This window comes from Desmodus rotundus, chromosome 10 (assembly GCF_022682495.2).
Source record: "Desmodus rotundus isolate HL8 chromosome 10, HLdesRot8A.1, whole genome shotgun sequence".
NCBI lineage: Eukaryota > Metazoa > Chordata > Mammalia > Chiroptera > Phyllostomidae > Desmodus > Desmodus rotundus.
This window is the reverse complement of record NC_071396.1, coordinates 32,246,123-32,532,724: the sequence shown is the minus strand read 5'-3', so window position 1 is coordinate 32,532,724 and position 286,602 is coordinate 32,246,123. Positions and strand designations below refer to the sequence as shown.

The window sequence follows — 286,602 nt, the reverse complement described above, 5'->3', positions numbered from 1 at the left end:
AAAAAAAGATTATATTTATTTTAGAGAGAAAAGAGGGAGAGAAACCTCAATATGTGAGAGAGAAGCATTGGTCAATTGCCTCTTGCGCACACCCCTGCTTGGACCAGCCTGTAACCCAGGCATGTGCCCTAACCGGGAATTGAACCAGCGACCTTTTGCTTTGCAGGAGAAAGCCCCACCCACTGAGCCATATCAGTCGGGCTATTTCCCTTTTTCTTTTCCTGGGCAGCTCTAGATGAATTCCTATTGTTTCGTTCTCATTGATTATCCTCCTCTAGAAGCTTTATGTTCTTTCATAAAGTTGCATTGTTTCATAAATTTTCACTTACATATAATTTGTTTAATACATACTTGTTGAATAATATGTGTATTGCATGGTCTGAGACACCAGTGCAGAGTGTTTGTAATACGAAGCTGCTATCACAATTAATATTTTTCTTGTTTTAGATGACTCCTCTCACCGTAGTTACAGAGCGATAGTGTCAACTTTTAGATCCCGCTTGGTGCCTTCTGGGCGAGTTGTGTGTTTTAGGTGGTAAAGGCGATGCTTCTCAGTGACATGAGGTAGAATTTCATTCTTGCTCTTCTCTCAATTTTCATAATTGCAAGTGATGTTGAGGAGAGACAAGAGCTGAATTGTTTTCTAAAGGAAATGAAATGAAAACTTGGAACTGAAAGCTTGCCATTCTCCAGCCGACTTCTGTGACTCTAATCAGTACTACAAAGTCACCCTCTGTTTCACTGAGCATGTATGTAGCTGTGCAGCCTTCCACTTATACCTAGATGGAGCTTAAACCAGTGTAGAGAGCCTCCTTGTGCCCGATGTGCTTCTCTGATCACTGTTCCATCTCATAGTAGCCTAGGCTCTGTGGACCCCCTATTCTCCTGAAACTGAGCTGTATCTAACTACAAAGAACCCTCTTTGTGTGCAAGGATGTGTACTTGTTACTAAGGTGGTGAATTGTGTCACTTCCACAACCATTAGAAGAAGGTCTGAGTTGGAAGGTCTCACAGTTACTTGGAGGAAAATAGTCTCAGACGTGGCCATGCCAAATGTGTCTGTCCTTGAATTTTTGCTCTCCAGACCCAGTCAGGTTGCAAATCCTCCCTAAGTCACCTCTGAATATCTCTAAAATTCGCCTTCTCTCACGCCACCATCATCTCTCTCCCCCGATAACTGTGGTAGTCTTGATTAGTCTCCCAGATCCCCTCTTAGTCTATTTAGCACAGGGCCAAAGCAGTGTTTTAAAAAATCTAGATCTGATCATGTCACTGTCTTGTGTAAAAGCTTTCAGTAACTCACTTTTGCCTTGGATGGACATCCCAAACCCTTGGCATGGCTCTCCCAGAGCAGTCCCCTTCCTGCCTTCCCAGTGCAGCCTGGAGCTACCTCTTCTGTGTTTCCCTCGCCCCAGTCACGCACCCAGGTCTCCATCGTGCACGCCATGCTCAGAGCACTCCTTCCTCTGCCCCTGGCTTTAGGGTGATTCCTATTCAACCTTCAGCCTTAGCTGAAATGTCACTTCCCAAAATAAGCCTTCGACGAACTCCCAGATCAGCTTGGGTCTTGCTCTTGTAAACTCTCCTTCTGCCATGCATGTGTATTGAGAGGAGTTTACCACAACCGTAACCACGTAGCACTGAGTTTTGTACTTTATCTGCAGCCCCTTCTAGAATGTAAGTTCCATGAAGGCAATGACCGTGTTTGTCTGGTGCATCTTGCTCTCCCAGGTGCCTGGCACAAATGAGATGTCTAAAAAGTAGCTGTTAAAATGAGAGGCTGTGTTTGGCTTTGAGAAGGTTCAGACCATTAAAGGTAGATTACTGGAAAGGCTGCCAGTGTATAAGAATAAACTGGGAATGAAGGGTCCCCTTGGGTTCAGTTGAAATATTGAGCACCTGTATGTTCTTGACCCTGAGCCAGAAATCCTTTTCGATAAGGAGCTCATAGTCTAATGAGGGTGACACACCATAGTGTATATTATAGTGAAGTCACAGCATACATGCTTCTAAGGTACATGGATTCACTTATCAGGGCCTCATCTCACACAGGAAGACACCCCCTGCCAAGTGTTATGCCACAGCACGATTTGGGAGATCTGAACATCCCGTGCCTTTAATCAGACCGGGCACCTAGAGGCATCTTCCCCAGTGAAGCTATTCTAGAATTGGAAGAAGGGTATTTTTCTTATATCATGGGCCTTAACTTGAGCCAAATACTTCATCTGGTGTTCAGCTAGAGCAAAGATGATGTGCTTCGGTGCTGTGGGGAGAAAGGCTGGAAGTGGGTTGGGTTGAGGAAGGAATGGAGTTGTGATGCAGTCTTGACCAAGGCCTCAGCCAGTTGAGAGCTGGGCTGGCCCCCCGGAGCTGTCCTGAATTTAGGCAGTGGGGCTGGGCCTTTGCATCCCCAGGCAGGCCCAGTATTCGACGTAAGGTACCCCAGCAGTGGGGCAGTAGGGGTGACCTCAGATGAAGCAGCCTCATTAGGCTGAGGGCAGTTCCTGGGCAGAACCTCAGTCCTCTGGAAGCTGGGGGAACAAGTGCCTTTGTCCTGCTGTGGGACTGGAGGGGAGGGGAAGTAACAGATTTTAGATACTGTTTGTTTCACAAGGTCTCAGTCCTTTCTTATCTTCAGCAGTTACTGACTGGCCAGTCAAGGCAAGCTAAAATGTCCTGCGCCTCCAGGAAAGGGTTAGGTGTTTCCTAAGGAAGAGGCTGTGTGGATTATTTTGCACTTAAGAACAGAGTGGTACATACAGATGAGTCGTAGGGACTTTTGTGGCCCTGGACAGTGCTGTGAGCCAAAGGTCTTTGTTCCCTTTGTACCTTTCTAGTTTTCATTTGTCCTCCAAAGTGCAGAGATGACTGTCCGGAAGGCGCCCAGAGCTTCAAGCAGCCACAGATTTTGCCTCAAGCCCTGCAGAGTTGTAGGTGAGGCTGGCTTCAGGACGGACAGATCTAGGGCCAAGGTTGCTACTGTGTGTGTTTCAGAGCCCAGGTGCTCTCTAAGTCAGGTTCTGACTAGTCATCTAAGTGGCAGAGCTGTAGCAATGACAAGCTCTCCATTTCCTCCACCGGTTACACCTTCCAGGCAAAGGGGAGTTATTTATAATCACTTTGTTCCAAATAAATCGTCAGTGTGGCCAAAGCCCCTGTAGCTGTTCACACACTGTGTTTCCAGGGCTCTGGCCCCTACCATATCCAAGGCCCCTTCCCTCTGCCCTTTCTCCCCCTGGTTGCAGTGCCTCTCAGTTGTCCCTGTGGTGGAACCTCTTCCCAGTACCTGGGATGACAAGGTCAAGGAAGTGTGGCTTTGCCACCTGTGTCTGTGTCATTCTAACATAGCCCTATCTAGGCCAAGCACAATTAGATTTTCAAATCCTTCCTTTTTAAGCTCATTATGGAATTTCTCAAAGCTGTGTCATCGTCCTAGAGAAATTTAAAGCCCTTGTCATATTTCTGGAGCTTCTTTTGAACTGTTGGGACCAGCCTGCTGCTGAGACCCCTCCCCCCACCCCCTTTATTTTTTTTACGATGTAGTTGAGGTCTAGATGGGACTCAGAATCACAGGGGTCTTAAAAAAGTCAGCTAAAAGATTTTTGTTCTTTTTAATCTCACTCTTTGAAACCTCTTGTCACTGGTTTCTTGAGAATCTGGAGGCATCTTTATACTTATACGCGTTCACTGAAAATTGAAGAAAACCCAGTTTGCATTTATTCCTTTTGCCCTCACCACTAACCTACATTCCCAACTATCCCTTTATTCAAACATGTATGGAGCACCTGCTGTGTGCCAGGCTCTATCCTGCCTTCGGGAGGCATGGAGAGAGGGGAAGGGAGGGGAGAGGTTGTTTACACCCTGAGGCTGCCCCATTACAGGACAAAAAGCAGCGAGAATGTGCCCCCTGGAGTGGTGGACCCTAGTACCTAGGCTGCCGCTGCCCTGTACTCTGGCACCGCCCCCTGTGGGTGCTGAGCGCTTGAAATGCCGCCAAGAGGCTGCGTCTGCAGTTGTCTTTGGTTTCAGTGAAACTTCATTGCAAACGACTACTGGAATACTTTTAAGTGTGGTTGGAACAACTTGAGAGAGTGAGTCTCCTTTTTGAACTTATGAAATATAAGTAGAGATCAAGTATTTCTGGTGAAAATTTAGCACCCAAAGTGAGAGGTGCTCTTAGTGTAAATTATACATTGGATTTCTAAGACTTCACATAAAAAAAGAATGTATGATGTCCCATCAATAATGTATATATGTTGAAGTGATAATACTTTGCATATATTGATAAATATATTCAAATATTACACAAATATGTTCTTAAAATTAATTATCTGGGGTTTTATTTTTACCCTTTTAAATGTGGCTAACAGATAATTTTAAATTACATGTGTGGCACATGTTATATCGGGCAGTAGTCTTCTAGCAGAAGAAGTAGATAAGGAAATAGAAAATGAACATTTTGTGTGGTGAGGGTGAGATGGAGAGGTAAGGGGCAAGTAGGTAGGGTATCTCATATGCGGATGTGTAGGAGTTCATAGGCCTAAGAAAATGAGAAGGTAAAGAGTGTTCCCCTCAGACAATTTGACATGTACAGTGACATGGAAGCACATGGGACCGGTGATGAGTGCAGTGTGAGAAACCGAAGGACCCAGTGAACCAAACTAAGAGACCTGAGATTTGTCCTAAAGATGATGAGGAACCACTGAGACCTTTTAAGGAAAGAAATGCCACGATCAGAGCTGCATTTAGAACTGTCTCCCTCGTGGCAGTGTGGCAAATGGATAGACGCAGGTGAGCCCAGAGACACTCCTGCACATGTGAGGGGAGCAAGACAGAGATCCAGGGTCCTGAAGGAGAGGCGTTGAGTAACGGAGAGGATGGGAGGTAATGGTCCGGTGGTTCCTGTACTTTAGAAATAATGAAGTCGGTCATAGATAGGGATTTTTAGAAAAAGAAGGAATTTTATGTTTATGTTCATGTTGCCCTCATTTCAGAAAGAGATCTAGTTCTTAGAAAGTACAGACCAAACCTGGGAAAACAAACACATCTATTTAGGAAGACAAATTACAACCAGAAAACCTGAAAACAAGAGTTTCTGACAAACGAAATCAATTAATTTATACCCTGTGGCATGAAAAATGCAATTACAAAAAGAAGGGGGAAAAACTGGCCATGTTGTGCAGACAGATTTTCCAGGGTTACTTCCAACCTTGACACTATTCTGATCTTGTTTATTTGACTGCTGAGTGTGGGCAGGCCTCACTTTCATGTCTTTGGCCTTGGGACCCTTCAGACAAATGGCTTTGAATAGAAATATTTCAGTTTTTCCTTGGGACTCCCTCATTATATTTGGACTTCGTTATTAGTTCTAACCTCGTTTCATTACTAATTTACATTTACTTTTGTTCCAGGAGGTCAGAACTTTTTTTTTTAAATAAGGAAATGTGAGTTGCTATATTTCTGTTTTTCCATTAAGCTCCTACCACTTGGGAATTAGGTGTCATTCTCTATCTCCCAAGAAGGACTGAATGAATCAGAATTTAAAATGTGCAAATGCCTCAGGCTTCATGGAGGAATAATGTTCTAGAAGCAAAGAATAGAAATATGGATTTATAAGTATCACAGGGAATGCCCTGGGTTTAATCAATACAAATGGTAACCAGTTAGGGGGCAGCTTCTTGCATAGGTTTGGGAGCAGAAGTGAGGAGGCTGGGTCCCCAGTCCTACTGTGCATCTGGCCTCGGTGCCAAATGGGCCGTTCCCTTCATTGCCCTGGGTTTGCACCTCCTGGTGTGTGAAATTACAATAATAATATCCTCCTTCCATATGCCAGGGGTGCTGTTGGGAGAATCAAATAAACTATCTTCTGTAAAGTCATTTGAAAAGTAGACACTTTCCTCTGGGTGTCACTAGAAGTGGCAGATATTGGAGGACAGTAGTGATGATTATGGTGGTTGGTGTCATTGTTTAATCTCTCCAAGTGCAGCGACATGTCAGCACGTGGCCCATGGCAGGCACTCAGTAAATGTGGATGGAGCCAGTGTTCCTCTGGGAGGTCTTTTCGTCACATTGTGTCAAGAGCTCCTCCCTTCCATCACCACACACTGGCCCCTTTCATCATTTGTAGAGCCACCTTCCTTCATTTCCAATTTACTCTGATTTTTCAGGACTGGCTTTCTGTGTTAATTTATCTCCCAGCCCCTGACTCTTGAACCTCGCTTATGAGTCCAGTTTGGTCTCAACTGTGCTTTTCTCTTTGCCTGAACTTTGTTTCATGTTCCTTCCAGTTACAGGTCTACGACATCAGTGCCCCCCACTTAACACACCCTCAAATAACTTTGAAAATTTCACTTCTTTCTTAAACACGTCTGCTGCTTTCTCCTGCTTTCCCCACTCACACCAGCACATCCTCTTTCTCTCGTCCTCTCTTTTTTCTCTTCTAGATAGTCCAACTTTAGCACCCCTATAATCTTTCTCATCATGCGGTTTCCGTTTTGGTTAAACCCATTATTTTGGCACAGTTTGCAGCCTCCTTCCTTCCTTTTCTTCAAAAACTCAGCTCTTATTTAATACTAGGTTTCACACTGATTGTTTCCCTCTGGGTTACAGCCATTACTGATGCCATAATGTTTTACGATCATAGACTGTTTGGTCTCGAAGAAGTTGTACGAGTACAGTGCATTTTGGAAAGGCCAAGCGAGGTGTGCCAGGCCACCGTTTTAAAAGCACAATTGGTGTTTCTGTGGGAAACTCCAATGGCGTCACAGTCTATTCTCTGAAGTGCTAGTTAGCCCTCTGTCTCGTAGACGGACTGCACTTCAAGAGTTTGTGTTCTCTCTCATGTTTTTTCCTAGTTACTCACTGCTTTGTTCAGTGTGCTAGTTACTCACCCAGCCCGGGGAGAAAAGCGGATGAGGAGGAGGGTAGTTGTAACAGCAACAGCTACTTTTCGAGGGACTTCACCAGATGCACCAGGCACTCTTCTACACTTTATATGTGTTAACTCATTTTGTGCTCCCAACAGTCCTATTGTGGGCATAGCTATTATCCCAATATAAAGAAGGACATAAAAGGCAAATTAAATTCATAGCTGTATTGGCAAGAAATTGGGCTGCTCGTGTGAGGGGGCCCATGTCCCCTACAGCACACTGTGGTGAGGGTGTCCCTGGCGGCACAGCAATGGTGAATGTGGCCGATATGGGAGCAGCCGTGAGGACCAGAGGAAAACACATTGGTGGACAAGAAGTGCTAATGGAGAGGGATAAAGCTTGGTTCATGGCTCGTTGTGTGGCAGTCAAAGTTCAGTTTCCTGCCAGAAAGTCTGTGCCGTCATAGTGGGACAGCCGTGCTTTGTGATGGAGGCGCTGCTGCCCTGACCGTGTGGGCGCGCAGCGATAGCGCCCATCTCACACTGGCGGCCAGAGGGGAGCCAGGTCGGGATTCCTCCTTGTGGTTCCACAGTCCACAGTGCCTGGATCTGGGATACTGACTCTGCTGTGGTTTTACTACCTGACATTCCTCTCTGTTTCCATGGGGCACTAAGTAGGGTATGGATGGCGGGAATGGATGGCAGGAAAGGAGCTGATTTTCACAATGGAATGTATAAGCACCTCCCACCCCCGGGGCTAAACCATCCTCAACATCATTCAAAAACACTGCAAGTCGTGAACTGAACAAGGCTTTCTGCAGGCAACTCACTGCCATCCCTCAAACCTTTCCGCACTTCTCAGGGGTGGTTTCCCATCTCCACGCGTACTGACACCCTTCTGGAAGCCTTTCCCATTCTGGCCCAACTGGTGAACCTCTACTCATCCATCAGCTCTTAGGACAATCTTCCTTCACTCCCCTGCTCGGGCTGAACTGCACCTTTCTCTGTATCCCCGGACACTCGTGCTTCCTCCTTGCCGCGGTTACACTGCTGCACGGTTCTCCTCAGTTTGTGGCGTGGCTGTCAGGAGGCTGTGAGTGTCCGCAGGACACCAACCCTATTGTACAGAATCGGCACTACAGACCCCTGGTGTTCAGAGCAGACGTGTCACCCCTCTCTACACGTTTTATTCCTGATTTCATACAGCCTATTTGACTGAAGATTCAATCTTTGATTCAGAAAACAAGGAAGGTGTCAGTTCTCCCTAACTTTTCTGACCTAACTTTTCATTTGCAAGCTCTTGCAAATGAGAGAATCTATACTGGGTGCTTGATTTCTCCCCAGATAATACCAAAGGTAAATAAATGTCCGTGGGGCGCTACCATGTGCAAGGATTTGTTAAATTCTCAGTGTGTAGTGGTCAGTACTATCATGTATCACATGCCCTCCCCTTTTACTCTCACAGCTACACTGAGATGCAGGTTTCATTTCCGTACTTTTTACCAGAGAGAAAACTAAGGTTCAGTGAAGGTTAAGTGCCTCCGAATTGCCCCACAGCTAGGAAGTGGCTGAGCTAAGTTCAGACTCCAGCATTGCCCGTCGCTGACACGCTACTTCGTGACGGCGCTGCCCTGCGTGGAGGGCTGCTGGTGGCCAGTCCCCAGGCACACGTTACGGAATCACACTGAACTACTGCAGACCCTTATTATGCACGTTCATCTTCTTAGTGCTTTCTAACTAAACAGGAGGGGGGTCGTGATCTCTTTGCTCTCTAACTTCTGTTTTCTCTGAGTGGAAAGCACAGGACCCCCAATGAGAACCTTTGCATAATAGAGCTTATTGTGCTGCAATCAGCTGTTTAAGTGCGGAGTTCTCCAAGGTCCCTCTTTACTAGAGAGAGTTAATTAACAGCACAGCCACTCATCACTTACCCATGCTTGGTCTTGATTACTGAGAATATGTGAACACACTTAGTCACCTAAAAATCTAAAAGTGTGTGCCCCTACTGTAGCAGGCTTTAATGTACCAATAACAGTATTTGTAATTGAATTTATTGGGGTGACACTGGTTAATAAGATTACAGAGGTTTCAGGTGTACAGTTCTATAACACGTCATCCGGATATTGCACTGTGTGTTCGCCACCCAGGTCAGGTCTCCTTTCATGACTATTTCCCCCCATCACCCTCTTCTGTCTCTTCCACCCCACTTTCCCTCTGGTCATCACCATGCTAACAATAACAGTATGAATACTGTTTGACATCAGTTGGGTGCTTACTAAGGACCAGGTACTCTGCTAAGTGATTTTTACTTAACCCTCACAAGGGCTTTAATTTGAAGCAGAGGCTATTCCCTTTCTCTCCACTTGGCCCGTGGAAAGCCCAAGAGGAAGGTTAGGGTGAAACTGAAAGAGCTGAGACTTGAACCCAAGTGTATGCAACCCCAAGGCCCAAACACAGGCTCATGATGGCAGCCCTGTCCTAGCCGATGGGGATGATAAATCATTTCCTCTTATATTGTACCAGGGCACTTCTTCACTCACATCGTAGAGCTCATGGTCATGAAATCTAAGAACCTGAAAAAAGACCCTTACAGCTGAAGTTACAGACCATTTGACTGTAGCCAAGGAAACCTTCTCAGGACCCTTGAGTTTGGGTAACTGACAGCTCAGCTCAAAGCAAGTAGCATTCTTCTCACCTGAGCCCCTGTGACTGAGACCTGAACAAGGCAGGGTGCTGGTGGCCTCTGATGTCCAAGTTCAAACCCAGATGAGTATTGTGACTTATCAACTCTTCTAGCTGAGGCTGCTTCGCCACTGCACAGGCCCTTCAAAACCAATGCTCAGGGTGGGGTGGGAGGTGGGAATCAGACAAGGAATTAGAAGACTGACATTTATTAGCACAATCAGGTTCCTGGCTCTCTCCGCAGCCTTTCCTTGGCCCCCCTTCTTTCTGTCATTATGTTTGTGACTTCACAAGCTGATTCTTCTGCCTAGTATATTTGTTCATGTTCGTGTTCATCAGATCCTCCTCTGCAATTTCTGAGACCCTTCAGTGTCAGCTTTAAAGCTCCTTTTTCGTGGAAACCTCTGCTGACCCCCAGAAGAGGTCACACCTCAGCTTCCCCACACCAGGGAACCCTCTGTGAGTATCGCAGCCTTTGTGGATTCAGTATCTATTGTCAGTGCCTGATTACAAGTTCATGTCTTATTCTTTGTTCTGTCTGTAGCTTAGTATAATGCTGGACATGTAATGACCACATATAAATAGTGGCTGTATTAGTTGTCCATGACTTTCTTAACAATGTACCAAGCACTGGATGACTTAAAACAAGAAGTTTGTTACCTCACTGTTCTGGGGGGCTAGAAGTATGGAATCGAGCAGGGCCACATACCCTGTGATGGCTCTGGGGGGAGACCCCCCTTGTGGTGCACTGCTGGGGTGATGGCAGTGACCCTCAGAGGTGCAGGGGCTAACTAACAGAAGGGGCTTTTAAGTGAGGCAGACCTGAGCTTGTGCCCTTGGGCTCACTTTTAACTGTGGGGTTTAGTCTGGGTCTTAGTTTCCCCATCTATTGGGTGAGCCACCCAGCCTTCTTCAGTTTTCCTGCTTCGAGATGAGGATGGGGGCGTGGTACTAACTAAATCTGCCACTGTACATAATGTACTTGGCAAACTGCCTGTTACCTAATAAGTACTAATGTGTTAGCTATTATCACAGTTATTATACTTTTATATGTATATGAAAAGTCCTGTTTTATAAAGGGCAAGGAAGTATAGCAAGACTCAGAAAACAAGGCAGCCCAACTTGTGTTGGCATTCCAATAATTTTTCAGGGAATAGAGAGGTTAGCCAGTGTACTAATCTCAGCTGACCTTTTGTGCCTTCTTTAATCAGATTAAAGCACTTTTGATTAAAGTAAAGTACTTTTTTTTTTTTTTTTGCATACTTTTCTTGATGGACATTTTCCCCTAGAAGTTTTGAAAAGACAAACACAAGGGCAAAATGGTTATTTCTTGTTTTTAGCAACACATTACTTCAAAGGGATAATGGGAGGGATGCCCTATAAGGATGTTGAGCTAGGCATTGCTGGACTCTGATTTGTTTATGCTTCCTTCTGCCCCATATGGGGGGCCATCGAGGCGTGCCACTCAGATCTCCAAGGGAACTTCGAGCGTGGATGGTGGGCAGCTCCAGATCCCCGCCCACCCTTTGCATCTACCACATGTGTGCCAGGAGCACATTGCCCCCACGTGGCTGACAGCTGATGACCAGGCACGGCAGGGGTCCTAGTGCATGGCCATACTGGCCACCAGTGTGGATTCCTTTAATGGGCAACTCTTGCTGAGGGTTCCCGTTATCCTGGCCAAGTGAGACGACATACCTACCAAGCCAGTAACTCAAGAAGAGGGGGTTATAAAGAACTAGAGGATTAGTTTGTGTTGGTTACTCCTTGCAAGGTTTTTCAAGAAAAATGGAGCTCCAGTGGGGTTTAGCCAGTGAGCAAGCAAAGATGGAAGGGAAGAGAGAGAGAGAATCCAGGAATTAAGGTCTTTGCTGTGCTAGAAAAGGCAGCTGCTTCTGTACCTGGTTTCCTCAAGCCAGTCCTTGACGTAGTCCTTATTCACATGTTCAAAGGTGTCTTCACCTGAAAGATAAATTGTATGGTCATCCTATATATGCCCCAAATAGCTAGAGAGAGGACCGTGGTTGAAAACCTTCTTCAAAGACCTGTTAAGATTTCTTAGTCAAACATTCGATCAAACAAAGGTATCTGTGTATCACTGGCTAAGGGTCCAGTTGAAACTGGTGCCTTTTAACCCAACTTATGTTATTTCAAAAGCCTTCTCTGTGTGTAGCTATGAAACTGAGGAGGAGGGGTGGGTACAACAAAAAATGCAGGTTTAAGATAATGTCTAGGAAAGAATTTGTGTGTGGTTTCTGGCATGGGAAACTCACTAGAAGCAAATCTCACTAGAAGCAAATTCAGTTACATTGCCAAAGAAATGATAACATTGCTCTGCAAAAGTCTAACTTCCCAGTCTGTTAGGAACGCCTGCATCCCGATTCTCGCACCAGCAGTGAGCTGTAGAATTTGTGTCCCAGGAGTGGTGGTGAGGCAGTGCTCTGGGGGAGGGGGAGCGATGCGTGGAAAAGCTATTCCCTGAGTGACCGAGTGGAGTAGAACCACCCCACTGACGTGGACAGTTCGCCTGAAAACAGGTACAAAAGAGAGAAATAAACCGTGTTCTTTAAGCCACTGTATGGTTAGGTCTCTTGGCTGTTACAGCTTAGGTCTGTATCCTAACTGATAGAAATGTTTGCAGTTTTTCATACACCAATTCATTCAGGCACTAGTCATCACCTATGTCCTGGGTACTTAGATACAGGAGATAAAAATATGGACAAAACAAGTTCCTACTCTCAGGGAGGTCACTTCCTACTAGGAGAGAGTAAAGACGTATACTGAAAAATATAGCACATGGTAGTAAGTGCTCCATAAGAGCAACAGAAGCTATTGAGGACAAAGAGATGACATAGCTTAGGAATTGTTGTTACAGGACAGAAGTGACAGCCTGGGACTTGGAAGCCGAGTAATAACCAGTGAATGGAAACCTGCTTTGTGGCAGGCCCTATATCAGGTCCCTTAAACGTATAGCAGTCTGACTTAATGCTCACAATACCTTCTGAGACAGGAGTGAAAGCTCTTCATTATAAAGATGGAGAAATGGAAATTCAGAGTTTAAATAATTTTTCCAGGACCACACAGTTGATTGTTGAGATTTAAACCAGGTTGGCCTGCCTCTAAAACTGATGTCCTTTCTGCCGTGGGAAGCCATCTCTCTATCCAGCGAGCTTGTTTTGTGATACACTTAATAATGCGCCTGCTGGATAGATGTCTGCTTGTCCAACCTGCCGTAAGCATTTATTGAACTCATGGCTCAGGTCCATGAGGGGAAGATGGCAGAAAGTGTGGTGACGAGAAGCCATCTTGTTACTTGATTGATTTGCTTCATTTCTGACCAGAATAAGATGCTCACTACCAGCATGGCTGCTCTTCTTATTTCATACCAGACTTGTTCTAAATGACTTGAAGCTGTTTCTCAAAAAAGCCAGACTTACGGACAGAGATTCACCACCGTGAAGGATGTTGAAAAGAAACACTTTAAGGCTCTGGCCATATTTAACATCTGTGTCTCTGAAGTTTCCTCGGAAGCTGAAAGGGCAAGAGAATCACTTCCCAATGGGTCTGAACCCCATTTTTATTTATTTAATATATCTCTTATTTTTAATTACAGATGGCATGCAATATTGTATTAGTTTCAGGTGTACAACGCACATTCATGTAACTTACAAAGTGATCACCCAGTAGGTCTAGTGCCCACCTGGTGCCATAAATAGTTATTACGATATTATTGACTCTACTCCCTACACTGTACTTTACATCCCCGTGACTGTCTCTATAGCCGGCAGTTTGCACATCTTACTCCCTTTCCCTTTCTCACCCAGCTCCCCAGTGCCCCTCCCATCTGGCAACCATCAAAATGTCCTCTGTCTGTGGGTTTGTTTCTATTTTGTTTGTTTTGTTTTTTAGATTCCACATTTAAGTGAAATCACATGCTATTTGTCTTTCTCTCTGAAGACCCCATTTTTTGCTACCTGAAAAGGAGACATTTTTTATTTCTATTAACTCTAGGAGACATCTTCTAATAGCCAAGAATATCAGTTACAAAGCCAACACTAATAGCTCCAAATACTAGGTTAGCAATTGAATAAGCTTGCAGCGCCCCATACAGCTCTCATTCTAAAAACTAACATGAGATTGACTGCTGTTAAGAGGGATTTTATCTATGCATCTCCTCGACGTTGTAAGAGGGAATGAGAAAGAGAACTGTAGTTCATTATTGGAAGGGGGCAACGTAAGCCTGTTCAAAGATCCAATCTTGACCCTCTTTAACTGATGTGCAGTTGCTAGTCTCTGCCACTTCTGCAAATGATCCCTCTTTTTAAATAAGAAAGGATATTTTGAAGGTAAATGAGTTTTCAAAACAGGAAAAGATGATGTGGTTTCAGAGCGAGGGCACATAAACTGTGCTCTGGGGTAGCCTGGCCATGGTGTGCCCCTGAGTGCACACGGAGAAGTCATCATATAATCATGAATTACAGGTAGACCACGCAGCGTTTTCTTCCAGGAAGTTTCCAACGTTTCGCTCATTCTTTGTTCACAAAGCATTCACAGAAGTGTGTGAAGGGTGCACTGAGGCCACTGTTGCAGGGACAGAGACCAAGACAGGAAGTGATTATGTGCATGATGACAGAAAAATGGACTGTGGGCACAGAGCTTAAAGCTCTTGGGTCCAGTGCCCACTCTTAATACCACCCTTTTCTGTCCTATTCGGCATTTTTGCTTAAATCTGATACTGTCAGAGTGACATATCTAATCGATTTTATACAAACTTGATTGGATATTGAGCTTGTCAATATGCACATAAAATAAACCAGTTCACAAAAAGTAAAGAAATTAGATTTCCATTCTCTTCTGAGGCAGTTCCTAAAAATCAAGTCAAATCTGTTCAAATCTGTGAAACCCACGTTAGCATCTCCCTAAATGACTAGGAGACAGCTGAGAGGGAAAGGCCTATGGCTTCCAATGGCTGGACATTCATTGGGGCTCTAAGGAACCAAATGGAAAGGGATGGATCAAGAAAGGAGTTATAAATCCCTATATCAGAACAGAGAAGTTTTGGGTGAATTTTAACAAGGTTAAGTGTGAAGAAAATGGTTCAGGACAAGAATAAATCCAAATTGGAAAAAGGAATTAAGAGCCAGAGCTATTGGTGAAAAATGGGCTCTATGAAGACTGCTGGATTAGACACTGAAGCTTATTCTCTCTCACACACACACGTGCACACACACTCACACTGAAACAGCAAGGGTGGTACCATTATTATTATTCACTGGAAGAACTGACATCCAGAGAACGTAAGTAATTTGCCCAGTTTCTCAGAGTTACTGTATGACAGAGCTTGAATTTCAACTTGGCGTCCTGATGCCTGAGTCTGCCTTTTATTTTTTCAACTTCATATGAAAATGTTCAAACTATTCAAAAGAATAGGTCAGTGACAGCCTAGGTACCAAGTACCTAGCTTTAATAATTTTGCTGAATTTGCTTTATCCATATATGCATATTAGTGTAGCATTTTTCTTGAGACACTTAAAAGTAGTTTTTGATGCCTTCCCCCTAAACACTACAGCACACATCTCGTTAAGAGCATTCCTTTATGGGACAAGACGATTTATCACAGCTAAAGTACTAAAGGGTCTCTAGTACCATCCATCACCCAATGCCCAACCTAGATTAAGATGTCATCAACTGTTTTTAAAAATCATAAAGCTTTTTTAAGAATCAGAAACAGTAAAAATTCACCTACTACATTTGGTTATTTTCTAGTTAAAACATAAATTGAAGACCATCCCCTGAAAATGGGCCCAGCCAGTGACCCTTTGGCCAGCTCAGCCCTGACTGCAGTTGCTCCCGCTGGTAACCAGCACGGAGGCCTGAGGATACCCACTATTGACTGGGCCTCAGACTGCCAGCAGATGGAGATTGGCTGCGGTCCCTGTGACACCGACGGGGGTCAAGTGCACGTGGGAACTGAGGAGTTTGATAACCCAGGCACAAGGGTCTCCCAGAACAGTCTATCTCTGTTCTTGATCTTTGGCCGAGGAATTTACTAATGCTGCACTGGACTGAGACCAGGCCCTTTCCCTGGTTACAAAGGCCCATTCTCACAAGGGCGGAAGGGGCATGCTGTGCCCTCCTGGAATTCTGTGAAAACAGATGCCATGCTGATGTGTGCGTGTGTGTTTGCCCATATATGGCAAACATTTGAAAATGCTTCATGGCCGCATACTGGGTCCTAGTTACTCAGATGTTCTGCCTGATTCCAAAGTTCATGACTATTCTCGTTCACAGCTGGCTATCTCATTAAAAGAGATTTCCTAGACTGACAGAAAATAATGGCTTTCTAGAACCACTGAGCTGTGCAGACTATGTGATGAGTTGAAATAAGATATACCATCATAAGGACTCCTAGTAATCAGCAAATGCTTATTGATACACATGAGAGATAGAAGAGCAGAGCTGGAAGAGGCCTTCCATGGGTCCACCTCTTACTCACTGAGTGCCCTGTACTGAGTGTCATGCATTGTTCCGTGCTCAGGGCACACAGAAAGGAAAGACGTGGATTGTTTGCCCTTATGGAGTTTACGTTCTAGCAGAGGATACAGCCTATTCACAAGTAGATAAATAGATAAGATAAATTCTGCTCTCACTCCTGCTGACTCAAGGGAGACAGGAAATTTTCCCACAGTGGTTTGAGCACAAGAGGTCTCTGTAAGTAGTAGAAATAAAGGTTTCTGGAGACAGACTTTAGGTTTGAGCTTATGGTATGTGAGCTTTCCTTTCTGGAAAGCTGCCTATGTACACTCAAAATGGCTTAAATTCCTATTTCTCTTTTCCCTGGAGCTTTTATATAGCTTCTGAGAGACAGTTCCACCCTTTCCTGGCCAGGCCTCCCACAGTGTCTTTCCTTCTATGTAGTGCACAGAGAGATACTAAAATGTCCCTAAAGAGTGTCTGTCCTGACAGACGATGACACCGTCTCTAGGGCCAGTCTAAGTAAGCACTGCCCACACCTAGAGCGACGAGATCCTGGGTTTGCAAGTTAAAAACTGTGTTGTTCCTCTTGCCCTTGTGGGTCATGTCTACAGCTGAGTAGGCCTCTAGTATCACGGTGCCATTCTGAGAGGGATCCTGCAAGCGGAAATGCCTGGCGGGGAGGAGCCCAGTCTGTGAGGGAGCTGAGGGCAGACCCTTTGTTCCTGTCACCTATTTCACGAGCCTGTCAACAGCGCAGCTGTGCTGGCACGACGTGGGGTGATACCTGCCTTGTGCACCAGAGGACAGAGCATTATGCTGTCTGTGCAGCACCTCCCTTAAAGCTCACTGTCCCTTCCTGCCGCCTTCCCACAGCTCGCTCTCCCTCCTCCTTTCTCTTCATATCCTTCCACCTTCTCTCCTCTCCATTCTGATCAGCTCTAACACTCCTTAATACTCATCAGTGTCACACCCTTGCTAGTTGGTGACTGGAACTTAGAAGTCTTGGTTGGAGCCCTTCTTTGTCACTCACTAATGGCATAAGCTTGGTCATCTCACTCTTCCAATATTGATCACCTCCTAAGTGCTGGACACTGTTCTGAGCCTTTGGGCTAGTACAGGAAAGACGCAGATCAGACAGCTGTCCTGGTGAAGCTCAGGTTCTAGTGAGCATAGGCAGACCATAAAGAGTAACTGTAGTACTCATGTAAGTGAGAAAAGTACTGTGGGAGAAAAAAAACATGAAGCCAGACTAAGGATGAACACAGGGCATGAAAGAAGGCCACAGGGGTACCATTTCTGAGACTTCACGTGCTTATATGTAAAACGTGGGTGATGCCCACTGGCTCTCCTTCCCAGAATGCATGAGACAACACAGGTAAAAGGTATAAAGCATAAACCATTAGATGCACATTTACTGTTTGAGAAAGAATCCTCTCATCTGTATGGCCCAAAGTTTAAAATAAACTCATTTGGGTAAGAAATGAGTTTATTTGGTAAGGGGCAGAAAGCCACATTTGTGAGTGCCTGCCTACCTTGTGCCACTTAGCTGTGACAGCCTCAGCTCAGGGGTCTCCTCTCATCTCCAAGGTGGGCATCCTTATTCCAGCTCTGTGGCTGACAAAGCAAGGCTCAGAGTGAAGAAACCCGCTCAGGGTCCAGCCACAGAGCTGCGGTTTCCAAGGTGACGATCCATCTCTGTCTTTCCAAGGCTCTTTTCTCAGGGGATCTCCTGTGTTAACCTGACTGGGTGACCTCTGACGTTCCTCCAGTTCTGAGAGTGTATGATGTTTTGGTGATTACTCTCCTGTGTGGGGGTAATTGGATGACCCAAAGATAAACACGTCTCTGAAGGAAATGAGTTCCTTCGTTTCTAACAGGAAGCTCATTTCTCAACTCTCCTGGCAACATAGATATTGGGGACACAGACATCAGCATCAGGAGCTTTGACTCAAGGGGCTTCCTCCATCTTGGGGGGTCCTGCAGCCCCAGAAGAAAATAAGAGTATGAGGGATTTTGCTGGTGTTTCTAGGCGTCCTGATAACAAAGTAAGAAGGATGGGCCACAGTTGAAGAATCAGCTTCTGACAGCAAGGTAATTATCAAAAGAGAGCAACCTTGGCTTTTTCCTTTATAGAACTGAGCTCAACACAGCTGAAAGTACAAGGTGGCAAGGAAAGGCAAAAACGTATATATCATTTCAAGTTCCAAGCTTGTGCACAGAAAGAATTGACAGGCGTGTTAAATATGGCTCTCCCAGAAGTTAACTAGGAAAAAAAAATGTTTTGTTCATGCTATTTTCCCAGTGTCTGAGGTTTAGAGGTATTAAATCACTTAATATTATAGATAACAGTGTTTTTCAGCTGTTATCTCATGTCTGATCCCTGCCAGGTTATAAATAAAGATAGTCCGATTTACATATTTATTAGCTCCATTTTACAAGAAAACAGCAGCCCCGCACCTCCCATGGTCCTGAATCTCCACTGACTGGCAAGGACATTTAAAATAAGCCCCCTGTTGCAAATTCTCATTTTATACTGGTCACAGTGATAGCTGTGCATGAAATTATAATAGGGAGAACTCCCAAGTTGGAGCTGGATATCAAGTTTAAGCGCGATGAGGTCATTTGCTGAGTCTGTGACCCCTCTAATTAGGAGAGAGAGTTACTGATACCCCTGAATCCCTCGCTTGGGAACACAGTGGCCTCCATCTGCTCTCAGAACAGAAGTTCAGATTATAACATGCTCTGTCTTCCATTGGTGGTGGCATCGCGTTCTTTGCGGAAAGGCCTCTCACCTGGAGGGGACAGTAAATGCAGTGCCCGGTGTCCTGGCCCCGCTGACTGTGGTAGGCTGTGTAGGAGCACTTGAACACTGCAGAGTCCAGTCACTCTCCTGGGAGTGTGAGCTCCTTCAACCAGAAGGCACTTAACACAATTAGTCTCCTAGTCCAACTTTCTTTATCTCATAGAAAAATATGTATGGATAAAATTTCTGCAAGGATTTGTCCTCCAGACCTAGAAGGACTGGCGAAGTATTCGACAAGGAAATGCAGGCATCCTGACTGAGGAGGCGGAGAACGCTGGAGTCTTTTTATATCTTAGAGAAGAGATGCTCACCTGTGTTAGGTGGGCATGCCTGCAGGTGGGCACAGAACAATAAAACTCTGAATGGATCCAAATTTTCATTTCACTTCATTTGACTTTAAATAAAATGTGTGACTACTGACGTCATTGAGTGATGATTCAGGTATTATGCCAGTGGCATTGCCCACAATGGACCCAGATTGCTATGGAAAAAGAAATCTCTTTAACAGTCTCCTGCTTCACTGTTAATCCAACAACTCACTGGCCTCTTGCCTGTTTACATGGTCATGAGGAGGGCTGTAAGACAATGTGGACGTTTGGCACAGAGCTTCTCCAAAGGAGGTACTCATTGCTTCTTTTTTCAAGGCTGGAAACAACTTCATATCCACTCCAAAAGGAGGCCCCTTTGGAGATGTCAGCCAGTCCTACTTTGCATCCTTATCTAAGGAGAGTGTGTGCGTATAACCTCCGAATGCTTCCAAGACTTTCCATCCAGGTAACATTTACAGTGGAAATAGGTAGTAGTCCCCGATATGCATATGTCTATAGCTTCTTTCCTTTGAGAATTTCTGATACCTTTAATGTCATTAATATAATCGTTCTGTTGGACTCTCCCTTCATCTCAGTGGAGGTCCAGCCGTGGAGGGAAGGTGGGGAGGGGTTAGGCTCAAGATTCCTCTCTGGCCCAGTGTGCCCTCGCACAGCATGTCTTCAGTCCTGAAGAAGGTTCCATCTGTCCACAGGTGCAGGGATGGCCACCTAAGACAGGCTCCCAGCTCCATTACTTTGCCTGCATTCCTCTCCAGACTGGTTGGGTACAGTCTGAACTTCCCTCTTGTGTTCCAATGTGAAGCCATTGGCCTGATCCCTGCGGCTCTGCAGAGCCATCAACGGTGGCCCCACTTTTGCTGACTTCTAATAAATGACAGAATAAATTCATGATCATATGGACCATCGTAAGCATAACTCCATGTAAGAAATTCAAGAAAACCCAAGCCCCCTCCTTGTCCTAATCACGTAGCCTTGCTCTGTGTCAAAACCTCTGGGCCTTGAAAGTGTTTGTTGAGCATTTTCAAGTGACTTACATTGTGACGACAATCTTCCTACTTTGTCACTTCCTACTTACCTGGCCCTGCTCGGCCCTCTCTCTCTGCTCCCCACCCACCACTGCTCTTCTCCACTGTCAGCTTCCCAGCATCCTGCAGAGTTGTGGGCCAGGCCCAGAAGCCTTCCAGGTCCTCACATCCCCTGTAGTGCTTTGTGCCACCTGCTTCTGTTCAAGTTACCTCCTGTATGTGTGATGCTTATTCTGTCTGACTATCTCTTCTTTAGGGCACAGCTCTGGTGCTGGCTCCAGGCAACTGAGAATGAATCCCTAAGCCCCAGAGTGGTCCTTGTGTGACAGAGAGTAGCCCTGCTAGAGGACTTACTGTATGATATTGAATGTCCTGCTTGCCTGTGTGCCTCTACCACAGGGGGCTTCCTCCAAGGGGGACCCAAAGCCAGTGTTATTGGCCAAAATTGATTGAGCGTTATTAACCACTGTAGTAATAACCCAGGCTTTATTTTTATGTTCACTTAGCAAATAAAGAAAGCAAGGTTTGGAAAGGTTAAGTTGTTTATAGATAAAGAAATTATATTCCTACTGCCTTTATCAGAGCCAGGGGAAATGACTAAGTAGGTCTTTTTATATGTGTAGGTTTTAAATATACTAATCTCACTTTTCTCTTAAGTGACAGGATTATCATCTTTCTCATCAGTACCTTCAGGCACAATACAAACTTCAGATAAAAGGGCCGCATATTTACAAATATAACTTGTTGTTGACATGCAACTGTCTTGGGCTTACAATCCTCTAGATTCAGCTCTGAGACTCACGCCAGTGAAGCTAAGGTACATTAGTAAAAATTAGGGAGAAAGAGCTTTAACTACATTTGCAAAATGTACTGTCATTTATAAGGTGGCTCTCATTGTTGCTGCGTCAAGGCTACTCATGTGCTGTGTCTCGCTGTCCCTTTAACTTCCACTCTCTTGCTCTTTGGGGAAAGGGGAGTGATGTATACTTCTAATTATAACCGACCAGGCTCTTGCCCACTCTGCTCGCTTCCCTGCAGGTTGCACTATTTGCCAATATCTATTTAACTGTGGCGGTAACAGGAAAAATTCCCAAGTCTAATCAGCTAGAAATTCCCTGGCGCTCTCCCACTTCAGTGGAATCATAGTCTTGCACTGGAGGTCATCCTTAAATATGAGAGGGGAGCAAGGCGGCAGGAAGATTGGTATTAAAAATAGAGCCAAGCTCCAGACTCTCCCTCTCTAGAGCTCATGGAAGATGCGGGCCTTTTATTATTCATGCTTAGCGCTGACACCATCCCCTCTGCCTCAGGAGCACACCAAGGATCTCACAGTGCCCTGGCTCCATCTTGCCAGCTGCCAGGGTTGGCATCTGTGGGAAGGTTTGTTTTTTCCCCTTCTACCCATCACATGAAGGCAGGGTGGGTCAAAGTAAATGAAGTGTCTGTCCACCCCCTGGGCCTGCCTCCCTCTCTGAAACCCTGAGCACCCCTCCCGCTGCTGCCGGCCCCATCCCTAGGCCTCAGGCTGCCTCAGCCTTGAACGTGAGCTGCCCCAGAGCTCACAGGTTAGGAATGGAGGTTACCAATCTGCTCAGTCTCTATGTTGAGTAGAAAATATGCTACCAACAAGGAAAAACTTGGGAAAAATAAGGGAATTTCTTCTAGCCAGAAGTCAACTTTCATTGATTCTAACCTAAAACTCACTCTAGTGCTAGTGTTAGATAGTAAAGAATATATTTTTAGGCAGGGGAAAGCTTTTTAGAAAATCTTGGGTTTCACTCCATCATAATGGATCCTGGGAGGAATAATTAGATGAACAAGAAAAAGGGGAGAGAGCATTGGTTGAGTACTTTCCATGTCAACACTGTGCTAGGTTCTGAATTCAGAATGACTTATTTAATTGTTACCATACTAATACCCATATTTTCGTACTTGAGGATACTGAGGTTTCAGGAGGGCAAATGGATACCTCTTCTGAGCTCACATTCCCTGATGGAAAGCTGAACCCTGTGATCTCCAAGGTGCTGACTTTCACTTCACCCCAAGTTGGGAGGACTGGGGTAAAGTGTTGACCCAGGTCAGATGAAGGTGCATCATCTGCTCAAGAAGTCCGGTCACTGGTCACTCTTTTAGAGAAGGGTGCATGGTCCTCTGGTCCCAGTCCAATGCCTAGGTTAGGGGCCATGCCCAAGCAAGGGCAGGGTCCAGTGGCCAGTAGATGCACTTGCAGAGGCACAGGTAGCAGGAGACAGGTTCCAGGGAGGTCCAGAGCAGGCTCCAGGGACTCGTCTGTTTGAAAGCTGGAGGGCAGGACAGACAACTGGGTGGATAGGGAATACCCAGTCACTGGTCCAGACCCTCAGGATTGGGGAGGGACCTCCTGCAAACCTGGCCTGATGCTGAGGTGCTGAGCAGGTATCCAGGACTTTATGGCCAGATCTGGGATAAAGCTGGTCCCTCAGGAGGATCTCTGGTATCTTAGCTTGCCTGGCTGGGAGACCTGCTAACGATGGAGATGCAAAGGACCCTGTGAAGGCCTTAGGCAAAGCCTAACTATCACCACATTTTAGAGAATCAAACAGGATTACTAATTCCTTCCACATTCAGTGAGTAAGCATGTTGCTCAGTCACCAACTGTTTTTTGGGCCCTACAATTCTGATATTCCTCTAAGAGTTGGCTCCTCCTTCCTGTGCAGTGGGTTGTGTTCTGCTCTAGGTATGAAAAGACACAGGGGTGTTCTGTGCTGGGCGTCACAGGAGATGAGTTGGCAAGACAGGCCCAGGCTCTCCCTCACGGAGTTGATGGGCTAGTAGAGAAGACAGGACACAAGTTGGAAAGTCATAATACCAGGTCGGGTGTGATAAGGACCCCAGTGGATAATGAGAGATGGAAGGAACTTAGGGGGAGGGAGGAAGGAACAGGAGAACTGAGATGATAGCTGACATTTCCAGGACTGCGTGAACTTTGCTTTCAGGACCACAAGGTGAGGTGTGGGGTCAGGAAGTATAGGCTGCAGGACTGAATTTCAGGTGTGGGTGACCCTCCTTGATGTGACATGTGTCCCTTCTGTCCCTCTCTGGCTGGTCCATTGCAGCCAGGGAGACAAAGCTCCTCATTATCCTTCATGTCAACATGCGACCTCAAAATGCCAGTACCCTACTCTGCGTGTGTTTCCAATGAAACACGCTCTCTTTGTGATGACCTCTCACTGACAAATGACCTGTCCACCACAAAGTGGTCTGAGACCAGATCCCTCTGGCTGGACTTGAGGATTGAATGCCCCTTCCCTGGAGCACGCTGGGTTACACGGGTAGAGTTAGCAAGCCTCTCTCTCCCAAAGGGTGCCTTACATCACCAAACAGCAGTACCCCTGAAGAAGGGGGTGCAAAGCCAATCTGTCAGTCCAATCACATTTGCTATTATCCTAGAAAATCTTTAGTAAATAGAATTACCTGGAACACAGATAATTCTACCCTATGTGTCTGTTTCCTGTCAGTTTTGCAGGGGACGTATTTTCTTCTTCCTTAGTACCTGTGTATTCTTGGGCAGGTATTTTCATCAGAGCTTGACTTGACTTAAAATTGTGTGAGGACCTTGAGAGCAGAGAAGTCATTTTCCCAAAGGGCTGTGGGCAGTGACACTGAAGTTGGACTGCTGGCCTGGCTGGCTCTGTGATGGTCTCATCTGATTCTGACAGCCCAGGGGGTGGACAAGGGGCTGACTCTTTATAGATGCTGTTCTGTGGCTGCACATAAGGATGCTGCATGGAAGTCAGCCCTTCTATGGGGTAACTTTGTTCAGGTCTGTTCTGCAAGGCTTCCAAGGTTGACCCATTCCAGGTTCCGGATTCCTAAAGGCCTAGGGAGTCACATCCTTTGGCTGAAGTTACTTCTCCTCAATCGCATAGTGTGACAGAAAGAGAAGTGACCACAAGTCAGGCAGCTGGGCTCAAATAGCACCTTTAGTAACTACTAATTGTGTGGGCAAAGTATTAAATGTAATCTCTCTTAAGTCTCTGCTTATCTGTGTAATGAAATCAACAGTACCTATTTCAGAAAGTGGTGAATGTGAAATGAGTCTGGATTATAGCAAGCCCTTAGTGAGTGATAGCTGTGTCTAATATCCCTTCTTTGAATTTCAAAGCTCTAGCGAAAATGATTTTTAAGAAAAACTGAACCCATGGTTTTAAAAACACTATTTTGAGTATGCAGGATTATAGTTGCTAAAGGTTTGCTAAAGGGCTGGCTTGAGTGTGGACACTTACAAAAGTGTGTTTATGCGCGTACAGGTCCAGATGCTGTGTATCTGGGGGTGCTTATGTGTAAACACACATGCCCCACACCTCAAATTAATTGCAGATGTTGTGATATTTGGTTCCAGCATTAATTTACAGCCCCACCTCACTACGGAATTATCACTACTAAACAGAATTAACATCAGTGTGTCTTGTTATTATAAATACACCTGCTGATAAGAGTTTCCCCAGGGTCTTTCATTACCATTCCCTGACTCCAGTGCCGGCTGGGCTGGACCAGCCCCAGTTCACCTGGTTGCCGGGAGAGAGAAGCAGAGTACAGTTATTTGACAGGACTAACAAGCCCCTTTAGGGTTTCCTCCAGCCTTCAAACAGGAGAAGGAATGCCACACACAGCTCTGTGCCTCCAGTAGGGGCAAGAAACATCTGCCGCACCTTAGGGAGAGCACCCACACCCAGCCCTGCTGATGTGTTGTGTCATTAACTAGATCATATCACTGACTGAGTTTCGGTGTAATCCTCTGCGCACCGGCCCTTCTGGGCAGGACCAGCAGGTTTTGTGTGTGTGTGGAGGGTGCAGTGTTCATTCCTGTGTCCACGGTGTCTAGCCTGCCTTGTGCAGCTGCTGGCGCACATTCGATTAGTTGGATGGATGGGCGGATGGATGGATGGTGGGTGGGGGGTTGGCAGATGGGCGAGTGGGTGGGTGTGTGATGAAAAACAATGGTAGACTGGAATGTGCAGCCCCATTTTCAATAGGGTCTTTGACCTTGAGAGACTGGGAGAGAGCAAACTGCGATGATCACCCAGGTAAAGGATCCACTTGTACCTGAATTTTTCTAATGTTCAGTCAGTGTTTTTTGTATTTTGGTTTTTTTAGTTTGAATATTACAGGAAAACATCTTGTCTGTGTTTCAAAATGAGCAGGCCCCAGCCTGGTCCCTGACACAGTCAAGCAACTGTGCGTGGAAAACCAGTGATCTTAAACTCTCCCCACTTTCACACCTCACTTAGTGCCTTCTGGGCATGGGGGACCTTCCGAGCTCACACAGGTGTCAGCAAACTCTTTCATAAGGGACCAGACAGTAAATAGTTTAGGTTTTGCAGGCCCAAAGGCAAAGTCAAAGACATGTTGTAGGTACTTAGAGAACCATCTAAAATGCAATCATCTAACAATGTAAAGACCACTCCTAACTCAGGTGCTACAAAAACAAGAGAAGAGCTACACCGGGCCCACTGGCCATTGTTTGTTAGCTCCTGGCTGAGAGGGGTGAGGCAGGGCAGCAACACAGCAGTGTTTTCCTGCTGGGAAAACGCACCACAGATTGGGCTTTTCTGGTGTGTGCTTTCCATGCATTTCCATGTAGGATCCCCAAGTCCTTCCTGTGTGCACACTCACTACAGATGAAATTGTTTGTTTCTGGTCTGCCTTTTCCACCAGCCACTGGTAGCTCCCTTATGGCAGGAACCACACCTGGCTTACTCATCAACTTTTCCCACTATTATGCCTGGTGCATACACTTGCCCAATAAATATCTGTAGAACAAATAAATTACAGAGCTACATTTTTACAATCCATTTGTTCCTGGGCTATCTCTTACATCCCAGGAATCTTTTTTTTTTTTGGTGCATCTGTCCCATCATGGTTTAATTACTGTGGCTTTAGAGTTTAACATTTGGTGGTGTGGTCACAGGAGGCACGATTCAAGCAGTGGGCTGGCTGCTAGAGATACAGCTATAAGCATAGAGAGATGGTGGTGTTGTCCTCATCAGCATCAAATCCTAATAGGGTCATGGAGGAAGAAAAGCTCAATTTCAAAGGAGAAATGGGCAGTGTTTTCAAGGTCTGAGGAGTGAATGCATAAAAGCGGGAAGTGGGTAGAATACTTTATCAAGGTGGGTAAGCAGGCTTGCAGGTCAGGCACTGGCAAATCTTCAAATTGGGACTTGGGGTTTTTATTGGAGGGGAGCTTTCTGGGAGGCATTTGTAGTTTCTAATAAGAGCAGGCTACTTCCAGCCCCCAAACTAAGCGGTGGGTGTTAGTATCTACGTAACAGAACCCAGAGTCAATTCCTGCCGAGACCGTATGACTGGTGTGGTGCTCAGGGTGACTTGTTCACCTGATCCTCCTGACGTAGCAGCAACATAAACTGCTCAGGCTGTTCCGCTGTGCCCTTGCTTTGGACCAAGGGTTAAGTGTGGATTTAAATTTTAAACAGCTATCTGAGACAGTTTGGAGACGATCACCCAAATGTGCCCTTGGCTGGGGCTTGCTTCTCCACTGCCCCAAATGTGGATACGGTTGCTGGCTGCCCCAGATTTCGGAGTGTGAGATGGCAAGAGGTGAAAATGTCACTGTTCCTGGCCAGGAAAGGAAGCTGAGACCGATTTAGAAATCTTGTCAGCTCCGTGCGCTGCAGAGCAATTAGACGTGTATTCTCGTCTTTGCACCTTGGTTGCAGTATTCCCGACATTTTCGTGTTCGTGTTGTGCTCTCTCACCGTGAGCTTGCACCTCAGTGGGAAAAACTGGGCCTATCTTTTACTTTCTATTTCATGTTTTGGTGTGAAGTTAGATCCTGACTGAATTTCCATAGCCCAAATCCTACCCTATGTGATTTTAATAGACTAAGTAAGTGGAATTGTTTTACAATGCAAGTAAGTCCCCAGTGTTCTGAGCTTTAAAAGTTGAGGTTTTGTTAAGCAAAATATAACTGTAATGAAGCCCTACTTCCCATGCGTGGATACCCATGAGGGACTGACACACAAAATGTCTCGGCTGAAGTCTTAGGAAGGAGGGAGAAGAGCGTGCTGGTTTCTGTATCCATCTGCGTGCTGTGAGCCCAGGGTGGACTTGTCATCAGAGCCTCTTTATCACCTTCATTCTAGGAGTTCAGATTCCTTTCTTGCAAGAGAAGGGATTTCTCCTGGGGCCTTGGGATGAAAGCATCCTTGGCCCTTCCCAATTCTCTCCCTTATTGCTGGGAACTATAACACCTTCATGGGAAAGTGCTTTGAGTAGGGCTGGCAGAGGGCACCCCCAGAGCAGTCTTCTGTCCCAGCTTTCTGACCTTTGCTCTAGCCCCACACCAGACTGTGACCTTCTAGAGGACAGGGAATCTACAGTGAGTGATTGAACAGATCAGAGTTGTTGTTTAAAGGTACAAACTGGCAACTAGTAGATAAATAAGTCCGGGAGATCTAATACACAGCACAGTAAATACAGACCACAATATCGTGTCATAAATAACATCAAAGTTGCTGAGAGACTAGATCTTCATTATTCCCACCACAAAAAAGAAATAATTACGTGATATGATAGGGGTACTAACTAGTGATGAAATGGCAGTTATATTACAACATGTCAGTGTATCAAATCAACATGTTGTACGACTTAAATTTATACAATGGCATGTGCCAGATATATTTCAGTGTAAAAGAAACAAGATGAATGAAGTAACCACAGGAAGTGGCTGGAATCCAGTTAAAGGTATGGTGCGACTTAGAGATAGCAGACTTCATTCAAATCCAGCTCCAGCACAAGCCTTTTGACCTTTGTGACTTACTTTGCCCTCTCCCTCTTTTCTTTTTAAGATTTTATTTGTTTATTTTTAGAGAGGAGGGAAGGGAGGAGAAAGACAGGGAGAGAAACACCAATGTGCGACAGAAATGTCAATCAGTTGTCTCTCATGCGTCCTAACCAGGGACCAAACCTGCAAACGAGGCATGTGCTATGACTGGGAATTGAACTGACGACCTTTTGGTCTGTAATACAGCGCCCAACCAACTGAGCCATACTGGTCAGGGCTACTTGGCCCTCTCTTTGCCTCAGTTTCCTCCTTTGTTTGGAGAAATGTAATCCCTGCTTCAGAGGAGGGTTGTGGAAATTGTACGTGACATCATACATAAACCATATGGCACAGCACCTAGTCCCAGGGGCCAGCTGAGAAAATCCATTTCTGAGGACTGACTATGCTCCAGTCACGGCACCAGCCCTGCTTTTTTCTGTGAACATTGTCAGGACCCCTGCCTTTACCATTTTATTTAAATAAATGGTAATTTTATTTAAGTCAAGTTAGTAATGAAGAAAAATTCCTCTGTTGTACATCTTAATAAAGTAATATTTCCCACTCATATATATAGGGTAGCTAAATTCCTTCCTTTGCCTCTGTGTTTCTGAAATAGTCCCTGCCTCTTCCGGTGAGTGGTCACCCCCTACCAAAGCTCAGCCCTGTTTGTAACTCTGTTCACTGCCTTAAGAACAAACTAACCAAAAAAATCTTTTTTAACTGAAGTGTGCAAAAAAGTAAAAAGAAAATAGCTCAAATTACAACTCAATGAATTTTAGCCTTTATTTTTTATTAAGCCAACTATCTCTAGCTTTTTTTCCTACTCTTATGGAGAGGAATAATAAATTACCTATCTATAAATTTCACAAATGCATACATTTGGAAGAATTTGTTTTACCAGTGTGTTGAGTGTAGTGGATCATCTTTTTGAGTTTTATGAATATCATAATATGGTATATCTTTAAAATTATGTTCCTCTGCTTCCTCAGGAGAACTTCTCCAAATACCTTACATGACTTTTTGAGGCTCTTTGGAGTCTAATTTATATCTTTTGGATGTTATACCGTGCAGAAACCAGCCTCAAGGCCACCCAGAATGATTCTGTTTATATTTATTTGATTTAGTTTTATACTTTCTGCAGATATGGAAGAATGGCCCCAAAATGGCCTCTGGAAATGCGGTTATCACTCAGCTTAAGTGTGGGACACAATTGCTCCTCTGCTGCTGGGAGGCAAGGTCAGGGCTGTGGAAGCAGCGATGGGTTATATGTTGGAAATACAGACATGTTTGGGGCAAAAGTAGGTTTACAGTTGTTCATATGGAAAATTGTATGTATATAAATAAACCGTAACATATTGGAAACCAAGTGGGCGCAGAACCAGGGGGGTTAGAGTATTAAGGTTTTTTAACGAATGACCTTCAACTTCATTATCTTTTCTCAAATTCTTCAGACTAAGAACTAATGCCCTTTTCTTTTTCACAAAACCCCTACATGCTAAGTTGGGCATAGATCTCTTGGTACAGTAGCCACGCACTCTTTCAATGTGAGCACTTTCGGTCCACATTTGTGTATGCTAGGTGTTTTAAAGAGACCGAAAGCTTCTCAAAGAAGATGGTGTCTGAAGTTTTTTAAAGTCAAGTAGTTATTGAACTCTCACTTACCCACCAGGTATACATGAAGAGACAGCTGAAAAGTTAGTTGGGGGATTTTTTCCCCTCTATGGATTTTACCCCACAGTTCAAACTGAGACTTAACCTTTGTTACCACCACTGTCCTCTTGGTTGTTAGGTGTCCTTTGAGGTCTCGTTAGGAGTCTACCCCGTGCTATAGCTCATGCAGAAGCTGGAAGAGAGTTGAGAAAATGTGTCCAGATTTATAGAATTAGGAAGGGGTATAACATAATATAATATAATAAGCAATCCAGAGTCAGCAGTGAATGAAAGTGGAGGGTTAGTGAGAAATGAGACTGGAGACTAGACTTTAAGAGGTGAGCACACAATAGGGTATACAGATGTGGTATTACAAAGTTCTACAGCTGAAATTTATGTGTTATTAACCAATGTTACCCCAATAAATTTAGTAAAAATACTCATAAATAATAAAAAAGACAAGCTAGTGTTTTTACAGGTAGCAGGTCTATAGAATGTTTTAGTCATTATTAAATGACAGTCAAGGGCTACATGATGAAATCCACCAAAACTTATATTTCTTGCACTGTTTTGTTCTTATTATGGGAAGGATATTAGCAAGCAATGGAAAGACCACATCTGAGCAATTTCTCTGGCTTTGCTATTGGTATGAGCCTCACATCACTAAAAGCCTATTGGAAAGCAGCAATTATACTGGAAATCTAGCATTCTGTGATTGTCATCATAATCACTTCCTCCACATGCTACTAATTCAGAACAGACACAACATGGACTTCTTCACGTCCACAGGGGAATTTACATAATCTCAGGCCTTGTCCAGGTCAAGAGAGATTTCCATTTTCTAGCATATTTCCCATTAATTTACTCCAAAGGTGTAAACTGAGTGTTGTGGCTTCAAAGTGGTCAAGTCAAGGGCATTCAGGATATGAGATAATCAGAGTAGGGCCCATGCTGGCTGAATTGAAAGGCTCAGTTACTGCTGTCTGCCTTGGCTTGCCAGGGCACTGCTAGGCAGCAGGGAGCCAAATCCAGGGGTCCTTGCTGCATGGCCTATTGAGGTAACCAGGCTAAGTCCAAGAGATCATCTTGGCCTCATCCCTGTGTCCAAAGGAGATGTTGTCTAAGGAAGTAGCTAATATTTTCTTGTGTGAGGTTTGGAGTAATTCATGGATTGGAAAATGTGTCTCTTGTCCACATGGAGGCATTCAAAGATAACAGCTATTTTGAAACCGTGGTTGGACTTGTGCTTGTTGAAAATGGCCCTATGCTATAATGACCCTGAAATGTAACATTATCTTTGAAATTTACAAGTGGTTTATTGCTTTAAGTGCCATCATGGAAAGTCCCCAGTGTCTTGGTTAGTCTATTCAATAGAGGCATTAAGACAACCACAAACTTTTTAGTCTTTGTTCCTCTTCAAGTGAGTTGGCCTGTTTTGCTAGCCTTCCAGCCCTCCGGGACAAGTCAATTATGAAATAAGACCATACATTCTCAGTGCTGACTATACCCAAGGGCTCTGTGAAGGTGGAGGAGGGGAAGGGTGATGATGAACTAAATGCACCTTGGATGAGGTCCCATTGTAAATGGGTCTCACAGTTTAATGGGTTATTGTGACACAAAAGGATCTTTGCTTGGCTACTAAAACCGTTTGTCCCTGTACAGGTTTCTTCTGTTCCCCGCTTCCTCTGCCTCTGTGCCCTCCCCATGCCCACAGTCCTTCTAACTACCTTTCCTAACTACCCCTCCTTCCTGTATCCCACTTCATTCTCCAATTTGCCCATAATCAGCAGGGATGGAAGAACTTAAAGTCACCAGTGAGATGACATTATTTATGCCTGGCAGCACTGAAGAAACTATAATCTTGTTCTACTAGGGCCTAGGATGGTCCAAAGAAGGGCAACACCTAGGGTTTGGCTTCCCAGAGCAGGGGTTAAAGGGAAACATTCTCTCAAGGAAACCAAGAGTGGAAAAGACAGAGGAGGTGCCTGAGACAGAGGCCCTTGAGAAAGTCATTTCATATCTATGACCTTCAGCCTCATTGGCTGAATAAAGGGTTATTGAGAATAATAAAGGGTTATTATAATGATTGTGAATAATCTATATTGTGTCTGACGTATGGGAGGTGTGTGAAAACTATGAGTTACTATTCTATGGTCACTATCATCATCAGAGCTGAGGACCAAGCCAAAGATACCAGATATCAGTTGGCAAGCCCAAAGGGTAGAAACAGGTTCAAAAAATAATAGACAAAACCAAAAGTCTGACTGGGAGTGAAGTGATGCCTGGGGCTTTCTCTCTAAGTGATTTTATACACGTCACACCCCCAGCATTCAGAACCATGGAAGCAGAGTGCCCAGGTATAGGCAAGATCCACCAGACTCTACCTGGATTCTCCAAACACACAGCAGACCCTGGGGACTAAGTTCTCAGGCTTCGAGTCCCTGAGTCGCATTCCTGGCCCCTCACTGTGCCTAGATGGAAAAAAGGGCTGTTGAAGTTAAGGTTAAAAGAGATTAACCTACCAAATCCCATCACCAGTCAACATGCAGTGAACACTCACCAGACTTGTTCCTGTCTTTATGGTAACTTACATTTTTCTTTTAAAACATAAAAATCTGGAGTGCTAATGTAATTTATTAAGACTTTGCACTGTTTTGGGACTTTTTTTTTGCTGACTTTATGAAATGCTATGTCTATGGGATGAGATACTTAAACTTGCATTTCCACAAGAGAGAATTTGAAAGATAAAATAAAACTTTTGTCTTTGATCTCTTCTCTTTGTATGGGGGCTCATATTTTGAGAGCTGCAAATGCTCCTTTCAGGGGTCTGTATCCCTTCACCTCCTCGTGCACACCTCACCTCTCTATTGTATACCTGCCCTCCACAGAACCCACTTTGTCTCAGAGGGTCCCAATACCTCTTTATTGCCCAGACAGTGGGCTTTTCCCCTCCAGCGTGGCAGACTTGATTTCTTCACAGTTTCCAGCACAGTTGACTGCTCTTCCTCAATTTTGTCTCATCCTTTGCTTTCTCGCCAGGTTCACTTGTCTCTTCCTTTTAACTCATCATCTTCATTACTGGCAGATTTACTTACCTAAAATTCATATTATTTTCCTGTTTCAAATCCTTTGGCATTTTCCAGTGGCCTATGGGATAAAGGACAATTTCTCTTACATTGCATAGAAAGGCCCTTTGAATCTTGCTCCTGCTTTTCCTCGCAACTTTGTCTCTTATTAGGCCCCTTAGGAACCCTGTGTTCCAGTGACATGAATAGACGTCTTTCAAGTTTGTTATGCTTTTCCAACCCTTCATTCCTCCGCTTATTACAGGTTAACTCAGATGGATGGGGATTTTTACTTCCAGAAAGTCCCTGGGCTCAACATTGATCTACTCTAGAACCTGCTTGCTGTATGCCTTCCTCCATCTCTAGTTTTGAAGTACTTTATAAAAAGAACATATTTTCTCCTGATGACCAAAGGCCTAGCACAATGCCTGGCACATCATAGGAAGAAAACGAAACTTTATGTTAGATAGATGAGGTTGTGTTGGTTCACCTCCATTGTTTCTCAGCTATCTTTGTCCTCATCTCCATTCTCTCTGTTGTCTCCCAAACTAGAGAGTTAAGTCTTCATTTAGGATTTCGCAAAGCCTTTTAATTATTCTGTCTTGTATTCTATGTCACCTCACTAATATCCATCAGAAACACAGAAATCAGAGTAACGTTCCTGAAGTATTGTGTGCACAAATAAATCACCCAAAAGGCATAACTAGCAAAGTCCCACATATATATCCATGTTAGGAGAAATACTATTGTTTCCCTATAAGTTGACCCAATCATATCCTAAGATGATCTGCCCATTCATGACTAGTTCTGCATAGTAATTAGAATACTATGGAAGGCCCCCTTTCATTCATGAAAAAGTAATCAGAAAAATGTGAACAACCTAGTTGTTGAAGAATTTCATGATAATAATTTACATTCATAGTAATAACCCAGAGCCATAAGGAGCCTAAAATAGCTTCTGAATTTTCAAAGAAAGATTAAAATTATATTCAGCATTTTTTAGCTGTGATTTTAATCCTGTTCTGATTCTCTGAAAACTGACATATGGGGGGGGCGTGTATGTGTGTGTGTGTGTGTGTGTGTGATATGATCCCATTTCTTCCAAACGTATAAGGAATATATAATTGTCTTTTTTAGTTACATGCAATGTTCAGCATTCTTAGCACCAACTGTATGCCTGCCATTCCCCTAACCAATGTACACGATTTCTCAGGGAAAAAAAATTTTAAAAAGCTGGAATTCTATGGCACTTTCTAAATTCCCTAAATGAACTCCTCAAAGCCCTACAATGATCTGGACTGAGTTTAGATACTAGTTATTTCTTTATTTTTATGTATTTCCATAAGGAAGGCACATTGCTCTTCATTCCATGGAGATTTGTGATGGATTACAAAAGCACACAGTAACATTTCAAAAATGAATTAAAGTAAATATGCAGAAGAAGAAAAATAAACAAGGGTCAAATGTAAATTAAGCCAGGAGTGGCAGCCACCTAGGCATGTGTTTCATAAAGTGCTGCATAATCCTCATCCTGGAGCAAGGTAGTCAGTGTACATAGGTCTGACTTCCCCCTTCTCCTTCCTGCCTCCTTTTTTCCTTCCCACACAGGCCAGGGCAGATGGGCAGGTGCTTCCCTCCCTCCTCCTCTCTGGGGCTTGTCCACATGCATCCCCTTGTCCAGAGGTAGCATATCCCTCCCTGTCTCTCCCGGGATTATTTTAGATCTGTTGCTTAATTTACTAGGAAGAATAAATCATGTTTTGCCTGAAGTCTTAGGGTTAATCAGCAAAGATGTTACATTGTTTCTTTTCTTTTTTAAAAAAATTACATTCAATAAATCCTCCCCTAATAAACTTATGTACCCTCCCCTACTCTAAGAAGTTTGCCTTTTGTCCAGGAATCTAATACCTTGCAAGAAAGTGCGAGCTAGGTCTTGTCCCGCACTTGTGTCCTTGTCTACTCTCCAAGCCCCCAGAGTTTGTCCAGATGAACCCCATTATTGGCTTAAAGCCTCCTACCAATGGGGATCCTTTCTGATTCTCTAAAGAAGCTTAACCTTCCCAACAGTGGCTCTCTCTTGAATGGAATGCAGCCGCATAGTCAGGCAAAGCTTTCCTGTGCGTGGACACCTCTCCAGCCCACAGCACCTGCCTCAATGCTCTGTCTTGTCTCCGAAGTCTGGCTGGAGAAAGAAACAGGTGCTGGCTGAGTGTTGCTCCACTCTGGTTTCCCAGGAGCTCTCATGGTAGCCCCGCACAGTTACTTTTAGCTGCTCCTTTCCTCCTCCTACCCCAATACCATGCACAAGGAAGACTTAGTTTGCTGTGCACCTCAGCCTGGAAGGCCAAATCCCTGTCTCCCTGCAATTGCACTGCTGGATGAGGAAGCAAAGGGCATAGGCCTCCTCCTCTGCATATAAATACACTGAGGCTTTTCCCATCTTTAAACCTATGAGCAAACCAGTTTACCTCCACAGACTTCGGGTTCCCCCACAGCACAAGCTGTCAATTTCCCGCACACAGACAGCTTTGGAGAAAGGAGCCATTTGCACACTTACTGTCCACACTGTCTTAATTTCCACCCTGTCAGTATTTAAAATGCCCATGTTTGGTTCACCAGAGATTTTTTTTTGCATTAATTTTGATTTTTAGAAAACACTGCCTTAAAATATTACCAATCTTGATTACTTACTGTATTTTGCCATACACCCATGTTTTATAATGTACACCCATGTTTTAGGCCTGAACTCTCAGGGAAAAAAATCTCTTGTTTCAATTTTTATTTCAAGTACTCATTTATTTATATTTAGATACTTGTTTTTGTGTTATAAAGGGTATTTTGCATACAGATATAGCTAGTGCTTTGTAGAGTTACACTTTTAATGCATAAGCATAAATAAAAAAATTAAAAACATTTATATTGATACAGAATTAGTACTACCTATGTATAATGCACATCCTTATTTTTCCCTCAAAAATATAGGCAAAAAAGTGTACACTGTAGAGCAAAATACTTAGTTTTTGATATTCCCTTCCACTTTGCTCCCAAGGCAAGTGCCTCACTCACCTTCCCCGGCCCTGGCCCTGCTCCTGTCATCCTCCGGCTTCTGCTCCCAACGCTGCGATGGAAATTGACTTGAAAGGTTTATAAAAATCCTTGATGTGTTATATTGTTAAAGGGCTCTTCTTCACTCTCTTAGGTGACATTCTTTTGAGGATTTCAAACAATCAAACAAAACATACACAAAGGTAATGATTATCAAAAATGCTACTATACTTACACATAAACCCGTTCCTGAAGTGTCAACATCTCGTTTTCTTCCCTATTTCTGTATTAATTTAATACCACTTTTGTACTTCCTAACATTACAGTAACACTCAATTATAAAGCTTTCCAGGGCTATAATATTCGCACCCAGACCAAGAAGAAAGTAAGTATCCATTCAGACAGCCAAGACTGTAAGATCCGGCTGACCATTTACTTCTTCCATATGGCATAAACCCAGGTCATTTTCCCCGAGCTACAGACATTGGGGCTGAAGCTTTCCTTTTAAGATAATCTTCTTTTTTTTACACAGATTAAAAAAAAAAGTAGGTCCATGCTTTCCTCGCAGATTTTAGTTTTAGGAGCCTGGAATTTCTGTATCATGCGTTGAAGTCTTCCTTGGCCAGCATGACACAGTCCATCGTCCCGTTGCTGGGATAACCCAGACGTCGGGGTAACCCTGCCTACCGGCATTGTTTACAGTGTGGGGATGCCACACTGTTGACTCATTATAAATCAGGGAAACTTCCGGAGGTAGCACCCCTAGGAGAGATGGAACCAGGGTTGTGCAGTGTGGGCTGCTGTTTAAGACATTTGGCCAGTTCCTGAAACTGGAACACAGTTTAGCAGCAACTCTGCTGAGGGACTGTGTGTGAGCACAGGGGCCTCCGGCCCTCCTGCTCTCTGTTCTCTGTACCCTCCCCAAGCAGCTGGGCTGACTCCCAGTTCCCCGTAGTTCTCCTTCTCTATTTATGCAGACAGACATTAGTTTTATGTCCTTACTTTAGAACCAGACAGAATTAATAGAAGAGATAAAACGTCAATTTATGTTAACGTCCTCTCATTAAAATTAATAAATAATTAAACAGGTCCCTTAATAGCCAAACTTCTACATTCGTTTTCATTACCTTTAGTATACTTCATATTAACTTTTTTCTTAGTGTAATTAGGAAATTATGGCCTTTCACAAACTCATCATATTTCAATTAACCACAATTATTATGCCCTTTTGGATGCTGAAATTATAATTTGGCCTGCGGGAGGCCTCTAAGCTAGTTCTTATGTCCTTTCAACCCTGTTCCTGGCATCTTTGGAAGCATCTCTGTTTCTGGCCACAGTGGGTATTCCAGGCTCATTCCACTGTGTGCGTGTGTGCATGCGCAAGCGTGCTCGTGCACACCCAGGAGTGCTAGTTTCCTCCCACTGAAGCAGTAAACATCCGAATCTGGCTGTTTAGGATTTTATGTGAGAACAGGCAGTGAATGTAACACTACTGCTGTTGAGACACTTCTAGCTGGAAAAATACTGCTTTTTACCATCATGACTTCACATTGATTTTTCCTAATAGTATTAACATAAGTAAATTGCTGTACGTGATGCTTCTCATAAGCATGAAGTTTTATTGACCTCTCAGACTTTCTAGTATATTGCTACAACAAATGACCTCAGCTTGAACCTTGCTTTTCTCATCATTCTGGCCCTAATATTGGTTTTCTGTTTGTCTTCCGGTCACACTGACATTCAGGACTTTGCACACTTGGTCTTTGTTCCTCCACCTCATGGTGGCCCTTATCATACTGATAACCAGTCTCCCCACAGGTGATTCCCTGGCCTTTGGGAAATGCACCTGAGTGGTTCTGGCTCCTGAGGAGTAATTGCCCTGGGTGGTGGCATTTTGAGTTTTGGCTGTTCCAAAAGGGATAGGCTTCACTCAGCTCAAGGTCTCCTTTCTCTGTTTGGGATTCAGTCTCGGAGGACCCACACTTCCCCGTATTTTGTCCACATCTCCTCCACCACCAGCTCTGTTTCTGTAGTTTGTAGCCTCTGACTTCTAGCACATTTGAATATGACATGTGGTCTCTGGATGCGCTCCTCAGTGAGGTCATGCAGAGGACTGGAGCAGTGTCCCCCCTCTCAGCCTGGTTAATGCAGCTCCTCCTCGAAGTCCTGGTTTTCTTACCTTTTTTATAAGGAGTGTCCTTGACTGGTAATTCCAGATTTACTAATCCCTTTGTTTAAGGGATCTGGAACTCTGCAAGGGTTTGCTCTGGCTGCAACTAGTTTAGCTTCCATCCACAGTTTGGGTGGGGCCAGAGAAGCCCTCCCCCTTCTACACCTAGGAAGAGGGCCCTGGACAAGGAAAACAGAGAGCACTTGCTTTGCGTGATAAGAGCTAGAAAGAAGAGAATACAAAGGGACTCAGAATAAGCATGGAATTTGGCATTGACTGCAGACAGGATTTCATTTTATGCCTCTGAACTGGGGCAGAGTGCATGAGAAATGTCAGTTTGCTGCAGGTTTCCCATTAAATGAAGCAGTCTGGGTCCTGAAAAAATGCAGTGTGTGCATTTTTAGTATTAATGAAAAAAATTTAAATTGTAGTCATAATGCATGTTTATTTTTTGAACAGTAACTCAGAAATGTGTGTGAATATAAAATCTGCCACTCAATGAGACTTCAGTGTTCTTCCAATATTCCCAGCATGCTAGGACAGATAGTAGTATTATTCCCATTGTAAAGATGGGTAAATCCCAGATCAGAAATGTGAGGTAAATTATCCATGGTCATAACTTAGTATGTGGTCAGCTGTGACTCAGAGCCAGGTAGTCTGCCTCCAGCTGTGGAACCCTTGTGCTACGTATGGGGTGTGTGTGTGTGTGTGTGTGTGTGTGTTGTGCTTGTGTTTTTGTCCATGTCTGTGATTATTTTCTCAGGAACGAGTCATTGGAGGGCAATTTCTGAGCCAAAGACAGTGAACAAATTTGAGTAATGAAATAGATATTACCAAATCACCCTCTAGAGTTTGTAATAATTCATGCCTCTGCCAGCAATTTAGTAGGGAGCCTTTCCATCCAACTGTTATCAGCACAGAAAACGTCCTATCACCTATCTATCTATCTATCTATCACCTATCTATCTATCTATCATCTATCTATCTATTTTACTGAATTTATTGGGGTGACACTGGTTAATAAAATTATACAGGTTTCAGGTGTACAGTTCTATAAAACATCATCTGTATGTTGCACTGTGTGTTCACCGCCCCAAGTCTGCCTCCATCACCACTTTCCTCCCCTTTATACCCTGTTCCTTTAAAAAGTGTTTTGCCATTTTAGTGGGGTGAATAAAATGTATCTTGTAGTTGTTTTATTTAGTATTTGATCAGTTATAAGTGTGAATGTTTTTGCAAGTTTATTGTATTTTCCCTTTAAAATATTCTTGTATGGATCCTCTGCCCGCTTTTCTTTTGGTGTATTGGAATTTTACTTTTGGATTTGTAACAGTGTAAACTTGTGTTTGGGTGATATTACCCTTCTGGCCTGTTGCTAAACTACTTTTCCCCATTTGTGATTTTTATTGTGAACTATGTTTTGATATAGAGGAGTTATAATTGTGGAATACTGAAATCTATCTAGCTTTTCCTTTGTAATTACTTTCATTGCTTTTCTGTTTAGAATGTCTTTCCCTCTCCAGAGATCTGGTAAGTATTCACTTATATTTTTGTCTATATATGATTTTTTAATCCATCTTTTAAAAATTGTTTAGTTTTTAGCTGCTGCACAGTGAGGATATGATTTGAGTTAATCAATTTTCTTAACCATCCGATGAAAAACCTCCCTTTCACTCTCTTTCTCTTTTTTTTGTGTGTGTGTGTGCTTGCTTTATTAAGCTGGAATATATACCGGGGTCTATTTCAGGCTGAGTGTTCCATTCTGTCAATCCATCTTCCATTTCTTGAGCTGGTTCAGTGTTGCTTGTGCTATATTTTAATACCTAGTAGGACGAGCCTCTTGAACTGCCCTGCCTTTCCTACTCCAGTATGTTCTTAGTTTTGGGGGGGGGGTTGCTTGTAATTCAACTGCATGAACTTTAGAATCACCAAGTAGTACAAGAAAGATAGTATGGCTTATCTTTTTGGTCTTCATCATGCCACCGAAATGTTTAATATAGCACAGCAAAATCACAGTCGTAGTTTTTGTTCTTTCGCTGTGCGTCTTTGTCAAGTTTTGTGTCAGTGTTACGCTGGCTTCGTAAAGTGAATCTGTATTTTAAACTTTTGTTTTTATATATGGAATTACCTGTCTTTGTAAAGTCTGAACGTTGTTACTGGTGAACTTTTCAGGCAATGGAGAATCTTTAGAGGTAATTATCTTAGGGTCAGGTAAAATTGTCATGAAAATATCCATTTAATTCAGTTTTTAAAAATTTATTAACACTGTTTTAAAAATATTTTCTTATTTGCTACACTTCTGTCTTTACTTCATATATTTTCTACTTGTAATTTCCATTAATGTTCTTTCTTTTTTCTTTCTTCTGTTTCTCCACATGGGTTTTGAATTCAACATTTAAAAAAATTGCATCTACACAGATGTTTATCATTTTCACTTCTTTGCTGAGCTTTAGGATATATTCAAATTAAGAGATAATTTGAAATATAGGACTGTGAACATTGTAAGGAGCAAACACAGGCTTTATGGTAGAAAAGCATATGGACCAGGCTAATTGGACAGTGGAGGCGGGGGTGGGATGGGGGGTGAGGTTGGTGAGAAAAACTCTGAGGAAGAGGAAATAAGCTTCAACTCTGCCCAAATATTCGTTTCAAGCCAAAGGAGTTGGCTTAGCCCCAATTCTATCCTTGGTCAGACACAATGTATGATTGGTGTGTTTTCAGGAAAAGAAAAAATCTACCCATAGGGTAGAATCTAAGCATCTATTTTCCATCCCAGTGACAATCAGAAGTCATTCTTCACATTTATTCAACTTTGTATTTGCCTGTGAACAAAATTGAAGCTGGCAAAAGATGGTTCATGTGAATTACTTGAACAACAATTTCTCATTGTGTCGAATTACACTGAGGCTGCTTGCTGTGAAATCTTGCCTCAGCCCAGGAACGGTAGATGATGATGTCATTTTTTTTCCGTGCCCATGAAGTTAACCCACCTCTTTCCTACATATATGAATTGATGGTCCTTTCCAAAGTCGGGGAGGAAAGATCTCCAAATCCTAATGACAGCTTATTGATATTTTAGGAATCAAAAGCCAATTTATCTTCCCATGCCACCCAATCTTCTTTATGCTTCCCTAGATCAGATTTCCAGGTTACATGGCCTCTCAGTGTTTGGAATACCTCCAGGAGACGACAAAGTAAGGAACCATGGAACCACAGCCTTAACTAGCAGTATGAACAGCTAACTTAGAAAAGTCACCTGGCCCAGAGAAATAGTCCAAAGGCCAAACTAATCGGGAGGGCCCTACAGCCATTCATAGTACCAACCATCCCCAAACTCACCATCTACCACTAGGGGGACAGGTGGAAGGAAAAGCCTCCAGCTTGGGAGGGGTGGCTGCAGTGTTTCTCCAAGGCAACATTTAAGGATGTCTGGTCGAGGTGTTGGGTGGGGCTTAAGCTCTTTGACGGGGCAGCCAATTGTCCTTTTCAGAGGGGGCACCACAGATCCTGGGAGTCCTTCGTAGTTACCCCTCCTGCCCCTCAGCAGTCCCACCATTTTGGGGTAGAAAAAGCAGGTTTTGATTCCTGACACTTGCTAGCTATGTGTTCCAGAAAACCCCTGGTGCTCTTTCTTATGAGGAAAATGGGGCTAATAAAACCAGCTCTCCCTGCTGGGAGGTTTGAATGAGGTAGAGGACCTTAGAGCACTGCCGGCAATCATGTGCTGTAAGATATGATGCCAGTTACTGTTCTGCTCCTTCTGTCTGCACATGAGAGAAGCCAGCAGAAGCGCCCCAGACCCCTGGCCTAGAGGTAAAGACAGGATGAGCGAGAGGGAAGGGAATGGTACATGTTAAATTCTTTCTTTCTGACTGTCATGAGGCTGACAGCTAATTTCCTCAGGCCAACTTTGATTATTCTTCAGGCTTCAGGCTCAGGATTATTTTCATAGCTGCTTACTGTTAATTATAGGAGGAATCTGCAACCTTAATATGGAATCCTTTCCCTGGCAGCAAAGTGTTTGATTTCTCTAAAGAAAGTTAAGTTTTTATCTAAAATAAATGGTCAGAACTGAACAAAGCCTGTGCCTCTTTTGGACTGCGTATGAGGCAGTGAGGTGTAGACCAGATAGCTGGAGAGTCAAGTCCTGTCCCTTCTGAGCTGTGGGACACTGGGCTAGTCACCACATGTCTCTGAGTCCCCCTTTGTAACACAGGAACAACATGAGTCCCGCCCTCCCCCTGAGACCGACTGCTGGGTGATAAATGAGCTCCTGTGTCGGGAGGCATTGACGCCGTGGCAGGGGTACCAAACACCTGGTTTCAAAGGCTGGCTCTGCCGTGTCCTGGGTGTATGGCATTGGTAAGGTTAGTTAACCTTTCTGGACCTCTGTTTTCTTATCTGTAAAACAGGGCTAATAAGAGTAGCTGGTTGAGAGGATGGCTGTAAGGATTAAATTTTAAGTATAGGTGAAGTACTTGGAACAAATGGTGCCTGGACAGAGTAAGCAGACAATAAACCTGAGCTCTTGTTATTACAAGGTAAGAATGTGAGTGAGACTTGAAGGCTATAATGCGGCCTGAGTGCCATTTCAGCAGCAGCAGCAGGGTCACTGTTCAGAGACAAGTAAACAGTCTCTACTCGGCTTTGCAGCTCACAGTGTGGACACAGGGAAGGGGATGTGCTCATCAAGGGTCTTCTCCCCATACCGTCAGGAAGCGCTACCAGATGCCAGAGTGACGGAGAGGACCTAGGGTGAAAGAAAGGAGGATTCTGTAGAAAAGTTGGCCACCGGTGAGGGAAGGGTAGGGGGGAGCAAGGGAGGTGTGGCAGTGAGGTGACAGACTGCTGGGGACTAGTGTAACCATGGTGACAGGAATTGGGGGGGGAAATGGAAAGAGACCTGGGTGGTGGGAGCCAGCGCAGGTAGGTGAGAGCCCAGACAAGGGGAGGGGGCATCTGAAATGGACAGCAGGCCTAGGTGAGATCATGTCTAGAACCACAGAAGGATGAAGCAGTTTATATTTAACTGGTCCAGCAAGACAACACCCCCATCATACGCCACCCATTCTCCTTCAAGTGCTTTGAGGGTAAGTGAAAATTATGGGAGTGTCAATTGCTATTCAGTTTCAAATTTAAGCCTGCATTGGTACACAGGAGCCTAAGAGAGTGGGTCATTTTCTTTGACACAATTAATAAGGAATAGCTTTTCAAAAGATCAGTTGTACCCCCACCCTACACACCCTCCAAAGGCCCAGGTAGAAGATGCTGAGTGCTTCCTGGTACTTGTCCAGTTTTTTCCAGTTTCCTCTGAGCTTCCACAAGCCGTCTGAGTACTAGCAGATTCTAATGGTAGTGCCATGTGGTCCAAACTCCAGGTAATAGTTTATAAAGAGCAGCTGCCATCAGCCGGGACATTCAGGCCAAGGCCAAGGAAAGTGGCACCAGCTACAAAACTAAGGGAGGGATGGAAACCTGCGCAGGGCTGTGGCTAATGGCTTCCCGTTAGTTGCAGCCTGGGTGCATCATCCTGAGGAAGGGCTTCAGGCAGATGGAAGGCTTGACTCAAGCCCTCTGCGGAGGTCGCTGCGACCGTGCAGCAGCCTAGACACTGTGACTGGGGTACAACTGACTGTTGGTGAGACTTCGAAGGATTAATGGAACTTTCCTCTTGCTGTGCTTCCGTTCCTTTCTCTCCTTTCGGGCTGGGGCGGTTTAGGCACACCCAGTGGTTGGGGAGAGCAGAAGCCTGGAGCAGCTCTGACCTCTGGTACTTCCCCAAGCCCCACAGCGGAACATCTGTCCCCAGAAATGCCCTGGCAGAGGGGAAGAGAGACTGCAACCCCTTTCTGAGTACTCGGCCTATTCTCTTTTCCTAGAAACAGCCCCAGCCCCCGCCTCCCCTCGTCTAGCGCCCAGATACCGGAACTCTAGGTCCCCGCCCTGTGGGGGCGCCTCCGCACCCCATCTCTGCCATCTCTGCGCCGCCAGTTCCTCGTGCAGTACCACCCAGTGTCCGCGGGGGCGCCCCATGCCCCGCAGCGCCATCTAGGGGCCGGGCACCGCCTCCCGCCCACCGGGGCCTCCTGGGCCCCCGCACCCCGCTTACTCCGCAAGGACGCACCCTCTCCCGGTCCTTTGGGCATCGAGACCCTCCTAGCCTTGGTCCCGAGGCCTCGGCACCCCAAGCCAGTTCTCCTTGCGCCTCCCTGGGGGCGCGTGGGCAGTGAGAGGAGCGCGGGGGCAGGCACTGGCCATTAGGCTCGGGCCCCCGGGTAAAGCCAGGAGAGGCGAGGGCAAGGAGGCCAGCGGGTCAGGGGAAGCAGGCGATGGCAGCGGCTAGTGTCCGCCAGCGGCGAGGCGGCTGCGGAGGCGGCGGGCGGCGCGAGGAGCCCCTGTGATTGGCACAGCCCGAGCCGGAGGAGGAGGCGGCGAGGGGAGGGCGGAGGAGGAGGAGGAAGGGGCGAGCGCGGCGGAGGCGGCAGCGAGGAGCTGTGCTTCCACCTCTCCAGCCCCGGCAGGACGGGGGCGGCCGCCGCGGCCCGAGGTGGGGACAGCACGCAGCTTCGCTGCAGGCACCCCTGCCAAGCAGCAGCCCGGACACCCCAGGCGAGCGGGAAAGCGGCGGCAGCGGCGGGAGAAGGATGCAGGGGAAGAAGCCGGGCGGCTCGTCGGGCGGCGGCCGGAGCGGCGAGCTGCAGGGGGACGAGGCTGAGAGGAACAAGAAGAAGAAAAAGAAGGTGTCCTGCTTCTCCAACATCAAAATATTCTTGGTGTCCGAGTGCGCCCTGATGCTGGCGCAGGGCACGGTGGGCGCCTACCTGGTGAGTCTCCGTGCCAACTCCTCTGCGGAGCCCCTTCTCCAGCCCCGCGCCCGGGTAGCCGGCTGGCATGAGGAGGGGACGAGCGGGCGTGACCTCCGCCCGGCGTGGAGGTTGGCGAGTGGTGCAGAGGCGGCTGCCGGGGGAGCTGCCGGCCCGAGCTGCTGAGCGAGCCAGGAGCGGGCGGGACCGCAGATGTCGGCGGCTGCTCGTGCGGCCGGCGGGGGCTGGGGGGATTCGAGAGGCTGCGGCAGGTGGACGTGAAACCATTCCTTTACCCCTGGAAAGTGTAGCCAGAGAACGAGCCTTGGAGAGGAAAGGCATCGCGGATTTTAGGTGACCTGCACATGGGGAGAAAAGCCAGTTAGCATCCTGCGTCCTCTACTCTCCATTCTATCTGCCTGGAGAACAAATCCATTATGCATCATTTTCTCCGGGCGTTTTCTCCATCTGCCAATTATTGGGGTGGGGGGGGCGGGCTAACAACTTGGAGTAAAGTGCTCCCGAGTGTAGCCTGATCCAAACCAGGGCTACTTGGGGACTGTCCCTCTCCGTATCACCGTAGCCATCTCTCAGCGTCTGGAATAAAGTTACCATACCTGGAGAGCAGCTGAGAGTTTGTGTAGTAGTTCCCGCTATCCACTCTTAGACCTAAATTCCCCACTGTCTTCTCTTGCCCACAAGGGTATTGCATCATGTTTCACAATATATATCTATTTCATTTGCCTCCTGAAAGGGGATATTACTACTCAAACGGCCCAGGGGTACATAACAGAGCAGAGGAAACAGCTTGTAATGACTCAGCACTGTCGGATACCCACGTTGCCGCTTTCCCGTGCCCCTCGCAGGTGGTCCCAACTTGAGTTCTGCAGAGTGCACGTCCAGACCTAAGTATATAGTCTTGTCTAAACGTGAGAAGAGTTTTCAGAGTGTATAGTATTAAATCACTACTTGACTATTGACCTGAAACTGGAATCAGATGCCACAGACTTTGAGTGTTAGTGATCAGGTTTGATGGAGATAGAATTGGACAAAATTTTGGCTGTTGGATAACCATGTCCAGAGATAGAACTGTGCTCTTCCTGATGGTGCCCCTTTATCCCTTCTTGCTGGCCATTGGGTTACAGTTAATGAGGGCCAGATGCTGAGTGCCTTGTACCATTCATAACCCATCTCCTGGGACGCGGGGCTTGCCGCCTGAAGGAGATACAAGCAGGCTTGGTCTGTGAGGGAGTTAAGCCAGTTACATGTGTCTGATAGAAGATTGTTCAAACTCAGCTCTGTTCCTGGGATGACAGAACTGCAGGGCGTCTGAAAGTCAAGTTGCATTTCCTTTGCCCCTTCTGAGGCGAAAGGCATTGAAATACCTATCTCTGTGCTCCCATGACTTGTGTGCTGCAGAGGAACCTTGCAGCCGAACTTTCCATTTCCTGTTTGTATTTCTGTTTTATAACATGTACTTTTTCAACCGTTACTATGCACAGTTGCAGACCATACCTGTGGCCTTTGGAATTGGGGGTTAAGAGAAAGCCGTGTCATGTGGGTCAGTTTATTAGACCTTCCTTGGAGGGAATTTGGCTGTTAAAATATTAAAATAGATACACGTATTACTATGGTGCAAATGCACATTAATAAACATATGTTGGTCTTTGCAGGAACACAGACAGAGTGTATAATTCCTAACCAGGTAGGTCTGTGTTTAAAAGAGGGTCATTAGTGTATCAGCGGCTGCCCCCAGTTTAACAGTTCGTTTCAAACAAGTTTTGTTCAGTAGAGAGCAGCGTTCATGTGTGGCAAACACCAACGTAACTTTTCACACCGTGAATGATAAAGGCATGGCCTTAGGTTTGGCTCACAGTGATCTAAGGGTTTTAGAAAGAAATGAAGCTGGACTTCAATCAGATAAGTTGCCTAAGGTCCTTTGGAAAGTTAAGAAGCAGAGGGCTGGTAGAGTGGTAGATGTGTAGAGGCAGGGTTGGCGCCAGGAGATGGGAAGTTGACTGGAATCCTGCAGTAGGCAAGTGGCAGCCAGAGGAATTCAGTCCACCTGGTGGGGACCTCCTGGTACTTGCAGCCTGGGCTGGTGAAGAGCCTGGTTCAAGGGGTAGGGTGACAGGAATCAACAGGTACCTGGCAGAAAGCAGGTGAGGCCCAGGAAAGGACAGGCTTAGGAAATGGAATTTATTTTGATCACTAGGAGTGGAGGCATAAGGTGCTCAGGGCATTGCCTTGCCTGGCTGCCCTCGACTCTGCACTGCCATCTGAACCTCATGAAAATAAATAAGTTTGCTCGCCAGGGTTGACTGAATCAGCTCGCTATGTGTTTTGCTCTTCTGGCTCACTTGGGAGTTTTCATCTGTTATTTGGCAAGTGGAGTAAAAAGTTTGTTATTCCTTCAGCTATGTGAGACTTCATTACAGATAATTTGAGAATGAAAGATTTCAGGGTGTTTGCAGGAAGGCCGATTTCTTCCTTTCAGTTCATCTCAGGCTTGCTTAGGAAACCTGAAAACCCGTGATTGTAGGGGATCGCACAGCAGGGCCCCTGTGCAAGGGTCCCTGTTCTATAGGGTTGCAAATTCTACTCTAGTGACACTATTTCCTACTTGATTCCAAAAGTCCATTCAGCTACCTTTTATTTTGTCTTCCCAGGTGCCATTTATTTTACATATGGAGGCTTCATTTCATTTTTCCCTTTTTTTCCTCTGAAAAGAAAGATTGCCCAGTGACTGAGTGACACAGGTGTAGTCTTCCCTGCTGCAGAGTTGGACCAGGAAGCTGCCTGTGATTTGAGAAGCAAGTTTGAAAAGCAGGACTGTGTGTGTGTGTGTGTGTGTTTATCCCTTTGAAGAGCCTGCCCAGGGTGGGAGTTTCTGTGTATGAGAAAGCCACCGATTGTTAAGCGAGCCAGGAGACCAGTGACTCCCTGCCTGGGTGTTGGTGGTCTCCCAGAGGAGCACAGAAGAACACTGACGTTGACCCTGAAACCCAGACTTAGTGATAATATGGATAAGGTGTCCCAGGTGAAACCAGCTGGGGCCAGCTGAGGATTCTGAGATCTGTTACTGTTCCAAATATTTTAATTGGAATCATGTTTCAGATCATGTTTCAAATATTTTAATTGGAATCATGTCAATAGTCCCAGGGATGTTCTCTCCTGGTCACTTAAACTTCCTGATGGTCTACAAAATATTTTCTCAGTGTGAGAAGAGAGACCCATTCAGTTTGATTGTCACTGTATGCAGAATACAGAATACAATGTAATTTTCCTCTGCTTGGGTCTTTGCTTCGAGTGGCTCCAGTCTGAACTGGCCTACCAGCCAAGTTGTAACATCTGCCTAAGTTTAGGCCGTTCAGAGCGCGCGTCATTTTGCGTGCACTTTATGGCGTTCTGTGGAGACCCACTGAGGTGTTTCAAGCCATGCACTGAGGGTAGGGCTGCCTACAGAGGTTCGTCTGCTAGCAAATTACTGAGGCCTGGAGCAGATAAGGGTGTGTTGTACAGGAAATAACGAACGCTTCTGCCACCTCTGGACATTATGATTGATGCTCACATGCAAGCGCATGTGAATTTCCTCGGGATAAAAACTTTAATAAGAGACCAGTTTTGTCTCTGCTTGGGGCACACAGGTGGTCTCTATGCACCTGTGTGGAATTGTTCAAAACCTGCATCTGAGGTTGTGTTGATAAGAAGAGAGATGAATGGCTGAGCGTGTTTAACAAGGTTCCAGCTCAGTGCTTCGTAGTCACTTGCCTTTTTTTTTGTTAGGCCTGACCTAAGAGCATCCAGTGGGCCGGCAATTAATGGATGAGCAGAAACTGCTGGATTTATTATTACTTTTTTCCTAAAGAAGCATCATTTTGAAGATGGGGTTTTGCATATCTAACCCAGAAGCAGACAGCTGAGAGACATTTTTGAAGTCCTTGTCAAATTAGTATGATGACTAAGGCAACGGTATTTTACTCAATCAAATTATTTTATACACTTATGGTTTACTCAAAGTGACAAATTCCCTGTCATTTGCATAATTACTATGTAGCCCCAGGTAGTAAGGAATAAAATTACCCTGATTTTTTTTTTTTTCTCTTACAGCTTGGTTGAAAATGTTTAGCTAGTAATTATTTAGGAGAAAATATTATTTCTGAAAATTCCTTTCAACCAGCTTTATGTACACACCTTAGTTTCTGTGGAGGGGTTTTCGTTTGTGTGTTTAACAGCTGAACAAATCAAATTAGTTGTAAAGCGAGCAAGATCTCTTCCCTAATTTTGTAACTCACTTCTCAGTTTTAGATACCTATGCAGAAGAGGCCCCGCAGGCCAGGCGTTTCCACTGAGGATTATGCCACGCTAATCCATCGCTCAGTATTTAAGCTCATCTTTTTGCCTGTGCCTGGGAGAGCATTATTTTGTATTAGGCTGGATACGTTTTCTCTTGTGCAAAGGCAACTTGAACAAGAGGGTCCCTGCGAATTTCTCTTGCTCATCTTTAAGCAAGTTTTGAGGGGCTGCCTTGTTCAGGGACCAGGTTCACTTAGCAGACTGGCCCTGGGGTAAGTGTAATGTAACAAACAGTGATGAGGGTACGGCTGCATTTCACGTAGACACAGGCCTTGGATAAAGACACGATCTAGGATGTTACTGGCTGGTTACAGAGATAGAGCAGAAACCCTGGCTTTGGTTTCAGGGCCTGTGCCAGGCCTTCTGCAGAGGTGCTGGGAGGGGCAAGGGCTCATGCTAAGCTGACCTTAGTTCTTAGCTTCCAGAGGGCTTCCTGAGGTGTCAGACAAGGAAGGTAAGGCCTGCCAGGTCACTGTGGGCAGGCAAGTATGCAGAAGCTGCTCACCCCTTGTGGTGGTGGAAGGTGGAACTGTCTGCATCTCTTTAGCACCTTGCATCCAACTTCATGAACACAGTTAACTTGCACGGGTTTAACTGCACTTACTAACCACATTCCTCCTCCAGTGCAGAGAAAAGGACTTAGCCTCACTTCTACTAATTTGTATTTTGTACTTGTGGTCCGTTATATTCTGTACCTTGCTGTGTGCATTCTGTGTTCGTATACATGCCCATGTACAGGGTCATACTCACCAAATGCTGTACGCTGTACTTCTGGGAAGATACCAAGGGATGTTTCAGTGGTGATTTTGATTGCATGGCTTACACATGGATTTAGAACTCCCTGATGACAAGTCCCCTGTATTTGATTCCGTTTCAGAAGTATCTTTGGTAATCTGTAGTCCAGAAAGCAAGCATCCTTGCTCTTCCACTTTATTTTTGCTTTCAGTTTCTGTATCTGTGTGTACAAAATAGATAATAAACAGGAAAAGAGTGGAATCACTGACCTGAGTTCATAGGATAAGTGAGTTGATGTGGTTGGAAACACTTGTATTTTATGTAACAAAGTACTTATGGGTTAATGTGAGAGGAAGTATTGCCGAATGGTTAAAACTCTAAGTTATATGGTTAAAACCCCCAGGAGAACAGCAAGGCCCGGCATTCATTGTTACGTTCTCTCCTTTCCAGCTCTAGGACCTTGGGCTGATGGCTTGGCCTCTCTGCGCCTTAGTTTTTCACTTCAGAGCTGGATCACAGCAGTGCCTGCCCTCACAGTGTTGCTGTGAGTGGAGTCAGTACGTGGAAGGCATTTTGAACGCTAACTGGCACCTAGTACTTGATAAATACTAGCTGCTGTTACTAGAGATGTGGGTGTGCAACCTTACTACAGACATACTAAGTCTGTAGTCCCAACAGATGAGAAATAAGATTGCTTCAGTCAGGCTTTGATTCTGGTGTAGTGAACTGTACACTTAAGTTGTCTCTTAAGTCTGCATGAACATTTTGTCTGGGAGCTAAAACTTTTTTAAAAGCAAGAAATACAATAATTACTAGTTGCTTATTCTGTTTATTTCCTTATTATGAATACAGAAAATCTATTTTATCTTAAAGATGCTATAAAAGTTACTAGTCATATGGGAGAGGAACCCACCACAGTCATGGTGATCTTGACCATTTAGCATCAGCGGGTACTTGGAAGTGAGTGGGCAGAGACAGTACAGGGGCAGCTGGGAGGGACCGGTGCCCTGATGCCTTTCTGGGAAGCCCCGGTACCTGTCTGTCGCTCTGGCCTTTGGCCACAGGGTGGAGAAGACGGGGACAGTGGTCTGGGTGGCAGGCAGCTGAGGAGCAGTGGAAAAGTGCTGGACTTGGGGTCACAACGCCTGGGTTTGAACGTGGTCCTGCTCCTTACTAGCTCCTGGTGACTTGGCTTACCTGGGCCTCAGTATCCTCATCTGAAGATTGGGTATAATGAGATTCTTATAGATAGTTGAGAGTTTTAAATAAACGGACTTGTGATAGAGTGCTTCTCCTAGGGTGCAGTATTCAACTGTTGTTTTAACGGCGGAACCCTCCTCATTGCCCTTGGCACAATGGAAGTCCTTTTCTGGGGCTCTTGGATTTGGGGTGTTGTGTGAGGCCTGGGCAATGTTTCCTAAATTAATGATCTGCACCCTTGCAGCTTGCTCTGTTTCTCTGGAGGAAAAGTGGCCACTTCAAGGCAGCCTGGGGTATCAGGAGGAGGGGACCAAGGAACACATGTTGTGGACATATGCTGCCCTCTGGGCAGCCTTATTTAAGACGTGTGACCTCGGAGCTCAGCTCCGGTTGCCGTGAGGGGCTCAGGTCTTCGCTGCACCCTCTACCGTCACCTGAGTCCTCCTGCAATATTAAGCAGGACTCAGCAGGCACAAATACGGGCATTTTCCTGATCTAGGTCCTTTTTGGTTTCCCCAAAGCAGAGCAAATGAGCTCTGGATACAGTCTGATTTCCCACCCTGTGGATTCACCTATCTCAGCTTCTGGCGATGGTTTAGGAAATACCTTCTTCAGCACCACTGCCTTTCATCTCTAGTTTTTGAGGCTGCTTTCCTCCCTTGGTCTGGTCACACCTGCTCTTGGGAAGGACAGGGACTGAACTGAGCTCTTCTTCAGTGAATCAAGTTGGGCTTCACTGAGGAAGGGAACCTCCCAGCTTTCTAAAGCTCTGGACCTTCAGCAGCCACAGCTGTGCAGTGAGTGGCCTAGGGAGCCTGCCTTCTGGGCATTCTGGTGACAACACAGAGAAAGGAAATGTTCCACTGGATGCTGGCACAGTCCTCACAGTTGGCTGTTCCTAACTTCTTCATTTTGGTTCTTCTTTGTGGCTTTGAGTCGAGCCCTTCTGAAAAGGGAAGCCCTTTTGGGTGGAGGATTTAGTAGCGCAATTCTTTAATAGGAATGATGGTGCCCAACCCAGATGGGCATTTCTTAACCAACTGGACCTTTCACTGAGAGATAATAGTTGGTCATTAGAATGTTCCTGGACTTGAAGCAAAAGTCTCATTTATGACTTCACAATCACTGTAAATATTTAACAGCAAAGGCAACATAGGTTGCTACAAACCCTACTTTTTGACAGGGATTGGGGGTAGCTGGGGAAGAGGTAGGGAGCCCACTTTTCCTTTTTTTCCCCCTTTGCTTTCATGATTTCATTCATAAATTCCCCTGGCAACACCTTTTCCTTCTGGAACGTCATACCCTAAGTTGAACTTTAAGTTACCTGGTAACAGAATCAGAGAGAGTACTGGCGGGAACAAAGATGTCATATTTCCTTGGTGTTGGTTTTTCCTGGAGTCTGCCATGAGCACTCTGAGGCTCGGGAAGCAGGCTACGCCTGCAAACGCCTCCAGGCAGGCAGTGGCGCCTCGGATGCATCATTTGGGTGTGGCGGGAGGTCTAGGCTACTGTGCCATGGCATGAGTCTGCTTCGAAGCCTGGAGTATGCCCTTTGGTCTTCTGTCTGTGCGTCTGTCTGTCTGCCCATCCACTTGGGAGATTCTAATTTTCCTGGCAAGTTGCCCTTTGGGATGGGTCTCTAGTAATGAACCTGGCTGCCTAGGTTACCCTTGAAACCTTTCCTTGGTGGGTCTAAATAAAGCCTGCTGTGGCCCTCGTTTCATGGCCACCTCAGCTTCCGGTTAGGCAGAGTGAGCGGAAATAATGAGTTGAGCATGTTTTCCACAGACAGTCCTGGGGGCTATAATAGAATAGTTGATGAGCTGTGTACTCCCTAAATCACTGGCTGCAACTACAGGAACTTGAGGAAGGAAGAAATGATTACTTTTACTTTCATTTCTGTACTTGCAGCATTGTTGCGGAGAGAACAGCACCCCAGTGGTGTTGTTCAATTAAAGTCTGTTGTAACAGGTTCTTGGGAATGGCTGTTGTCTTTCCCTCCTCCCCATTGAGAAAGGCTTGTGTGAAACGGGTGTGCTGGTCTCTGATTGTTATATCTGCTCCCCATTCTGATGCTGCTGCTCTCCAATCTCTGGTTGATTAGAATGAGAAATTACCACCTTGAACACAAGCAAACTTGAAATTGGAAAGCTGCCCTCTGACTGATTACGTAAGCTCTAAAATACTGTACTTGAAATCTTGTTTACCCTGCTAAGAATTCCTTTAATGAAGGTAAAAATTTCTAAGTAGCACGGGCCCATATGTTTTTATTGTGTAAGATTCAATTATTGTGATGCAACCTGTAAAGTGAAGGGTGATGTTGATTAGTTAATCTCTCTGTTGGCTTTTTGGGTCAGAGTGTTGTTTGAAGTAGACCCACAGAGCCACCTAGAGCTGCCTGCTGGAACTCGGCACCAGCCCCTCTTCCTGCAGGCATGCAGGGGCTGTCCCGGGTCTCTCAGGGGCAGGCATCTGCTGAGGTCAGCTGGAGAGATGGCTCACGAGGCTCAGTGGACACTGTCCCTCATGATGGGCGTCATCCTTTGGCCATTTCATTTTCCGGAGCGCTACCTGACGGCACTTGGAATGTACTTCGTCTTGTTTCCGTAACTGCATGTGTTTCCGTGTGGTGCATCCCACCGTCCTCTTCTCAAAGCCACACGTGCGTGGGGTGCACCACATAGCACACTGCTCAGTCCACTTTGGGTTTCTGGCTCCTGAACTGTAGACAAGTGGCGCCAACGGTGAGCACAGGGCACAAAGACTTAATGGAAACTAGACAGTTGAAATGGATTAGAAGAGCTTCAGACGGGCCCTTCTTGCCTTTATGCAAAAAGTTTAGGGCAAGACTCTGCATTTAGTAAGTGGCATGTTGTGCTGCCTCCCCGGTGCTGGTAAATACTGACTGCCTGGGTTGCGAGGCTTACATGCCACCAAAGGAGGGATGTACTTGGGAAACTTAAAAAAAAAAACCCATAAATTAGCACCTTTCCTTTACCTTTGCCTGTCCATGGAGATGTGTATAAATAGATCAGAAAGTCAGCAAGCAGTTCTGCCACTTTGCAGCTGGTAGAGCTAATGGGAGCAGATGGGGAGGCCTTCCTTGCTGTACTGGTCCCCAGTGCGTGTGGAGCCAGGGGTGCTTGGGCTGAATCCAGATACAGCCCCGTGAAACTTCTAAGACATGTGGGTACAAATACACAGCTGGTCTCTGTGTCCCATTCTGAGGTCTTTTCCAACATTGAAGAAGGTCTGCATTTCTTGCTTTCGTTTTAGGCAAAATCAGGGCACAGAATTAAGTAACTTACCCAAATGTGCATCCACCATTCCCTGCCCTCCTCCCCCCAGCCAGCAAACATTAGCCAGCAGGCGTGAGCAGGTAAGAAGATCAGGAAGAGTTATATTTTTGGAAATGATTATATACATATAATACATACACGTTTTGGTAAGTGATAGAAAAAAATGACTATTTTCTCTTACTCTCTTTTAAAACATTCTTCCTTTTTCTTTTAAATAGACTGAATGTTTCCTAATGGCCACGATACATATCTTTAATATAGTGGAGATAAAAATGTATACATTTATCTGTCTTCTGATACTTTGGATTTCGTTGGGGAATATTTTTTCACTTAGAAATAATAGCACCTAGGCAGCAATTAAAAATGACTCAGAGCTTCTGGCACCCAGGCCGCCAGGGAGACTTTGCAGTGTGACGGGTAAAACATTTTAGACTCCAGGGAAGGAAGCTGAGCGTTCTCTTGTTCAGGTCTGTTGCCTTTGTGGCTGTTTCTCTGTTTGTCTTGAGGGAGCTGAGCCATGGTGGTCACAGGTGGTCAGCTCAGCCCTGTCACCTCCTGGTTGTTGATTACTTTTATTCTCTCCTCCCCCCCCCCCCCCCCCACTAGCCCCTGACCCCAACACTGCCACGCTTCACCAACGCAGGCAGGATGTCACAGTTGAATCTGTGAAACCTCTGTGAGGCTGTGCTCCTGGGAGCCAAATCCCGTGTTACTCCTGAGGGGGACTCGTATGGCAGGTTTATGCCATGCACACTGTTAATGCATTTCTTCCAGCTCCGCCTTTGCATTTTATTTGGGAGTGGCAGTTGGGGGAGGGAAGTCTTCATATTTTATTTAAACCTTTTCCTTTTGTGGAGGAGTTCATAGGGCAGTAGGACCATTGAACATTTTCAGTATTTCAGATTTGGACCAAAATCGGGTGATAGTTTTTTTCCCTTAGATTAAAAAAAAAATGCAATGTGTAGTAAAGAGAAGGCAACTTTGACAGTTTATTGTGAGGTAGACTTGGACCCAGAGGTAAGAAGGTGGATGAATATGTTTTTTGGGGCTTTTCTGGAGGAAGCAACTGGGTGTATTAGTTTTGGGGGCCTGTCATAACAAATTATCCCAAACCGGGTGGCTTAGAAAAATGGGTTTATTTTGTGTGCCTGGAGGCCAGAAGTCTGAAATCAAGGTGTTGTCAGGGCCATGCTTCTTCTGAGACTCTGGGTGGAATCATTTCTTGCTTCTTCCCAGATTTGGGTGGGGGCCCTTGATCCTTGGCCTTCCTTCGCTTGTAGCTGCATTCTTCCAGTATGTGACTGAGGTCACATGGCATTTTCTCTGTGTCCCTCTATTCTCTTCTTACAAGGATACCCACCGGTCATACTGGATTAGGGCCCACCCTAATGACCTCATCTTACCCAATTACATCTGGTAAGACCTTGTATCATGTTAGGTCACATTGACAGATACCTGGAGTTAGGACTCATGTCTTTTTTGCAGACACAATTTAACCCATAATGCCAGAGAATAAGAAGAGTAAAGGACCCTAAAATGGTTTTTGGGTACAAAGAAAAAATGAAAGAAAAAGAGAAACCGTTTGCCCTCTTTAGGGTTTTGGGTTGGGTAGGAAGATTATGGGTATTGGTTGAAGAGTCCTTCTTAGCAGGAAGCGCTGTGTGTCTGCAGAAACGCTTCCCTGTGACAGTCCCTTTTTCCTCTCTGTGGGAAGATAAGCATGTTTCTCTTGGGGTGGCGGAGGGTGGTGGTTACGCTGTGGGAGTGAGCCTGATTGCATTGATGTGGAGCCTGGAACAAGTCCTTTCTCCATCATGGACATAGCTGAAGGCGGAGACTGGACTGGATGATCGCATCATCTGATTAAGGGAAACACATGTAAAAAAAAAATAAGCCTGGAAATACATATGGGTGAGCACTGTGTGTGTATGTGTGCAGCACACATCCCTGTTCCTTTCGCCCTGGACTCCTGGTGGACGTTTCTGCTGGCCCTGTCTCCTCCCTGAAGCCCTGTCCCACTTGGTGAGACGAAAAGAGACTATTGCTGTGCCAGGGAGTCCCAGATTTGGCCCAGGTGTGAGTCTGTCCGCAGGAGGACCAGACATCTGCATTCTAATCTCCTTCATCGTCATGTGTTTTTGGGTGGAGGTGGGAGCAGTAGGATTCTTGGAATTTTTCAGCACAGGCTCCTTTTAAAAGACTTCACCTTGGTCTCTGCCAAAGTAATTAACTTCAAAAACTTTCTTAAGTGCCCTGAGCAGTATAGAATAAGATTTGTTTTGGGCCTCCTGGAGTTTATAAGTCCTAGTGGGGGGAGATGGTGTGTTTATACTTTTATTAATTACTCCTTCATTAGGCTCTTCTAGCTTCTGGGCCAGGTAGCTCGTCCAGCGTAATCACACAGGCAGTGTGGTCTTTGACCGTAAAGTCGGTGTTGTTATATCAAGGTGGGAGGTGGGCCTGGAGGTGGGACTGGTGGGTGGGGAGAACGTTTATGGTTACCCATGTAAAATGATTTTCTCAGGCCTGGTCAGCATAGATCCAAGGAAGACAAGAGGTCAGGGCTGCTGTTGAAGGAGGCTGGCCGGGGAGAGCCTTCAGAGGTGCTGGACACCTGCCATGGAGAAGGTGGAACAGGGGCAGGCTGGGAACACGGGGCCCCTGGCACATGCAGGGGCCTGTCAAGGCTGGCACCGGGGAGGCTGTGCTCTAGCCAGCAGTGCGGGGGCTGTGTGCGGGGGCTGTCGGCACCTCTCTTGGCAAAGCTTCGGTCTGCACTGCCCCCCAGCTTTGAAGTGGTGCCCTAAAATGCTGCTTGAAGCCCTTCTGCCAGCATGCCGAGAGAGGCCACCTCAGGGCATCCCCAGACTCTGCCAGAAATGAGCATGGCCGCCTTGCGTGATGCAGCTGGGGGGCTGAAGGAAGCTGCTGGCTGTCCTGGAGCATTGTGCTCACCAGGAAAGGGGGCAGTGCAGGAGGACGGGGCGCTCTACATCCATACACAATAGCACCTCTGTATTCAGTCTCTCTTTTGAGTTATCTACAAATGAGATTTCTACAAGATGAGCTAAAATTAGGAAAGATCCTACCATATTTGACTTTTTAAAAAAAAACACTTTAGTTTGGTCTTGGATACATCAGTTCTGGATAACTTTAAAGCTGGTAACAGAACAAGCTGTGTTCACACACAGGAAATGTCTCCAAACAAAAAGTGGGCGTGCAGTTTACAGTTTAAAAATTGGAGGGAGGCCATTCAAAATTCCCTTCCTGTTCTCCTTGAGAAAAACTTGGTAGGCTGCTGAGAGGGGGCACTCCTCCTGGGAATAATCATGAGGGGTCCAGAGACAGGCTGTCCTATGAGCACAGCTAACTGGGCACTGGAGTGAGGCCTCAGTGAGGTACCTGGGAGGGTGGCATGGGGACTTACTGAGCTGGTTGTCCTTCAGCTTCAAAGCCTGTGCAGGGTCTGGCCAGGGTGCCTCACACCTGCTGCCCATGGATGGCTGACCCAAGCACTGGCTGGGACTTCAGAGCCCCGTGTGGCCACATCACTTGAGTGTACCATTGACTTGAACTTCAAGTTTATGCTTGTGGCCTTTTTTTCTAAATATAAAGACATTGCTGTTTTACTTTTTACACAAGGAATGCATGTGTTGAAAATTTGGAAAATACAGATACCCTTAAAAAAAAGTGAAAAAAAGAAGGAACATCACCCATAATGCTGGGACCTGAAGACCCACTGTCAGCGTTTCGGTGTGTGTCCTCTCGGTCTCTCTGGGCCCGTCTGCAGTCCGTTGTGATTTCGAGGACAGAGGAGTAGAGGGTGTTGGCTTTGGCAAGTTCAGGGCTGCTGCTTGCTAATCTTATGTGGCTTTGGGCAATTGATTTGACCTCTCCGACTCTCCATTTCATATCTAAGGTTGGGATGGTGTTTACGCCAACTTCGGATGATCTTGTGAACACTGAATGAGATCACTCAGTGCACTTATTAGCATGTACCTCTCTGCAGCGTGTCTACCATTGTTATTTTTTATCAAGTGACACATTCCACTTGGGAACTGGTGCTTTCTTCCCTAAACCATTGTGACCACTTTTCTGTAGCATCAGATGTAAAACATAATACATATTCATTATGAAGACTTTTAAATTAAAGGAAAGTTCAGATAAAAAATATTTTAAGAAATCCCAAATCCTGCCATCACAAAATATCATGACTGATACTGGGGTTTGAGCAGTGATAATTAATCAAACTGGTCTTTGCCTCCCCCCTCCCCCCAATTAAAAATCAGTGTGGGGAGTAGACATAGCAGCCAGCCATGGAGTGTGAAAATGTCATCTTGGAGTTTGTATGGAGGTACTTGGAGTCTGGGCTGGGAAACTCAGTTTGGGGCCAGATTCAGGCTTCTCACTCCTCTGCTCCTAGTCAGAAAGACAGGCTTCACGTCCTTCCAGGGTGCGACACCCGCTAAGCTTATCTCCTGGAGGAGCAAAGAATGTGATCTTGAAGGCTGTCATGAAAGGAGAGAAGGAAGAGGTCAAGGCAGGCCTGCTAGGTTCCGTTCACAATTTTACCTGTCAGATACGTCGCTCCAGCTCCTGTTGGGGAGGACTGAGTGAGGAAGGAAATCAGAAGAACAGATGGTTTTTCTCTGTTACTTCTAGGAGGCAGAGGTTCCAATAGTGTAGATCAAGTAGAAATTTTGGGGAAGAAGAGAGAAATTCCCCCTTATAATTATCATTAGTGGGATATCATTTCAGAATTCTCTCTGCTCTTCCATGGAAAAATGGCTAGCTGGGTAGTTATATTTTTTAAAATACATGTTTTTAAAATATGAAGTAGTAACTTCCACTCAAATTTAACCAAAGACCTAACTAAAACTTGAAGTCACTGTCTTCTGCCCTTGAGTGTTGTCAGTCTGATTTTTCCTTGTGTGTCTATTGTTGGTGTGCAGATAAGACGCCTGCAGAGTTCCTTGTTAGTGTTTGACGTGTAACAATCACAGTGTGTGTCGCTGCTGCGTGATGTGTGCCCTATGTTTGTGGAACTCGATGTCAGCAGGTTCGATCCTTGTACCGTTCCCGGGAGAATTTGTATGTATTTTCTGTTTGAGCGTTTTCTTGGTTCTGTGCAGGAGTTTGCTTGCCTAAAGACCTGTTGTCCGCATGTTAGATTGTCTTTGAACTCCCTGGTTGTTTGCTTTGCTTTGATTACTGTCATCCCTTGTTTTCATCTCTAGTCACTGTTTCATTTTTAGCTTTCCTCTAGTCAATCAGTTGACTTGAAGCCATTTTCCTTTAGTTCTTTATAGATTTTATTTTATATATCACTGTTTTAGCGTTTATTTTAGTCCCTCGTTTATTTCCTTAGCTTGGCAGTTTCCTTCCTTCCTTCCTTCCTTCCTTCCTTCCTTCCTTCCTTCCTTCCTTCCTTCCTTCTTTTTCTTAATGTTACCTTTGAATTTTCGATTTCCTGTACTCATATTCATATTAAGTCCTGTGGCTCACATATCTTTTGAGGGGAGGAATGCTCTTCTTTTTGGGTAATGATTTCTTTTAGGCTGACTTTTTTGTCTTTGATACAATACTTCATTTTTTTCCTTTTCTCCAGGAGTCTGTACTTAGAGATATTGTGCCTCTCTGTTCGCTTTATCTCTTTGTTTTTGCCTGAGGAGTCTGCCCAGTCATTGTTGTTCTGGATGCTGGTGATTTCTTGATCTGAGGCTTCTCTGTTCTCCCCCTTACCACCATGCTCAAGTTTGAAGGCTGGTGCCTTGCTTCTATCCATGCTCCCTGCAGCCTAGAGACATCAGAGTAGCAGGGCTAATGGACCTGTAGCAGGTGGTGTACAGGGTGCTGACTGGGCCTGGCTGGACGACGCAGGCTTGGTGCCTTTTGCTGCTGGATCTTGTGAAGGTCCATTTAGGTGGATTCAGTCATCCTGGCTGGGAGCACACATGGATACCCTTGGGCAGTATGCTGTGGCCCCAGATCAGCCCCGGATTTCACTGTGTTCTTCTGGAACCTTCACTTGCTTCCAGCGGAAATGATCAGCACTGCTGTTCATGGCCTTGTTTCATCCTTTTCTCCCCAGTGGATGTTTCCGTTATTTCCGTCAGAAAGGGGGATATACGGACAGCTACTCAAGGTTGCTTTTCTCCAGAGTTAGTGATATGAATGAAAATGCCTAGTACTTTTATTTATTCACTGGTGCATCTTCCTGAGGGTGGTGGAGCCTTGCTGTTACACTATTCTGTTCCACTTTGCTCTCAAATCTTCCTTTACTTTCCTTAGCAGGCAGCATTTGAATTTTATGACACTGGAGTGTTCTCATTTTCTTGCTCTTTTGTTGACTGGTGTTTATTTTATTTCTGCTTTAAAATTGTTTTAGGTAAGTTTTGGAAGAGTGAGGCTCTGTGTGGAGGTTCGTACCGTTCTAATTGAGATGTGCCCAGCATCATTTTAAAGGATTGCGTGATGTTCTGCTGTATTCCGTTATGTCTCACCACCCCATTTCTGTATGGTAGGTTGTTGACAGTTTTTTGCTAATACAAATCCTGTTTTGCCTTTCAGATTCCTACACTACAATAGGATGATGAGATTAAAAGTGCTGGTCACAACTTAGAGAGGGGAGGGGAACTGGCATTTTTTTGAGGGTCTTATGTGTGCCAGGAAGTACATAAATGGTCTGATTAGGCTCTCACAACAACTCTCTGAAGTAAATGCCCTTATTTCAATTTCACAGGTAAGGAAACTAGGGCCCAGAGAAGGTAACTTGCCCACAATTAGCTTTTGGTCCCAGGTATCTCGGCTTTATCTTGCTCTAAAATCACCTCTCTTTCCTCAGACCACACCTCCTCCAGAAGTCACAGCTGAATCGAATGCTTATGCATCTTTGGTGTTTTGGTATCATTTTAACACGTTACTGCTTGTGAGAGAACACTGTTCTTGTTCTTCTTTTTTGACTGAGGGGATGGTGGCGACACTGAGCATGACTGCCCTGGGGCCGGAGAGCCGTGTTATCTGTCCTTCCCTCTCCACGTTCTGTGAACGCAGAATGGCATTTGCAGGTTTTGTGATTTCATTTGCTCTGAAAATGAACCTTTGTGCGTTCACAGGGCCCCTGCTCCGGGCCTGTTGTTACCTGCGTGTTCAGCCCTCAGCTGCGTTCTCGCTCAGAACATCCAGCCACTCAAAAGCAAGGGCCGTTATGTAATAATTCAGCCACAACAACCCTCACAAAATTACAGACTGCTCTGTGCCAGTGTGAACAAACACTCTAATTAATGTTTGCTTCCTCCACAAACGGTCAGGTTTCAATACCTTGGTACAAAAGTACACGCACCTTATTCAAAAAGTATTCCGCAGGTCTTACCACAGATAACATTTTGATATTTATCGAAAGAGTCCTGTCTGAGTCTCATTTTCGTCATCAAAAACAAAAACGGGCCCTTTGCCGTCTTACATGTGTGCAACGCTCAACGGCTTTCAGTGCAGTGACGGGGCTTATCACCGTAGCCTGGGGGCTGCCCTGAGAGGTGGGTGGGGCATTCCCACCCCACCTTTACTTTTTCCCACAATTATTCTTAGTTCTAAATACAATTGCTCACACAGAACCAGCAAAGGGAAATCGTAGTGCGGTGAGCACCCGCTGCTCACTAGCCAGGCCTGAACCATTGCTAAGGTTCGGCGTACCTGCTTCATATGACGCGCACAACATGCGTGCACATCCAACTATGTACATGTGACCTTCTTATCTCAACCACCTGAAAGTAAAGTATACAAATGCGGACATTTCACACCTAAATATTTCATTGTGCCGCTCCATAAAATGCGATCATTTCCTTATGAAACTCCACCCTATTATCACCCCAGCAGTCAGAGGGGTCTCATACGCGTGAAAATGAGGTGGCACAAAGGAAGGGCTTAGTACAGTGCCTGGCACGTGTGCTCAGTAAACTTACCCTCATTCTCCCTGCCTTGGGTCCCTGAAGACAGTTTCTCAGGCCCTTTTTGCTTTGAGGGTTTTGTTTGTGGAGAAACACTGGGGACGGCTGAAAATTAGGAGCAGACGAGGAGCAGCGATGATGGTCCTAGAGCCAGGCCAGCAAAGGACAGCCCACGGACCGCATGCGGCCTGAAGGCTGATCTCGTGAGTCCAGTGGGTTGGGGGGGACAGACATGCCGGCTCGTTCCCAGACTGCTGCCTGGGGCGACTTTTGCAGAGCACGGCAGAGTTGAGATGTGGCAGAGCCCAGGTGGCCTGCAGAGCCTGTAATCTTTAGTATCTGGTACCTTACAGAAAAAAATGCAGACCCTTCTCTAGAATATGTAAGAGTTCTGAGAGTTGTGGTCTCTGCCCTGGGGTCCTGGCGCTCCAGATAAGATACTGCTGCCTCCCAGTGAATTCCTGCCTCCAGCTGTCCCTCCCAGGAGACCTGTTTCCCAGTCTTTCCAGCTGCACCTCCTCAGAGCCCAAGGCCAACTCGGATCCTTCCTTCGGGGTGTCCCTCCCGCTGGTCTTAGCCTGGGGCGTGGAAACAAAAGGCAAGTGTGCCCACAGATGCTCTCTCAGCTGGGTAACTGGTGGTTCTGAAGGCCCCCAAACTGCAGACGCTCCTGTACTTGCGGGTCTCTCCTCCCAGACAGCAGGCTGGCTTGTGTTTTGCACAGCACCTTCCAGATGGCCCTGCAGGGAGCTTCTTTGAGCTGCCCCGTGTGGATCCGGTCCCCGGTGGAGGGGGAGTGTGGCAGCATCGTAGGCCTTCCCTCTATTCATATTCCTGGCCTCCGAACACTGTATCAGCTAATTATAGATATTTGACTTTGGCCAGTATGTTTGGGGTCCTGCTGCTTGACCCAAATGGAACTGATTCAACTCTATTGAATGAACAACCATATTTCCATGTGTTACCTCTGCATTTGGACAGAAGCAGCCCTCTTTCCTAAAGTCCTTTTCTGTTTTGTGTGGCTGACAGTCTTTGATTTATTTCCTGGTCTTTCAGATAGTGTTTATTGATCTGAGGCATTAAATTTAATCCTGCTGTGGAAGAATCCTTTCCCTTTTATTTTTATGATGTCTCCTAACCACTTCAATAACTGTTTAATGTTTTAATTAATTTGGCGTGAAACCTCTGGAAATGATGATGGCAGTTCTCGTGTACATGTAATAATTTGGATACCAAGGCTTATTTTCTCTCTCTCAGTCGCCCTGAAAAAATTAAAAAGGTTTGTATTCTGTGAGGTTGCCATATTAATTCAGGACTGACTTACTGAGCTTCAGTGATTGGCCGGGCACTCTTCTAGGTGTTGGGGACGCAGTGCTGTGAAATGCTCAGAAATCTCTGCTCTGTAGGAGCTTATGTCACGGTGCTTTTCTCAAAACCCTTTGCAAGTGACATCAGAGCGACGGCTGTGATTCCTGAAGGAGTGAGTGTGGGTGGCTGGACGTAAATAGTCCCTTTGTGGTGATGGGAAAGAGGGGAATGTGGAAGTGGATCCCACAGAAAAAACAGGATGAACAAACAGCAGAGGGGAGGGGAGAAGACAGCAGGGAGAGGCCTTGGGCTGTGCAGGTGGCCCACCCTTGAGAGGGAGAAGGAAGAAGGCCTTGGGTGGGGGTTGCAGTTCGCTAAGGGAAGGCCTTGACTGCAAGACTCAGGCCAGTACACAAAACACAGACATGCTAGGTTTTCGCAGTAAACTGGTGTGACTTGTAGAAAGAGGTATTTTCGGAAGGAAGTGGCTCCAGAAGCCTGGAAGCGATTGGAGACCTGTAGTCTGGTCTGAGCCCACAGCCAGAAGTTGGGCAGGGCCACACAGTCCATCTGTGGAAAGACTTCTGTCCCAGAGCTCTACCGAGGCTTGGAAGTCTGTGCTGATAAAATGGGGCAAAAATCTAGCATCCCAGAAATAAAATGAAATCATCATCATCTGAGATCTTAATCAGGGCAATTTTGGGCATTTCCAGCAGCTCCACCATTCCAGGTGACTTCCTAGTCCTTCGGTGACAGCCACAGGGCGTTAGAAGACAGTGGCTCCTCGTGTATTTACAGGACACAGCGTGCTCTCAGGGTCTCTAAATACTGGCTTTCACAGTGTAGAGACTAAATGGTGGAACTTTTTGAAGCTTCTCTTAAGTATGTGAAATGTTAAGAATGACATTTTGACAGGGACACGTCAAACACTGTGATGTTTTAAAACCAGACCCTAGTTTTGTGTCAGATCATCCAGAATTGTTACCTTCTAGCTGCCTTCCTTACACCTCAGACAGTGGATTTTCATGTTCAGGAAAAAGTCGTTATTCACCAACATGCAAACATTGAAATACCTACAGCAACTGAAGAAGTACCCATGCCGCATCAAAAAGACCCTGTGCTTTAAGGGAGGGATGTCGCACTTCACAGAGGATTTTTTTCCTATATTTAAGAATTGAGACTTGTTTCCTCTCTTCCAGTTTTCTCCGTTTGTCTCTTGTGAACTTTCTATCTGGCAGTCAAATATTTCTGAAAAAGCTATTCTCGGTGAGGCCCAATTACAATACAACATCCCTGGAAAATAAAGTATGTGACTCTCTCGAAAACCGGCCTGAGGTCTGATTTTCCTATGTTGAGCTGGGCAGCCATGTGTCCAAAGGCAATCAAGTAACGTGCTAGGCCACGGTTACACAGCGTATCTGTTAGGGTAACGGTTCTACTGAAGTATTTATTACTTGTCCCTGAGCTGGCGCCCCATCAGGCAGGTACATTCTGCATCACCGCTTACACAGGGATATGCTTGGTTTCCATCACTTTTGTCTGCCTTTTTTTTTTAAAGCCACCGTCTGCATTTTCCACTTTGAAGTACATTAGTTACTATGGAAACAGTGATGTCATCGGTGGGGGTGAGGGGTAGTAACATCTACAAGGGCAGTTTCATATTATTTAATGGTTTGAAATTTATATAACACGGGGGAAATTACGAGTCTGTTTGAGAGAATGGTGTGTTTATACTGTACAGTGATAGCCAGCTTGATGCCTGTGCATGTAACAAAACTCAGCATTTGTGTGTTCTTTTGGTCGTGAATGAAGATACGCCTGAACATTAGGGAAAAAATACAAAGGAAAGGAAAAGGAAGGTCAGGGGATTTACGCAATCCTTCCAGCTGTCCAGGGCTCTTAGTTACTACAGATGCGTAGAGTTGCCTCTGTAGGTGTGGTTTATATAAGCAATGGCCCATTTTTCTCCTATGAAAACAGTTACGTTATGGGTCTTTGGCTTTCTGAGTGACATCTGTGTTTCAAGCAGTAGTTAATTAATTCTGATGTGCAGCTAAACTCTTAACAAGATCCCTAAAGAGGTGGCAGCACTCTCAAAGGCTTCGACGGAGATTTGCTGTGACTGCAGGTTTGTGTGGAGCCGCAGAGTTGGCCCCTCGAGCCCCGTGGGCGGGCGTCTGGGTGCCCGTAGAGAGTCCTCAGGGTGCTGCACAGTGTCTGAGTGAAACCGGCCTGTTTTCTCCTCTGACCTGCTCACCTCTCTTTTTTTTAACTGTCAAATTTGAAATATTTGTAGATTCACATGCAGATGTTAGAACTAATATAGAAAGATGCCCAGTCTTCCGCCCAGGGAACATCTCCCACAACTACAGTGCGCTGCTTCCAGGCTCAGGAAATTGACACGGGTGCGACTCACTGGTAGAGTCCCCCGGTTCCGGGTGCATTTACGTGTGCGTTGCGTGCATTAAACCTTTGCGGTTCAGTCCGCGTGCAGATTTGTCTGCCCACTGCCACGGTCAAGGCCCAGAACCGCTGTAGCACCCACATCCCTCCTGCCGCCCTTGTATAGGCTCACCTCCCTTTCTGTTCCCTGTCTCCATAGTGTTGCCATTTTAAGGGGTCAGTCGAAGTTGTTGCATGTATCAGTAATTCATTTCTTTCTACTGCCCAGTAGTATTCCGTGACATGGATGTGCCATCACTAGTTGAACATTCTCTCCCTGAAGGACACCGTTTATCTCTTTAACCAGAAATGCTTGGAGAGGGCTGGCGGGGCCCTAACAGCGTGGAGTCAGGGAGCACTGTAGAAGCACCTAGTCTCTGTTCCTGCCCGGAGTTTTCAGCAGGGCTCCCTCCAGAAGTTTTAAGGCCAAAGGAAGGAATGAGGTGGAGAGAGCCAGCTGGAGTCCAGGAGAGCTCGCAAGCCAGGTGACACGTCTCTCTGCAGCGTGGGCCTTGCTGTCCGGTATACTTAGTGTTCTTGCGGAGGGGAGGGCAATGCCCTGAAGCACCTGCATGTCCTTCTGAAGGGCTCATAGAAGAACGGACCTTCCTGAAGTGCCGATGATAAAGGGGCCGCAACACCTGCTGTTCAGCCTGCCTTGTCCCCCAGACCCTTTTGGGAAAGATCAAAACCTAAACTTCTGTTCTGGGGCCAGTTGCAGCAGGAATCATTTTCTTGGTCTCAGTGATTGCGTTTCATTTTGAAAATTGTTCCACTTTGCCCTGGGACTGTTTAACTGGTCACATGACAGAAGTTAAACACCGAAATCCTTGCCGGAGTGCCAACCACAGGTCTGTGTTTCTGCTTTCAGGCTCTTTGGAAGTGGCCTGAGCTAGTGGAGCCAGGGACCTGAGACTTCCCTTCCCCACGAAAGGGTTTTCTTTACCCTGCGTTTGATGCAGCCAGCAGACTCTGTTCTTGTCCTCTGCTGTTTAAACTATTGACCTAAAGAAAGGAAGGATGTTTGAGACTGGGACTGCAGAGAGGCTTGGTGTGCCGGTTAGGAAGTTTTTAATACCAGCAGCTGTAGGCCAGAGAGTCAGTGCTTGGACTTTCTGTCAGAACTGAGCAGTGGACACAAGTTCCTGTGAGAAATGAGCAGCCTGTGCAGATGGCCCCCAAGGGAAACAAAAACTTGTGCCTTTGGCCCAGACTCCAGGGGATAATTTTTTAGCTAAAGCCATGTGATTTTGCCTGGCAATCTCCTCGTCCCCTTTAGCACTAACCTGGGGTCATGCTTAAGTGGGGTAACCCTGTCCCCCTCTGCAGTCACCTCCTCCCCCTTTCCCTGGCCAAAGTCAGGTGCCCTTCTTTTGGGGTCTCCTTTGCAACTGCCCCGATTATAACACAAAACCCTTAAGATCTCTGCCTTGAAGTATGGTTGCCTCTTCCTGGGGAGTTTGGTTCTAAAGCAGCCTGAGACATGAATGTTGTGTGTGGGCAGGCTGTTACCCAAGGGCATGCCTCGGGTGCCTAGAAGGTGAATAGTGTATTGAGGGATCTGCTGAGTGAAAGGTGCTTAGGTTGAGAGGGCAGGTGAGGACCGAAGAGGAACGGAAGTTCGTGGCTGCCTTCTGCACACATTCAGGACTTGCTTTACTGAGTGAACTGGGGATAAACCATTCATGTTCTGTAAATAATGTATTGTTGGAGCTGTGCATTCGCTTATCTTTGTGTTCTCAGCTCCCAGTTCAGGGCTGAACATGTGGATGGTTGTGTTTGGTGAATGTTTGCTAAACGAAATAATGAATGCTCACGCAGAGAGATGTGAAGTTTAGTAGTGTGGGATGAATGGGGGCATTCCCACCCTCCACTGCACTGCCACCACCCATGACTTCCCAGCCCCACTCGGGTTTCGCTGAATATGTGCAAACGGCGTAACTCCGTGAAAGCCAGTCAATGCTGCACTAGAAAAAAACTGGATTATTTATTTATTTTTTTTGCTGTTAGGGGTCACCTGGCATCCCAACTGGCTATAATATCACCTCTTTCTTTAAGAAGCTGGTTGGGCTGCACTCTAAGTGCCTGGTGAGTAGGGAGTAGCAGCTGGGCCACCAGCCATGGTGCAGTCCCGGCCGGCGCCATCCCCTGTAAACAGAGAGATCAGCAGCAAGGTCTTGGGAAGGAGCCATGTGCTCCAGCCATTCAGATTCCAGGCTTCTCTATCAGCTCATCTGAATCTGCAGGTTGCCAAGATGTTTGGGGACTGGTTGATAATAAGATCCCCTCCCCCCTTTTTACATTTCGCAGGACGTGGTCTTGGTTTCACTTTCACTGGGTGCCTGGATGCATGCTTTGTGAGCCGGCTTATCCTGACAGTGAGAAGAGGAACTTGGAACCGAGAGCCTAGCACCCCCTCATTCTGGCTTGCCTTTTACCCTATCAGCTGAGGCTCTGTAGGGAATGGGCGAAGCCCTAGGCTTTTCACTGAAAGAAGGGCTGTTTGGGGTCAGAATGTCCAGTCTCTGTGTGGCCCTCCTGCTCTGATGCTGGAGCTTGTTGATGCTGGAGGCACTGCCTCCCTTTGGCTCGCTGGGGCATTTAGAAACCGTCATGCCATCACTTTTCTGTCCCTTCGCATTTCCTCATGTGGAGCAGTCATTACTGTAGGGATTCCCCGTCCGAGTTATGGCAATTATCTTTTTTATGCCATTACATACCCTTGAAGTTGATGTTGATTATAAATTCCAAGTTGTGGTTTATATCTCTTGATAAAAACTAAGATGACTCTTTCACACATTATTCATATTCTCCTAATTATTTCATTTGTTTTACTGGTTTGTGTTTAGAAACTTTTGTTCTAACTATTTTTTTAAAGCAGAAACATATGGGTAATATCCCTGAGTGCAGCATCCTAAAGTATGGTGGCTTCCATCCCTTCTAATTATGCAGTATTGCACCCTGTGCTGGGGATGGTGCCAAGTGTTCTTCATCTGTTGTCCACTTACTTTTCCCTAAAACACTGAGACGTGCACGGAAACATCACACAGAGCAGAGCACTCTTCCACGAGAGCATTGCACAAAGTCGCATCAGTGACCAAAATAGTGACGATGAAAAGGATCGGAATAGCGGTAGTGTATCTAACAGCGATCCAAAACCTGTGCGGTAAGTGCGGCTGTTGCCTGCCTTTCACAGAGAAGGCTCTGAGCCCCTGGGGCCTTTCTCAGTGCCGCCTGGCTTGGCAGTGGCAGTGCTGGGCACCAAGGGCAGGCATGCGGGCTCTAGAGCCTTTTAAACAATAATAAAAGTTGTTTTAAGATGAAGAAACCATTGTTAATTTTTTCACCCAAGATTAAATGAATCGCTGAAATCAGAAATTATTATGAAATGTCTAGCTTCTGTTATTAAATAGTGCTTAGGTCAGGTGGCAAACAGGTGGCAAAACAGGTGGCAAACACAAGGCCTGAGGGCCAAATCCGGCCCTCAGCCGTGTTTTATCCACCTGGTACCTTGTTTCTACCTGGAGGCAGCACCGAGCTCCTTGCCCCCAGTTAAGGAGGAGTTACACGTACACAGTCCTAAATTACATTCGGCCCTTTGAAGGCGACTGCGAGGCTGATGTGGCCCCTGGTGAAAATGAGTGTGACACCCCTGCTTAGGTGATTTCCACAATTTGCATCTTTCTAGAAAGCTTTGATAATTAGATTTTAGTTCTATTTTTGGTATTTCCTTTTTCAAATCATCAGAATCATTTATTTGAATCAAGTAATTTGAATACTTACTCTTTGCCAGGCCCTGTGCTGAGTATTTCTTACTGCATTATCTCATTTAACTCTCAGAATAACCTTATTCTTTGAGAGCTGAAGTAAGTGAGCCCCACAGAACTAACTGATCAGGACAGATCCCACTTGCTTGGGTTCCGCAGCTGGAGTCGCAGGGAGGCCCCTGTATTCCCGGACCACAGAGGCCGGTGCCCTCCCGTGTGTCAGCAAAGCTTTCCAGTTGAAGTGGTGCGGGTTATCCAGCGGTTGCTCATTTGGTAGGGAAAAGCCTTCTCATCCCATGTAGGGGGCCGGGAAGGAAGTGGCTGTTGGGGGGTGGGGACAGCAGGGTGGTGAGCCAGCCCCTCTGCTCTGGGTTGCCTGGGAGGAAGGGCCACACAGAGCAGAGGTCATCTTCATCTTTGACTCTTCCCACATGCTGGCCACCCCCACACCTGGCTGTGCTTTTTCTGCCATTGCCCCCTTCTCGGGGCTGCTTTCCCGAGCTCGCTCTTGAAGGCAGGAGGCCATGCTGGCTTCTCCTTGAGTGAGCTTAGAAGTCAGGAGCTCCCCAAGTTCCTGTGTCAGGAGACGCAGGACAGCCGAGGCCAGAGTGCCTTTCTCCAAGCTGCGTGTCATGGCTGCTGTGTCCCTGGCAGAAGATGGGCAGATGCTGCTTTCTGTCAGCAGCCAAACACCAGTGTCTGAGGTCATGTCACAGGGAAAGGGAACCCTTCTCTACTGGGCACCGGGGTTCAGAACCCCCATGGTCTTCCAGTGATTCTTAGAGTGGGCCCTTGGTTGGTTTCTAACTTTTATAAGATTTCAGCCCTCACGCGGCTTGGATGGCCCTTGAACATGTGCACTCTTCTCTGTCCTCAACTCCATTTACAGGAGGCAGTTTGGGCAGGTCCCTATAGGGGACAGCCATAGGCTTTCTGCATGTTTTGTTGCTAACATCTGGGGTGGTAGAGAAATGCCTCTCTGGGCAGTTGACATTTGAGTAGATTTAAAGGAAGTTTAGGGTCCAACTGTACAGCAAGAGTGTTTTAGGAAGAGGGAAGAGGAGGCACAAAGGCCCTGGGGTTGAAGCACGTTCACTGTGATTAGGGAATGGAAAGGCTCGTGAGTCTCTAGTGAGGAGGGGACATTGAGTGCGGAGAGGCCCCTGGAGAGCAGATACTGCAGGGTCCTCTCAGCCACAGGAAGGCAGAATTGGCTCCTTTTAAGTATTATTTTGGGCTGGCAAGAATGATCAGTTGATTTCCCCAGGATCCCTACTGGCTTCTGTGTCTTTCCCTTTAATTACTCCTTTCCTTCAGTGTATCCTGCACTTGCCCTTGGTCTCTGTTGATTGTGCGATGGGGAACTTTTCCCCTACAGCAGTAACAGCACACCAGTCCTCACTGGAAGCTTCGAGGATTGTATCTTTTTCTATGAGCTACCTCTTCTTATAAGCTGGAAAGTGACATCAGAGCTCATTTACTCTCCAGTTCCCTGGCCTCAGGTCTCCCATCAGGTGAGATCTGCCTCCCCTGAGCCCCTGCCTCACCATACCTGCCCCGGTTCAGGGCAGCCTCCTGCTCTGTCTTCCCTCTGGGTCAAGTGTGTGAGTCCTCTGCGGTGCCTCCTGCCCAGGAGCCCTGAGTGACTGTGAACTTGGATGCGGTGATTTGCCTCCTTAGACTTTGCCCTTCCAAAGAGAGAGGCCATAGCCAGGCCCCCAGCATCAGTTGCTTCCACAGGGTGACCATGTTTATGTGCTTGCCGACTGCTGAGTAACCCTCATGCAAGGATGCATTCAGCATCCTTATCTGTGTGGCTGTGTTCTCAGGACCTCACCCCCAGCTACATCCATCTGAGTCGTCCAGCTTAGCCCCAGACAAGAATTAGGATGCGATGTGATGGTGTGTTGTTGATTCTCTTTAAAAGTTGTGAAGATAAGGGATAGTGGATATTTAATGAGCCCCTGCAAGATGGCAGGTGCTGACAGTGCCTCACATCCTTCATTTCCGGTCCGGAAATTTATTTATTATCATTCAGAGCCTGACGCTTGGAGGTCAAAGCATCTGCTTCCAGCTGACATTGCAGTTGACTAGGAGAGGGAGCAGGGGTTTATGTCCTCCCTCCTGCGTGGGACCGTGACTGTGTGATGGCTAAGACTCACTTTCCCAGTGGGATATTTGCTGGCTTTTATGGCCCTTCGTGAGAAGGCTCAAGGAGCCAGGGGTCATTATCACTCTTAAGCACCCACTTCCTCAGCACTAGGTCACAGACAGGCTCAGAAATGCCTTTGAATTCAGAGTTAATACAGAGCAGGCACACAGGCTGATGTTATTTTGTTTTATTCTTCAGTATTCCCTTTTCGTGTTTAGAATATTGTCATCCCTTTCCCTCTCTTCCCCCCCACCTCTGCTGTTTCCCTCTGAGTGCAGGATGGCTTAAGTGTGCTAAGTGGGTTTGGCTTTCCAGGCACCCTTGCCCACTCAGCTCCTCCTGCAACAACCCTAAGGCTTTTTAAGATCCTCATGGCCTGCCCGGCTGGGACACTGCAGCCACAGACGCCGCACCCCTCTCCCACACTGCCCCCGCCTCAGTGACATGGTACTGCCTGTGCACATGGAGCTCTGAAGCAGCTGGTACCACACAATGCTCATTCTCATCCTGGCATCTCGGAATGGCCTGGCGACTTCGGCCATTTAGAGCCCAGCTGGGGCTGGGGTTGCTGGGTCACCCTGCAGAGGCGATTTTGCCACTTTGTACTAGTAAACAGATTTAAATCCTTGGACCTTCTGAGGGCCTGCTGCTCTCACCTTGTGTTCTGACAGTCTTGTGATGAAAGACGCTAGAGATAACCACACAGTTTAATGAAACCAGGCGGGATGCCACTGCTGATGTTTTAAATAGCATTCTGCCACGCTAGCTTTGTGCCCTGGACAAGTGACTTGACCTCTCTGAGCCTCTCCTTCCACGTCTCTGAATTGAAGTCAATAATTCCTGTGCCGCGCAGTTGTGCCAGGATTCAATGAGATAATGTTTGTGGAAAGCACCTCTCCCAGGTCTTGGCACACCGAATGTGCTCCGTAGATAATTAACTTCCTTTCGTTTCTCAGGATCTAGGCTCCCAGGCAGGAGAAGAAAAGGCCAAATAAACTTGAAGGCACGCTGCTCTGCTCTGTGCAGTGACTGCACTTGGCAGATTTCAGATGCTTTAAAACACAAGTAAAAGCACTTTAATTATGCCCTTGTTTGTGGTTTGGTTTGGTCCCATCAGTAACTGATTTGAGAATACTCGCTGCTGCACAGTGAAGGGCTGGCCAGGAGTCAAAGGCAGAGTCAGTTCTTTTTCCTGGAACGCCCAAGTCCCCCTGCCTTGGACACACAGGGATGGGGTGGGCAGCGTCATCTGAACAGGGTGTGGCTCGGGGCTGGGCTGTTGAGTCAGTGCGGGCTGCTTGCATTCTCATTACATCTTCAGTGTGTGTGTGTCTTTGGCCTCTGTAGCTACGCGTACTGCTGCTCTCTGCTTTTTGTTCACTTAATTTCACTGTGCACTCCCTGTTACACCAATGGCAAATGCCTAACTGTGATTTGTGACATGCAGATTGTTAAAGTGTTTAGTGTGACTCTGTAGTCACACTGCCTGGATCCCAGTCTCTGCTCCACCTCATGTTTATGGCCTTGAACATAAAAACCTCAGTTTCTTTATCTGCAAAACAGAGTAGTGACGTTGGATTGTATGAGGATCAATCTATAAAAGTGCTTACTTAGCACAGAACCTGCCGCAGAATAAGTGCTCAGTAAAAAATTGCTCACATTAATATGAGTAATACGTAGTATTTGAGCATTTATTATCACAGAACAAGTATATTCCTGCTAAGTGGACATTGTTGGTTCCCTGTACAGCAAACTGTTATTCCTTGACCGAGGTGATGACATTCGAGATGCAGATAAAAGTAAGTTCTGTGTTGTCACCAGGGAAGGACTGTGAGTGGTCCTGCTGAGTGTGGAAGTGTGTATGCAGCATTTTGTGGGTTTCACAGCACCATTTGCTTCCCCTGAGGTTGTAACTTACTGCTCAGCTCTTCTCCCAGCCCCTAAGTTTCCCTGGGTCTCTGGACCTGCGCTCACACTGGCCCTCCTTACACTCATGGGTCGTCGTGGCCATAGGCACTGGGTGGTAGGTTATGCTTGTCAAATGCAGCGCTGGTTTGTTCTATGAGTCTAGTAGCCTAGAAACTCTGTAACGTAGGCTCGTTGCAGATGGGATTGCTAGGCACATAGTGTCAAGTGTAAGCATTGTTATTTACCCGAGGCTCTGCTCTTACCTAGCCGTGTAACAGTGTGGTGAGCCCGGCATCCTGTGTGTTCACTTGGGCCATTAGCCCAGGCAAACCGCCATGGCAGTCAGAGTGAGTGTGTGATACTTGAACTTTACTCCTTTTCCTTTGTAGGTTGTTTGAATGATTTCATTTTGCATCATTCAGAATTGTTATTCTGTGACATCTAGTTTATAAATACCATTTGTCCTCACCAACTTTCTGTTATGTTTAAGAATAACTTTCAGGAAAGATGGTCTATAGTTTCCTGAATGTTGGAGTCTAGGAAACATTGTAGCATTAATTTCTTGCTAAAACAAAATAAAAACTGAGATTGAGTAGCTCACCCTTTGTTTACATGCCCAGTACTCTACATATATTTTTGTTTTGTCAATATATATGTATAGTTTGTAATTGTGTGAACATTTGACATGTGGATATAGAAAGATTGAGATGATGTTTTGCTCCCTCTGGACTATCAATAATCATTGTCCCCCAGTGTTTTATTGTGCAGAACTTCCAACATGTAAAGAAGTTGGATTATCCAGTTAATACCCACGTACCATTATAGTCATTCTACAGTTAACCTCTTGCTATATTTGCTTTATCATAGAATTATCCATCTCTCTATCACCGTATCCATCCATTTCCATTCTTTTGTTGTATTTTGAAGTAGAGTCCATGCTGTCCCTACCTGTGGCCCGGTGCTCAGTTTGCAGGAAGCATGTATTACATGTTGGGTCTTGAGCCTTCCCTGAACCTCCCTCTTGTAGAGACCTTGACACCTCCTCATGGCCATCTGAAGACGCGCGAGCAGGTACAGAGCCCTGCTGGTGGCCTTCCGCAGGCTCTCTCCCTCTGTGTCTGGCCTTGTCAGTCCTGATTCTCACATTGCCTTTTACAGGAAGGGTGTTCAAACGGCTGTATCAGCATTCTTACCTCCTCGATCAATGAGACTTAACTAGATCCTCCAGAAAATACTGCTCCCCACCCTTCAGCACAAGCCAAATAAAGGCTCTGGCAAACACCAAGTCCAAAGGCATACTTGGCTTACCCTGAGAGAGAGAGACACTGACACTGATGTGTCTTCCCACTTATTGATGCGCCCATTGGTTGACTCCTGTGTGTGCCCTGACCGGGGATCGGACCCGCAGCTGATGTATCGGGTCGACACTCTTAACAGACTGAGCTTCCCGGCCAGGGCCCTTGTTATTTTTATTGTCACCATGACTTTTAGCACTTAGTATGGTGTCTGCCTAGTAATAGGTGCTCAATTAATCCTTAAGAGCACCACGTGGTAAATTAGATTCGGATTAAGTTCCAGAGCAGTGCTGTCCAGTAGCGCCCTCTGTGGCAGTGGAGATGTGCTGCACTGGCACTGTCCTGTAGGGCGGCCACCTGTGGAGCTGCACCTAAACTTTTATTCAGTCTCGGTGTCAACCTGCAGTACAGAGCCACATGTGGGTAGTGGCCACCATGTTCAACAGCACGTTCTCTGCATATTCCAGTGTTCAGAGGTTGTGATTCAGTTGGTCTAGTATAGGCACTATTTTTCAAACATCTGCAGGTGATTAACATGCAGTCAGAATTGAGAATCACAGGACTAGAACTTTTACGGCTGTAGTTTCTCATTCACTCATCCATCCACCCATCCATCTGCACACTTCTCCAAACCCCTCCACCTGCCTAATCAACCCATCATCTACCCTCCCTCCCTCCCTCCTTTCCTTCCATGCATCCATCCAGTAAGTAAATAAAGGTATCCCCTGATTTTTGAAAGTTTGCATTATTGCACTTTTATGGAAGACCTACATTAGTACAGATGGGTCCCCAATTTATGATTGTTGACTTACTATTTTCCTATTTTATATTGGTGTAAAAACAGTACACATTTAGTAGAAAGCAGCTAGGCCAAGCTATGGTGTTTGGTAGGTTAGGTATATCAAAAGCATTTTTTACTTAGGATAGTCTCAGTTTACAATGGATTAATCAGGTCATAACCACATGGTAAGTCAGGGAGAAATTGTACCTGTTTTCACAAACTTAAAGAAACCCGAAGAGGACTTTCACTTACAGGAAAAGGGGCAGAGAGAGAAGATAGCGTTTAGTATTCGTTTTGCAAGAGCCATCGTTGAGGCGTGAGAGTGGTGCTGCTGAGCTCCTCCCCCCGGAACCACACTCCACGTCTCAGCATCTTGACATCACGCCCCAGAGCTCTGAACTGTGTCTCTGGGTATCTGGGCTTCATCTCCATTTATTTTGTGTATCTCTTAGTAAGATGTGTCCTATCGTATCAGAAAAACCTAAGAAAGCTTGGAAGGGGGTTACTCTTGGTGTAAAACAGGGTGTAATGAAGTTCACGTAGTTTGATTTGGTCGGTTTTTTTTGGTCTGGGAACGCTAAACAATTTTTTCCATTTAAATTAATGCTGATTACTTATTTGCTTAATGCTATTTCAGCTTATGAAAGGTTTCATAGGAAGGCTGTGCTCTGGGATTGGGGGGAAAGCAGTAATAAGTTCCTGTCATATGCCACATACAGGCACTAGCAGTCAACAAAAAGAAGGTCTGGTGTGTCGACTTGCAGCTAGTGGGGGAACAGATAATATAAAAACATGCGATACTCAGGTATGCGAATCGCATACCTGAGTGCGAAGAGAACAACAGAGGGGGCTTGTTTAAGGAAAACCCCCTCAGGAGGGGACCCCTGAGCCCACACCTGCTTGGTGAGGAGGAGGCGGCCGTGCCATGATCTGGGATGAGGTTGTTCCAGGCAGAGGAAGCAGCCACTTGTCTGGATGCTGAGACTGTGCTTGACCTGTTTGTGAAACAGCAAGGAGGCCAGTGTGGTTGGAAGGGTGAGCACGGGGGACTGTGGTAGGACTTGACCTTGGACAGGAGGCAGGGCAGGATGTTTTGTGACCTTGCAGGCTGGAGTCCAGGGTTAGCGTTTCTTTCTAGGTGCTGTGGGGAACCGTGGGAAGATAATAAGCAATGCCTCCTTCATTGCCATACAGCGTATATGGGCGATGGGGAGGAGTAGTGCAGGGCGGTGGGAGCTAAGAGGAGGGGACAGAGAAGACTAGACAGATGGGGTCCACCGAGGTGGGGTCCACCGAGGTGGGGTCCACAGAACTTACTGATGGAATTGGATACATGTTGAGGTCACAGTTTTTGTATGCCCCCTCCTCAAACACAGACAGACAGTGAGGCTGAGTATTTGGAGTTCCCACTTACTGAAGAAGCTAACCTTCCTTCCATCTCTCTCCAGAGCCTGCTAAGAAGCCTTGCAATGCCAAGGAAAGGAGGTTCTGGGTTATGAAGCACGTAGCCTGAGGCAGCGTTTCTCTGGCTTTCATGTGCACATCACAGAATCTGACTCAGGGGGTCTGGGCCTGGACTGAGATTTTGCATTTCTAAAATGCTCTCAGGTGATTTCAGTGATACCTGTGCTTGAGCCCACGTTACCCACAAGGACTTACTCCTACATAACGTGCTTCTGATGCACAGAGGCACCAAACACCCCCAGAGCCTGCGTGTCCTGGGAACAGGCAGGCAGTAGCTAGAAGGGCACAACTGGGGCATCAGAGGCTCAGGGGTGAGTCTCCTTTACTGGACCCACAGGTGCCGGTGGCTGTGAGCCCTCCCCAGAGACTCAGGGAATTTGCTCCCTGCTCCTTTGTTTGTCCTTCAGGAACAGAGTTCCTCGGCAATTATTTCACAGCCTGTAGCAGTGTAGGCAGATCTCTTCAAGTCCAATCTCCAGAGGTACATTTGAAGGGACGTATTTTACATGAAAAAGAAGCCTTTAAAGCAAAATGACCTGTGGGCAAGGAAGCATGTGACTTCCTATATATGCAGTGTTTTGTATTATTAACACAATGCGTTACTTGGTGTGTGGGTGGGGGGAGAAGTGAGACTTGATCACCTGAGATATTAGCAATAGCAACTATTAGTTTCATCAGAGAGGAAGTTAGATTCCAACGCAGTGCCTCAAGCTGTGGGTCCGTTCCTTAATGAAAAGGGAAAGGAAGTGACAAGAAGTTTAATATGATGCATTTCACCGCAGAGCATTAGTATAAGTGAAACCTATTACCAGGCTGTAGGACTCAGGGCTGTTTTGAATCGCATGTACTCCCTTGTAGAAGGGGCTAGTTCAACCGTATTGATCGTCCAGGGCCAGCACAGAATGTTTTATGGGGGCAGGACTCCATATGGAAGCTTTTTGTAAATGAAACTAACATTTGATTACTGGGAGAAAATTACAGTGACTTTTCATCTGGTTTCCCCGCCAACACCATTGATTCATGGTGCTTCTGGGAGTTCTTAATAATCTGTCCCATTTCATTTGATATGAGATATTGAAGGTATTTTCTGGACTCCTCCAGTCTAAACATTGAGGGTTATTGTACCAAGCTTGTGCTCCAGCTTTCTTCTGTCTGATCTTTTGATTTCCCCTATGCTATGGCATTTCTCATTACAGGTTATTAAATTATCAGGTGGCAGTTTGCATTTTTATAATGTTCGTTACCCCTGATTAGTGCAGATATTCCCTTTAGAGCCCACATGGACTTTTTTTTTTTTTTTTTTTTTTAATAAACTTGCAGAGCAGGGGACATCAAACTGTCTCAAACCCACCTCAGTTAAAACGACCAATAGACTTTTTGCTGATTGGGAAGCTACTCAGTAAAGCCACTCATTCTGTCTGTGGTTTTACTGTCCAAGGAAGCCTGATTTCTCCAATTCCTAATGTTTGTTTTTTTCCCCCTTTTATTTCTGTTCTCTTTATGGAATTACAGCTGACTCCAGAGATAGCTGCCTAAAAGGAAGAAACAAGCGTGGCCTGAGTAATCTCTTAATGAAATGTCTTCAGTTTATAATACGGTCCCAGAATTAAGGCAGGGGCTTTTCTTGTTTCTTTTTTTTCTTTTTTTCGGATTTATTTATTTTTTAGAGTGAGGGGAAGGGAAGGAGAAAGAGAGGGAGAGAAACATCAGTGTGCGGTTGCCCCTCACGCACCCTCAACTGGGAACCTGGCCCGCAACCCAGGCATGTGCCCTGACTGGGAATTGAACCGGCGACCGTTTGGTTTACATGTCCACACTCAGTCCACTGAGCCACACCAGCCATGGCTTGTTTTTATAGACATACTTCCAACATAAGCATATGCATCTCTCTACCTTGTATTCTGTAAACCAGCACATGATTTTTTTGAGGATTCACAGTGATGGTTTCAATCACAAAGCTGAAAAAACTTTTATTTGCCAACAAAATAAAAGTCAGATCCAAATTTGGGGAGGGGCTTCCTTTCAAGAACAGCTTTCCCAGTGTGAAAAAAAGGGAGCCTTACATGAGGTGTGCCGTGTCTTGTAAGAGAGTGGTCAGAACTGTCCTTAGAACATGTCTCTATGATGCGATTCTGCCAAGATGTACCACAGGCTTGGGCTGAAATCCTGTCTCTGCCACTTTCTAGCTGTGTGACCTCAGGGGAGATAGGTAACTACTCTGATCTTGAACCTCCTTGGGAAAATAGAATAACACCTTCTAGGCGGTTGGAAAGTCACGAGAGTTGACATAAAGTAGGGGTGAGTTCCTACCACAGTGTTTGACATCATCTGTACAGGTTGTTCCTTTTAAAATAAAACAAAAATATGAAGAAATTAGATCTTACAACTAATCTGTTACCCTGGTTTGTATATTCTTTGGAGCAAAACAAAAAAATGAAGAGCCTTCTCCTGATTTCTGACCATTTCCTTCATCTTGCCTCTTCCAACTGCCCTGGCTCAATCTGTTGCAGGTGATTTTTCTACTGATACAAATGCTGGTGCTGTCATCTCTGCTGGGGCTGTCACCTCCACCAGGGCTGTCATCTCCATAAAACCAGTCTCCCTGGACACTGTCAGTCAAGTGGACCGGTTTGCTCCTAGGTGCCGGGCCCAGGCTCTGGCAGCAGTGTGCCAGGGCTTGCGACTGCAAGACCACCTCCTCTGTTTTCTGACCTGTCCGGGTGTCCCGCACAGGGTGACATGGGAGCAGGAGGAGGTGTGCGGGAGCTGTAACAAGCAGGGACAGAACCAGGGGAAGCTGAGCAGGAAAGGGAGTCTCTGCTGGACAGAGTTCACTAAGTCGATGTTGAATGGGACACAGACAGCACCCGCTCATGGTGCGTTTCTGCTGCTCTCGGCCTATGTGAAGGTGTCTCTTGCAGCCTGCCTCATTTTCACAGCGTGAAGCGGAAGGGAGATAACGTGACCCAATTGACGTGGTAGCATTCCCCAGGGATACATCCGCTGACCGTTCATCACACAGCCAGCTCCCTTCTCAAGAACAGAGCCATGACCCGAAGTCACCGGTACCTGGAGTAAGATGTCAGCTCTCGGGTCCCCAATTAGGCAATAGCCACTTTCTTACCGAGGTGAAGAATGTACCGCTCTGAACGTTCAACTGGAGAACAAGTGCCTGTTCTAGAAACTGGAGACTACAGTCCTTCCACAGAATGCATTTCCTTTTGCATTTGACAATATTTCTTACACCATCTTAGACCTGCTTTTCTATGCACTTTCCCCAAATTTTGTGTCTCTCCTGGCTTCAAGCTTTTAATAGACACAAAACATCTTATGTCCACAATTGTTCTCCTTGTCCCGCCTGGGTGTTATTCTCCAGCCTCCAGAGCCAGTTTGGTCTTCCCCAGCGGGACCAGGAAGGCTGCACTCACCTCTTCATTTCCAATTGGTCTGGAGAGAGTCTCTAAGGAATTTCACATTTAGATCCACAAGGTGCTGGTGTGACATTCAGCGGGTCGGTGTTGTCGTCTTGTCTTTACCACGAGACCCCAAAGCTTGCCTTCTCGGTGGAGGGAAAGTTGCTTCTTGTGGGTGGGGGAGGAGCACAAGAACTTGAAAGCATCAATATACATACAGTATGTAAATAGATATTCAGTATGTCTGTGGTATTGCAATTTTATGGGGGGGCATTAGGAAGAAGGGTCTAAAAAGACTCTTGGAGGGGTGATAATGAAAAAGGGTTGAAAACGCTGCTTGACAAGTCTACTCTCCCTGCCTCAGAGTTTCCATTCACAAAAAAGAATGCCTAACGGGACATGCTGTGCCGTCTACTGAGGGGAAGGAGTAGGCAGGTGCAGTTCTGGAAGGAGGGGAAGGCTGGTGTGTTTGCAGCCGACTTGCTGTTCAGAATGCTTTGGGGAAAGTCATCCATGGGTTTTCAACAACATCTGAATCTCTTGGAAAGATTTCAAAATACCAACTCCTGGGTCCCACCCCAAGTGTACCCCAGAATCTTGGGGAGGCATGGACATCACTTGGGGGGTTCCTCAATAGCCAGACCAACACTAAGTCTGCAAACACTGATCCAGAGCAAGGAGGGAAAGTGGCTTAGCTTAGGAGCTGACCCAGGGCCAGAAAGCAAGGCTTGTTTGTAGGCCTTTCTCTCCCCACCTCTCCTCACCCCCGTGCTTTGGCAAACTGGATGGTGCGTGTGTGGTTCGCCAAACATAGCCCGGCCTTTCCCACCTCGATGCATTGGCCTCTTAGATTCCCTGCACTTGCATTCCCCTTGCTTCCATCCTGACCTGTCCACATTTGACTTGTTCTGCAAGACCTGGCTTCAGTGGTTGCCCTGGCAGGAAACCTTTAGTGAACATCCCTGATCCTCCCCCTTCTCTTACTGTACTTAGCAGCTCTGCCTCACGTTTGGGCTATTCATACACATTGTCTTTGTTTTGTTTTATCGAGGTATAATTTGTGCACCAGGAGGTTCATTTGTGCAAACTACAAATTAAATGATTGTTAATGCATTTATTCAGCTGTACAGCCATCACCACAGTCCAGTTTTATAACATTTCCATCACTTTAAGAAGTTTGCTCATGTCTGCATTTTCCTAAAGTCAGGCCCCGCCCCACTGCCAGCCCCAGGCAGCCTGCTTCCTTTTTCTGTAGATTTGCCTGTTCTTGACATTGAATATAAATGGCATAATAGAGTATATAGTCTTTTACATCTTGCTTTTTCAATTAGCATAATCTTTTTGAGATTAATTTGCCTTGTAGCATGTGTTGGCAGTTTGTTTCATTTTGTGGCTGAATACTATTTCTTGGTATTGGAATTTAGTAGGTATTGGATTCACTGGATTGGATTAGTGTTGGATTTGCGTATATACCACATTTTGTTTATTCATTGTATAGGTGTGTTTTCAATTCTCTTGGGCAGACTGAGGGTAGAATTTCTGGGTCATGTGGTAAGTATGTATACTTTCACTTACATGCTTTCTTAACTGCCCAGTTGTTTTCCAAAGTGACTATAACCGTTTCGTCTTTGACATTCCCACCAGTAGTGTGTGTGTGTGTTTCTACACATCCATGTGAATGCTTGCTGTTGACTGTACTTTTTGTTATATCCATTTTCGTGGGCGCGTAGTGGAACCTTGTGATTTTTATTTGAATTTTCCTAAAGACTAATGATGCTACGCCTCTTTTCAAATTTATATTAGACATTTATATGTTGTCTTTAGTAAAATGTCTATTCAAATTACTTGCCTTTGGGAAAAAAAACACAGGCTGTCTGTCATTTTGTCCCTGAGTTTTAATATTGGAAGAGAGTATTGTTCAGATCATGTTTGTCTTTACTGATTTTCTGTCCAGTTGTTTTATCAGTTATTGCAGGGAGTGTCAACAGCCTCAGCTGTTGCCATCGAACTGTTTACGTGTCCTCTTGTTTTGTCGGTTCTGCCTGCGCAGTGTCTGGGGCTCTGTTAGGAAGTCAGAGCGTCTGGGTTCGCATCTTTCACGTTTGTTTCATGTCTCACTTCTTTTTGTTTCTTTGTTCTGTCTTTACCGCCTTTTTCTGTGTTAAATACTGTGTGTTTTGGACCATAAGACACACCTAGGTTTTAGAGGAAAGTAGGGAAAAAAATTTTGAAGGAAAAAATGTGGTAAAATATTTAATACCATCCTTTAAAGCAGAAATCCTGTGGCGAGCCGGGTAAGCTACATTCTTACTATAAGACACAGCCCCATTTTCCTTCCATATTTGGGGGGGGGAGTGCATCTTATAGTCTGAAAAATAAGGTAGATATTTTCTCATGTTTCATTTTAATTCCTTCTCACCGTGTGCTTTAAGTCATTTTCTTAGTGAGTGCATCTACAACATGCATTGGGAGGTGCCACGGTCTGCTCTGGATCAGCGCGGTCTGGGTTCCTGTAAAAATGGAGACTTCGCCCCAGTGTCGCGCCATTGCTCCCCTCCTCTGTGCCGCTGCCATGCGTTCACATCCGTCTGTGTTCTGCATCGAACAATGCAGAGCTAGTTTTCCTTATGCAATCCTGTGCCTTTTAAAGAAGTTGAGAGGAAATATATGTATTTATGCGGCTTTTTGTATTTACCCACATATTCAAATTTTCTGGCACTCTTCGCTTCTTGGTGTACATTTATGTGTGTATTTGAGTTTCTGTGTGGTGGCATGTCCTTTCCACCTAAAGGAATGCCTTTAGTATGTCTTGCAAGGAAGATCTGCAGACAAGATCAGTTAGTCTTTGCCCCCAAGGAGCTTTCATGAGGGATACTGGACGTGCCAAAGTAACGATGGCTGTGTGGCAGTCTGAAGCAAGTGCCGCGGCTGCCCAGGAGAAGGTGGGGGTGGGGAGGGTTCACAGAGGAGGTGGCATTGGAACTCCTGCTGACGCTGGGTAAGTAGGGATTTCCGGGGTGAGTGAAGTGTGGCAGGTGGTGTTTTGGCCCATTTGCAGGCCAGGGGATGAAAAAGATCCAGGCCAGTGTAGCAGCATGCGCGTAGGGATTGGATTGCTGCAGGAGGCCCGTGAGAAGCAGAACACACTCAGATCTCGGGTCTGTCACCCCAAGACAAGGAGCACAGGCTTTTCCAGGTGGCAGAGGGTGTCACCAGAGAGTTCGAAGCAGAGAATCAAGTGGTGATGGATCAAATAAGGTAAGACAGGAAAGAGGACAGTGACCAGTACAGATGTACTTGGGAGACTTCAGGGGTGAGGGTTGAGCCACGGAGCTGAGGCAGGTGAGGTCTGCAGGAGAAGCTGAGGGGGAGAGAGTAACAGGAAGGGGAGCAGGGGCCCGTGAGATGTGGAGCCAGGAGTGGCTGTCAGGTTAATTGGGCCTGGGACCCATGTTCTTCTCATCTGTGTTTGTCTTGCACCCAGATGTACAAGTTTGGTAACCATATCATTTTCTGATCAGTTTATTGGTGGGGTGCATTTCTGAGAGAGAATACAATTAGGCAGAAGTAGGTTATCTTGGTGTTAAGGGCTCAACCCTACCTGTGTGGTGGTGTGCTCTTGAGGAATGTGTGTATGCTGATTTTGTCCCCTGCCCCGGGAGAGTGTTGTACTGCTGTGGGATTACAGGTAGAATCTCAAGTCCGAGAAGACAAAGAAATAAAATGCTTATGTGCAGCCTTGGCATCCCACACCTTCGCTCCAGTGTGGCTGCAGGCTTGAGCCTGAGACTCCTGGTAAGCAAAGCAAAAAGGGAAATACAGCTAAAATCACGCTGTTCAATAGCCTTTGGTTGTAGGGAGCCATGTTGAAGAAAGCAATAAAAATAGTTGCTAGGAGAAGCAGAGCTTTCTCTGTACTTAATTAAAAACATATTGGTGTTTCTGAAAGTATATATATACATACATATGTGTGTATGTGTACGTATATGTATATTACATACATGTGTGTACGTGTACGTATATGCATGTATATATTTTTTCCCCAAGGGATATTCATTATTTACAAAAAAGATTCCGTAGTTTCCGTAGTCAGAAGAGTGTCAAGAACTACTACATAATATATATTGTGATGGATGACTAGAAGTCAATTTTACCATTTGAAAGTTTCTCCTAAGTCTTGTAGTAAAGAAACCTGCTTACATTTTTTCAACCCTAATTTTTCAAAATTATATATGACTTCATAACTCTTTTCTTCTGTGCATAACTTTTAACAATAACAAGATTTTTTCCTAACAGCAAGTTTGGTTACTAGTCACTTAGGGCTTCGTCTGCCTGCCTGAGAGAGCCCATCGCTTTCCCATCCGGGTCAGGGCGTCTCACGGAGGCAGAGGGACCGTGCTTTTCTGCATGCTGGTGAAGAGGAACTTTGCTCACCCTTGGTGAACATTGCCTGTTTCCATTGTTGTCTTCTCGGTTTCACTGTGAGTTGGTGTAGCCCCAGCCCCTGGCATTAGTTCCGGGCGTGGCACGGGTGCTCAGTGTGAGGTTTTACAGTTTTTCTTACAGTAAGCCCAGACCCTAGGACACGCAGAGAGGCCTGACTCGGTGAAAACAGTTCCGCCTGGGGAGTGTGTGTGTGTCCGTGAGTCATTAGTGTGCGGGACAGGACTCTCTTATGACTGTGTCTGCTCCTCTATGCAGTTTTGCTGAAAGGTGAGGAAATCATATAACTCTTCTTGTTCCCAAAGTTTCTGTAATAAAAGAGACTTGGCAGCACATAAATTGTGAATGGAAAAATTACCTGAAGCTGTTGTGTGAAAGATGCTGAGCAGAAACTATTAATAATAGCCAACCTGGTGTAAAACTTTCTGATGTAAAAATGTACAGCTTGATAACTGAGTGGAAGAAAATTTTATTAGTTGTCCCCAGCAGACATGGAGAATTTTTGCTCTTCTATGAGAAACCACTGAGATGGAGGGAAAAATCAATCATGAGATTTATAAGTAGGAAGCAATTAAGTTTAGAGATTTTTCAAAAGAAGAGAATCATAAAATGTTACACGTTAGCATAGAATTGATTGAACGTAAGATTTCACTAAATATAAAGAATAATAAAAAAATATGCATCTGATGTACTTTAGGGCCATTCGGGGAACAGAGTTATTGGGAGAATAAATTGACGAGAGAAACTAAGACACAGGGTGTAGAGGGAAAGAGAGTCTGAGAAAGTTGCGGGAAATGGCAGAGACCAAGCTCAGAGACCGATGAGACCTCTCTAAGGAAAGCCAGCTGGGACGTTCATTCTCAGAGTGATGGGAGAAAGCGATGGTGTTTCTGTTAAGACCCAGGTAGGGAGAAACCTGGTGGGTTCTCAGGATGCCACTGCAAGGAAGGGCAAAGCCGCGCGGCACGTTCGCATCCCCAGGCATCAGTGCAGTCACAGTGACGACTGCTGCACACTGCGGGGTCAGAACTGTCATCTCCATGTTACACACAGGAGAAAGGAGTTACAGGTGCCTGCGCCTCCCAGTTAGCATGTGGCTCTCAGAATCTCCCATGGTTTCCATCTGCCCCTCTTCCTGCCTCGCGTGTGGGCTGGAGTCCAGAATTACGTTTAAATTAGAGATTCTCCACGTAATTCTTACTTGGCTTTTAAAGAAAAACTGTTGTGAAATTACACCCGTGTGCCATGACCAGTGTAGTTCAGTAGGGTGGGCATCATCGTTCAGCAAAGCGAAAGGTCACTGGTTCGATTCCCAGTGCCGGCACGTGCCTGGGTTGTGGGATCAGTCCCCAGTTGGGGCATGTACAGGAGGTGACCTCTCTCGCATTGATATATCTCTCCCTCTCTTTCCCCTCTCTAAAAATAAATAAATAAAATCTTTTAAGAAAAAGAAAGAAATTACACTCAAGTATCTACCATGTGGTCATAGTACAGGCCAGCACTCCACGAGAAATAAAGCAACGTTGACTACACGTCTCTCTTCCCTGGCCGACCTGTGAGCCAGGCTGGTGATCTGTTTGCCCCCAGGGCAGTTACAGGAGGCGCTTTGTCTCCTGTTGCTGGATTCTGATATCTCGGGTTCTGGATTCACAAGTGGGTGCCTTGTGTGTGCCCTTTCCCCTGTGCCTCGAATCACTCGCTCCAAGGAGCTGCTGTTCAGATGAAAAGCAAAAGCACACAATTCGCCTCCCACAGTGAGACTGCGGCTGCAGCTTCATCAGCGGGCAGTGCTCCCGGGCTTCGGTGGTCAGCCCCTTCCCCGCTTTACTGCAAGAAGACAAGTCCTTGGCCCATGAGAGAAGAAACTGAAGTGGCTTTCAAATTACTTTTATGGATTAAAAAAGCAAACTTGCATTAAAGTCGTGACATTTTTTATGTCAGCAGGAGGAGTGTTTTATGGGGTTTTTATTACAGATGCAGGAATAACCTAATTTCCCAGACTGTACTGACAGAACTTGGGGCCGAGGCCAGCCCACTGCTCCTTTTTGGTAAAGTTTGATGGGAACACAGCTATGCTCATTGTTTGCATATTGCCTGTGGGTGCTGCTTTTGTGCTAGGATGTGTCCAAGTAGCTGCTATTGAGACCGTGTTGCCTAGAAGCCTAAAATGTTAACTTTCTGGCCCTTTACAGAAAAAAAGAGCTCCCCCTGTGCCAGGGTCCTTTGTGTGACTGCAGTGTTCCGTGGGGTTGACATCTCCTGGACTGGTTCCGCGCCTGCTGGCTGACATGGGCCCTGCTGCTGGGCATGTGGTTTGAGGCTGCAGCTTCCTCCAGGTCCCTGAGGGCAGCCTTCTGGGGCCTGTCATCATGCCCCGCAGGGCAGAAGTGCCTTTATTTGGAGGCATCTCTCACACACACCCCCTTCTTGGACATTCTGCCGGCATTACCCTGCTGAAGCCTCATTTCTAACTGGTACTGTTGAAGCTGGGCAGTTTCTTCCCTGTCCGAACTATGCAGCAGTGCCAGGATAGCATTGTTGGTGGATGGCTCCTGCTCAAAAACCTCCCTTGGCTCCCCAGTGACTTCCAGACCAAGGGCAGTCCCTCAGCCTGCCCTTAAGGCCATTTTATCTGAGACGACTCCTTACAGTGCTGTGTGGTCAAAAGGCCTTTCCTTTCCTCAGGGTTGTCTGAACTTGCCTTCCACCAGGCGAAGTTCACACTAATCTTTTCTCTGGGAATGTTGTGGCACTGCCTTCGCTTCCCCCACATTTGTGACAGTCCAGTTCATTTGTGTTGTATCCAGACATGTCCCCATGCTGTCCGTTCTGATTCCCTCGAGCCCTTTCCCAGCCTGTCATAGGCACAGCTCGAGGCTGTGTGGTGATTTGATTGTGTCTTTCTGCTTGATTCAGACTCTGAACTCCCACAGGCCAGGCCTCGTCTCTGTCATCGTTAGGTTTCTCGCATGTCGCATGGACAAGGTGATGCACGTGGAATTGAACCGGAGCATGCACACCAGTGATGAAGGCAGCTGTTTTCTGTGCACCTACTGTGTGCCAGCTGTGATCACATAACACTCAAAGCACTGTTGTCTGCTACACAGATTTGGAAACAGGCGCAGAACAATTGACTTGGCCAAGTGCTGTCGCAGCTAGATTTTTTCCCACTTTTAAAAATATTTTAAAATTAAGGCTTAAAAATGTGCAAATTGGGTACGTCATAAGTGTTTGTCTCTGCCTTGTAACATGTGGATATACATATGTATGCACCATCTGTCAAAGGCAGGTTGAACTGGAGGCTCCCGCGCTCCAGGGCCACACCAGGGTGACCAGGTTGCACCGCTGCAGACATCCATGCACATGCCCCCGCTGTGGTATCCATACAGGTGCCTATGCACACACATACCTCCACCTGCCTGCATATTGGGGTCAGCTGGGGAGCTTTGAAACTTCTCGTGCTTGGACCCAGCTGCCACAGGTTGGTTACATCAGCGTCCCGGTGGGGTGGGGGGAGCAGGCAGGCGCAGATAATTCCAGCTCAGGTGCAGGCCTCACTGCGCAAGGCAGAATAAGAAAGTGGGAGGGCTCACGGGAGCAGTCGCATTTTAGATGCTGCTGTGAAGAGCCTGGCTTCTCACTGCGCTCCTGATAACCTGGACCCTTGGGAAGGTGAGCAGGGCTCGTGTGTACCTGGCCGAGGTCTCTGAAGCCTCCCGTCGTGTGCCATTGGCGGCACCATGAGCTGGTGGTCTCTGCAGCTGGCCTGGCTGTACTTCAGCCCCTAAGAGCTGAGCCTTTCCAAAGTGCAGCCCTCCTTTCCCAGACAGGAGAGCTTTCTTCTGTGACCTGGAAATGAGGGGGTGCTTTCGACTTGTATCTGATTTTAAAAAACAAGCTCTTTCATCGCGAGCAGGGTGGGTTTGCTGTAGAGAGGGAGTGAAGAGGAGAAGCAGTTCTCAAAGTGCTGGCCCCTGATCAGCCCGACCTGGGAGCTTGTTAGAACTGTGAGTTCTCAGCCCCGTTGCAGCCCCGCCGAGTCACAGACTCTGAGCTTGCAGCCCGGTAGGCTGCTGACCTCTGGGTGACTTTGCTGCCACCAACGGATGGGAACCACAGCTCTAGGTGGATGGTGAGTACATGTTGGACCCCTGCAGTGCCAGGGGTGTGGTACTCCTCCCCTGGTGGGCATTGGAGACCCAGGAGCTCTATAAAACCTCGGGCTCCTGGACCTCATCTCAGGGTTTGGGAATCTGTGTGTATTTTCTTAACCAGGTGCTCCAGCAGATTTTGAAGCGCAAGCCTGTGTTTTCTTGAATTTGGGTAGTAGGGCCGTGACACTGTATTCTTTCAATAATAACGTCATACTCATTTGGCACAAGGCGAGGACACTTTCTTTGGTTTTCCTGCTGGAGTTTTGTCTCCGCGGTTTTAACGGTCAAGATGTTTTCCATCAGTTCTGCTACCCACTGTATGAAGACAGTCATTCCCTTTAGCATCTTCCTCATCTGTGGATTGTTCGCTGCCGCGTGGAAGCCACAGGTGGGCTTCATGGCCTCGTGCATACTTAATTAGCCCATCTCCTCAAAATCGTGTTTTAAGTGACTGAAGACATTAGCCTGTGATCTAATTGTCCCACAAAGCATGATCCAGGTGGGTGACCCTGAGGCTGAGCCAAGGAGGTAAAGACCCTGCGGGTCACCCTGCCAAGAGCAGCTTTGAGGCAGGACAAGAGCTGCAGGCGCGGGCACCAGCTCTCTCTGACAGAGCCGATTACTTTTCTTTTGCCAACAACTGTCTCTATCCCATCCACCCTCCCTGTCATCATAAATATCCATACCTGCGTGATAGTTTATGACAGGGCACACCTGTTCAAACGGAGCGATTGTCGCGTTTCAGACACGCTGCCAAGTGTGGGTGTCGTTAAGCCTCATGGCAGGAATGAAATAGGGCTGCTGCTCTGACCTCTCCCACCTGCCTGCCCGTCCTGCCACTTTCACTGCCCTTCACTCGTGGCGGCGGTCACCAGGCTGCTTGAAGTGACTCTAGCGCACCCAGGGGACCTGGCCTCGATGTGTCCCTGTTCGTTTCTGTACCTGGCCTTTTCTGGGCATCTCTTAACACTCACCACAAAGGCCTGGGTGAAACCCTGGGGCCCCCACCTCCCAGGCAGTCAGGCTACCTTCCTTGGGGTTCCCTCCAACACTGCATTACCTAATATGGCCTCTGGTAGAGCACGCGGTCCATCACGCTTGTGTGTGTGACAAAGGAAAGGGGTGTATAAATAAAGCCCGTGTTTTCACTCGCTCGGACCTTTCAGAACATTTGGGGGAGTATTTGAAAGCCATTTTAATGAGTTTCTTTTCTCGACAATTGCAAATACTTGGTGTTTGAAAAAATAGTAACCTAGCCATATAAGTAGGGCTCACTGAGCTGTGAGCTGGCCTTGACTGGGTTACAATGGAAATGGGAATCAGCATTGGAATGCAGGTGCTACAGGGGGGTGCGTCCTGTCATAGGTCACGGACGGGGGCCTGGGCCAGTGTTGGAGCAGAGCCCTGTAAGCTCCCCCAGCACCAGTGCCGAAGGGCTGACCGCAGTAACGTGTGTTTCTGGCTTAGCGCTGCGCAGCTTGTGGAACCACCTGGAAGTCTTTAATGAAGTCACAGGGCCCAGGCTTCTCCAGACCAATTGGTCTGAAACTGGGAGGGCCCAGGCATCTGAAATTTTTAGTGCTTTCCGAGTGCAAGGGGAGCCTCAGGGCTAAAGGAGTCTGTTTAAATGTGTGGAATTGGGAGTAAGGCTGAGAAGAATCGTTTGGGCTGTTTGTTTCTATAACAAAGGCACTAGAACATGGCACGTGTGCCTGAGCGTTGTGGGTGCGTGGGGGTTGACAACTGCACGTGTTTATACACCTGGAGGAAGGCTAGGTCCATGGGACTCCCCCCTCCTCCCCTCCCTTAGCACCGCCCACCCTCCATGAGCCGACAGAGCCAGTCTCCCCAGAGTCAGGGTGGACCTAGGCGTTCTGGTCCCAGAGCCCTGGCTCTGTGCCCCTCTGCTTGGCCGCTTCTCCGTACGCTCTCCTGACAGGGAGAGAAAGGCCGCTCTGTGCAAAGGGACTTCGCATACATTAGTTCTAATCTTCACATCCATCCTGGTAGGTAGATATTACTCTTATTTCATAGAAATCAAGGCTTGAACAGGTTAAATTACTTGGCCAAAGTCACAGCTAATAAAGGAACTGCTAGGTGGGATTCAAACCAGGTGTTCCTCCTTCTGTGATCTGCATGGGATGATCTAATTTCTTTAGGGCGGCACCTGTGGCTCCTTCTAATTGGTCCCCAGTCCACCTTTCCTAGTATTTTCCCTTCCAGTGTTGTCACGCCATCTGATTTTGCTCACGCTGTTCCCTTTGTGGGAGAGTTATTCACCGTCCAGCCAGGACTGTGGGGTCTCCTGTAACAGGAGCTGTGTCTTGCTCATAAACCTGTGAGGAACCTGCCAACAGCAAGAGAGAAAGGCCATTTACATTTTCTCTCCACCTGAAGAGGCCCGAAAGTGAAGCGTCTCCTCTTGACCCCACCCCTCGCCGCACCAGTGTGCGGTTTGGGTCATCACTGTGACACCAGTCGCTTTGTTTACGGTTGGGTTCATGCGCACCTTTCTGCTCTGGTGGCATTTTGAGTCCAGCTGTCGTCTCTTCCTTGTTTTTTTGTCTTCTGTGCCTAGGGCATTATCAGACCAATAGCAGGTATTCGATAAATGTTCATTAAGCCAGCTAATGTAAGGCAGACAAAAATACAAAGGTAGCGGAAATCATAAAAATACTCCATCCAGGAGGCATAGGTGGGGCATAGACCGGTAAGGAATGTATTTACCTGGCAGCCTTTAGGGACCATCTCTACGTTGTTTGGAAATTTCTAGAAGAAAGTGAAGAGCTAATGATTAATCTAATGAGCTTACATCTAGCTTGTCCATTTTGCCATCCAGGTTTTTGTTTCGTTTTATTGTATTTATTTTCTTCAGTTATGCTAAACCCCTGGTGATAAGCCCCTGGCTCCTACGTCCGCCCAGAGCGGGCTTCACAGATACGTGGGCTGTAGTTGGGAGCATGTAAAAACTGTGGACTTGTGGACTTGCACAGGGTGCACCGGCTCCACAGTGCTAGGGAGGGGGGCAAATCGTGCTTCCCAGGTGCTTGCTGCCTTTCAAGATGGCAAGGGGCCAAGAAAAACTTCTTTGCCAGTGAGAAAGCTAATTCTTTAACCGTGTTAACTAGGCCTATCATACTAAATATTTTTTTGACTTTTCAGATTTAAATCACCCTGCACAGGTGGTACAAAGCTCCAGGTGGTAGGGGTGAGCGGGCTAGGTGCCCCAGGAGGCCCGAAGGGGATTTCCTCTGCGGTATCTGCTGGGATTGACGTCGAGATACTATTTTGCACCTGCAGGTGAGCGTGCTGACCACCCTGGAACGGAGGTTCAACCTGCAGAGCGCCGATGTGGGCGTGATTGCCAGCAGCTTCGAGATTGGGAACCTGGCGCTCATCCTCTTCGTGAGCTACTTTGGGGCTCGCGGGCACCGGCCACGCCTCATTGGCTGTGGGGGCATCGTCATGGCCCTGGGAGCGCTGCTGTCCGCCTTGCCCGAGTTCCTGACCCACCAGTACAAGTATGAAGCTGGCGAGATCCGCTGGGGCGCCGAGGGCCGTGATGTCTGTGCCACCAATGGCTCAGGTGGCGACCAGGGTCCTGACCCTGACCTCATCTGCCGCAGCCGAACTGCCACCAACATGATGTACCTGCTGCTGATTGGGGCCCAGGTGCTCCTGGGCATCGGTGCTACCCCTGTGCAGCCCCTGGGCGTCTCCTATATCGATGACCATGTGCGGAGGAAGGACTCCTCGCTCTATATAGGTAGGAGTGGCCCCAGAGCCAGGGGTATGGTTCTCTTTGGATCTGCACTGTGTTAGTAACCTGGGTGTGCTGACGAAGGAAAGGTGGGCCTGTGAACTTCGTGTTTTCCCAGAGGACTAGTTCTCAAACTTCATGTTAAAACTGAGGGATTTTGAAAGCTAATGCCTGACTTGCACCCCCAGGAAATCTGGTGTAGTTGGTCTGGAGTGCAACCTGGCATAAAGCATTTTTAGAAAGCTCCCCAGGTGATTCCACTGTGCAAAATTTGAGCTCTGCTGTGCTTAGAGCATCAGCAGACCTCAAGAGGGAAGATGTGGGCAGGAGGAGTTTTATGCTTTTTATCTGCCCTTCTCTGTGGTGCGGACTTTGGGCTGTTTGGACCAGGGTAGACTTGGGGGTCTACACATTGGCACTGGTATCATTCAAAGTTGATGACTTTTGAGTAATTTTTTTTCCCCCTGTAATGGAGGTATGTGCTGGAACCGGATATTTTGGAAGAAAATAAGGTACGTGTGAGTTTTTAAAATTATTTTGCATTGTACGAGTTTCTGATACTTTATACTGGGAGGACTGAAGCCGTTTGCAGATGGGGGGTTAAGAAATGTCCAAGTGGTGAATCACCCTCACAGCAAATGGGAGCGTCTACTGTTTGCAAGGTGGCACAGACTCCTTGGTCATCAGTCCCTGCCTCTGGGTCCTGCTGCATGGGCATTTGTATGGCGGGGGCTGGCCTGCCAGTACCTCCACCCCTGTTTACCAAGTATAATTTCGCCTCCCACAAGCTGTTGGATTATATGACACATCCCCAGTCACTGAGTGCTAAGCATTGAAAATATTCCCCTTCCCAGCAGAAGCTGGGTGCTTTGAGATCTGAAGTTCATTATAACATAGAGCTTTGGGATACCGTGAAATTTGAGCAGGATTTGACGCAAAGCTTCCCACCTGCCAAGCTGTCAGCATACACTGCTTGGCCGAGCTTTCTGAGCCAGGAGGGCCGGGAGGTGTCACACACCTGAATGCTGGTATTCCTATGTGTCCTTCTGTCCTGGTGATGGAGTAGGTGCTTCTACTAAACAAATATGTTGCAGATATGTTTCCGCCCTCTGGGGACAGGCCCCAGGTGAGAAAGGTGGTACCTGTGAGCCTGGTCATGACCCGACCATGGAACCCAAAGTAGAGGACAAGATTGCTCAGGCCGGAGATGGCCAGTCCCGCTCCCGTGTGGTTGGGGGCTTCCACACTGCGCCTGAAGCTGGGCACAGCGGGGACAGGGAGCCAAGGAAATCATTTACATTTGGTTACTTTTGAAGCTTGAGTGAAAGCTATCCATGTGACTCTGTTGCAGAGTAGGACATGGGCCACAGCATGTATCCAAAATAGTTTCCTGAAGTCCAGCCAGACAATTGGTCTCTGACTTGACGGATGTCACCCTAGGACTCTGGGAGAGATGTTTTCTGGCAATGATAACAGCAGGCAGATAAATCAGAGCACAGAGAAGGAATTGGAGAGTGAAAAGCTGAGTTCTTGTCTCTGACGATAGAATTAAATAGAAAAATGTCTCCCCAGAATCTCTCAAGTAATCGCAATGCTAAATCACTTCTGCTTGGGGCTTCCTGCCCAGAGTGGCAGACTCAGAACCCGCTTCTGGAAGTCTTCCATGACGAATTGGGCTGTAGTATTTCCCTGTACTGGATGGGGCCTGGTTTGTGTGTGCAAAGCTTTAGGATGAAGAGGCGTTTGGTTTCAGGCATGGGCAGAGAGGCCTTCTCCAGTTCTGAGCTCTCATCTATGAGATTTGCAGTGAGTCTTTGTTATGAAGAATGTTTCAGCCAAATTTCTACCTGGACACCCTTTTCTTCTATGGTAGTTAAGCCATCAGAGAGCATCTGCTATTTGCATGGTGCATGGACATCTTGGTGGCTCTGGTCCATCTGGCCAGATTCCAAATCATGACAGCACAGAGCCAGGGAGATGGGCCCTCCAAGTGTGTCCTAGCTGGTTTCATGGATCTGTGTTTTCAGGGACCAGCAGGGAGCAAGCATACTGCACAGCCTGGCCTCTCCAGGTGGACTTTTATTCCACACATGGTTTAGATTCTCCAGGAGCAATTTAAGAAGGCCATAGTGTATGCAGAACACAACTGGTTCATTCATTCATTGTACAGGTTGTAAAAACGTGTTAGTGATCCTGAGACTATTGTAGCATTCATCTGCTGTAAAGAGGAGCTAGTTCTACAGCCACTAAATTTGCTTAGGGAAGTATTCAGGAAGCCCACTGAACAGAATCGATGTGAATTATGGCCTCTTAGCTCCCTGCAGAGAGGAGGCAAGTCTGAAAGGACTGGTGCTGGGAGTGTGGGTGTAAATGTGTACGCATTGGGGTGGAATAGCAGCGCGCCTCCAGGTTCCCTCTCCTGAAAAGCTGGTTAAGATAGAGAGGCCCGTGACCAGCAAATCGGTCATACGCTGAAAATCTGAGTGTGGATTGGAGACTGAGAGGATTAGAAATGTGGCATGGGTTGAACACAGCTCGTTCCCAGTGGGTCCTTTACCGTGGAAGACAGCAGGGAAGGGGGTGAAGACCACACAGAGCTTGGGCTGCTAGTCACTGATGATGAGATCCGCCCCTGAGCTGCCTGCGTAGTGGGTCACCAGAGGGGTGCCCTCTGCATGTCTGTGGCCATGTCTTCGACCCTGCTACAACTAGGGGGAAGTGACACATTCCATCTTGAGTCAAGCTGATGTTTTCCACTGAAATGCGTATTTGCTTTGGCCTCTGTGGCCAAGCCACTGCCAACTGCTAGATTCCTTGATGGGCCATTCACAAGGGGCTTCTCTGGCTGGCACCGTTATGCGGCTGCTGCTTCCCAGCATGGGGAGGGAGCCAAGGGAGCTCATTACCAGGGGACAAAACCCAGTGAATGGGGACATGGCTCTTCTGGCACACTTTCCACTACAGCACAGTGCGGAGCCAAGCCTCACGGTACAGCTAGGCAGTGACCTGTGGGTGACACGTGACTCTCACATTCTTCCTCGAGGGATGACTGGGCAGAGTGGCAGTGGAAGCTGTTTGATGAGTGGGTCTAAGAATTGACCCTTTGGGAGTCTCCTGATGCCACCAATCCATTTGGTGACCTTCCTTTGGCCCGGTTTTCTTAGCTGCTCTGTTTCTCCAAGTTCAAAGCATGGCATATAGAATTGCAGGCAAGAGTAAGTAGCTGGTGGCACAGACCCACTGTGCCCTTTTGTTAGGCTGCTGTGTCGATGGGTTGTTTTTGGTTTTTTTCTTTGAGGAGGAACACGCCAACATGGGAGTGTTAAAGATTTTGAAAATAACTATTTCTAGTTAAAAAGCATTAACACTGTTGACATCTTGGGAAGTATAGAGAAAGATTAATTAGAAAATAATTACTCTTAGCTTTATTATTGTGTAAAGTCTTTTTTTGTGCACTGGTGTTCTTTTCTATAAAAAAATTGTTTATAATGAACAGTGCTTTGCAATTTTATTTCTCTTAATATTTCATGAGCATTTCTCCTTGTCACTAAGTATTCCTCTTTGACGTTACTTCTGCATACTTACTATTCCCTCATACATATATACCTTAATATTTAATGGCCTATACTATTAAACATGGGTTTTCAAAATTTTTGCTGTTATAAATGAAGCAGACAGGTAAACCACATTTCTGGGAAGTTGGGTAACTTGCCTGAGATAACTGAGCTGCATGGGCCTGGGCTCCAGGTCCGGGAGTGGTGTTTCTTTCCACGTGCATCTGAATTCTGTCACAAGGCTGGGGCAGGGATAGACGACTGGTGGATGGTCTGGAGGGTTAGGTGCAAGTCAGGGCATTCCATGAGACAACCGGAGCACTTCAGGCCGTAAAAATTACAGGAACCAGGAAGGTGGGAAGAGAGCAGTGTGTCTTAAACCCAAAGGGAGAGGTGCTGTTGGAATGGAGAGTAGGTGCCAAAGCCAGACAGAGAGGGGGGAGTGGGAGGGAGCGGGGAGTGTGGTTACAGCTCACAGTTCAGGTTGGGGTTCCAGAAAGAGGTTGTGCACTGACTCCCAGTGCTTCGAGGAGAGATGGGCACAGACCAGAGCTGAGGCATGTGGGGGCAGCAGGTGGGTTCCATGTTCTGCTCACCCCTCCAGAGTTGTGGACATTGGACCCCCACATGGATGCTCGTTCCGTTTTGAACCATGATAGCCATTAGGAAATTTTGTTTGTGTTAGAAACCTGTCTCCTTACAACTTCCCACAGCTGGTTCTGGTTCTGCCCTCCGGGCCCACCCTGAAAAATGGTGATCCCTCTTCCATATTTTGATAATTCCTCAGATGGCTGAGCACCAACCTCACGTGAGTGCGGGAAGGACCACTGAAACTTAACCTCTCTGTGCTAGGACCTGTGTCCCTTGATGATGTGGTTTCCTGCCTCACTTCAGCCAGCATTTCCCTCTTAAAGACGGTGCCGAGGCCTGGGGAGCCTGTTGTCAGGGGACAAAAACTGGAGGAGTGAGTGTGGGGACTGCAGTGGTTTGCTAGGGCTGCCATCACAGGACCACCAAGACTGGGTGGCTTCAGCAGTGGATGCTGAATTTCTCACTGTTCTGGAGGCTGGAAGTCCAAGATCAAGGTATCAGTAGTGCTGGGTGCCTCTGAGGCGTCTCCCCTTGGCTTACGGGAGGGGCCTTTTCCTCCCCGTACCTTGGTGTGGCCTTTCCTCTGTGTGCACACGTGTCCCTGCCACCACTGTGTGTGTGTCACAGTTCCTCTTCTCATAAGGACACCGGTCACATCGGCTAGGACCTACTCGTGTGACCTCATTTAACCTTCATCACCTCTTTAAGGCCCTGTTTCCAGGCACAGTGCAGTTACACATTCTGGGGCTTTAGCAGGTTCATTTTGAGGGGACACGATTCAGCCCTTACCAGGGACTGAGGGGACCAGGAGCAAACCAAGCCAAGGTGACTGTCTCTTTTGTTCTCACCTTTCTGTAAGCAGCTGCATTGTCACGTCAGCTGGATGGTTGGTTTTTCAAGGTATCCAAGTAGTTGAGGATGTAGGGTTTTTTAACTTTCTATTTTGAAATAATCACAGAATCACAAGTTTTTTCAAAATGCAGGAAAGTCCCCGTGACCTTCATCCACTTTCCCTCAATGGTTACCTACTGCATTACCCTAGTACACTGTCAGAACCGGGAAACTGCCTGTTAGTCCGTGGCGTTTACTCGGATTTCTGCAGTTGGATGCGCGTTCAGTCGTATTTCTCAGTGCGTGTCTGTGTAGTTCTGGGCAGTCGCATGACATGTGGATGATGTTTAAAAAGTGCAGAGTAGGATTAACAGAATAGGAAATGCAGACAGGATTCGAGCAAGGCCAGTGTACCTGGATGACACACACGTGCGCAGCGCTGACATGCATGCGCAAAGGTGCACAGACAGAGTGTAGGGGAATGGGAGCTGACCAAAGGAAAGCAGCTCTTTGAGGAGGTCTTTGGTGGGGACTGTCTGCCTCCCCAGGAAGAATGGGACCCTTGCAGATGGCCAGATACACAGCAATTGCTCCGAGTCAGGAGGCACATGTATTAGACATGGACGTGTCATGTTCTCTTTTGTCACTCCTGTTGTAACCTAGCGGAGCCCGCTGTGTTCCAGCTAATGACGCAAAGAGAATTATCTCAGAATTCATCTGCCAATTGTTTAGTACAAATGGCACTATAATACCAACCAGTAACCAGAGAGAACCAAATTTCCCTTCAGAGCCCTGGGAGCCCAGAGTTATTTTGCTCCTGATGAGTTTTTATTTTAACTTGACATTGGGTAAAATGTGTTTTAACTCTCCAAAGAGCGTGGGTCGGGTGTGGATCAAATACACGGTGACTGCATTTCGTCAGAAAAAATAATTAAAAAGCTGTCCCTCATGGGAGCAAGCATAGCTTATTATTATACTCTTGCAACTTCATTGATATTGAAGTTCCCTCATTAATTTTTTTCCCTAAGGTTAATGACACTGTAAAATCGGTCAGTTTGTTTTGGCCGTGTTCCCTCCCCACTGGTCACATGCCGCTGTCAGTGTGCTTTAGCAGCGTGCTAGGAAACGCACATGTGGCTCTTATCTGGCGGTTCCAGATTTCCTGGGCTGGTAGGTGCTCCTCGTTCATTTTCAGCTGCTCATAATTCATGCCCCATGGTTCATGGAGTCACTGCTGTGCTCCCTGCCTGGGTGACCTTGGATGAGACTCCAAACTTGGGCTCCGGAGTCCTCACAGCCTTGGGATTCAAATCCTGGCTCCTCTGCAGACCGGCCACTGGGATTGTGGACACATTTCCCATTGACCTGACTCTGTTTCCTTATCAGGAAAGCAAAGGCTGGGATCTACTCTGCAAGGCTTTGCCTAGGAGTCTTTTGCATCCGATACCATGTCTGTAGTAGAGATTGTTAAACACTGTCCTGTTCATCGTAATGGCCCTGTCACCTCCATTTCCAGGTGTAGAAAGTGAGGCAGGAAGAAGTTATTTAAACATGCAGGCAGGTCTTTGACAAGAGTAGTTAGATCCTGATTTTCAGCCCGGGAGAAAACCCATCTAGGAGATCTGAGAATAGCAACCTCTTCAGTTCTGAATTAAATCAGCAGGGCTCTCCTTTGCCTGCAGACCACTTCCTGCAGCTCAGCTCAAAATACGTAATGTGCTAGTGTTGTCCTGGGCAGCGGGCTACCTGGTTTATGCATTACCTCTGGAGGCACCCCAGGACATGCCCATTGCCCCAGGGTGATGTACTGCTTGGCCTTCTTGGTTCTGATACATTGCTTTTTGAATATTGGTGCAGTTTTTTTAAAGAATGTATTTTCATTTTAGTAAAGTTGCGAAAAACAAAAACATAAGAAAATTTAAATAATTTATAATGTAGGTACCTATAGTATATACTGTCACTATTTAGGTGTATTTCATTCCAGCCCTTTTTCCTCTGTACATACTTTTTACTTAGTGCTTTTTATGAATTGACATACAATAAACTTTTCTGCAGATAATTGCATACGATTTTGTTCACCTAGAAACGGTAGCATTTGCTTGTTGGGCATTTGGGTGATGAATATCTTTGTGGCTATAGCCTTGTCCACATTTGCTGAAAACTTTAAGAGCTCAGGTTAGTTCAGATAGATTCAGTGTGAGCTGCAAACCAACTATTTGGCTTTGCTGTGACTTCTGGAAGGGAAATGAGGAAGGCCCCAGGGTGTCAGGAAAAGAGTCTGGGCCGGCCCTGACTGCCAGTGCCCTTGTGTTGTGACCTCGCCCCCATCTGCAGCGCAGGGGCAGCAAGCCTAGGTGCTGCAGGGGCTCAGCAAGCACATGAGAAAGGCGGACTGTGTGAGGCTGGAAGCAATGGTCTTTGCCTCGTCCTTGGCCATTTGTTGCCCAGTGGGAATGAAAAGTCAGACTTGACAGATATTCTGATTTTTAAGAGTCTCGAAATCCCTATTTTTCAAATGGCCTCCATTGCCAACTCATTGACATCTTCTGCAAACCATGTGTGGGTTGGTGACATGTCAGCCAGCTCAAACACATCGGTGGCTTGTCATTTTGGCCTCTGAACTCTAGAGCATCAATTTCAGATTGCATTTGTCTTTTGACTAGCAAATAAATAAGAAAGGAAGGAAGGAGGAGGGGAAAGCAGTTGCATGTCCTGAGTGCCACGGCCAGAACAAATAGTATTTCCGAATGCCCTGGCCATTGGGTTGGGGAAGGGGAGGGGAGCTCTAGTGCAAACACAGGACACAGTGGCAGAAATGAGTGAATGCCTCCTGCTGAGCCAGCCTGTCAGGGTGCTACTCTGGCTGAAGCTTTGCTTCCTGTCTCATAAGAATGGGAATTTCAGAGTAGAGAAGAAACCAAGTCATTTTTCCAAGCTAAATATGGCCAGATAAAGCCACTCACAGTTCCCTGGGGGTGCCGGGGGGGCGGATTGGAATCCAGAAACCAATACCATCTGGGGTTTGTTGGGCCTGCGGGTGTTTACTGCCTGTTGAGAACATCTTTGCTGAGGGATTTTAGAGCCCAGCATCCAAGTGTTTGCTGGACAGTGTGTACCACCAGAGAGGCACAGGCTGACCTAGAGAAAATTGATGGGAAAGACGAAGACACATACAAGGGAGTTTTCTTCTCTGTAAGATCCTCAAAGACAATTGCTGATGATTCCTTTATCGCCAGCCTTTTACTACACCTATAGTGAAAGCATGGCCATTTTCTTTTTCTTTCAACCGTAACGCAGGTATTCTTCAATAAAAAAAAGACACAGGTATTTTCCTGAATAACACGCTTTTTTTTCCTTTACATTATTTCTAGACTATATACTTCTCCTTTCTGAGGGACAATAATCTTGGCTTGATTTCCTTTTCCTCCTTTCGCCTACAAGACGCATTCTGCGAGGGCAGACGCTGTGAAGGGTTGGTGCTTATAGAAGATGTGACCTGCTGCTGAGAACCCTGGGACTGGAGGTCAGAGGCCTTCTGTGCAGTGAGTTCTTCATGGCTAGAGAGTTCTTTAGTGTTGGAACACCTCGTGTAAGAGTCTTTGTGTGGACACTTGCTTTTGTCAGTCCAACACCTTGCTGTTTTCACTGGGAAACTGCCTCTTCTGATCCCAGGTGGTCCCTGCAGGCTGCAGAAATGATCATGTGGCCCAAGCATGGCCAACCATGACACAGAGAAGGGCTCTGGTCAGTAACAATTGCCTAAAGGAGTCAGAGGTTCACCCTGAGGTTTTGAAGATGGCGCTGGCCCTTAGAATCCCAGTGAATTGAACACATCAGTTATCCTTCCCCACACTTAGAGCCATCAGGATCCTGCCTGATCGGGCTCAAATGCCCTGTCATGTCATGTGAGTTTTGGACTGGATTGCTTTCATCTTGAGCTTTGACCAAGTATCTTCCCATAGGGAACAGTGTTCTTGTCCAGGGAAATGCAGGTAAGGCAGCTGTCCTCTGGTCAAAGTGCTAACTCTGTCACATTGTCAAGATACCCACTCATAATACTATAAAGAGCTTGAAGCACTCCTGACCCTCCACAATAAAAATGATTTGGTGGGGAGTTCTGCTTAGTTCTTCATTATTTCATAGACATTTCAGTTGCAGGACAGGGACTGAGAGGCCAAAAGTAATGCCCCCTCCACTTTCTGCCTACCCACCAAAAACAAACGAAGTAGTTAAAAATAACCTGTTGGCAAGCTTTGCACAGGAACAGTGTCTAAATAGCAAATGGCTTATGTGGGCAGGAGAGCGTTGAGCACGCTCAGTTTATTCAGTCGTGCTCCTCGATGAATGGAAAGAACATGACCAACCCTGGCCTCTTTATGTGACGGCAATTGCCAAAGCTACCCAGACTCCCTCGAAGGACTTCATGTTGACAGGAGTGGATGTGCTAAATTAGCCTGTTCCATCCCCAACTTGATTTTGCCATTTCATTTCTGCTGAGCCGTGTGTGTGAGTACACAAGCAGACAAAATCTAGAGACACCAAGGCATTAGGTGGCTAATGGGCACTCATAAAAACTTAAGTGTAGTCTTTAGAGCTGGGATACAGGGAACATACCTTAAAAATGTTAGGAGAAATCGAGCCACTCCGTAACTGAGCTCCTTGAAGCTAAAGGTTGTAGCATGTGTGTTCGGGGAGACCCACAACCTTCTAAGGTTACATGGAGATGTCTGTGTACTCTTGTGGGGAAGCTTTCAAAGAGGGTCAGAGAGGGTCATGACCAAAAAAAGGTTAAAACCACACAGTCCTTATGTTGGGTGGATCCTGATGGCCGGCATCTTGGGGTGAGAGAAGCCGAGAGAGTTGAGGTGATAGGCTGTACGGAGTGGCAGATGGCATCTGGGGACTGGAATGTTGTACTCGGCTCAGCTCTCAACTTCGTCTGCTCCCTGGGGAGCCACTGCACTTACAACAGGAAGCATCTGTGCATCACTGAGGCCACTGTGGATGGAAAGTCAGGATGCGTGCTCCGTGCGCTGGAGGCAGATACCCGCTCAGCCCTCCCTGCCCCCCCCCCCACCACCCAAACTCCTTTGGGGCTGAAATTTTCCATCCCTTTTTTCAGCCTAACTGTGGGTGTTTTGGATAATATTCAGCAAATTTTCTGTGCTGGTTTGAACTGATGTACAGATAGGAAAATCAAAACTTTTATTTTTGGCTCTAAAAGTAAAAACATTTTTTAAATGCACTTGGGTCATTAATAGCATCTGAACTCTCAAAGTCAAAATTTTCCATGTGTTCTTACTAAGAAAAATGCTCTTAGAGCAATTAAAAAGCAAACCAATAGGCAGAAGGTTGTGAAGGACACCCCCCCCCCCCCCCCCCCCCCCGTCCCGAATCATCTGGGTACCTGAATAAACTCAGCAAGCTTTTCATGGGCAAAACGTCTTATCCCAACCTTTTGGGGGTAGTTGCTTCACTGGATGGAGAAACCTCTTTCTTGTCTTTGCCAGTTACCGGTGCCTCCTCTTCCAGGTGTGGGAGGTACAGGGGGGCTGGGGCTAGTGCACCCCAACCTTTCTCCTGGGGAAGTGCTTTACTTCTTTTCTCTCCAACATTCTGTGCATGTGGTGTAAATGAATGCAATTTCCCACCGCTTCCCTTTCTGAGCAAGGCCTATAAGAACAGTCACATTTGCCCACCTGCCTTGTGGGTTGTTAATGGACTTTACAAAGGGAATTTGGGTTCCCAGCAAGAGGCCTCATTAACACAGCAAGGTTCTAATAGATTCTAAAATGGTGTGTGGACACTTGGAACCTTTTAAAGCCCACTGGTGTCTATTCTTAGATCTAAATCATTTCATCTGCTCCAGCCTCAGTCTGTACATTTGTGTCATGGGGAAAAGAACTTGTCTTGATCCAGTCGGATCAACTGGATTGCTTTAGATCCACATTAATAACGACTGTGACTCTGGAGCTGAAGACAGGATTCAAAGGCCGTCAGGCTGTATAAAGAACAAACTTCTCCCACCTTGGTGTCTTATTTTTTCATGTTGGCCTTGTTACTGGTTGAGAGCAAGTGTTTAGTTTGAGGATTCATTGCTGTCACAGGAAAATTTAACAACCGTCTGCTTATTTAGACAGGTGCGCTAAGCACGTGTGGTTTTGAGTAATGTCCATAGTGACACTAAATACACCAGCTCTGTTTATGGGGTCACTGGTGTGTGACAGTCCGAGAGTGGGTGCTTTGCATGTGGTGTGTGTCTCTGTCTCTGCCTCTCTCTCTCTCTCTCTCTCTCTCTCTCTTTTTCTCTCTCTCTCCCCCTCCCCCTCCCTCCCCCCCCCCCCCATAAAACCAAGGCTGATAGGGGTTGTTGTTCCCACTGCACAGATGAAGAAACCAAGGCTGCGGGAGGTTAAACAGCTTGTCCAGGGTCACACAGCTAGTTCGTGGCAAGGCCTGGATCACTATCCTGGTCTCCGTTTTCCCACAGACTCTCTTTTCCACTTAACGCTTTCTCCCTCCCCCATCATTAGACACGGCTATGTCCCCGCAGGATAATACAGGACCCCAGTGTACTGTGCCGAGTATTCAAAGTAGCGTAACCCGCACTCTGTCTCCCCCATACCCCATACTAATAGAGCTGTTGGCTATTTTAGCAGTAAAGGATGTGTTTCTAGGGCAGGCCAGGTCTGATGGGTGTAAGGTCCTCAGGGCCTGGCTTCCCCGTGGGAATTTTTTAAATTCTCATCAGATAAAGCTTTGCTCCTCCAGAAAACCGTGTGAACTGTTTTCATAATCTCCCTGTGGTAGAGTGAGAGACATGCACTCATTGGACGGCTTTGTTCATACTTCAGGCCCAGTCACAGTCAAATGAGTGAACCTTCCTGGCCGTTAGGCAACTTGCACTTGAGTTTTTTCCCCCCACTTGAGGGGAAAGGGGCTTGGTGAAGCTGATTTTACACCCTAATAGACCACAGCTGGGACAAAAATGGTAAGAAAGCAGGACAAGAACACAGAAGAAAGAATGCTTAAAGAACGCGTAGAAATCAACAAGTTAAAATAACTCCCAAGGCCTTTCCATACAGGAAAACAATCAGCCTCCACCAAGTGTTCAGCCCTGAGGTGTTCGGAAGACCTTCAAAATGAACTTTGTTAGCGGAGAAAGGTGCTTATGTGGGATTAGAGGTTGGCAAAGACTTCCTTAAAGATTCCTGGACGGCGTGATGTCCAGGTAGCTGAACACTCTTACTTATATATGTGTTTCAGCCACACTTTCCCGAGACCCTGTTGGTGGCCCACAGCAAATGACCGCCTCCTCCTGGTCTACCTGGGCAAATGGAAGGAGGATTCAGGGGGCAGAAACTGGGTGCGAGTGACCAAGGAATATTGATGCAGAGTTGGCAGCCTGGAAAACTGAGCTCCTCTGGCTCATGGCTCCAGATCCATATTCCCAGCTTTTAGTTTTATAATTTAAATTTTTAAAATTCTGATAAACATATAAGATTAACTATCTTAACCACTTAAAAAATGCACAGTTCAGTAGTGTTAAGTATACTCATTATTGGGCAATAGATCTCCAGAATTCTCTTTTCATTTTGCAAAGCTGAAACTCTGTACCTGTTACAACACCCAGCCCTTGGCAGCCGCCACCCTACTTCCTGCCTTTATGGATTTGACTACTCCAGTTATCTCATAAAAGGAGTCATACAGCATGTGTCTTTTTGTGTCTGGCTTATTTTCCTTAGCATATGTTTTCAAGGTTCATCCATGTTGTAGCGTGTGCCTGAATTACCTTCTTTTTGAAGGGCCGAATAGTAGCCATTTGTATGTATATTCCTCATTTTTGGCTTCCACGTTTTGGCTGTTGCGAATAGCGCTGCTGTGAACATTTGTGTGCAGTGTATTTCAGGCTTGTTAAAAGACATCTCTGCTTGGGTGTCCTGAAGTACACGAAGCTCAGTCAGTCCAAAATTCAACTTCTTAATTTCTTCCCCATGTTGCTTTATCATTGCCTCTCCTTTCCCTCCCAGCCCCTGCATTTGAAAGTCACTGCCTCTTTCTGAAGGTCCCTTGTGTCTGGCTCCCCAGTGTCCTCTACACCTTGCTTCACTGCCCCAGGCAAGGCCGTCTCTGCCCCTCTTACCTGGATGATTTCACCACCTTTGAGGAGCCTGATTGTGCCTGCCCAATCTGGCCTGTCTCCAAGCTGTCCTCCACATCGCCACTGGTCCAAACCAGGCCCTGAACATTGATGAACGTGGAGACATGCACATTGTTCTGGAACCTTTGTTACAAAGGTACAAAGGCATCTTCGTGGAATTTAATTGAAATTTATTACATGCCCAGTGAACAGTAACAACATGGGGTTGTATAATAATGTGTATATTTAAGATAATAGTACTATAATTTTGAGAGTTGAAATAACTTCTTTTTACCAGAGATCTGTTAATTGTCTACATTTCATCCATTCACTCATTGATTCAACAAGCAGTAATGGAGAACTTACCATGTGTCAATCACTGTGCAAGGTACTGAGGGTGAATCAGACCTGTCTCCACGCTGTAAGAGTGATAAATAATAACATCAGCAAACATTTACGAAGCACTTGTGTGGGCCAGAGACTGGGCCGAGTTCTCTAGATACGTAATCTGGCATGATTCTCAAAACAGTGCTTTGAGTTAGGTTTTATTGTCTACTTTTTAAGGAAGAAAAGGGACACAGATTGAGGAACCTGCCCAGTAAGGAACAGCAGGGGGACCTGAGCCCAGGGGGTTCCTTCTCCAAGTGATGGTGTGTTCCTCTGCTTCCTAGCGAACTATCCGTGACTGTCATAGAAGGCAAGAGCTTGAGACATAGCAAGGGCAGAATGCAGCAGCAGGCTAAAGGGAACCTACACATGCATCCGTAGCTGGAGAGCTGGAAAATATTGACCATGTGCTCAGGAATAGTTTACTAGTGTGAGTAATGACTCAGTGCCTTGGAAAGCGACATGCTGTCTTCCAAAGCATAGTGCTGTTAGAGGGAAAAAGAAAACAACGTTCTGCATGTTCTCAAAGCAAGAACTCATGTACACTCCGTTTTTCATAGATGTCACATGCTGTTCTCTGATGTGATGCATTATTCGGGCAAGGAAATACATGACAAAGCCTCTCATCCAGGCTCAGAAAAGGGCATGCCTCTAAACGGGATGTCTAGAAGAAGCATCTTCAGAATTGGGGCATTCACAGCTGGGGTGCTGGTGGTGATTTCCTGTGGGTCACAGAGAGCCAGCTTGAGAGGGGCTCTGTGTGTGTGTGTGTGTGTGTGTGTGTGTGTGTGTGAGAGAGAGAGAGAGAGAGAGAGAGAGAGAGAGAGAGAAGAGGAAACACCGAGATTATCACACAAAGACAGCATGTTATTTTAAGAGTGCGTTTTGCTCCTGCTGGAGACTATTAAGCAAATAACCCATGAGCATTGAGCAGGTTTTTAACTTAAAGTCACGGTGGAAGATTAGGTCCCCCCACTTGCTGTCTGCAATGGCAAAGACTTAGCTGTGGGTGGCAGAAGCCTCCCTTGGTCAAGTGCACACCCTATGCCAGGCACTGAGCTCAGTGTGCCCCTTAACGTTTTCTCATTGCATCTCCATCCTGGCCGTTGTGCACAGTAGGAAACTGAGACTCAGCAGAATTAAGGACCGTGTCCAACGTCCTCTCTCTCAGTAAGTGGTAAGAGTTGAGCATGTCTACTGATTGTGTCTGGCCCGAAAGTGGGGATTTTGTGGAATAATTGTGTGTTATGGGAAATGTGAAACCTGTCCAAAAGTAGGAAGGAGAGTTGAATGAAGCTCAGGGTGCCCATCGACCAATGATTTCAGCATAGGGCCTTTCTTGTTTCATCTTTACCTCCCCCCGACCCATCTCTAATCTCCTTCATTATTTCACACATATAATTTTAAGAAGTTCAGATGTATCACTGTATCTGTAAATATTTAATATTTATTTCTAAGAGGTAAGGACTCTTTAAAAACATAATCACAATACCATTGTTGGCCCTTAAGAATTAGTAGTAATTGCTTAGTACTGACAGATGGATACTCAGTGTGTGCGCGCTTGGCACTCCTGGCAAGATGCGTAGGAGTGTGGACACCCACAGAGGACTGCTTCTCCCATAATTTTTTCACCCGTCTTAATCGTTTTAGAGTAAAGAGTCCAGTTGGGTGTCCTATACCATTTCTTTGACAAATTACTGCTTTTAAAGACTTTGTCAATATTCCTTGACATAGTTACCCTAGGTTATGTAGTTCCCGGGTGCTAACTATAGTAAAAAACAAAACAAAATAAAACAAAAAAACACAACAAAACCACAAATCCACTGAGATCTCTTTTGAAGGCCACTCTCAATACATTTTAAACCCTTGCTATGGCTTTTTCTTTGTTATTTGTGACAGGTAACATTTTAAAGCCAGCCAGAGGGATGAGGTTGACAAGCATGGATCAGTTCCATTACTACATAATAGGAGGTTGCTTTTTTTATTTCCTTTTCTGTTCTCTGGCTGAACTTCTTTTCAATGGTGGGTCCAGTTTCTCTTGCCAATGATTTTCTGTACTTTTCTAAATTACTGCCCTTCTCAGACCCCGATTATAACATCACCTTTTCACAGTAACACACTGGGCTTTGAATGGTAACACTGTTGGGAGGCAGCCTTCCCCTGCAGGTTGGCATCCTCAATTAATCCCCTGAATAGGTTTCTATTCTGAAATAAGGAGGGTTGAGGGCCCAAGCCCCCTATGTTTGGTGGCGAGAAGTGGCCTTTGGAGAGGAGAAAGCTGCATAACGAGCTTTCATAAATGTGGCCCAGCAGGTCCTCTAACAAGGTCATTTTGTCCAACATTGTTTGGTTACAACGATGCTGAGATGCTGTAGGAACTGAACTCCTGCTTATATCATGAACTGGTGGGAAAATTGGTTTTGTTGTGTGTTGTTTTGCTTAAAGTCATGGAACCTATTAATGATGGTAGGTGAGGACCCACTATACATCTCTGATCCACTAAGGAAAACTGGGAGCCAGGGTTGTGGAGGCATGAAGAGAGAACATACGAAACAGGTCTTGGCTTAGGGGAGGAAGGTCAGGCTCAGGAAGGCAAAGGTCATTCTTGCCACAAGGTACCTCTCCCCTTAAAATTTACCTGCTCCTATTCCTGTGAGGATGGGTGTTATTTAGTTCAACCAGCCTGATTAATAACAGTCTCACGGGGGGGGGGGGGGGGGGGGTGTTGCAGTAAGCCTCAGCCTTTTCCTTTCATGAATTTTAGTGAAATTGGTGGAGTCCGGGGGTTGAATGAAGGGTGTTTTTTAGGGGTCGCTGGTGTGGGGGAGAATGTGGGGGTTAGCTCTTCCTCCCCGGTGAATCCTGAGGGAGTGCTTTACGTGAGTGTGTAGCTGAACAGGTATCAGTGTCTGTACAGAGCCAACCTCTTTTGTAGCTTTTCACTGCTTGTTGGGCCTGCTCTCCAAATATTTTTGTTTAACCAGGCTCACGGAGCCTCTCCAGAACTTGAAGCTCTTTCAGGGTCATCCCACCACAGTCAGCCTCAGGGACATGAGAGGAAACATAAATCTGATTCTCGAAGTTTTCACGGGACTGAATAGTGAGAGTAAGGGCGGAGAGAACAAACCCTTGTATGTATGTACAACGTGGAGTAAGGAGTTGCGGGGCAGGGGGGCGGTTAGTGATCGCACTGGCTGCCCTCGGTCCTGACTCCTTGTCACTTACTAGCTCTGACTCAGTTTCCTTCTAGGCACGGTGGGAATGAAGATAGCTTTCCTTACTAGAGATTTATGACTCCAGGAAGTGACCTGGTGGTGTCCCATGACCAGAACTAGTAAGTGCTTGGTGATTATGAAGTAGTAGGCAACAGGATGCCCACGCAAACCCAGTCGACAAATTTACGTAGTTTCTAGATACGGCCTGGAGCTGCTGGCCAGCGTGTCTCCCACTGGCCACATGTGGCTATTTAAACTCATTCAAGCCAAATAAAATGAAAACACAGTCACTCAGTTTTACTAGCTAAATTTCAAGACTGAAGAGCTGCATGTGGTTCTTGGCAACCATTCCAGACGTTGTAGAATGTAGGTGGTAGAACAGTTCTGTCATCACTTGACGTTTTTTCCAACAGCTCTGGGCTAGAGGATTAGGGCCCTGAGGAACTTGATGACATCATAGTGGCTGGGTGTTAGTTTGGGAACTTTTTCCTGGTACCAGTCCCCTTTCAGTGTCCTTTGCTGCAGATAGAGAAGAATGTCTGTAGTGCTGGTAGAGGCCTGTCCAGCCTATTTTGTGACCATGGGAATAATGAAGCCCTTGTAGATGAAGTTGGGGAGGAGGGAGTCCCTCCAAGGTGAAGGCCGAGGCTGTCCTGGGAGGCAGCTGAGGGCCTCTTGGTGCTTTCAGCCTCACAGCCCCCTGCAGACCACCCAGTCGCAGAGGCCACAGTCCCTCCTTTGCTCTCTCCCCCAAGGCCTTCTTGAATTCTCACATTTCCCTTCTGTTCCCTCATCAGCAGTGTATGTCCCGGTTTGTGTTTCTACACTCTGGTCACTGTAATTATAGGCACCAAAGGCAGGCTCTGCTCCCAGCATCGGCAAAGCAGGAAAGTCAGCCTGAAAGGGGGCCGGACACCTGTGTCTCCCTGCCCTTTGGGTTTTGTCTTCACAAGAATGGTGGGAGCTGTGTTTTGTAGCGGAATCACCAGCTGTCTTCCTAGCTGACGATGGAAAAGGAAACAAACCACTTGCATTAAAATGAGTTTCTGCTCATAGCTTGTGAGAGCTCATTAGAGATGGCGTTAATAAGGACCCCTGTGCTCAGCTGTCATCTTTCTGCTTTACCTCTGGAGCACACAGTGCGGAGAAAGTGCTCGCTAGGTGCCAGGCCCTGTGGGGAGCGGGTCTCAGAGGTACGAGCTGTGACTGCTCCCTGCCTTGGAGCAAGTAGCACATCTGGCAAGACAGCCTGGCGGAAGGGGGTTTCCAAAGTGCACTTTACAGAGGTGGAGCGAGGCTGTTAAATTGGGGGGAAGGGGAAAGGAAAAGGGGCATTCCAGGAAGAACAGATTGTGCAAAGTTTTAATTTAAGACCGTGAACAACCTGTTAGGAAAATTCCACCACTTTCAAGTTATGTGTTCTTGGGTAAGACTGAACCTCGGTTTTCACATCTGTAAAATGGGGTTGTAATTGTATCTGCCTCACAGGGCCATTGTGAGAATGAATGGGTTAATACATGTGGAAGCAGTTGGAGTATCACCGGGCTCAGAGTAAGCGTTCGGTGAAAACTAGCTGTCGTCATTCTTAGCTTTCTTCCTCCTGGGACTTTTATTACTATTACTGGAAGAGAAATAGGCGTGGAGTTCACATGCCAGCTTTGCCCCTGACCTTGTGCAAGCCACTTTAGCTTTCTGAGCCTTCATTTGCTCATCGTTAACATGGGGATAAAACCTCTTGTGAAGTCGAGTGAGGTGTTGTCCGTAAAGTTCTCACACAGGGCCAGGAATGTAGAAGGTACTCAATAATGTCTGCTTCCTCCTCTCCTCCTCCCAACCAGCTTTCCTAGTACTCACTCGGTATCCCCTTTACTTAAAAAATGAGGGGGTGATCTGGCCTTTGAGGAAAACTAATTCAGCAGCTGTGTGCAGGGTGGGCTCGCTCACGTGCAGCACTGCAATTTAAATAGAAAAGTCTTTTTACTATGTAGCTGTTTGTGTCGTGGTTACAAGATTTCTTTCACAGTTACAATAGCTCTTTCCATGTGTCAAGCTGCTCTGCGTGTTTTACATATATTTACTGATTTAATCCTCAAGACATCCATAAGAAGTAGGTCTCTTATTCCCATTTTATAGACAAAAATACTGAGGCACAGAGATGAACTATCTTGTCCACAGTCACCCGGCTAAGGTGTGGTGGTGTCGTCCCCTCAGTGGCTGACAGGTCTCGACTCGGCAGGGAACTGCATTCTGCCGTGAGCATGTGCGTGGCATGGAACACGGCACACCCAGGGGCTGCAGAGGCAGAGGCGGGCTGGCTGAAGGGGAAAGAAAGCATGGTTAGGTCATCAGTAGATTTTAGCCTTGTCCCGAGAAGTTGGTGCCGGGGGCAGGCCCGACGTTTTCTAAACTTAGGCCATCATGCTGCCCCTCCTCTCTGGGCTGACCTGGGCCTGATGCCTGCCCTCCCCCTCCTGGGCACTGCCTGGCACTGTGAAGGGAGAATGCGGCTCCACAGCAGGACTCACCCACCTAGCAGTTTTGCAGGGCCGGACAGTTCTCCCCACAGCTCTGCAGAAGGGCCAGCCTTCCTGTTCCCTACTGCTCACTGGTTTCAGCCAGGCCCGGTGGAGGCGGTAAATGTTGGCCACAGCTGTCTGTTGCCCTGTCGGAAGCTCCGGCACCCCTTGATGGAGCCTTTTGTGGGGCCTACGTGCCAGGGAGGAGGTGGGGACGGGGGGGGGGGGGGGGTGCCAGGCTACTGCTCCCTCCCCCATCCCAGTGGTCTGGTCCAGAGCCTATATTCCTTCCCTCCTTGGCCTGCTTCCCCCATTCCTCCTCCACACTTCCGCCCAGGGCCTGCCCCTGCTGTATAACCATTAGCAGCCCCATATCCCACAGAGTGCTGCTCAGAGCCATGCCAGCCTGCTGCTGGTGTGCCACAGCCAACAATTGCCGAGCCCTCCTCGTGGGCCATGCACTGGTCTAAGCTCTTAGCACACGGAGGCCAAGCCACTTGCCCGGGGTCACACAGCAGAGGCTTTGCACCTGACAGTCCAGGCCTCCCTCTTCCCCTTTCTACCGAATGCTCTCACCATTCCTCTCACCCACTTTGCTTAACACCTTTCTTTTGTGACCTTCCTTCCCGTTCTCTCTCTGTTCCCTGCCCCATGCCTTCTAACTTGTGTCCCTCCTGGGGCACAAGTCCCCACCTGGCATCAGAGGATTTGTCTCTGCACTTCTCTGGGCCACATCTGTTTCCAGTGCCTTCCACAGGGGCCTGACATCTGCCTGTCTCAGGAAACAAACAGCAACAACAAAAAGCAACAGCAGTAGATAATAATATCCACTAAGCGCAAGTCCATGCAGGCACCATGCTGAGCCCTGAGTCCAGGTTAAATGGAAGAGTGGAGTGAGGCTCAGGCATACTGTCCCGGTGGGGATGAAGCCGGGTTCAAACCTGGGCTAACTGGCTCTGGGGCCAGGCAGTCTCTCCCAGGGTAGAGAAATACCTGCGTTGACATAGTGAATTTCAAAGCAACTTTTGACCTAAGGGCACTTCGTGTTGCCCAGGGAATTGTAACCTGGTGATTCAAGAGTGTGTCCCTCTGCCCCCCTTCCCCCTCCAGGTTCCCCAGACACACATTCACATGCCCTGGGAGCGCGCTCTGCCCCCTGGCACCCGTGCCCCTCTGGGTGTCGCTCATGGCTTAGGTGCGCCTTCAACAGCCCTGGAGAGCCTCCTGCACCCCCTGCTCCTGCAGTGTAGGCCTCGTCCCTTGCCAGCCATGCCGGGTGAGGCTCATTTTCTGTGGGGAGGCCTGGGCACATACTCTGCGCCCTAACCACTGCCTCCCTGTGTTGTTTTTGCCACTTGGAGACTCTGCCACAGGCATTCCCCTGGAGCCCTTGAGAACCTCCAGGCAGGGGCTGCTAAATGTTAATGAGGGATCCTGCCAGGGTAAGGACCCCCTTGACCTCTGGCTTCGGACTTCGCCACCTGCCATTTTAGGAGAGGGAATTACTGAAAGGGAGGCAGAGGTGGATGGTGGAAAGGAAATCACCCTTTTAAATTTATGGGCAGTTTTGCCATAGTTAATGTGCAAACCTCCAGCCCTGCAATTAGAGCTCGTTAGGCAACTACAATGGGAAATTCATTCTGCAGCACTCCCGATTGTGTGTGTGGGTGAAACTGCTCCAGGGCAGGGAGAAAGCAGGCGTGTTCTGCTGGCCTGGCAACAAGGTTGCACTGTTCCCCTGGGAAGCTACTAGCTTAGGGTGCGTGACGTTAAATAAGTAAGTGACCAGTTAGGACTGAGCTCTGAGAGTCCCTGGGAAGCAGTGGGGTAGGGGGCTGCCCAGTGGATTTACAAGGGGTGGGGTGCCAGGGTAACCCTGGGAGGTGGCCTCCTTCTGGCCTTGGAGAAGGCTGAATCTTAACTCTGCGACTTGAGGCTGGTGACCTTGGCCAAGTTACTTAGTTTCGCTGAGCTTTGTTTTCTCCTTCATAAAAGAAAGATCATGGAAACGAGACTATTTAACTCAGCAAATGATCTTTTCTTTTCCTTCATCCTGCAGGGTTTGCAGCTTCTAATCTCTGATGAGTTTATACTTTCTCTTTAAAAGTGAGGAAATTGTTCTTTTTTTAATTTTTAAGTTTAAAATACCTTCTTCTAGTCATCACCTTCCGTTGAGTTCATCTGTGTGTGTGTGTGTGTGTGTGTGTGTGTGTGTGTGTGAGAGAGAGAGAGAGAGAGAGAGAGAGAGAGAGAGAGAGGGAGGGAGGGAGGGAGGGAGGGAGGGAGGGAGGGAGGGAGGGAGGGAGGGGCAGGCACCATATCTCAGCCTCCCCTGTGCCGTGCATGCTGTGGGAGCTCCATAAACGCAGAGAGGTTCCAGGGAGCCCGTGGTCCTAGAGAGAGGCTGAGGGGCTGGGGTGAGGGGATGGTGCACATGCTGTGAACAGGGGCCTGCACCCAGACACTGAAAGGCGGGTGGTTGGCCTGGGCTGCTTGCCTTTCATCCAGGAGACACAGCATGATGTGGAGAGTTTGTTGTAAGCTGAATTCATTCAGTTTAGAGACCTGTCTTTATTCTGAGATAAGGCCCCACCTACTGTTTTGCTGTTTAAATCTACCTAATTTGGGTTCACCATAGCTTTTCTTTTAACAATTGTACTTGTAGAGAGAGAAAGATGGAAACTTCTGAGTGTAGTTCTTTCTACCTCCACAGCCTGACTGCAAATACTTCCTAGCAGGGTGACCTTGGGCACATTGTACAACCTCACTGTGCCTCAGTTTCCCTCATTAGGGTCATTGATATGTGTTGATACATGTAAAGGACTTAGAATAGCCGCCTGCACGTGGAGGGCCCCACATAAGTGTCTACTGTTACTTTTATGATGGTTGTATGACTGTGCAAGGTTCTTCTGAAGACTGTAAAGCTGGCCTCTGCTTCCCAGGGCTCTCCATTTAGAGTTTGAGCCCCTCCGGGATTGAGCAGCTCCTGATTTTGGACTGAGAGGCAGAAGGACCAGGCGGATAAGAGGGAACAGTGTTATCAAGGATGCCCTAAAGCCTATTCACCAGAGAGGACACACTCCGGGCCTGCTCTTAAGACCCCCTCACCTCCCACCCCCAATCCCACTTATGGCACGCCTTCCACTCAGTCCCAGTGTAGCAAAGCACTGGGCCTCTGTGAAGCCGGCCTCAGGGTGGCTTCGGCTTCTGTGTACACTGGACAGATGATCTGTTGCAGGTCCTATCAGTTCCACTGGAGCCTGTCATGCTGCTCAGCCCTTGGCAAGCAGCCTGCTGGGATAAGACACAGTGAGCTCCAGAGGGTTTGGATCTCTGATAAAGGAGTATTCAGTGGTCCTTTGCCCTTTACTCACAAGGTGCCTTCTGGGAAGAAGTCTGCCTTCAGAGTTGAACATCCAAGTGACTCCTTTGCCCCAGAAGAGCATTTCAAATGGGCCTGAGATGAAAAAGCAGACACAGACTCACTGGTCATACCAAGAACTGAGGTATAATCAGAAGGCCCTCACATAGGGCAGTGGTCCAGTGGATCCCGACACAGGAAAATGATGGCACATTTCGCAGGTGTTACAGAACGTGGCCAGAGGAAGATGGTTACTTCGGAATGCGTGTGGGGGAGAACCAAGTGAAGAACCCGACTCTGACACTGAAGTGTAGGTTGGGTGTAGAGTGCAGTCAGGGGAAGGACTTGGGAGAATGATACTTCCCCCCAGAACGTCTCTAATGTAGTTTTGTCACATCAGAGTGAAGGAATGCAATCAGAACCCATTTTTCCAACTTAGTTGGAGTGCTTAAAGCCCAAGGAGAGAGTGCAAATGATTCGAGTTACCAAAATCCCCCTCTGAGGGAGGGCAGGTGTGTACCCTCCTAGGAACGGTCAGCAGTCAGAGGAAGGAAACTTGTCATAGTGCAGTTGCAAAGATGGGGATGGCTAGTGGCTTTGGAGCGGCATCCACCAGCAAGATTCATGGAGTGTTCTTCAGTCCCCAGCACTGTATCCCTTAAAGCCGCACAAAGGAAGCGTATTGTTGGGCCACCGAGTGATTGCGGGAACCACAGGATATAACTCGAGGACAGGGGCTATGTGCACTGACCTTTGGCCCTGTGCATTTCCTTCTCGGACCTTGGGTGGAGTCATGGCAGACAGAGCCACAGGGCACAGGAAGCTGGCCCTTTGAAATAGCCATGCTCACCCTTTCTGCAACCTCCGTCCCAGTGTACCCCCAGTGATAATATCCCCCCCCAAATATGGCCTTTCTAGAGTGTTGTATGGCAGAAAGTGGTGCTCACCCACACAGGAAGAGCAGCTGGTCTGTATGGAGATCCAGTTTGTGCACAGGCCCTTCTGTGAAGTTTCGAGAGTGCCCAGGCCTGGCCTTCCCTGGGCAGGTTCACAGGGCCTCAGTCTGTGAGCTCTCAGCAGAGTCAGAGTTTCCCAGCCACTTGCTCAGGGGTGCCGTGAGCAAGTGGCTGGGCACCTGGACACCTGGCACTCCCTCTTCCCTTTCTGCTCTGCCTGGGAGTTTTGTGGCGGCCCTTTGGGGATCTCTGCAGCACTCGTGGGTCTTGGGCAATGTCAGGAGCTCGGTCGTCCCGGGCCGCACTCTGTACAGTGTGCCTTCTCCTCTGCACCGGACGCCGGCAGAGCACCTTCAGCCTTCAGCAGTTCTGTCATTTGTTTAACCCACTTCAGTTTTTATTAAAAGTGTCGTGTTCTCACATTAACTCTGGATTTGGGCTTTCTGGATTTCTTAGAGCAATGATGGCTGGACCCAGAAGTGGCTGCACGTTAGACAGGACTTGCCTTCTCTGTTTACCGGCCCCCCACCCAGTCTGCTTTTCTTGTGTGTACCCCTTGCAGGCTGGTGAGTTTGGGATGTGTGGTTGGTATGTATATGGTAGAGTGCTGTCCTGGAGGCTGCTTTTGTGTATTCCCCACGCAGCTGCAGCCCACTCTGCAGAGGCCCTTTTGGGTCCCTGTGAGTGTTGTTTCTCCGCCCAGCTACATGTTCCAGCAGGGCTGTGGGAGCAGAAGCAGAACTTGGATAGCAGAGACACTGCCAAGTGGAGAGAAGGTAGAGTGACTTCTGCGCTGCTGCTTCAACTTTCCACACCCTAATACAAGCTTGAGCCAGCAGCTGGGTGTGAGGCGCTAGCCTCTGATAATTACCTGCCCTTTGTTCCTGTGCTGATCAATGCGATCTCCCGGAAAACTGGTTCTGCTCCTGCTTGGTGTGTGAAAGTCATAACCGGCCCTCCAGGGAGGACCCCATGTGACCGTGCGTCACGCCTGAGAGAGGCGTTGTCAGCCTGCAGGGTTTTGAGAGCACAAGTGTTGCCATGGGTGGGAGAAGAGACCCAGAGTGGGATGCCAGCCCCCCTACCCCAGGCCTGCCGTGGACTCAGAGGCCTTGCAGGCGTACTGGTGTGCCTGTGGCCCCATGGGGTGGAAAGTACGAGTCAGTGGTTGGGACCCTGAGTTTTCCATCCAGCTCCCGTGGTCTTCTGTGTGCTACTGGGAAGGGCCCATCGTAGACATGTCTTTGTAGGAAATGTGCGTCCTTGGGCTTTGGGTTGTTGCAGGTAAGTTTGTCCCCGAGGTTCAAAAGCTTTCAAAACGGGGTGGGAAATTCTAGCAGAGCTGTCTTGGGAGGGCCGCACTGGTGCCCCGTGCTCACAGAAACAACGGCCGGGTTTCCCTGCCCTGCAGTCAGTAGGAGAGGCCGACTGAAGGAAAAGCACAGTCAGTCCAGGATGTACGTGAGGTTTCATATCCCAACTAATTTTCTCAGGGATGTTCTGGCGGCATGGGCCCAGGCTCTGTGTCAGTGGTCTCAGACTGCAGAGTACCCCATCTTCGTTTCTGTTAATAATTGAAGGGATTGATGATCCATAAACAAATCAATACTTTGAAAAAGGCTTTTTGGCTTCCCGCTTACATCCTCCTTTGTGGGAGTGATTCGCTCAGTGTTTATCCCTGATGTAGACTTCCCTGCCCTCTGGCAGAAGCTGTCATTGTCCTTAATACCCTTGTACCGTTCTCACCGAGGGCTTCCTCTCTGCATGCCTGTGTCTGGGTGTGTGGATGGGGCTGCTGCTGGAGACGGGTCTTGCAGATATCGAAAAGGCTGGGGGCTGGGTGCTTCTGTGCACAGATGGCTTTGCTTCACACCACGAAAAACTTGGGGGGGAGGGTGGCCCTGGGAGGAAGGACGCCGTCCACAAGACCAGAGTGCCCGCGCTGGATCCCAGATCCATCCTTTCCTGGCTGTGTGCCCTTGTTCGGTGTCCTCCCCTGCAAGTGGGTGTGAGTACTGCCCACCTCAGAGGGGGAACGAGTAATTTGTACAAGAAGTGCTTTTAGGAGAAGGGGAAATTGAAGCCGCGCTTCAGGAAGAAAGTTGTATCAGGCACAGGAAGCAGCTGGGACAAAGGCAGAGAGGCCTGAAGGTGCAGGGCCTGCTTGGGTAATGTGGAGGCACCTTTGTGGCCACAGTTCAGAGTGTGGAGGGATGGATAGAAGGCTGGGGAAGCAGAATCAACCTAGGACCAGTAGGGGAGCGGGTGGGGGCTGGCCCAGGCTGGCGAAGAGAGTCAGAGGTGTTCCATGTGGCCCGGCAGCCAAGGGAGTCGAACCGTGCCCCTGGCCCTTGATCCGGGCCTTGCCCAATGGGGCCTCTGATCCCAACTGGTGGTCAGGGTGTGGGGAAGGACAGGTGAGCTGCCACAGGGGAGCGGACTAGACACACGTAAGTGCGTGTTCCCTGGTTTTTGCCTGTGGGCGCCATCCTCTAGTCTTTTTGGTTACCTAGTATTCAACTGGGTATTAGAGAAGTTTAGTTTATCTTCAGTTCCTCTCGCACCAATGTTCCCTCCTTTGCTCCCTCTGGAGCAAACGCAGATCTTGTCCAGCTTCATTTGTTTCTGTATTTCACAAACAGGGCTCCTGCTTTTTGGGGTGGGGACTGTGAATGTGCCGTCAAGTTTGACGGTGCTGAATTTCATGGCATGCGGAATGCTGATTCTGCCTTTGCTAATGTGACGACAAAGACTTCGTGGGAAGTACAGCCAGGGAACCACCCTCTGACTTTAACAACAGGCATCTAATAGTCAGGCTGAGAAAGAGAAGAACAAGAAATGTTTCTCTGTCTGTCGCTTCATTTGACGGGAGCTTGTGCTGCTGTGCACATTCTCTTGCTGAAGCCCGTCCTCACAGTCCTCGGGGTCACGTGGCTTTGAGGTGTTTGCTGAACCGCACCTCGTTCATTCCCGCCCTTCAGATGACAGTACTGACTGAGATGCAGTTCACATACCAGAAAATCCACCCTTTTAAAAGTGTAGAATACTGTGGCTTTTAGTATATCCATCACCATCCCCTAAGTCCAGGACATTTCTATTACCCCCCCCCCCCAAAAAAAGCCCCCTTAGTAACCACCCAACCCCTCGCAACCACTCACATGCTCTCTGTCTCTAGTTTGGACATTTCGTGTAAATGGGATTGTACAGTATGTGGCCTTGTCTGGCTTCTTTTATTTAGCATTATCTTTTCAGGGTTTATCCACATTGCAACACATGTCAGAAGTTCATTCCTTTTTGTGGCTGAATAATACTCCATTGTATGGAATAAACAGACTTTGTTTATTCATTCGTCAGTCGTTGGGCACTGGGGTTGTTTATGCTTTTTGGTTCTTAGGCATAAGGCTGCTGTGGACATTCATGTATAATTTTCTACGTGGAGATACGCTTTCAGTTCCCTTGGGCATAGGCCCAGGAGTGGAACGGCTTGGCCATGTGATTACTGTGTTTAACATTTTGGGGAACTGCTAAAGTGTCTGCCGTATCGACTGCACCACTTTCCATTTCCAGCAGTAATGCGTGAGCGTGTGGATTCCCTGACAGTCTTGTCAACACTTGTTATTACCCGTCCTGTTGATTGCAGTCATGCTTGTGGGTATGACGTGGTTTCAATTAGCATTTCCCCAATGATGTTGAGCATCATTTCATGTGCTTTTTGGCTGTTTCTCTATATTCTTTGGAAAACGTGTGTTCAAATTGTTTGCCTATTTTTCAATTGAATTGTTAGTCTTTCTATTGTTGAGTCGTAAAAGTTCTTATATTTTTTGGATACGAGACCCACAGATACATCATTTGCGAGTATTTTCTCCTATTGATAAGTATGAATTAGTGCCTTTCACTAGAAACTTGAGCGCTTGGTAGCCACCAAGGTGAGTGCCCAGAAGCTCTACCAGAGAACTTGCCCCTGTGCATCACCGGCCTCTTGCCCGCTGCCTGGCATAAAGTAAGTGCCAGTGACGTGAGTGAGTGAATGAATGGTTCCCTTTGCCCTTTTCCGAGGGCAAGCATGGGTCTGAGTAAGGTAGGTGGAAGTGGGTGATAAATGGCTGAATGAAGCCAACTGCATGCTGAAGCACCTTGTGTTTGGATATTATTTACAAGAGCGATGAAGGGAAAGACCAGCGCACAGAGCTGGGCTTGCACCTGTGTTTCTGATGCAGTAAATACACTTTCAAGAAATCAGCAGAGTGACTCTGCAGAGCCCTGTAAGTGTGATGGAATTATTGTGCCGGGAATTACAGTTGTCACTCATTGGTTGCATCCTCTCAGCAAGTATTTGCACATTTCCTCCTGTCCCCATGCCTCCCCCACCCCGCTCCAAAATCTAGTCCTCATCAGACCCCTTCAAACTTCAGAGTCCAGGAGGGAGGAGGAGGTGAAATCCAGTGGGTTGAGGTACCAGCTGCTCAGTTCCTTTGACCTTGATGAGGGAAGAGGCAGCAGGGAGAGTCTCCGATTCAGGGACAAGGTGGGACAGTGTCATTCAGAGAAGTGAAATTGAGAATCTAAGGAAATGGGGAGGTGTAGACTGCAGTGGAGGTTGCCTTGGGAAACAATCTGGACTGAGAAGGAGAAAGACAGTTCTGCAGCTAAGACCTGGAGGGAGGCTTCTGTAATCCTAGAGACAGGTCCCAGGTCATTTCTGTGGAGGACTTCTATTTATAATGCGGCTAATGTCACATAACCTGTCATCTTAGAGCGTGTAAGTCACTGACTCATTCGTTTGCTCATTCACGTGGTTTTTCATTGATGGAATGAGCGCTGGTCGGGCGCACGGCACGTTCAGGAAGGGCTTGTTCAGGAAGGGTGTTGCACTAGCGCTGCTGAGAGGGGTGAAGTCAAGCTCCACCTTCTAGGAGCTCATCCTGGAGGCAGACCAGTGCAAAGAAGAACCTGAGATGGTGAGCAGGGTGGGCTCAGACCTCTCTGGGAGGCTTAGGAGAGGCCCCAGGGGGAGGTGGAGTCTGCAGGGAGGAGCAGGTGTTGATCGGGTAGCCTGGGGCCTCACAGGGCGAGGGGCCTTTGGTGTGGGGACCTGGACCCATGAAGCCACACAGTGAAGATGGGAACTGCAGGGGGCCTGCCATGATGGCGGCTGAGGGCTGTCACCGGGAATAGGGAGAGTGAGGTTGGCAGTCGAAATTCCTCCACCAGTGTTCAGCTCTGCCTTGTGGAGGTGGGGGGTGGGGGAGTGGCAAGAGGTTTAGGAGGGAGGCTCTGTGCAGGGTTGCTCTCCAGGTGGGGTGGCAGCACCCTGCCTGCACTGCTTGGTCAGTCTCTGGGAAGCTTGCCTGTTCCTGTCCCCGAAGTCTCATCCAGTAGCTTCCTGAGGCTGATACGTCTCTGAAGCTACATGCAGTAGATGATTAGAACAGTGAGCAGTTCTCAAGTTTTTGTTCTCAGGGCTCTCCCTCTCTTGAAAATTATTAAGGACTCCAATAATTTTGTGTTTGCATGGGTCTTATCTGTGGACCTGACTGTATTAACAATTAAAACTGAGCACACACAGGCACACGTCCCATTAGCCATCAGTGATGACGTCTTCACACATCACATGGAAACCCCCGCTGTACAGTCGAGAGAGAATGAGAGAGAAGGTAGATAAGATCTTAGTGTTGTGGTTAAAATAGTTTTGATCTCATAGACCCTTGTACAAGGGTGTTGGTGGCTCCCCGGGGATTCCTTTGGATGAGAGATTATGTACTAGCTAGGCCCACATTCCGCTCTGTCCCTAGGCCCCTGTGGAGCTCCTCATTGAACACTGTGCGCCCGCTGGGGTAGCAGGTCTTGAGTGCCGTGTTGGGGCCAGGCACTGTGTTGAGGGGAGGGTGCCACACTGAATCGGGAATTCCGAACCTCTGTAGTTCCCGGGGCGGCTGGGGGCGGGGGGGAAGGGAGGCAAACGTCAATAACTCTCTCTCAGCTGTGAGCAGGCTGTGAAGGAGGGCAACAGGGGCTGAGCCTAATCAGGGGCCGGCAGGCTTCCTGGAGGAAGTGACTGCAGGTTCCAAGCTTAAGAAGTGGAAGTTGAATGTTGAAGAACACCATGGTGGAGAAGGTGGCCCTCTTTTATATGAATTTAATTAGAATGGAAGCTCTTGTTCTTAGAGCCCAGTGAGTGAAGGGTGGGTGGGGTGTCTGCAAAGCACCCTTTACTCCCTCTCCCACCATAGGACCTGAGGGGGCACCATCTCCAGCCCAGATGCTGCACCCTGAGTCTCCCTGTGTGGGCTGCACACTGTCACACCTCCCAGTTCCTGGCCAGACCCTTCCTCACCTCTGTGCCTTGAGCTGCATTCTCCCCTCTTCCTGTGGACCCTGGTCAATCTTCTGTGTCCCTCCTAACCCAGTTCAATTCTCTGTCCCCTACAATGCCCCAGTCACCTTGTCCACCTCTGCTTCCTACCATAGCTCATGCGTAAGAATCACAGCGGCTCATTCTATGCCATGAGCCGCTCGCTATTCCAAGGGCTGAGCACACATTTCCTTGTTCAGTCTTTACCACAACCCTGTGGAGTGGATCTGATATTATCCCCATTTCACACATGGGGAAATGAAGGCCCAGATAGGTTAAGACCACACAGCTTAGGAAGTGCTGGGACAGGGATTTGAACCCAGGCAGTTTGGCTCCTGTCTGTGCTCTTACCCACTGCCCTGGGCTGCTTTTCCTCCTGCGTCATGTTCTTTCTAGTTCGGGAACCATGTGTTTGTATCCCTGAGCTACCACATAGAAGGTGCTCATTAGAGGTTTGACCAATGAATTCCATCTTCATATTCCACTTGCCTGGGCATCATGCCTTGTGCATATGTCCTTAATAAAGAAATGAGTAAATGCACTGATGAGCAGACCCAAAACAGATAAGTGCCACCTGTCCGTGTGTTTGGAGGCTATAATTACCAGCGTTTTTCAGGGCAGAGGTGCAAGTTCATAATGACTGGACAGGTTCTAAAGCCATCCCAGTCACTGGTGAACGTGCTCCAGATAGGTCTTTGTGTGCTGTGAAGTCCCTTGGCTGCGGGGAGGTAGTGTTGCTACCGTTAGCAAAGCAGAAGCCTCTTGGGACTGCGTGCTTGCCAGCCCTGGGCTGGGGCTCTTAGTTCAGAGCAAGGACAAGAGGAGGAGAGAGGGGCCCCCCAGCAAGTAGTGAGAAGGCGCATCTGAGTGGGTGCCCTGGGGTCAGAGACAGCTTTTGGAGAATGAAAATGAGTTAAGAGTCTGGCCATTATAATTCCCTTATCTCTGCCTCCCTCCTGGGGCTGGCCAGTGTCTGGTGTCTGAGCCCCATGGAGTTCCAGAGGCCTCTCAGCAGGAGGCCTGAGCTCCAGAAGCTGTGCACAAGTCTGGGAGCCAACGATTGTGGGGGTCCTGATGCAAAATGGGCCCCTGGTGTAGGGGATGGGACTCGGATGTCAGCCGTTCCCATTTTTCCCCACTTCTGGGCAGCCCTGCTTGCCCTCACCCTGTGGGTCTCTGCCTCCCGCCCTGCTGGCATATTTATTTCTAAGTGGAGTAAGCGGAATTTTTCAAAGGGAAGCAGTTTGCAAAAGATGAAAAGCAAACAACTTAGGATGAATGGTTCATCTGGCAATGGAAAATCGCCTCTGGCACTCAGAGATCTTTAACCTTGTCTGAACAAACAGAGGGGACCTGGGCTTCTGTATCATCTTAGAGAGAGAGCCTGTCTCCCTGCCGAGGCTAGACCCTTGAGAGGGAGCCTAAGACCCAGCCCAGTACTGTCTGAGAATTTGACAGGTTGTCTCTGTCCAGTCAACTTGAAGAGCCTGTGATTTCTGTCCCCAGACTATTGCTCTTGTCTCCTGCCAGTTTCCTGACTGCCCCAGCACCCTGTCAGGCAGGGCTGCAAACCACAGCCATCAGTGTGGTCTCCTCCAGTAGAGTGAGCTTGGTCTGTTGCCTTGGTGAGCAAAGCCCCTGGCGCCTTCCAGACCAGGATAAAACCTCCAACTCAGAGTAGAAGCTCTGCTTGCTTGCCATGGGCCACAAGGTCCCACTGTTATCGGGCCCTTCAGCCTTTCTGGCCTTACTTCCTGCTGCAGGCACACTGGCCTCTTTGCTGTTCCTTACATACATCAGGCTTATTCTGACCCCAGGCCTTTGCCGGTGCTGTTCCCCCTACCTGGCTCACTCCCCAGGTCCTCGTGGTTCTCCCTCTGTTGGTTGAGGCGCTGTTCAGATATTATCGGAAAGGGCCCCCTGTCGGCCTTGTAGAAATCGTACCCAGACTCTCAGCCCTGCACTCCCTGACCCCCATTCTCACTTTGTTTTTCTCCGTAGAACTCAGCAGTACTGGACACAGTGCATGCTTATTCACACGTTTTGTTTCTATCCTGCTGCATCGAAATGTAGATGCCATAAGACAGGGCTTTGTGGGGTTCATGGCTGTATCCCCAGTGCACAGGGCACATGACAGGCACTCACCACGTCTGGGGTGTGTCAGTGAAAGCAGGGGGCTGAGCCTCCACGTGCTCACCCAGGATTCCTCCGCTGCCTTGTCCTGGAGGAAAAGTGTGAGCTTTGGATTTAAGCAGCCCTGGGTTTGAATTCTGCCTCTTCCATTTCCTAATAAGCAGGTTCTGCTGGGCAAGTTACCTTTCCAGCCTTCATTTTTCCACTAGCGAAGTGGCAGAACGTGGCTTACCTGTGGGGGCTGTTGGAGGAATGGGAGCTTGGGTGTACTGTATTAATTCAGTGTTAGACAGAGAAAAGCCTTCTCCCCCGTCCAAAAGGCCCCAGCTTTCTTACAGTATAATTCCCATCCCATAGAATTTACCCATCCAAAGTACACAGTTCAGCGGTTTAGTGTATTAATAGAGTTGTGCAGCCATCAGCACAACCCAGTTTCAGAACATTTTCATCATCTTTCAGAAGGAACCCTGCACCCTTAGCAGTCATCCTCTATCACTACCCCACCCCCAACTCAGGAGCTGGCAACCGCCGACTGCATTCCTATCTATACAGAGTTGCCTGTTCTTGACATCTCATGTAAATGGAACCATACAACATGTGGCCTTTGCAATTGGCTTCTTTTACTTAGTACAATGTTTTCAAGGATCACCCATGTTAACATGCATCACTGCTTCATTTTGTTACGGCAAATGCTGTGCCAGTGCACGGATGAATCACCTGTTGGTGCACTCACCCACCGATGGGCCTGCGGTGCTTCCCACTTTTCACTACTGCACAGAGCACTGTTGTGAACTTCGTGTGCAGGTGTCGGGTGGGCGAGGACAGCTTCAGTTGGAGGCATCCAGGCCAATCTGGGTTGACTTCCTTGAGTGGTGGTCACACCTTGAAGCACATCCCAAGTTCCCCAGTAGCTCCTGAACTTAGGCCTTTTAAACTGTGGTTGTACTTTTATACGGCTCTTTTCCTCATCCCAGCAAACATCCTTTTGACATAGGATTGGTTTTATATGACCGGCTGGTTATTCATTTGATTTCGCCCTCTACAATTGCCCTTCTTGGCGCCTACTAGTTATCGTCTTGATTCCCCTCCTTGGCTGCACTCGCTCGGTCACATGGCTTTATTTCCCTCTGTTCTCAGAAGTGATTGCATTACTTTTTCCCTTGAGTGGCCCTTTTCTGAATGAAATTTGCCATTCTGCTCTGAGAACCCTCGACTTTGAGAGGACTTGTCTGAAATGCGATCTTTGACTGTGGAGTTCATCTCATTCCAGTAGATTTCTTTATCTCCTAACTGCATTATGCACGACCCCAGTAGAATTACAAAACACATTTCCAGAAGACTCATTAAGTCTTGACTGCTGGCGAGGGTGTGATAACAAAGGCAGCTTCAGGAACACCTTGCCAAGCACCAGCGTTTGAACTTCTCAGGCTTGCTCTTCTCTGTTGCCTACAGGAAGGCCTGCCTTCCCCAATTCTGCTCTGAAGGGCACATGCGTTAGTGGCACATCTCCTCCAAAGGGGTCTGTGTGGAGCTCCCTGCTTCTCCTCTGAGGAGATGAAGGTATGTGTGTCAGGCATGGAGATTTGTTGAAAATACCTCAGTCCAAGTATGTGGGATTCCAGAGATGAATCATGCCTCACATTTGTAGAGCGCTTTTTCGTGCATTTGCCTGTCCGTTATATTATGGTTCATACCCCAGGGCCTTTGTACTTGCTTCCACTTCACTCAGGCCTCTGTTCATCTGTCACCACATCATAAAGGCCGCCTTGGATACCCTTCTTCCTTCTACCTTCTTGGTCTCCTTGCTTGGCTTTCTTTATCTTCATAGCACTTATCTCCACTTAGCATATTATACAGGGTCCAGCACAAATAATGGCCCTTCTTTATTACAAAATCTTTTATTACAAAGTCATAAGCATGTAATTCTGTAATATAACCATATCACACTCAAGCACACCACATGACATTTTAGGTGAAATGTTCAAATTAAAACTATAAATTACTACACGCAGGTTATTACCCTACTGACCACACCCAAGCAGGCCTTACGTCCACCAGATCCTGTGCATTCGTGTATTTGTTGTTTCTCACTAGGATGTAAGCTTCGTGATGGGGCATCATTCACTGTTATATCTTTAAAGTTTAAATTGGTTCTGTGAATGTGGAAGGACTCAGCAAATGTGTTGAGGCGATGAATGAATGCATTCGGTTTTATGAAAACCTTGGGGCTAAGGTACTTTATTGCCATCATGCAGGGAAGAATCCCAGAGTCAGATGACTTGAGAGAATCATTCAAGGTCATGAAGTATGATGTGGCTGAGACACGAGTTGAGCTCAGTTTTTCTGGATCCCTGTGCAGCCAACTCCCAGGGTTACAGGGCCCAAGAATGTCCTCTGTAGGTCACTTGAAAATTCTCAAAAAATGCCACAGACTGCAGTAGGAGGTGGCACAGGATGTACCAACTAGAGTGGAAATTTTAAAAGTTATGGAGCAAGGACTCCCTGTGAAGGAGAACAGGAAATAGCTGAGGGCTGGAAAGCCAGCAGGAAGAGACTTGGTGCTGAGGGAATGGCCGGTGCGGGGGAGATGGGGAATAACACAGTGGAAGTGGCTGTGGGAAGTCATGACCCAACGGAAAGCCCCTTACATGTCTTAGGAGCCTTGTGACGTACTTAGGTCCAGATTGGCCTGCTGGTTCATCTCAGGCTGTTCCTTGTACTTTCTGCCTCAGTATACCCAGATGTTTCTCCAGTGAGGGTCTGACACTCAGAGGGACAGCAGCATAGGATACTTAACTCTGGAATGTGTGCTAATGAGCAAGAGGCGTGGAGAATGAGAACAAACACCCCCCTCACTCTGGATCTGCTTGTGGAAGGCACCTTAGCTGGTAATTGTCTGAATGGGGAATCTGCGGGTTTCCAATTCATGAAAACAAGTTTGCAGGAAAACGGAGCTTGTGGTGGTGCCAGAAAGCTCACTCAAGATTATAATCTTACCTGGGATGATCCGTACATCACAGGACCTCTGTGTGAGTAATTAAGGCTGAACTCCAAAAGTAGGTACAATGAGCCTGTCATTTGTGATGGTCTGTTGGGTCATTTTTAGGCGAAACATTTAATAGTGCTTTACACTATAGCCACTTTGGCCATGGAAAATGTATTTTTTGCAGTACTGACAGGTGCCATAACAAGCAAACCCTCACATACGTCATTGCTTAGACTGACATTTATTTCTGCTCCTGTGATATCTAAAATAGGTTTTACGAGCATGCAGGCTGCTCTGTGCCCAGTGGTGGCTCTTTTCACCTTGGCATTGCCATTTTCAACACGGCATTTTCAAGGTTGCTGCGTTTATCTGCCTCAAGGAGGAATGAATATGGTGGAAGGGGTGGGGAGTTCTTCGGGCTGAGCTGGACATGACAGATGTCACTTCCAGTCACATTCCATTGTCTGGAGCTCGGTGGTGGTGTCCTCGGGATGCTGGGAAATGTACCCAGGAAGGAGCAGGCACAGGGCAGGGAGTCAGTATTTGTAAGTACAATAATCTCTTTAAACTGTATAGCCCTTTATATATATTCTAGCATGTTCTTGAGAATCATTGCCCTTGATCCTGACAGGAAAGTTGTTATCATCCCCATTTTGCAGATGAGGAAATGGGGATTCAGAAAACTTAAGTAACCTGTTCAGGGACACAGAGGATGGGATGCTGGTGACAGGACCACAGTCCAGGCAATCTTAGCCCTTGTCCCTCATCCTGTACTTTCTTCCCACGAGTTGTTGAATGTGGCCGGCGGTCCTACCGTTAGACTTTTGTGTGTGTGCTGTGCCTGCTCTTGGGAGGATCACTGTCATGCCCCTATCTCCCCAGTGACAGTGCACAGACCAGGTGAGAGAGGGCCAGTGGGGATGCTTGGTGGGGGTGTTTGGAAACGTGGGGTCAAGAGACAGGTGTATGCAATTAAAAGCCAGTGTCCCAAAGATCAGGATAATCCAAGAGGCACATGATTAAAGGGAAAAGCACATGAGGCTCTAGCCCTGTGCTTGGGGACCCCAAAGCCAAGCCCTGGTTCCTCATGGACCCCTGAAGGAGACATTTACCAGTTGTACCCTTGATGGTCGTGTGTCCTGTAATGAGTTAGAAGCCCAAGATACTGCTCAAACCCCTGGATTTCAAGCTGTGCTGAAGAGGAACCTTTAAACTAGACCTGACAGGTCAAAATAAATATCCTCCATCATGAGGAACAATCTCATTTGGGCCTCTGAGGCTTTCTCAGCTTTGGACTCTCCAAAAATAACCTTCATTGACTGTTCACTTCATAACCCAGATGGATGTTTCTCCCAACTTCCCTTCATTTTCCTTTTGCCGTCTGACCAGCCTCCTTCCTCTCCTGGCCTTGCCTCATGTGGGGCAGGCAGACTCTGCTGAGAAGCAGCAAGTAAGTAGGAAAGGAACCTTTGGCCTTGAGGGCACACTGGGAAGTTAACAGGTGTGTGTGTGTGAGAGTGTGTCTGTGTGTGTGTGTTCAAGGCTGTTCTTAGGCGTGAGTGTGGGCATATCTGCTCTGAATTGCCTCCACTCTAAATGCGTATCTACTCCTGGAGGCATCTGGCAGAATGAGCGGTGGTCATTGGAGCCCGTCCACCTGTGAGGACATTGATTTAGCTCCTAGCTCGTGTTGAAGTGGGGAGGGCAGCTCAGATATGAGAATCAGCATAGTTCATCCTTGCCTGGCTTATTCAGTGAGTCACCCACAAGGCATCGGAGCCTTGTCATTTTGGCAGCTGTGGGGCATTTGTTCCTGGCTAACTATGGGCAGCTCTGATCTGAAGGGACAAGGTTGAGTTGAGGTAGGTTGAGAAACCACCCAGACAGAACCAGAGAGTGAGCCTGGCAGCCCCAGCCACATGGTGGCTGCACCCGTGGCTCAAGATGAGCTCAGGGTTTTTCTGCTTTGTGACCAATTTGGGATGCAGAGAAAGGAGGAGTTGAGACTTTGTCCTGACTGAGGCCAGTGCTGATGCCAGTGCGGACAGGGCGGTTCATAGTCAGGGAGTGGCGTGTTAGCCCAGAGTTCCAGCTGAGGATGCTCTGACTGCTGATGGTTCCCCCCAGTCTTTCATCAGGTCTTTCATCTTCCCCCTGCAGGCACACAATGTAACCTCACCCTGTCCCCAAGGTGCTTGGGACAGAAAAATCCTATGGGATCTGGGCATACTATTGCAATTCTGAGCAGCTGAACCTTTGACCCCACCAAGGTATTGAACTCAGGACCTGAATTTTGTGGGCTGGGGTTTACATTAAAGTACCAGGCAGAGATGTGATTTTCAAATGCAAATTTTAGAAACATTTATTAGAATGAGTCCCTTAGACACAATAACCATTTTCAGATCTCAGTTAACCTGGGTATATTAAAGTGCCTCAGCAGTGGGAGGAATGAATCCGTGCCTGGGCCTTGGTGACACTTCTCAAAGCCGGCAGCTGACACATCTCATGTAATGAGGTGGTTTCAAACCGAATGATAAGGTGGAGCGTTGCAGAATGTAAAAAAAGTCAACCCCTTGCTTCTGGGAAGAACTTGGCTGCTGTGCCACAAGTCACATTCATATGACATTTTACTTCCAAAGGACAGCTCTCGTCATGGAAAAGACTAGATTTGTGTGGGTTTTGGGGAGAGGGGCAGCATGAGAAACCAGACATAATTGGTGTGTTTGAACTCTCCTTTCAAATAACTTGATAAATGGCTTTAAAACTGTCCTAGTTTGTTCAGGCTTCTATAACAAAGATGTCGTCCACTGGGTGGCTTAAACAACAAACATTCATTTCTCCCAGTTCCGGAGCCTGGGAATTCTAAGAGCAAGACACCTACAGATTCAGTGTCCGGTGATGTCCCGCTTCCTGTTTTCTGCATGGCCTAAGGAACAGGGGAGCTCTCTGGGGATTCTCTTATAAAGGCAGTAATCCCATTCATGAGGACTCTGCTGTCCCAACCTTGTCACCTCCCAAAGGCTCCACCCCTTCCTCTCAACACACCGGGGATAAGGTTTCAACAGGAGGATTTCGTCTCCTTTCCTCCCACCCTAGTACACAGGAGTCGATGTGGGGTGTGGCCCAGGAGCATTGCCACGTGGTGAGGACACACAGCACCTGACATGTAAAAGCAATCCAGTCTCGGATGAGTTACATAGCAGGTAGATAATCCCAGACAAAATAAACTAAAGCCATTTCAGAGATGGGTTAGCCATTTGGTCCTGGTCCCTTTAACAATACAGCTCCTGTTATCTTTCAGACTTTCCTGGACCCTTTCGTCTATCAGATATCAAAAGCACCATTGGGGCTGTGTTCCTTTCAAGCAGCCAACCATTTGGGGGCCACTGGGGCGGGGTGGGAGGAAGAAAGGTCCAGGTCACTTCTTCGGTGTTCTCCCAAGTCCACTAGCATAGCTCTTGCCCTGCCTGCCTTGTAAGATTCAGCTCCAGGCAGACCCTTGGGTAGTTCAGTCAATTGAGGAAGGCTCCATTCCCTCCCTTTCTTGCTCCTCTTCCTGTAGAGATGCAACGTGGCTTTGAAATGCTCCTATCTTCTTTCTCTTCTGACTGCCTTATTTATTCGGATGCTTCCATCCTGAGCATTTTCTCCCTTCCTCTGCCCGATCGGCTCAGAAAGTATCCAGGCAAGCAGCCCACGACCCATCCATCCAAGTAGCACGCATGTTTGCTTTCTCAGGCAGAGGGCATAATTGTAAAGTCTGCAGAGGGGAGCGTGTCCCCAGTCCTGCTGTAGGATAAGAGACTGGATGAGTTGTCTGCTCAGCCCTCCTCATCCTCTCCTGGCCCCTTTCATCTCTCCACCTTAGGAAACGGAGGAGGAGGGGCAGGGAGAGTTTTCCTGGCCCCATTCACGTGATGCTTTCTAGCCTCCTGTGAATGTCTCTCAAGTCAACCCTGCAGCATTCTTGTGGGGGTATTAGAGACACAGTGTGAGTAGTAGACTGGCCCTCTACAGTTCTCTGGACTGTGTTTACTATGCAGCAGCAGAGTGTTACCACTAGCGCAGTGCCTCGTAGTTTATCATGTGCGGTCACTGAGTGAGACACATAGGGCTCCGTGGGGGACCAATTTCACCAGGTTTTGGTGCTAATGAAGCAAGTTCAGTTGTACACAGGGAGTGAGGAGGAGCTGTGGTGGAGACGGGTGACCCCCACTGACACATGAAGTTTGTAACTGCTCCCCACATACATGCTCACATGTGCATGCACACACACACACACACACACACACACGACTCCCTATGACAGGCATTGCACTGCTTTCAGTCACCACTGCGGTGGCCCTGTGTATGGGTGCCTTCCTGCTTTGTATGTGCTGGTTCCTCTGCATGTGATCCCCTCTCTTCCCCCATGAAGCCGCCTGTGCACAGTACCCCTCGCACATGCGCAGGGGCTCACTTTGAGTCCATGGAGCGTCCCCATCTTCATCGCTGTTCTTCAGTTTGCATCTGTTGTCATGCACCCGTCCCGGGAGAGGGGTAAACCGTGTGTTCCGTTGTACAAAACAGGAGGCATCTCCTGGCAGCCCCCAGAGACAGCCAGTGAGTTCAGTGTGTTTAAGTTTATTAGGGAGGAAGGAAAAACCTGGTGAGAACGTACCATAGGAAAATGGAGTCCTAAGACCTCAGTAAAGAAGGGCCAGCGGCCAAGCTTCCCTTTGCAAGCAGACCCTATTAGAAATCTTTTTAACGGTCGAACTTAGAAGTGTATCCCAGTGGACTGTAAACTCTCTGAGGACGGGGGCCTTGGCTCTCTTATTCATTGCTGTCTTCTAGCCTTGCCTGGGGCCAGACACAGTGCAGACACTGAGTGAACATTGAATATTGACTCAGACAGTGAATGTGGAATCAGATACTGGAACAGGCAATTTCCTTTTTAAATGTAACCTTTACTGTATTTTTTCCATTACCATGTAGCCCCATATACCCCATGCCTCAGCAGTCATCACACTGTTGTCCATGAGTCCTTTCTCCTTTTTGCTCAACCCCTCCACCCCCTCAAACCCCTCCCCCACTAGCTGTCATCTGTTCTCCATCTATGAGTCTGTCTCGAAACAGATAATCTCCTAAACAAACAAATGCCACCTTGTGCTTCTTGCTGGTTTTCTCCTGTCATCCATTTCTGGGGAGTTTTTCAGACCTCTGAGCTGTTCTGGGACTGGGAAGCATGTCTGCTGGGTGTCACTAGTTGAAGGCAAATACAGAAATCAGTTACCTGATTTTCTCTCCTGTAAATGATGCCCTCAGTCCCTCAGCCCCCCACCGCCGTCATCCCTTTGCTATTCAAAAAGATGGATTATTTCTGACTTTGACATCTCCACTCCTTTCATTCTTTCTTTCGTTGGTGAAATTGACACCATACGCAAGTTTCTGGCATCCACACAAGGAAAGACTCTCTGAACATGTGGCCTGCTTAAGGAAAGCCAGTGATCTTCGGGGTTCTTAATTACCCGGACCACCAACTCGCCTAAGCCCGGGGCCATACTCCAAAGAGGAGTGAAAGCTTTGGATGTCAGTTGAAGTCTTAGCATCTGTTCTGTATTCAGGGCCCAGAGTACAGGAATGTACACTTACTCTTTTTATTTCAGTGGAAAGTATTCTCCTTTTTGTTCCCACTGTAAAAGTTGTACTTGTCTTAGAATTTTCCCACTGGAGTCGATTTAATAATTACCTAGGGCTTTGCCTTTTGACAGTATATGATACTGATTCTAGGTTCATAGAACAAAATAAATTGTCCAGTCATGAATGAATTAATATATGACGGCTGCTCTTAGGAATAGAGTCTCCTTAGGTGTCAAACTTTCCGTGTATTATCATCATCATCTGATCCAGGGGTCAGCGATATGTGGCCCTCAGCCACATCCTGTTTATGTCAGTAGAGCCTAAAATATTGACTCTGGCTCCTTACAGGAAGACTTGGCCAACCTCTGATCTGGGTCAACAGTTAGCATAGGCTGTGCCCAGCTCCCCCATCTACTGTCCCTATCTCTACCCCATCTCCATCACCAGTTACCAAAATCAGTGCCATTCTCTGATCTCTTGGACTAATTATTCTATATTATTTCAGACCTACTATTTAACCTCTCTAAGACACAGGTGCCTCATATTCAAAAAGGGGCTATTATAAAGTTTTTGGTGTTTGGTGTTGCACCGAGTGTACATATAGAAAGCACCTAGCATTCTATTTTCCTTCCTTCTTTCTATCTCTTTCCCAAAGAGTATGGCCATTTATCTATGCAAAAAGGAGATTAAACTGCACTATAACATAGTAGGAAACTTGTGATCCCACAGCCTGCGTTTCAATCACTGCTGTGCCACTTACTAGTTATATGTGATATTGAACAAGATGCTTAATCCCATTGAACCTTCTCTAAAAATAGTGATAAAAATCTACCTCTTGGTAGTATTGTGAATATTTGTGAGAACTGCATGTCACACGCTTAGCATAATGCCCTGCACCCGGTGTACCCTAAGTGAACGGTGGCATCTGTGATTTTCATCATCAGTGTTACCGTTGTTTTATCACTGAGGGTGCAAACTACTGGTGAGGGTTGTGGTAGCCGTCAGCTCTACCCGCATTCGTCAGCCAGACTTCTGCCACTGAGCTCCACGTTAGCAAAGAAAACTTGTGTCCTCTTGGGGAAAGTAAGTTCGGAGTTCCACCTTCCACACGCGGTGCCCTGAAAGCACTACTGAAGGAAAAGCAAACGACTGATTCCTGCAGCCCCCTCACTGCATTGCAGCCGGTGTCTCCGCCTTAGCTGTACACTTGTGGCTTCAGTTTCCTTATAGTTTGCAAGGGCTGCCTGGTGTGTGGGGAGGAACATTCATTCATTCCTTTCTTGGTTCATTCATCCACTACTCATTCGAAATACATATATTACTACTCTGGCTACTGAGATATCAAAGAAGATTAATAGTTATTAGCCTGGCCACCGAAGGGGTCATATTCTTGGGCCCCAATTTTGAGGGTATATTAGAGAGGCAAGAACTTGGCTGGAAACCCTAGAGTTTTAAAGTAATCCACACCAAAAGTGGCACGTGGATTAACAGGGCGATAGAGGGGAGAAGGGGATACTGGGCTGGGCAGGGATGAAGCTTTAGTTTGTATGAAATTTCTAGACTTACTCCTGTTTTGAGTGGGTCCTTCGTCAACATGATTCCTTGACTATAGATGCCTTTTGCTCAGGGATCATTCTGCAAGAGCCATCTGACCCTGCCTCCCTTCTCAGCGTTCTCCCTCACCCCTGAGCTTTTGTTGAACACAGACCAGGCTGGATCCGCCTCCATGTGAGTGACTTCTCATGGCACCTCCCCCCGGCCTTGAACAAACATGATGCCAGGAACAGCTGCTTTCATGTTTCAACACAGGCTCAACAAAAGCAGGTGGCCGACTTTCTCCAGGCCCGGCAATGACGGCCGTGCTTGGCAGCTCCAAAGAAGGAGGTGCCCCTTCCTGTCCTCAGGTCCAGGTGACACTACTCAAAGCACAGAAAGTGGCATGACCATTTATGGGACAGCAGGTCCCACTGGGGTGGAAGTGCCTAGCAGCTGTGCCTTTCTTGTTAAACACTGGCCTAGGAAGGCCAAAAATAGTGCTAGGGCCAGTATGCGTCCAGGAAGTGGTGCGAGCAGCTGTCTCCCTGTGCGGGAGAGTGAGCCGGCACTCTCCAGGGGCAGGTGGCCCCAGAGGGTGGAGACCAGGGTAGAGGCTGGGCTGGCATGGGTTGATTCAGGTGCCAGGGTTCCTGTCCCACCAGTCAGGCCCTCCTTCTCTCCTAGCTCTGCCCGTCCATCCTTCCTCACTCCCTTGTGCCGAAGCTGACACCCGAACACACTGCTGCTCAGATAGCTGGGTGCGCCATCGCCAGCCCCAGGAGGGTGTGAGCTCGGCCCAGAGGCACCCACCAGGCTTCTTCCATCTCTCCTTTGACCCTCCTCAAACCCCTGTGCTCCAGTCTGACCAGACTCCTTGACATTTCCCAGACGTGCCCCTGCTTTCCTCCCTGGTGGCTCTTTGCTCCAGCTGCTCCCCCCCGCCCGTGTATTGCTTCCTAACTGTGGATGTTCTAAAGGTCCTTCAAGGACCAGCTCACTCGCCACGTCCTCCCTGTGTAAGGCCATCATAGGACTTATCACTCAAACTGGGCCTCTCAGGCAATACAATTCACAAACCAGAACTGCCTGGGCAAAGCAGGTTGGGAGGTCACCCTATCCAAAAAGCCTTTACAAAGAGAAATCATAAGGATCTTCCTTTTCAGTCTCCCTCAAGTCTTCCTTGGTTAAACCGCACAATGCTGCAGAATGGCACCCATGGGAACATTTAGTTCCTGCCCCAGGTTCTCAGCTCCCTGGGGACTGTGGTCCCCTCCTCAGCCTCTTGGCTGTAAAGATGGTGTGTGTGGGTGTGTGTGTGTGTGTGTCTTCAAAGATGGTGTATACACACACACAAACATCAAAGCAGCTGCATGCGTGTTGGTGAGTAGGTTGTGTGCCAGGCACTGAGCTGCATGTTCTGCATGCATTCCTGTACCCCCAGGGCTGATCACATCGTAGGTGGGATGAGCCCACAGCCCCAAAGCCTTGGCCTGCTGGCACAGACCCTGCTGCAGCTGGCACACGCAGCTCTCCCAACTTCAGGGAGCTGCTGGAGGAGCTCCTGCCAAACTTGTGGCAGGAAGAGTTGATGGTTGCCAGAGTGGGGGACCACGCCTGGGGCATGCCAACCGCACATTCCTTTAGACAGGAAACCCAGAGGCTGGCTTCCTGCTTTGCATCAGTAGATTCCTTAGCAGTCAGAGCAGCGTGCCCAGCTGCGACAGCCCACACAGGGGTGCCTGTTGAAGCGACAGCTTCACAGACTGGCCTTGGCTTTGAGGAGCGACCCTGTGAGAAGTAGCTGTAGGAAAGACACTCTCACATTTTCTTTAAGAGCCCTGTTGAGGTTTCTTATGGGGGTTCATGAAGCCAATCCCCCCTTCCCACTACAGCAGTGGTTTTCAAACTTTTAATTTTTTTTTTTTTTTTAGAGAATCTTTTGTTCAAACAGAATCTTAGATGGAGGGAAATGACAAAATTAAAGCTGCTCTGGGTGAAGGGGGTGGTGGAGCTTGAACTTCTGTGCACGCGCCATTTGGCTCCCTGGGCCGAGCTTCTGAGCAAACGGCATTGAGGGAGTGTCCTGGGATCACCAGTGGTTGGGCTGCTGACCTGAAGCACAGGAGGAGAGCGGCAGGGAGGAAGGTGGACCCCACAAGAGGTATTTAGTGAATGCTGGTGGGCAGGGGCTGCCTGAGTTTGCCGCAAGCTGTGCAGCTAGACTGGGAAAGCAGACCCAGGAGTCCAAGCCCACGCTGTCAGCAGGACACCCGGCTAGTGGAATAGGCCCCCTGCAGGTGAGGTTATCTGCCTCAGCCCCACCCCAGGCTCCCAGGAACTGGAGGGTCTGTCCTTGCACAGCATGGCATTGCCTGCCTGGGTCTGTGAGAGCAGCAGTCAGAGGCGGACTTTATCCAGAGCACAGCGTCCTCTCGTCTCCCCCGACGGAGCTCCTGCAGGCTGGGCACGGGGCTAGCCAGTCACGTTTTAACACATTGCGTTTTACACGATGCACTTGGCTTTTTGCTGCTGTGATCAATAACTGAGCACGCACCCTGGGCCAGGCTTGCTGCTGGGTGCTGTGCGTTTCGTTTCGTTTGCACAGCATCCCCGTTTTGTGAAGGCTGTCCGGGTTAGGAATTTTAATAACAAGGCCAGGAGTGTTCCTCTCATGTTTTTCTGGAAGCATGACCCTGAGAAGTCACGGGACAGGGGCTTTTTGTTTCTAGAGACACCCTCTGCGGCTGCCCTTGGGTGGACAGCGCATCTGTGCCCTCCCGTCTCATCCTTTGTCTGAACTAATAGGGGAACTGCCCCAGCTGAGCTAGCCCCAGAGGTTTCTCTCCAACTCTAGCTGAAGGTTTAATTGACTCCCCTGGATGGATTGAGAGCTGAAACCCGTCAGAAAGAAACATGAGGCCGAATTTCCCAGGAGCACTCAGCAGAGTTTTGAAAGTATGTGACATTTCTTGAGGCAGTAAAAGCACATTTGCTTGGTTGTGGCACAGGGAGGCCATGGGGACTGTAACTTCATGAAAATCAAGGCTTAATATTTGACAAAAAGCAATAAAACAGTGTTGATGGACATGAGCGTGAGGTCATTGTGAAGTTTGCCATGGTAGCCGAAACGGGGGAGGAAAGCCAGAACTCTTGAGCGTGGGTGCAGCCCTCTGAGTTTCTGTCCTGTTAGCAGATGCCCATCCAGTGCTACATTCCTGCGTCCCGCCTCCCTCCAGTTTGAGCCTCGATGCTGCCGTGTGTTGTCTATGGTGACTACTAAGCCAACAACGTAGGGAGGAACAAGAAGGCGGTTGCTATGAAGGGGTGAGGCACTTGTGAGAGTGCACGGGGTTCCTGGTCACGTGGCTTTTCAGTCCAGCTGCTGCACCTCTGACCCGCTCCCAACCTAACAAGGGTTCTGTTTATCCAGACGGGGCTCTGGGGTCTGATTTGCACTCGGTTATTCCCCCTGAAAAGACGGGTTTACGCCTTCATTTTCACTTGCTTGCCTGGTCGAATGAGATTTGTGGTCTTCCCAATTTGTTGACTTTTCTCAAGGGGCAGGGGTGGGAACCTGTGTCTGAGACATAAATCCTCCCTCCGGACTATTTCTGAAGCTTCAAAGGGAGATAACGTTACATTTGATAACCTCCCTCTTCAGCTGTGTTTTCACAAGTACAGGAAAAAAAATGAAAATCTGTAGAAGAGGATTTCCTGGATGATTCAATTGTTGTTCTTATTGGAAATATACAAGTACTTTTAAAAGTCCAGAATTTCCAGTCTAGATATCTTTGCACCTTTTTCCTGAGAGATAAGACAGTCAGTATATTATGTGCATGCATATAGTTAAATGTTTCCTAATGTTTGCTTAAACCCTGTCAGTGAAAGTTTCTCTGATTTCATACTGTATTTGTTAATGAAGAATATAAATTATAGAACAAGCAGAAATGTACATAAAGGGAGATAAAGGTGAAATAATCAGTATTTTATAGGTTATGCCAAAACATAAAAATATGCACTTAGAGGGATGTTTATTAATGATTTTGAGTATTAATCCATATTTCAAGTTATTTTTTTCTGTAATTTCACTTTTTTTTTTTTTTGGCTGAATTTCTGTCATAGTTTTCAACCTTTTAGTATGACTGAAAAAAACCTTTTACTAGGAGAACAAGATGCCCTGTCTGTCTGTCTCTCTGTCTCAGGTATTTACTTGTATTTATATTATTAAGGTTATGTTTAATCCATGCTTTCTTTGCCGGAATCATTTTTTTAAAGGGAACTTTTTTCCTTAATTGAAGTGTGCCACGCATAGAAAAACACTTAAGTTGTAAGTGTACAACTTGATGAACGTTCACAAAATGTACACACCCATGTGATCAGCATCCAGATTGGGAAATGGAGCATTCCAGAAGCTCCTGGAATGGCTCCCAAGTCACTTCCCACCCACTTCTTTCCCAGAGCAACCCGCCCTCCTGACACCTATTACTTCAGTGACTTTTATCTGGCTTTGAACTTCATGTACATGGGATGAAAGCGTGTGTGCTCCTTTGCTTCTGGGTTCTTTTGCTGTACATTCTGTCTATTGAATTCACCCGTGTCGTTGTGTGTGGGTGTCGTTAGTTCACTCTGCCACAGTTGTCCCGACTCTTAGAAGATGTAATTAGTCACAGGCACAACAGATATTTAAAGCACCTCTGGAGGCGTTCTTTGGGCCATGCTTGGGGGATGTGGGATTTGGCGGGAACGGATTAAAGGAATCCATTCAAGAACACTTGCTGCAAGTTGAGTGTGGCTCCAAAGCCCATTTCTGGGATGCTCTCTGTGACTCGACCAATAATTGTGTCTTACTTACAAATTTGGGGTTTTCTGGGGCTGAAGGGAAAGAAGTGTAAATTTAAAAGGTAGCTTGATTTGGAAGTCAACATCAGTCAAGTGGCAAGTGAAAAAAATAGTAAATTAACTTTTTAAACATAAAGTTAAAATTTGTCAAATTAAAAATCAAGTGAACTACAGGAAAATGCTGCTCCACGGGGTGGTTCCTAACCCCAGAGTGTGTAACTTTGTAGGTCTGGGGTGAGGCCCGGACATTGGCATTTCTAACAAGTTCCCAGGTGCTGCTGCTCCTGCCGGTCCAGGAACCCTGCTTTGAGAACCACTGGTCTGTTTCATTACATTACCATTGTTACTTTCACAGCAACCGTGGTTAGTTCCCTTTGATTAATGCAAGGCTGGTCCACAGATTTACCTGCAGGAAGAGACAGAGGACAGTCTCACCCTTCATCAGGGGCACTGACCTAGGGAAAAACATTCACTATGTATATGGTTTTCGTGGATGCCTTAGGCTTACCTTGGTGTCTCGGCCTAGGTCACTCACTCTTCTATGTGTCTCCCTGGGGGGTTGTTAAAATTGGGCTCTCAGTAACTTGGCCCCTCCCTGTCGCCTCATATCCTGGCACTGCCCTTCTGCAGAAGCGTCCATAGCCAACACTCCTAGTTTCCCAGAGCCAGACGATGCTGTCCATTCTGCTCTGCCTTTGCCTGCATGTTTTTTCTGCATTAAGTGCAAGGTTTTATTCTTCCTCAGGAACCCTGTACAGCTGCTGCCTCCTGAAGAGGCTGTTCCTGGCCTCCGTATCTTCTTCCCTTTATGCTCTTTCTGTGCCTTATATGGACTCCTGCTGCAGCACTTAACACATTATGTATAATCTGTAATGTGTATAGTTACCTTAGCATGGTGTGACCTCTGCACAGACATCAGACCTAGCTGCTGTGGCACTGTTGGCCCCATCCCCAGCCTGCACGTGGCAAGTGCACAGCAATTTCTATGGGCTGCATGATTGGATGATTTGGTGTAAGCATGCCATATTTCTCAGTCTATAACAATGAAGAGTGAAATCGCAACCGATAAATGCAATGCAGAGAGTTCAAATAACTGATATTTGCGCAAGAGGTGCTGAGTCTTGGGGCAAATAAGATGATAATGAGAAGTCCTGGGATTTCCATTATGTCGCTCCCCATTCCACTGGAGTCTGAGCCTAACTCTGCTTCTATTCATTGCTTCATGGCAGAGCCAAAGTATTATTTATCCACTAATGAGAAAGGTATTTTGCTGATACCAGACCAAGGAGAATGAATGAATATTGCAAAGTAGTTACCCGTGAGCATCTGTGATCTCTCGTATATTTTGGGCACAGGGACAGGTTATCAAGAATGGGAAGACTGGTGTCTGAATACTCAGCTCTAACATAATCCCTTGGGAAAATACTTGCTGAGATGGTAAAAAGATTGAGAGTGAAAATGCCTTCCATTTACCTAGAAAAGAGTAGCTTTAGATTGTGGTCATCTAGAACATTGTAACATCCCGTCAGCGGGTCCGGGGTCTCATTTCTTAGTTGTGTTTCCAGTCACAGTGCTCACCGCGTCTGCACTGCACATGCAGTCGACTTTTAAAGTCATAGGGTGGGGAGACGGTGAGTTAAGGTGAGGAAATGGGGAGTTTCTTTAGAGACAAACATTGGATGGGGTGCTATTTTCAGTGAAGGCAGTTTGTTTCGCAGAAATTGTAGTGAGCTAGAGTTTTGAGTGATTGCTGTGAAAAAAATTTGCCTTTTTTCCTAAGCCAGTTTTGCTGAGATAAAGCTATAGATTTTATTAAAAGAGGTAGAGATGGAGCTATTGTACATTCAAGGACTAGCAGTTTAGTGTCCACTGTGGGCAAACACCCCACCCCCCGTAAGCTCAGTTTCCTGCACACCACTCTCTCCAGGTATCTCCCATTGACTCTAGTGCTTCCTTCTCAGGCTCTTGAACTGTTTTCATTTCATCTTTCTCCCTCTTGCTTCTGGGTGTCTCTAAGGCAACTGTTCTTAACATCTGACTCTGTCCTATATATATTTAGTGATGTATTTCCAAGTGCCCCAGGACATCTCTATTTAGATGTCCAGCCTCAAAAAAAGTCCCCAAGTTGAACCCATCTACTTGAAACCCACCTCTCTTTCCAGACCTTTCTCTTATTTGCATGTGCCATCAGTAGCCCCTCCCACTGTGGCCTTCATGCTTGCCAAGAACATCCCCCGCCCGACTCTGGAATGAGGCTCTCAAACTCAAATGCCTACAGAGGAATGAAGTTTGAACGCGTGAAGCTGCGGGACCTGGGCTGGGCGGCGGGGGAGGGTGGGAATGGCAGCTGACCCTCTCCCCAGTGTTGGGGAGCAATAGGGCCTGGTGGGGACAGTGGAAAATTGGAGGGGGCAGCTCCTGGCCATCCTTGTTGCCATGTAGGAATGTCGGCTCAGGGTTACCAGATTTATTTTCAAAGAGAATGTGGAATCCACTTGTTTATTTCTGGTTGCCTGACTCCGTAAGTGTTAGCCACTGTTTGAAATAAAAACCACCCTTTGTGCTAACATTGCACAGCTCATACAAACTGCGTCAGTCCCACGTGGGCCTCCGCGGCCGGTTGGCACTCTCTGATTTAGGACGCCTAGCCCAGCCATGTCCAGGAGACACGTGCAGACGGTGTGTGTGGTCTAAAATGTCCTAGTGGCTGCCTTTTAAAAAAGTAAAAAGGAACAGGTAAGTTAATTTTAATAATATATTTAACTCAATATACTTAAATATTTCAACATGTAATCCATAGGAAAAAATACCAATACATTTTACATTCTGTTTTGCACACTAAGTCTTTGAAATCTGGCATGTGCTTTACACGTGCGGGCCATCTCAATGTGAACTAGCCCCCTGTGGCTGGTGACTGCTCTGTTGGACGTCACAGCTGTGGATGGTGAAGAACAACCATTAATTACATCAATTCTTTCAGTTACATTAATCAGTTAAAATAAGGTGGGATTTTATTTGTTATGCTGGTATAGTGCTAGGTAATTTGAATTGAGGATAAACCAAAGCAGAAGAGATCAACCCCGAGAATGAGGAGTCCAAAAATAACTCAAAGAACTGTATAGAAAAAGTCCCCAGGGTGGCACCAGAATGATGAATTAGAGGCTTTCTTAAGCCCCTCATGTGTGGCTGACCAGGTTTTTTTTAAAGGACTTCTCTATTTGGAGCTCCACCCATCGCACAGGAGTTCACAGTTGAAGTTCTCATTCATACTTGGAGGTGGGCTTACACTTTGGGTCTTACTGCTGTTGCCCTTCTCAAATGTCAAGGTGAACATTTGCCCTTAAGTATTTAAAACGAAATGAACACCAAAGAAGTCAATGTAAAATGGGGAAGAATTTCTGCATTCGTTGAAGACTTTGTCTTGCAATCAAGATGTAGCAGCCCTGGCTGGTGTGGCTCAGTGGGTTGAGTGCCAGCCTGCGAACCAAAGGGCTGCTGGTTCGACTGCAAGTCAGGGCACATGTCTGGGTTGTGGGCCAGGTCCCCAGTAGGGGGCATGTGAGACACAACCACACATTGATGTTTCTCTCCCTCTCTCCTTCCCTTCTCTCTAAAAATAAATAAAATATTTTAAGAAAATGTAGCAAATGTCCTCACTGTTCAAGATGACTGTTTCCACCCAGCGCTGACTGGTTTTCACCATGCGCTCATGCTGGGGAGCAGCGCCTCCCCACCAGTGCTTTCCAGGAGGTACAGTTGCACCTCCGGTGAGTTAAGGCAGTGGTGCCGTTGAGAACGTCATCCTGGGTTGTTGAACTGTCAGTGCTGTTGGGAAGGCTGTCCTGGGGTCATTGCTATGACATGTCCCTGTGTCTAAAGTCTCTGGCACGGATCCAATGTGAGACAGCTGCCAAGAAGTAGGAATCTGAGCATCTTGGTCACCAGGAGGACCTGATGACCAGGTGCTTCCCCGGTCATTAGGCCCTCCCTCCCTGGCCAGCTCCTGGACTCACAGATTGCAGTGGGCAGCCGTCTCGTCTCTAGGTTTCAGCCAGGCTTACCTCCCAAGTCCAGCTTCGGTGGGGAGAGGAGGAAGTGGATAGCCTGCCTTTGCGCAAGGAGGAGCTTTCCCACAATTGTCTTGGGACACATCCGAGTGCCTGCTCCAGTGCATTAGTGCAGACATTTCAACCGAGGCATAAAATTTCAGTCTGCTTTGTTTTGAGTCTTCTCAATCTGGAGGAAGTATTTCATTTGGATATATGTGGAAGAAGACGACAGTTAAATAGCACTTTAGCTTTGAGGTTACCACTCCAGACACTTTTATATGAAGATGAAATTTAAGAACTAATTCATGGAGATAATGATTTAGAGTCAAAATTGAGAACACGTAATTCCTTCCTTGGGAATGGCTCAGAAAGCAGATAGTAAAATGACAGAGAGCTAGAAGGGAACTTGGACAGATGACATGTGCATTTCCTCTTTTTGTCCAAATATCCATTCTTTTGATAAATGCATATTGATTATCTCACTACATGCCAGGCACTCAGAATGCAAGAATAGTTAAGATCCAATTCCTTTCTTTATTCGATAGACCTGATCCTGTGTTAGCCGGCCTGCAGCGTTGGCCCCCAGTAATCCTGGCCTCCATACCCTTATCCAGTCCCCTCCCACGCTGAATAGGGCTGACCTGTGTAACCAGTAGGATAATGCAGACATGGTAGTGTGAGACGTCCAAGACCAGACTGTGAAAGGTATTGCTGCTTTCACTGTGTTCTCTTGGATCACTTGCTCTATTGGGAAGCTGGTTGTGTGTTGTGAGCACACTCCCACATGGAGAACTGAGGTCTCCTGCCACCAGCCAGCACCAGCATGCCAGCCATGTGAATAAGCTATTTTGAAAAATGTTCCAGCTTTAGTCAAGCGTACAGATGCCTGCAGCCTTGACTGATGTCTTGACTATGGTCTTATGAGAGACCACAAACTAGAATAACTCAAAATTCCTTCCCTACCCTTCTGTGAGATGTTAAATGTTATTATTCTTTTAAGCCTCTAGATTTTGTGGTAATTTGTTACGCAGCAATAGATAACTAATACACATTCCTTGCTGTGTTGCCAGGCATTGTTTTAAGACCTTTGTAGATATAACCCATTCATCTTTGTAACAAAGTACTTTGAAGTAAGTACTGTTGTTCTCATTTTATACATGTGGAAACTGAGGCCCAGAGATGTCAGTGACTTTCCCAAAGTCTCTGAACTTGTAAAAGGCTGAACTGGGATTTGAATCAGGCATTCTGGTCAGAGTCCACATTCCCAGCGATTGCGCCGTGTTGTCCTTAAAGAGGAGCGTGTGTTTGGGAATCAGCTGTGCACTCAGGTGACTGATGAGGTGCAGGGTGAGGATCCAGGAGGGGGGTGAACTGAGTTCTGCATCCAGCTCTGTCTCTGTCCAGGATTTGGGAGATTCTTGGATAAATCGCTTCTCTGAGCCTCCGTCGCTCGTCTGTAAAATGGGATAATACCAATTCCCATATTGGGATGTGTCGAGGATTAAATGAGGTAAGTCAGTCAGTCCAGATGCTTCTCCTTTTCAATTCACGATATTAAATTTTTTAAAAAATCATTTGTTAAAGAACATGAGGGGTACCTATCTGCTTATATTGCATGTGCTAAGTTAACTCTGCACAGAGTCGCTTGCATTACCACATCCCAGTTCTTGTGTTGATATGATGCAACCAGTTATTTAGAACTGGCTCACACCTCAGTTCTCAAATCTGCAAAGTGGGGGTGAGGACACTTGTTTATCTCACAGGTTGTCATAAAGATAAAGTGAAGTGGGTTCATATATCACTCTCCCTCCATTAAATTGTATGTCTGATTCTCCCCAACTCCATATACTCAGGTAGTAGGAGATGCATCTGATGTACCCCAACCCTTGGCTGCGTGTTCTGTAACATCCTGATGAGAAGGGGCATTCTGTTGCATCGTTGATTGCTATATCCCCGTGCCTGGTACGGTGTCTGGAAAAGCATAGGCACCATGTGACTGTCCGTTCAGTGAATGCAGGCATACGTAAGAGGGGTTCGGTCAATGTTACTGGCTGCTTGGATGAAATGCACTGATTTGCTGAAATAACTTATACAGCCTGAGTCATCTCCAGTGTTCGTGTTAGTAATTATCCTTGGCTTCTGAGTGCATATACTGTGGAGTGCACACTCCTTTTGTTTACCCCAGTACTTTGTTGTGATTGTTCAGCGGCTGGCCTGTCCTGTGTTGGCCTTGGCATCCGAGCTTTAAGCATCACTATTCCTCAGTGGGCATCTCATTGCTCCTTCAGCAGACATTCTGTTATGTTCTCTGCTGTGTTGATGAGGAATCCCAGACCTCGTGGGAAAGCAGGGGTTGGTGAGAGAGAGCAAGACCAGACCCGGTGGTGACATGCATGGGTCTCTGTCTGGGGGTGAGGAGTTTTCCCACCTGGTACAACTTGTGCCCCAAGCAACACCAGTGAGCAAGCCGGGCACACACAATAGCCAGTCCCCCTTGGAATTCACAGATACAGGACCTGGGGTACACCATTCAGTAGCCAGAGGATGGCACCTTGTCAAATCACAGTCCTTGGGGTTGGCATTGCCTGGCAGTGCTAAGCCATCAGCATTGTACAGCTGGGGACCAGCTGTACGGTCTCCACAAGGGCCCTGCTGTCACCTGCTCCACAGCTGGAGCTGCCAGCCTCTATTTCTGATTCATGACATCTTCCAGGTTTACTGAAATGTGCAAGATGGGCGAGTGCCTCGTGGTCTGTGGTGTGGGGACCATCTCAGGCACTTGTTATAGATGCAGATTCCCAGTCCCTCTTGAGCAGCTGCTGAGCTGCTGTGTTACCTCGCGTTTGAGCACGCAATTCCGTGGTTTGCTAATTGTTTTTTACAAAGCCTAGAAAGCAGTGGTCAGAAAGCATGCGATTCGGAGGTTAATTCAGTCTCACGTCTTCCTGCTTGTGCTGGAGCTGCCTAAGAGTTTGCCATCCTGTCTTCCTTCTGCACTTGGGGAAAGCAGGGCTAGTCCCTCGTTCAAGTCCTAAGACTAGATGGTCCTGCCTTACCTAGATCTGCACAGAGGTGATGGTAGCTAAAGGTCTGTGACCTGAGCTGAAACTCACAGGTTGTGTGAACCAGATAACACAATTCCTTTGTCAGATGTAAATGAGTTTGACTCAGCTACTGAGTTAGTTTGAGAGGAAAGTGCTTTTCTGATAGAAAAAAGATAAAGGTTCTGAGAAAAAAGATAAAGGTTCTGAGGTTTGTGTTGGTAACTAGTCTTCAGCTTAGATCAGATACATTACTGCCTAATCCTGCCTTTCCTGTTTCTGGCACTCCTTTTTGTCAAATACTTTAAGGTACTTTGAGTTCAAAAAAATAAGAAAGGCAGAAAAAGCCTAAGAAACAGTTTTCTGTTTATTTAAATGACAGTAGTGGTTGATAAAGACTCCTTTTCAAAACTTGAGTCCCAGTATCCCAAAAGACAAGGCACAGCGAATTAATAAACGGGATAGATGTATTCTATGCGGAGCCAGTCCTCTCGGAGCTGACTAAGTCTGCTTCATTATGCTGCCACATCTAGTGATGAACTTCCCCTCTAGAGAAAATGCCACTTAAGACTCCTGGTTAAGTCCTCCCATTTATCCTCTTAGCAGTATCTCCTTTTATTTGATCTCTGACTTAGAGGGCTGGAGCCGTTTACCTAGACGAAGTAATTTCCCAAGGAAGTAGCCAAAGGCCCATTAAATGACAGTTTGGGAATTGTGCTACACCGAGTTATATAACTGCCCACGTCATATCGTACTAACTCAGCACTCTTGTGCATTGTACAAGAGCTTACACACAAAAGAAGGAGCTTTCCAGCCGACACACAGGAGCGCTGGAGTACGTCTGTGTTGAAACCCTCCAGGCATTCCGATTCCTCCTGTGTCCTTGGTAAGGACCTGACTCATGCCAAATGCTGCATAAAAGAAGGGAGATTACTGTTGGTTCTCCTAGAGCCCATCTGGTTAATGTTAAAGTTGGCTGGGGAATATGTAAACACAAAACACGCAGTCATTGTTCTGTAGTGAAAAGGCAACAGCGTTCAGTCATTGAGGATTTGGAGTTCGTGTTGGCATGTGTGCTGGGCACGTGGCTGGAATATTGAGGCTGGGAGGCCTCTCTTAGGTTGAACCCATAAAGGCCAAGGAGGCAACATGAGAGAAGAAGAGGGCTTGTCAGATGTAGTTTAAGGTTTGAACAGAGCAAGGGGCATCTTTTTGAATAGGTGCCATGTGGAGGGGGCGGGGTCTTGCTTCAAAAGCAGTCACAGAACCACGAAGGGAGGAATGCACACAAATGGCCTGGGGTCATCAGAGAGGCTCAAGGAAGCTGAGTTGTTTAATTGGTGGTTTTTAAGACGTTGGGATCAGAAGTCTTTGCTGAAAGTCAGAAGAACTGCATGTGGCTAGAGGAGGGCAAGTGCTACATTTATTTTTCCTGTTTGTACTTTTTGAGGCGTCTCCAGTTAAATGTATTTAAATAGTTCCCAAAGCATAAAACAAGGGTGGCTTGAGGTTAATGAGTATTTTACCCAAGGAATTGAGATCTAAGCTCTCCTGGTTTGCAGGGGAGTGCTAAGCTTAAAAAGAGTACTGGTTTGTTTATTTTCTAAACCTTTGAAAGAATTTCTTTAATAAAAAGCCACATTGACAGCCCTGGGGGGACTTGTTGTTCCTGGGTCAGCCGCGACACACGTCGGGTCTCCGATGGAGCCAGCAAGGTTGCCTTTGATGCAGAAGTCAGTTCAGTGAACTGAGGCGCCCCTTGCCAGTATTATTTCCTGAATGAACACGGCAACCCCAAATCAGAAGACTTTTATTGTTCTCTTTGTAAACACACACACACACACAGAGAAAGAGGTGTGTGTGGAGAGGGAAAGGGAGAGAGGGTTTGTCTGGAGCCTTGGAGTTACTTCTACTTGGGCTGAAATGGGGTCCGACTGAAATCTCCGGGCCCAGCAGTTGGGGACCCCTGCACCTCGGGCTTTATAGAACTCAGGCCGGCGCTCACGTCCCAGGTCCCTGCCTGAGCACGCAGCTCCCCAAGGGCAAGTCCGTCTCATTTCTGAGCTCCAGTTGCTCATCTCTAAAGTCAGGAGTGTTAACACTTGTTTTTCATGGGTTTTGTGATGATGAAGCAATATTTATAAAGTATCTAGCTGATCAGCATGTACAGCAGGCTAAAAGAATTGCAGTCAGGATATTCATTTTCAATCTTGGACTGCATTTCCGAGCTATTCATTAAAACAACCTAGATTGGTATTCACAAATTTTAGAGAGTCAGCTCTGGCCCTGGAATAACCAGTTAGGTTTGAAATTCCAGGTTGAAATCGGTGGCACATAAAGATTATACATATTTAACTCTAGGTTGTTTTCTCAATGATACCTTTCTGTGATATTGGCTTATGTGATTATTATGCGTAGAAAACAATAGTTAGAACTAAGAGCATTTATAGGATGCATGTGACTGGGCAATACAACAGAAACCAACAGTGAATCTTTTCAAACAGCAAATCTGCTTTGGGTCGTGATCAGTTGTGTCGAGACAGGCACATAAGCCCCCATCCATCCAGAAGAGCAACACTGCAGTTATAGGGCCTCTATTGAAGAGCTTTTATGGATTTCTGACGTGTAAAATAAGTTTGTACTAAATCATAGGGAATCAGTTATCGGAAGAATGAAAACTATATTACTTCCGACATTTGTTTTTATTGAAGCGACACTTGTATACGATGACATTTCTCATCACTGAGTTGATTTCCTTCTCAGTGACCCCAGCCATCACCCAAGTTCAGGTCAAGGGCTGCACTTTGCCCCCAATGTTGCCCTCTCCTGAGCCGTTCACTCAGTTATGGTTGGGAGGTCAGTGAACCTTTAAGCATGGCCATCAGAATGTTTTCAAGAGGAGCAGCTCTGGAATTGAAGTAAGCAACAGCCAGCTCTGCCAGCAGCCGGCTGCTGACCAGAGCACACAGCTCAACCACAGCACAGCAAATCCATACGGAGTGCCCTGGGCTCTGCCATGGGTCCGTCTTCCTACCACATAGGGGACTGATTAGGCGGCTTGGGCTCTGAGCAGTGCCCTGGGTTGAATTTTTCCAGCATGCTCAATCTCTGGTGAGTGCTAGCCACTTCGACGACATCTCCAGCAGGACCTGCTGCTTGTTGGACAGCCTGCGTAACAAATAAACCGGGCACTGATAGATCAGTGCTGTGAAAATACGTCCAGGGTGCCTCCTGCTTCTCACGACTGCCACCGTTGGTCACCCTGGTCCAAGCCATCCTCGTGTCTCACTTGGGCCATCACAGCAGCTGCCCAACAACCAGCTTCACAACCAGCACAGCAGTGGGGGTGACCCTCCTACAACACAAGTTCAGTGGAGTCATTCCGATCCCCGGGAAATGCCAAAGTCCTGACAGTGGCCTCCAAAGCCCTTGTGACCAGGTTCCTACTATCTTCCATGCCCTGACCCTGCTACAGCCACCCCAGACTCCTTGCTCTTTCTAGAATGCTGCAGGCAGGGTCCTCTCCCTTCTGCCTGGGACACTCTTGCCAGTGACAGCCAAATGTCTCGCCCCCTCACTTAATTTCGACGTCTGCCAAATGCCGTCTTACCACAGCCTGTGCTGTTGCATGCCCAACAGCATTCCTCCACCACCCCTTTCCCCAGTAGTTAGGCCCTGTCCCCTTCCCTGCCCTGTTCCCCGACAGTGCCCATCAGTAGTGCCCGACTTGTGATACCATTGCTCAGTTACTGGTTGACTGTCTCAGCAATGCACGGGGGTGTCGGCCGATTCGGGCAGCGGTTTGGCTTTGCTCTCAGTCATCTCCCCAGCTCCCAGCACAGGGCTTGTCCTACAGGCAGAGCTCAGTGTCTAGGTGTTGAGTGAATGAGTAACTGCAGTTACCATCCTCTGTTCGCAAAGCTGACCGGGATGAGTTATACGCTAGAGGTTGGATATCAGAGAACTTCTCGATTTGCAGTATTTTCAGTGGCTCAGCCTTGCAGTTTTTCCCAGGGTTGGAGGCTGCTGCTTCTGAGTAAAGTCATAGCTGAAGGTGAGAGCCAGTGACTTGTCAGCATGCAATGGGGACTGAAGCCTCAGGGGAGGAGGGACTTGTGCAAAGACGCCCCGGAGCAGAGGCTACAGGCAGAGCTCGCACAACTGCAGGCACTGAAGTGCGCAGCTCACCCCCACTGCAGGTTGTTCCCCGGATTCGTCATGATCGTTTACTGCATGAGTGCCTTCCTGCCAGGGTCTGTCCTTGCTGTCTCTTACAAATGCCACTGTGTTTCAATCTTCCCAGTTACAAGCCTTTGAGACCGCAGTGGCTTGCACTGAGCTCACCGTGGCAGGTCCGTTTGGATGATAGGGCAGAAAGGACAGTCTTCCTGGGGCTCAGGTTCCAGGCAGTGAAATGAGCAGATCAGAAGTGGTGTTTAAGGCTGCATCCTGTCCCAGGACCCCCAGTGTCCTAAGGACAAAGTCACCTTGAGGCCACCGGCCCATGTGTCATTCACCTCATGACTCAGCACAGCAAACAAAGCACTTAAGAAATCAAAGCTACACCCAGAGGTAGTGTTGGCTTTGTGCAAAGAGTGTCCCCTTCCTGCCACTGACCCTTTGGCTCTAGAAATGGTTAGGCTCAGAGACTCCTTGGGCTGCAATGAGGAACTGGTGCCGACGGCATGTCTCCACCTGTGAGGGGCCCAGGCTGTGGGAGGGGCTCCACCCCAGGCCCTACTGCACTGGACAGAGATAGAGACAGCTTCAGAGAGTCCCCGGGGGCTGGACAGAGTACAAATGAGTCACAGATGACAATAAGTCTGAATAACTTCAGAGAAGGACTCTACAAGAAAGAAAATGCCATTTGTTGGATGTAAAAGTTCAACTGCTGGACCAAAGCTGTCGCACACTGTAAGCTAGAAGATTCTGTGTCATGTGATCTGCCAGGAGCATGGCCAGGAGCCTAGCAACTCTGACCACACAGCTTCCTGAGAAAGAGGGACTGGTGACTCTCCACTGGTTTAGACAGGGAGGGGGAACTTCCTCTTTGCAGGTGGGTGGGTAGGTGCCCAGAGGACCCTGACACTAAGGGGAGAGCAGCTTTTCCAGACTCCCCAAGGGGGCGAGAAGGGGCCCTGCTCAATACAAGGGAAGTGTGAGTTCCTGATCTCATCAGTTCCCGCAGCAACTCGGAGTTTTCCGTTACTCCCATCCACAGACAGGAATAGGGAGGCACACAGGGCTTGAGGCTTGCTGCGCCTCCCACCCCTGCAGAGTACCTCTGCTGTTTCCGTGGTACGTGGCCTGCACTTCAGACCAGCTGCTGTGTTGGCTGCTGCCGTGATAGTGAGGGAAGTGAGGTCTGGTCCCCACCCCACAGGCTTAGGGCAGAGACCTCATTGTGACAGAAGGCTGGATAGTGTGCATTTAGTTCCTGTGGCCTGATGTTCTCTAGGGACGCAGCGCAGGGAGCTCTTCATTGGTGATGCATGCCACAACCTGAGTTGGCTTCCATGTGTCAGCCAAGAATGTAAACTATTAACAATGTGCCAAAGGTCATTTTTCAGTGATATAGAAAATGTCACTCATAATCAAGCTTCATTACTTGGTTTTAAATCCACCAGAGATACAGACCCGTCATAAAATTGTGGAGTCCAAACGGACCTTTAAAGATCTTGCTGGCAGGAGGATATTAGGGAAGGCCTTGGACTTTGCCACACATACTGGGTTTAATTCCTGGACTTGCGCCGTAACAGCTCTTCAATCTTGGGTAAGACGCCGAACCTCTCTGAGCCTTCATCTTACAAATGATGTAAAATAGTGCTTACCTAATGGGCGACAGAGGCCCACCAGGGATTGAGCTGGATACCGTATGTAAAGGTTGGACGTGGAGTAGGTGCGCACTAACGATAGCAACAGTGATGACCAGGTCTCATTGGGTAGCCCCGTCCATCTCTTCTGCTCCTGGGTGGCACAAGCCTGCCCCCAAGGAGTGAGTCTGAGGCCTCCTCATCTCCCCTAACGCAGGCCTGAGCTTCATTTCCCTTTGTCAGGACCTTGGCAGGAGAGAAATATGTGGGGCAAAGTTAGTGCCTTAGTTACTGCTGAAGAAGAAGAAAGGCAGATAAGGAGCCTGGGGCAGTTCACCTAGATCTCCCACAGATTACTGGGCTGTGAGGGCAACTGGCACCTGCCCTCTCTTTTATACGCAACTCGGGTTTGAGCCAAATACCTGGGCACAAATGTGAAGCATGGGTGCAAAGAGGCAGAGAAAGAGCCGGAAAGAAAACTGGCACTCTCTGGAGGGCTGCATGGATGAAAATGCCTGGCGATTAGGGTTTCCTTCCAGACATGCAGTTTAAATTACAGCCATAATTTATTGCTATTATGGGCACTGAACTGTACTTGCCCCGGGCTCTGCAAACACAGGGGACCAGCCAGGCCTGTTAGAAGTGGTGTTCAAACAGAACCAAGAAAATGAGGCTTGATGGTTGAAGAGCAGAAGGAGGAGAGAGCAAACCTACCCTCTCATCCATCCTGGGCACCAAAAGCTTTACCCGCCTCTGTCTCCCTGTGCCCGCTGAGATACCTTCCTTCAGAAACCAAATTAACAAAAACTGCTCAGTGCCTAGTGTTCCAAGCTCTGTGCTGGAGGCAGTAAGGGAAATGGGAACTTTGAGGCCATTGTCCTTCTTCCTACAGGGAGGAGGGGGTGGGATTCAGACCCAAGCATTCCGGGAATTCAGCAACATGGCCTGCTGGGGAGGGGGAGCAGGAGGAATTTAGGCTGGGATCTGATATGGAGGAAACCAACCTCCCTGGATAATGGATCCCTAAGGGGAACAGCTCCACCACCCAGTGCGCAGTCCCCAAAGAGGCTGCTGCGTTCTGACTTGGTTCCACATAAAAGCGGGTGTGGCAGACAGAAGCCTTGGACAGCAGGAGCTACCTGAAGGCAGGTGAGCAGCAGTTTCTAATTTCAGGTGGGAGAGCCATTTGGAGAGGGCTATGACAAACAAGGCCTGTCCTCAAGGGGGCTGGGGCAGGCAGGACTAGGCCTGGGGATGAGCATTTTGGGAAATACCCAGCCACTAGTCTTCTGTACGTCATGCCTGTAGGCTTGGGTCCAGAGAAGCTTCCGTTCCCTGGAGAGCGCTGGGATGATAAGTGGGCAGGGAGTTGGAGCAGGAGCCCGTGTTCCCACTTGGCACTGAGGTAGCAGGTGAACAGGCTGCCCTGTGCTGAGGGGACCTGGTGGGGGCACTGCCCTGTGTACTGGCTATCAGACTGAGTCTCGTCCCTGCCCAGTGGTGGGGCTGGGGCATCGACCACCCCTGCTTATGAAGCTTGTAGGGGGATGGCTTCAGAAACCTGGTGAAGGCAGGAGCTGAGAGTTTACGTGACGAAATAAGTGGCTACTAGAAGAGCTGCTGTAAGTAGGCACTTGAGTGATTACCAAATGAGTTGAAAAGACACTGCTTATCAGATGATCAAAGAATGGCAAGAAAGGGTTTCAGGCCAGGGCACTTGCAAGGAGGAGGCGACATTTCTGCTAGGCCTTATAAGGTTTGTTCAGGCCAAGGGAGGGAAGTGGCCATTCGGGATGGGAATAGTGTGGAAGGCACAGGGACGTCAGGTAGGGAGTCTCAGGTCCTGATGGTGCAGGTTTGCTGGGCGTGACTAGCAAAGGCTTCAAAGGCCCAGGGGAGGCATCTGCACCTGACCGGTAGGACTGAGGCATTTGTTAGTTGCCCTGGCAGCAGTGTGCAGCATGGGACCAGGAGATGGGAAGCAGAGAGACGGGCATGAGGGACAGTGGCAGGGCTTGAAGAACAACTGAACAAGAGCCTGACAGGACAGTGACAGAGGGGATGGAAGAGAGAGGGCAGGTTCCAGCGACTTACCAAAGCAAGTGTGGGCGTGACTGAGAGTAAAAGCTTACAAAGACTGCGTGAGTGACAGGTGATCATAGCCACAAAAGGAGGAGAGGGAAAGTCAGGAGAGGATGGTGGGTGAGCTTTGAGCCGGTGGATTCGAAGTGGCAATGGGCCTCTAGATGGTCTTGCAAAGTGACTTAGGCACGATCAGCACACAGGAAAGGTGAGGGCTGGGTTGCATGTGACACTCTCCTCTGTAGCGTGGCTCTCCCGTAGTCACAGTGGAGCCCGCTTCCTTCCGAGGGGCCGCAACGCAAGAAGGCAGAGGGTCACCCACCCCATACCTATGTATCATGGGCCGAAGAAGGGAAAAGAGCAAATAAAGGAAAAGTCCAAGATGCAGAGGGAGCCACACAAAGCAAGTAGGTGTCATTTGCAAAGGAGAGAGAAAGAGTTTATAGAGGAAAACATCAAATGTGGGTAGTTTCAGCTGCTGCAGGGAGATTAGGGACAATGAGGGTTCAGATCTGGTTATTGGAACTGGTTCCTTAAAGGTCCTGAGGATTGTCAAGAATGTAGTTTCCACGGAGCTGGGGGAGCTGGGATCGAGGTGGAAGGGAACGTGGGTGGCATTGAGAAAGTCAGTAAGTAGCAGAAGAAAGGGGGGGGGGGGTCAACAAACTTCCACAGCTGTCAGTGAGCCCAGATCGTGTGCCCTGGTGGGGGAGGGCCCCCCGCTGGATGTGCTGGAGAGAAGAGGTGCTGCACGAAGCATGTGCTGGAGGAGGTGGGAGAGGCCGACACACAAGGAGGGAGTTTATCCTTAGAGGAGGAAAGACATTCTCACTCTCAAACTCAGGGGCAGGAGGAGAAAATGAGAGTAGAGGTGAATATTTGGGGGTGCCAAGGACGGGAGAAGGGCTGCTTGCATGTAATAGCCACTGTCTTCTTAGAAACGTAGAGGTTGATTGCTGTGGCTGGTAGGAAAGGGCAAGAGAAGGCACAAAGGGGACATTTGGGGATGAGAAATTCCAAGGGAACTGTTGTGGAGGATCAGCTCCAGAGTCAGAGAGAGGGTGACTCTGACTTGGGGAGGGTAAGGCAACTCCTTGGGATACGTGATGCTCCCCACAATGGCTGGGGAGTGTGCACAGGGGCCCGTGCTTGGTGGTTTGGGCCAGGCAACCAGGCGAGGGGCCGCAGGCTTCCAGAGGGCTGATTCATGCGGGTCATGCATGAGCCAGCTGTGATGCAGAGGGCACCCCAAGAAATGAGAGGTTTGGAGAAGTTGGATGGGAGCTTCCTGAAGGAGGGGGGCTAATGAGGTGATGGGTGGAGAAGGCTGAGCCAGACTTGCAGGGGAAGGGGGCTCCAAACTGAGGCCACAGAGACAGCAGGGAGGGTGGTGGCATGGGTCAAGGCTGGACTGTGGCTAATGCTGAGCTGGGTGGGAAGGTTGGAGGCCTTTGGGTGGCTGAGAAGGACAGGCTGAAGGTGCGGGCGGGGCCTGGGGCAGGTGTGTGGTGAGGGGAGGGCACTAGATGGGACTGTGGGCTCAGAGGCTCTGCTGCAGAGTGGCTGTGTGGCTGTGGGCAGGTCACTTGGGGTTTCTGTACAGGGGGCTCCTGTCAGTACCATTGCCCCATTACTGTGCAAGGGTTTCATGGGGACAGCAGGGGCCTGGCGGTGACTCTGAGCAGTGACCTTGGGTGCTCCAGCCTCAAGGCTGAACACCCAGGACTGGCATCTCCATCCAGCCTATTTTATGCTGCTGCCCCCACAGCCTGCTCACAGCATCAGGAGCCGCAGTAGGCAGCCATCTCCCTGTGACACCACCACTCCCCTTCTGCGACAATTGGAAGCTCCAAATTCCACAGCCGGGTTTAAATCTGTGCCCTCACCCGCCTGCTGGCAGCCTGACCTCACCCTGACAGACAAACTGGGGCTGTCACTGTGAGTCAGGAAAAGGGGAAGCAGGAGGGAGGACCACCTGAGGGGCAGCCCTGGACTCACCCATGGGCTGTACCTGACCAGGTGGACACAGAGGGGAGACAGGGGGACAGGATCCAAGTGCAGGGACGCCCACAGTGTCCTCCTATTCCAACCCCGAATGTCTGTGAACCTAAGTGCCCGGCCTCTGCGGCTGTGGGGTGTGACCCTGTGTCCCTCCATCACAGCACTGTGACTGCAGCATCTGTGCCACTGCTGGCACTCCCTGTGCCCAGCCTGGGACGAGACACCACGTGGGGACATTTTTTTCCCCAGGAGGCTATTTTTAGAGTGCTCCAGCTGAACTGCTTTTGTGAACCATATATCTTAACTAGTGTGCATGTCATTAACGAGGTGGGCAGGTGCATGCATCCTGGGAGGGGTGACACTGTTCCTAGGCTGCAGGGGCCACTTCAGCTCCACCAAGGCGGCTTCTCGTTGTATCTCTCTGGTGCAGGGAGTTGAGCCTTTGTTTCAGCTTGGTCTGAAATTCTTCAAGCGGGGTCCTTCTTACCACCTCCATCGGGAAGGTGCCCAGGTTGTGTCCTGAAGAACTGTGCAGGGCTGGCCCAAAGCTGTGGCCCCGTCAGCATCCTGGACTTAGGGAGTGTCTTTGGGACCCATTTGGCTGCTGGTGCAGAGGAAACAATGGAGCGAGGGACTTTTATGGTGCCCTAGAGTCAGACTGCCTCCCTGTGAATTGTGCCTTTGCCACATACCAGTCCTGTGACCCTGGGCAAACTCCGCCCCTGTCCTCATTCTCAAAGTCTCGGTTTGCTCATCTGTAACCTGGGATGATGAGAGTGCACAGGGGACCCTGTGCAGGAAGAGCTGTGGGCCCAGGGCATCTGAGAGGGTGTGTCCCCAAACAGCTGCTGTCCGTGCACTTTCATTCTCCCTGGGATGTGTCCCAACTACAAGGAGGGGACAGATTTCCCCAGACGATGTGTGTCTAGGGTGCATGCTTGTATGTCCAGTTTTGCACCCGCTGGGGAGACTTACAGCTCCAGGCAGTGTTTTCCCCTTCTAGCACACACCTTGGTCATGTCTGGAAGCTTCTAGTTTGAGGTAATGTTGAAATCTGTCAGCTCAATGACTTACAGATTCTAACCAGCTCTATCTCAGCAGAATTTTTTGCCAGAAATACAAAACTCCTTAAACTGTGTGGGCTGGCCCACATGACCCCTGGCCTGGAAGAGTGAAAAAAAGGCTTCACAGATGTGGGGGCTCACTAGCATTGAGAAGCAGTCACATTTAGTTTCATTTCTGTATGTTTTTAGAGTGACCACCGTGGACTCTCATGTAAAATTGTGTGTGGGTGGAGTTGATCAAGGAAGTGAGCAGGTGGACAGGAGGAAGGAAGGGGTGGTCCAGCCCATACACCACCCAGCACTCCCCTGCAGGGAGAGAGAAGGCTGTCCTCAATAGCCAGGTGAGCCTGGCTGTCTTCTCTTTGACATCAGCGCTCAGAGGGGTCCATTTCCACATCTCATCATTGTGAGCAACCATGGAGAATTTAGCAAAGCCAGAAGATAGTATAGTACACAATGTAGCATTTTTGAAAAAGACATATATACACCCAAGCCACCTTAGAATTATTTCTATTTCATTATTCTGTGATAGAGAGGAAGTGATGTTAATGAAAGTATAAAAACTTTGGCTCCATTGTTGCGTGATCTCCTATAAATTGCAAGTTCTCTCTAAACCAGAGTCCTTGGCTATTAAAGGGGATGCTAATAATGATAGCTGCCTGAGAGAACTACAGCCGGGATTATGAGACTGTACGTGGGGTTCTTCATACACTTAGCAAGCGTTCAGTGAATGGCGACCACAGACTTGTCATCCTCAACATGACTGTGATGCCTGTTGTTGTCCTTATTACATCCTCACAGTTTTCAGTGGTCTAAGCACAATGTGCCTTGGGTGGTACAGCAGGGGGCCTACCTTAAAACATGGTACTCATTCGTTCATTCATTCATTCGTTCATCAGAGATTCACTGAGCTCCTGTTTGCCGGGCTTCGAGGCTACAAGAGTGAGAGACACAGTCCTTCCCTGGCACAGCTCTCGCTCCGCAGAGCTGCTCACAGAAGCAGTCACGTTATTTTCACTCTGGTGACAACGGACACCGAGGGTGCTGAGACCCCAGGGAAGGGGACCCTGGGGGGAGCCTGTGAGAGGGGGGCAGTGTGTCAGAGCCTCCTTTCCTTGCTGTTCCATGCCACCTATTACACCGACACCCCAGTTTTCAGCAACCAAAGGCCAAAGTTGATTTGTAATGAGAATCTCACACCTGCTGGAAGCGGCAGGACGGCAAAAGTCAATACATTTTATTGCTTGGGGACTCAGTTCAACCAGAAGGTGTAGAGACAAAGCAGGGAATTCTGCCCCATCCGTTGGTATAAAATCCTGGTGAGCCCTTCGGGGAGGCTGGGAGGGTGGGAGGAGAAGGCTACTAATATGCCAGTGAGAATGAAAAATTCCTGACTTTAAAAGATGAGATTTCTAAGTTGCATATGTAGAGGTACCTTTTTTCCAAAATTACTTTTAGCCTCCGACTATAGAGTTTTTCTTGTCAAATTTGGTCCAGTACGTGGACTGTGCTGAATGTCTTTAGGAGCAAAATCAAGCCACATCTCCTGTCAGGGTCGGGAGATGTTTCAGATCTGAGCTGGAGGCGTTAGTCTCAGGAGGGCAACCCCTTGGAGTGGGGAGAACCAAGATAGTAGTCCAGAGTAATACTCACCAGTAAATAGTCACCAATAAAACTATTAACAAAATTGATGGCCTTGTCACACTCCTTCTAAATTACGGGAGGTTCTGAGATGGAGGAAAAGGCTCTTGCCTCATAAGACTGGTTCGCTCAAAATGCACTATTTTTGCTTTATTGCGGAGTGTCCGAGAGAGAAGACAAAACTGAAGTTTTTCTTTGGTTTACAACTAATGAATCGAATATTTACTCATATCATCTCTCTATGAGCTGCGCCTCTTGCTGTCCATCACGGGCACAGCCAGGGCTGCAAGTGCACAGTTAAACGCTGCTTTGGTGAGTGGTGCGATGGGCACATGAGGCAGGCAGACAAGACGGGAGAGACTAACTCTGCACAGTCAGTCAGGGGGAGCTTCCTCCTGACATCTGAACCAGGCGACATCTGACCCAGGGCTTCAGGAGTGGACAGGAGGTTGCCGAGGAAGAAGGGGCGCTGGGCAGCGGGAGACGTGCCGGCTGTTCTGCACGCGAGAAAAGCATGGCTTGTGGGTCTGGAGCCGGGGTGCAGAGAATGCAGTTCCTGGAAGTGGCCAGAGTGGATGGTTATCCCAGCACCCCCTCACTTTACAGGAGAAGAAACAGAGAAATTGAAATTGACTGCTTGCCCAGCCAGCGTCACACAGGTCCGGAGAAGTCTGAGCCAGAGCCCTGATGTGTGTACCCTTCGGGGCTTGGCTTCTTCGAGTGTGACGTCGCAAGGTGGGCGGTCAGCGTGCGAAAGGCCCTCCAGGGCTTCTTGATGCTTCCCTGCAGCCTCCCAAGGATAAGACTTGGCTTAAATGGAATCTGCCTTTCTTTACAGAACTTATAAGGAAAGTCTAGTAGCTGTTTGTATTCTGTGTGGCCGCATTTGTGCAGAATGGCTTAGCTTAGTCATGTTTTCAACACTAGGGGATTGAAATTGTTTTAAATTTCAAAATTCACTACATTTTAAAAATTCTTTTTCATTTTCTGGTAATCTGCATCAGGAGAAGACTGGAGCTTTCAGGAACTATGGCTGTGAAAGAGTGAGACTGAGTTATAATAAACAACTTTGAAAGTTGAGACTGATCTTCTCCTCCTTCAGGAAGTCTTCCTGGATTGCCGGATCCTTAGTGTTTTGTTCCTTACCCTGAATAGCTTTGGAGCTCCGTCTTCCAGGGCTGAAACCTCTTCTTTGTGCTTATAGTGCTGGCAGGCGAGATGGGTTTCCGATAGAGCCAGGCTCCATATGTGGATTCAGCTGGTGAATCTGTTCGGCAGTCTCTCCCCTGGTTCCTCTGCATCTTGGCCTCCTAGAGCGTGCCACCATACCTGGCTTAGCACCTAGTGTTTAAATTGTCTCTTCCCTGCTGTGGGTTCACCAGGAGGGACCCCAGACAAGCATAGGTCTGTTCCCTGATGAGTGACAACATAATGAAAACACAAACCAAAGACACTGATGTGACCTCACTGAGCTACAGATTATGGACAGGGTCAAATCTCGGGATTTCTTCAGCAGAATCTCTTTATCTTCATGTCTACATCACAGTCTTGTGAATAGATGTGACTGGCTGAGACCGAACAAGGAATAGAGGTCCCCCCTTCTAATCAGGCCTTAGTCGTCAAAGGAGACTGGGCTCCACGTGCATTGGGAAGTTTATGAAAATATTGTGCTGCCCAACTAACCTACTGTTAAAGTGAGTTCAGACCTTTTTTGGGCTCCATGCTAATATGTATTTAGGTGGAATTTCTACTACCACACATTGATACATGTTGTGTATTGGTATATGCATTCTTCTACCTACCTGTTTGTGTAACAAGTACTTCCTGAGCACCTACTGTGTGCCAGGCACTTCTCTGAGTCCTGGGGACATAGCCATGAAAGAACAAAGTCTCGATCTTCCTGAAGCCTATTACCTTAGTGTAAGGGAAACAGACAAAGTAGCAATAGTAATAAGTGCTCTAATGAAAGCAAAGCAGGATTAGAGGCCGAAGAACAGGAGAGACTGAAGTACTGTTTTACAGTAGGTGGGTCAGGGAAGGCCTCTCTAGGGAGGTGACGACTGAACACAGACCTGAATGACATGAAGGGAGTAAGCCCAGAAAACACTGGAAAACTCAAAAGTACATAGGCCTTCTCACCCATTGATTCACCCATCCATCCACCCTTCCCACCCATTCATCCATTCACCTGTTCATCCATTCATCCATCCACCCACCCACCCAACCACCTGCCTGCTATTCCATCCACCTGCCCATTCATCTGTCCATCCTCCAAGTGGCATGTCCTCATGGCTTAACACCCTGAATGTACTAGATGTCCTGCAACTATTGACAGAGACTGATTATTGTCCCTTAAAAACAGATGGATAAAAGGTATTTTTCATTTAACCTTCTTGCTCTAAGAGAGTTTTTAACATGTATTTTTGCTTTGTGTTATAAGAGTGATTTTTTTCACTTCCAAGAGATTTATAATTCAAGAAGCACTTGAGGAGGATATGATTCCGAGCCAGTCAGACCCACCTTAAATCTCAGGTTCCTACTTGAAGGCCGTGGATAGTGCTTCATAGGGTTTTTCTGAAGAACAGTCTGGGGCAAGCTGCAAACAACATCCCTACCACAGCTAGCACACATGCAGATGGCAGCCCCCAGCGGTCTGGGAGCCGTGTTGGGCACCGGGCGAGGCGCGGTCCATCCTCCGTTTCTAATTTTGGACGTGACTGCAAGGCCGGTCTGTCCCATTCCATGTGGGAAAGGAAACTAGGCTTGGGCTAAGGCTGCTGTCAGTGCCCCTGACCATCCCCATATTGGTCTCCTTGCATTACTCTTAAACTCGGGTGCTTCAGACTGTCTTCTCAGTCGGCAAAGGAGAAAGAGCTTTCTGATCATCCTTTCCATGAGTAGCTGCTCTCTCTCTTGCCAATGCTGTGTGATTCATTGTGGAGCAGGAGCTAATGTTTCCCAAGGGCCTGTCAGCTGCGGAAAACACTAAAAGAGCAGTACAGAGGTTTCTAAGTTACTTAACAGATTTTATGAACTGTTAATTACCTCATCAAGGCCTTTTATTGGGCTAGGGTGATCTGTCACCGGCACTGACTCGACAAAGCTCAGTGCTCCGATGCAGTTCTTTGCCTCATTTACGTCTAAGGCAGTGCCCACCGCTGGTCACCACATGCGGGGCAGGATGCTGGTTCTACGTCCAGAGACTCTTCCAGCAGCATCGTTGGGAAATTTAAGCAGGGTAGCTGCAGCCTGAGATTTGGTTGGTAAAGTAGATATGGCAACAGACAAGAGCTTTGGTTTTCTTTTCTGCAAAGTAGGTAAAAGAAGGAGGCAGGTTTTTATTTATCTTTGTTTGATTTTTTTAAATGGCTCTTCTACTTTTGAGTCTTTAAGAAGTTTCTCACCAAGGGGACACAATGACCAGAGTAGGTGCAAATTTTAGCAGATGGCAGGAAGTAGAACCAGCCAACTCCTATTTCATTTTTATTTTTCCCACTGGTTAGAATGTCTTCAAACAGGAAGGATGGGACAAACAGGATCACAAAGCAACTGGAGTCCATAGTAATAGAAAAAATAATAATAATAATGATGATTCAGGGGGGCCTGAAGGGCTCTCTGAGTTCTGTTCTCCTGTTTCTCAGATGAATTTAGAGATGTGAGCTCATAGACCTGCTATCTGGCACTGAAAAAAGAGTCAGGAAGAATGAGGAAAAGGAGATGGACAAAGGAGGTGGCAGTTGTCATGATTTTTATTAAGCAGGAAAAGATGGATTCTGAAAACAATAGACAGTGCATGCAAGAGCGTGACTACATTCGCCGCCAGATGTCTAGAGTGGATTATTAATCAGATAGGAACTCCGTCCGAAGATTGCTGGGACTTGTCGTGAGCGCTCTAAAAAACAAGCGAAACCATGCAATGCATTACATCTTTGATAGGGTTGCTGTCATGTCAGACTGAAGTTATGTCCTGGAGGTATAAAACAGATTCTCTCATGATATCCTGGTGAACTTGTTAAATAACACGTTGCTGTCCATTGAGAAAGCAGTTGTGTTAGACATGGGCTAAGCCTGTTACACGTTGCCCTGCATTATCCTCAGATCAGCCGCGTGAAGAAGTCACTAGCGTCATTTTTCCTGTATTGTGGATGAACAGATTGAGGCTCGGAGAGATCCAGTGACTTGCCCAAGGCCACACAGCTATGAAGCAGAGCGGGAGTCTCACTCCAGTTTCTCTGCCTCCCTCACCCATGCTCTTGGCCACGACACCACGCTGCCCCTCAGGGGCTACTGTAGCTGCAGGCTTTGCCCTTGAAGCATGGAAAGATTCAGGTTTGGGGTGCCGCAGGGGTGTTCCCTCTGCTTGGCGCCACTCATCATGTTGGTCTAGAGCCCGAACAAAAGCATAAAGGCTGACTTTCTATAGAAGCTCAACAGTTGGCACAGGCTGGAGAAGCAGGTCACATGCAGGGCAGCATAAAATAATCTCTTCTATCTCAACACTGCAGGGAAACCAGGAGGGCCATTGCAAAGTGGATATTTCTGCATCTTGGCTTTTAATTTAATTTTCAAGGAAGCTGCACGTATGCAAGACAGACACGTAAAAGCGATGTGCATGAAAGGGACGTGGACTTTTAAGGGCCCATGTTGATAACACCTCGTCACAGCGATCCCCTCGACATGCACAAACCACGTGGTAGCGAATCTCCCTTTGACTTTCTGCTGAGGATTAACAGTTGGCATGAGACTAATTCATCCTGCTGACCCCTTGGAGGAAGAGGAGAGACTTGGAGTACCTGAGCGAGAGAGGGAGGGAGGCAGGCATGGGGTGTGGGAAACTGCTCAGTCATGTGTCAGATGCTGATGCAGCCGGAATGGGTAGAACAGCAGTGCAGGCTGCAGGCCTTCTGGGAATTTCAGGGGTTTGTTTCCCATCTGCAGACGGGTATGTTCTGGTGGGAACTGCACCCCAGGCCTCCAGACTCCGTGATCCCACAGAGGAGGAGTCACAGCGCTGAAACTGCCCCCTAAGCCGACCTGGGTCTCCTGGCCCAGGCACACAGACACGCACCCACCTATTCCTGGACACTCACAGGACGTCCCTGCTGCGCTCCACTCAGCCAATTCACTCACTCAATAAATATTTATTGACGCCTACAGCACCAAAGTTCTAGGCCCCGGGGTTACATTTTTAATAAAGCAGAAGTAAAGGAAGGAAAGAAAAAGGCAATTTAATGCTCTAACCTGGGAAGAAGAGGGTTGGGATATTGGAGCTACTGCAATATTCAAACAGCAGAAATAGAATGGTCAGTACTTGGGTTTTCTTCATTTTTTTAAAAAAAGTGGATTTTATTCCACAATAAAATTGCTGCTTCTAATATTCATGGAGAACACTGTGCCTCTGGGGCTTCTTCCATCTCTTCTGAGGCCAAGTGCAGATGCTGGAAGCTTGGCCTCCCGGGGAGTTTTGTAGGGTCTGGAGACGAGGACATTTGGGCGTTTGCTGGTGTATCGATCCGGGGATCTTGACTTCTTGCTTCAGAGGCAGTTGTGTGCATGTGCACACATGTGCTCGTGTGTGTGTTTAATCATGGAAAAAAGCCCAACCCGCACTCAGACAACCCTAGAACTGCCTGTTGCTTAGAAAACTTATCTCATCTCTTTGGGCCCAGAGAGCATATATTTAGGTAAATACTTCTAAGTAAATTACATCCCGTTGCCAAGTAATTTCTTAAAGAAGGGGCAGTAAATGGAATCTCTTCTGGGAAAGTTATGCTAGAATCACTGGGAGGTTTCTTCCGGAGGAAAATGTTTATTTGAAAACTCTACAGCCTATTGTTTGCCTATCAGATGTTTGGCCGGGGAAAGAAAGGAAACTTGTCCACTTCCAGAGGATGCCAAATTAGGATTTGTCCTGGGCGACGTGGGAACAGCTGTCTGGGACTGCTTGCCTTCCAGCCAGGCCCTGCACAGCAGAGGGCACCAGCGGCAGCAGTGAGGTCCCTGTGCCCTGGGGATGTAAAGGTGTTTGCATTGGACCAAAGCAGGATTATCATCCGCTCCATAGGTTCCCAGACACAAATTACCCATTGTGCATCTTACACCTACTTCAGACGCCTCGTTTTCTGGGCAGAGGCCCATGTGAACGCTTGCTGAAAAATGTTTGTTTTCTCATAAAGGAACACATACAGACTCCACGTAGACAATGTGGAAACATCACAAAGGAAAATAAGAATCACCTATTTTCCCACAATGCAGGGACAAATACAGTTGTCTTTTTTTTCCCCAGTATTTTTCCCCTAAGCTCGTATATGTGGTTGAGCTGACACCATATAAATGAATAATTTTATAGGATTTATTTAAGGTAAAGGTGAATGGCCTCTGCCCCAAGGAGCTGGCTTCTGGTCTCAGCTGAGGCCTGCCCACTGGCCTTTCCTACATTTTAATGGAACTCTTCTGCATGGTGTGATGAAAGGTAAAAAGATCTGTGATTCCTTTGGGCCCCTTCTTGGCTCAGGTGAAGAGTCTGCGAGCCATCAGGCCGCAGGTCAGTTACTTAGGAGTGGTTCACAATCGCAGCCCTCTTACCCTGTCACACCTCGTGAGGTGCATTATTGCTGTAATGAAATCGTCTTGGCTATAATTTTGTAACAGCTGGAAATAGGAGTCCCAAAAGCATTGGGCATTTATCTTGAACACGGCTCTACCCAGGCCCCCACCTGCAGAGCAAGGTTTGCTTTCACGATGTTCCATTGAATAATTTAATGCCAACATCCTGTTGATTCTTCCTGTGTATTTTATTTTTCAAAATGCCCCAAAGGGTTAGTTGGTTTTCAAAAGCTGCATGTTAGACACAGTTGGGTCTTTTTTTTCTCCTCTGGCCTTGAGATTTATGCACTGACACTTAGACAAATCCCGGGGGAAAACATCTTTGCAAAATACGAAATTTCATCCTGGGAATCGATATCTTGCCTCCTGCAGAAGCCCAGTGGTGGTGGTGGAGGGGGGATGGCAGTGGACTTGGCACGGGACTGTCTGGTTGCATTTTTATGCCAGAGCCACAGTCAAGCTTTGAAAAGACACAGTTACTACCAGAGCTTGAAAATCCTCTGTCCTTGCTACTGATTGAACCAAGGAAACCCAAGGCAAACTTGGAAGAACTCTGACCTACGGGATAAAAGGTTTAGGGAATTTTAGACCTCACAGGGTCTGAGAGGCTACCTTTTCCCGGTGCTTGGATTTGTAGATGAGGAAAGTGAGATTGCCAGGATTAGGCAGTGTGCGTTTAAGTCACATGCATTACGGAAGAGGGGAGCAGAGCCCAGGCCATACGTCCTATGCCCTGTGGGACCTCTTAGTGCTCGCATTCTAAGGACACTAGACCTGTGTCCCTACAGTACTGTGAAAATGAGAATCACCCTTGGCTCAGGGGCCTGATTACTTGAAAAACAGATGCCAACCTAGGGAGTTTCTGCTTTGTTAATAACTGGCATAAATGTACCACTAGCTGCAATTTGGCATCTCCTCTGAGCCTCGGTCACTCCCTCCAAGGGAGGGACGTGAGCACATTTCGTGAACATTGTTTTAAAGAGATGTTTGCACTGAAATCCCCAGAATGTGCTTGGGCTTCACAGGGTTGTGCCAGGGCCCCAAGTGAAAGCCAGGGGCAAGGACAAGAAAAGACAAAGGGAATCGGTGGAGGCTTGAATGAGAAAAAAATTAAAGGAGCTCAATGGGATTTTTTTTTTTTAAAGAGATGAGTCAGTGGAGAAATAATAGCAATATAAAAAGAATTCAAAAAGCCTGAGAAGAAATAGTGTTAATTATGTTAACCTTTTAGAACTTGCACAGTGCACAGCAGGAATGGGGAGCCTGTTTTGTGTGGTTGAAACCAGCCATCTTTTGATAAACTCTTTCTACAGCCCCAAACCCCAAATAAGGGACTGTGTTTGCTTCTCAGTTGTCCTGCTCTTTAAGGCCTCGAAAGGTTTTTGTGGGTCCCCACCTTTGGCTCTCTTTGGAATTTCCCTGCACGAAAGGCAGGCGTGTGGAGTGTCTGAGGTTGGAGCTTTCTCTGCCTTAGCCACTTGCAGTCCTGGGAGGGGCCGAGGATATGAGAAGGGCACACTCTCTGGAGCAAGACTGAGATGGCTCATGCTGGGCTCTGCCTGCCATGTACCGGTTGTGTGCTGCTGGGTAAGAGGGTACGACTCTTCTGTGCCCCAGCAGGTCCTCTGTGAATGGGGTGTCAGCTGTGTTCACTCATAGAGTTGGCATAAGACTAAATGCCATTAGTCAGTCGACCATCATGGTAGGGGGTGGTGGTCAGCCTGCCCTGACCCCTGGGCCGTCATTGCCATTTTGTGTTGGGTCTCCACAGTAGCACTCTTTGGCCAAGCTGAGGACCAGAATGCGGAGTTTCCAAGGAGAAGGCTGGCGTTAAACTTCATCCAGAATTGTCTCAAACCCAGAGGGCCACACTGGGGCAGGCACGTGACGAGGGGAGTTGGGGGAGCAGCGGCGGGCAGGCGTGAGGAGCTGAATCTCAACAGGAACATCTAGCAATGTTCTCGGTGGAGGGAACTGTTGCAGGAAAGGAAAGGTGGGGTGTTCGGTGTCATTTAGACTCTCAGCTGGGCCAGGCTTCCCCACGCTGGAGTGAGTGGAGAGGTGGTAAGGGTTTAAATAGAGATGAAGGCAGAAGGGGGGAATTTTGAAGAAGGCTGTAGCATTCAGATTGTGGTGGGCAGACCATCAGAAGCTTTGAATAGCAGAGATGCTTTGGGTTTTTGGCAGAAAGCTCTGGCTGTTGAGAATGGGTGGGTTGGAGTGGGAAGTGGCTGCAGGTGGTGGGGGGCGGGGGTGGGAAGGCTGTTGGGATGCTCCTGGCAAGCTGTCAGGAGGATGTGGACCAAGTCAGAGATGGATGAGGAGCCAGGTTTGAGGAACATCCCAGAAGTGTACTAAAAAGAGTGGATTGGGCTGGCAAGGGACAGGAAGAGATGACAGTTACTCTACAATTTCAAGTCCCTACAGCTGCAATGGGAAGTCAGGATGGGGAAGGAGGGAGAGTGAGAGCGAGCGAGTCGTGTCTGAGCGTTTTGATCTCGAGGCGTAGAGGGAGATCCGTGTCCGCACGTTCAGCAGGTAGCGCGGGGCAGGGGGTTGGGACAGCGGAGACAGGTCAGGGGAGGTGTGCGAGTTTCACCACGTTATCTTTGTGTACAAGTTGGGAAATCAGAAATCTCCTGTGTCTAAAAAAAACTGTCTTATTATCATCTCTGTTTTGTGAAACCGAGGCCGTGCGGCATGGAGTGCGTGATTAGGATAGGGGTCAGGGTGGAGGAGGTCTTTGAGCACATTGTCCAAGCACCTGGGACCCTGAAATTTATAGTCATCTCCTCCTAGTATTTCCATCCTTTGGGGAAAGGCTGTCATCTTCCTGCCACCCCCAGTGCAACAAGGTCATACCTCCTTCCCTGTTCTCCCCACCTCCTGTCCTGGTAGTGGAGAAGTACCTGTATTCAAGCTTGAACAGCTAGATGGACACGTGGAGTGAAAAACTGAAGGGAGGTAAGTGCCCAGGCAGTGGTGACAGGAAGAATAGGGAACAACAGAGGGTAACTTGAAGTTGGGACTTGTGTGTGCTGATTCAGCTGGGGTTTCTACCACTTGCCATGTCCTAAGAGACAGGGATAAAGCAGTGACAAAAATAGACAAAAAAGAAAATCATTCCCTCTCAGATCTCATATCGTAGTGCAGAGAGAGATAATGTAACGAAACAGAATAGATGGGGGTTAGGTGGTGGTTTTTGCTGTGGTGGGAAAAATGGGGAGATGACAGCAGTGTAGGAGGGGTACAGCTTTGCTGTGGATGGCACAGGTCTCACTGAGATTGGCACATGTGAGTAGAGACTTCAAGGGTGTAATAGACAAGCCATGAGGTTGTCTGGTGAAGAACATTCTAGACAGGGCAGCAAGGCCAAGGCATACCTGCTTTGCTGGGGGAGCCAGGAGGCCAGCCGCGTGCGGGCGGGGGAGAGGTGCAGAGTCAGCAGGCCGATCGTGTGGACTCCTGTTGACTGTTGGGATGATCTTGGCTTTTATGCAGAAGAATGAGGAGCCACAGCACGGGGCTGAGCCGAGAAGTGACAGGACCCAATGGCCCTTGTGGGTTGTGTTGACTCTGGGCTGTGGAGGGGCAGGAGGATGGCCAGGCTCCATTTAGTGGTCCAGAGGACTCCTTGGGGGCTGGGAGCAGGGGACAGCACACACACATGGTAAAGGGAACACTGACAGAATGCTGATGGAAGTGTGAGGAGCCAAGGAGGGCCCCGGTAACTGGATGGATGAGCGGGGCTGCCACTAGGATGGGGAGGGTGCAGGGAGCACGCCTGGCTGTGAGGGCGGTCTGGAGCTGGCAAATTGGAGCTGCCAGAGGACATGCAGGTGAAGACAGTGAGTGTAGAGGTCAGGGGGAATGTCAGTTTGGGAGTCATCAGTGTAGAAATGGTACTTAAAACTGTGAGACTGGATCACATGACCCAAGAAGTGGGTATAGGGTGACAAAAATTGTAAGGGTGAGCTTGGAGCACCCCCTCGCTGAATGGGCAGAAAAGGAGGAGCAGGTCCAGGGGCCAGAGGGAGCACGGGTGGGGGGTTGGCGGGGAGCGCGCAGAATCCTGGCAGCTGAGGGAAGGCAGTTTCCAGGAGGAGGTCGGATCACCTGGGTCTGGGGTGGCAGGTGGATCAAGTCGGATGACAGTGGCCATGGGGTTCACCCACTTCGTTGCCTAAGGTTGTCTCATTCCCATGTCCCCTCCAGCAGTGACATGTAGCTGCCCCGTAAGGAAAGGGCCAGTGAGAATAATTCCTCCCTTGATCAGTTATGTTCCTGCTTTAATACTAATAGCCCCAGTGTCACTTACTGATGTCCTATTATGCGTATGACAAGTGATCTACATTTCTTCTTCAAGGCTGGAAGGCCACCACATTTTATAGCTGAGGGACCGGGTTCAGAGAGGTTCAGTACCTCATCCGGGGTCACAGCTAAAGGGGCAGTGTGGGATCGAGAATCCCGCGTGATGTGGGTTTTCAGGCAGGCTGCCGTTCGTTCAGCGGGTAGGAGGTGTCCTGCACTGGCCTCCAACTCCTGAGTGGTCTTATTGGGAGGGGGGTCCTCTTCCCTTTCCTCCAGGTGGCCTCACAGGTCTCCCGGAAGCCCTTAGATAAATTCACATAAAGAAATAAGATCATGTCGGTAATGACCTCCTTAAAACTCACTCCGTGCTTGTATGTTATGTCGGTAGTGGGTGCAAAGGTAAACTTTGCCAGAGAGAAATGTCACTCTTTCCCTTTGCTTTTTCCTTTGTCAGAACTATGGTAAAAATCCCTGTGGTATGTCCCCAAGGGAGGTAGAAACATATATCTGTTTAAATATAAAATGCACACACTTGAGTAAACACAACACATAAAGAGCTATGAATTCTAAGCGGACCCTCAGGCAGGCAGAGTGACCTAAGATGACCAAGAACCTGTCTGCAGGCCGCCTGGTTTTAGTTTCCAGGACAGGGGACACGGTTCCACCAGCCCCAGGGAACCCCCTCCAGGACAGCTCAAACCCTAACTTAATCACAGCCAGGACTGAGCTCTTAATGCCCTGCAAGCCCCAGAACCAAGAGACCCCCACTCACAGAGGCCCATCCAGAAGATGCCCCTTCCATGGAAGGTCCCATCCATTCGAGTCCCTGTGAGTGCGTGTAGCAGCCCTCATCCAATGTCCCTTCCTGACCCAGCAAAGGCCCCGTATGCTTCTTTTCATCATGCTGTTGGCAGAATCTGGGGGGGACAGGGGCTGATGTGGGCAGAGGACAGGAGTTTCAGTGATGAGAGTCGGCCCCGTGGAGGCTGGTCCCCATCCTGAGCTTGTTGGCAGGGCGGGGCACTCACGTAGTGCTTAGTGCAGGCTGTGGTGTTTGCCAGGTGTGGCCCAGGCCTGTTGGCCAAAATACGGCCTCCTCCCATGTGACATAGGCAGAGCCACAGCTGGGGCTGGGACCAGGACCACAGGCTCCCGTCCAACTTCGGAGCTCCCCCGGGCATGTTGCAGTCAGAGGAAGATGCCCCATCTGTTTTCTGGATCTCTCCTGCGTGTCTGACAGCCCTGCTAGCCAGCTGGGTTTAATGAAACTCAAAATGGGTCTTGCCCGGAGTGCATTCTCTTCTAATTTTTAAAGCCAGTCTGAGAGTTTGTTCTGGGAAGTCTAATCTCTGTGCTTCCTTTGCCAGCCTATTGTTGAAGAAGGGCTGTTTAGTATCTGAGATACCTTCTGGGGCTTTTTAATGATTCTGTTCAAGTGTTTCCTCTCCTCTCGGTGAAAATTCCACTTGACCAACAATTAGAGGCTTCATCTTCTATGGGCTTCCCATCGGGTTAGAGACTGACAGCCCTGCCTCTTCCTCCCTGAGCAGAGGCACCAATGAATCCAGCTGTTTCACTCACCTTGCTAGGGAGCTATATGCTTTCCTCAAAGGCAACGTCTACTTTTTCTAATTAAAAAAAAAAAACCCAAACATTGTGTTAGTCAGCACTCCCTGCTGCTAACCAGTTATATAACTGGGAACTTGCCACCCTGGATCTGAATGTCATTCCTTCTCTGAAAGGGTGAAATCAGGTGGCCTTGGGATTTCACACAGCCCTAGACTTGTGACTATGTAGTTCATAATGCCCCACCTTGTGCTGGGCAGGGAAGCACCCAGAACTTTCCATGGTGTCCTCTAAGACAGAGGCAATAGGGCAGGCAGGTCTGAACGTTTGGTTAACATTGACTCATAAGTCCTGGTTCCAAGTTCTCATGCATCCTGGCGACAATCTCCAGAGGTTCATCATCTCAACAAACAGTGACTTGAATGCGTTCTAGGGTCCATGCACTGTCCTGAGTGCTGAGGAGACTTCAGTGGGTGAACCAAAAAAGCCTGTACTCACAGCTTACTCTGCAGCAACATACCCTGAGACGCTTTGCTGTATTCTGTGAGACTCAGAGCCTCGATCCTCCATGCTGAACCATCATCTTTAAGATCCACAGTCATTTTCACCCACACGGAGTTTTGGTGGTAACGTCTATGCCAAATGCTGTGTTTTACTGACAAACAAGACTATTTTCCTCCTGGCCTGACTTGGGGAAGTCATGCATTATTCATTAGACCCTCCTCACAACTCACTTGTGAGTAGATGGGAACGGGAGGCTCAGAGGCAGGTGCATGGGAACATTTTAAAGAACTGGCGAAGCTAGCTGTCTAACCCAGATTTCTAATTCTAAGTCCAGGCTTCTTCAACAGAATCCTCAATGATAAAGTCACGTTCCTCACGTAGGGAATCTGCTTCTAGAGCACCAAACCTAGAACTTGTTTTATGGATCCTATTTGTCGGCCTTGACACTCCACCCCAGCATCAGGCAATTCCTAACATTTCTAAAGCTGTCTTTTTATTGCTGTACACCCGTTTTTGAGTTGCCAAGAAGTATGCTGTTAACGTCATTCCCTTTCATTCTTATTCTTGGTGTGAAAGTGGCTGTGGGGTCCCCGGCGTGACACAGCCTACGACCTGAGGTTCTGTGCAGCGCACACCGCATTGCTCCAACAGTTCGTGCAGCTGCTAGAGATTAGCAAGTGTCCTGGACGCGCCGATGCGTGAGACTTCCTCCTCCTCAGCTTCTGTCTTCGCCTTTTTTCTCCCCCCACTTACCGGCATAGCCACCTAGCGGTGAGCATTCCAGCAGAGTGTCGCCTTCAAAACCGTCACCCGGGTCTCTGTTTGATGACAGGGTGGTCCATCCTTAACCAAGGCCACGAGACCACTAGTGTCCCATGTAGCAAGGAGAAGTCAGTCTCACAGATGCAGTGATGGCCTTGAAGTTCTCTTCTGCTCACAGCCAAAACTATTTGGAGATGAGCATGAGCCTCTTGTGAGGGTCAGACGCAGCAAAGCCGAGTGCTCTGGAGCTAGGAGACCTTTGGTCCGGTGCCACTTTCTCTGTGGGAGCAGGCAGAGCCAGGTGCACGGTCATGCCACCAGCTCTCTCCAGCCCTGTGTCTCCTCTAAAACGGAGATAATGATCTGGTCTGAACTATCTCCCTGGCTGGGCAGGCAAAAATATCTAAGCCAATGTGAGTACAAGTACTTGGCACGTTACGAAGTTCAGTACAAATGTGAGAGATTATTACTCATCTTGTATAAACAGAGAAGGCGATCTGGGAAGAGGGAGATTCATGGGGATGTAGGAGCAACTGGTGTTTTAAAGAACACGTGCAATTTGGACGCCCAGCTTCACTAATACTGGCATTGCGTCTCCGTATGTCTTCCGCCTTTTCAAAAATAGTGACTCAGCCTCAGAAGAGATGTTTTCTCATGAAAGCAAGCAGATCAGCCTTTGATTTCTCAGGTCCCATGAAGAGGTTGGTTTCCATGCCAGGCCAGGAGGCTGCAGGGGTCCCGATTTCTAACGGGTGTTTGAATCCGTAGCACCAGGTGCTGTCCCAGGCTGGGAGGACAGCAAGCACACGTCTTCCTCAACTTCCAGGCAAGGAAACGGGGAGTGGCTGACAGAGAATGCTCACCCACTGGAGTCCCCTGAAAGCCTCCTTCCTGGAATCTGGCCATAGAGTAGCTAATCGAGGTAGAATAATGACTGCAAGTCCGTCTGTGCTCTAAAAGCAGTGTCCTGCGGTGGCACTGGTGCTGTCCTGTCCCAGGGACCCGCTTGGTGCTCTCCCTGTGCGGTGAAGTCCAAAGAGGGAGTGGTCAGGCCTGGACAGCGGGCCCCACTTCTGCCACCGCCTGCCCCTTAACAGGGGTAATTACCGCTGATAATGGCAGCTGAGTGGCTCTTACGGTGAGCCCAGTGGGCATCCACCTTCTTTAATGGCTGCCCTTTGGCTGTGGGTCTCGAGCATCAGGAGCATCGGGGAGCCGTTTCAAATGCCTGTTTCTAGGTGCCACTTTTAGAAACTCACATTGAGTTGGTCTGGGACGGGGCCTAGAGTTTCCCATTTCGGACAGGCACCGGGGCTGATCCAAACGTGTATGGTTTGTACGATCCTAGACGTCCGGGCGTGTGTCCTGACTTGTCCCTACATGCTGTGGGGCCTGGGCCCCAGCGGCCCCTGGGCCCGTGGCTTCCTCCTTGGCAGCGGCCACTCACGAGGCCACTGTGAGCATCAAATCGAATGCGAGGCTTTGTAGAGCGCGTCCAGCCTCGGTAAACGTCAGCGCTGCCCCTTTTCTTACAGCAGCCCTGGCGTCACTTCTGACTTTCTAAGATCTGTGCCAGCTCTTGTGCGTGTGCAGTACGGGTATGTGCCCATCACTCGGCGGGTGTTTGTCCAGGACAGTCACCTTGCTGAGCGAGCAGGCGCAGGGGGGAGAAGCAAACATGTGGAGGTCATCGCTAGCACCATGGACTGGAAGCCCTGTTTTGGAAGTGAGACTTCGGCACATGGATCACACAATGTTTGCTGAATTAACAGCGCTGTTAAGTAATCAGCCAGTATGTAGCAGAAGACTAAATTGTACGGTATTTATACACTAGGAATTCAGAGAAAGGGGGAAGCAGTCATAGGCTCTGCCTACCCCCGGCTCCCGGAATGATCTGTGTGGTCTTTTGACATGTACGATTCCAAGGTAGTTGGAGACAGTGGGCTGCCACTGAATGTATGTGTGTGGTGAGATCCTGGAGTTCCAGGGTCTGAAGGGATCTTACACTTACCTGGAGGCCCGTCGACCACCCTCTGTCCTTCCTGCACATGCCCAGTGTTAGACATCAGAACCCCAGAGGCCCAAGGAGCTCAAGTGTCTCAGCTACAAAAAGGGGTTCAAGATTCAAAGCATATACACACAGAGGGAAAGTGAAATGGCATTTAAATCCTTAATTTTAATCTATGTGCCATAGATTCCTAGCTAAGTGATGCTGAACACAGCCTAATCATTTAATTGGAGTGTTGGCCGGAAGGAATAGGGAGGCTTATGTAACTTAATAGCCAGGGGGCCCAGCTTCAGCCTTGACAGAGCGCAGAATGCACCTCCTTGAGAGCAGGAGGGAGGAAGGAAGAGGTCTGCGCTCTCAGATGAGCCGCAGGTGGCTTTCCCCAAAGCCCTGCTCAGTCCCCTCTCTCAGCCAGATGGTCTCAGGAAAACAGCAGGTTCTAGAATAATGTTGTTTTGTTCAACACTGTTTCATTACATTAGTGTGTTGCTCTAGGAACTTCACTATGTTTGTATCAAGTAGCCTATGGTAAAATTAGATTCCTTATACATCATTTCACTTACAGTCACAGAACCTATTGATGACATTGAGGACTTACTGTACATCCCATGTCAACCCGGCTTTTGTCATCTCTGTATAAGCAAACACCTGGAGGCCCTGTTCCAACACAGCCGAAGTGGGGCCTGATCATTTGCTTTTCTAGCAAGCTCCATGATGATGCTGACACTGGTGGCTGGGGACCACACTTTAAAAACCATCATCTTAGGATGTTAAAAAGATACTAGAAGACAACTCTATGGCATCTTTGGCCCTTCTATTCAGTCATTCAGTCCTTTACTTCACTTAAAGTCTGAGGTGCTCTCGACATTCTGTGCCAGCCTAGGAATTGGCCTGGCCTCCTGCCTTCCTGCTCACTTTCAGGCCCTCCTGCTCCCAGGTGCATTTTCAGTCCAACCCCACGCCTGGTAGCTTCCCAAATGCCCCATGAGAGGAGCAGGTAGAGGCTGAACTCGCCTTGATGCCCAGAGCCTGGGATCTTGAGAGCCAGGTTAGGTCCACAAGACACAGACATGCTCACTGAACTCACTGGCACCCAGCTGTGCCCCTAAGCAATCCAGCCCATTACCTGGGCTGGGACCGCCACCTTGTTAGCCTTTGACAGTCCCTTCTCCAGAGAAACTTCTCCTCCCCTGCACTGTCCCTGGGTGGAATTTGAGGTCTGTGAGCTGCCACAAACCTCCCAAGGACCCAACATCCAACACCTGGTACCCACATCTCACGGTGGCCTGCAGCTTCGGCTGTCTTCCCTGCCCTTCCGTAAGACCCGGGGACCTTGCGGCCAGTTCTGATGGAGCTGTTTGCCTTACCTCATTTGGCTCTGAAAAGGGGCTGCCACTACCCCCATATATACACCCCTCCCCTAGGGAAGTCCCAGAAGTTCTCTCGTCCTGGTACCTCCTGGGTCATTTCCCTTCCTCTGCCCATCCTGGTGAAGTACCTGGGTGCTCACGGCCAAAGCCCCTGAATGTCATCACATTTTACCCCTTCACTCTGGGACCTAAAACCATCCTCCGTTTCCCCAGTGCTGCGGACTTCACTGTGGCTGTAAGAGTGGTGCTTCCCCTCCCTCTGCCCAGCAAGATGATCGTGAGGCTGTGCACAGAGGCTGGGCTAAGGGCCCTCTGTGGTGGAGGGCGCATACCGTACCTTCAGTGCCCAGCCTGCCTGCCTTCCCTGTAGGCTGCTAGTGCACCAGGCAGGTTCCCTGCATCACCACCCTCCCCTACAAGCCCAAGATAGGAGCCTTCACCCCTCAGTCCTTGTTATTAGGTCCCCATTAGGCTTCTCCCCAGGGAGAGTGAAGAGCCCTAACCAAAGTCTGGTACAGGGGACTTTCATTCCCTTCAAAATAAAAAGGGGGGTGGTTTGGGGTGGTAGAGAGGAGGAATAATGGGGACAGGGTGATAGAGGCGGTGTTGTGGGGGAGACATGGGGCCCAGAAGGGGTAGCTTTGAAAGTGTAGTTGCTGGTGTGACATGTGGCCACGCTGTTAGTGGGGAGGAGTCCTGGCCTAGTTGACGGCAGTGATCCAGGCTTCATAGCAGAGCTTCTCTCTCTCAGCACTGTTGACATGTGAGGCTGGATAATCCTGTCTGTGGGGGGCTGTCCTGGGCGTTGTAGGATGCTGAGCAGCATCCCTGGCCTCTACCCACTAGATGCCAGTAGCCCCTCACCCCCGGCAGATGTGACAACCAAAAACATTGCCGTATGTCCCGGAAGCATGGGGGAGACCAGCCTCTCCTTACACCCTAACTGAGAACCATTCCATAGATATTACTGGGAAGCCGGTTCTTTCACGTACATCCACTCATTTAATCTCACAGTAACCCCATGGAGAGAGTGGCATTGGCCCCATTTTACAGATGAGGAAACTGAGGCCTAGAGAGGCTACATGTGAGTAGATCACATAGCGACTTCCAGGACCACAGTTTGAATTCAGGTTAGTCTGAAGTCAAAGCCCATTATCTTACAGCAGTGTGGTTGCGAGGAAAAGAAAACCCACTCGCAGAGTTTATTTTAAGGATACAATGGGATATTTCACGGCAGCTCAAGACAGGAAATGAGGTTTGACTGGGCCTTCCAGAAATAGAGTCAGAAGGTTGAGAGCCAAGTTCACGCTCTCGTCTTTCTGTGCTGTATGGCTCGGCTTGTTGTGCACGGTGCCTTACTCTCCTGGTCTCTGCTTCCCCACAGCTTCAGTGGCAGCCTCGTCCCCAGTCTTGTTAAAATGCCTCAGTTGGCAATTCATGTTCCCAGGAAAAAAAGTGCAGTTGGCTCAGCCAGGGTGAGTGGTTTGTTCCTGGTCTATCAGCTGTGTGTTCTCGGAGCAGAGTGCATGAGAGAAGTGATTGGCCTCCTGGCTACCTGGAGCTTTTGCCACTGCCCTGGCTAGGCCATCACCATGACAACAGAGGTCAATGTGACTAGTACCTCCAAGGTCAGGAATTTACCCACCAGCGCCTTGGCCAAAGCAAAGCCATGGGAGATGTCAGCAGACACATCTGGTTCTTCCACTTAGCAATCACTTGAAGTCATATCAGCCCCCAGAAATTGATCTTTACCAACACTTCATGAAGACTTAGCTAGTTAATAGCCAGTAACAAAGCCAAAGGCGGTTAGGGGTCTGACAGCCCAGACATATTAGCAGCAGTGGCCGATTTCCAAGAGATTACTGACGTTCAGGGCCAGTCAGGAAGACATCCAGGGAGGATATTCAGAGTTGTTTTGGGCACAGTGAGAGAGGGTGCAGGAAGGACAAGTGGCAGCTGGGTAATGTCTGGGGACACTGACATCTCTGAGCAGGAGTCCAGGTTGCGTGTGGAGCCTTTTAATCATAGCAGAGCCGAGCACAGGGAGCAGAGGCTCCCCCCAGAATTTCCTCGAGCACAGGAGGAGCCCGGCAGGCCCCACAGTTCCAGAGCCCGTTGTTCTTACCCAGAGTATTTCCGGGGTTCCAGCCTTCTCCTTGCCCCATGACTGGGTGATGTAAAGTCTGTGTGGGTGAGTCTAACCGACACACTTACATGAGTGTCACACGCAGATGAGTGTGGCTTCTTGTCCCTGTGATGCTGCCTCTGTCGCGTCAGTATTAACTTGACAGTCTCCAGTGGACACTGGGCAGGCGTGACAGTGCACCCACTGTGGGCCATACACTCTGCCCTGGGGGAGTCGTGGGGCCCAGAGGGAGGACTGGTTTTAGAGTGAAGAAGACAATGCAGTATATACTCTGAGCTCTGGCAGAAATAGAAATAACATACACTCGCTAGGGCTCCTTGCTGCAGGCTCAACGTTACTGTACAGCACCTGCCACGGTGCCCGTCCAGAGAGACTGACAGAAATGGGCTCCTGCTCTCCGAGAGCTCGCTCTAGGTGCAGCAGAGAAGCGGTCAAAAGCTCTTGCCTCCACTTCTGCCTCTCATCCATTACTAAATGCTCTCAGCTCTGTCTCCAAATTCCATCCCAGCCCATCACGCTCTCCGTCTCCGGCCCACCGCCGCAGTCCTGCCCACCGCTGCCGCACCATCTCCTATGCCTGTTACTCACTCTGCAATCAGAATTACAGTGTAGCCCTGCTCACGTCAGGTGGCTTCCTCTGGGGATACAGCCAGACTGCTGGTCAAGAACCGTGAGAGAGAGCCTGTCTTTCTCCTGGACCTCTGTCCTTCCGTTCTGCCCCTCCTCGTCATGATGCAGCTTCCCAGCCCCTCTGGCTGTGCCTGAAATCATTCAGGTTCACACCCACCTCAGGTTTTCACACTGGCTCTTCCATCCACATGGCACTCTCGGTCCCAGAAACTGCCCTCTCCTCTGACCGCTCTCCCAAATGTGCCTCCCACCCTGTGCCCTCCTGTCACATTTTCCCGCTTGTGTTTTCTTTGTCATTTCTGGAATTGTTGTTTGCTTTGCTATGGGAGACGAGCAGATAATCAGAACTAGGTAAGAAATGCATTTGCTCAGGCACCTCGGTGGGCAAAGGCCTCAGTGACATTTGAACTAGAATTCAGAGATAATGACTTTCCAGGTTGAGATGTGGATGGAAGGGATTTTAGGAGCAGGAACAGCATAAGCAAAGGCACAGAGGCCAGTGAGTGTGTCACCCAAAGGAAACAGCTTTTGGACAGACTAACAGGAAGGCAGAACGGGAGTCAGCAGTGACCGAAACCCTACACCAGAGTGTTTGAACTTCCATTCTGTGCACAGTGAGACATACACTAGCCCTCCTGGATTTGCTTAGTGGAACCAAATGGGGTTTAAAAGCTAAGTAGAGTTCTTTCTAAAACAGAAAAAGTCACTGGGAGCCAAGGCTGCTGAGGGAGGGAGAGTGTGCCAAGATCAGGAGCTTCCCCTTATAGTGAGAACCAAGGAGAGGCTTTGGAGGAAAGATGTCTTGTTTCCCGAACCATCTCGAACTGAGCAGGCCTGAGGCATTCCTGTGTGTGCAGGGTTCAGGCTTGTCTCTGACAGCAGCGGTGGCAGAACAGCCCTGAAACCAGCAGAGTGACTATTCCAGGGGGACAGGCTCATTCGCCACTGCCAGTTTCCTCCCCCCCCGCTGGTGCGAGCCACACAGAAAGCGGAGGGCTGCCTGATGAGGGTCAGGTGCTCTTCGCAGTGCCACAGCCAAGAGTCTTTTTTGTCACATCCAGATGTCAGTGCTATTTTGGGCAGATGTTCCGGGGAGCAGTTGGTGGTGATCTCACAAGGGTGTGACTTTAAAGACCAAATGACACAGCCGTACCCAGGAAGTGAAGCCAGGCTCTGGTCTCCTTGTCCCTGTGTTCCTGGGCCCTCAGGTTCAGGGCAACGGCAGGGCCACTGCTGAGTGAGCTCAGAACTTGTGGGAGTGTCTGGGGACTTTGAGGGACTTCCCCCTGGACAGAGTTCATAGACCCAGCTGGTGTCCTCCACCTTGGGATAGGGTGTCACCCCCGTGTGACTGTGGCAGCCTCTTAACTTCTCTGAGCCTGTTTTCTCATCTCAAACCCCCCCCCCAGAAAGATTGATCTCTCTCTGGAGGAGCTGGAAGAGTCAGGTGGCATCATGTGCGCTGTGGAGTTGTATGTTCTGCAAGGCGTCGTACGGATGTCAGGCATCGTGGCAGCAGGCGTCCAAAGCATGAATCCTGGGCTCAAAGCTGGGTGAGGACTGGGTGGAACCTGGAGGTTCATCCGTCTACACCCCAGATTAATAGAAGAGCTCTTCCTCAGGGTCGCCCACAGGGCATCACTGGCTTTGGCTTGGCTTCCTCCTGCCTTGGGGAGATGGCTCTTTTCCAGGGTCCCTGTTCCTGGAGGTGGGCTGTGACGATAAATTAAACTGCCTTGGTTTTTGCACTCCTGGCATTACAGTCTGATGAGGGAGATAGACAGCCATCAAAAAGGTTCGTAAGCAGGACTGCGATTCCACTTGTGGCCTCCCAGAGCCCCAGTTTCCTCTTTGTTAGTGCGCCTGCTGTTTTACAATAGATTCAGATTTACAGAAAAGTTGTGAAGGGAGCACAGGGCTCCTGTGGCCCCACACTCGTTCCCGCATTACCGACATCTCGTGATACTGCGGTGCATTTGTCACGATCAGTGACTCAGTGTTGCTAGGTTATCATTAACTGGTGTCCACACTTCATCCCGACATCCTTCATTTTCACTAATGTCCTTTTTCCAGCCCCGGAATGCTGCCCAGGACACCGCATCACAACTGGATGTCCTTAGCTCCTCCTGGCTTTGACAGTTCCTCATGCCTGCCTTGGTTTCGTTGCCCCCAACTATCCGGGGGTTGCTGTTGGGTGTTCGTAGGAGTCTCTCAGTTGCAATTTGCTGGGTTTTTCCCTCACAATTACACTGCGGTTATGGGCTTGGGGGAGGAAGAGCACAGAGGTCCAGGGGCGTTCTCGTCATCTCCTATCAAGGGCTCGTACTGTCTACTTGACTTAAGCACTGTTGGTGTTGACCCTGGTCACCTGGCTGAGGCAGTTACTCTGGGCTTCCTCTTTTCTATGTTATGTTGTTGGGGAGAAAGTCACTGTGTACAGCTCACAGTTAAGAAGTGAGAAGTTATATTCCACATCTTTGAGGGAATATCTACATGACTTATTTGGAATTCTGCATGGCGGGGGGGGTTATCTGTTCTCACCGTTTATTTATTCAGTTATTAATTTATATCAGTATGGACTCATGAATATTTATTTTTTATACTTTGGATTATCATTCAAGGCTATTTTGTTTGTTTCGTTGCTTAAACTGTTCCAGCTTTGGGCACTGGGAACTTTTCCAGTGGCTCCTATGTCTTTCAGCCATAACCCCCATCAGTGTGGGTGTGGGTTGGTTTTTTTTGTTTGTTTTTTGGTTTTTGAGCAATTTTTTACTTTCTGGAACTGCAAACTACAAGATGTTCCAGACTTTTCTTGTGTTAAAATAAAGATACTTTTGTATCTGTCTTAGGGAGTTGTTCTGAAGATCGAATGAGTTACTGTTAGTAATGCCTTTTTCCTCTCTATTTCTTTTTTGATTGGCATGCCGCATTGTATTAGTTTCAAGTTTGCAACGTAACGATTAGATATTCGCATATATTGCAGAGTGGTCACCACAGTGGGTCTAGTTAACATCCATCACCGCACAAGGTTACAACTTTTTTTCTTATGATGAGGAATTTTAGGGTCTACTCTTGGGGCAGTTTGCGTGTCCACAGTACAGGATTATTGCCTCCGGTCACCACGTGCTGCGCTGCCTCCCAGGACTGACTGACCTTGTAACTAGAGTGCATTTCGAACCCCCTCACACCCATTTTGCCTACCCTCTACACTGAGAAATGCACTTTTAGTAGCTGTATCTCCACTTCACTCATAGTCACACACACGAGATCCAGTGTCTTGTCTTCGTTGTAAGTCCTCATGAGTCAAGGCTTCCTGTTCTGTGGTTGCGTAGTTATTTTTTTCTCTAATACAGAACTTCCTTTCCCCGTTGAATCTCATGTTGTTTATTCAGCTTCATTTTTGTACCTGCACCATCTCCCGGGCTAGTTTATCCTTCCCTCTGCCCTGGGGCAGGGGCTGGATCCAGTGACCTTCCAAAGCCCTGCCCCAGCCTTGGCACAGCTCCCTGTCTCTGCCAGTGGACGCACTTCCTCGGAGATATCACCTGCCCTACCCCACCTCTGTCAGCTGTGTCCAGTGCCTCTCTCCAGGGCTTCACAGGACACATGCCTGGCCTGTGGGGAAGCTTGTCACTTCGCTCATTATCCAGCCTGTGAGCAGCGCTGGTGTTGTGCCTGCTGTGGGTTCCTTGCCCCTGACCAGATGGCACAGGAGGAGCCCAGGGCCACATGTTGCCCTGTAAGCCTAGTAGCTGGCTTTCCTGGCTCCAGAAACCAAAGCCTTGATGGGGGACGGGGCAGATTACCACCACCACCGCACTGGCCTCTGCTCCGTGGCCTCTGTTAGCACAGCAGACCCTGTTACCACGTGAAACCAGTGTGGACCCACCGCTCTGCAGCTCTGACGGCGCGGAGTCTGTGCAGAGGAAAATCTCCATCCTATCAGCACTTCCTGCTACATTGGGCCTAAGCTCCTGCAGGCACTGGTCTCCACATTTGGGGTTCATAGGGCCTGAGGATGCACCTTACACGTGTTAATTGCAGCTAATATGTGTGAATTGATAGACTTTTCCCTTTTCTTTGCACTGGGCCTGGTATATGGTAGAGGCCCAGTCAGCAAGTCTTGCTCTTCTGGGGTCCCCTTTGCTTGCCTGGGTCTGGGAGGCAAAGGTGTTTAGAGGTGCACTGGCTGGCACTGACCCCTCAGCCATATCCAGATGATAGGCCCACAGTTACTGCCTGAGAACTGGCAGAGATGAATGTAGACCTGGGTGAGAGGGAGGGCTCAGCTGAGCTCCATCTAGGAATCAAAGAGGAGGAGAAGCAGGGCAGAAGCCACCCCCCTCCCATTTGAGTCAAACCCCTGCTTCATTCACAGCTGCCCCTCTGAGAGCCAAAGACTGAGACTTCTGCATGGTCTGTTCACTGAACCGCTCCAGGGGTGGGTGCTCTCCCTCAGTAATGACCTATGGCGTTTCTGAGACCGAAAGGGCTGCAGGAGCTGCTGGGAGGATCTGGGGAGGGCTAAGAGCGCGGTGTGTCCACGCCCTGCTGGCCATCTTGAGGCAGGGGATGCTGCAGGCAGTTTGAGGGCTGTGGGGATGCTGAGAGTTGGGCAGAGGGTTGGTGAGAAGGGGCAGGAGAAGGAGGAGCTAGCCAGGGGAGCTCCGAGGTACCTGCAGTGCCCATTCAGATGCCCCTTGGGCTGGTCCCTGCAGGTGCTTGCCCACCTCACACAAAGGGCCTCCCCTTTCAGGGCCACAAGTTGCAGCTCCATGCTGGTGTCGAGGCTCTGGACGAGGCAGGGCAGGGCCTGCACAGGGATAAGCCTATGGCAGCTACCTTCCTGTTCTATCCAGAGAGGTGCTGGTAGATGGACCTGATGCACACCCCGCCCTCCCCAAGCTCCCACTCTCCACTGTCTCTGTGAGGTGCCCCAGCCCTTCCTGGGGGCCCCGAAATATGATGGAGAGCAAACCCTGAACATGAGGAAGTATACCCAACTCCACACCTGTGCAAGGAAGGCAAACAGATAACCCACATAACACTCACAGTTTACATGTCCTTCTGTTCCAGAAAGTTTTTAAGGGGACAAAAGTTCTTGCAGAATGAGTACGAGTGAACCTTTCGTCCCCAAAACCAGGTGCTGATGGCATGAGACCCCGCTGCTCTGAGTGAGGGTCCCCTCAGTCGGCAATGCTCTCTGAGGCCATCCTGCTTACTCTGGCATCCGAGGGTCTGGAAAGGCAGCGTTTCCTTGGGGGCTCCGAGACACCTGTTGGCTTCTCAAGTGAAAATGTCAGTGTGAAAAAATAGCAGAATTTCAGGTTTTTACCACTAAGAAGAGGCCTTTATCATGTCTAAATATCACAGCAGCCTCTGATACCAGCTCTCTGCAGAATCCTGGTGCTTCCCAGGGTATTGCATATTTTTCGTGGTGTGATTCACCTTTAGCACCTGTCTGATGGCGCAGGGGTGGGGGGGCTTTCCATTTTGAAAGCTAGTGAGTGAAGCAGAGGCACCCGGAAGGAGAAGATGACAGCATTGGGACCAGAATCCAGGATGTCTGCCTCCGACTCCAGCGCAAACTAAGCTGAGCCTCCAGAATGTGAGCGAAGTGGGCTGCTTGTGCTTTCTCCAGTGGCTGGCCTCACCTGGGAAGAAGGGTTAACATCCCAGGCTGGCTGGGGCAGGTGTGGCCTCACCTCCTCCTCCCTGAAGTTAGAGGACAGAGCAAGGCCAAGTAAAGTGAGTCCCCCAAGACCACCATGAGCCCACCAGAGCCCCTGAAGACACACCATGGGCCCACAGAAACCATGGTGGTTGGCAGTTGGCTTTCCCTGGTGTTTCTGAGGAGGGCAACCAGTCTTGCGGAGGAAAAACGAAGGGATCCCTGTGTGAGTGACCTTTTCCTGCGATTTGCCTCCAGCAGGCAGCAAGCCCACCTTCCAGCCTTGCTCTTCCAGGCAAAGGGCTGCCTGCTGCCCCTAAGATGAGCAGCAGGAGGGGAAAGCAGAGAAAACCTGGGGGGCTGAAAGTGGTGACACTGGGCCCCCAAGGATTTGATGGTCCCTCCAAGTTCCTCCCGGCACCAGGAGAGTATTTACTCAGAGGAAGGGGGATGGGGTGACGGGCTGCATGCGGGGCCCTGGGAATGCTAGGTGAGAAGCAGTGAGCATGACGACGGGGTGGTACTCCCCGGAAGTAGTGCATTTGGTGCGTTCCCAAACCTGCGCCCATCGGATCACTCAGCGCACACACTCCCGGAGCGCCTGCTGGAGCGCAGGCCCTCTGCAGGGTGTGATGAAGACGTAAAGCCCAGTCTCTTGATTTTATCTGGCACAGCAGTTAAGTGAGCTCACTGTACAGCAGCCTTTTTGGGGGTTCAGATACCATCGGCTCTACCCTGAGTTCCCGTGTGACCCTGGATAAATGGCTTAACCTCTCTGATGTTCCAATTCTTCGCCTATAAAATGTGAATGAAACTAAGCTGTCTTATGTTGAACTTTTTCTGATTATCCTAAATTAGATAATGCTCTTAGCCCTGAGTAAGCACTTGATAAAGGTTAGTTCTTAATAGATTATTTGAAGGGGACTGTCAGGTATGACTCTGTCTGATGTCCCCAGGAGCTACTCTGTTCAGCTGCTCCTGAGGGCTCTGTGTGGCCAGAGGGCTGCTGGTGTGCTCTCTGTGTGCCTGGATGTGGCAGTCTCCTTGGGCACAGTGAAGAGGACATGACACCCACTTATATCAGCCCGGACCCGGCAACCAGAGGGATTCCAGAGTCAGTCCACTTCCTCTCTGCATGGAAGTAGTTTTTGATAGAAAATGGTCCTCAACGTTGCTTGTGTGTCAGCTCTGGGGCTGAGTTTAAATTTCTCTACCATCCAGTCCTCTCCAGAAGGGGATAGGAGCCCGATCCCTCCTCACCCAGGGATACTTGCCATACGACCCAGCTGCCAGCTGCACAGGCCTTTATGTCATGTGGACGGACTTGCAGTACAGTGAGTAGACAGAGGCCTTGGGTGAATCACGTGGTTTCAGGGCCTCAGGCTCCCCGCTGGCAAAGGAGCCCTGAGGGCACTGCCTGGGCCGCAGCAGACTCTCAGAGTCTGTCAGAAACGTCATCTCCGCCTGCACCGGGGAGTAGTCCGTTCCCGCCCTTGTCCCCTGCATCAAACTGAGGGGTCCTTCCATCCACTTTCAACAGAAGCACAGCCAGGACCAAATTTCGGTGGACAGTCTGCTGTTATTTAGCAGAGGCCTTTTCTCGTCAAGTTTCGTGTGGTTTGGTTAATAACATTCCATCATGTGCCGTTATGAAAATCAAAATTTGGAAACACCCTCAGTGTCAGGGTATGACAAGAGGGACCTGCAGGCTACCAGGTGTCCCAAGGCCTATCTCCACTGGTTTCAGAGGCCTGAGTGTCCTCTGTGCCCTTCCCTCCCTCACTGTGGCCAGCCCTCTGCCCTCCCACCGCCATCAGATCTGCACCCTGCAAGCCCATTGGCAAAGAAGCGCCAGTGGCTGAGGAATGCTTCTTTTCCAGGTAAATTTGCATGCTGTAATTGAAGGTAGGTTCCTTCAGTTAATTCAGCGCAGCAGGCTTGGGCTGAGCATTTCTTACGTGCAAGGGAATGAGAGTCTACGAGTTCAGTGGGGCAGTTCGGGACAGCGTTCTGGGGGACGTGACATTTGAGTTCTGCGTGAATTTTATGGGATGTCTTGGAGCAGCCAGACCCTGGCCAGGTCAGATCTGTCTTTGTGAGGAACACAGGGACACGGCGACCTGAAGCATGGCTCGTTAGGAAGAGGGCTCTAGGAAGGGGCTGGAATGTCTCTTGAAGGGGCTGGAAAGGCTGCAGGGAAGTGTGACTTTCTTCAGGGAGGCGGTGGGAAACCACTGATGAGATTCGAGAAGGGGTTGGTGTGGTCAAGGGTATGTGCAAGAGAATGCAGCTCTGGACTCAGTTGTCAATGCTGTAAAAAACTTGGAAAGGGTGGTTGGGTTTGGCAGTGGGGAGACCAGTTGGCCCCAGGAGTGAATTTCTAATGGTAGAGTCTCTGATACCAGCAAGGTGTCAGGACAGTGACTTGGGGTGGGTGAGATCCAGAGACGTAGCCCAGAGGCGGGCTCCCACAAGCCAGGCTGCTCTCTGGGGCCCCTGCTCATGGCCCTGCCTGTGAGGGAGGTCTCTGCGATGGGCATGGTCCCTCTGCCAGGACCCTCTGTGGCCCTCATTAAGGCTTGCTTTTAAAATCAGTGTGCCTGGAAGCCATTGGCTCCTACCCAGGCCAGCCAGCCCTGGGGGAGCTGCCTGCCTCCCTCGGGTCCCTCTCTGTGTGTCAGGAGCTAGAGCTCTGTAACTGGGCCAGTCCTTTTGGAGTCTCAGCGTTTCTCAAGGTAGGAGTTGGTGAGGAGAAAACACCAGGACAGAAAACATTAGCTCAGCCTGTGCTATCAGATCACCCAAAAAGGACAACGAAAATGGGGAGCTAAAAATAGCCCCTTAGGGCTAGTTCAGGTTCTCCCAAGTACTGAGCTCCCGAGCAAGAGGGAAGTTTAACCATTTAGGAACCTGATGTGCTGTGATGTCTCACTGGCGCTCATTGTGAGCATGTTGTCATGACAACTGAGAGTGTGGACCTCAGCGAAGATGGGTGTTTTGTGGATGTGACAGATTCTGCTTGGGGCCTTTGTGTATATAGACAACCAGTCAAACCCATTTCAGTGCAAAGGCTGGGCACCGGGGCAGGGTCCTTGGCATAATGGCGTAATAGAGTGAGGAGTTCCTCACAGATAGGCCTGGGCTCTAGTCCCAGCCCTGCCACCTGATAGCCGGGGACCTGGCCAGTGTCTTCACCCCAGGGGGCCCCTGTTTCCCTGCCCAGAAAATGGGAACAGTCATTTGAGTCATCAAAGAGGACCCTTGTGAACATGGAGTGGAATCCTACAGACTCACCGCCAGGGCCAAGGGGAGAGCTCTGCCTACGCTTCACAGAATTCCTTAGAAGGTCTTTGAGCTGGCCATGATTGTGTGTGCTTTTTCCAACCTTCTGACGGGGGTTCTGAAGGTGCTGTCATTTTATAGGTAACACGACTGGCACTTAGGGGTACATTAACTCTGAGCTTGCTAGCGATTGGCTGACTTTGCAGCTGTTCAAACCGTGAGTCCTGCATCAGGCAGGCCCCTCACAGGGCCCTGCTGGGACCTCAGTAAATGACCCACCGTGGGTGAGCCCCGTGAGGAAGGTACCTTTCACTCAGCTCTGCTTCAGGCCCCTAACATCCTCTGCCGTCCCCTCCACCTGCTGAACTTTTGCCAGAGCTTCAGAGTTGGATGAATTGGAGTCTAATTCCGGTTTTTCTTTGAGGAGAAAGGGAGTATGGGCTCCCTCTTCAGTTGAGTTGCCATAGCTATGGGGCCAGCCTTTCCCGTGCAGCCCCTGCTTCCTGCAGTAGTTAATGACAATCCATATGCTCAAACCCTCTTATAGCTTTTTAAAAACCTTCTTCTTTTTCTTTTTTAAAACAGTTTTATTGAGGTATAATTTATGTAACATAAAATTCACTCATCTTATGTGCACAATTTACAGAGTTGCACAACTGTCACCACGATCTAATATTAAAACGTTCACAGCTTCCCTGCTGTTTCTATGTAAAAGCGGATGCAGAGCTGTGTGCCAGCCCCAGCGAGCCCAGGACCGGAAAGTTTAAAACACGGAAGCTGCGCGTTTGAATGAAATGAAACGGCAATGTGCATACAACGGGTTTCGGTGATAAGGGCGCAGTGCGTAGCAGTGATTGAAATTACTGTTACTGAAGGAAGAGCAGCCCCCAAGAGATGCAAACCTTGTACACACTGGAGACTTACCTGGTTCCTCGGGGGCACTTGGGGATGTGTCCTGATGGGGTCAAATCCACATTCTCCTGTTTACTGCGTTCATGTGGGCTCCGGACAGGTTGCTGACCTTCTCCGAGCCTCAGTTTCCTTCTCTATAAAGTGGGCCTAAGAACAGTGCGTGCCTTGTAGAGCTGGTGGGGGTCCAGGGGGACAGTGTGTGTGGAGCTGAGCCACTTGCCCAGGGCCTCGTCCATGGTGGCTGACCTCCGTGGATAGGAAGTCCCCTGTTCTTCAGTTAGCATCAAAGTCCGTGTCCGCGCAAGCGTGTGACCCCTCGAAAGCACCAGCCTGATGAGAATTCAGATGCAGCTCTGTGGTGCCTCTGGCGTCCCATTTCTTCTTCTAACACCCCCGAACAATGCAGGGGTTAGAGGTGCCAACCCTCCCATGTAGCAGAAAATCCATATGTGACTTTTGATTCCCCAAAGACTTAACTTCTGATATTTTACTGCCGCAATTTTCACCTGGTGTGCCATAGCAATGTTTAAAACATGCAGTACCTGACTATTTAGTCAAGGGCACTGACCTCTTTCCCCTTAGAGTGTCAGATTAAAAAAAAAAAGACATCAGCCAACACAATAACCATCCAGTGTGAATGAATCACAATTATACCTGTATTTTTGTCAGATCAGCAAAAATACAGTTTGGCATGCCACAGAATTTTAGTAATTAGTTTATGTGTGCTGTGGGACTAAAAAGTTTAAAAACCACTGGCCTACTATTGTCAGGAAGCCTTACTGATAATGTAAATAGTCGATTAATACATATGTTGCATGTTATATGTACTACATATTGCATCCTTACAATGAAGTAGGCTAGAGACGAGAAAGTGTTATTAAGAAAATCATAAGAGAAAATACCTTTACAGTACTGTGTGTAAGTTTACGTCACCTGTTTTAGGTGGCAAATTGTCAGCTGAGACAAGGCCGGGTATAAGCAGGCCCGCACAGTTCAGACCCACATCGGTGCCAGGGCCAGCTGGACAATGGCCTTCTCATACCCGGGGGACTGAAAGCGTGACGTGCCTGAGGGTTAGACCTGGTGTCGAGTGTCAGCAACCGAGTCACTAAGGAGACTCATTAAGGATCGTCAGTAGGACTCTGTACACCTTTGGGGGCTGGCTTTCCGGAACTGGGAGCATTGGTACACACGGCTGTTTGCCTTTGCAGCCGCTCGACCACTTGGAAGCGGTTACGTGTGCCCTAGGCTACCTCGTGAGGACGCTGCTGTGTGACGTCGGGTGGGGCGGGCAGGCTTGCTCTCAAGGGCAGAGGCGCACGAAGCTGTCATTGTCATAACTGTCGTGCCTTTAAAGGAAAGCTCAGCAGCAGGCCTGCAGTGATGGAGTTAAAAAGTAGACTTTTCTGCTGAGCACATCGGGTTCTAGATCGCAGGCCTCGCGAGTTCATCCCCGCCCCCACCTTGCTCCCACTTTCAAACATGAATCAGAAGGTTTACTCTGTTCTACTTTCCTCTTTGAAAAGGAAACCAGACTCCAAACCTAATTAAGATAGCACTTCAGGTCTGTAACTAAATTCATTCACAGCCCAACTGCACTGGGGTGCCAAGCTTCCTCTGGCTGCCTCATATTGCGAAGCTAATTCAAGTCGCTATCCTTTATTCAGGTTTAAGCTACTAGAGAAATTTTTAAAAATTAACCCTGCTCTTCTCATGCTCAGTAGGACCCCGTGGCCCCAGCCACTTTGATGCCATCAGTAGGAGGTCCCCCACACTCCTCATTAATGAACAGCTGCGGGCATTTGGAATGTTCTGGCCAAATGGCGCGAACAGCCTCACTTCTTTGGTGCCCAGGGATAGAAAGCCAAAGAATCCCAAATGAAGCTTTTCTGAGCTGAGGGCCAGCTCCCCCCCCAAACACAGGGTTTGGAAATGGCAGCTGCGTTGTTTCCAGCCCTGTCACTCACCAGCTGTGTGACCCAGGGGACTGGAACTTCTCTAGGCCGCATTGGCCCCATCAGTAACATGTTGGGTCACTGGCCTGTTTCACAGGGTTAGTCTTAGGGATGCACAGGTGTCTGGGGATGCCCTATGTGTGCCAGGCACTGTGCTGGGCTACGGGAACCAAAAAGGGGTGAACAGAGGTTCTTGACCTTAGTGAGTGTGCGCTTTAAATCCACGGTTCTCGGTCCAGGCACTCTTGTCCCCAGGGGGCATTTGGCACTCACCGGAGACATTCTGGGTTGTCAGAACTAGGGGCCCCTCTGAGGCACAGGACAGCCCCGCACAACCAAGAATTCAGTGCCTGTTGTGGTGGTGGTGGAGGGGCTGAGGAACTCCGATCTGCGTAGACCCACCCAAGTGTGTAAGCAAGTACTCTCAGTGCAGTGACCGGAGTTAGGAGAATGAGACGAAACACTCTGTAGGCAAGGGCCTGGGCTTGGGCATTCTCCTGTGATCCCGTGCTCTTGCACCTCCCTCAAAGCTCACCCCCATCAGTGGGGCCCAGGGTCCGAGGGGCAGAGGGAGCCCGGAATGGGGCCAGACCTGCTGGTGGAGGAGGTGGCCTTCAGCAGGGTATCCCTTTCCATTCATCTGTCTTTTGCATCTAAAGGCCCCCGCCCTCCACAAAGCTCTGCAGAATTCTGAATGAGTCACCACATGACTCACTGGGGAAAGCCTTCCGCAAGGTGGCCAAGAGCCCACCCAGGTGACTCGAATGCGTGTCCCAGTGCCTTTCTCGCCTTCCCCTCTCCAAAGGACTATAAATAAAAGTGGTTGAGATGACTCTTCTATGACAGTAACTTTTAGGCTGTTATAATAAGAAAAGTGGGAATTTGTGTAGAAGGCGACCTGGGCGGCTACCCAAATTAGAATTCAGGAAGGTCAGAGAGCATGATGGAAATTGGCTTCTGTTGCGTGGGCATCGAGCTCATTCAGAACAGCTTCTGCGAGCAAGTCCTCCTCCAGAGAGGCAAAGGGGGGGTGGGAAGAACACGGGCTCTGATTCAGAACGTCTCCGTCTCAGCACCGGCGTTCCTAGGAAATCACTCAGCCTGGGAGCATCGCCTGCCTGGCCTGCCCGCGGGTTGAGTGGCCCCTCACAGGGTGAAGGGGGTTCGGTGTGTGAAGGGTCTTTGAGGGCTGAACAGTCTCCTACGGTTACTGTTGAATGTGGGGGGTGCGATGATAGCTTTGCGGTTTGTCTCTCTTTTGAAGAGAGGTCCTGAGGAGGCGGTGGGCGAAGAGATGTCTGGGGTTTGCTATGAAGTCACACAGGTAGGAGAAGTAGATGGGGGTGTTTGTGGGGGACTGACCGTGAGTTGCAGGCAGTTGGGGTTCATGACGGGTCTCTGGGCCTTCATTATTTTATTATGTTCTCTTTACTTGTATATTTGAAATTTTCCATCCCTTAACAATACTGATCTTTTAGAAAAGAGTCCTGGAGATTGCTCGTACAACGGTGTGAATGTGTTTAACACCACTGAACTATGTGTGCTTCAGCGAGGGTAAGGTTGTTAAATTTTATGTGAATTTTGCCACAGCTTAAAATTTGTATGTGTGTACCTTGTAAGGCAGTTTTTCAAACAGCGTGTGTGGGAGCAGAGGGAGAAAAGCAAGCCAGGCCCTGGGAGTGTACGAACAACTAGTGGCAGGAATGCCTCTGTCCTCGTGGGGTGGGCTGAGAGGTGACGTTTGGCTGGGGCGTTGGCAGTGCCGTCCTGGGTGGCTGGTCTGAGCTGGACCTCAAGAGGCAGGAGGGGGAAGAGAGAGGAACAGGCGGGTCTGATGCTCCTTCCGTGAGAGTGTGAGGATGAAGGCGGCATGGCCTCACACTTGGGGGGAAGAACCCCAAATCCTCCAGTTAGGCCACAATGGAGCGAGATGGAAGGTATTCAGGGGACAGTATGGGGTCCTCTACCTGCCCAGCTGAGTAACCTGGACTCAGGAACAGATGCAATGTGAGCTACAATCAGTCCCTTTCTAACCCTTTACAAAATACACATCAGAGACAGTGTCAGTTGAAGCTGAGTGTCGCCTGCCTTGGAAAAGGTTTCCTCTTAGTACTAGGGCTTAAAAATAATCGGTGGCACAGAGCGCTCTGCCCGGTGGACAGCACTAACCTACCAGGGAGATGGACGCACCGGCACTGTGACGGAGCAGCGGTGGCCTCTCTTCTGGTCCTCGTTCCTCAGCGTGACCCCCGGGGACATGGCACTTCATCTCTCAGGCCCTTGGTGTCCCCATCTATGAGATGAGGAGCCGGGTCACCTCTGAAGTCTCTGATTGCTCCGTGACTAAGAGTATGTGGTGACCGGCCATTTGTAGGGTCATTCTCCATAGGCAGATGTCTTTGTCATGATTTAGGGACCTGGACGTGACAAGCTCTTACTCCTCCTGCTGAGTAACCTGAACCTAGCGAGGCTGTGAACTGGGAGCTCGTCTTTCTTCAGCTGTCACTGAGCCTACATGAGCGGTGCTCACCTGTTCTTCCCCTGTGCAGGGCGCTGCGTGAGATGCCTGCACAGGGACGATGGTGCCGGTGTGTCTGTCTTTGTTCCTCATGGATTCCAATAGCACCTCGGTTAGTTAATAGGTTTCAAAAGAGTTTGGATGGTGTGAAGTGGAGGCTATTTTGAAAGAACTGAGAACTTCTCAGCCCAGTAAGCAGCACACCCTTCGTCCCCACCGCCACCCGGATTTAGAGTCATGTCTTCATGTCTTTAGAAGACTTGGCTCAGCCCCCTGACCACCTCACTCAGCTTTGTTTTCTGAGTCCCTGGTGCAGATTTAACAGAAGACCCGGGGGAGGTGGCCCAGTCGAGGTAGTGATTTTCAAACTTCTGGCCGTGGGACCTTTCTTTAAAGAAAACCGTATGAGTTTCCTAGGGCTGCCACAGTAATTGCCACAAACTTGATGGTCTAAAACAACAGAAGTCTATTTGCTCATGGTTCTGGAGGACCGGAGTCTGAAATCCCAGTGTGGGCAGGGAGGTGCTCTCTCTCTGGAGGCTCCAGGGTCCTTGCTTGTCTCCCCCAGCTTCTGGGGGCTGCAGGCGTCCCTTGGTTTGTGACTTTGTCACTCCAGGCTCTGGCTTCCCAGGGCCTCTTCTCCCTCTGCCTCTTTATGTGTATATTGTAAGGACTTTCGGATTTGCGGGCCCATGGGGATAATCCAGGATGATCACATCTCAAGATCCTTAACTTAATGACATCTGCAGAGATCCTTTTTCCAAATAAGGTCACAGTCACAAGTTCCCAGATGTGCAAGTATCTTTTGGGGCCCATTATTCAGCCACCACAAACCTTACACAGGAGGGCACGTGGCAGAATAAGAAGGAGGGGTCCCTGGTTACGGCACAGTCAGGGCCTTGACGTCCACACATGCAGCTCCCTCCCACACCGCTGCCCCGCTGCCCCAGGAGCCCGGGTTAAAACCAGGGCTTTAGTGGAGGTTTGGGAGCCTTCAGAGTCAAATCCTAGGACAGAAATGGGCCGGGCATAGCCAAGGTGACTTGACATCTCCATTACATCATCTAAAAAGTGAGGTATTGGGGTCGACCCCACAGTGTGTGGTCTCGATGAGCCCAGCTGTCCTCGAGTCATTCCTCTCCTCTCTCCTCACCCCATGGCACCCCACCCCGTGGAAACAGATGACTGGTGTGATGGGGATGCATCTAACTTCACGGTGGGCTGGTCAGGATCTCCAGACAAGAATGCTGCTTCTGGCTTCCAGCGGTAACTGAGAGCTTCTAGAATTGCAGGGATCGGTGTGTGTGGGGGGGCGTTCCCCTCTGGGAGCAGCAAGGGTGCTCCTCAAGCTTACTAGATTCGAAGGGCACATGACAGCCCACACTGCCACCCTGTTCCCTGCCTGCAGTGTGGGGCTGAGCCAGGCTCTGAGACCCACTGCACCCCAGCTGACTTCAGGGTTTCTCAGCCTCGGTGCTGGTGGCATTTTAGGCTGGGTCATTCTTTGCTGCGTGGGCCGTCCTATGCGTGGTAGGCTGTCAGCATTCCTGGCCTCAGCCCACTAGATACCAGCAGCACCCTCCCCCCGCTGTGATAACCAAGTATGTCTGCAGACATGGTCACATGTCCTGGTTAAAAACCACTTCTCCAGAGAAACTGTTCTCTCCTGAGCTCTAGCCTGTCAGGTGTCAGAACGGAGACAGTCATCCTCCTTGTAAGAATTTTTTTTTTTTAAATTAGGGGCTCAGATTGCTGCCTGCCCAGTGCTTCTGGTGGGAAGAGTCCCATCCGGTCCCTTCAGTCGGCCCCAGTGAAGTCACGCAGCCAGAACAGACTCTATTTTCTGGCTTTGCCCAGTTATCTCCTGTTCCCTCATCTCCAGGCAGAACCAGAAGTGATTTTCTATGAAAAGGAGGCTCACAGTGTTTGGTCCCATCGTTGTGATAGTTTCCTCAGTCTGCTCCCAGGTGGGCCGTGAGGACTGGACCCAGGGACCCGCCCAGGTGGGCATGGTGTGGTCCCAAGTCCTGCTATCCATTTGTCCATGTGTCCTGTTTCTTTTTAAAAAGTGGACGTTTCCTCAGCAGCTCCAGTCTTCCCTGTTCTCCAGGCTGTGAGTTGGACTCCTGTCTCTCAAATTTGCTGAGGGAAATTCAGCGTCTGCCCATATAATTTTCCAGAAAAGCCATCTTCTGGGACTGAGATGCAGGTCAAACAGCCAGTGTTGATTAAGCCTCAGAGTCTTGAGACCAGACCTCAAAGCAACTGGGGGTGGCCAGACGTGACGTGACTTTCAAGTGGACACCCCCTTGTCCTGCTTTCTGTGTTGAGTTCACTCACTTTGGGAACGGCCTTCACACCGGCGTGTGTGGAGCACTTGATGAGAAGGGTTCCCAGTCCTCTTGTGCCTGGAATCGGGGAGAGGCTTGGAAAATTCCTGGAAGACTACCCAGCTGCAAACTCTAGAACCTCACAGTTGGGGGCCATCTTATCTGCCTTCTTTACCACCCAGCAGGAAAACTCTCCCTCAGTCCTGACACCCAGTCCCTCAGCCTCTGCTCTTGCATACCCCCAGTGGTGAAGAGCTCACTACTACTAAGAAAGCTATTCCACCCATTCCCAATGTCCATGGTCACTGCTTTTGTCATAAGGAGGTCCCTGCTACAGGCAAGGAAGCCACCGCATAGAAGCTGGTGCATGACTCTCCCACCTTGAACTACAAACCTGTCCGACAGGAAGGAGCAGTACTTGGCATGAGACGGTGTCTGGCACCCTCTGGTGGCTGATGTGAGGAAACGCCTAAGCGTTCTTCCTTTTCCACTGATGGTGGACCAGACCCTAAGTCGAGGATGCGTAAAACTGAGGGCAAGAGGTCCCTCAACGCTGAGGAAGGGACAGAGTCCCCCATGGGCACATGTGTATGTACTTGAATGAGCTCTGTCTCCTTCATGCCACTCGGCTTCCCAGTGACAGGCAGGCTAAGGCTCAGAGCAGGGCCTTCAGCACCTTGCAGACACCAGTTGCTTTAGAATTTATTAGGGTTTCCGTGGCCTGCAGCTCTTCTGAAGCCGTTTCCTCCTGCCAGGTGGTGGGTTGGAGGAAGTGCAGGATTGGGGCCCACAGAGCCTGAGCTCCTCTCCAGCTGTGTGGCTGCAGGCTGATAACCTAATTTCTCTGTGCCTCAGTTTCTTCATTTGTAAACTGATGATGTAAAGGACCCACGTCTCCTGGGGGTTGTGAGGATTAAATTATAGGCGGTGTCCGAAGTCCCCAGTGCCTGAGAGGCACTTGGTGGAGTAGTTTGTTGCTGCAGTTACTGATGCCTCCATCCGTACGGCCCGAAAGAAGTGGTAGAGGGTTCTCAGTGTTGAGCAGCAAAGACTAAGTCGGGTCACCTCAGGTGATCACCTGAGTACTGTGGCGAATGAGAAATACCAAGAACTAGGAAGTGACCTGTGGGAGCTCCACCTGCTGGGCCTGGGCCTGACGCTGGGTCCTGCTGGTCTCCCTGAGGCCACTGAGAAGATTTCATTATGGTCCAAAGTCCTTCCAAGGTGCGTATTTCACCCCATCGTCACCACTACTAACAGTCCTGATTAGAACTCGACTCCTTTCCTCAGCTCTGAGTAAGATAGTCCCCTTGTCTGACTTTCTGTGGTTCTTGTACCACACCCAGGCTCACACCCCGTGTGAAAACCACTTGTCTTGTGCAACCATTCAGCAAACGTACTTCAGAACATGCTCCCTGCTGGGTTTGCATCCTTCTGGTCCTAATCCCCTATGCAGGGTGCCCCGTGGGGGTTCCTTCCTGGTGCCTGGGAGTCCTGGGGGCCCTGTTAACGTTCACTGACTCACCTGACTCGTCTCGTGCCACTTGGATGACACTCTGCTGTTTTTAAGTACCGTCTCGTTCATTGTCGCATGAGATCCCCACACTGGTCTTGGTCTCGGGACTTGCGTTGTTTCTAGGGGTCCCATAACAAAGTGGCTTAAACAACAGACATTTATTTCTCAATGTTCTGGAAGCTGGAAGTTCAAGATCAGGTTGTCAGCACATTGGTGTCCCCTGAGGCCTCTCTCCTTGGCTTGCAGATGGCTGCCTTCTCCCTGTGGCCTCACGTGCATTTTCTCTATGTGCCTGATGTACCCTCTTGGTGTCTCTTCCTCTTATAGGGACACCAGTCCTGTTGGTTTAGGGCCTCCCCCCCCCCCATGGTTTCATTTTAACTTAATCACCTTTTTAAAGGTCCTGTTTCCAAATACACCTTCTGAGGTCCTAGAGCATTGGGGCTTCAACAAATGTATTGGGGGTAGGGTGGGGATATGATGCAGCCTATAACAGGAGGTAAGCAGGGCAGGTCACTGACCTGTTTTACAGCTGGAACTCCCCAGGCTAAGATGCATGGAACTGCATTTTTGCCTTCAGGCAGACTGTAGAACTATAGAAATAGGCCCAAATTAGGTGCTGTGGCAGAAGCCAGAAGAGGAAGGAAGAAGAGAGAAAATCTAGGAAGACTCCACGGAGGAGGTGGCATTTCAGGCAGGTTTTGAATGGAGGGTAGAACTTTGGTGCGCTGCTCAGAGCCTGGAGCAGAGGGGAAAACTGGGTTGAGGACCCGCATGAGTTAGGCCTAGAAACCAGACAGCACCAGGGGCCATTCCAGGTGTGCCAGGCAGAGCTCTGTATTGAGTGCACAGTTACGGGGACACACAGGGATGCTTTGGCTGGCTTCACAAGAGGGCCGGCTTCTGCCCCCCGTGTTCAGTGACCTCACTTTGTCCGTGCTTAGTATGTCGCCCGACCACCTTTGAGGACTGATGTCAGGTAGGGTTCATGTCCTTCCCTTTTCCCGAGTGCCCAGATGCATTTGGGGTACCAACTGGTTCCTTGGTCAAGGTCAGCAAGGGCAGAGACCAGTGGTTCTCAGTCTGGCTGCACATAGAATCGCCTGAGAGCTTGGGGGAAATCCCAGTGGCCAGGCTGTGCCCCAGACCAGCTACATCAGATCTCAGGTGTGGGGGACATAGGTATTAATATAAGTGTTAAACGTTTCCCAGGTGATTCCAATGTGCAGCCAACTCTGAGGCCCAGCAATAGGGCTGATTTAAGAGTGGGCAGGCCTGATACTGTGGAAAGGGGTTCGTAAACTCTGGCACATACCATATATGGGGTTTAGCAACATTAGTGTTTTGTTTATGAACTTTTCAGTGGTGATAATTGTAATACATAAATATGTTGAGTGAATAATCACCTGTTCATCCTCTCACCCCTCCCACCCCCCCATAAGCAAGGTCAGTGACATCATGCTGTGAGGCTCTTGGCAGTGGGCACCAGATACATATGTATCCTAGGTTTTGCAGGCTTCCTGCTGTTTATAGATCATGTTTTATTCATGCACGTGTGATGCAGAACACTCTTTAGGGGAGAAATTTCAACCTGCATGTTTGAAGACAGACGAATACATTTGTATAAACTGAGGGCACGGGAGGCTGGTGGGAGTGAGAAAAGCAATGACCAGAGGTTTCATGGGCAGGTAGGAAGTGGAGGACACAAGCCAGGACTCTGAATTCTCTAGGCTCGTGCTGCCCCCTAGTGGGGAAGAGCCACAGCCAACCTGAGCCGCCTCTGCACTCTGCCCACTTACTGGCCTCCCTGTGTGTGAACAGGCCAGAATTACCCCCCACTGAACTCAGGTTCCTTCTGGTCGCAGTCCTCTCCTGCCTTGTTCTTCATGTGCCGTGTGGACCCACCAGCACCCACCCTTCACACCGGCTGCTTGGGTCGCATCGACACGTGTACTGATCGCCTCCAATAGGGAGCCAGCTTCTCAAGGGAAGGGCCACCTCTTTATTCCCGTCTTCATCTCCAGGAGCTAGAGGACTGTCAGTGCTTGGGAGATGTCTACCAAAGTGGAGCACAGTCCAGGAGGTAAAGGCTGTGGGTTTCAGTTTGAGCTCTTTTTCTGAAATGATCCAAAAGATCTGTGCGAAACTCTAGGCACCATATCCATCAGCTACTTAAGCTTGTGTCTAATACCATCTCGTTAAGTCCTGGGGAACAGCCTGGGTCCTGAGCTACTGTTAAAACAACGACAGATTACAACTACAAATTGAAATGAATAAATACCTAATCAGATGTTCTCAAAGTACGCTCTTATGTCAGCTTTGTTACTTGCTGAATTTAAGGCCCATAAAGATTTCTTCACATTTGAAAATAATCTGTGGCTTCAGTTTTTCTTGCTCTACAAGGGTACCTGAGTTTGCACAGTGAGCACTAGAAATCTTAGCCAACTATAAATTAAACAAATTACATAGCTCCAAGTAAACGAAAAAGCAAAATTCTCTCAAAAATGTTTATGGCAGAAAAATTGTTCAGTGGCAGGCGTGTCTGTGTTTTAGTGTGTTTGGTGTGATGCAGGTTTAGAGTCCTCTGAAAGTAGGTACACTTGGGGCCCACAGATACTTCAGAGTGACCTGCCGGATGCTATGGAATTCCTGTGTAGTACAGAGTGCTTCAGGAGAGTTCCCAGAAATTAGAAATACGAGCTCCCCCCCGCCAGGATTTTCAGACTGATTTCTGTAATGCCACGTGTATAACCAGGCATCTCATGGGATTGATGTGTAACAATCTTCTTGACCTTTGACTTGTGCTCACTGAATGACCTCTGTCTTCTTGAACCTGATCTTTGTTTCATCTCTTTTTCAGGAATCCTGTTCACAATGCTGGTGTTCGGACCAGCCTGTGGATTTATCCTGGGCTCTTTCTGTACCAAAATCTATGTGGATGCTGTCTTCATTGATACAAGTAAGGCATATCTCTCAGCTTCAGAATGCCATCCTCAAGCCTTTCCTCCTGGCCTTGTAAAGGCACCGTCCGCCTGTGGGCTCTGGGGCCTTCCTGCTCAGTGGCAGCCGTAATGCATGCACCCCTGTGGTATGGGGGGCTCACCTGAGATGAGAAGGAAGGGGCATGTGTTGTGGGTCCAGAGGACCTGGACTCGAGTCTGTGTTCTGCCAGTATCTGCTTGGAGGCTGAACAACTCCCTGTGGTTGACTTTACCCCTCACCTGTAAATGAAGGGGGGTGGTACTTGTATCTTCCCCACAGGGCTGTTGTAAGATCTGAATGAGAGGCTAGCTGTGGACGTGCCTGGCGTGTGCACATGCTCAGTGAATGCTGGCCCACGAACCTACCTGAGGACCCTAGTGTCTAAAGTGAAAGTTGGAACATGTGTTCTGGAAGTGCAAGTGTGCACTTGGGCTCAATGAGACCGAGTGTTTGGAAATCTTTCCTGTGAGACTCGGTTGTGGTGGTCTTCAGACGGAAGCAGTACCATGTCTCAGAATTTTTTCAAACAACACCTTTTGTTTTCTTAGCAGCAAGAGCACTGGTATTTCTCATATTGCTTCAGGCGCCCCAGTTCCTTTGCACACTTTGAAGAGTATGGCAGTCGGCCTGGGCTAGGTTTTACAGCACCAACAAAGAGTTCCCCAGTCTACATGGTTTTACACCACCAGTGTATTCTTCAGGCACATTGCATGTCCAGTGCAGGTTGGTGGTGCTGGGGAGGGTGATGCTTGGCCCACTGTGGTCACAGAAGTTTCATCTGACCTCAGCCTGCACCATCTCCAGAGCAGGAAACCAGATGGTGGCAGGTTGTCCACTCACTCTTGAAGCTTCTGCTCAGAAATGATGCATTGTTTCTAGTCACGTTTCAGTGGCCAGAGCAAGTCCCTTCATGTATTAATTCTCTACTGCTGTGTAAAAAATCACCCCAAATGCAGTGACCTAGAACAATAGGCAGTTATCTCACAGCTAGTTTCTGTGGGTCTGGGGTCCAAGAGCAGCTTCGCTGGTGGTTCTGGCTCAGGGTCCTGCAGGAAGCTGCAGTCAGGGTGCCGACCTGGTCTGCAGTCATCTCAAAGCTCACCCCGAGGAAGGTCCGCTTGCAGGCTCACTCCCATGGGTCTCTCCACAGGGCCACCTGCCCTGCAGCGAGGAACCCACGAGAGGCCGAGGGGAGAGCCCCTGAGACATGAGTCATGGTCTTCTTATAACCCAGTCTCAGAAGTGACATCTCATTGCTTCCGCTGCATCCTGCGTGAGACACAGGCCACTTGTTTCGGTCTGTTCTCAGGACAAGGGATTATCGTACAACGGTGTGAATACCAGGGGGTGGGGATCCTGGGAGATTATCCTAGTCACTGCTTGCCACAGGGGGTCCCAACTCTACCTCAGGCCCGAAGGAGAATGTTACTCCTGTGCAGTTAAGTGAGGACAGAAGCCAGGTTTCCTTTCCCCCTGAAAACAATGCGAGGGAAGTAATTCCAGCTCCTCTTCATTGCCAATCTGTCTTCAGGATCAATAAGAACTCCCAGTCCCCGCGTTCTCCACCATCCATCATCTCCCGACAGTGCTAAATTACTAATTCATCCCAAAGAAATAATGCGGCTTTAAATCCAATCAAGTCACTTTGTGATTCACTCCATTAATCCCACTGATATATTTACTTGTAGTTAATGATGTTACAAATTTCCAAGTGGGGGAAAAAAGGAGTACTCAAACGCAGGCTTATTTATTTACTCTTTTAAAGTGCTGCCCTGTTGGGAGGTGTTTGAACACTGCTGTTCAGCAGGAGTTGGTTGGCCCTTTGCGGCCTGTTCAGGGCGGTGAAAGGTCAGAGAAACAACACATGAAGCGAGTCAGCTGCCATCTGAACTTCTGTGGATGAAAAAAGCTGGCTTCCGCCGCTTCCCTGTAGGCCACACAAGACAGGAACAGCAGACGGGGTCGGGTAGGGCCCAGTGTGATGGGGAAGCCCCCTGGAAGGGAAGCCACGGGGCCCGGCAGCGTGTCTGCCCTCGGCATGTGCGCAGTGGCCCTCGGGGATCAAGGCCTTTGGGTAAACAGAACCTGAACCCAAAAGAACCCCAGACGTCGTTCTTTTCCAACATTATGCAAATGAGGAACCTGAGGCTGAGAGAGGGACAGGGATGTCCCTGACCCAAGGGGTACATTTATATAAACAGATGTCCTGAGTCAGCGTGAGGGTGTTTCCACTTGAAGTCCCCCCAGCGAGCTCCCTCCTGGAGTGACCAAGGTGTGGACAAATGGCGGCAGTGGGCTCAGCTTGTCTGCTCACCATCCCCTCAGCATGCCATGCCTTTGCCCGGGCTGTCCTCACTCCACTCCACCCGTTACCTTTCATCCTTTGAGGCCCAGTGCTAAGCTGCCTCCTCTGTGGGTCTCGGCCCCTTGGCAGTTCAGAGCCCCCATGAGTAAGGCAGGTGGGCGCATTCTGTCCCATCTCGCTGACAGCGGCCTCCCCTGAACAAGCTAGTAGTGGACTCCAGCCTGAGTGTCCTTGTGAGTCACCCACTTGTGTTTGTCTGCGTCCCCTAAGGCCACAGCGTGCTGGTGCTGCTTCTCACCAGCAGAGGGCAGAAGAATACAACTTACTCTATTAGGGAGCCGGCTGCAGAATTCTGGAGACCCCAGCAATTTTTATTTTTCTAGTCCTGTGACTGAAATTTGTTCTGTCTGTGAGCGGACTGGGGCTGTGTTTTAAGGAGAGGGTACTCAAGTTTTTAGGGATGACCCTCAACTGCCTTTTCCTCTTCAATTAAGACAGAGCCCCTCGTTAGGGCTGATCAGTCTGTGGGAGCGTGTCCTGAAGCATGACTACAAGCACTTGTAGTCATATGCACAAGCACTTGTTTCTGAAATTTCATCTGGGAGCCAGGCAGGGGACCTGGAAAGGCAATTGAGGAGGGCAGGCCAGGCAGGTCCCTGGAGGACCCCCGTTAAGGGGCAGGTGAAGGAGAGAATGTGCCTTTTCTGATGCAGCCTGGCAGTGGCTGAGGACGCAGGGTTGAAAGGGAGAGACCCGTGAGGAAGTCTGGGCGTGAGGTCTGTGAATAGGTGAAGTGGGGTTCAGGGGAGACAGTGGGCTGTAGGACGGCCTGCAGTGGGGCGGAGAGGCCCCAGGGACAGCCGAGAGGCAGGGATTCTGCCACCGTCCCTCTCATCTACGTTGGATCTCGGCGTGGCGCCCTTTGCCCTCCTTCTTCAGGAGAATAGAAGCCTCCTCTGACAGTGGGGAAGGAACGACTTGTCCTTCAGAAGTTCCCATGTGGAAGAGCTTGGTAAAGGGGGGCCAGTCGAGAACAGAACCTAGAAAAAAGGACTTGATGGCAGAGTGCGCCCCAGATCGAACCGACCTTAACACTGGGCTGATCAGAGCAGGTGGATGGCAACAGCCCGAAGGGACCACTTCCTGAAGCTGCACCTAGACCGCCTCGTTGGAACTCAGAAACTCCCACTGGAGCTCTTATCCCACTTACCAGGCGAGGCGTCCTCGGCAGCGAAGAGCTCTGAGTGCTGGCGTGGACTCAGACCTCCACCTGAATCCCAGCTACACCCCTTACACGCTGTGCGATCTCGGGGACACGGCTCTGTGCATGGATGATGCGCGTTCATCATGCAAAACACTCGGCTCGGGCCTGGCGTGTTGTAAACATGCAGTTAAGTTACGTGCGATGAAGAGCTGAAGAGGTTAACTCATTTCTGCAACTAGTAGGATTCAGACCCCAGACCTGTCTGGCCCCAAACTGAGCAGCTGGCTTCCTCAGAGCCTTTCCAGCAGTTTAGCCAGGAGACTGCCCTTTCCTCGGACAAAGGCCTTGCTTAAGTGACCTAAGCTCACCAGCCCATCCATGCAGACCTGTCCTAAGGTGTGTGCCAGCCAGACTTCCAACAACTATGGGGCGTGTGCAGCCATCTGTTAGCTTCACAGAAAAGGCTGACAAGTGGAGAGCCCCTGTGTAGCCACTCTGGGGCTGGCCGCTGTCCCCAACTCCCTCCCTATTGGACTGATCAGCCCGCTGGCTGGGACGCTGCCCTCCACCCTCAGCCCCTGCCTGTCTCCACTTCCTAATTAGGGGTCTATAACTTAATGATACTCTTGGAATTCTTGGGTCAGCAAAAGTTTCACAAACTGGGTTAGACAAATAGGTAAATGGACTGGAAAAAAAAAACTAGAAAGTACCCAGAGAGCCATAGTGTGGCTTACTCATCAGTATGGTCCAGGAATAAGAAGTTAATGTCCCCAATTTGCTGTGATCTGCCCTTCTCACAATCTCGGGTATCCTCATGGGTTGGTCGATTGGTTGGTTTCAAGCTGATTCAACCCTATTTCCAGTGATTTTTCTTCCGGACTCATAAGAGTAATTGTGTTCAGAAGCGGGAGGAAATCTCATTCCCGTAGGTTTACCTGACCTTCAACAGAGGGAGCACACAGCAGCCAAAAGTTTGCTCAGCTTACCCAACAAAACCACAAAAGCCCTCTGAATGTCAGAGTCCAGGCCATGGAAGGTTAGAAAAATGGACGGTGTGAAGCTGGAATCCTTCTAAGCCTACAGGTGCCCACACAAAGGCAGCCCCACACTGCACCGGCCTCGTGACAGGCGGACATTTCCGTCGTGGCGACGCAGTGTGGAGCTGCCCTCCCCCCACTTTGGTCCCTGTTCCAGCATCTTCCCTCTGCCCTGAGGGTGCCATGCCCTGGATACTGTCCCCACCCCATTCTTTCTAACGTCTCTCTCCATCGGTGGCTCTGGTTCCATTGGCACTTTGATACATCTAAGTAAATGAGACAGACTGGTGCTTTTCAGTTTTGTTCTGAGCATCTGCCTGCCGCCAAGAGGTTGAAAGCAACTCTTTAAGATCGGGATGCTAACTAGAACCAGATTGAGAGAGAAGAAAAAGGTTTCCATGCCTTGCCCTAGACTGCACCTCCAACAGTACTTTTGCTCTTCCAAGCCTGCCCAAGACCACTGTTCTTTAAAGAGTATGGTTTTCATTGGCTAAGCCTTTTGTATTAGTCAGGGTAGGCTAGGTTCTGCTGTGGTAACAAACACCCTCAACAGCCCGGCGACTCAGAATACGAAAGGTTTATTTCTTGCTGTGCGGTATATCCAACGCAGGTCCGCAGGGACACCTTGTCCACTTTAGCCTTTCAGCCACTGCCTTAGTTAGCAGGATTCCGCGTGCTTGTGTGATCAGGCAGAGGGGCAGGGTATGGCAGTGACGCACCAGCTGACATGCACTCACCTCTTCACGGGAGGAACGTGACACATTTGGGAAAAACTATGGCACATGGCCACACCTAGGACATGTAATACTCCTTGTTTTCAGAAGAGGAGCCCCAAATGCAGATCTCGATAGCGTCTATCACACCGTTGTCTGGTAGCCGACACAGACGGCTCCGCCTCAACACCAGGAATGCCAGAACAGTTACCTGCTGAGCAGGCGGAGAGAGAGTTTCACGGTACCAGCCAAAATGCCTCCTAAAAAGACCATTCATTATGGAGACAGGGAGAGGAAGGACAGGTAGTAGAATAGACACTTCTCAGACCAGGTTCAGGCATCAGTTGTCTTCTTGGGAAACACCAGGGTCAGCGCCCCACTCCCCAAGCACATCCCGTCCTGCAGGCGGCATGCACCCACACCGCCTGGTGTCTTCTCGGTGTCTGTTTTCTCTCCCTGCCGCAGTGCTCTGGGTATTTGGAGCGGAGGAAAAAAGTCAGTACCGCCCAAAATACTCAGCTGTGAGTTTCCTGTGTCTACTAAGTCCTGCCCTCTCTGCACCTTCCTGCGGGCCCCTCTCTCCTTGCCTGAGTTGGCACACATACCTTAGTCTGTCACAGATCACATGTTCTTCCCGTGCTGCAAATCGTGAGCAAGTGTTGCCTTTCCACGCATACGCACAGACCCGCGGGGAGCGAGTTGACACGTTCATACAAACATCCGCCTCCCCCAGCGCAGGCCCTCTGCCCGGGGTGTTTTCTCACACACAGCAGAGTCACTAACTTCCCAACAAAAACACTACTCTCTACGTGCTACTAATTTTATTCCCTCAAACCTCTGCCAGCGTTTCCCTCTCTACCGGCCCGCATCTGCTCTAGCTTTCAGTTGGCCCTCCCTGGAGCCCACAGATAGTGGAGGGGGTGCTGTAGCTCCCTGTCACGGCCCTCTGTTTTCATTCATTGCCGGCCACAGGTGAAGACACAGTGAGAGGCTGGTGGAAACCTCCCTGCTCAGTTGTGGGGGGCAGTCTCACTTCCTTTCCTCCTCTCTTGTGCGCGTGAAGATGCTTTCAAGGTTGCTTTGTGTTTTCCCGTGCTATCTTCTTTTCCAAAAATCTATATCTTAAGATTCTCATTCCTATAAATAGACACCTAAAAGTAAACACAGTAGGATCTACCATATACGAAGAGCCTACTATGTGTAGGTGATTCTTGCTCATTACCTCTCATGCCTGCAAGCATTCTGTTTTGCACCAGACGAGACTGAGGCTCAGGAGGGATAAGGAGCTTACTTAGTGTCACATGCTAGTGAGTGGCAGAGCTGGGATTCAACACCGAGCCCGCCACAGCTACACTCTCTGCTCTCCAGTGTGCAGCTGCACCGGAGCAAGGAGTCCCCTGGTTGGTGCTGCTGGGTTGATGTCAAGGTCTCCAGAACAGGGACCACCAATGTTCCAAAGGCCACCTTGCCATCTGCCAAAGAGCCGATGGTCTAGGCTCACTGCACAAAGCCCAGAAATTAAGCATCCACCTAGAGCCCTCCAGGGAGCCCCAGACAACGTCCAGGCCGTCGGGAGGGGTCACCAGTGCAGCAGGGTGGTGCCCTGGGTGTCTGAATGCCTCTGTTCCACCTCCAACTCTGAACTTGGGCCAGGCCCCCATCCTTTCTAAGCCCCGCTTTCTCCGGCTACATAAGACGGGAATAACAGAGGATGATTGTAGGGTTGTGGGAAGGGTTGGCACGAAGTTAAGATGGTGCTCTGCCCGAGACCCGATGCACAGGAAGCCCTTGGCAAATGGTGGCTGGCATTTTTGTTGGTGTTTGCTAAAGGGTCTTTAGAGAGAGCCTTGTACAAATGCTGGTCATCTGGTGTCTGTGGTCATTTTCATTCCCAGGTCTGTCCGTCCATCTGGTCTAAACCTGCAGCCCTGCTAGCTCTTAGGTCATCTGCCATAGCCCAGGTCTCCAAGAATTTCCTTCCGGGCTCTAGGGACATGGGATTATCATCGAAGAGGCATTTCTAAGCAGCTCATCTGGGAGTGCCGCCATGAAAGGGGCGGGGTGGGGGGACCTCTACAAGAAGTAAGCTGTAGTTTATGTCTTCATGACTTCAGCTGGCAAATCAAAGCAATAACAGTGCGAGACAGCCAGACCACAGGCATGCTGCCTTTCAGCATGCAAGGTGGCTGCAAAGCTTTCCAATGGAGGACTGGCCCCAAACCACAGCCGCCCTCGAGGTTTGAATTAACCTCTCCACTAGCAGATGGGAAACAGGACCCCGGCCATAAACACTGCGTGCTCATCGATCAAGTGTTCAGGTTCCTTCGTGCCAGGTGCTCTTCTGAGCACATTAGGTCTGGGCATCCGACCGTCCCCCAAACTCAATATGGGAGGTGCTGCTGTCAGCCTCCCTGCTGTGCAGGTGAGTTGGCCTGCTTAGACACAGAGAGTTTAGGGAAATCACTGGCCTGGGGCTGCACAGCAAGAAGGGGTAGGATTTCAGCCCCCGCCCCCCCATCTTGGCTTTTGACTTCTGTGCCACGCCTTATGACCCTTGACCGCGATTTAAGACAGGGAGTGGGGTGTTGAGCAGATCAGGTTAGCTGCTTTTTTTTGGGGGGGGGGGGTGCATTGGAGTATACCTTGTAAAAATTATATCCTTGAAAAGTAAATGTTTGTTTCCTTGTGTTTTTGTTAGTTACCTTGGCAGCTCTACCAAGCCAGCGAGTTCCAGCGTAAGCTTAGATGGGGTCTGGCCTCTCAGATGGCACAAGCACAGGGTAGACCAGGAAGTTGAGGAGCAAAAGCGGTCAGCCTTCGCCATTGGGAGGAACAGAAGCGCCGATGTGAAGCAACAGGCCTCTGTTCCCCCGGCGTCCAGTTCCCCCCACCCCAGGCCCTTTCCAGAGCTCTTGGCCCGTCCGTACGACTGACTCAAAACCTCGGCCAAGCCCAGGCCCCACCACATCCCCTTGTGCTGACTGTGCCCTTTCTGGTTGCAGGTAACCTGGACATCACTCCGGACGACCCCCGCTGGATTGGAGCCTGGTGGGGCGGCTTTCTGCTCTGCGGTGCCTTACTCTTCTTCTCTTCCCTCCTGATGTTCGGGTTTCCACAGTCTCTGCCCCCTCACTCAGACCCTGCCCTGGAGAGCGAGCAGGCCATGCTCCCCGAGAGGGAGTACGAGAGACCCAAGCCCAGCAACGGGGTCCTGCGGCACCCCCTGGAGCCAGACAGCAGCGCCTCCTGCTGCCAGCAGCTGAGAGGTAAGGCGCCTTGGCCACAGCGGCCAGAGTGACTGGGGATCAAGGGCGGTGGGGGACAGGGTGGCAGGCAGTCAGGCCTGGCTGCTGGGGACTTGCGGCAGAATCGTATTTGTTTTGCATGACTTGCTTCTCCAGTCCTGTGTATAACTTATTTCTAAGAAGCCAATGACCTGACTTGTAAAGTAGCTGTCAGTCAGTGAAGAGCAGCAGGCTAATGTCCCCTGCAGAGGACCCTGTGGCTAACGTAGCAACTGATGTATCATAAATATAAATGTTTGCAGAGGAAGAAAGTGTGAGAGGGCAGGAGGCGGCTAGACATTTCATGGAACACTCTTGAACTCTTTCACGCTGCTTGGAAGTGCATCGAAGCATTAAAGGACTTTGAAGTCGGCACCCTTTGCCTGATGCGGGCGTTCTTTAAAAGCCACAGCCAGAGTGCGTTCCTGTTGGTTCACTCTGTCCTTGCATCCCCTCCATGAAAGAAAGATTAACTGCATCTGAATAACAGAGTCACACTGTAGAGTGCAACACAGTGCTCACAATCACTTGTAAAAGGAAAAATGCATCTTTTCTGACAAAACTGGGAAATACAGGGATGCAGAATGGGAATGAGAGGGCCCCCATACTCCTCCCACCTCCAGTTGACCCCACAGTAGGTACATTTGGTCTCTTAAAGGCGAGGAAAAGGACAATGTAGCCTCGAAAGCTGTGTCACGTCTATCACGCCCCCCACTGTGAGGTGTGTGCAGTTCTCCTTAATTCACAGCACCCCTGAACTTGGGTTCCCTGAAGAACCTGCTGGGTTTTAGAAATGAGCAGCCTCCAGCAGCTGCAGGTGCCGCCCTGCCGTGCTGGTTGGAGAAAGGCGGTGGAAGTCTGCCATGGGGCTCCCGTGTAATGAGCTGCACCCTCCGTGCAGACGCCTAAGTGCCGTGGCCAGGACCACAGGCTGCCTGGTGCCCAGACCCCCATTCTGCTCTTGCCCAGCCCTGCGATCATTACTTCTCCCTGCTCCGTTTCCACGAGTGTAAAATGTAACACCCCCCTCAGCGGCACTGTAGTCAAGAGAATCAAAGCAGTGCCTGCAGATGGCTGTTAATTGGACCCATTAGGCTGCGAGGAATCTAAAGAACTTGTGTTAATTCCCGAAAGAGACTAATTTAATAACCTAATGTCATGTCTGACCTCGTGTTGCATGATGGTTTCTACCAAACTTTCCATTTGGAATTGTGCATAAAAGATCTTAGAATTCATCTCCCTGAGTTCCAGGAGACATTGGTAGATGAGAAGGCTGCTCGCTTTGTGTCTCTGAGATTGCCTTGGTCTGGACGCCCAGGAGAATGTGTTTAATGAGAGAGCCCCGCCACAGAAAAAAACAGGGCCACCTCAGTAGCCTCCGGTGACCAGAGGGGGGTGCCTGCTATCCCCAAGTGGCACAGCAGCCCACCGGAATAAGTGGGGCTGGCATGAGAGTGGAGCCTGTGGGGGACACCCCTGCCCTGGGAGGGATGGGGGTAGCCCTCTTTCTGGGGTTTTCCTCATCCCAGGACCATGGTCCTGCCTACCTCTGGCAGTGATTGATAGAGCCGTACAAGTCATCCCTCATCATTCATCTCCAGGTACACAAAGGTGAAAAAGATACAGTGCTGCCATGGAGGAGCTTTCCATGCAGCGCAGGGACAGACCAGCCCGACAGTGAAGCCAGACCAGGGCAGTGAGCACTGCCGTGCCTGGCAGCCCGGAGGTTGTAGAAATACGGGGACAGGTGGGGAAGACCCCACCTCCTGGGTCAGAGACGGAGCTCAGCTGAGTCTTGAGGGGCTGTCATGGCTTCGGGATTCTCGCATTATGATTCAGTTGCTCTTTAACGCGTTTGTTCAGTTCAGTCAGTAGTTCCTGAGACCCTACCGGCTGTTAGGGACACGGCATTGACCGGGGCAGCTGGTGTTCTGCAGCTTGTATTGGAGCAGGGGGCGCGCGGCAGTCAGAGTCCAAGTCGTGGTGAGGCGAGTGTTGGACGTGCGGTGGCTGAGCTACAGGTACACAGTTGGGTGGATTTGTCCGAGACTCACTGGACCATAGGTGACCACAGGTTGTGACCTATGTACACGTGGGCTTCAGTTCTGATAATGAGCGACTTTTAATTTAGAATTAGCAATTCCCCAAGACGCTGGGTCTCTGAATGGATGTAAAGGATGTCCCGGCGGGAAAGGCAGGCAGTGTCTCTCAAAGAATTCCTAGGAGCCAGAACATGGTGAAGTGGGCTGTTATGCTAATAAACACGTTTTACACTTACTGGCTCACGGAGAGGGTCCATGGTGCTTTATATGTTTCATTTTTCCACCAGAGACAAGTGTTCTTGCCACGTGGACACTTCTGCCAAAAGCACCACGCATTGCTCCCTGGGGCTCCCAAACACCTCATCTGCTTGCAGCCCGGAACGCCGGTGGTGTCCATGCAGTGAGCTGCACCTTCTGGGTACAGATAAGCTGAGCATCCTTTCACGGCAGGGGAATTAACAGTGCTCTAAAAATCTATATGTTGCGATTTCTCATTTGATTCACTTGAGCTTGCAAAAGGATTTCTTCTTCGACCATTAATCTGTGTCCCCTCCACGCTCTGCAGAGAGCAGAGGCTCCTGAAAGAACTGGCATTGCACCCAGAGCCAGCCCTCCATCCCCTTCCCCGCTGGGACCGAGAAGGTCACCATGGGTTCAAGTCGAGCTCAGCCACTTCCTAATCATGCAGCCTTGGCCACATTGCTTAACTCCTTTTGACTTTAACGTGGTGTGTAGTTTCATCTTTACAGCAGCTGAATAAGGTCAATATTACTACTTTTTCCTGTTAGGACATGAGGAAGCCAAGCTCTAGTGAATAGGAGTTGGGGCCTGTGCTTTGCTTTCCAGGATACTGTCCCCCAAAAGCAGACTTTGAGAGTCTGTTCCCGACAGAGTCAGTCATCAGTTGGGTTTGCAGCTCTAATGAGATAAATCTTGTGCTAGAACTGTGTGGGCAGGTTGTTACTCCTGACTTCTTGCATAACCCAGAAGTGCTCCTCTTGTTGTGACTGTCCTGTAACTATTTTTGCAAAGCAGGCAGCAGGCAAATGCTTGGATTAGTGAAATTCCAGTCTCCCATCCAGGTGGAATTCTGCAAATTCAAGACACATTTTTGCAATCTCAACTGTACCAACAAACCACTCCTCTTTTACACCCCAGCTGCAAAGCCCCTCCTCCTTGATCTTGTTCTTCAGACGCCCCAGAGGGTTTGCTGGTCATGTTCCAGGACCCATCTTGCCCCCTTGCACCCCTCCTCTTGTGTCTGGCACTGTGTCTGCTCCTCCCCTTCCCTACACTGTGGGCTGTGTAGGTGAGCTGGGGGGGGGGGGGGGCGGGCGGGGACTGGACCTGGTGAGGCCTCCTGTGTCCAGAAGCTCAGAGTTTGCAGAATGGCCTGTGGAAGGCCAGACCCAGAGGGAGGAAGGAGTTGAGGGGACTGTAATAGACAAACGCACAGTGTTATCACCAGCTGGTGTGTTAAATCTCACATCCACAGTTTTGTGTTTCATTGGAATCGCCTCCTGAGTCACTTGCCCTGAAGGGGCCTCAATGGTGGGGATCTGGGCCCCCTTCTGCAGTCGCACATCTGGCGCTTTCCCCATCGTGTTCTGGAACACATCAGGCACTGTCCTCTTTGCTGCTGTTTCTGCCTGGCGCATCCTCCTCCCTCAGTCCTTCTGAGCTGGACTCAGTCCCCGATCTCCCAGGAACACCCCTACTGCCCCTCTGTGCACGTGACCCGTCTGCCGCACGGCCCCTGGAAAGCACTTGCTAGCCCACGGTGGGGTAGCCTCTCTGCTTGTCTGCATCTGCCCAAAACTTGAGGCTTTTCCAAGTACAAAGCTCTTACCATCTTTGTTTCCACTGCATAGCACACTGCCTGGCACGTAGGCGATACTGGCGGAATGAATGAATGTGTGAACAAATGAACCCTTCCTTGCCAGCATGCATGTGCGTGTGCATGCCCAGTCTCTCTCTGTCCCTCCCTCCCTCCCTCCCTCCCTCTCTCTCTCTCTCTCTCTCTCTCTCTCTCTCTCTCTCACTCACACACACACACACACACACACACACACACACATAACATTTGCTTTCCATGAGCTTTTCTGTTTAATTCTCCTTGACCCTATGAGGTAACGGCACTCTTTTTACAGACAAGGAAATTGAGAGTTAGAGATGATAGGAAAGCCTGTGAATCCTGGCTGGGGTGCCAGTGCCCATCCTCTTAGCTACAGCGTTACACTGCGTCTTCGGGTAATAAGCCGACCCTTTCTTGAAGAAGTGGCATCAGCAGGTTCCAAGTGACTCTTCAACAGCGTGTACGAGCACTCCTCGGACTGCTGGCTCGATGGCACAGGCACCCTAAGACAATGGGCCTTTGAGACGGGGTGCACCCTAAACGTGAGGCAAGAGCCGAGCCCCTGCAAGCACCGTGGGCACGACCTGACCCTCTGATGGGCTTTCCAGCTGGAGGAGTGTAACCGAAGCAGAGGTTTAGAATCTGAAGGCAGAGCCCTACCTTTGATCACTGAAAGAGCCGAGCAATCAAAATCTGAGCACTCTTGTCTGTGCTTCTCACTCTGACTGCCAAGTGGCCTCGTCCTGTCCCAGAAAAGAGAGCCGCACTGGCCGACAGCAGGGTACAGCTGGGCTGGCAGGGACGCGCGGCACTGCAGGCTCAGAGTCATAAAAAGCAGCCCCCACGTGTGGAGCGTGGTTTATGACTTCCGAAGTGCTTGCACGGACCTCCCACGCGTCCTGTTGGTGAGGCGGATGCGATTGACCTCTGTGCCAGCCATCGGGACAGCTGGGACCAGACCCAGGTCTCCAGACTCAGAGCCCTTTCCAGTGCTTTGCACAAGGATTCACTCCACTGTTAAGGAACCCACCGAGAAGGAAGAGGGGTGTCGGCCTGGGGCTGATGGAACGAAAGCCCTTTCATGTCGTTGACGTGCCACACCCAACTCAAGGGGACCTTTGCTTTTAGGGGAGATGAAGTCTGCCCCATGCGATGCCTTCGCCACCCTCTAATGTATCCATTACCATCTTCCCTCACCTGGTTCTGCTGATTTTTTCACCTCAGTCGCTCTCTCCAACCTACTCCTGGTGTCTCTTGCCCTCCAGTCTGCCCAGCCTCTCTGCTCACGACGATGGTTTCAGGGCCCCTCGGATCATGCTGTGTTCTGCATAAGGGACAGAGGCAGAGCCTGCCACTTGGCCGCCCCGCCTGGTGATACTCTGCCCTTGCAGCCTCTTGTCACACCACTGCCGTCCCAGGCCCCCACAGCAGCCTCCCCTCACCGGCCCCTTTGTCCTCAAGGCGCTCTGCCCCCCAGGGCTTTGCACTTGCTCTTCCCTCCAGTGGGATCCTGAGCCCATCTTCTCCCCAAGGACATTTTCCTGCCCTCCTGACAGCACCCCCTCTAGGGCGTGTCGCTGTCTGTGTCATGGTCGTGGTTATTCACTTAGTCCGTCATTCCCCAAGGGGAGGGTCTGTGTCGGGGTTTGCCCATGCCCTTGTGTATAGGACGCAGTGAGTGTTTGATGAACGGAGGGGTCCACGCTCCCTCTGTTGGACAAGTACGGCTGAGCCCGGCGCCATTTGCTGCGTTCCTTAAAGCTGCCCCCCAGCTCCTCCCGGAGTTCTGACCTGTGTTTGGCCCGTCCAGGTCTTAGTACCACAGCTGGCCCATGGGGACCCACCTGTGTGGGGAGGGTCTGCTCCCGGTGCCCCAGCTACTGAGTCACAGAGGGCCTGCCGGCCCAGTAGTTCAGGGCGACCTGCACTGGTGACTTCAGGCTACGTGTCTTTACCTGTCCATCTTCCTAGCAGGTGCTTTGCTCCTTAGCCAGGGTGCACACTCACCCCTCTTGCGGGGGCCCCCGCCAGCCGTGGCCTGGCCATGGGACCCAGCTCATGCCTCTGGCCTCAGTGTCTCTGCCGCCTCCCTCCTGTGCCACTCAGAGTCTGTTTCTGTGACATTTTTCTGAATTACGGGGCTGTGCCTCCAGCATAGTGTTTTGAGAGGAGCCTGGTGTTCGCAGAGCCTGCACTCTGCAGGCTGAGTGGCTGGGTGTGCTTTGTCCCGCAGTTTGTCCTGGGAGCCGTGCTCGCCCATCTGTGGACTGCCCATTGCAGCTCTGTCTTGATCCCATGGCCAAGGAAACTGCCTGCCTCCTCGGCCCTGGGAGTCCGGGCCAGGCCTCCCGTGGTTCGCGTGCCGCCGGTCGCAGGAGTCCTGTCTGTCGGCCCCCAGGGGCCATCTGGTCAGTGGCTGTGTCCTGTTGTACCATCCTGTGCGGCGGCTCTTTGTTCACTCAGACCACGACCTTCTCTGTACGGCAGGCCCTCTGATGTCACTGTGTGAGTGTGGGTGAGACGCTGTGGGAATTTAACTCTTCGCTGCATCAGTTAGCCTCTGGGAAAGTTGGATTTGTTATGCGTCTTTTTGCTTAAAGTTGCCAGACTTACTGAAGTTTTAGTTAAGTGAAGACTTCTTATTCAAGGGATGCACTACGTTCCACCTGTTACCTCACCAAAGGCGGGCAGACGGAAGCCTGGAGGCTAGCTACTTCTCCCAGCGGTGACAATGAGAGGGCACCACGAAGCTCCCCAGGGTCTTCGACAGCCAGGTGCAGGTGCGGGGACAAGCTCATCTCTAGCACACAGGTCAGAGGGGCGCCGAGGCCGCTGGTTTGGGCCCAGTGCGCGGCAGGCAGGCACTTGCAGAAGGTGTCTGGCCCCGCAGGCCTCCCCTGCTGCCTGGACTTCCCGCACAGCTGCCCGAGGGAGTGGCTGGGGCGCCCCTGCAGCCCGTGGTGGAAATGAGCACGTTAGGTAATGGTTCCCACTTCCAGCGCAGCCCACGGGCCTGTGGACTGTCGCTAATGGTGTGCTCACAAACTGGTCTGCTTTCACGGTTCGTGTTTCTGAAGAGACTGTGACAGTTACTTTCAAGACTTGGCGGCGGTTCATTCATTCATTTCAGATTCTTTAATCCACTTTGCATTTGTTAAGCACCTTCCCGCACCTGGCTCCGTGCCCACGTCTTTGGATGGAGCCGCTCCCTGCCCGTTCTCAGGTGCCTCCTTGAGTCGGTGGCGAGTCAGGACACAGGTGGGGGTGGGCGTGGTGGTGACAGCCTGCAGCGGCACGTGGGAGCCAGCATGGTGGCTGCTGGGCGTTCTGCTGTGCCATCCGACTTCACTTTTCCTGGGATGCACCCTGCCTTGACTTCACTCTCGTGCCTGTTACGTGGCTCTCCACATCCTCATTGCTCCTTCCTCCCTCTTCCATTTGTCCTTGAGGGTGATGGTTTATCTCATCCAACCTAGGTCCCTGTACCGCTCTGTTCTCTGCTGCTCATTCGTCCCACATGGGAAGTGCCTCATGGTGACTCACCTTTCAGAACAACGTCCCCACGCAGAAGCCTAAAGGTTTAGGGGTGGGCTCTGAGTGCAGGCCATGCTCCTTCGCCTCCCAGTTTTGCACTGTGGGGCAGGCATGTGTGGAGCTTCCCAAGGGAGCCTTGGTTTCCTCGTGTCTGAGGTGCCGACAGACAGTAAGGGCGCCCCGGGTGCAGTTGTTGTGAGTCACACGGAAACACTGCTCGTGGAGCCCACCCCCCCCCCCCCCCCCCCGAAGCCGCCCCGCCTAGCAGCCTAGCAGCGGCGCCAAGCAGTCGCACGTGCTGGCAGTACCTGCCCCTTCTGGGAGGGTTAGCCATGGTGTATTGACAGGAATGTTTGTTAAAAACCAGAAGTCAAGGCCGATTTCAGTAGGGATACTAAAGGCAGATGGATCTGGAGTCTAACTGAGCCTCACAGTACGGACTTCCCAAGGCACCATCAGGTCCCACAAAGGCAGAGGACCAGGGCTGGTGCCTCCTGGCCCCTGGCCTGCTGTGAGGGGATCCCCTTGGAAAGCCCTGGGCTCCAGCCATGGCTCCCAGGTGCTCTGCTCACCACCACCCCCCGCCGCATCTCTTCCCTGCTCTGCTTACTCCCCACATCTGCTCTTTCACAGGCTTTCCAACAGCAGCCCAATGTCCACTGGGCTCCAGGGCTGTCCCTAAGGCAGCCGGGGTCACTTCCATTATGTTAATTGTCATTGTTCCTATCGAGCACTCTCTCACCTGCACGCAGGGGCGTGGGGCCACGTGGTTCGCGTGCACAGGTCTCGTTTCTTTTCCGAGGCGATCACAGCACAGGGCGGTGTGCTCTGGCCGCAGGCCTGCTCGGTCTTGAAGCCAGAATTCGAGTCCCAGTGCCCCGGCTCCACAGACCAGGTTTTCAGCCTTTATTTCATACAGTCTCGCTTAGGGAAACCTCTTATGTGCCAGCCCCTCCTCTTTTGACTCTGCGGTCTTTCTTTTTTTTTACTTTTCTTTCTGTCCCTCCCTTTTCTACCTCTTCTTCAAAAAGCGTGGACTGAGCCCAAGTCAGGCCAGATCTGGTCATTTTCCCCAACCGCAGAAGGGATGTGTCGTTAGGATTATTTCTGAGATTTGAGCTGCATCCTTGGTTACTGGGGAGTGGCTTAGTGTTCACCCCAAGAGCAGCGTCTCACAGAGCCCGGACCTGTTGTGGCAGCGGGTGTCAGGGCTGGATTTCTGCTGTGCTCCCCAACCACGGGGCCATGCTCTGCCTCTCCTGCCTCATCTGTGCGTGGAGGAGTTTAATTGTGCTGAAATCACAGGGTCCTTGTGAGGCCACTTGGCTGTGTGAGCAGGGAGAGCGGCACTGGGCAGCACCCCGCCCCGTCAGTGCTAGCCCTTGGCCCATCCCAGGCCCTCCTTCTCCCTCCCGGGACCCTCGGATTCCAGCACGTCTCAGTCCTGTGGGAACGTGTGCTCAAGACTAGCGGTGGGAAGCTGTTTTCCCAGAGATCTCTCTTCGGCCACTGTTCCCAGCCTTGTCCCCTTCTGGTGACGTCACCATGCTCCCAAGGAGAAGCGACAAGTTTCCCCAGCTGGTGACCTGCATGGTGCCAGCCCACCTGCCTCCCACCCCAGTGCCCAACTTCTGAGGCGAAATCAGCGGGTGGGACGTAAGTGGTGAAGGGAGACCCGTAGGTGTGCGGTGGCCTGGTGTGGCCTGGGTTCGCCAGTTTCTATGTGCCAGCACTGCCTTATTAGCTGCTGCTTCCTCCTTAGGAATTTAGAACTTTATGGACTTAACAATCCATTTGAATGAAAAAGCGTGAAACACTGGGAGAGCCCTAGGACCAAGCTAACTAATACCCCTTTTCAAATTGGAGCTTTGGGGGGCAGGGCCAGACTGTTGCAGAGGCACTTTCCTTCGAGAGTGCTGCAGGTCACTGCAGCAGAACGCAGGGTGCGGGGACGGACCTGGGAGGGACAGAGCTGCAGACAAGAGGAAGCCAGCGTTCCTGGAGGCCAGTCAGCGTGGGGAAGGGAAAAAAAATTAAGTTCTTCCTGCAAATAAGACCCACAGTGGCTTCCCCGGGCCCTCAGTCGAATAATCCTCAAATTTAATGATTTTCACATCTAATTCAAGGCAAAATTAGTCATTAGATATTAAGAGGAAAACAAGAGGCTCCTACCTGGATGGATAAGGAATCCTTCGCACCGAGGTGGAATTATTTCTGGAATAATTAGAATGCTTGCTGAAGTATGAAAACAGCCCATTACCTGGAGCCGCCTTTGGAAATGCCCTCTCCACCCGCCCACGGTCACAATGGCCAGGGTCAGGGCAGAGGTGACTCCAAGGCCCAGACAGACACTGTGGTCAAGCTCATCCTTGTGGACATCGCTCCCAAGCCAGAACCAAGTTGCCGCTCCCAAGCCAGAACCAAGTTGCCGGTCGGAGCGGCAGTTTTCTCTCCCAGCAGGCGTGCTGTGGTCGTCAGCCCTCCGAAGACCAGGACGCTGAGCTCCGCACTCTGACGGTGGAGATGGAGCTGATTCTGAAAGGGTGGTGGGGGCCGCTTCCTGGACCGTCCTCAGCCCACTATTGGTTGTCAGCAGTGTTTCCCGAGTTTGGAGCACTTTGTTCCAAAGGAGCCCCACGATCCAGCACCTGCGTCGTTATCTGTCAAAACACAACCAGCCTCAACTTCTGAATTCATTCATGCCAAGGAGGTGCTCCTGTCACCTGATAACATCCTCACACCTTGCTCTCTGCGGTGTGAAGCCTGCTGTTCTGTGACACAGTCAACCAGTCCCTTGTCACAGGTGCATTTCACCATCTCAGCGTGCAACACGCTCGAGCAGCTCAGTGGCGATTTATGACGAGGGGGAGGCTTCCTGCCCAAGGGGCTTTGTACGTGAAGACACAGACTTTCCTCGCCTGCCCTTGGTTGGTGCCCAGTTCGTTCATCCGTGTTGCTTAGCAATCCACAGCTGTAAACCTGACAGGGTCTGCATTCCTGTAAGTATTTGCGCAATACTTAAAGAATGTGAACTTAAAGGGAGGTGTCCCAACTTTGAAACATAGATTCTAAGTGTAAACACTTGTAGGCTTTTATTTGGAATGACATTTCTTAAAAAGTCAGATTATCCTGAATGTCTGAAGCCCCATAGTAAATAAGCGCACACACACACAAAGGCCAGGATGCTCGCAGTAAAGCAGGGTATATACATGGCTGGAAAGCATGAATTTAAAGTTGTTCCTCAGCATCTTTATTCTTACTCATACCTTTTTTAAGGTTTTTTTTTCCTACGTGTGTGGCATGCGTTTATTTAGTTCAAGAGCTGCCTCCCTCGGGAGTTAATAATATATCAAGGAAGCACCGCAGGACCACTGCGGCCACCGCCTGGCCGTCGCCAGGTGCTTCTGCAGCTGGGATGCAGGGTTGGGTTGCTCAGCCCTCAGAGGTTCGGTGCCTCCAGTGACCCATTCTCATCGCTAAGTGTCTTTCACTGTGTCAAAGGACCCTGGCGTCCCTATCTTTTTAAAACCTGGCATCTTTCCCAAGAATAATAAATTCTCAGTTCTGAGTATGTGCCAGTTCCTGACCCATTGTTCTGTCATTCTGATTTATTGAGCTTGTCGGTTAACATTACTTAAAACTTATGTGTCCTCTATTCTTATTTTATTCCAATTAGTTGGGCCATTTAGAGGTTTCGTCTCCTAGGAGATGAGATTGAACCTGTGTAATTAGGTCTCTTCTTTAGGACAGCTGGCGAATTCATCACCTAGGAATGGTGTGAGACGCCCCGCTGATCTGCTTGTCTGGGCCTGGCACCGGCCAGGTTTTCCTGGGCTTGGTGTGGTCCTTGCTCCACCTGGGACCGAGCGTTGTCTTTTCCTGTGGTGCAGCCGGAGACAGGCACAGCACGTGCCCAGCGATCACAGCAGAGCAGGGTTCCCTGACCGTAGTCACTCCCCCACCACTTCTACAAATACTTCCCTTCTCTGCTTGCCACTGGTTCCATAATTTACGTAAGACGTTTCCGGAAATAACTTTAAACTTGGTTGTTTTAAACTAGCATTGTCTTAAGCTGTGACGACTATGACAAGCCATGTGCTATGTCAGTTACATTTCAGATAACGTTTCTGTAAGCTCACGTTAAAATGACAGGGTGGGTGTGGAAGCCATCAGGTTGGTCAGGTGTCCGCAGAGCCCCCTTGCGTCCTGGTGGGATCTGTTGTCAGCCCGCAGTGAAGCAGGGCTGGTCAGAGACCACGTACCAAGGATGCTAATGGCTGGAAATATCCAAGCAGTGGGTTTTTTTTTAAAGGATTAACAAGAGACCAAATATCCGATTTTTAAAAGCACTAATATAAAATGAAGCGCTAGTGGTTTAGGAAATGACATGCTGTAAGAAAAATAGAGTACGATAGAATGGGAGTAAAATGCATGCCCACAGCAAGCCGTACTTTCTGGCTCTGGTGGTACTTAGCGGTGCGCAAACCGCAGCACGGTTTTGCATCAACTGTCATCAGCGGCCAGCTCTTTCTGGTCGGATTGGGGGATGAAGGAGAGGAAATGGGGAATGCAGATCTGGGGGCAGAGTGTTCCCTCAGAGGGAGCAGCCCCGGTGCACAGATCTGGAGGGGAGGACCTGGGTGCTGAGGAGAAACAGCACCAGGCAGTGGGGCTGGACCGGAGGGAGGATGGGGTGTGGAAGGTGGTGTGGTTGGGAGTGTGGTTGTGTGGTCAGCGGGCAGGCCACAGGCCAGGCACTGGGTCTAGGGGTCGGCCTTGCGGGGTTGGGAGGAGGAATGTGATCTGAGCTGAACCCTTTGGCTGCCATGGAGGGAATGACCACACTGGGTCAGGAATGAAGACTCAGACCCTAGTTGGTCTGTCCAGGTAACCCCCAACAGAGAGCTCCCGGCGGCATTGTGCAGGGAGGACCCGTGATGGTGGGGACAACAAGGAAGGGGGAGTGGATTTTACAGATCTCTAAACATACACGGGAGAGCACTGGAATGTCCCTTCTTTCTTGAAACTGTTAAGAGTAAATGTATTTTCTTAATACACTATACAGTTATAAATATTAATTATATGTATACTTAGGTATGTTGATAGAACAGTTATACTTTCATAATTAATAACAAAATTATTATTTTCCTTTTTGAGAAATAAACCCCAAACTCCTTTTGGGGGTGGGGGGTGGGAATGAAAATAACTTGTGATTCCTTATAAAATATTTTAGCGATTCCAGTGAACTGTAATGAAATCCATGTTATAGTTTGTCCTGTTTCAGTAGTTGTCAGTTTCACTGGCAAAACATGAGCATCTGTTTGGGAGCCAGAGTTTTCACAGTTACGGGTGACTTACAGGTGACGGGTTTTGGCCTGAGGGATGGATGGCTCCTGGGCTGTTTACTGAGGCAGGCAAACCTGTAGCAAGAAGGGATCCTGGGGAGTGCAGTGTGTGTGACCTTGGCCTTCCACCTGTGTCCCTGCAGTGATCCCGAAGGTCACCAAGCACCTGCTCTCCAACCCCGTGTTCACCTGCATCACCCTGGCCGCCTGCATGGAGATCGCAGTGGTGGCTGGCTTCGCTGCCTTCTTGGGGAAGTACCTGGAGCAGCAGTTTAACCTCACCACCTCTTCTGCCAACCAGCTGCTCGGTGAGTCCGGGCCTCGGTGCCCCTGGGCGGGAGGAGGGGGCCTGCCGTGCTTGTGATAAGTCCGACCTGAGGGTACTGAGGCCGCTTCTGCAACAGCCTTGTATACGTGGTTCCCGTGTGGCAGAATTTCAAAGTGCATTCTCCAGGTAAGATTAGCCCGCCTGAGGCAATTACTAAAAGTGCGTGATAATAAAGAACTAACATATAAAATGTGCACAGGAAGCATTGTGACAATCCAGGAAGTCGATAGATTGGTGTGAACTGCAGGATTTGGGGAATGATATGGCAAAGGACAAGGGAAGTCAAGATGGATCTTGAAGGGTTAGCAGACTTGGATTAGGCACATGAAAACACAATATTCTTGGCCGCATGAAACCCACGGTCAGCAAATACAGAACTTGGAAGCTGCGTGCACCTGGCTGGGTAATGAATGGATCGTGACAGCCCTTTTCCTCAAGCTGAAGCATGGGCTTACCACCCTTCTCCACAGTGGGCCACGGGCATCTGCCCCCAATTACTTGGAGCTGGCAGGCTACAGAAAACCGGTTCTCCCTCGTGAGAAGCACTGTTAGTTATGCGAGTGCATGAAGTGGTCTCAGCTCGTGATAGGGAGAGAAGAGTGAGGAAGGACTTCCGTGTCTCCGCTGGCTGGAGACACGGAAACACAGGGAGGGAAGAGTCCGATCTGTGGGGAAGAGGAGAGCACTGGCGTGCAGTTGCCCCGTGCGCATGCCTGTCATGTCTGCGTGACGGTCCTGGGCTCGGCCAGGAGCTCAGCAAGCCCAGGGCCGGTAATATGGGTTCCATGGCATCGTGTGGATGGTCGTGAGGATTGGGGGTGGAATGACTTAGGGAAAATGTGAGAATTTGAAAAGGAGGGTTGAAACACCACCATGAAGCTGTGGAGAAGTCTGAGTAGCCTCCCGAAGGAATCCCTGGGCCATGCAGGCTGAGGAAGAGGTGCTCCAGTGAAGGAAGCAGTCAGCAGTGTGAGCACTCAAGCGAGGTGAGGGCTCACCTGCCCTGTTAGCTTTAACAACCGGGATGTCTTCAGCCTGTGCCAGGGCTGTGTCCATGAAGTGGTAGCAGGGGGCCCCATGCTGTGGTGTGGAGAGCAGCCCACCAGAGGGAAGGGAAGGGACAGACAGTGACCGCAGGACACCTTTCCGAAGCTGGGCAGCAGAGGAGGGAGGGAGACTGTGGCGGGTATTAGGGTTGGGAGTCGAGCGAGAGGAGTGGCGGTGCTGGCGTGGCGAGGAAGCAGCTGCTGTTCTGACAGGAAAGACTCAATCAGACAGGTTTCTGAGCAGAGGGGCAAAGGGCCAGCAGAAGGAGAGCTGCAGAACAGGTGGGGATGTGGTAGACAGCCCTGACCGAAGAGCTGAGCTCATCTGTTCTGAAAACACAGATAGAAAGAGACACGAGGGTGACCACTGGAACCTGCCAGGTACGGCCCCGTGGAATTCTCTTCTCTGCTAAGTGGGAGCAGATGGCTGCTGAGAGGAAGGAAGGGGCGGGGTGATGCTTTGAGCTTCTCCTGTAGTACTTCCTGTTACTTCATGGCCCACAAACAAATGCGACAGTGCTGACCAATCCTGAATCATAAGGAAAACACACGCTAAAGCCACAACGAGGTGCTGCTCCACATCCACCAGACTGACGTTTGAGTGTTGGTGGGGATGTGGGGCAACCGGAATGCTGCTCCACGGCCAGTGGGCGTGCAAAATGGTGCAAGCATTTTGGAAAGGTCTGCAGTGCTGCCCATTCTCACTGAGCTTATGCTTGTGCTCCAATCCAACTGTCCCACTTCTGGGCACACGCCCAACGGAAATAAACACTTCGGTCCACTCACTGAGACACACAACATGTAGCAGCGTCCGGAGCAGCTTTGTGCATATTAGCCCCGAACTGGAAACAACCCAAATGCCTGTCAGCAGTAGACTCTGTAAGTAATTTATAAAATGTTCATACAGTAGACTGTCACACGGCAGGAGAAAGCAAGAACTTTGATACGTGCCTCAGCATGGTTGGATTTGACAGAGGTGAAAGGTCAGACACAAAAGAGGAGAAACTTCAGTTACAGACAGGGAGAGTTACTCAGCGGGATAGAGGCCAGAATGATGGCTGGCCCTGGGGGCCCTCCTGTGGGAGCCTCCTGGGCTACTGGATGCGTTGTAAGCTGCTCTGAGCCATACACGGGCGTTTAGAAATGCGAAACTTCATCAGCTCTTCCCTAGGCTTTGGCACTTCATGGAACATAAAAGATTAAAATCCGTCCACAGTGAGGTGGCCAGTTCATAGCATGTCTCGCTGGGAACCTCTTGGGAAGCACAAGTCTTATTTTTTTTTTCTTTTTATGAAAAACTCTTTCCCATGCACTGCTTTAGAAGTGTTTCTTCTCAGAGTGATTAGCAACACGCAGCCAGCCCTATAATATCTGCTTGACAGAGATAGGGTAAATGCATCTCTTTGTAATTAAAGTTATAGCTTCTTCGTTAGAACCAGCCTCCCTCCGGCTCCACCTCCCACCGCCCGGAGAATTTATCTCTCGCCTCCTGGTTGCTTTGTGCTGTTTCGTACACGTTGATTACGGTGCACAGTTGCGTGGCCATTGGGGTTGTCTTCAACTTAAGATTAGATTCCTCAGTTTTCTGTCAACAAACAAATCAGTGGTTTTCAGGGCAGAAGGTCCGAAAAAGTCTTGACTTCTTGCGCTTATTTCTTTCCCCATGACTTCTGTCTGTGAGAACACTTGGCTGGGAGTGTAAGCCAAGGCCCGAGCATCATCAGCAGAGGGCTCTGGGCCACCCAGGGGTCACCAGCAAATGAGGCAGAGCTCAGAAAAGAGCACAGACAACGAAGGGGCTGGCGGTGACGGTTCGTTCCTGAGGGTGAAAGGACTTAGTCTGCATAGGTTAGCATAATGAGTGTCGCGGTTCGGAACGTCGGAGGCCACCTGAAGGTTCAGGGCCTACACTCGTCAGGGAGGGGCGGGGAGGTTGATGTGCCCAAAGCCTGTTATTGTCATAGTTACTGTCACCACTGGATGACACTCTCACTGTCTCCGTTAGGAGACAGAACAAAGCACAGGCCTGCTCCCTGTCATGGGCGGGCCTACCACCGTGTTCACGCACAGAAGCTCTGTCAGCTCCCACCTCCTTCATTCCCACAACCATCCTGAGGGCCCGCTCTGTGCCGGGCACCCTGCCAGGCACAGGGAGTCAGGCTGGGCTGCACAGGGAGCCAGGCTGGGCTGCACAGGTGGTAAGGGTTCCTGTCCTCAGGGAAGCTGCAATGCAGGAGAGAGAGAAGGAACAAGAAACAAGAAAATCAAAAATAAACAAGGCAGTTTCTGATTGTATGGGAGCCGTGGACCCCAGGGTGCAGGGACCACTCAGGGGCAGTCAGAGAGGGTCTCTCTGAAAAGGAGAGAGGCCAGACAAATCAAAGCGTAGGGCAAGAATGTTCTAGAAGAGGGACCAGGACATGCAAAGCCTGGGTGCCTGTGCCAGGGGGAGAAAAGAGAAGCAATGGGCGTGGTTGGGGGCCTGTGACGGGGCTGTGAGCACAGAGAGGCTCAGAGGGGCCTGGCCACCTGACTGGTTCTGTGCCCAGGGCAGGGGAACCGAGCAGAGGTATTCCAAGAGCGTCAGATAATACAAGAGATGTGATGATTTTTTTTAATGTAACCTGTGCTGTTTTCCTACAGAGCTCAGCCTCCCTGATTATATTTTCTTACCCTAGTATTAAAATTAATATGCATTCCCTTAGCACACAGCAGCTGGTTGATGTAGCCGACTGACCTCGTGGTCTGTTGATTGGCAGGGAGGAGGCAACCTAGGCTGGGAGGTTAGCTGTGTGCACCCTACCCGTGGGTAATTTAAAGCCGAGTTTTAGATGACGGGGGTCGAAACAGCAAAAGCAAACAGGAGGCTGGAAGCCTCAGACCCTTTGGTCCTCCTAAACTCCCATTAGTCTGAGAATCAGAAATAACAGGTTTATGGTCCTGGTGTTTTACAAATAGCTCTGTTTATAAGAGAGAAAAAAAATTTATTCCGATTACCACAAAAATGTATTGATTTGATTGATGTCCCTTCCTGACAGGTCATGGGGCTTCTTAAAACACCATCTGCATGGGTTTGTGAGTTTTGGGGCCTTTGGTTAAACAGGTCCCAGGCCGTCCTTGAAGCCCTCCTTGCGTAAGTGGAAGAGGAGGCGAAAATCCCCAAATGAGCTTCAGTCCCACCTCACCTCGAATGTGCACGGGGAGCCTGTCACTGCTCCTCGGCACTCACAGCCCTAAAGTGTGCGTGCGTGTCCCACTGCGGGGCTTTGTCTGTGGCGGGCCCCACGTCAGCTGTGTCTCTGTGTAGGGCCCCACGTAGCACAGTAGACGAATGCACTCAGACTCCTGTGTGCATGTCTGCCCAGCTTTCCGTGAGCTCCTTCGGGGCGGGAATGAGGCCCCTGATGGTGCCTCTGGGGCCTGGTGAGGTCGTGCCCTGCAGTGTCAGGAGAATCGGCCCTCCTTGACTGGCCCTGCTTCCCCTGCTCATGGCCGCGTCCTCTGCTTTTCTCCAGGGATGACCGCGATTCCCTGTGCCTGTCTGGGCATCTTCCTGGGCGGCCTCCTGGTGAAGAAGCTCAGCCTGTCTGCCCTGGGTGCCATCCGGATGGCCATGCTCGTCAACCTGGTGTCCACGGCTTGCTACGTCTCCTTTCTCTTCCTGGGCTGTGACACAGGCCCCGTCGCTGGGGTTACTGTTCCCTATGGAAACACGTGAGTACCAGAAGCGTCTGTTCCTGCCCTGTCTGCTCGGGGTGCCCGACTCTTGTGGGTAGCTCAATGGAGCCAGCTTTGTCCCTAGTGACCATGAGCCGAGAGGTGGATGACGCCTCTGCATCTTACTCCCAAAGTGAAAGAATCAGTGTGACCGTTCTGGGTGGAGAGGGCAGACCACTCCCCTCAATGCTGGCTCACAGGGTGGCCAAGAGATGCTGGGGGAGACAGTCCACCACCACTCCCGGGAGGGCCGAAAGTACTATTCTGGCATTTGACTGCAGGAATGATGTGAAGATCGAAAATAAAAATGAATTTCATTATAAAATTCAGCTTCGAGGGAGAGACAGAATAGACCATCAGCAGCTCTCTCAGTACTACACTTACACAGTAATCACAAACTCCAGCCCGGGTCGGAAGTGGTATAGGAGGGAAAAATAAAAAGGAGAGAAGGGAGAGACAAAGGAAGGAACTTAGTTCTTGTGGGACCGTTTTTCTGATATCTAGCAATTATCCTTATGTACCTGGTGTTGACAGCTGTTCCCTTTCCTACATGGGAGTCTGAGGCTGCATGGGGAATCCAGCCTGGAGCCCCAAACTTGTGGAATGGCTGGCCTGTGGGGTACCAGCTCCTGTCCACACTGGTCTCCTCCTCCAGGCAGGCCACTAGGCCTACTCCTGCAGTGAGGCCAAAAAATACAGTAGAGCTGGCCTACCTGCCACCCTTCAAGGGCAAGCAGGAGGAATGGGAGAACACAGGGCAGCTCTCTCTGTAGCCATGCGGGGCTCACACACACGTGCACAAGGTACCATGCGCGCCCCCCACCCCCACCCCCGTCCCCTTCACTGCCACCAAGGCCTCTTCCAGCCCGCACCCAGACGCAGCCCCTTCCCCTCAGACAGGGTGTCTTCTGGGGTGCACACACCATTGATGGCAGTGTTTGGAGATAAACACCGCCAGCCCTCACTCTGCCAGAACGCACAGGGGTTTAAAGCACAGGCCCCGCCGTAGTGAAGTTAGTCTTCAATAAAAAAGAAGAAAGCTCAGGGGCTCTAGTCACTCTGCCGGCTGCCCCAATCAAGAGAGTCCAGTCCCTCCTCTGCCATTTGTGAGTTATGCATGTTAGGGCAGGTGACTTAATCCTGGGTTTGCCTCGCTCCTTTGGGGATGACACATGCAAGGTCAGATGTCGCTGTCACTGTCCTCATCGGGAAGTGCTCCGAGCACCGGGGGCTGGGCTGGAGAGGAGACACTGTCTCTCACAGCACTAAAAACACCCCTTTCTCCCTCTTCCCCTTTGCCGTTTACTGCTTTAGCTAACTGTGCCTTTAGTGGTGTAAAAGAAAATTTAAAATATGTTAGTGTTATTTTCCGCAGGAAATGAAATTGATCAAGCAGACGATAATTATTGAAGCAGTGTAGTCATAATAGTTGGTTAAGCATCACGAGGCTGGGGAGGATAAAACAGAGACAAGGAATGACCCAAAGAGGGGAGAAGTGTGTGTTCAGCTGTACAGGGAGGAATTGTTGGCCTGGTGGAGGCTGCAGTAATCAGGAGGGGCTTCATGGAGGCCGTGGCCCTCAGCAGAGCCCCAGGGTGTTTCCAGCTCAGAGGGTGCATTGGTGCAAACAATAAAGAGAGGCTGCCTCTCTTCCTGCAGACAGAGCTCCCAGCCAGCCTGGCTCCTTCGTGCTGGGAGCAACCCGCAGAGCTCCCAGGAGTGAGTGACTCTGGGCATGGAGGAAGGAAAGGAAGGTGTTGCCAGGTCACTCATCACAGCAGAGGACAGCGAGATATACCAGGAGTCGGGGTGGGGGTGGGGGTTCCTGTCAGAAGAGGGCCTTTCTCTAACAGCTTCCATGTTCCTTCTCCTTCTCCAGCTCAGCGCCTGGCTTGGCCCTGGACCCCTACTCACCCTGCAATAAAAACTGTGAATGCCAGACCGATTCCTTCACTCCCGTGTGTGGGGCAGATGGCGTCACCTACCTGTCTGCCTGCTTTGCTGGCTGCAACAGCACGGTATAGTGATTTTCTCATGGAACGGGAGGGGGCGGGGGACTCGGGCAGCCAGAGTAGCTTATGCCTAAGGGCAAGGGCAGGCGTGGGCAGCCACGCGTGTTCCCTACTTTGTGTCCCTGCACTTTGGCTTTTCTCAGCCTCTACCCGGCTCCAGTGAAGGGCTTCCCATCAGTAGGTGGGACGACTGCTGGGCCCTCCTTGCTAAATCAGATAGGTTTCCAAACAGCATCTTGGAGCAGATGACAGTGAAAATTTAAATGAAGCTGTATATATACCAGAGAAACAGACTGTGATTCACGGCACTCACAAAGGGTGCCAATGGAATGGGATGACTCTGTAGGTAATGAGCTCCCCATCAACTAAAGTATGTAAAAAAAAAAGGCTAGGGAACCATTTATCGGGGAAGACCTCTTCCAAACTTGGGGCTATCTGACATTAATTCAGCCTCTTCTCTGCTCAGTTCCCTCATTTTCTTCTCACCTAGACGACCCCCACCCTTTTTATACTCCCACTATACTTTCTTTTTTGGCTCTCTTCTTTTTGGCTTGAAATATACAGTTGACTGTCAGCCTGCAGCTTCCCATGTTCTCTGCAATGACAGCCTGATGCCAAGTGACTGGTCACCAGCTCTTGCTGACCCTGCCTGCCAGGTGCCTCTCGCACCCACCCTCTTCCTGCATCCACACCACCACTGCCCACTACAGGCCGTCCTCATCTCTTGCTTGGACCAGGGTCGTAGTTGCCTCACTGCTATTTCCAGCTCGGGGTGGCCCCTCTCTGGTCTGTCTTCTGCGCTGCAGCCAGGATGACTTCTGTACTTCTACAAGTGACCCTTTCTAACGCTCATCTATCAGCTAGAAGGTGGATCTAGGCACTGAACTAGGTTTGGTTACGTACCAGCAGGTATTCTCATCAGCTCTGCCTCCTTTCAGGAGTGGAGTGCAGCTTTTCCCACACAACACGTGTGTTTGCATACTTTTCCCTCCGGCTGGACGACTCCTGCCAGCCCACTGACACCCCTGCTCAAATCCTCCTCCGGGACACCAGCCCTCCCTCCCCTTCTACACCTCGAGCGCCTTGCCTCTGCAGTCCTGGGGCCCTCTGTCGGGGTGTTTCATGGCGGCAGTCTGCTGATAGCACTTGTCACTGCTCCGACCTGTGGCTTTCCTGAGCAAGAACTGGCATCTGGACACGCTCCCTAGTGTCTAGGAATGTGCAGACAGAAAGTCCGATCAGAGGAAAGGGGAGTGGCTGTTACTGAGGAATTGGAGTGGAAATCACTTGTTCCCTCTCCTCGCCTCATCCTGTGTCGTTGGGGAGGAGCAACTTTTCTGAGATGGAAAACGTTGATCATCTATTTTCATTTCCAAAGATTTATTTTTTCCTCGCTTTTAACATTTAGATTCCTGGCCAGTTATTAACATTTTTCTATAGAGAAAATAAATCACCCTGGGGTGGGGGGGTGGGGAGGAATGGATATTTTACATTAGATGATAAAGCAATTTCTTTATGTGACTGGAAATGAATTTTTTTAAAAAGGGATGGAATCTGGAGAGTGGTTAAAATAAAAATATAAGCTATTTTTCATGACAACAATGTCATTAATATTCAAAAAGTTATGTTATAAATCAGTGTTGGTTATTATCCCGTTATAGGAATTAAATTAAGTGTAGGCTAGTGCCCTGAGGCCAGAGGAGTTTCTGCTCCACAGCATTCCGTGGCCCAATAATCGTCTTAAAAATTCTCTCCCAATCTTGCGTGTGAGTTCGAGAGTCTTACTGAATAAGAGCAGGGCCAGGCCCACGGTTGCCTCCAGCTGCCGAAACAGCAAGCCGTGAGATGTAACTCTTGGGTGGTGAGCTTCTCCTCTTCCCTCTGGCCATACTGTTTATTCCCCAGACAGCAGCCTGTTCCTCACATTACCGGAAGCCTTGGATCGTCTGCGGGGTGCAGGCCAAGCAGGGAGCTTCTTCCCCTGCAATTACAAGGCAGAGACTGAGAAAAACCAGACTGAGAAGCCTGTTGCTGCTGCCTCTCCAGCCTTAAGTTCCTCACTCCTCCCACCTCTTGAAGAACCCCTTGCTATGTTGAACTTCTTGGGGTTCCCCCACCACACCCAGCTCCCCCTCACCTCTGGGCCTTTGCACATGCTGTTCCTTTTTTTCAGATACAGTCTTCCCCCAAGCCCGTCACATGAATGACACCTGCTTATCCCAGCTTGAGAAGCCTTTTCCCACCCCTCATTTCCCCCAGGACTGCATTAGTGCCTTCCCCCCACCCCCTCTAGAGTCCCCGTCACCTGATGTCCCCTGGTAAGTGTCTAACCCGCCACCCGTACCCACATACCCCCATTAAATGGCTCCTTCCTCCTGCCTTCCCCTCACTAGGCTCTGGCACCCGGGGCTGGACTCTGGTGACCCTCCCATTCCCAGTGGTGGCCGTGGCTGTGAATAAAGGGGCCAGGCTTCCTGGGGGCTAGGTGCCCAGTGCTGGCCTTGGGAGGCCCAGGGAGCATGAGGGGCAAGAATACCGCCCTCTTGAGTAGGAATTGTCAGGCGGGTGGGATGGCTGGTGCTGATTTTAATAGTAAAGACCCGATCCTTGCGCATCTCTCACCACTTTATAACTTCCATCAAGACTTGTGAAAATTCCCGTAACTCAGTTAGATGGGAGGGGCGGGGCCGGAAGTGGGTAGTGTGGACAAGTTTTCTGGAGGAGGACCGATGTTGGGGTGGGACCTTGTCCTCTGGGGTGGCTGGGTACTTGCCTAGTGGGGAGGCTTGGACCTTGTGGTAGGGGCAAGGATTTGGTCTGGAGCCAAGAGACAGAAAGCAGGAGGGGGAGCCATCAAGGCCTGGTGATCGTTGTGAGCGGCGCCCATGCCATCCCCCTCCTGTGCTCTGCCCACCACCTCCGGTCTGGGGTGGCTGAGCCGGGAGTGAGCCTTGTGCTCCCCAAGGACAGCTGCTGTCCTCCGTGCTGCAGGATGGAGCTCAGGCTCTGCCAGGGTGTGCCCTGGCCCCTGGTTACAGACGGCGGGGCGAGAGGTGGGCGGAGGTCTGGCTTTCCTCTGTTTTTCTCCCTGGCCATCATCCTTCAGCCATGACCCCATGAGGGAGTCACCCGGTGACTCCATCTTCTCGTAGCTTTTCAACATTCCCTTGACCTTGAGGCCTGTGGGTTGTGGGCAGGGCTCTTTGAGAATGACGAGCTCCAAGGTCTCCACCCAAAAATAGCAGCCTGGGTTCGGCTAATCAGGGGAAGAGATTCTAAGCTACAAAAAGACAGTGGTAAGTGACAGGGGAACCACCTAGGAACTTCGCTGAGTCATGCAAGAGTTCCTGAATGCCTAGAACACACAGGGGGGCGTTGTCACTCAAAGGACAAGTTCCCCATCTACTGTGGCTGGCGGCGTCCTCGGTCCTGGGCCGTCTCGGGGAGTCGGGCATCACCACAAAGGGTGGGGGACACACAGCAGACAGAACCAGTGAGGAGCAGTGCACTCTGGCAGCTGCCCTTTCTCAGCTGCAGGACTAGCGCCTGACGTTTCACAGAAATTGTCATCTCTTCCTGGTAACCGAGTCATTTTAGAAAGAAAAATACATTCAGGACTCCGGACTGTTGGGAGCGACTCTCAACTTCCCAAGTTTTCACATCAGGCTCTTAAAACAGCACACTGCCCCCACCATAGCTGTCCCCGGAGAAAAGTAACCTTTCGACCTAGAAATTAGTTTATTTGTACGATTAATAGGAATCGATGCATCAGTATGGGATGTGAGGGGAAACCCAAACAAATACAACTTATTTGCTACTATTTTGAAACACTGCTGATGAGTATGTTGTGCTTATAATATGAGCTGTCAAAACAGCACACGCGAGCTTTGCTTCAGCAGTGGAAGAGGGATCCGAGATTCCAGGGAGGAATTTTTCTATTTCTGTGGTCTCCAGCTTTATAGTAATTACTTCCCCATCACTGTGTGTGAGTAGAAGCATTTCTCAGTGTAGATTAGTGACTGAGGTGAGGGACAGGTGTGTGATTTTTCAATGACTCTGCTATTCTTCTTGCATTGGTTTATTTTTTTAAGTTCTAGACTTCTTAATTTTTTTAAGAAATGTCACATTTATGTGGTTTAAAGTCAGAAAGTATAAAAAGGAGGATGTGGAAACTGTCCTTGCTACCACCTCTTCTTCCCATTCGCCCACTTTTCAACGTGCCACTCTGCCCAGTAGGTTAATTTCTACTGGGTTTCAATGCGTCGGGTCTCACTGGTACCTCTTGTTTGTGGAGGGGTTGCTGTTAATGACATTCTTGGAGTTCCTTCTGTGACAGTATGTGAAGAGCGTGCTGCAAAGCTCCAGCTCTCGCAGCGTGGCGCCTCGTGTTAACCTTACGTCACTTTGTGCCCAAGCCAGTCCGCCTGCCCGTCGGATGAGTTCTTCTAGAACTTACAGGCCAGTCTCACGTCGTCCCTTAGGTCGCCCCGGTTCCCGAGCATGTGAGGCCTGTCCCCTCTGTGCACACAGTGGTCACCTGAGTATCGACACGCTGTCCAGGGCACTCTCACTTCCAGGAAAGCCAGGCCCTGCCACCCCGCGCGTGGCGCCAGCAGGGCGTCCAGCCCTCCCAGGGGCAGTGTGACCGCCCCACCCTGGCAACAGCCGGGTGGGGAGACCCCCCTGTGAAATGGGGAAGGGAGGCCGGCCGTTTCCCGGGTCAGGGGTTAGCCTGGAGCCCGGTGCCTTTCTGACTAGTTATCGGGACTTCTAGCGTCTCATATCTAGTAGGGTGGCCAGCGTCTCTGCAGGGGCAGCGCCCGCACCTGCACCCTTCAGGGGATGACGGTGACTGCCCATGGGTGCTGTGAGGGGCAAAAGGGTGCCTGCGCTGGGCAGCCCATGCAGCGTCCCCCCACCCCGGCCCCTGAACAGAGCCCCCGTGCAGGGCACTGTCATATAACAGGCAGCCCTGTTGGGGTGGGAGCGCATACAGGCTTCTGGACATCCCTGCAAGCATCCTGTGTAGCTTTGTGGGATAGGAAAAGCCCTGTCTGTGTGTTCTGTGGGGAAAGAAAAGAAGGGAGCAGGACTTTAAAGTGGGGGTGACCCTCAGGAGGATTCACCCCCGTGTGTGCTCTGGAAGCAGCGGCCCTGGAAAGAAAAGCAATGAATCATTCATGGTGGTTTTCAGTGTGCAGTCACTAACGGCCCTGGCACTGTTATCAGTGAGCCTTAGTCGGCTTGGCGCACGCTGGCTCTGCCCTTCTCAGCCCTGGACCTCCCTTTGCCATCAGAAATTCCTGGAGCATGAGCGAGTACCGTGCCCGGGAACAGGGGCTGCTAGAGTCTCAGGGAGATCAAATGGAATACAGTGGCTTTGCTTCTTCCTCTCTGATCACATATTAATCAGTGTGTCTCGGGCTGTAGCTTGCTCCGCGGCATCCGCTCTGAGCTCCCTGGTGTCTCAGCCCTCTTTGCTTTCTCTGCCACTCACGAAGGTTCCCATTAGCTCCCCCTCTGAGCCCCACAAGGGCAGCAACTTCACCCCTCCCCAAGCACCCCCTGTGCTCAGAGAGCCACACTGGGCACCAAACCAGCACCAGCATGCAGGTTACCTGATTTACTTCTTTTCATACACTTCAGTGTAATTATAACTGCGTGAAAGAGAGGACAAATTGGCAAGTAATTGCGATGTTAATTTGGCAACGTTTTATTATATTGTGGAAGTGCAGCTTCCTCTCTAGCTGTTGGGGGGTGGGGCACATTTGTCTACAGAGCTGCTCACTGAGGGATCCCTGAGCAAGGAAATGAAATACACAGGAGGCAGGGGGATCAGCTCTCCCCCCGCCATAAATGTGCCTTTGTTTGCATGGGTTTGGAGCCTCCTTAAAGGCTCACCCATTCATTCAGGCCTAATTAATGGGACAGCTCCAGCTGACGGGTGGCTTGGGGTTTAGGCACTGGAGGTACCCCCGGTTAAAGGGCTGGCTTCTGCTTTTCAGAATCTCACCGGCTGTGCGTGCCTCACCAGCGGCCCACCCGAGAGCGCGACCGTGGTCCCCGGAAAGTGCCCCAGTCCCGGGTGCCAGGAGGCCTTCCTCACCTTCCTGTGCGTGATGTGCGTCTGCAGCCTGATCGGGGCGATGGCGCAGACGCCCTCCGTCATCGTCCTCCTCAGGTGGGCTTAGACGGTCCCTGGGGGCCTGAGCCCCACCCTGTGAGCGTCGGCGGGAGTCCTGGGGGCCAGCAGCTTCCCTAGGCTGACCCACCCCAGCAGTAGAAAGCAGGGCCCCAGGGAGAAGAGTCCTCGGGAGTGGACTCTGCAGGTGATTTTGAGGAACTGGGGGCCTGTGTTGATTTTTGCAGAGGCTGGGTCGGAGTTATATGGAGGTGGCATCAGACTAGCCAAGTCCCGTGGCCAGCCCCATCTGGCCACTGAGTGGGCACGTGTTTCTCAGGCGCATTTTTTAGTCTGGGCCTGGGGGTGACATCGCTGGTCCTGCCCGTGGCATGGGCCCTGCCCAGAGACGGGAGGGGTTCTGGAGGAGGGTGTGAGGCTGGGCCGAGCGGCTCACGGGAGGTGAGCATGGGCTGTTCTTGTACAAACAGATGTTGGAGGGAGCCACCCCTAATTCTGTGGCTCCCCGTCTCTGAGGACCTATGCTGGGGCCAGGTGAGTCACCCCAAAGGTGAATTACTGAGTAATATTCTGAGTCCTTGGCACATTTGCAGAGGTATCTAGTTTGGTGTGAAGAGCCTAGAAGCAGGCTGCTCTGTTCCCGAGCATCCCTCTGAACCAGAACTGAGGCCAGACACACACAGGCCCCTCACTGGGGTGCAGTTGCCTGAACACACCAATTCAACCCCAAGGACTACACCTGAAGTGGGAGTGAAGTGCTTGGAGGTGACCTGTGAAAGTGTACGCGTCACCTGTTCTCACTGTGCATGGCACAGTCCCCGGCGCTTGTCAGGAATCCCGGGGAGCAGGGTGTATAGGAAGCTCTCAATGTCGTCTAGGTCACTAGCAAAGCCTTGTTAGTGTGCAGAAGCGGGAAGGGTACGTAGCAAATTGCCTCTGTGCCCTTACAGGGTATGAAAAGGATGTTTTAAAAACTCACACCCAGTGTCTGCAAGGCTGCAGCAGAGCTGGTAACACAACACAGAGCTGGCGGCATTGCAGCGCGCGTTCCTTTCAAAAAAGCAACGTGGCGTTGTGAGTCAAAAGTCATAAAAATGTTCAGGTTTTTTTATGCAGGAATCCTGCCTTTTGCCACTTATCTTAAAAAACACATCTGTGTAAGAAAGAAAAACTCAGTGCAGGCGGATTTTTATTACAGTGTTAAGCATAATAGCAGAACCACCTGAATTGGAGTAGAGTTACATTATAGGTACCACCATTGAACGCAATAATGAAAATTCTTAAGAATGAAAAGTGTCTCTTAAGTGAACTTTTGAATTATATAGGGAGGGGGATTCTGTGTCACGTCTATGTGGACAAAACCTGTCAGCTCTCAGGTATGGGTTTGTGGTGGCTGCATTATCGGTCATTTATTTTTCGTTATTAGAAATTCCCGTGAAGTTATATTGTGCTGTGGTCACATAGAAAAGCCACCGAGCAGCAGGAAAAATGACCCTCACGACCATTAGCGGCAACCAGTCCCCTTTTTCCTTCCCCACGACGACTCTACAAAAACCCAGCCCGGTTGTTGTGACTAGCAAACCAAACACAGAAAGTCGGTGGGAGTCTTAACCCCCGCACACCTCCGCTGGATCAGCAGCTCTTGGAGATGGGCTGGAAACATTCCATTCCCTTTCAGTGGTTTGGCAGCAGATGGCCTCGCTGACCCCGGCTGTGCCCCATCGACCTCATGGCTCCCAGCTCTGCCTGGGCCTGTGGGAGGCACAGGCTCACGCATGCCTGTGCCAGGGGCCAAGGGGGACCTTACTGCACCACCAGCCCATTCTGCTTTGCCGTCACAGACGCTCCGGGCAGCCACCAGGGTGCAGTCTGAGCCACAGCCCAGATGTGTGCCAGCCCTCGCCCGGTCCTAGAGCAGGGGGCCTGCTGCCGCACCGGATGGGAGCGCGCCTGCCAGCCAGAGCGCTCAGAACATCCCTGGGCAGGGGCGCGGGCCGGCCCCCGCCCAGCCTCTTAGGCGCCAGCTCAGGCTCTTGTTTTAACTTCTGCATTTATAGCTTCGTTAGCGTTCCCCTTTGACAGGTGGGGCGACGGAGGCTCCGAGGGTGATTCCCAGTATTTGCAAGGTCCCTCATCTAGTAAGTTGTGGGGCTCAGGCTCAGTCCCTGGCCTTGCCTGGAACTTTGAATACCAAGCCCAAACCCCCATTTCTGGGTAACTAGACCTGAGGATCACTTTTTAGAACACATGTGAGGAGGTCGTTCTAAGGGCCTGTTCTGGGTGAACCAAAGCCAGGGATATGGGGTCCACTCAGTAAGGAGCCGTGGCCATGTGAAGGTGCCTCTCTGCTGTGAGGAACTGGATATGGGTGGGTCCTATTGCCAGTGGCCCACCCAGTGGGTCACGTTTTGCTGGTCTGTGATTTTGCAGAGAGGCCCGAGAATGACAGTTGTTCATGGCGCTGGCCTGTTGGTGAGGCACGAGGGGGTGGCCGTCCCAGTGCGGCTTCCCACACAGGCGGGATGCGTCCCTGTCCTGGCAAAAACAAGGGGTCCTTAAATGAAGACTTTATGGACCAGATTTACATTCTGTCCTTTGAATGACAAGATGAGCTCCAGTAATTAAATACGTACCTTGTCACTACAGGTACTGCCATTTTTCAGACCTGAGGCAGGGAAGCGAGAGGAAAAAAGCCACTGACCTGTAGCAGTGAGTGACCCTGGGTCTGGGCACTGAATGCAGGGGTAAGCACCTTTTCCTCTTTGTTTCTTGCACGTAGGACAGTCAGCCCTGAACTCAAGTCTTACGCCCTGGGAGTCCTCTTTCTCCTCCTCCGTTTGTTAGGTAAGTGTCATCTCTCTTCCCTCAATAACAAATTGGATGCTACTGACCAGGTGAGTGAGTATCAGTGATATCGTCCCATTTTTGAGTTTGACCTTTTGTTCTATGACATTGAATTACAGAAACTTTAGAAAAGTAGGGAAACTTGAATCAGGATGTGAATTTGCTCAGGGTTTAGACCTGAACTCAGGCACTTGCTAGATGGCAGCTTTCATTTACATCAACTCTGTCGGGCCACTCTGCATTAGCCACCGCAGGGAAGGAAGTTTTTGTCACCTTCACAAAACAGCCCGAGTGTACCCCGTAAAATGCTTCATTTGTGGGGCTGCTAGCTTGGGGAAGGGGGGTGGCGTTCATCCACTTTGCAAATGGGAACTTTACATCCTTTAACATTTTCCAAAGCGAGAATGCCCCGTGCGTTTCTGGGATGGGGCAATGTGACCTCCCTGCTATGGAGCCTGCGCTCCGGGGCTTGGTGGAGATACAAAGAATTACGTCTGACTCCTCGTTATGGTGGGAAAACAGGATGGGAACAGCCTACAGTTCTCACAGGGTCCTGCTGGGGCGAATCTGGAAAGGCCGACCTTGGAAAGCGGTGCCTGGTCACGCCCACCTTCTCCCTCCAGACCACACTAACGTTTTGTGAACATCTCTTTGTCAAGGTCAAGGTAGGATGACTCCGCTTTGTTGAGTAAGGCAGTGGTGCTCTTTAATGCACGTGATGTGATAAGTACACATGGAAAGGGAAACAGCCCAGAGTGAAAATATTCCTTATTCAAAGTATGTAGCCACAGATGAGCACAAAGAATGAACTATGGAAATGTTCATAAAAGTGTGTGTAAAAGTAGTAAAAGTAAAAAAAAAATAGCTATAATCTGAATATGTCCAAAAGCAAGGAATCAGTTAAATCCATTGCAGTCTGTAACGCAGAATTTATGTTCCCTTTTCCAATTCTGGAAAGCAGACTACTTACAGGATTGGGAGGGGCACGGGGACGGGTGGGGGAAGAGGGGTGTGGTGCACTGCACGTGCCGGCGATTCGGTGTGCACGCGAGTGGGGAAGAAGACTGGAAAACTACACGTGAAAATGGTATCGGTTACTATACTTGAATAATGAGGTTATATAATCTAAATTAGTTTTAAATTTGAATATATGTGCTATTGTTTTCATGATGAGACAAGTTCCTACGTAATTGCTGTAAGAAAACATTCTGCCCTTGGATCCTTGAGTAAGAGAGGCTCCTCCCCGGGGGCGTGGCAAACACGTGGTCTGTGCCCCCTCACGTCCCTTCTCTGCCTGTGGCAAATCCTCTCCAATCAGTGATCATTCCTGCTCTGCCCAGGACCCGTGAGTGACATATTGGTCTTACTTCTATGTCATGGAAAATAGAAACGTTCCAAGAGTGACAGTACTCAGTTAAGACTAGTTCAGCAACAATTTAACGCATCTTGGCCTCCTGGACAGAGTAGTGGCTTTTGAAGACAAACACAGAGTACTAATTATGCTGATTTTTCTCTTATCACTGGAAAGGTAAGCTGTATGGGAGGCGCGATGCCCCCTCCTCACTTTCACCCTGATTTGCGTTGGTGGGCATAGATGAATGTGTAATACCTGGTAGCAAGTAGAAGACCCTTACTGATGAAAACATTCCAAGAAACAGTCATTCCACAAGTACACTTTTACTCAGCATTTAAGGTTTTCAGAGCTTCCCGAACCTCATACAGGTAAGTGAGCACAGTCCTGCTCTTCGGCGTCCCTGTGCACGCTGACCAGGGCCTGACGCAGTCCCGCCAGCGCAGAGTCCATGTAGAAACCCCTCCCCACCTAGAAAGATGCATGGAAACAGGAATGACAGTGAGCGTTCACAGTAACTCTCGTACAACAAAACGAGAACTGCAAGGCATTACTGAAAACTCCATGAAGATTGTAGGACGTAACTGAGAATTACGGAGCGTAAGGTGACACTGTGAAGACCGCTGTATGTCGCCTTAAGATTTCTCATCATTTCCAGGTCTGTGCCAGGAAATCAGCTGTGTGTTCTCTACAGTAATGCCTTGCAGCTTCTGTCCCTGAGACACACAGCAAGAGATGAGTTTGGATAGTGTGGTCCAGAGGAGCTGGAGGCAGAGAAGAGAACCTAGCCTAGTCCACAGGACAGTGCGAGGTTGGCAGGGAGGCCTCTCTCCACAGAGCCAGCAGCAGGAAGTCCTCAGTACGTGCGCCGGGCTTCTCTTCTACACTCCGCGTGCTCAGACCACAGCCCCACGGTGCAGCGTGCTCACTGCAGCTGCCGGTCCCCAAAAGGCACACACTGACCCTAGCAGCCCCACACACAACCGCCCTGCATGGAGCACGGTGCCTTTCGGGAATGACACTAAGGCTGCCTTCAGGGAGACCATTTCCGGGTTCTGGGTTGATGACGATTACAGCATCGTCATTTGTTTTATGCTCAGCTTACCGTGCTCCGGGCAGTGTTCCAAGTGCTTCTCGCACATCCGTTTCTTCACTCTCCGGCAGTGTGCAAAGGCCTGGCACTGTGTCCCCCGTGCTGCTGCTGAGGAGACAAGGGTACAGAGGGCAGGACTAGGACTCGGACTCCGGGATTTGTCTCCCAACAGGGCCTTGCAACAGCGTGTCACAGTGCCACCACCTGTGCCACTGTCCGCCTGGAAGGCAAACCGCCACCAGAGCTGGACACCAAGTGTTCTTTTCCCTCCCACAGGCTTCATCCCCCCTCCTCTCATCTTCGGGGCCGGCATCGACTCCACCTGCCTGTTCTGGAGCACGTTCTGTGGGGAGCGGGGCGCCTGCGTCCTCTACGACAACGTGGTCTACCGCTATCTGTACGTCAGCATCGCCATCGCGCTCAAGTCCTTCGCCTTCATCCTCTACACCACCACGTGGCAGTGCCTGAGGAAAAACTATAAACGATACATCAAAAACCACGAGGGCGGGCTGAGCACCAGTGAGTTCTTTGCCTCTACTCTGACCCTAGACAATCTGGGGAGGGACCCTGTGCCCGCAAACCAGACGCATAGGACAAAGTTTATCTATAACCTTGAAGACCATGAGTGGTGTGAAAACATGGAGTCTGTTTTATAGTGACTCGAGGAGGGCTGGACTCTGTATCGTAATCAAAGGGTCATTTTTCCTACAAAAAGAAAGGTTTCCAAAAAACAACCCACCACACACACCGCAACCACCCCCACCTTTGTCCTTTTTCTCCAAACCAGAGCCAGACGGGACTCAGATGAGAGCGTGGGACCGTGTGTCTGACGGGTGGCCTGCTCTCTGACGTCACCGCGTGGTGTTTCAGGACGCCGACGGCTGCAAGCAACGGGCACTGCCACATTCAGGGCACAGTGGTGGCCAGCTTGGAGGACAGACATTCCTGCACACACACACAGCATACAAAACAAAACCAGTGTTTTTAAAGAAAGTCTACTAAAACACAAGTTGACAACATTGCCAGGATGAGCACTAGTGACACCCGGAGACAGCCCCGTGGGGTGGGCTGTGCCCAGTCGGAGGAGGGGAAGCCCGCTCCTCTCTGACTTCCGCAATACGGGTCGCCCTGCAGGCGACTCACCCGTCCGCATGTGGTTCAGGGCCCAGACCTCTCAGCGATGCCAGCGGTGGCCCGTGCTGCAGGCTGCAACAGGCAACTCTCACCAGCTCCGTTTCCGTGTTCGAGACTGAGGGGGAGCCAGCACCTCCCAAGGTGGGCGCCCTCCTCCCCCAGCCCCGCAGAGTGACCTCAGGAAGCAGTGGGCCTCACCTGGCTATGACTGACTTCACTCAGAGCCGGTGACACCCAGCACAGTCCAAGTCATTTGCCAAACATTTTGCCATTTTTTAAAAAATAATTCAGTGCATATGAATTTCAAACTGTTCCATGTAATAACCCTCTCATACTATTTTTAACTACTTCTGAAATCTGTTACCCCTTCAGTCACAGTTCTCTAGGCCGAATTTACTATGCTGGTTGCTTTTACTTTCCTTTTTTAATGCACCAAAATATAATGTGATTCAAGGGATGAAATTAATCTATTGTTTTTTATTTTCATTCGGATGTTCTGCGACAAGGATATACACTGTTACAAATGGGGAAAAAAATACTTGAAAAAGAGTGTACATGCAGCCTGCCTTTTAAAAGCTGCACATTTGAGACAAAGGAGGGATTGCAAATTTGCCTCCCTGCCCTGTTCCCCAGGACCCAGTGACACTGTCACAGGGGCCCTTTTCTACTCACACGTCGTGTTCCACTGGCTTTCTGTGCAGCGTGTGGAGGACATGCGAGTGGGTGGGGTGTGTGCAGTGCCGTGCTCCTGGGGAGGGGACACAGAGACAAAGGCTCTGTAACACCAGCCTGTTGAGGGGCCCGTGGTGTGTGTGATCGTGAGTAGACAAGCCCACAGGCTCCGGGAAGCTACGGCACCTGCAATGCATAAAAAGTCCATGAGGCCTTAAGGGTTAACCTTGAACTAAGATACACGTGTGTATGTGTGTGCGCGCGAGCGCTGAAAGTGAGAAAAGCTCAGACAGAGCAAGCCTGTCACTGTCTGGGGTGAGCATGATGGGAAAAACGGCTGGCAGCCAGCAGACTCGGCCTTCCAGGGCTGTTCCAGAAGGGGCAGGGCCTATGTGAGGGTGCGCACACACAGCCCCATTTACTCACTGGCTGTGCTTCCTCAGTGACCTTGTCCAGACTGCCCATGACCCTGGGAAGGGCCTCAAGGGTGGTTCGGTTGGTTGGTTTGCTTTTCTGCCTCAGGTACATAGTGGTAGTCACTGCGAAAGCAAGAAAAAAAGAATAAAAAAAAATCGGGGAGAAAGGTCATTGTGCCCAATTTTAACAGGCACTGTAAAAGGGGTGGTTTGATTGACAGCTCCAAAATCCAGACCGCACCCCCAAGGAAGGGCAAAGCTGGTGCCATGCTGCAGGGTGTCCGGCTCAGCTGCCTCGCACTGGGGGCCTCCCCAACGGCCGTGTCCTCTCTGCAGTTTAGTCCGCTCTCGTTCACGGGGAATGCGGCACTCGCTGCTCAGGGTGCTACTTGGGGCTGCGCTGCCACTGGCACAGGCTGTGCGTGCATTCCGAGTGGAACCGCTCACCGCCACCGCACACCCTCCGAACCCCCACACACGCCCCGTGACCTAGTGTTTCATGGAGCTACTTGCTATTTAAAAATATATATATTTTTGAAGACTCCCTGCATTTTTTCCCCCAAAGAGTTTGGATGGATGACAAAGGAGAACAACTCCAGGGCCCAGTACTACCAACACCTGGACAGAAATGTAAAGCCCCAGTGGAAAGAAGGCTCTGAAGTGTGTTATGTCACCTTTAAAATGTTCATTACTATGACATACTACAGAGCGGAAAACTTCGTGTAGTTTTAAATTTTCTTTTTGTGCTACAAAGAACCACTGTACACACAAAGCCAGATCCAGCCCCTCGGTTATTTGCTTGGGGTTAACTGGTACTTTGAATGAAAAGATGTCCTGGTAGGATCTCCATTGGACTCACCGAAAACCGAACCCCGAGGGACAGAGCCCACCTAGAAGGGAGTGATGAGGCGGCCTCCACTGCTGCGAGCTCCTCCAGCATCCTAGCTGAGCCAGCCCAGGGGTGGATGGGGCGGCCTGCCTCTCTGCTGCAGATTGAGAGACTTTTGTAACTCCCCACTGCGGACCGCGATGTGTTCTTACAAATGTGATTCCTACATACAAAGTAAATCTATTTTGTAAGAGTATCTCTCCCTCTCTCTCCCCCTGACACGGTTTGCTATCTTCCTTCAGTTGCTCCCTGCTTCTCACCTTATGTAGGAAAGCTGCAAAGTTCCTGGGGACCCTGCCACCCCACCAGAAGGCCACAGCATGCAGGCTTTCCTCGCAGCCAATGAAGGCGCAGGAGAGGCCACCTTTCCCGGCCCCCTAAGGAGACTGCTAGTGGTGCTGAACAGGCAGAATAGTCAGGGAAAACCAAGAGCTTCTAAGGAATCCTTTAACAGACTTCCTGCTGTCTTCTGAGCAGGAAGGAAGGAATGTGCTTCTCCCTAAAAAGTGCATCTTTCTCACCCCTCACAGGCGGCGGTTTTTAAGGTGACGCTCCCTACGCTCAAAGCCCTGATTCCACCTCCCCGTCTCCAGGGAGGGCACAGCCAGATTTCCCACAGACACGCTGGGTTGCCCCGACCTCTGCCCGGGATGACAGCCACACCGCCCCTGAGGAACTGTCTCAGGAAAAAATCGGCTGTGGTTGCTAACGGGTTACCATTCACGGCTCCAGCGCAGGCTCGCCTGACGGACAGTCTGAGGCTGGTTTTCTGGCTCAGGTTCTGAAAGTGTGGTTTCTCCCCCGAGACCCACATTCTGAGCGCTGCTGGGAGTCCAGAGAGCTCCCCTCCCTGCCCTCAGCAGCAAAGGCTGCCGGAGAAGTCAGAGCAGCTGATGGCGACCTCCCGGGCAGAGGGAGCAGACAGACAGGATCAACTTCTGTCCCAGGGTGGTGGAACGGCACTCTGCTCCACTACTGTGTATTTGGTCCAGTTTGGTTTAGATACGGGAAGAAAACCAAAAAACCCCAGTTTCAGTCCAACAGAGGATGTGCTGTCTTGCACCAAAAGCACACACCAGACCCCCAGCCGCGTCTCCCCTCAGCCGTGATCTGGGCTGGGCTCTGGGTTAGAGCCCGGTCAGACACCGAGGGGTGCCGTGCTTTCCCTGCGAGACTGCTGCTGACATTAAATTCGACCTAGAAAACTAGTTTGGGACATAAATATTGACCGTGCCCTTCTCTCCTCACTCATTATACTCACCCCTCCCTACTCAGTACAGAGTCTGAGCCGCCCCAGGAACAAAGCCCTCTGTCGGCGCAGCTGGCCCTAAATGCAGCCCTTGGTCCCAGTGCCCTGGCCGCCGGTGAAGCTAGACTGCCTGTCTGGTGGGATAGGCAAAGACGACTCTCTGGTTCACACGCCTGTCGCCCAGCACGACCTAGGCACCTGCTGTCTGCACACAGCTACCCGCACACCCCCTTTCTCACACTGGTGGGTGACCTCCGAGTGCCGGGGCATCGCAGCAGGCAGGACAAGTGAAAACGCCCAACACGGGAACTCAGAAAAGCCAAGGTCCTCCTGTACCTCAGAAATCTGGCCCCGTGGAGACGGGGCAGGACGCATCCCTCAGAGCACCCGTGGGGCAGCACCTGCGCAGGGCCAGTGCCGCCGGGGGCGCACTGTGTGGGCGTCACGCTTCCGAGGCGTGTGCGTACTCATTCCTGTGTGAAAGGCTGCCTATGGGCCAGGCCCCGGGCCAGATGCAAAGGGAGAAGAGGAGCCACAGTCCCATCCTCTAGGATGTCACAGTTCAATGAGCTGGACAGACCCGGACACAAACAAAAGCAACAGAATGATAATATAAAGAGCCCGGTCTGTGTGTCCATCTGGGTGCAAGAAGGGCTCCTTCCTGGCCGGGGTGCGTGCTAGCTAGCGACCAGGAGGCCCAAGGTCGGGGGTCGAGGAGCCAGAAGGAGCGCGCCCTGGGAGTCCGGCCCTCTGTGGGGCCACCAGAGCGAGTTCACAGACAAGGGCTTTGAGCGCCGTGCTGTTGCAGCAAGTGGCCTTAGACAAGGTGCACGCAAGTGATGGACTGGGGCTGGGGTCATGTGCTGGGAGTGTCCTTTAGCTGGGTGGCCATCGACCTGGACATTCCTGACCGTTCCAGGAATCTAGTTCAGGTGCCCCATGTTCCAAGAATGAGGTAAGCAGCCCATTCTTGTCCAGCTTTGTCACCCCTGCAGTGGGGGGAATGGGCATGGAAGGGAAGATGTGGAAAGCAGCGAGAGGGGTGCACACAGATGCTGGGCAGTACCTCACACCCTCCCTGCTTCCCACCAGCACAGAACATGGCTCAATAAAACTAACAGACATGTGCCAGGTGGAGTAATTGGTAAACACCAATAAAAACTAATAGTAGTTGCTAGCTAACATTTTTCAAGCACTTACTATAAATCAGCTTATTACCCATATTAACTCATTTCATCTCAGTAGCCCCATGAGTCAGGAACTGTTACAGCCTTCAGTTTGTGAGAAAGGAACATGAGGCTTGAAAAGCTTCTGGAATTGGCTCAAGGTCACCAGGCAGAGTGAGGATTCAAACCAGCTCTATGAACCCAAAGCCCACGTCCTTGGTGCCATGGGTGCTCACTCCCTGCTCGGCAAGATGCAGGGACCCCTCCCCACCTGTAGGGCCGACTTCTCAGGAACCCTGGCTCGAGTGGGCTGTGGGGCCACACACGCTCTCCCAGGTCCCCAGTGTGACAACCGGGACCCCACAACAGCTGCACTCCAGGGATGGCCTTTCTCCCTGTGTTATTCCTGCTCTCACGGGGTATGCTACTGGAAGCAGACGGGTAAGAGGAGGAGACGGTAGATTTCTCTGCCCTGACACATTCTGAAACGCACCTCCAAAGTGTCGGGATGCAGGGGAGTCACTCCGTTCCAGTGGTCAGCTCCAGTGCAGAGGCCCCAGACCTTGCTCCTGCCTGGAATCTGGGGTTCACAGCATGAACCCCAGGGGCTCAGCCCTGGCCCAGGGCCCTCAGACACCCTGACGCTGGTCCCTGGTGGAGTATCTCTATTACCAGATGCTAGGCTTTTGCACACAGTTTCTAGACATTTCTATTTTCGCATTAATGGTTCAGGCTAGCAATCAGTAGTTGATGATTACCTTATGGAGAAAATGTTCAGAATTTACGCTAAAGTGATCATGTTCTACTACGAGCAAATGGAACAACACAGTAAATTCTCTGGAGGTTTAATATTCCGTAGGTTGAGATTTTTACCATCCCATTAAATCCCCGGAAATTATGTTTCTCTTAAATTCATGCGAACTTAATGGAAGATAGCGCTCATGAAGATGTATTTGTCAACACTATTTGATTTCAGAAGCTAAGGTCATAAAAGGAACCAGAAGCACGCAGTGTAGGGAGCCCAACACAAGAGAAACCCAACACAGTGAGCTCTGGGCCCGGAGGGAAGGGGCTGGGAACTCAGGTTCACTCGGAGCCTGCTACCCGTGTGCCAGGTGCCACAGGCAAGCAGCTTCCTCACTCCAGCCCTGCAAGGCAGGTATGTTTTTTCCCACGTTACAGATCAGAAAACCGAGGCTCAGTACACCCAAGCTTGCCAAGGTCATGGAGCTAGTTAGAAAGTGCCCAAGATCCAATGCCAGTTCTGTCTGCCTCCTGAGCCGGTACTCCTCCTGCTCTGTCACCAGCCACCGCAGTGGGGACACAGAGCTGCCACCTCAGGGGCTTCCATGAGCCGACGATGCACCTACTATCAGGAAAACCCACAGGGAAGTCCGTTGTTTCGTAGAGAAATGAACCCAGAGGCAGGGAAAAAACCTCAGCCAAAGTGTGCCTACTGGCGCAGGAATCTAAAATAGGAAAAACTCTTCTTGTACTTTAGAAATGGGACATCAGAGACATTTAAAGCCACTCCCTCCTCCTCCTAACAGTCAGCGGGTGATCCGCTGCCTCATTCACTCTGTGCACACGAACCAAGCTGCGCTCCCCTGCTTCTGCCCCTAAGACTCGGGGCACAACCCCTGAGACCAGAACTTGAGCTTGTAAAGTTCAGGAGGGGCTGCTTCTATAGGCCAGATCTCAGCCGCCAAATCCCAAGGAAAGCGGCGGCACTGCCACAGTCACCTTGCGTACCCCCTTTCAGTCTAAAGAGGACACACAAATGAGCGGGGACTTGCCTGGCCCCACTGTGCCTGCCACTGTCACTGAGACCTACACAACGTGTCAGTCATCCCAGGGTGAGCCGGGTTTCCAATGCCTTTTAAACGAAGCCACTGCGTCTCTTGGAAGTGTGGCATGGGCGTAAAGCCTCACCCCAACGAGGGGGTGTTCCCCTCAGCATGCGGCAGGCACCTGTGGCAGAATGGCAACTGCACGGCCCGCCGGGCTGCAGGACAGCGCCTGACGCCGGAGGTTTCTCTGGCAGAGACTGCAGTGACACACTCTCAGAACGAAAGGCCCGTTACTGGCGATTTTTACAAGATACGGCTAAGTCAGTGACCGGGGCACATCTCATTCATCCCCATAGGAGACGTATGCATGTGAGGGTTGCACAGATACCTCAATAAATCTGCTTCTCAGGGAGACACAGCCTTCGAAAAGGTCTCTGGGCTGGAAGTCTGTTTCCCTGGGGTTATATAGAGCAAAACCCAGCATTTGGTTGGCATGACATCCTGTTCTTGTCTATTCCACTGCAAGGCCATAGTGCTATTGTATTAAGCCTAAGAAAAAGTAGGAAAACCAGAAAAGACCGACCTCTCTTTTTTCCTCTTGGCTCTTCTTCCCTCCTCCCCCTTTAGGCACAGAGTACCAAGACATTGAGACTGAGAAAACCTGTCCCGAGTCACATTCACCTTCAGAAGATTCCTTTGTGAGAAGCTGAGGGCCTGGCCCTCATCTCCTGCACACAGTGGCCCGTCAGCACCCACAGACCTCGCGGGCCAACTTAGCGTGCTCTGCCCAAGAACCCGAGGGTCCCGAGGGCATCGCCCGGCCAGCGCGTGTTCCTTTGAGGTGGCTGCGGTCAGGAGGCCCCAACCCCTCGGTCCGGGCACCTTTCCCAGGTCACTGAACTGGAGTGGTGACCCGGTACGCAACCCCCTCTCGCCCAGCCCTCCTTCAGCGCCTGGGGGGAACGACCTGCTGACATGCTTTACAAGCCCCCTCTCCAGAATGCCCCTCTGATGGAGGCCTCTCCCACAGCTCTGCCGGAGCCCACCAAGGCTGGATTTCAACAGGAGGGTCAAAAGCCTCCCTGTTGCACAGGATGGAGGGGGAAGCACATACTCGATAGATTTCGAGTGTGTTATTCTGTATTTTTGCAGCTTCTATTTTCTAGATGAGCAGTTTAGAGATACGTGATGTAAAGTACATACTGTATGATTGCTGAAAGTTATATTAAAAGCACTATTTTAATTCTTCCCCTGTCTTATGCTGTAGTCTCTATTACCCTTCTCTCTGTGTCTTTGGGTGGAACGACCCTAGAAGATTCTTCAGGAGAGTGTCTCTGGCTGTGCGTGCGCTACGTTCGTGGTCTTGGAATTGTTCAGAAGTGACGCGGGCTCAACTCCGCACCTCAGCTCCGCAGGGCTGTGGCGCTGAGCGAGCGATGGGGCTGCTCCAAGCCCCCCCGTTCATCATCTGTAAAGTGGAGCGACGGACACCTGCTTCACACCAGTGTGCTAAGCTACTGTCTGGTTTACCTTTCTGGTTCTCCCACTGCCTATAAACCCTGGGAAGTCGGGGAACTGCTTTACCTCAGGGGGTGCCCGCAACACAAGGCACGACATTTGGTGGATGCTCAGTATACTACCGAATGAATGAATGATGAACAGCCTCCAGCCCATCAGCCTGTGGGGCTTGACTTCGGTCTCCCTCCTCAGAGGCAATAGCAGTCTTTGCCTCCCCCTCTCAGGTCCACAGACCCCCTGTGGGTGGAGTCCAGGTCACCTTCCCAATCCTTGTTGGGCCTCTTCCTGATTCCCTAGCTTCTTCACATCATTCGTGCACTGGCCAGACTCCCGCCTCATGTCCACAGGTTGGTCAGGTGGGCGCCTGGCACCAACATGCATCTTAGAGTCCCCACTACATTCCTTACTTGGCTGGGGAGACCAGAGCTCCAGGAGCTAATGGTTGTACTGTCTTCTGGGCCTTAGACCTAAGATGGCCCAATCCTCTTACGGGGCTAGCCCTGGTATCTGACCCACTTTCTTCACACCCCCTCCAGCCTGGGTTTTGCCCTTGGCAGCCCCATCATCCTTTGCGGTTCAGCTGTTCTGAAATCAAAGCTTGTCCAGCTACTATTACTGGAAGAGAGCACCCAGCCCTGCATGTCTTTTGTGCTCAGAGGTGGACAGAGGCAGGAAAGAGTGCCTGGGCGAGCTTCCTTTTCTGAAGCCCCACTACCTGCCTGTCAGCATCTGAAGGACTTTTTCTGTAGCCCTGCCCTGCCATTTAAGTGACAGCTGGTTTTGTTGTTTTTGTTTTGCGAAACAACCTGATTTATAAAAATATCCAGCATAAAAATCACAAGAAAACGCAATTTCAGCCTTCTCTGTTCTAATGTGAAAGATGCTGAAGCAGCTGAAAGCGTGAGTGGCTCCTCGCGGGAGCTGGATGCACCAGACGTTCAGCTGCAGGCAGGCGGAAGGAGGCAGGGACAGGCAACGGGCCACTACGCGGGGCGTCCGAGCTTGCAGCCCGACATTCCCATTTCTTTGTCGTCTACAGTCTCATTTCTATTCTCTTGCTACCTTTTCCCTCATGGACGTGGAAAATTTATCAAAAACTTATTCTCCTTCCATTTTATCTTAGCTTCACAAAGACATGATTTCTTATTTGTAGTCAACAGATTCATCCTTCAGTATTTAAGCGGGTCCGGGAGAGCTGTTCACACAGGTTGTTCCACCAACTCAGAGAGAATAAATCTCTGAGATTAAACTCCAAGTGCCATCTGTTCCCAACATCCTATCAGCTGCCGCGGCCGACAGCTCTGAACCACGCACACCCTGGGTCCTTCTAGAACCAGACCTAAAATCCAACCTGACCCTTTTCTCCGTCTCCGTGAAAGGGCTGGTCACGCACCCATGCATTTAGCTCGACCCAAATGAAACAGGCTGTTTCTGTGGCCTTGAGCATGGATTCAGAATCCCTTGCACGTCCAACTTTACAAAGATCTGCGTATTTTCCCCTTTAGCCTTTGCTGCCTCAGCACTGCTACAGACCTGTTTCTAACTGTGCACAGAAATGTCCGTAATTAAATCACGGGGCAGAGACTAACTTTTACTTTCCAGAGAGCACTTAAGAAAGCCTCATAACCCTCCTGAGTCCAGGTGGCCCAGTGTGGGATGCACGAACCCCCAAAGGAGAACTTTCCGGGTCGTCCAGAGTGTTTCAGTGGGCTCTCCCGCTTCTCTGAACTAAGGGGTGAGATAAACAAGGCCGTTCACCGGGAACACAGAGGCGGGGTGACAGATGCTTGACTTTGTTTGGTCAGCAATACAGGAAGCAGCCTCAGGGACTTGGCCTGCATGCGGCAGAAGCCACTGGGATCCTTTGGAAAAGCGACATTTTCCTACAGGGCTCCTCTACATCACAGGTCGCTGAGAACGTGGCCACGACCCACAGGTACAACCGAACCCTCTTCCCCGTGACGAGGAAGAGGAAAACCTCACCCTCAGGCTTACACCCAGCTTAGCATCAGCCTTTCCCCACGTGCTTCTCTCGCCGCCCCGAGACTACCCTTCAGTTTCTTCGGGAATTGTTCTGTATTGAGGCAACTATATGTTCATAGTGAAATCAGTGCTCATTATGTTTTAAAAGAAAAAAAGAAAAGAGCCCAAAGAGAATGTCAGTTCCTTCAGTTGTTTCTAAAATAATCATTGCCTAGATCTCCAGGTTTTACGCAAATGATCAGGCATTGCAACACAGCAGTAGAAAAGGAACCAAGGCTTTCAGCAAGACACCCGAGTCAGGGTTTTATTTAAACCTGTAAACTATGCCCCTTGAAGGAGCGTATTGCTCTTGACCATTTCCTCAGATAGCATCAGCAGCTCAATCCCCCCAAATCACAGAGGCGGCCACTACTGGGGAGGGTATGGAACTGAGACCCATGCCAGGTGAGGACAGGGCTCCACCAGGACCCGGGGCCCTCACTCCAACCTGGTCCACCTCTGTTCACGGCTCCCTGTGCTCCCCGGGGACCTGAGAGCTGGAGGGATGGGAAGTGTTCCCTCCACTTGTTCCCTACCTCAAATCGGGGTGCGACAAGTAAAGCCAGGCCCTGATTCTCAGCATAGACAGCTCAGCAAGGCCCTCCTCAGCAGGGAGCAGGTAACAGGTGTACATTCCAGCTCCGCCGCCACCAGCCTTACCAAGTCCGCAAGTCAAGTCACAACAGTGAACCCCGCCTCTGTGCGGCTGTAACGTGAGGAGGCCCGCACTGCCTGGCGGAGCTGTCGTGAGAACTCAGTGGGCAAACAGCCCAGCGTCAGCCCCTGGGGCTGTGATTCATCCAGGAGCCTCTTCCTGGGCCAGATACATACAAACCAGCTTCTGCTGTCACACTGCTCCGGGAAGCCTTCTTCCCTGCTGGGTAGCTGTTCCCTAGTGACTTCGAAGTCACTTCATTAACTTCTGAGTCATTTTTACTCGACAAAATGCCTTTGCTTCCCTTATGAAGACCCAGACTTAACCATCTGAGACCATCCAACATGCAGGCTCAGGGGCCTGGGGGAAGGAGGCATCTACTCTCTCCCACCCCTTCCCTGCCTGCCCCAGGCCCGGGCCCTCCAGACCCACTTGCGGAAGCCGAAGGAGCAGCGCACCTTGCTTACTAGACTGCTCGTGGCTGAGCCTGATGCCATCGCTGCTGATGAGCCCCCTCGGTGCACACTGGTGGGAGGCAGTGGCCTCTGGTACAGCCCCGTGGAAGGTGGCTTTCCTGCCAAGGAGCTGCCCTGAGCTCTGCAGCTCTCAATAAAGAAGCTGCTGCGACTTCGGGAAGACCCAGCCATGGGTTTCACCCCCTGCAGCAGGCTCCCGTTTTCCCTACCCCTCGTACCAGGTTAGTCCTCGGGTCACCTGCAGCCTCCAAACCCACCTTTTCGCCTCACCTGGGCCCTGGGCCGTTATCCTGACCGCTCTGTGACAGGTTGCTTCCCAGGACTGGCCTTGCCTCCCTGCACCCTGCTCACCTCCCCAGTGCGCTCCCCACCTGCCCCGAGGGCAGAATGATGGGTCAGCAAGCCCAGGCCCCCTTTCCTAACACAACACGACACCTGATGGGCAATTGCTTTGGGGACCCTCCCTCCCTCAACTGTGGGGCAGAAAAGCAGCCACGGCCTGCCTTCTCTAACATCACTGGGCCCCGTTTTGCTGATGGCACCCCAGGACACGGGCAGCTGACAGGGAGCAGGATGTCGGGCGGCACTCCCTCCAGAGCACTCTCCCCACTTTTCAGAATCAGCAGGGACCTGGCGCCTGAACCCTCAGCACCCCCTAGCCTTCAAGTAATTAATTATTCACAGGTTTCACATGTAAAGACCAGGATCGGGGCTAGTGTGAAGCTCTGCGCCCTACGAGGCCCTGTGGGAGTCCCAGGAAGCCCTGCACGCAAACAATCCACCGTGCTTGGTGCCCCAACTTTTGGCGTCTCTGGGCCACACAGGAAGAAGAGTTGTCTTGGGCCACACGTAAAATACACCAACACTAAGGAAAACTGATCAGCAAAACAAAAGGTTTTAAGTAAATGTATGATTTTGTGTCGGGCTACCTTCTTAGCCATCCTGGGCCACAGGCGGCCCACAGGCCACAGGTTGGACACCCCTGGAGCCTCCACGTAATGAAAAGATCCTTGCGATGCACTGCACGTCCGGGGCTCATCATGAAAACCAGAGACAGGAGAGCGAAGGGGATCCAGAGGGCCGAGTCCCAGATGAGCATTCTCAAGGAGGTGGGAGCATGCAAAGACCTCCTGGTAAACCTCTCCATCTAGGCTCCAGGCAGGAGCCTCTGCCCCAGCCGCTGGGGTGGGTCTCTGGGAGGAAGCAGGCAGTGGCCGCCTGAAGCTGCCTCTCTCTGAAGGGACAGGGGGCAATGAGAACAACGCACCAAGCACCGGGCAGAACTGTTTATGAAGGCGGCCTCCACACTTCAGCCTCACAAACACCCTGCGAAACAGGAGTCATTTCCCACCAGCCTGTTGGCAGGGACTTGCACCTGGACTCCCCTCCCTTACTAAGATGATGGAAACCACGCCCACTTCAGGGGAAGAGCGTGAGGAATCAGTGAGGTCCTGTCTGTGAGGCACCGAGCCTGACACCTAGTACATGTCCGAGAAATACAAGGGGAAGGGAGAGGAAGCACGTTCCTCCCATTGCCAGGTCATCGGAGGGAGGCCTGAGCCGCTGACGGGGCTGACCTGTGTGGGTAAATAATTATGACTTCAATTATCTCCCCGAGGACGGCTATTTGCCGTCACCGTTTGCACCCGCTGAAATTACATGCCTAAGAAGCAGAGTCACCCATTGGCAGATAAACATAATTAAATTGGAAGAACGACATCCAATGGCTGATTGGATTAATAAAAGGAATTTATTTCCCAGAGCTATTTCAGAAATGCTTCTCCAAGCTGGGTATTTTAAAGCTTGCACTCTGAATTCAAATTACATACTAATTCCTTTCCAAAAACCATCACACAACCAGCCCTTACAGACACGTGTACCCCTCTCTGAGAAACGACGCCAACAATCGTTTTATAGAACCACACACAGACACAGAGCCTCTTGATCTTTGTGCAAGAACAGATCCGCAAACCCAGGTATTGGTGGTAAAGTCAACTCAGCATGTATCTCACCTGGTTGATACGTTTCCTGGCTTGACTGTTTCATTTTAAATAACTATCAAAGAATGTGATGTTATGTGGTCACTCCACAAACTTAAATAATTTTTTGTTCTCAAACTCTCCACGATACCAAATGATCATTTGCAGATTTGGCTCCAAATCACTTTAAAATTGAGCTTACAACTCTTTAATTCTCATGAATTCCACAGCAAACCAGCAATGATTACTGGCATCCAAATACATTGTTCTTGAGGGACAGAGGACTCTTCCTTTGCCTTTTGGGGGAACAGCCATACTCTGTTCTTAAACTTATGGGCAAAGTCTAAGTTTCCACTTCCAAATCTCTGACTAGTGCTCCCCACTCCCATAGCCTCAGGATAACGGGGACTGTCAGTGACACCCACCCACACGCAGCCCTTCTCTCTGCGTTTCCGTGGCAGCCTACACCGGTGGTAGAGATAAGCAAGGCATAAAACTTTACCAGTGGATTTTTTTACCACTGGAGAAATCTCAAGGACAAAAGGCGCCTTTCCCAGTACTGCCTACTCCAGTCCTGCGGCCAAGGAGAACAAGCCCGTCTGCTCACTGCGCTGCAAGACGGAAGGCAGAGGGGGCCTCAGCGCGCCCTGACCTGAAGAATGCACGGACCAGCCCACATTTTCACACACGTAAAAGGAATCTTCACGCAAAGCTATTGCTGATGTCAAATCGGGCACAGGCAATGCCTACGGCACACTGGAAAAGGCCCTCGGAGCCTAGCCTGAGGTCAGCTTTCGGAACGTCAAGCCACATAAAAATGTGCCCTTAGACCAAAACAAGTTCATCAATGACCTGATCTCTTCAGACCAAAGCTCCAGTGCAACCAACTGGCTCTACGCGCGACTCCTTCGTAGGCCATTCAGTGATCTTTCTAAATATTTACCTGAAACAAACGTTTGGTACTAGAAATATTCTTATCTGGTTTCTTCTTTTTCCAAAAAACGTAAAGATCATGTATTCTACAGTCCTGTAAATGGCTCATCAACTAGGCCATGAGCAGTTGTGTGGAGGTAGTAATAAAGGGGTCAGGTGAAACCGTCAACCAAAAAAACTACCACCTACTGAACTGGGTAAATATATTCCCCAACGATACATCCAAGCAGGGTTAATATCCAAAATTTATAAAGAACTCACACAATTTAACATACACACACACAATCTGATTTAAAAAGTGAGCAGAGCACCTGAACAGACATTTCTCCAAAGAGGACCTACATGGTCAACAGACATATGTGAAACGATACCCACGCAACTAGTCAGAGAACTTTGAATTCAAACCACCAGGAGACACTACCTCCCACCTGTCCCATTCCCTGGAATGACTACCAGGGAAGCCACAAACACTGAGTGCTGGTGAGGATGGAAAGAAGGGGGAACCATCGCCTACTGCTGGCGGGCTGCAGGCGGCTGCAGGCCCCTGTGGGAACAGTGCGCAGGTTCCTGGAAAAAATTAATAGAACTAGTGATCCCACTTCTGGGAATGTGTCTGAAGAAATCCAAAATAATTCACAGAGCTGTACCCCCCCCTCAGTTCACGGCAACATCACTTACGACGGCCGACACAGGGAAGCGGCCCCTGTGTCCGTCACAGATGGTGCATCCGTGATGAGAAGAGGCACCGTACATACACAACGGACTATCGCCAGGTCACAGTAAGATGAAGTACTGCCATCTGCGACGACATGAGCGAACCTGGAGGGTATTATGCTAAGTGAACTAAGTCAGACAGAGAAAGGCAAATACCGTATGATTTCACTTATATGTGGCATCTAAAAACCAAATAAATGAATAAAACAGAAACAGACTCACAGATAAGAGAACAAACTGCCAGATGAAAGGGGCTTCGGGGATTGTGGAAAAAGTGAAGGGCTGGAGAAGGGCAGCTGGCGGTCACAGAAGAGCCGCAGTGATGGAAGAGCCGCCGAGGGAACAGTCAGTAGTGCCGTCGTAGCTGCGGACGGCGCCAGGCGGGGACCAGGTCTACCAGCAGGGCCACGTCATGAGTTGTGCAAATGCCGAGCCACTCTGCCGCACACCCGAGACTAATATAATATTAAATGTCAACTGCAACTGAATTTTTTTAAATGAAAAACCTGTGAAACCATCTTCAAAGACAAAGGCAATAACTTGAAAAATAAAGAGTATTACTATATTCCAAGATTAGATGATTGAATACTTGAAAAATGTGATTTCTTCCCAAATTATTTCAATAACCCAAGAAAATATCAATAGGGGTTTCTATGGAAATTCACAAACATTATAAACTTCAAGTGTAAGTGTTCAAGAAAAGCCAAGGTAATTCTGAAACTAAAAATAAGAGAGAATAATAAGTGAGGAGTTCTCAAAATCACCATGTTGATAAAGCTATGGTACTTTAAGAAGTACGTCATTTGCACAGGGCCTGATAAACAAATCAAAGGCTCAGAAGAGCATCCATAAACATGGAAAGTTCAAATCCCATGTGGTTTCAGAGCCAAAAGTGTTTAAAAACTATAAAGATTTAGGGAAAACAAGACAGGCCCTGGCCAGGTAATGCAGGTGGCTGGAGGGTCGCCCCAACGCACCAGGGTTGCGGGTTTGGTCTCCTGTCGGGCGCATACAGGAAGCAACCAGTGAGCGCACAGATACGTGGGACCACAAATCTCTCTCCCCCTCAAATCAATCAATCAGTCAATCAATAACTAAATAAAAAGGAAAACAGAACACGTTCATGGTTTGAGGATTTTCTATAAAGATCCAAACTACAACAATACATAAATACAACGATTGACAAATCTACTCCAAATTAAAATACCTGTACAATCTAAACAGCACGCACAATCGAAACAAGAGGAGACTACTTGAAATATCCCCAAACGACAAAGGGTTACTCTCAGAATACGCCAGGAATCACTACAAATACACCAGAAAAGGGCAAACAGCCAGAGAGGCCCTAGGAGCCCACCATCATCCCTGTAAGTTCGATAGAAACACAGCAAATACGGGAAGTTCACAGACGCGTAAACACAAACGTCCTATAAACTTTCTAGGAATCAAGGAAACACAAATCTTCAAAAAATTACAGACCATTCTCCCCGACCAGGAGGGGGAAACCTCTTTATAACACCTCCTGTCAGGCACCTGGCATCCGCATGTAGTCAGTGCAGCTGCCCCAGAGGAGAATTGGGCAATGCCTATTGACGTTTAAGTGTTCACATAGTATGGTCCAGAAATGACATTTCGCCACACCTACCCTAATACGGGGACGGGGCAGGGGCAGAGGAAGGGGCCGCTGGCATGGCGGGACGGGGCGCCCTTCAGGATCCCTGGTCACCGCCTTTCCCATCGTCACCAACACACAGATCACAGCTGGGCTCCCGCTTCCATTCCTGCTGACCAACACCGCCGTTGCAACCCCACCGCCCCCCATTGCAGAGAACCGTGGCGCTCCCTAGAGGAGCCCACTAGGCTTGGCTTTTGGCCGACGACTCTACAGCTAGTTCACGAACAGGTTCCACGGGTCGTCTTTCCCATCCCGGTTATCCCCAGGCGGTCCCGTGAAGCCATCTCTCAAGGCCCGGCTGGTCCCTCCCCTGGGGCCCCAGAGACGGAGGCACGGGCTCAACGCACCAGCAGGCACAGTGGTGGGTCGGTGGAGAGGCTGCTGGTCCATGTGCCCCTCATTTTACCAGGAGTGACAGTTTCCCATTAGATCCCATAATCCTTTGCTCTCACAGAATGTACACTCGTATTCATCATATTTAGATCCATGTGTTACAGATCTCTATTTTTTTGAAGATTTTATTACTTATTTTTAGAGAAAGGGGAAGGGAGGGAGAAAGAGACATCAATCGCTTGCCTCTTGTACATTCCCCGACTACAGACTGAGCCCACAGCCCAGGCCTGTGCCCTGACCAGGAATCGAACTGGTGACCTTTTGCTTTGTAGGAGGACACCCAACCAACTGAGCCACACCGGTCAGGGCTGTTACAGTCCTCTACTGAGACACATTCTTCACAGACAATATCTGTGTCTTGCTTAATTCTTTAGCCCTGACAGTACTTAAAATAAAACCTTATACATGTAAAAGTACATTCAATATTTCTAATGCATTACGTGGATTTCCTGTCCAGAAGCCAAAAAAAGGTAGACAGCATTGACAGGGGGAGGTCTGACACCCACAGGCTCCCGAACCAGGACTGGCCTGGACTCTCCTAAGGCCACACGAGGAAACACAGAACGGAAAGCACCCTTGTATTCTCCGCCCCCTTTAGCTTGGGGCAGATCAGCCTGACCGTTCCTTAGGCCGGGGTGGGACTTCAGAGTTCCCAAGGCTGTTCAACAGGTAACTGTGATCTCTCTTGATTCTCCAACAAACCCAGAGAAATGCCTGGCAGTCTGGGCATTCAGTGGCTCATCCACAATCGCCTGACTGACTGGTAAGTGAGAGAGCTGAAATTGAGAGAGGAGTGGGCCTTCCTCCAGGGTCTGAGTGCTCCTGCTTCCGCCGCATCCCTTCTGTCTCTGTGGGGAAGCCAGAAGTCAATTCCTGATCTGGCGCAGGGGGAAGGGTACAGAACAGAACCACTACCCGACCTCTGCTTGGGGACACCGAGGGTTCATTTTCAAGTAGGTTGGATTGCATGGGCCCTGGGAGCCATGTGAGGTCTCAGAGCCCCTGGAGAAGTGGTGGGTATTATTTCAATTAGTGCATCTGGCTAGAGCGGCGCCCTTATGACAGGGAGGGCAGTGGCAGGCAGGACCTGGGGGACCCTGGGGGCTACCAGTCTTCTCTGAGCTCCAGGGGGGGGGACGCATACTCTCAGACTAGCATCCTCAAAACAGGCCTCTTTTGGCTGAGTGACTGACATCACCTCCTCTGGAGACAATGCAAAGCCCTCCTTCCAAATCCCCTGTGGTTCAGGGACAACCGGAACTGCAGCCTGGGACCCAGTTCTGGCTGCAGTGGGTCCCCCTACCTCTTGGTCCAGCCCCCTCCCATCCCTTTCCAAAGCCTGTATCTCCCAGTATACTCTGAGCACAGCCTGAATTATCTATGCATTTCCTCTGATCTGTCCAGCACTAACTCTTCAGAATGGGCCATTCTTCCCCTAGAAGAGTGAGGTCAACAGCCCACGGAGGCCTCTTTACTGGGGTTGAGGTGAACTCACCATGAGCACTCAGAGCCTGGGAGGCTGTGCCCCCAGGGGTCCCGCCAGCACAATGGGGCTGAGGACACGTCCACTCCCATTAGAGAAGCCTAGGCGGCCACACCCTCAGCCTACCACACCTTCAACTCTTCTGGGAGCAGGTTTGGGATTCCCTCTCCAAAAGACCCTCAAAGCAGACCCCGAGGATCACTCTGGCATGCACCCGCTCCGAGCACGGGAAACCACAACCCCAACTTCCCCTGGAGTAAACGAGGTGCAGCCTGAGGTCTGAGGCAGCTCGCACAGAGTAAGCAGGACAATTTCTCAGTGTGCCAGACAGCGGGGTGGAGCCACCTGCCAGGCAGGCCACCACTGCTGTTCTTCCCCCATCCTCCTATGCAACCCTAAAAATGCAGATTCTCCCAGAGGGCAGCGGAGACATAAAAATAGCAGCTGTTACTCACTGAGGCCCAGTTTTGTGACAGCCACCGTCCTAGGTGTCTCGCTTTTATTCCTACAGCCAACGCCATAGAGCAGGCACACTTATTTTTTTCAGAGAAGGAAAGAGGTGCGCTAAGTCTCTGCTAAGAAAAGGGGGAGCTGGAGCCCCACTATGCACTTCTGTGACTTCTGTCTCCACTAGAGGGCACTGGGCTCCCCTTTTCTGGTGTTAGTTGGAAGAACACCTCAGTTGATGGTTTGAAGGAGAATGGCAGATGCTGGGGATCAATAAAACCCTTAGTCTTTCCTGGAAAACTTTCTGTTCCAGCCAGCTCCCGAGAAGGTTCAATAGCACCGTCCACACTAGCCGTCACGTTCCCCACCCTCTACGGGCTCTGCTGGCACCCTGGCTAGTCTGGACTGGGCTTGTCAGGAAGGGGCTCAGACTTCGGAGATGACACCTGAGACAGCGCCAGAGGAGCAGGAAGCTCCCCGGGTGACTGCCCACCCTGAGGCTCCGTGCCACCGGCTTGCCTACACACAGTACCGGCAGGTCAGAGACGGTGATGGTGGCAGCATGGAGACTAGGAAGTGTCAGCCGAAAGGAAGAACCACCACTGATTAAACCTCACCATGTCCAGGGACACACCAGCTCAGAGGCTTGGACAGAACTCTGGAGTCGGCCTGCGCGTGTGCGCACATGTGTAGGAGGAAGTGGTCAGTGGTTACTGGGCAGGAATAGTGGTGAAGGCCATGGAGCTGACCTCAGTGAGGACAGACCACACTCTGGCCAATTGGGTCGGCACCAGCCACACGTGGCTTTGGAGTGTTCAAAGCATGTCTAGTGCAACTGGGGAAATGCATTTGTAAGTTAATTCTGTTTTAACTGACTTTAACCTGAAACAGTCGCGGGCGTGTGCTGGCTGCGGAACTGGACAGTGCAGGGCTGAACCCCACACTGCCCCGGAGATGAGCAGGCTGGGAGGTGTGACCTTCCCAGTCAAAGTCTGCAGAGGGCCTCTGATCTGATTTGCAGGCTGGAGCCCGAGCACATGATTTCCCTCGCTGTCCGGCCCAGGGCTGCAGTCCGCTGGTGCTCACACATCCAGCGTGAACGCTGATGGCATGGAGCTCTCAGCCAACCAGTGCTCTCCAACGCCCTCTGCCCGGGTAGCCCCCTTGCTTCCTTCTCCCCAAGATTGAAAGTGCGCGAGCCGAGGGTCTGTCTGCGGGGATGAGGCAAACCGTAACCTCCCTCCTTTCCCACACCACAGCAAACGGGCCCACTCTGGCTCCCACGGTTTCTGAAGGTAACCGCATCCTGTGGGCCCTGGAAGACATCTGTGGTTGAAGACTGAGCAAAGCCCAAGCGCAGTGCCCTGTTCCAATCCCCCAAGAGAAGGAACCAATGGAAATAATCGATCTAGGTAGGCTAAGCCTCGAGTCAAGCGGTAACACATCGAGGAAAGTTTTCCATGTCATTTCTTACAGAGGGAAAAGCATGACGAAACCAGAATGTCAGGACAGTAACTGCGGGGCTGTTTCCTGGCCACCAGTGAAGCCCAGTGCTTGGCCTGTCCCCAGAAACACACTTCCAGCGAGGAGGCTGCGGGCAGAAACACAGCGAGCCAGAGGGACACGAAACACCACAGCAGCGAGCCCTGTGACAAGGGCGGATGGAACGGCATCGCTGTTGCTGCACCTTTCACCCGAGGAGCAGGCGGGAACTGACTCGGCCTCGGGCAAAGGAATGTGTCTGACCCCACGTGGCGCTGCCTTCAGGTCCTCCAGTGCTGCAGGTAAAATGTGCTGCGAACGAGGTCCTTGGCGCATTTGTGAAGCTGGGTGCTTCTTAACTTCTAAACGGAAAGGTACAGGGCCGTGCATTCTGATCCCAGAGGGCCCCACATTCTCAGCGTCAGGGAGGCAGGGGCCAGGCCTGCAGCACCCACACGGTGGAGGCCACGGTGCTGTGGCTAGTGGGGAAGGGGGGCGGCCCTGTGCCCCTGCCTCTGGGGATGGTGCTCCGCCTGCCTCCTGGGACCTGTTCTCACTCCTCCCACGAGTTCTGGGGAGTGCTACTATATCGATGCAGCAGAATAATGCTTTAGCAATAGAGATGATTTTTTTTCTTTTTTCTTTTTTTTGTATTTACTTTTCTCTCTTGGCCCTTTATTCCTTTCAGTCGGGCAGGTTAGTTTCTTTAGGGGAGGAACATAATACTAGCGAGCAAAGAGCTTATTTCAAAAGCCATTTGGCGATGGAAATCCCTCATGCTTGGGAGCTGCACGGAGTAATACAAGTCACTGCCTCCAACTCAACGCCATCCCGCCAACCAGAAAAAACGTCCTTCAAGTTGGGAGGAGTAGAAAAGCCATAAGAGAGCACAGGTGTTGGGGGCGGGGATGCTGAGGAAATGGCCCTACGTCGTTTTCCCTGGGCTGAGCCTGAATAGCTGGAATAATCCCAGATTCATCTCTGGAATGTGAGAGCAACAGAATTCTGTTCTATCTGCTGGGGAAGGTGGCAGGGAGGCAGTCCCTCCCAGAACACTGGTTACAAGATGCGGCAGGTGGAGCTGGCTCACTAGACTGGACTGGTAATGTTTCAAGAATTTTGTGAGCCAATTGTTAAATCATTAGTAGTTTGAAGTCAGCCGTGGTGGGAATATTTACACCCCAGGAATTGGCAAAGGTGACAAAGCAGAACCTCCCTCCCTCTACCTTACACTCCTCCCCCAGAGCTGGCTGTGAAACGCTTTACTGGCACAGCACGGGAGGCGGAGGAGCCTCGGACAGTGTGAGAGAATGAAAGCTGGTGGCCCAAACACCGCTGAGGAGCGGAGGAGAGAGGTCCTGGAGCCCAGGGCTTCTGTTGGAGCCCTGACCTATGTTGTTTCTACCACGTGGGGAGACAAAGGTACAGATGGTGGAATTGGGGGCACGGGAAAGACCACCTGGGGCTGATGTGGGGAGCAGGGCCTCAAGCAGGTAGAAGCCACAAAGGAGCAAACACTCTTCCAAAACCCCAACCCATATCAAGAAATCAGCTCCCACACTCCTTGCCTAGTAGAAGAATAAAAACCATTAAACAGAGGAATGAAAGAGGGTTTTGCTAAATAATTCAGGAGCTGAGTTTGATGGAGGGGGAAGAAAAGATTATTAATTCAACTGATGACAGAGGGAGTATAAAGGCGGGAGGTCAGGGACCAAAAGATGAGAACATAGCCACGGCCCCGGGGAGGAGGCAGGGGGCAGGGAGCACATTCTGAGCAGTGGGCTGCAGGGCGATTGGTGCAGGTCCTGGGCATGTCTACTGTCAGCTCTCACTAAGCCTCAGAAGACGGTGGACAAATGACATCCAGATAAAAGGCCAATGGTGTCCCTGCTTGTGGCCCCGGGGAGGAGCTCGCAGCAGAGCGAAGAGCGAGCATGCCAGTCCTGTGGGCCCGAACCACCCGGGTCTGCAGAGCATGGCCTACTGTACACAGGCTTTTCAACAAATACTGCACGTGTATTTTCTCCTCCTCGCGGTTTGTCCAGCCTACCCTAGCCTCGCAAACTTAGCCTCACCCAGCCTAGCAGGGCCCAGCCCAGCCCAGCCGAGCCAAGACTAGCCTAGCAGAGCCTGGCCGAGCCTCGCCCCTCCGTGTGCCCCCGAGGGAGACAAGAACTGCCCTGCATGATGAAGCCGGCTGAAGCGGGGTTTCTGCTACCTGCAGCTCCAAGTCCCTACGGATTCTGAGCACTCTGCAGAGCCCCAGAGGAGCCGGGTACCCTGCCGATGCCAGCGGACGTTAGAGAGGCAGGAGGGATGGAGCAGGTGACACTGCCCCTGACTCAGGCGACCTGTGACCCCTTTCACACCCCTGGGCAGGGACTTCTGCCACCTCCCCTCCAGTTCCTGCCTCTCCTTTCAGAACGCAGGTTCCTGCATTCAAATAACCTGAAGGGATTGCGCCAGAGCTTCTTCACAAGACAGGTCTGAATCCACCAATAACGCCCCCACCGTAGGCCTTCACGAAACTTCAGTCTGCAAGGGTCACGCTTCATTACATTCTGCCTGGCCCCACCTGCTGGTTCTCTTCCCCCACCATCGTGGGGCGACTGAGCGCTCTCCCTTCGTGTCATCCCAAACACATTCATTGTTACCCCAAACGTCACAAACATCATCAATCTGCCCCTACCTCCTTCTCTCCTGTGGACTAACTCCTTTCAGTCCAACCTGAGAAGTATTATTTTCTATCTTATTAGCTACCATTCGAATCCAGTCTAACTCCTTCGCCAAGACTGGAACGCCTTCAGACTGGTCCTCACAGGACAGTCCCAGCAACGCACCACCCAGCGCAGTGAATACTCCCACAGTCAGCAGCACCGCGCTAACCCTGCCTGCTGCCGGGCGGGTGCCTGAGATACCAGGACCACTCTGTGAGGCGCATGGCTGTCTAAGCGCTGGGCGGCACACCTACAACCAGTACAGAGTCACCACAAAGGGCCCCTTCGGTTGCTCACGGTTACCACGAGGCCTGACGGGCGTGGCACTCGACCTTGCCTCACCCCGACCACAGCACAGGAGTAGGGCACCAACGCCAAACAGGAGGGTGGGGGTTCACTGATGCAGCGACAGGCATTTCAGCCCGTGGTGTCACTCCGGCTGTCCTGGCAGGGCTGGCATTCTGGGGGAAGCCTCCCTCAGGTCAGCACACCCTGCTCGTTGCTGGGCTCTTCCTCTGCCTATGGATCTGTGATCCTTGGCAAGTCACTGTACCTGGGCCCAGTTCCCTCTGCAAATCTGTGACTTAGTAACACAGCTGAGCACTGACTAGCAGACCCCAGGCTGAATCAGGGGCTATTCTGGAGACACAGGCAAGGTGCGCTTTTTGTTTACCTGTTTCCCTTCCTGCATCCATGGGCAGGCTGTCCCCTCAGACTCTCTCCGGGTGTTCCCTCCTTTCCCAGGGGAGGGGCCGTGGGCGCTGTGCCAGCGACTGTCCCTCTGCTGTCACAACGGGATGCGCTTGCACCTGCAATAGGCCTCACCGCTCCCTCTGTAGGGGATTGGTATCAGAGGTTCCTAGGACAGGGGCTCTGCGGGGAGTAGCCCTGGGTAGCAGGGAGGCGGGTGGCCGACCAGGCTGACAGCTGTGCTTGCTGCATGGGGTGAGGTGCCGTGTGCTTCTGAACAAGACCGCCCCCTCTCCCCAGGCCCCATGTGCCCGGACCCATTCAACCCTCATGGCAGATTTGCCAGGAAGACGTCAGCTGGCATGCACACCTGTGGCCGCACGGCTGTCAAAATGAAATATTTCCGGGACAAACAGAAGCAGCCTCCGCCCTGAGCTCCTTGCCCCCTCCCACTTCCCGGGTCCCAGCAGATGAAGGGTGTCCCCAGGCACTGAGGGAGGCTTCTAGAGCCCAGCCCCAGGACTCACTACATGTTGTCGTTAGCACGTGCCTTGCTCTTGTTACTGCAAACACCATCTTTGATGCATACAGGCCTGCCACGAATCACGCCCCTTTTTTTAAAAAATATATTTATTGATTATGCTATTACAGTTGTCCCATTTCCTGCCCCCCTCACTCCACTCCATCCTGCCCACCCCCTCCCTCCCACATTCCCCCCCTATAGTTCATGTCCATGGGTCATACTTATAAGTTCTTTGGCTTCTACATTTCCTACACTATTCTTACCCTCCCCCTGTCTATTTTCCACCTACCATCTATGCTACTTATTCTCTGTACCTTTCCCCCTCTCTCCCCCTCCCACTCCCCTATTGACAACCCTCCATGGGATCTCCATCTCTATGGTTCTGTTCCTGTTCTAGTTGTTTGCCTAGTTTGCTCTTGTTTTTGTTTTAGGTGTGGTCGTTAATAACTGTGAGTTTGCTGTCATTTTTACTGTTCCTATTTTTGATCTTCTTTTTCTTAGATAACTCCCTTTAACATTTCATATAATAAGGGCTTGGTGATGATGAACTCCTTTAACTTGACCTTATCTGAGAAGCACTTTATCTTCCCTTCCATTCTAAATGATAGCTTTGCTGGATACAGTAATCTTGGATGTAGGTCCTTGCCTTCCATGACTTGGAATACTTCTTGCCAGCCCCTTCTTGCCTGTAAGGTCTCTTTGGAGAAATCAGCTGACAGTCTTATGGGAAGTCCTTTGTAGGTAACTGTCTCCTTTTCTCTTGCTGCTTCTAAGATTCTCTCCTGTTTAATCTTAGGTAATGTAATTACGATGTGCCTTGGTGTGTTCCTCCTTGGGTCCAGCTTCTTTGGGACTCTCTGAGCTTCCTGGACTTCCTGGAAGTCTATTTCCTTTGCCAGATGAGGGAAGTTCTCCTTCATTATTTGTTCAAATAAGTTTTCAATTTTTTGTTCTTCCTCTTCTCCTTCTGGCACCCCTAGAATTCGGATGTTGGAACGTTTCAAGATGTCCTGGAGGTTCCTAAGCCTCTCCTCATTTTTCCGAATTCTTGTTTCTTCATTCTTTTCTGGTTGGATGTTTCTTTCTTCTTTCTGGTCCACAACGTTGATTTGAGTCCCAGTTTCCTTCGCATCACTATTGGTTCCCTGTACATTTTCCTTTGTTTCTCTTAGCATAGGCTTCATTTTTTCCTCTGGTTTTCGAACAGATTCAACCAATTCTGTGAGCGTCTTGATAACCAGTGTTTTGAACTGTGCATCCGATAGGTTGGCTATCTCTTCCTCGCTTAGTTGTATTTTTTCTGGAGCTTTGAAGTGTTCTGTCATTTGGGCCTTTTTTTTTTTTTTTTTTGGTCTTGGTGCATCTGTTACTTTAAGGGGCGGAGCCTTAGGTGCTCACAGGGGCGGGGTAACGCTGGTTCCAGCCCTGTGAGGCTGTACGTGAGGGAGGGGCTGAGAGGGAGCAATGGCGCCCGCTTCACTCTCCTCCTGATTTCAATCTTTTACTCTGCTACCCACAATCAAACTGGGCCCCTCTGGTGCTGGTTCCCAAGTGGGTGGGCCTGTGCACACTCTAGGCCCCTGTGGGTCTCTCCAAGGACCTCTCCTGTGAAGCTGGGAGTCTCTCCTGCTGCCGCCCGAACCCCCACAGGCGTTTTCAATCAGAGGTTTGAGTCTTTATTTCCCGGAGCTGGAGCCCTGGGTTGCAGGGTCTGCTTTGCTCCCCGCCGTTTGTCCAGTTTATCTGTGTGCGAATGTGGGGCCGCAGGGTGCTACCCACTGCTCTGCCTGCCCTGCTCTCCACCACTCTGAGTCCGGCCTTCTCGGTTTATCTGCTCGAATGTGGGGCCGCAGGATCTGCTAGTGGTCGGACTGCCTGCCCCGTTCGTCCCACACTTGGCCAGTCTCAGTCCCGCCACGGCCACGTGAGTCCTCTCCACCCCAGCTGCCCGTCTCCGCCCCTCCTACCGGTCTGGATGAATGTTTATTTTTTATTTCCTTGGTGTTGGACTTCCTTGCCGTTCGATTTTCTGTCAGTTCTGGTTGTGCGAGGAGGCGCAGTGTGTCTACCTACGCCGCCATCTTGGTTCACGCCCCTTTTTTATTACAAACTCATAAGCATGGAATTCTGAAACACAACACACCATGTGACACACTCAAACACACCATGTGACGTTTTAGGTGAAATGTTCGAATTAAAACTGTCAGTTATGACCCCCATGTTATTACCCGGCCAGCCACACTCCAGCAGGCCGTACTTGTGCCGGGCGCTGTCACAGGACCTGGGTACACAGCTCGGGGGGGCTCTGACAAGGTGTGCTTGCTCACCCACAGGAGTGACGAGGACTGGATAGGTAAAATCTGGCCTGTCCTCAGTGGAATATTATTCAGCCATAAGAAGTTATAAAGAAAGCACATTACGACATGGATGAGCCTTGAAAACTCCACCTTACGTGGAAGAAGCCAGAAACCGAAGGCTACTTTAACATGATTCTGTTTATATGAAAGATCAACAACAGGAAAACGGACAGAGACGAAAGCACGTGGGAGGTCCCCAGGGACTGGGGGACGAGGGGGAGACCTGGGCAAGGCGGTGGCTAAGGGGTCGCAGGGCGTGTTCCAGGGTTGGTCCAGGTTACGGATGCACCACGCCGCCACTGGACTGTGCACTTTCAACGGGTGAACTGTGTGCTGTGTGGACTGACGGCATTTTTTAAATTATGGGATACAACCTCCGTGAACATTTACTAAATAATCAATTTCAAGTTCCGCATATATGCACGTTGGCCCCCCACTGTGTTAACATATTAAATGCACTATTACGCAAATAGAGACACTAGAGGTTTACAGGCCGAGTTGACAGAAGAAGTGTTGACAGTCCCTCCCGCGCCCCGGGACCACCGAGGTGCAGAGCGGAGGCAGAACGCACCGCTCGCGGGCCTGGCTCTGGCTCTCCCCGCACAGCCCACAGGCCCCTGGCCTCTCGGAGGCTGTGAGGGGCCAGGACTGCTGCTGGGTTTTGAGGTTTACCATATATTGAAAAGCAAAGAAATGCCAGAGCAGGGTTAGATATCAAGGACTATCTTCATTGTTCACATTTGAAAAATGAAGGCTTCGGACACAAAAAAACAGTAACACACCACAATATAATTGTGCTATTCACAAGATAATGAGAGCTTTTCTGGAAAAAAATTAATTCCCAGCACAGGGAGGCAGTGGAACGGGAAGGGAGAACAACTGGGAGGCTGCGTGTCACCATTCTCGCTCCCTGCAGTCGGCCTCTGGGAGCGGGGCACCGCCTCGCTGGGCAGTGGCGGCCGAGGCCGATGTGAGTGTGTGAGCCCCACTGGGCAGACCTGGGCTCCTGTAGTGATGGCCCGGGTGCCTGTGCTTCCAGGCAGAACAGGAGAGCCAGAGAGCGGGGAGGGAAGTGGCCAGTGGAACCTCTTTCTGGCAAGATTGCCAATCCTTCACCAACAATAGTAATCAGGAAGCCAGGACAGGTGGAGGTAGGTTGCGGGAGGAGCCCCCAGTTCAACTGGGAGCAGGGTTATCTCCCCCACTGGAGGCAAGACAACTCGTTAATTCATAGCTGCCAGGGTCTTTCCTGTCGAAGGTTAATGTTTTTTTAATCATTTTCCTCTTTTTACCAACAACACAACAGCAGAGAGGAAAGAAAACTCTGACGGTCCCTCCTTCATCCCCTCCTTTACCCCCAACACTTCCAACGCCACAGAGCTCTGGACAAAGGCAGGGTCAGAGTCTCCCTCAGGTCTCAGTCCTTGGAAATTGAGTCCCTGCTTCATCTGGAGCTGCCCACTGGTTGCCATGGTAACACTACATCTGCTACCCAGCTCTGCTCCAGTGGTCACTGGCTTTGGCATCCTCCAAGCTGTTGCCGGTTCTGTGTTTGCCTGACGTGCTACTCTGCCCTCTGAGGAATGCTCACACCTTTTCAGCAAAGGGACACTCACTCAAAAGGCAGGGATAGGGGGACAGGGCGGTGAAATCTGTGCAAACTGCAATTCTGCGAAAGCAAGCTCTCGTGTGCGCGGGGCCATTAACTCTGCCAATCTTTGGATTAATGTTCTGTATCTGTGGGTCTCAAACCCGACTGCAAACCATCCTTCTAGATTTATTTTATTAGCATTTGTTTCTAAGGAGCATGCGTTATTTATTAAAACTTCCATAAACATTTAACACAGATCTCAATGCCAGGCTCATCTCCCTTAGTTTCATTTTAATACATTTCAACTTTAATTGCTTGTCTGCCGTTCTTTCTATTCACCAATTATTTTTGAAGCTGAAGAGTATAGAATATAAATATAGGTTCTCTGCCTACGACTTTCTCCTGCTCTGTCAGGTAGCATCTTTATTCCTCTCGAAAACATATCATTTGCCCCACTTGCTTAATAGTTACAGCTCTCACAGGCTTTATCGGAACCCGAGCGGTGAGGTCATACTGCAGAGGAGGTGGACTCGGCAGTCAGGGGAATTTCAGCTGGGCCTCGGCGGCGGTGACAGCCTCATCCCAAATTGCCTGGGCCGTGCCTAGTTTTAGCCCTGGACAGTCCACCTCTGGGCAAATCCAACAGTCTTGGGCAAGCTGGACAACTGGTCACCCCCTCCCTGTGTGTTCTCAGGAAGTTTCCTTTGCCTTCTGGACACTCCACTTTCTTATCTGTAAAATGGGAATGATAACAAGATGTTCCTCAAAAGGTTGTGGTGAGGATTACATAATCCTCATGGATAAGACGCCTAATGCTAAAACAGAAACCCATGCCCAGTAGCTATGATTGTTAATCTTAGAACTCTAAAACTAATCTTGAATCGCGCATCCAATTCACAGCTGAGAGACCCGCTTGCTCTGGCCGTCTAGCTTTTTCAGGTGGGGAGCAGGGCCAGGACTAGGATGGAGCACTCGGGTCCAGACTTGACGCAGAAGGAAGCGCTCACTCCTGGGGTCGCGCCCCGTGCAGGCTTCTCTTTGCGCACAAACAAGGGGCCAGCCTGCCAAGAGCCATTAGGTCACGCTGCCAGGCCAGAACTGGGACTCAGGGGTGTCCAACTTAAACAAGGATGTCACACTCTCCACTGGACAGAGCCTCCATATTATCTTGGGTGACAATACGTTTCTAATAGCAACAGTGTTACTAAACCATCCAAACCCGCGCCTGCTGAAAATGCTTTTATTCTGAGCATCATTAAAACAATGCAAAACAGAAACCCTAGGTTCTCAAAAGACCTTGAGAAGCAAATTATTACAGCCAGCCATTTCCCAAAGAGCATTAAACTTCCTTTCGTTGTTGACAATATTTTATGGAAATCTTTCTAAAAGTATCACACATTTCCATGTCTTTTTCTTTCCTTTAAACTACACTACTTATTTTGAAATAATCACAGGTCCACATGCCGTGGTAAGAAGTAACACAGAGACACACCATGGACTCTCAACTCAGTTTCGCCCCCATGGTGACGTCTCACAAAACCCTAATGGTGACTTCCAACCTCGTTCATTTCACGGCACACACAAACTAATTACTAACATCCTGTGGCCCGCCAAAAATATGTTTTTTCCTGTTTGACAAAAATAGGTATAATTTTGATTGATTTACAAAATAATAGTAATTACCTACTTTTTTTGCTCCAGTGACTTTTTTAAAAAATCAGATGCCTATACTTGTACATAAGGATTTTGGGTACCAAGAATTAACCAATCAGACGCAACCTAGTTATGCAATGTGACCAGTAAGGTGCAACTCTATTACCTGTGGCAAATACATTTAACAGTGGAAAATTTTAATCTTTTCTTCTAAGATTGTAATCAAAAAATAACATTCACTCTCAGCACTCCTATCTAACTGTTGGAATTCCTCAACAGTACAATAAAGAAAAAGAAATTGAGTAAATATGGATTAGAAAGGAGGAAATCTAACTGCTTCTGTTCACAGGTAGCATAATTGTCTAAGGAAAATTTTAAAGACTACAAATAAGCTTCTGGAACTAACAAGTGAGTTTAGCAAAGTCAAGGGTACAAGGTCAACAAAAGTCAGTCACCTTTGTACACACTCGCAGCGAATAACTGGGAGCAAAAAGTGTTTAAAGTTCCGGTTACACAAAAATGCATGGAATGCTCGGGTAGGATTCCAGCACCGCAGGATCTGGGTTTGGAAAGCTGCACAACACCAACGAGAGACATCAGCGAGGATCTACATAAGTAGAACTATGCCACGTTCATGGATTAAAGAAACAGTATTGTTTGAAGTGTCAATTCTCCCCAACTGATCACAGACTCAATACTATCCCTATCGAAATCCAAGCAGAATTTTTATAGATATTTCAAAATAAAGCTATTATTTATATGGAAAGGCAAAAAAACTAGAATAGTCCCAACAATTTTGAAAAGGAAGAACAAAGTCAGGGGATTCCTGCCGGCTGGTTTTAGGACTACTTTAAAGCTACAATATAGTCAAGACAGTGAAGTACTGATGAAGGTGAGGTGCCTAAATCACAGAATCAGAAGAACCCAGAAACAGACTCACACAAACAGGGTGACAATTCATTTTTTTTTTTAAACAAAGACACAAAAGCAACTAAACGGAGAAAGGATAATGTTTTCAAATGTTTCTGGAACAAGTGGATAGCCATATGCAAAAAATTAAAAAATCTCACACTGTACTCACAAATTAAAACTTGACTAGAAATGACTTACGGAGTTAAATGTACATCTCACCGCTGTAAAATTTCTAGGCAAAAACAAATGCGACAATCACGGTCCTATGCGTCAAAGAGGCCTAAGGCACACTCCAAAGGTACGACCCGTTAAATAAGAACAATAGATCGTATTTCTCCAACCTGAAAAGGTCTGCTCTGCAGGCCACTGAGAGAATGAAACTGCACACCACAGACCGGGAGAAACGTGCGTATCAAAAGGACCTAGATCCAGAATGCTCAAAACGGCAAAAAATAACCCGATAAAAGGGACAAAAGATTTCAACACACTTCAACAAAGACAATATAGGTGGCAAATAAACACCTGGAAGAATACTCAAGAGGTGGAAAACTTGGAAAGAAAAGAGCAGTGATCCCTTCCACCGAGAACATACTTTCTTCTGAGGAACCGCAGTTGTGTGGATGCGGGTAGACTTTCTACACGGGGACAAGTTCTTCCAGCACTTTTACCTGCACATTCCGAGACAGCCAGGCTCATCAGTCCTTTCAGCAGAACCTGCCTTAGGCACTTAACCTTTCGTGGCTCAGGCACCCCAAGACAAAAAAAAGTGGCCCAAATGAAAGAACAGATCAAAGCTCCAGAAAAAATACAACTAAGCAAGGAAAAAATAGCCAATCTATCAGATGCACAGTTCAAAACACTGGTAATCAGAAGGCTCACAGAATTGGTTGAATTTGGTCGCAAATTAGATGAAAAAATGAAGGCTATGCTAAGTGAAATAAAGGAAAATGTACAGGGAACCAACAGTGATGCGAAGGAAACTGGGACTCAAATCAACGGTGTGGACCTGAAGAAAGAAAGAAACACCCAACCAGAAAAGAATGAAGAAACAAGAATTCAGAAAAATGAGGAGAGGCTTAGGAACCTCCAGGACATCTTGAAACGTTCCAACATCCGAATTCTAGGGATGCCAGAAGGAGAAGAGAAAGAGCAACAAATTGAAAATGTTCCCATAGCACTGTCAGCTGCTTTCTCCAAAGAAACCTTGCAGGCAAGAAGGGGCTGGAAAGTAGTATTCCAAGTCATGAAAGCCAAGGACCTACATCCAAGATTGCTCTATCCAGCAAAGCTATCATTTAGAATTGAAGGGCAGATAAAGTGCTTCTCAGATAAGGTCAAGTTAAAGGAGTTCATCATCACCAAGCCCTTATTATATGAAATGTTAAAGGGAGTTACCTAAGAAAAAGAAGATCAAAAATAGGAACAGTAAAAATGACAGCAAACTCACAGTTATTAACGACCACACCTAAAACAAAAACAAGAGCAAACTAAGCAAACAACTAGAACAGGAGCAGAACCATAGAGATGGAGATCACATGGAGGGTTGTCAGCAGGGGAGTGGGAGGGGGAGAGAGGGGGGAAAGGTACAGAGAATAAGTACCATAAACGGTAGGTGGAAAATAGACAGGGGGAGGGTGAGAATAGTGTAGGAAATGTAGAAACCAAAGAACTTATATGTATGACCCATGGACATGAACTAAAGAGGGGGAATGTAGATGGCAGGGGGTGTGCAGGGTGGAGGGGAATAGAGGGGGGGAAATGGGACAACTAACAGCATAATCAATAAAATATATTATTAAAAAAAGAATACTCAACATCACTAGTCACTACGGAAATGCAAATTAAAACCATAGTGAGATACCACTATACATCTTTTAGAATGTCCAAAGTAGTTTAAAAAAAACAACAAACAAACAAATAGGTACCAGCAAGGATGTGAAGTGGCCGAAGCTTTCACACTTCGCTGTTGGGAGTGCGGAACTGTGCACCCACACGGGAAAGCCCTACCCTTAGTGGAAGCAGAAAGAGGACGACAATACACTGTCGAACTCTCCATAAAAAATGTAAACGGTACATAAACGAGTGGGGTAAAGAGCAGAGCCGTATTATGAAATGAAAAGTAAAACATCAGGGAGATACTATTCTTCACAATTCACCACTGACACGGATTTTTGAAAGAAGAATACTTCGTATTTGTGAGGATTCAGCCAGACATACATTCTCATGAACTACTGGTGGCAATGTAATTTGCTACAGCCCTCTAGAACATGATTTGTAAATATTTGTCATGAGTTATTAAAAAAATGTCATCTTTGAAACAGTAATTATACTTCTATGAATGGATCCCAAGGAAGTAATCAGAAATGAAGACAATGGAAGCAACCTTAGTACACAATGTAGCCACTGGAAATATCTGGGGCATTTCTGATCAGGTAGGGAAGCCCTTAGAATCACACTGACGGGGAATGGACACATGAATACGCACGTGTGCATGATTTTAAGCAGGTTAAGATTATTTATAAGTGGATATACTGTGTAGCTGTAAGGAAATACAACCATTAAAGCTACCAGACTAGACTTTGCTGTTCTACTTTTAAAATATTTTTCTTAAATCTTCTAGCATTTACACATATTTAAAAATGATACTACTTTTATGATCAGAAAAAAATAAATGGCACTGGGATGTTTTTCTTTATAAGGTATCATAAAGCCTGGCCACTGTGTCTGCTTCCGCTGGAGACCCGCCGTTCGGTGACACGACCTTGTCTGAAGAGAAACGTCAAGGGTGCCACGCTCCTTGGGAGCACAGGGTGCAAGGGTCTCCTCTCCCGACACAGTTGTGCACAGATCCGCTTGTAGAGTCTCAGGTTTCTATCGGCCACATGTGTCCACCAGCATCACGAGAGTATGTTGTGTGCCATGCAAAGAGACACAGGTGCCTTTAAGGAGAGATGGGGCACAAGGACTCACTTCTGAAGTGGGGCAGACCCTGGCAGACACTGGTAGGAATCCAGAGAATACTTTTAACCAAGGACTAAAGACCAAGCGTAGGCCAGGGAAAGCGCCCCCGGGGGACACAGCCACCATGGGAATGTGCACCCACCCACAGGCTACTGCCACACATCTCACTGGGGACAAACCTGTGGCCTCTGCTGCCGTGGGGACAGATGGCCCTTTCTAATGGACAGGGAGTGAGTTGGTTCAGCTGGTCACCTCAGTTCATGAGTGACAGCAAGTTCTATCAGCAACTCTAGTACTCTAACTCCCTCAGTGAGCACCTGAGTGACAAGGTCACTGTCTTGTAACAAGACCAGAAACCCCATGTACTGCAGAAAACCGGGTCTCCCTGCCCCACCTCCGTGGAGCCTGTGAGGAGGCCTGTCTGTGGCTGCAGTGCGCACCGGCTCCGCTGCCTGGGACCGAGGGGTCACTGCGTGCTCTGTACTTCGTGCGTTTCAGTTCTTCTCAATAAAGCTCATCACTGCATACCCTGGGGTCACTCCTGGGTAGGTCACCATGCAACCCGATGACAGTGTGCTGGTCCTATGAGCCCCCTCCTGCCAACACCCAGGACCTCACAATCTCTAAGGCCCTCTGCGTCTCTGAAGGGGCAGGAAACAGAGGCAAGGGCTCTAATCTGGAAATGGAACGGGGCTCGTTACTACAGTCTGAACAGGAACAGAAGGGGCTGGAGGTCCCGGATCCATGTAGGGGTCCGTTCAGCAAACTGGAACTTGCAGGCGCTATTTCTGTGCTGACGGAATGTGCAAGCTGAAGAGGCTCAGACGGGCCTGCGCACGGAACATGGAGTCCCTGGTCAGGTGGCTGCGACCCCTGTGCAGCATGTGACACTGCATTTACTTCAGTGTGACCGGTTCTGGGCCGGGGACTCCCTGCTGCATTCTGTTAGCAGTGACTCCAAAGGCACCCCAGGGAGTGTGGGCAGACACGCAGCTTCCAACAGACACCCCTTGTGTTGGGTTCCTCCAGGGATTCTGCTTTGACTGAATAAACAGGAAAGATACAGAAGCTTGCCTTTTTTTAATTTCAGAGGGAAGGTTATCTTTGCAGAAACCAGAAAAGAAAAAAGTCACTCCTAGGCGCCCCTCAGTAGTTCCGGTCACCACCTAACCATGCATCATCCCATCACCGAACGCCCCCGTGCGCCTGTGCAACCGGGCCCCAGACGGCCTGGCGTGGATGTTGAGAGGGTTTGCTGCAGGGGGCCTCTTTTAAAAACTATTTTTTTAGACATGATTCAGAGCTGTGAGAGATTTTTACCTAGAAAAAACATTCTCAGCTAATGACTGTTCTGGCTGTTGTGCATTAAATACCATTTACAGGGTCAGTGAGTGGGATAAAAAGGGAAAGGACAGGTTTCGAGGAGACACGTGGATGGCACTGAACTACCACAAAGCACAAAAATGGCATTTGTCTGTCTGTTTTTCCAGAGGCCCAGAGTACAGGCTGTGGAGACAGAAGGAAGAGAAGACGTGCCGTGATTTAGGAACAAAGGATGAGAGGCTCGGGACGCTGCAGGGGTGCGGATGCAGAGGAAGAAACTTGGAAGGGAGGAAGCAAAAGTATGATGTCCTGGGAAACTTCCAGTCTCTGAACGGAGACAGATTTGAGTTCAGTATTTATTTCACCTCTCTCCTAGAAACTCCTTAGAATGACCAAGGAGAAGTAAAAATAAGAAAAACATCTATAGCCGCATTGAAAAATAAGAATGGAAACACATCAGAACTTTGAGGGACTTCTGGACAAATGTCAAGCATGTGTTAGTGTTCTTTTTTTTTTTTTTTTTTTTTATTGTTATGCAATTACAGTTGTATGCCTTTTCTCCCCATCCCTCTACCCCACCCCAGGTGAACCCACCTCCCTCCCCCCTCTCCACCCTCCCCCTTGGTTTTGTCCATGTGTCCTTTATAGTAGTTCCTGTAATACCCTCTTCCCACTATCCCCGCCCCCACCCCCCACCCCCGCCCTGGCTATTGTTAGATTGTTCTTAACTTCAATGTCTCTGGTTATATTTTGTTTGCTTTTTTCTTCTATTGCTTATGTTCCAGTTAAAGGTGAGATCATATGGTACTTGTCCCTCACTTCCTGGCTTTTTTCACTTAGCATAATGCTCTCCAGTTTCATCCATGCTGTTGCAAAGGGTATAAGCTCCTTCTTTCTCTCTGCTGCGTAGAATTCCATTGTGTAAATATACCATAGTTTTTGGATCCACTCGTTTGCTGATGGGCACTTCGGTTGCTTCCAGTACTTGGCTATTGTAAATTGTGCTGCTATGAACATTGGGGTGCACAGATTCTTTTGGATTGGTGTTTCAGGGTTCTTAGGGTATAATCCCAGCAGCGGAATTACTGGGTCAAAGGGCAGTTCCATTTTTAGTTTTCTGAGGAAATTCCATATTGTTTTCCACAGTGGCCTCACCAGTCTGCATTCCCACCAACAGTGCACAAGGGTTCCCTTTTCTCCGCATCCTCTCCAACATTTGTTTGTGGATTTGTTTATGTTGGCCACTCTGACTGGTGTGAGATGATACCTCATTGTGGTTTTAATTTGCATCTCCCTGATGGCTAGTGATGTTGAGCATCTTTTCATATGTCTCTGGGCCCTCTGTATGTCTTCCTTGGAGAAGTGTCTGTTCAAGTCCTTTGCCCATTTTTTAATTGGGTTGTTTGTCTTCCTGGAGTGGAGTCGAGTGAGTTCTTTATATATTTTGGAGATCAGGCCCTTGTCTGAGGTATCGTTGGCAAATATGTTTTCCCATACTGTTGGTACTCTTTGTAATTTGGTGCTGTTTTCTTTAGCCATGCAGAAGCTTTTAATTCTGATGAGGTCCCATTTGTTTATTCTTTCCTTTATGTCCCTTGCTTTAGGGGATGTGTCTGTGAGGATGTTGCTGCGTGGAATGTCTGAGATTTTCCTGCCAATGTTTTCCTCAAGGACTTTTATGGTGTTACGGCTTACATTTAAGTCTTTTATCCATCTTGAGTTTATTTTCGTGTATGGCGTAAGTTGGTGATCGAGTTTCATTTTTTTGCACGTAGCTGTCCAGATCTCCCAACACCATCTGTTGAAGAGGCTGTTTTTGCTCCATTTTATGCTCCTGCCTCCTTTGTCAAATATTAATTGATCGTATAGACTTGAGTTTATTTCTGGGCTCTCTATTCTGTTCCATTGGTCTATGTGCCTGTTTTTATGCCAGTACCAGGCTGTTTTGATTACAGTGGCCTTGTAATACAGTTTGATATCAGGTATTGTGATCCCTCCTGCTTTGTTTTTCTTTCTCAAAATTGCTGCAGCTATTCGAGGTCGTTTATGGTTCCATATGAATTTCTGCAATGTTTGTTCTATATCTGTGAAATATGTCATGGGTACTCTAATAGGGATTGCATTGAATCTATAAATTGCTTTGGGTAGTATGGCCATTTTGATAATGTTGATTCTTCCAATCCATGAACATGGTACATGCTTCCATTTGTTTGTATCTTCCTTAATTTCTTTCTTCAGTGTTGTGTAGTTTTCTGAGTACAGGTCTTTTACCTCCTTGGTTAGGTTTATTCCTAGGTACTTTATTTTTCTTGTTGCTATATCGAATGGGATTTTTTTCCTGATTTCTGATTCTGCAGTTTCGTTGCTGGTGTACAGGAATGCCTTTGATTTCTGGGTATTGACTCTGTATCCAGCTGTTTTGCCAAATTCATTTATTAGGTCGAGTAGTTTTTGAGTGGAGTCTATAGGGTTTTCCATGTACACTATCATGTCGTCTGCAAACAGTGACAGTTTCATTTCCTCCTTTCCAATTTGGATGCCTTTTATTGCTTTTTCTTGTCTGATTGCTGTGGCTAGGACTTCCAATACTATGTTGAATAGGAGTGGTGAGAGAGGGCATCCTTGTCTAGTTCCTGATCTTAGTGGGAAAGCTCTAAGTTTTTGTCCATTGAGTGTGATGTTGGCTGTAGGTCTCTCATATATGGCCTTAATTATGTTGAGGACTGCTCCCTTTATTCCCACTTTGCTGAGTGTTTTTATCAGAAATGGGTGCTGTATCTTATCAAATGCTTTTTCCGCATCTATTGATATGATCATGTGATTTTTGTCTTTGCTGTTGTTGATGTGATGTATTATGTTTATTGATTTGCGAATATTGTACCATCCTTGCATTCCTGGGATGAATCCCACTTGGTCATGGTGGATGATCTTTTTAATATATTGCTGGATGCGGTTTGCTAATATTTTGTTGAGAATTTTAGCGTCTATGTTCATCAGCGATATTGGCCTGAAGTTTTCTTTCTTCGTTGTGTCTTTATCTGGTTTTGGGATTAGGATGATGTTGGCTTCATAAAAAGAGTTTGGGAGTCTTCCATCAGTTTGGATTTTTTCGAATAGTCTGTGAAGGATAGGGGTTAGTTCTTCCTTAAATGCTTTGTAGAAATCTCCTGTGAAACCATCTGGTCCAGGGCTTTTGTGTGATGGGAGTTTCTTGATGACTGCTTCAATTTCCTTTGCTGATATTGGTCTGTTCAGGTTTTCTGCTTCTTCTTCATTCAGTTTTGGAAGGTTATATTTTTCTAGAAATGTGTCCATTTCATCTAGGTTTTCAAATTTCTTAGCATACAGGTCTTCATAGTAATTTCTTACGATCCTTTGTATTTCTGTGGTATCAGTTGTAATCTCTCCACTTTCATTTCTAATTGTGTTTATTTGGATCCTCTCTCTTTTTTTCTTGATGAGCCTACTTAAAGGCTTGTCGATTTTGTTTATCTTTTCAAAGAACCAGCTCCTGGATTCATTGATCCTTACAATTGTGCTTTTAGTCTCTATGTCATTTAGTTCTGCTCTGATCTTGGTTATTTCCTTCCTTCTGCTTGCTCTGGGCTGTCTTTGTTGTTGTTCCTCCAGTTCTTGTAGGCGTAGGGTTAGGTTGTTTGTGTGAACTGTTTCTAACTTCTTAAGGTAGGCCTGTATTGCTATGAACTTCCCTCTCAGGACTGCCTTTGCTGTGTCCCATAGGTTTTGGGTTGTTGTGAGTTCGTTTTCATTTGTTTCCAGGAAGTTTTTGATTTCTTCCCTAATCTCATTCTTGACCCATTCATTGTTTAATAGCATGCTATTCAGTCTCCATGCTTTTGAGTGTTTTGGGTTTTTACCCTTGGGGTTGGTTTCTAGTTTCAGACCCTTGTGGTCAGAGAAGATGCTTGATATGATTTCAATTTTCTTGAATTTGTTGAGGCTTGCTTTGTGTCCTATCATGTGGTCTATCTTTGAAAAAGTTCCATGGACACTTGAAAAGAACGTGTATTTTGCTTCTTTGGGATGAAAAGCTCTGTATATATCAGTTAAGTCCATTTCCTCTAAGGTATTGTTAAGTGACACAATATCTTTGTTGATCTTTTGTTTGGAAGACCTGTCCATTTTTGATAGTGGGGTGTTAAAATCCCCTACTATAATTGTGTTGCTGTCAATATCTTTCTTGAAATCCTCCAAGATTTTCTTTATGTATTTGGGTGCTCCTATGTTGGGTGCATATATATTTACAATGTTTATGTCTTCTTGGTGGATTCTTCCTTTGAGTATTATGAAGTGACCTTCTGGGTCTCTCTTTATGGCCCTTCTTTGGAAGTCTATTTTGTCAGATATGAGTATTGCTACCCCTGCTTTTTTTTCCTGTCCATTTGCTTGGAAGATTTGTTTCCAGCCCTTCACTTTCAGTCTGTGTAAGTCTTTTGTCCTGAGATGGGTTTCTTGTAGGCAGCATATGTGTGGGTCATGTTTTCTTATCCATTCAGCTGTTCTATGTCTTTTGATTGGAGCATTTAATCCATTTACGTTTAAGGTTATTATCGATAGGTAGTTATTCATTGCCATTATTTCCTACCTGTGTTCCTCTGTCTTTCTCTTTTCCTTCCTTTCCTTAAAGCAGTCCCTTTAGCATCTCTTGCAGAGCTGGTTTGGTGGAGCTGTATTCTTTTAGACTTCTTTTGTCTGGGAAACTCTTTATTTGGTCTTCTATCTTGATTGAGAGCCTTGCTGGGTAAAGTAGTCTTGGTTGCAGGCCTCTGGTTCTCAGTACTTGGAATATTTTTTGCCATTCTCTTCTGGCTTGGAGCGTTTCCATTGAGAAGTCAGTTGCTAACCTTATCGGGGCTCCCTTGTATGTTACTTCCTTTTTCTCCCTTGCTGCCTTTAAGATCCTCTCTTTGTCTTGGAAATTTGCCATTTTAATTATGATGTGTCTTGCAGTGGGTCTCTTTGGGTTCCTCTTGTTTGGGACTCTCTGTGATTCCTGGATTTGGGTGACTTTTTCTCTTCTCAGATTAGGGAAATTTTCCATCATTACTTTTTCAAACAGGTTTTCTATCCCTTGCTCTTCTTCTTCTCCTTCTGGTATTCCTATTATACGGATATTGTTACGTTTCATGTTGTCCTGCATTTCCCTTATTGCCTCTTCATTCTTTCTGAGCCTCTTTTCCTTTTCTTGCTCCTTCTGGGTGTTTTTTTCTACTTTGTCCTCCAGCTCGCTGATCCGATCCTCTGCTTCGTCAAGTCTGCTTTTAATTCCTTCTACTGTGTTCTTCAATTCAGAAATTGTATTCTTCATTTCCTCTTGGCTCTTGTTGATATTTTCTATTTCCTTTTTCATGTTGATATAGTTTGCAGTGAGTTCATTGTAGTTTCCTTGTAGTTTCTGGTAGTTCTCTTTGAGCTCAGAGAGCTCAGTGAGTTTCCTGATGACCATTGCTTTGAACTCAGTATCTGATAGTTGACTTGCCTCTTTTTCGGTTAGTATTCTTTCTGAGGCTTCCTCCTTTCCTTTCATTTGGGAATTGTTTCTTTGTCTTCCCATTGTTTGTGAGGCTCTTCTTGTTGGCCTCTGCGTCTTAAATTGCTTTGTTCTGACTCCCTGGATTTATGATATGAACTTCTATGGTAGAATGCCAATGGGATTCGGTGGTGCTGTCTCCTTACTCTCCTGTGCTCACTGGTCTTGAGCTGACGTTTATGTGTTTAACACGGTCTAACTCTAGTCTTTTCAGCACTCCAGGTTTTGTTGTCTCACCGTCAGATCTTTCAGTGTCCTCTATCTTTGGTCTCTGATCTTCGTATATGCTGGAATACTGTTGGCTGTTCGCTCTGCTCCTCAGATCAGCTAGGTATTTCCCTGGCGTTGAGGGGAAGTGGACTCCGCTCCCACCTATGTTGCCGCCATCTTGTCTCCGTCCGTTTTAAATGTCCTTTGCAATCTTTGGCTTCCAAACTTCATACCATATGATAAATACCATATGATCTCACCTATAAGAGGGATCTGGCTCTCCTCCAAAGCTCCTATGGCAGCTGCTGTTCCTGGTACAGGGCCTGGGGACCTTCCCATCAGCCTACAAAATCTCCTTACCGTCCGTTTTAAAATCTGTGTTAGTGTTCTAGAGAGACAGAGAGACCGACTGACTGACTATAAGGAGCTGAGTCAGTCACGGATACCCACAAGTCCCGAGATCTGCGGGGGGGTGGGAGGGGGGTGGGCAAGCTAAAGACCAAAGAGAGACGGCGGCATTGCTCCCATCTGAAGGCTGGCAGGCTCAGGATCCAGCAAGAGACACAGTTTCTGAGTGAGTCCTGAGGGTGGGAAAAGACAAGGTTCAAGCCTGAAGGCAGTCAGCAGGAGGCGTTCTTGCTGATGGGGCAGGGTCAGCCTATTCCTTCTTTATCCGGGCCTTCAGTGGGCCAAATGGGGCCACACTCAGTAGGGAGCGTGAGCCTTTACGCAGCCTACCAATTCAGATGTTACTCTCGTCCGGCAACACCCTCACAGAGACACCCAGAATGATGTTTGAGCAAGTATCTGACTGCTCTGCGGCCCAGTCAAGACGGCGTTTAAAGTTTACCACCGCTAGGCAAATGTGATTTTAAATAAAGAAATGCTAACCTGCGACGTTCAGAACACGACCCCCCAGCTACACTCATTCGGGGGTTGGGGTACATGTGCAGCTAGCAGGGCCCAGATAAAGAACTTCTTGTGATTTTGGCCAAGTATCTTCCCTCATGACTTGCTTGGTATATATAAAACTATAAGTCAATCACAGAAAAAAAACCCTGAAAAACACAAACACATCGAGGCTAAATAATATGTTGCTAAACAATGAACAGTTAACAATGAGATCCAAGAAGAAATGAAAAGACACACTGCAACAAATGAAAAAGGAAAACCACCCAGACCTCCGTGGGGCACAGCAAAATCATCCCAGAGGGAGATTCCTGGCATTACAGACCCACCTCGAGAAACAAGAAAAACCTCAGACAGTCCGACCGTACACTTGAAGGGACTAGGAAAGGTACCACAGACAGAGCCCAAAGTGAGTAGAACACGAGGAGCCATTGAGAGTTGTTGAGTAAATGCTGACATAACCAAACCTCTCCAACAAGATTCAGGTAACTGCTTCTGAGCACTTCCTACGGGTAATATACTGTGCGCGTCTGCTTGAGATGGGGGCGTGCAAAACAAACCAACGAGACTTAAGACGTGGTCCCTACCCTAGTGACTCAGAATCCAGTTGAGGCTGGGGGTGGGGGGCAAGGTCAAAGCAACAAGACAGTCCTCCAGCTTCCTTTAACTAGGTCTTTCGAGTATGGCTTGCTTATTCGGTTAGCATCAGTGTGAATAACTGGAAGTGCCCAAACTACAGCACAAAGGCAGGGAAGCTTCTGGCTTGCTCAGCACACTACGAGCTGAACGGCATGGTAATCAGGTAGGACATCGCTAGGAGAGAGCTCATTACCAGCTCTCAGGAAATGCACATTCCCGTCTACAGAATCACCACCAGATATGTGTCCCTGAGTCCCAGGGGCCCTATTTGTAAAGTACAGACCACAGGAATCTGTGCAGCCACATGGTGTGTGACTCCGTGTGATGCTTGTCAGAGGATGGATCTGCCGTCCCTGGGCAGTGCGCTCCAAGGAAGGGATGCACCTGCCTCTCTCCCAGGCAACCGCACGTTACTGATGCTGAGCGTGCCAGACAGAATCCTCTAACGCGTCCCTCCAGCTTGATCCTCAAATTGCCCGCATTGTGAAACCCCTCACCCATCAGTCTGCATAAGTGCACCAGCCTGCCTCGGGGGTGGCGGGGCAATCTATTCATGTTTATCGGTAAATACTGGCGGAGATTTTGATGGCATGAAGCAAGTTGGGTCTCTCTTCCTCTCCGCTTACCCATCATTCCCAAATGATGGAAAACACACCCTATGGAAAAGGAAGAGGTTGCCAAGACATATGCTAAAACTGTATTGTATTTCATCTTACTCGGAAGTAATGAGATCATTTAACATGAAACATAATTTAAAAGTGCAGTGGGGCTTTCTCTTTCCCTCCCTCGCTAACAGCTTCGGCCTCCGTGTGTGGCTGACTGAGGCGTCGGGAGCAGGCACGGAATGAAACCTACTCCTTTCGGACAGTGAGTGTCCTCTGAGAGAGCTGCACAGAGCCGGCACCGACGCGAGTGCCTGGCAACTGTGCCTGTGTCTCACGCTCATCCACAACAGGGTCAGGGTCCACTGCTCTGGGCACCACGCAAAGCCAGGTTCACAGTGAAGACGAGCCTTCAGGCACATGCATAGGAAGCTAACTCCGAAACGAGACAACAAGAATCAGCTAAAACCACACGCCTTCCCTGTCATGGCTTTAGAAAATGAAATGCTTTCTTTTTAGGACACAAATATAACGGTTAATTCTGATCAAAAGATACTAGACACATTAACAGTACCAGGTCTATCTGTTACCCCTTCAGGGGTGTAACACAAAGAATCAGCAGCACTGTGTAAAGCTGGAAATGGAAGCTTCCAGAAAAATTTCACATTCAAGACGAAATCAAATCTTATAAGGCAGCTAATAGTTTTAGATTACGTATTTAAAAAGAAAACAGTAATTGTATGATAAAATATTAGCAAAGCTCAAAAAGCAGAGCTAGAACATCTTAGTCCCTGGCGGGAACGATACAGGATGTGTGACATGCTATAAAGGGATGTATCTGTAGACGTCAATAATGACATCCTCTATTGCTACAATCTAAACATGCGATCAATATAAAGATTAATACAGGAACATACAGAGCTGGAGAGACCAGTGCTAAGTATGCAAAGCGAAAATGACGGCAGCAGGAGGCTGGATTCTGGCTGCTTCATTATTCCCGCCTCTGGGAGTGTTTCGGGTGCAGTCACCACACACTGCCACGTAACACAGAGCAGGTGGAGTCACGTACCTGTCTGGCGGCTTCTGCAGGAACCAGATGTGCAGTCCTGAGCAAGTCCTGTCATCTCGTTCAGCCTCACGTTTTCTCACCTGGAAAAGGGAGCTGTTACTAGTACGTAGTATAAGGTGCTTGTGTCAAACACCTTGTATCTATTTTTAATGCTCATTATGTTTTTTAAAAAATATTTTTTACATGCCTAGTATTAGTCAAAGTGCGGTCCAGAAACCAATGGCATCCCCAGCACTCACTAGAAATGCGCACTCTCGGGCCTCACGCCAAACCTACCTGATCAGCATCTGTGCTTCAACGAGGCAGAGGTGATTCACTATGCCCTCTTGAAAAATCGCATAAATGGAGCCACTTCAAAATTAAGTCAGAGTTGCCATCCCAGAGGAATGGCCTTGAGCGTCTTATTCCTAAAACCGTTGAAATGCTTAAATGGGGCAAAACAATCTTTGGACTGGGCCAGCGCAACGGAGCAAACGATGCTTTCAAATACAAACAGAAACGTGGACCTTCCAATGAGCAGACATTCTTTAGAACTAGCACCACCACCAGTACGGCTAAAGGATGACTTAGCTCATTCGCACCTATAAAAATGTCTTCCTTCTATTTACGCCAGTATTCCCCGTTGCTTTCCCATAAAGCCCCTTGCCTCCACCCCCAACACCATTTGGGTTTCTGCCTGCGTCAGTTTTTCCCAAACAGCTATTTCTTTGGGTCTGAAACACTTTCTGCCTCTCACTTTGGCCTTTTTGTTTTTCGGTTAACACTTTTAATAGATGAAGATTCTGATTTCCTCAGCCTGGCGAGGGCCTGGGGTCCTAATGAGATGGGGGTGGGGTGGGGAGAGGACTGGTACTCCTGTCCAGAGGCCACACTCAGGGGCGCAGGGTTTAGAGCATGACTGGCACATAGGAGGTGCTCAGACTGGTTCATCAGGACCCCCCGGAGGGTGTAGTGAACCACAGATGACTAGGCACTGCCCCCCAGAGCTTCCGACTCACCAGGCCTG

The 286,602-nt window shown here is 49.1% G+C and overlaps 1 protein-coding gene and 1 long non-coding RNA gene across 4 annotated transcripts; one reads left to right on the top strand and one right to left on the bottom strand.

Annotated features, from left to right (window-relative positions):
• Nucleotides 1-44,426: 44,426 nt before the first annotated feature.
• Nucleotides 44,427-249,360, top strand: SLCO3A1 (solute carrier organic anion transporter family member 3A1). Of its 3 annotated transcripts, none has more exons than XM_024561973.4 (11): nucleotides 44,427-44,763; nucleotides 92,706-93,171; nucleotides 200,823-200,921; nucleotides 209,206-209,469; nucleotides 222,407-222,571; nucleotides 227,153-227,351; nucleotides 229,234-229,372; nucleotides 235,372-235,547; nucleotides 238,288-238,352; nucleotides 241,073-241,315; nucleotides 248,740-249,360. In XM_024561973.4, exons 1-11 carry the CDS (start codon nucleotides 44,584-44,586, stop codon nucleotides 248,820-248,822), a joined length of 2,079 nt encoding a protein of 692 aa, XP_024417741.3. In that variant the 5' UTR covers nucleotides 44,427-44,583; the 3' UTR covers nucleotides 248,823-249,360. The 3 variants fall into 3 exon arrangements, with proteins under 3 accessions (XP_024417741.3, XP_053768785.1, XP_053768784.1); XM_053912810.2 differs by lacking the exon at nucleotides 248,740-249,360 and adding an exon at nucleotides 241,584-242,396 and having other exon boundaries at nucleotides 44,428-44,763; XM_053912809.2 differs by lacking the exon at nucleotides 248,740-249,360 and having other exon boundaries at nucleotides 44,428-44,763; nucleotides 241,073-242,396.
• On the bottom strand, nucleotides 242,467-285,677 carry LOC128779392 (uncharacterized). Its single transcript, XR_008425316.2, has 3 exons — nucleotides 285,597-285,677; nucleotides 243,029-243,141; nucleotides 242,467-242,788 (listed from the first exon to the last, which is right to left on the bottom strand). It is a non-coding gene; the product is annotated as an uncharacterized lncRNA (long non-coding RNA).
• Nucleotides 285,678-286,602: the final 925 nt, after the last annotated feature.

Excerpts from the sequence above, each read along its gene's own strand:
- SLCO3A1 (XM_053912809.2), top strand. The coding sequence starts at position 44,584 with ATGCAGGGGAAGAAGCCGGGCGGCTCGTCGGGCGGCGGCCGGAGCGGC. Across the intron at positions 227,352-229,233 it reads ACTGTTCCCTATGGAAACAC|CTCAGCGCCTGGCTTGGCCC; the intron begins GTGAGTACCAGA and ends CTCCTTCTCCAG. Across the intron at positions 238,353-241,072 it reads TCTCCTCCTCCGTTTGTTAG|GCTTCATCCCCCCTCCTCTC; the intron begins GTAAGTGTCATC and ends TCCCTCCCACAG.